The following is a 288,358-nucleotide window of genomic DNA, read 5'->3' as shown; positions in this document are numbered from 1 at the left end:
TGGTACTTCTCATACTCTAGGGGTGGTTTTCATTTTTAAATAGTTTCAACACTAAGAAAAGGAAAAAACAAATATCCCAAATCATAAGATATTATACAAATTCTTACATATTTGTATAATATAAAAATTTCATGTATAGCTGGGGGTTTGTAATGAGGACAGTTACCATGTAAACCAGGGCATGGAGAAACATATTTATTTTTGTTTAAAACTTAAAATTGCTCAGATTAGATAACCTTACTAAGTTATGTATGTGGTTGAGAAAGATTTAATACGAACATGACCCCCCTACCATTTTTAATGTGTAAAGATTTCAAGTGGGTAGGGTTTTTTTTTATTATTATTTTTTTATTTTTTAAAGATTTTATCTACCTATTTGTGAGAGAGAAAGAGAGAGAGACAGACAGCAGGAGAGGGAGAGAGAGCAGGAGAGAGAGAGCAGGGGGAGGAGCAGAGGTGGAGAGTGAAGCAGACTCTGTGCTGAGTGCAGAGCCAGATGCAGGGCTCGATCCCAGGACCCAGACATCAGGACCTGAGCCAAAACTAAGAGTTGGTTGCTTAACCTACTGATCCACCGAGGTACCCCTCAAGTGGGTGGGTTTTTTAAATTTGGGGGTTTTTTTGGTGAATAATTCTCATCTTAGAGAAAGACCTTTGGTTTTTGGTGTTTTTCTTGTGTTTTATTCATTAGCATGAAAATAATTTGAGCCCCTCTCTATTCAAAGTCATACAAAAATATAGCAATAAATGCAGCCAGATGGATGAGATGCATATTGATTTGCCAATTGACGTCACAGAATTCTAAAAAACGAAGGAATCTCACAAATTATCTTCATCCATAAATGCATTTTGCAAACAGGGAAACTGAGGTCACCCACAGTAACCTAACTAGATAATGGCAGAGACCAGATCAGAACCAGAGTGGGTTCTCAGTATTCAGTGTCTCAATTTTCCCACACGCGTTAAACAGCTGGTGTGCTTTCTTATGCTGAGGTCTTCTCAGCCAGCCCCATCCCTCCCTGCTGTACGCCCATTCTCAGGGGATAGTGCTCACAGTTCCTTTATTCCTAAATATAATAACTGCAGTGTCAGATGCTAGGCAAGTGCTTTGGGCCCAGCTCGCCAATCCCCTTAGTAGCACCCTTCCCTTCACCTAAGAGAAGGGATTTGATCTCACCAGGGATGTCTCCAAACTTTAATTAAATGGTGTACAGATTTTGTTCAAGCATGCAAAATTCCTTTGTTCTCTGTCTTCATTACACTGGTATCAACTGTCTGACCATTCATTCTCAAGTCTCCTCCAGAGGAACACTTTTCTCTACCAAGGTCAGTTTGAGGTGAAGTCAGAGCAGGTGCTAAATGATCTGAAGTCCTTTTACCCTTTCTTTTAAAACCACTCTTATATAACTCCAGAGATTTTATTCATCTTCTTGGTCAATTTAGTGATATTATTTTGGATCTGAGTACTAGACATCATTTAAGTGATAATCAAAGCATTAAAATAAATAGCACCACATTCCGACCCCCAAAGTGATCCATCCAAAGTCAAAATTATCAATATTTTTTTCCTGGTAACATTTTGCATTGTTTTCTCAGGTTGTGTTTGTTTTTTTTTTTTTTAATTTTGTTTTTTGTTTTTAATAATTTGGATTTAGTGATTTGAGAAAGCAATGAATAGCAGTTGCTCAAAGATAAGAAAAAAATTTAAAACAGTATAAAAGGAACTTCATTTCTCTCACCTTCATTGTCCATATGCCCAGTCACTGGCCATCCCCACAAATAGGCAAAACTATTATTAGTTTATGTGAATATCCTTCTAGAGAATATTTATGCAAATATAACAGTGATGCAAATATACATATGTATAATATGTGTATATACATATATATTTTATGTATATGTGTGGCATATGTGTATTTTTTGTTTTTTGTTTTTTGTTTTTTTTTCACAAATCACAGCACATCTTACACACTAGTTGGCACTTCATTTTTAATTAACCTATCTTTGGTATATTTCCCCACTAGAACCTCTTTATTTTTTTATAAGATTTTATTTATTTGAGAGAGAGAATGAGAGAGAGAGAGAGAAAGAAAGCATGAGAAGGGGGAGGGTCAGAGGAAGAAAGAGACTCCCTGCTGAGCAGGGAGCCCACTGTGGGACTCCAACCAAAGGCAGTTGCTTAACCAACTTTTGAGCCACCCAGGCACCCAGAACCTCTTTATTCTTTTTCTTGTTTTGTGTTTTCTATAATTGCATGCTATTTCATTACAGGGATAATTGCGACCACATGAGATTAAAAATAATAATCAGAAAGGTGTAGCAGTCATGTAGGTGAGAGATGATGTGGGCCTAAACCAGAGAACCAAAGCCCATTCAGGAAGGAGAATCATTACAATTCAGTGGCTGATTAAGCTGGGGATGGGGGGTGGGGGGAGTAGGGGTGAGAGAAAGGATTTGGGATAAAGGAAGAGTGGCCTTGGGGAAAAGGTGTGTGTTTGGGACATGCTGAGTTTGAAGTACATTGGGATAACCAGGGAAAACATCCAGAAAGAAGATCATATAAAGGTTTGCAACCTGCAGCAAATTCAGAGCATAATGCCTGCTTTATGGTATCTTCTGGGTTACTAAGAAACCATCAGGTGCCAAGCACTGTGCAAAGCACTTGCATGCAGCATTTCTCAGTCTACAACAAACCATAAAAATAAGACGTTATTATGCTCACTTTAAATATGAGCAAACTCACATGTGAATCTTTTTAAAGTGATTAGTCCTTCTGTTCATGGCCAACTGCAGGCAGTCAGGTGTATCAAGATGATGTTAGAGCCATATTCTTCTAATGGTAGTCATATACATGAGAGAAGCAATTTTTTTATAACAAGCATTAACACTAATAGGTAACTGTTAATGTATTATAAGGCAATTTCTAGGCATTGTTTGACTTCCAAGAATCACCTTTAACTGGTCATAATAGCACAACTATGGCAGCCCCTCAGATACCTACACACCACAATTACACATTAGCTTTGCCACCCTCCCCTTTTTTAAACAGTTTTGGATAAGACTAATTCAAATACCACATAAATTACTCATTTAAAATGTATGCTTCAATGGTTTTTAGTACATTCACAGAGTTGTAGAACTATCAACACAATCTAATTCCAAAACATTTTCATCACCCTCAAAACAAACTCTATACCCATTAATACTTCCCATTCCCCCATCTTTGTTTTCTCCACTCTAGCTACCCCTAAATCTACACTCTTTGCCCATTCTGGACCTTTCATATAAACCGTAGAATAATACATTTCATATAAATGGAATTGTATTGTTCTTGTGATGGACTTCACTTAGCATAATGTTTTCAAGGTTAATCTATACTGTAGTATGTATCAGCACTTCATTCTGTTTTATTGGCAAATATTATCCCTTTGTATGTATATACCACATTCTATTTTTCCATTTATCATTTCATGAACATTTAGGTTGCTTCTAATTTGGGGCTATTACGAGTAAAGCTGTTATAAACATCTGTGTACAAGTTTTTGTATGGACATATATTTCCACTTATCTTGGCAATATAAATATGAGTGGAATTTCTTGGTCACACAGTAATCCTATGGTTAATGTTATGAGGAACGGTCAAACTGTTTTCCAAAATGGATGCACTATTTTACAATCCCATTAACAATACACGGTATTTCCTGTATCTTTGCCTTCCTACCAACACTCGTTATTGCATATATTTAAAAACTATAGTCATCACAGTGAGTGTGAAGTCATATCTCACTGTGGTTTCCTAATGACTAATGTTGAACATTTTTTCATGTGTTTATTGGGCATTTGTATGTCTTCTTTGGGGAGATACCTATTCAGGTCTTTGGTTCATTTATTTATTAGATTTTAAGTCTTATTGATTTAAATTTTTTAAGTATGTTTGATACAAGTCCCTTATTAAATATGTTTTGCAAATATTTTCTCCAATGCTATCTGTGGTCTTTTCACTTTATGGATGGTTTTGTTTGTAGCACAAATGATTTTAGTCTTGGTATAGAACAATTTACTTACTTTTTTTCTGTTGTTACTTGTGCTTTTGGTATCATATGTAAGAAGACATTACCTAATTCATGAAGATTTCCCCCTATACTTTCTCCTAATAACTTTGTAGTTTTAGTTTGTATATTTAGGTTTATGATTCATCTTGTATGTATGGGGGAGGTCTCTAAGGAAGGGGTTTGATTTCTTTTGCACGTGGATGTCCAGTTGTTCTTGACCATTTACTCAAAAAACTATTCTTAACTCACTGAATCTTTTGGCACCCTTGCAAAAATCAATGAACCATTTTTCCCACTTCCCAGTGGGAAAAAAAATCTTGATTCAGAATTTGTTATTCTATTTCCTTTTATTTTGTGAACTCTAGGGTTCATATGTAGCATTTTAAATGTAAAATACCCAATTTATATGTCCTTACTCATAATTAAAGATCGTTACTATTTTAACACTTATGATAGGCACAATAATGACCCCCAAAGATGTCCATATCCTAATCACCAGAACCTGTGAACATCTTACTTTACATGGCAAGAGAGAGTTAAGATTGTAGGTTCAGTTAAGGTTTCTAATCAGTTGCCCTTGAAATGAGAAAATCAGCCTGTATTAAATAAGTGACTGAATCTAATCACCTGTCCTTAAAGTGGAAGAGGATCAACAAATATAGTGTGAAAGGGACGCAAGTCACCATTTCTGAGTTTGAAGATGAAGGAAACAGGCCACAAGCCAAGGAATGCAGATGGCTCTAGATGCTGGAAAGGGCAAGGAACTAGATTCTTGTCTAGAGCTTACAGAATGGATCACAGCTCTGCTGACCGTTTGACTTTAAACCAGTGATGTCTGTGTGGAAATTCTCAAAGAATCATACGATAATAAATTTGTATTGTTTTAAGACACAAAGTTAGTGGTAATCTATTATGGAAGAAATAAAAAACTAATACAGCAGTATTTTAGGCTGAGTAGCTGACTTATCTATAGAACCGTCTTTATGGCCTAGAGCCCTTTTGTTCATCTAAGGACTGACTAATTTCTGACCAATTAAAGAGCATTGTACTGCCCTCCCTATTTTCCATTTGGCTTTCTCTCACTAAAGCAAAGTGAAAATCTCTGGGTCTGAGGCCACATTCAGAGAGCTGAACTGCCTGCCTCGCTGAGTAGACAACAACTCCGGTATCCTCAGCTGCTAATATTCTGCCACTAAATCTACTTTAAAAAACATAAAAAGAAAAATAGTGGCACACTAAGGAAAATAAATGTTTAGATGAATTCATGTGCTTTCCACTAGAGAGGATAATAATAAATCTGCTGGGCAGTACAAATTGCCCTCCAAGTTTAAAGTCACCTCGTCATTCCCAGGGAGATCAGCTGAATTAATGGTCAAACATGTTAATAGAATAATGGAGTGTCCTTAACCATTTCTAGAGGAGGAAGGGGAGGGGTGTACTGGATGCTTATTTTATGGCAATTTATGTCAGTGTAAAAGTTATAAAGATTGCCAGAAAGTAAAGGAGCATGATGTAGAATCACTGGAGAAACTGTAAAATCAATATCTCTAGGGTTTTCAACACTGTACTTGGCAGGTCCTTTCAAATCCATTGCCTGCCTGATATTTTATGTATGTAACTGGCAACGGTGATGGTGGATGATGTTCAACTCATGGAGTTGGCACCAAATCAATCATCAAAAACGAAAATGCATATGTCTCTCTCCATTTTCTATCTGCTTTCTCAGATGCTGTCTGAGATTAGATCCTAAACCCAAGAGAAAGTTATCCACGGCAAAGGCAGAGATGAAGGATTCTAAAAGTGTCTAAATAGATAGAAAAACGCAACTAGCACCATAGGTTTTTCTTGGTTAAAAAATAGCAATTTATTCAAATGGCTGGCAAGTGTTTTAACACCGAGACACTACTTTGCTTCCATAATTTTGGAATATATTACAAAGAATTGACACATCACTGCAAGATTAATAATTAAATTAAATTAAATTAATAATTAAAATATTAATATATTTTTTGTAAATTGTGGGAAAATGAAAACATGATTACTGAGAGAATATACATTAAAAAATCACCTGTGAAGTCAAAATTGATCATATCTAGTGTGGTCCTTGAGCATAATCTAACCCACTACATGTGATTAAGCAGACGCTTCCTAGGGTTTTTAAATATACCTATGATTTCCTAGTAAACTCTTTGGAGCCATCACTTTGATGCTGCAAATTTATATTAGTGGTAACAACTTCCCTGATACTCAATCCCCCAACTCATCCACAGGTTGTATAAACCTCCAATTAGCTGCATCAAAAGCATAATAAATTGCAAGAATTGTTTGACTTACTGACACAGTAGACCATATAGGAAATTGTTTTCTGGAAAAGAGAATCTTGAAAATGAGAATCTGGAATAGGTGCTTTGATTAGATTAGATTTGAAATAAGAGATGCTTATTTAACCACGTGAAATATGACCCTGGTGACCAATTGGAGACAATAATGAATCAATTTTCATTATTGCATATGGATGCTAGAATCAAGTGTCTGTAGAGACATCAGGGACCAAGTTGCTATTGGAATAGAACAATTTAGTGAAAATTGGGCTACATATGAGCACAAGGACTGTGGAACTGACTGCACTGGAGAGTTTGCAGGCAGGAAGTGATAAATGTTGGTATTTAAACTATCAGGATAACACATGGTCAGAAGGGCAGAGAGCTCCTTTCTTTGATATAGAAGGCTCTCTTATTTCTTAAAGCTTCAAGGTTAATGTTTCTGATCATCACACTCAATGTTTGGTCTTTCTAATGGCTAAGTTACAGCATATGTTGAAGTCAAAGCTATATCGTATTTCCTAAATCAAAGCACAGTGATGATAAAGAAATTGTGAGATCCTGAGAACTGGAATTGGGGACATTTTGATAGATTCTACTGCCTGTGTTTGAATACTTAGAAACCCAAAATCCTATACAGCTGCATATTTTACCAGCAAACCAGCTCCTTCTTTCCTGTCTGAGGAGTTACCTCCCCCTTGCCTGAAGCCATTTATTATCCAGAGCCAAGAAAATTGCCTTGCAATGATGTGTCAATTCTTTGTTAAGACCTATCAGCTCTTATTGCTATCACACTGCTAACTTGACTCAATTCCTAGCAGAACCAGGTAGACATGCCCATGGCTTCCCAACAAACTCTGGTAACCACTATTCCAATGCCAGGAAACTGGTACCAATTGTAGCAGCTTTCCGTGTGTTCAATCCCCCAAGCCCTTCTAATGACTGCATAGATCTCTAACACTCCTTATTAAAATACATATAAAGTTTGACTTAGAAGGAATCACCATGCAAATGGAAAGAATCACAGGATTTATATTTATATTGGCAGAACCTTGCTGAATATATGTGGGGATTGATCCTGAAGGTGTAAGACCAACAATACTGAAATTGTTAGATTAGGTTAAATGTATCAATATATGTGCACTGCACAGAGATTCTGGATTTGGTAATTTAGCCTAAGGAATGAGAATTTTCACACATTCTGCTTAGTTGATTTGCTAAACTCTAGACTCTTAACCTCTACACTAAATACAGTTGAGAGACCAGAACTTCCTTTTCATACTATGGTAAGAGGAACCTAAACACTCAGAGTAGAGTGTTGGGATTGGATTACATGTGGTTGCTTATCCATCCCCTAAATACACACATTCGGAAGACCCAGAATACACACCTTTCATCACAACGTTGAAAAATACATTGGGAAGGAGAGCACAAACACTTCTAAGTAGCTTTACAGAAGCTGGCCTCTGAAAGCCATGGCTGTTAGTTAGAGACGGTAAAGCTGAAACATACTTTCGGATTTCTCGAACTCAGAAACTGAGAGTCCAATGGAGCAGTGAGGTCTGGTTACTATAATGGCAAGTAGGATTGAAAAACTCAAAATGGCTTAACCATGAAGATCTCTTAATGGGGTTACCGGATTGTGGGGTTTTCAAGATCAAAATAGATTGGAAGCCCTTTGAATTCATACTATGTCTACATAAGTAAACATCCCTGGGTCATGAGTGGAATCATATTCCCATAATAGACTTACAACCTTTCATCCCATTATCAAGTACTGAGTTTATCCACAGATCCAGAAACCTTTAAATGAGATAGGATAGACTTCTTGAGAAAAGTGACCCCACAATCCTGCCAAAACTATAAAACTATTTCTTAACTTTCTCCAAAGGGACCATAGACTATTGACCAGGATAACTCTGAAGAAAGGGAAACTCCCAGAGTTTTCAAGGATTAGTGGCTCTGAATCAAAGATCGTTTCTGGGGATGCAAAGTCTACTGTATTATACCAGCTAGGGAAAGATTAGGCGGCCAAAGAGGGAAAGAAATTTTCAGTTTGCCGCCTTCTGGAAAAATGGTCCAGAAATGTACTTCTCCATCCTCTTTGAGTTAGGCATGGCTACATGGCCTGCTTTGACTAAGAAAAATACAAGTGGTATTAATGTGTACCACTTCTGGGTAGAAGACTTCAAAAGACAATGTGTGATTAGCTGTGTTCTCTTCCCATGCCACAGTAACATGAAACATTTCAGATGATGTTTCCTCTATTAGCCTCAGTCCCAGAGCAAGGGCATCATGGAGCAGATCTCCCACTGAGTGGAGATGAAAATGTATCATGGTTAAGAAACACAGCTTTGCTATTTTAAGTCACTAAGATTGTTTGTTAATGTAGCATAACCAACCCTGTCCTGACTAATAGACTATGAAATATGATTCAGTTACTAAAGAGGGAGGAAGATACACATCTAACATGCAGATATCCAAGGTAAATTAAGTTTAAAAGTACATAAAAATGTATATGAAAAACTTGATCTATCAATGTTAAAACAGGTGAACATATGAAAAGTGTAACAAAAATAATTTTTGCAATGGTGCCTGTTTGTGTGAGGTATGTAACTGTATATGGATAATAAAAAGGTCCAAAAGCACACACAACTAATTCACAATACTGCTTAGCTATATGGAGAAGTGATGCTTCCAGGGGCAGGGATAGGTGGGAGGGTGGGAGGAGGATTTTCCTTTTTTAGTCTGCATGTTTCTCTATTGTTTGACAATAGACATATATCTTGCATTACTTTAAAAATTAAATTTTAAAAGTATGAACACAAAAAGAGGGAGGATTTCAACATTTATGGTCAACATGATAAAAACAAGAAAGGCAAAAAACCCCACCATATTTAATGTACATTTTTCTCTTCTTTGGGATCTCCATGGGGCAGGTTATTATAGCTGAAATAAACCATAGACCAACATGGCCCAAGCATGTGTATGAAAATGGAGAGCGCCGATACCAGATAAGTTCCAGTTACAGTATTTTCTTTGAGCAAAATTGGTGCCATATTTTCCTATTCCAGAGACATGTCCTTCACAAGGGTGCTTGGCTCCATTCTGGGCAATCCCTTTCTCTCTATTTCATATATCAAAGCTCATTTTTCTTTTCACTTGGAATACTCTAACTCCACTGTAATCAGGGAAATATTGTGTCTGGCTACAAGAAACAGAAAAACAACTACTGTGAGATAACCAAAGAGAGCTTTTATTTTACTTCTATAACTAGAAACTTGGAGGTGGGCAGATGAAGCTAGTTGAACAGATATGGAAAAAAGAACTATGCTGCAGCATGTAGCTTTTACTCAAGTTAGTCTCCATTTAATTGGAAATTGGTTGATTCACCTCTAGCTTCAGAAAGGTACTTCAGACAAGAAGAAAAGACCCACAAAAAGTAAACAGAATTTATACCAAGAAAGACAACACTTTCCCAGAAATACCTAATATATTTTCCATTTCCATCTCTTTGGATTTTTTATGTCACATGCCTTCTGTTTCCATCTAAGGTTAAAACCTTAGAGATAAAACCTTCCCAATTTATCGCTGACTCCATTGATGTAACCCTCTTGATAACTCTGAGACAATTATGGTTTGTCACTCACATTTTGTGAATTGTATATTGCAAGGCAATATTACTTAAACTTATTTTGTCTCTGTACTGGATTGTTAATTCCTAAAAAAAAAAAAAAAAAAAAAAAATAGGTGTACCTCAGTAACTGTAGAGTTCTAGGCACAGGAAAGTTAACATTAGGTTATATTATCAAATGGATGACTAGGGCAGAATAAGTAGTTGAGGGAATTTCCAAGTAATAAAACCAAGCTTATTGGATGGGTAAGTTAGATTTGGAGGCTTTAAGCAGTACTTTGTGTATAGGTTGTGTACGCTAAAATACAGTGATTTGTTTTATAAATCGCTCCACTTTGACATATTCTGATGACCTCCAGGAACTAGAATTATGAGCATGAATAGCAAAAATGAGGGGAAAAGTTATGTAACAATTTAATCTAATCTCATGTACCTAGTCACTGATATATGGAACCAGAGAGTATGCCGGGTCCAATGTACAAAGCTGAGAATCGTTCAGAAGAGTTCAGAACATGTGGTTATCAAAGGTACACTGAAGCAAGGAAATAGTGTGTCAAGGATGGAAAGACATGCTAATAGAAGTTCAGAGAATACATTCATTCTCCCCCCAAAAGCTTTGATGTTTAATAGAATACGTGAATAATATAGACTCATCCCTTGTCCTTCAGCACATTATGGTAAGGTCTTGATCTTCACCTAGGAGAATGGGAAGTAAGATTTACTAGTATATTTCCTCTTCTCTTCAAGTCCTTCAGAAAAATGCAGGCATTTTGCACAAAGACATTAAGACACCTGAGGAAGTCATTCTGGGCATAAAGCGTAGCCCTTTCTTTTTGGCATGTTTTTAAACTAATTATTTATGCAAACTAAAGACTGGAAACTGTGATGTTACTCTTATTCCACTTCCCAATCTCTGGCTCAATTCTTTTCTTATTTTGTTATTTTTGGTAATGGTGGTTTAAATGTGACTAAGGAGGCAGTGCCGAGGAGGTTGACTTTCCTCCCTGTCCTGACCTCTCACTTGCCATCCAGATAAGTCTAAATGTGTAGGTCTGAGGCAGTGTCAATATTGAAGTAAGAAAAGGACACATGGAGTTTAAGTCCTGAGGTGAGCGGACTGATACCAGGAAATCGCTAACCTTCTGACTGCTGTATCATACAAAGATAACTTGTATGAGAAACTCATGAATGGTAATTTGTTAATTTCATAACCATGGTGGGTACCCAAATGACTGTGCTTCATTCAAAGCAGTGGTTTTCAAGCCATTTTGCTGTTATTGTTATGGAAAACTTTTTTTTTTTTTTCAAATGAAATTATGCATTGCAGCTCCAATACAAACTGGAAAAGCAGATCTCTTCTATTTGAATCAAAGCGGGGAGACACACAATCCTACTGCTGCCAACTCTTTGCTCAGGGACAGTCTTTTTTTACTCTGGAAGGCAATGAGTAAGGTGATGGTATAAACTGATTTACCCAGTATAGCTCTGGTTTATATCCGTGCGTCTGGTGAATTTATAAATAGTGCCCCATCTCACTTCCAGAATTGACCTAGTTTGAGCAATAAATTCTATGGCATACTTATCCATGAGGTATCTTAGGGGAACCTTGGTGCATAAGGATTCATCTGAAAAACCACTGGTAAATTCAAATAACTACAACTTATTTGATATAAAGAAATAACTTTGGATTTACTTATTTTAGCATTTTACATACTTATTACAGGGAGACTTGGTGAGTCAAGTCATAACATGGTATGATTTTTACTGACTGCTTTAGACATGTAAATGTTAGTGTTTGGACTTTCTGATGAATGAAATATTAGACAGGGAGTCCGTATCCTTGGTAGCAATAGTGCCTCTTCCGCTAATTACCCCTGTGAAATTGAAGAGTACTTTGCATACCTGGACCTCATCTTGAATATTCTTTTATTCTGTGGAACTGGACACACCCTTACTCAGGAAATCTACTCTGTTCCATTTGTTGACATGATGGTAATAATCAGTTCTTGCCTGTTACAGCAGATTTCAGGAACAGTCTGTATCACTTTGCAACTCTATTTATGTAAGTTATTCCCACAGACAGGGAACAAGGGACCGATAAGAGAAAGCAGTCCTCCATGAAGTTTTCTCCAGTAATAATTAACTTGAGTGTTGAGTGCTGCCAATGAGATGCATTTGAGAACAGAGCTGGTTTTTTCAGATACTTATTTCATCTGGCTGGACCCTGAAAAACCATGTACTACTAAATATAGTTAACGTTTCTCTAAATGTTTCTACAATGCACCAGTGGTACGCTACAATGAAAGTAGATTACTTTAGAAAATACTGCTTCAAATAACCACTTTCTCAGGCAATGGCATAATGTAGGCACATTAGAAGAACAAATAGGAGAAGAACTTTACATAAATCTTATCTGGCCACCAATATGAATTGTCATTACCTTTACAAATATGGTTCCTCGTTCTAGGAAGAGGAGGATCCTCAGGCACAGTCCTTTAAGTGATGAAATAAACCCTAAATACATACGTAAAACGAAGACCCTATAAATCTGATCACCAAGTTCAGGAAAAAATTGAATCCCCCAGTCGTTGAAGCATATCAAGTGGCCAATGTCTGAATACCACTGTATAAGCATGGGTCTAAAATCTGAGAAGACAGACAATCTGAGGAAATAATTTTTAAAGATATCATTCAAAGGATGTGATGAGCTATATGGGAGTATTTCCAGCTAGTAGCGCTCTTTACAATCTAATGCATTTATAGAAACCATTTTGACTGCTGGATGAGAGTATCTACCTCTGGAGTCATTTGGAGAGGCCACCGTAAAAACTTCTGAAAATTGTGCATACCAATTATCATAAGAACATAGAAATAACTACTTTTATCTGCAGAAAAATTTCACAGTTTGCATAAACCTGTATAGTTTTTCAGGTTTTCAGTCTTGGGGCATAAAATTGAGAAAAAAAAATTTAGAGGCAAAAGTGCGTAAAAATAATTACTTCTAAATGTTTTTATATTATACTTTCATTTATGCATTTGTTTGTTCTTTTTATGATAATCACCTGCTTTAAGCAGAGCACTGGTTTGTATGTATTAGATATGCAAGAGAAAGTAATGACAGATTCTCTACTAGTCAGAATAGACTAGGTTAGGCTGAACTAAAATGGTCACAGTGTAAAGCCTGATGACAATACATGTTTATTTCTTGTTTGTCTATAGGTCTCTTATGGTTTGACTATGATCTGCTCTATACCTCCTTATCCTGTTACCTCAGCTACTAAGCAAGCACCGCTTCTAAACCTGCTCAAAGGGAAGAGAGTTCTGGTTCAGTAGCAACAAGCATCATAGCTACTCAGAACTCAGTGTCTAGTCACAAGGCATTACCAAAGGACAAAAAATTCAGGAAGTAAATCCGCATCTGATCAGATGGCAGAGAGCTGGAAATACTTAATAAATAGCATTAATGATAACAAAGGTCTATACCCTTCTGGTCACAAAATCAGACAAAATATATTTACTTCCTTCCCAAGTGGGAAAATCCAAAAGGTCTTATTTCAAGATCTTACAGCATGTGACATTAATAATACTTCGGGTGTTGTGTGTAGGTGTCTTGAATCAGGTCCATCTGATTAGGAAATCTATGTATTTGAAAGATGAGTTAATAGCTTCTACCATGTCACAAACCTTAATGAAAGAGAAATAAGGTAATCACAGACACAACCCATTTACAGAAAGGGAAGACACACAAAACTATCTCTGGGCTGTAACACTTCTAAAATCGTCTTGGCAGATATGGTGAGGACCCTACTCTGTGAGTGGGAAATGTTAATTAGGCCCTGAGCTTCATGAGAAGAATGCTCAGACCACTATTCTCCATGGCCCTTTGCTCCACTCAGGGATCCCCCCCCCCCCGTCTCCTTTATTCACACACAACTGATAAGAGCCTTTGAAATCATACTTCACTTGGAGGCTGAATAGCCTTTCCAGACTGCTTCTTGCCTATGGATAGCAGAGAGCAGTAATTTAAATCTGAAAACAGTTGGATTTTCAGTCCAGGCTGGTGGTTCTTTTGGAAGTTCAAGTCTCTAAGAAACTTGGTTGCTGTCTCATCTACTTAACCATAGTAAACTTTATGGGTCAAAAGGCACACCCATAGCATTTTTTTTCCCCTGGACTTTTGGGGTTTGTTTGTTTTTACATTTTTCCTCTATATCCTCAGCTATACGCCTGCCTTTCTTTTAACTTAATTAGGGGTTCCTCTGAATTTTTCAGGCTTCTGCAGGAGAGACACCTCATGTCTCCTTTCTCTTAGTCATGTTGTGCAACTCAAGCATTTAATGGGTAAGTAACCACTCCAGTACCAGAAAGATATCTGCTCACAATTCATTAGCATATCTTGACCCGTGACCCATCCAACCACAATGGGGACAGAAAGTAAAAATTCCCTGTGTGCTTGACAAATAGAGAGCCGCAAATACTTGATGAACAGATTTCCTTTCTTTAATATTTGGCAAGAGAAGACTAAGAAGACTACCCCAGGGACATAAACTGTGGATTAGCACTGGGGGCCGGGGAAGAGAACTCCAGCCTAGTGATCAGCACAGGGTGTTACAACCCTGCCTCAGCTGCTTCTCCGTAGTTGATGACACTGGTAAATTAAATTCACTGTTCCAACATTTTGTTTTCCTATCAAGAGGGGACTTACTTGTCCCGGAAGCCAACCAAGAAACACATTGATTTTAATAGTCTTTGCTTCTAGGAATACAGACTTAACTAAATGACTCAGGAAGACATCTAGGAGAAAAGTCCTATTGATCTGTTTTTAAAATCTGTTGGGGTAAAGTGGTATTTCCCTAGCATAGGTCCCTTTCCACCCCTCTCTGGGGCTTCCTTTATCATTCTTCCCATCCCTGTCCCCTTCCCTTTTTTTTCATAGTTTCTATAGGGATAGGAGACAGCCATGCTCTGTGTCCCTAGAAGTTCTATTCTTCTGAAGAGGAAATGCTTTCATTAATAGGGCAGGCCTGGACCCCAGTGGCTCCTGTGTACAGATATTAAGAGGAGCATCTCTGCCAATGTACTTAGGCAGAACAATAAAGCATCTTTACAGCCTAGACTCACCAGAGCCACTATTGATTCACTGGCATGTGCTCTCTCAATAGTAAAAGGCTGCCAGGATTTACTCGCTCAGCTTTTCCCCTTCCTAGGCCGTCATTATTCAGTGTAAAACTCCTTTAACCTGGTGGAGTTGTTGCTCTTGCTAATACTGTGTTAGCAAATTATTGATCCCAATGATGAGAACAGGAATCGTTTCTCCTGTAGCAGGATGTGCAATTGGATCTACATTCTGCCCTGGTAATTTTCTCTATAGATCTTCCAGGGGGACTAGACAAATGAACCATTAAAAAGGGGTAGGGGTGGGAGGGAGCTGCCTGAGGTTGATGGTACATTTGAGCTAAATCCAAACTTTATTGGTGTTTTTCAGCTTCTATTTGAAAACTTATAAACACTGCTCTCTGGCACTTTATGGTTTTGTTTGTTTTTGGTACTTTTATTTGGCTTGTTTTTAACTTTCTCTGATGGCCAAGGAGGAATTTTCCCTTCTGAGCTTCTTCTGAAATTGAAATCAATATAACCAACAATTTAGGGAGGTCTTGATAAAGGCAAAACAAGGTCAGTGACCTCCGCAGTAAAAAGGAAAAGAAGACAACAACTGGTAATGAAAGTTGTTAAATTTCAGCAGTGGTGGTTGAATTTAGTGACACTAAATCTTCATTAAGATTTATTGTTACTTCATCACCTGTCTGCCTTTCACCTTCCCATTTCATTTCTGATAACCACTGGGTGACTGTTAATCCAATTATAACTAACTAAGATAAGATTCACAGAGTGTCTTCTGTGGTCCTAGCCCTGTAGATCCCAAAGAAGATCTAAACAAAATAGAAAACTGAGTTTAGCGGCCTCACCTGAGGCTTTAAGGATGATACGTATGTTTTTTATTTGTTGAGAAATGAAGAGAAGGTTTAAAAGAGAAATTTGAAAATAAATTATTCAAGGGACGCCTGGGTGGCTCAGTTGGTTAAGCGGCTGCCTTCCGCTCAGGTCATGATCCCAGCGTCCTGGAATCAGGTCCCACATCGGGCTCCTTGCTCGGCGGGGAGCCTGCTTCTCCCTCTGCCTCTGCCTGCCACTCTGTCTGCCTGCGCTCGCTCCCTCTCTCTCTCTCTCTCTCTGACAAATAAATAAATAAAATATTTTTAAAAATTTCAAAAAAAAAAAAAGAAAATAAATTATTCAAATTAGAGCAATGGGTTCCCATGCCCCACCCCCACCCCAGCATAAACTCTGGAAGTGAGGCAGAATCTCTTATTCATTGTGTTAGAGTAAAAAACTGAGCTTGTTTGAGCTGAGAATTCAAAGAACACTGTAAATGAGCAGGGGGCGGGAGGAGGGATACCCATTCTGTAGAGAAGTATTAGAGGAATGTTGACATGTCAGATGGCACATTCTTTCTATTTTCTTTCTGAGGTGTACTGAAGGATATCAAAATCCTCAAGGCTAATTGTTTATTTGTCTAATATGGGTTACTGACTTAAATATGTTTTTTAGTGCAAGAAAGTAAATTTATATCTCCAAGGTCCCACTTGAATTTCACATCAGGAAGAAGTGCTTAGCGAACTGTTGACCTTATACTGCTCATTAGGTAAGGAAAATAATTAAGGCAGAAAACTTTCACTTTACATTATATGGCATATGACAGATATGTAGGATATTTTATGTAAGCAATCTTCTGTCCTGGGTTATAAATTCCAAAGAGACACTTACTCTTCTGAAATGAAATTTAAGTGTTCCTTTATTAGGCAACAGCATACAAAACTTGGTATCTCAATTTCCACACATATTAGAGGTTACAGGGATAAATGCCCATTTCCTGTTGAGATGATAAACCCTTGAAACCATGGACCTTGACTTCTCATTTCTGTATTCTATCACAACAGTAATTACTGTAGTTTATTCAGTATTTGTTTTTGGTAGAGATGGGATTTTTCACTAACAGTTATTAGAATTCTGGTTCCACGCGGTACTCAACTGACATCACTGGACCATCCAACCTTATTACTGGTTTATCTTTCTTGCTCTGGAGATTGAATGGAAAACACTGGGAAGGTTGGAGGAAAAGAAGAGGACGTTGAGAGAGAATTAAGCTATCATCTATTTTTTTATGATATCATAATAGCATTTAATTTTTGCATTATTCATTTATTAATAACTGGGATTTACAAAATGTCTCCTGTGGGCCCAGTACTATAGAAGATTCTGAAAATGTAAACAAAACAGAAAATTGAGTTCCACTGTCCACCGTGAGGAATTAACGATGGTTATTAATTTGAACTAGAACCATAGAAAGGAAGACATCTGGATCTTGTGTGGAAGAAAAATTGTAAAGCTACTATTTATAACAGAGAATATGTGAAATATCTAGGTATATGTAGGTGTACACATATATATAACTAAACTTATGAATTACTTTAATGAAATGCCCTAAATGCATCTTGATGTACATCACCAGTTTTTTTTAGTTGTAGTATATTTTTATCCTTTCTAATATTTCTTATTTAAATATCCTAATCAGTGAAATGACATTGATATTTTCCCCTATTTTTTAATAAAATGTCTGTATTCTCTTGGCTTGACACTATGGTTTTTTTGAAAATTTTAAAACCTAGAACATCCCAAAGTAGTCTCTCATGAATATCAGTAACTACAGAGAAAGTGGTTTGGATGTAATATCTTTGCTGCTGAGAAGACCATTAATGTATAAAATCAAAGTAACATATACTTTATGAATAATAAATAAGCAATCATGGGGCACCAAATTTGATCTTAAAAATAAAGCTGTGGATGCAAATACCGTAATTGAAATTCTTACAATCTATTTATGTGCATTCATGAAAAGGAATGAATACTCTTTCTGCCCTATCCCAACCCCTCCTTCTAAGTAGAGGCAATGAATATATCACTTGTGAGGCTTAGCAACTGGGGTTTAGTAAAACATGCTTGATTAATTTTTGCTGAGATTTCCAAAATAAAATGAGAAAGAAATCACCCCATTCATTATACCAGAGAGGGGAAAGGGATCTTGATGTTACCTGACTGCATCCAACTGATCAAATGACACTCTAGCCAACTCCAAAAATGGATTCCTCCTATGAAATGAATTTCCTTCCTGAAGATGAGAATTCAAGTATCTCAAAAATTGCAGAGGCCCAGCCTCTTTATCCTACCAGCAAAAAAATAAATAAATAAACAAATAAAGGAATAGATGAAGAATACCACGGCAATAGTCAAAACAACAACAACAATGAAAACACTCTATGTGGAGATGACAAGGCACAGAGAGACCCACAGTTTGAAAAACCAGAAGCTGCAGTGAGAAAAATATCCACAAGAATTATTGCTTTGGAGGCCATTATTAACCTCGAGAAGATGGCATAGTCATAGTTTTATGATGGGAATGAGATTATTTGGATTATTGTTATTTTATAAGCAATTTTAATTTCTACTATACTAATAAATTAGGTACCATGCTCTTCGATTGCTTTGATTCAATTTTGGCTTTGTTTTTTAATATTTCAACATAAGTCTGTATCCTGAAAGCATATGCAGCCAAATATAAGGCAAGCATAGAGGGGAGAGATAATGTTCAAGCTTTAACAGACTTACTGTTTTCAACTTCCCAAATAATTTTCCAAGCTTCTGAAAAGGAATGCATGGAATTTGTTTCTCTCCTTTAATAGCTATCAAGTATTGAGACATTTCTACATATTCTGCACTCTACCAAATGCTGGCAGTGTGGAGAGAGAGGAAAGTTGAAATATGGCTCCTGATCCTCAGAGGAGGCAAAACATCTAAATTGGAAAACAAGACAAGCACCTGTATGTACAATAAAAACACACAATATAAAATCTAAGGTTAATTTTTGGCAGAAATTATAGATGTTTTATGATTTTTCAGGAGAGTTGAAATTACCAGAGAACAGAAAATATTCAAATAAACAATAGAGGTCAAGGAGAGGACACTCTTTGCAAAGTCAGCTTGGAATTCCTGCTCATCTTTGAGGGTGGACATTTTAAAAGAGCTTCTTAAAGGGAAAAACTGAAGTACACTCCTGATTTGATTCTACTTGCTTTGGGTTTTGATTCAGTTTACTTTAGAGACCTAATTTTGGACCTTTTCTTACATCTTTTCATATTTCTTTTTTTTAAAGATTTTTATTTATTTATTTGACAGACAGAGATCATAAGTAGGCAGAGAGGCAGGCAGAGAGAGAGAGGGGGAAGCAGGCCCCCTGAGGAGCAGAGAGCCCGATGCGAGGCTCAATCCCAGGACCCCGGGACCATGACCTGAGCCGAAGGCAGAGGCTTTAACCCACTGAGCCACCCAGGCGCCCCACATGTTTTCATATTTCAAATGCCACTTGTTTTTAATTTGTTCTTTAGACTCCTGATCCAAGATCAGGTTACCTTAGGAAGTTCACCACTGGTAGTTGCCAAGGCCTTAACTTAAGTTGGTTTGCACTAGGAACAAAATTTGAGATAGAAATTTGCATCCACAAGAGTTATTGGAGAGTACTACACAGGGACTTCCCTTTTTTTTTTTTTTAAGATTTTATTATTTATTTAGTATTTATTTATTTATTTATTTATCAGAGAGAGAGAGAGAGAGAGAGTGAGCACTGGCAGAGGCAGAGGGAGGCAGAGGGAGAAGCAGGCTCCCTGCTGAGCAAGGAGCCCAATTCGGGACTCGATCCCAGGACACTGGGATCATGACCTGAGCCGAAGGCTGCTGCTTAACCAACTGAGCCACCCAGGCGTCCCAGGGACTTCCTTTTTATGCAGTAAAGGCAGAAGGATAGGCAGAGGGAGAAAATGAGCTGTGATGTCATTGCAAAAAAAGCTTCAAAAAACCCCATAGGAACTCTGAAGATGGTGGCCGGTAAAAAGTGTCCCGCCTTTTGGGGAAAGAATTCCAGGTCTTTGAATCCTACCATTCTAATGAATGTGGGCTGTCCCAAGGAAGGATGTGAGACTGAAGGAAGCTCACTTTGATGGAGGAAGATTTCAGGGGAGAATCCAAATCTGAACAGTCAGCAGCTAACAGTTCTGACAGCTGGAGGAAGAGGTGTGTCAGGGCTGAAGGCGAGATCCGCGTAAAAAGTAGATGAATTGCTGCACCTGCACTAAGAGCATTGAGCCATTTGGATCATGTACAAATGGAGTTTCCTAGATGGTAACTCCCCGAGAGAGGAATAATACATCTGTTTGGTTCTCTGTCATCCTGCCAGTTTAGAGCTGTAACTGACACATAGTGGGTGCTCACTAAATATTTACTGAAATAAGTAACTAAATTAATCCATAAATAAATGACTAACAAATACATAGTATTGGGGGGCTGCTGGCTTCTAAGGTGGAAACCACAGGATTTCCATAGGACCCAGTTTACAAACAAATCAAAATCAAGGACTAGATTTTTGTATAATAGCTAATATATTATATAGTCACTAAGCAAATACCTTTGTTGAGTACCTACTATACGCCCTCCACTGAGTAGATTAAAATGGTGTAAGACACGATCAGGAAACAAATGCTAAGAGCTAAAACTGAGATGCCTTTGGTTCCTTTTTAAAAAACAAAACAAAACCAAAAAACCAAAAAACAAAAAGATGCCTTTGTTTACTCCCCAAAAGTAAAATGTTTCTCTTGATATTGCCCTTTTTCTATTTATTGAGACTTTGCATCAGTGTAATTTCTGATACATTTAAATGTCAAATGGGAGTAATGGATGAAGCCATGAAAAAAATGGCAAAGGAAACTTTACATCCGTGTGTGTTAATTTGAATAGAAGATAGGCAATATTTTAAATAGAGCTTTAATGTGGGTTAGCACATACACTGACATATTAATGGCCATAATGCCCTTAACTCAAAGATGTAGCTGAGGAAATGTACATTAATTTAAGTGGGAGGGGTATCAGTTTCAAACCAAAATACAGAAGTTGCCAGGTAAAAGGTGTTTACCTTCACCAACAAAAGAACAAAACAAAGAGAAACAGTACACTGAATAGAGACAATAGATCTGTGAAAACAGCCAGCCAGTAACTCAAACTAGTAGCTCAAACAAGAAGATAAATGGAGGTTGTGGCTTTTACCATTAAGGAACCAGTTAGAGCTGCATTTGGTGCCAGAACTGTTCTGCCAAAAAGAACTTCCAGTTCCAACTAGCTCTGTCAGTCCTCCCCATAGAAACATTTTTGGCTTATACATGCAAACAAAGTGACGATGAAAGTTACGTTCCAATGACCTTGTCTTTGAGATGGTAGTGACACATCACAGAAGAATTAGAAAGTTACACCGAGGTCTGTAATGCTATTATAACCCGTTGGGAGCCAATCCAATCTGGGTGAGATATTTCCTACGCTGTGCTCTCAGAGTGATGCATACAGCTAATTGTAAATATCTCATATAGAACTGCCACCTGCTTCCCTGAGTTACATCATTCACAGTTAATTTATATTCAGGTGGCACACACATCATTTTCTCTTAATTTCTACATAACAGTTCATTTTCTTTAGTTAGAATCAGCATTTCTCCCAGAGCATTTTGTGAAAGTACAGCTTTACCATACATAACCTATACAAAAGCCCCAGAATCCATGACAGATCTATTAAAAGGAACATAAATAATAACAGAGGAGGAAAACTTCCCAATGAGGAAAGACATTTAAAAAAATAAAATCGAGATTCCTGATTTGAACCCCCGGCTGTCCCTTTAAAACAGAAATGCCACCGCTTCATTATGTATTCTCCCAGAGTCCTGGTTGTGAAGGGAGGGTTGAGGGGGGAACACAACCTTAAATTCTTCAGAGCTGTCCTGGTTGGTTTATCTACTGTGATTTACTGTTGTGATTGTTGAGTAGCTGACCACTGATTTTAACACTAGGGTATAGAAGAGACAGATTGACATGGGTTTCATTAAAATTCAAGAAACTCAACTCCACAGAGAGCATGACTAACTTCCTTATACATGACAGGAATCCCCACAGATGGTCCTCCACCCTTGCTAAAGGAATTAAGTCTACCAAAAGAATCCCTGTCTATAAGCAGCCAATTCCCCAAATCTACAGGCTCATCTGCACAGATATTCTTTATACTGTCATTCTTAAGTACCTTAGGGTAGCTCTGAAAGACAGGGGGCCGAGAGGGAGCCGCCGCTGCTGCCTTCACTACCCCTCAAGCATGCTGGTGGAGTGGGGATGATGGGATTATAAAGTAAACATAATAAAACACAGGACCAGGGCATCCGGTGGACACAGTCTATTTGCTGAGTCCTCTTTGCTGGAAAGAGCTGAAGATGAAATTCTTATTACAATTACACAGAATCCCTGCACCAAATTGGCAGTTATTAAACTATTAGGCAAATTCACAAATGAGTATTGTATTTGGTTCCTGGTCCAATTAACTTCCTTTCTTCTTTTTTCTTCTTCTTCTCCCTCTCTGCTCTCTGGCATTATGTTCTTAAATTCCACATTTCATCTTCAAATATTTAAGTTGTCAAGGAAAAAATAAACTGGCCATCACACATTCATTATATTGTGTCAAATAGGACACGAAGGAGACAGCTTTCTTTTTTTTTTCTGTCCTCTGTTCTTGTCAATCAAAAGCACAGTAATTAAATGGGGATGGGGATGCTTTCAAATTAAGAACAAAGGAGGAGGCACTTAATAGGAGGGAGCGAAAAGTAATTAAAATAAATAAATAAAGGCTCTCGCTGTGTCTATTGTCCTCAGATAAGCTGTCCTGAGCTGTGGTTCTACCACCTCACCCCTACTTCCCTCCCTCCCCATTCCACTCCAAGTTTCTGCTGAGGCAACAGGGCAGACAGCATGTGTTACACTCACGGCTCAGTGCATTCTGGGAGTTCAGTATAAAGCCAAACACTGGAATATAAAAATGACATGTACTAAATTGTTCTTATTTTCCAGATTAGACCTGGTTAGTATATGCTGAAAGACACATCCATTTTGCATCCATACAGTCATCAACATAAAGGCATTCCATAGTCATACAGTTTTTCTTAGATGAGGAATATTCTCCCACACCTATACAATGTAAAACATGAGTCCTCATCCCACTTGCTGTCACCCAGTCCTGCCTCCCTCATTGTGACTCAAGTTATCATGGCAAAGAGGTAAAGGAATTTATTGTTCTTCTGCTAAATTTTGAATCTTCATCACCATCTCCCTAGGCCAATAAATCTTTTCCTGGTAAGTCTATTTCATGAATGTTCTTGAGTAGAAAAGAGGAATATTCTCTCCAAGTCTGGGGACTCCTGGCAAATAGGGACTATAGGTTTCTGTCCTAGAGAAAGTAAATGTGACATTTATTCACGGAGGAAACCCTGGTTTATAGGATTGCATTAGAATCACTCTTTGTGTTCACTGGTGTGTGTGTATAGATGAACAATGTAATGATTTTTCCTTATCCTAACTTCAACATTACATGTCAGTTTTTTGTCATATGGATATAGCCTCATATGCATATTAATATGTTTATCAAAATACATACTTTTTAATAAAACATATATATTATAATTTGATGTAATTATAAACATGGACTTGCCTCCTTTTCAGACTCAGAGAACCCAGGAGTCCTACTATGATCTTTACCCTAGAAGAAAATATGAACAAAGTGCTCTGTCTTTTCTCTAGTTATTTGAGAATATAGTATCAAATGATAAGAAGCCCTGACACAGGGAAAAATTACACTTAAAAATATTCTAGGGACACCCGGGTGGCTCAGCAGTTAAAGCGTCTGACTCTCAATTTCGGCTCAGGTCCTGATCTCAGGATTGTGAAATCGAGCCCCACATCAGGCTCTGTGCTGGGCCAGGAGTCTGCTTAACAGTCTCTCTCCCTCTCCTGCTGCCCCTCCCCCACTACTTGCTCCCTCTGTTAAAAAAAAAAAAAAACTGAACTAAAAAAACTAAAAAGTGACATTACTTAATTAATAAAGTCTTTTTTACATAGAATAAGTACTAAAAATGCTTGTAGGAATTAAACAGAAATCCTTGCCATTTTTGCTTATGTACAACAAATGCATATAGGAATCGATGCAAAAAAAAATGGTTTTATACTATAGCAAACTACAGCACAATCTCTAAGCAATAACGCATACGGTGCAATATCTTACAGAACAGTGGACTAAACCTAAAACTATTGCTAACAGAACTTTTCATTCCTATGACACTATAATAAGGCCAATTAGGAGATTGGGGATGGGGCCCAATTTTGAATTGGCTTTCTATGCTGTAGTTATGGTACTTTCATGCCTATTTATCTGGGTAGTTATTTCCCCTGACAACCGTAAAATGAGTTTTTTACATAATTTTATGAGAACCATGTTATAACAATGAATTAGTAACTCCAAGATTCCAAGTGGATATTTTGCAGCTTTATTACAAGGCTTTGTGTCAGAATTCTGGCTAGCCGGGGCCTCTGGAAGGAATGGCAATTACATAGATGGATTTGCAAACCTGTCCTTATCGAGCTCAGTACTAACTCCAAATTTCTCTCACTCCTGCAAACAGCCCAAGTTTGAAGTCAGCAAAAATTATGGTGAAATTTTGGTTCTTTTCACATGAAGCCCTGTAATTTTCGGGAAAAAAAGGGAAATGATCACATAAGTGCATCTGTGACTATAGTGGTTATCCCCCTAGCTCAGAGTATATTTAGAAACAAGAACCTGATCTTGAGAGACTCTTCCTTAAGGGACAAAAGACAGAGAGAGAGAAAGAGGATTTTCTTGAATTTGACCATGGCGTCACCCCCGCAGTAGCAGTACATCTCTAGAGCTGTTGGGCCAGAGCACTGTCCACCACTGAAGCGAGTATGTCAGAAGCCTGCTGTACATTTTCATCTGTGTAAATTGCAAAGTCATTTTTCACAAAGAAGGCTGTGGCTGGATGCAAGTCACAACCAAGGGGCTTAGGTGTTCTTATGAGAGAAGCATGTAGAACATGACGAGGGTCCTAATGTTCTGCGTGTAGGAAAAGTCTCAGGCTTACTGCATCACGAGAGATGTTCATTCTCCAGCTGGACACCAAAAAGGTGAATAAAGAAGTTAAACAAATTGCAGCTGATTTTCATTATTTGTAGTACTTATGTTCCACAGAGTTGCTGCAAACCTTGAATTAACAAAATACTGAACCACAGAAGGTTTGTTTCCTGTGAATCTTTGGTCACAGTTTCATCAATCAATCCATACATAACCTTGTTTTGTGTTTCTGTAGAAGGACACCTTATTTAATACATATTATTAATTTGTTAACATTGAAATCATGGCCAATGGCACTTTAATTCCTAAATTATCGTTAGGTGTTATAACATGCCTAATAACTAAGTAAAGCTTATCTGGCTCATCTTTTCTCTTTAAAAAGAGAAATTACAGCCTTCTGGCATTTAGGAACTCTACACAGCACTTCAGTCTACACTAGGGGGCCATTTTAAACAGAGAAGTCAACCCATGAAAGGTAGAAAAAATGAAAAAAAAAATTGTAGCACTAAATAGACCATGAAAAGGACACTTGTTTACAGCATGAGAGCTGCACAAGAAAGCAGAACCTTGTCTTGTTCTGCTTACTTGGGAATGTGCTGATTGAGTGACCTGAATTTTTCACCATCTTGCACATGCCCGCAAATGACCACAAGTGCAACAATTATTAATCTGGGGGTTAAGAATAGATTTTTAAGTGACTAGGTAAATCCACGAATACAGAATTCATTAATACGGAATCCACAAACAATGAGGACTGACCATGTATTCTTTTTTTTTTTTTAAAGATTTTATGTATTTATTTAACAGATAGAGCTCACAAGTAGGCAGAGAGGCAGGCAGAGAAAGAGAGGAGGAAGCAGGCTCCCTGCTGAGCAGAGAGCCCGATGTGGGGCTCGATCCCAGGACCCTGAGATCATGACCCAAGCCGAAGGTAGAGGCTTAACCCACTGAGCCACCAGGCGCAGCCCTGACCATGTATTCTTATAATCTTACCTTCACCCCAGCCTCCATTTGGATGTCAGTTTAACCTTGTGTTCTGTGTAACCATGTCATCCATCAGTAGCAAAAATAACAAACAAAGCCACTCTCTTACAGCCTATGTCTCAGTCATGTACTCCTCTCCCCACCAGCCACACATTCATTTTCATTTCTTTGTACCTATAGCTCTCCCCAAAAAAGCAATACTCTCCTGGCCTCTCATTAGGTAACAAAACATTATAGCATTTACATAGCAGCTTTATTTTGTTCCCTTTGTCAATGACAGCAGATAAATGGGGCTGGAATCCTGGAGTCCTTCAGCAAATCATTATAACTAGAAACTGTAAAATTATGGGATAGTTGAGGAAGAGAGAATGTAGGAGTGCTGGCATTCATAGCTACATGGGTTCAGGTTGTAGTTCTGGCACAATGAATCCCCGGACCGACTATCAACGACAGAGCCTTTGGAAGAAGAAGGAACCCAGGGACTAGTTAGACCCTGGTAGCATGCTCTTCCTGTAACTCGATTTCATTCTGAGACGGAGAATGTACACAGACCCAGTTTGATGAGCTGAGGAAGACTGAGGCAGGAGAAATGAGGAAGACTCTAACTTTCAGGACCTCATCACTCTATTTTAGCTGAAACTAAAAATTAAGCGAATATGATTAATGATGGATTTCTTATAGTCTCTTATTTCCTATGGGTACTTCTCAGATCTTAACTCATTCATGAAATTAAATGTATATTGGGGAAATTTTATGATCTTGTACAGTTAGACCATAGTGGAAAATCTCCAGATTCACAAAAGGCCCCAAAGATGGAATTATATGATCCATTTTCTACTCCAGGTCTTTTACAGGATTGTTTCGTGGATGATCACTCATTACGTGTAGTGTGAGAACCCTAATTCTTCTAATATTTAATGTCCTCTTTGAAAGAAATTAGGTACTTTATGATCAGTCTCTTTTCCCCTTCCCCCACTAGAGTCCACTCATGGGCCTCTTACATATTTACAAGGAACTAACTTTCCATAGGACTTCTACCATCTATTGAAGTTTAGCAACTTGCAAATATTCCAAAGCAAGGAGGATCCATCTCAATGATTTGAATAAGCAGGTTCCATTTAATAATGTAGGAGCAAACACAGAATTATCAGGGTTCCTAATTTAGGTTAACCTTGAGGACACTGTTGCTGATTGGAGACCATATGTCATACCAGAAGTTCTCACTGGGGGTTATAGGATCAACATAAAGCAAACGTTCAGACAGAGACAACTTCAAATACTCTGAGGATTTCTAATTAATGGAAAGAATCTCAGGCCAATCCACATTATTTGAACACATCTTGTGAGATCATTTGCTCCTAGGATATAATACCCACAACTTTAGAATAAAGATCGTTATCTCTTGGAGCTTGAGTACATTATCCCTTCATGACTCAGTGACAAAACAAACCAGTGTCTACTGTGCTTCCTCCTCTCTTTCCTTCCTAATTTCTTTTTTGGAAAGCTGGAGGAAATGTTAAGAGGAAAATACTTAGACACTATTTTAAAAAACACATTGGCCTCTTTTGATCTTTTCCAAAATAATAATATCGATTTGCTTTATTAGCCTGTCCTTAAAGAAAATGTGTAATCAATCATTTCTCACAGAGTTTCTTCTGTTTGTTTTTAGATAACAATAATATCCCCAGGATCTAGGATGGGATCACAGAAACTTAGACCCTTTTCCTTTCAACATCTTGAAAAAAGAGGCCAATGTTTAAAGGAGAAGGAAGTGGGTAAAAGGAAAGAGAGTGCTTCTGTTATTGGCCCATTAGATAGGAAGTATGATTAAAACAAAGGGCATGAATGAATAAATCCAAGGATAGAGAGGCCTTAGGATAAAGCGTAAGTATATTTCAGGACATTCCATTAGGCTTATAGAAGTACCACAAACCAAAATATTTCAGTGAAAACTATTCTTCCCAGTATGAATCTTTATATAAGTTAGACCTAAGCACTATCTAGTTAAATTAGACATTAAACAGGGGATGCAAACTGGCAGACCAAAGACTGAATTTTCTCCTAGCAAAGCAGTTTTATTTAAATTTGCTTTATTTGGGAGTTTTGTTATCCACCCCTACTGTTATTGTATTCCTAACCAGCATTTCCTTTCACATGGACCGGCTACCTTGTTCATCTAGACACTGGAAGCATTTGTACTTACAAACTGCGGATTCACACTATCAGTCAGGAAGACAAGGAGTCAGAATTAATCTTTACAAAAGCATATAATAAAATAGAACAGATTTTCCTCTCTGGTGTCCAACTTCTGCCATTATGTTAAGAACTCTAGGAGAGATTTTTGATAAATTTTAAACTATTAACAAAGGTCAAAGTAGTGATACTGTACAAGTAACATTATCCACAGTCATGATTTCTGATGAGTTTGATGCACTGATGCAAAGGAAAAGCAGAGCAAAACCTCACAGTACTCAATTTTTAAGACCAAAGTTTAATTAAGAAAGAGAAAGCACATCATGTGGAGAAACTTAAGAACAAAAGAGTTCCTAAGCTCTGGAATGACTTTTTGGGTTCAATTTTGGGTTGCTTTAAAAATCTTGCTGTTTTATTTTCAGTAGTGGTTGGGGTTGGGGGCATATTATAGTATTTTGGATGGATGAGTTTTGCAAAGTGCCAGGCAATAAAACATCTGTTATAAAACATGTGCTATAGCTTTAGGGTATGGACTGAAACCAGTCAGTATTATTTTGAAGTGAGAGAATGAATGTCCAAATAAATGAGCACAACCTGTTTTTTATTATTATTTTAAAGGACCATTTAATCTAAATAATTTATTTTTCCTATAAATTGCACATTTTACAAATGTATCACCATTGCTGCTATTTAAAAATTTTATAATATTCTATGGGCTAGAAAACATGTATATATTATATTCTCATCCTCCTAGTATTTCACTGACTAGACATAGTCTTGGAAATGGTACAAAGAAGCTTCTAAATTTATTAATTTAAAATATATTTTATTTCAAAAATAATCACTGAAAATAGACTGTAGATGCCAAATTGAACTGACTGACTTGGTGAAATAAAAGGAGTTTAGTACATCATCCATTTCTCTAAGAATTGAAAAATTACATGGTGAGAAAGGACATGTTTTCCTTTTTTATTTGCACGAAGTTAAATAAAAGAAAGAAGTGTTCAAAAGACCCTAGGATCCAAGGATAATTTATCTAATTAGAAAGGAACAAGAAAAGCATATGAAGCAGTAGGAAAATGTGACAAATATTAAGGAGGTATAAACTAGTATTTCATGAACATGAAGCATATCAAATATATACTTGTGTCAGTCAGGCTAAGCTGTGTTATAAAAAATATAGATTTATGTATGCATGTGCATATGTATATGTTATGTATGTGTAGGTATATGGAATTTGTGTATATGCATGCATATGTATGTTTTAATAAACATATAGTAAATGTATTGACATATAATATCTATATGTTCTATGTATGTACAAACACACATATATAATGTACACATACATGTATATCTGTATGTGTCTGTTGTGTATACATCTTTATATGTCTGTTATAAAGGTATATAAATACTTAACCTTATGTATGAACATGCATACACACTCATGCATACTCGGCAGTTTACAATTATAAAAATTTGTTTTTTATTCTGCCAATAATCACTGAAGGACTAGGCAGTTCTCAAAAGCAGATGTCCTTGTGATGGGTCTAATGTAAAGATGGCATCTTTACATTAGCACATCTTTTCAGATTAAGGGAAGGAAACATAGATAATGACATACTGCCTCTAAAATGTTCACCAAGAAATAACACGTCACTTATGCCACCATTCACTGACCAGACAAGTCATACAGCCATTATTAAGGTCAAAGAGAGATACCTGGAAGAAGAGGATACCTAAACTTTGCTGATCACTATTTGTATCTACTATACCACTGGACTATGGATTTGTACATTTTATGCACTATTCAATGCAAAGTCAATGTCAGCAATAACGACTGTCAATCATATAATGTTGATCTAAGGAATTTATGCACATAATTTCAACTGACACTCCAAATATAGTATTGGTTTTGGTAGTTAACAATGTGGTGAAATAGATATGCAAAAATACTTCCTCAAAAAAACCCTCGAACAATTCTGGAAAAAATATTTTTAAAGGTATTTTTTTAAATAAATTTGACTTTTTGTATTTTTTTTAAAGATTTTATTTATTTATTTGACAGAGAGAGATCACAAGTAGGTAGAGAGGCAGACAGAGAGAGAGGAGGAAGCAGGCTCCCTGGCGAGCAGAGAGCCCGATGCAGGGCTTGATCCCAGGACCCTGAGATCATGACCTGAGCCGAAGGCAGAGACAACCCACTGAGCCACCCAGGTGCCCTGACTTTTTGTATTTTTGAAAAGATTTTATTTACTTATTAGAGAGAGAGACACACACACAGTGAAAGAGGGAATACAAGCAGGGGGAGTGAGAGAGGAAGAAGCAGGGAGCAGGGAGCCCAATGTGGAGTTCAGTACCAGCACCCTGGGATCATGACCTGAGCCAAAGGCAGATGCTTAATGACTGAGCCACCCAGGTGCCCTTAAAGGTTATGTTTTTAACTATTCCTAAACCCACTGAAAAATAAAGGAAATTCTTGGAGACCAAAACAGAGAAAAACTACCTCTGGAGGGGTAATAAGTGTTGGTGAATTGACTGAGGAGCATTTACAAATACTTTATAGAATAGAAATAAGTTTTAACAAGACATTGGGGATAAGCAACAAAAGCATGTATTTTCAAAAATCTGCAAAATCAGTACAGCAAACTAAGATATAGTCATTGGAATTATCAAATAAAAATGTCTTATACAGCTGTGTGATATGGGGGCATCAAAAATAGTTAAGGAGCAAGAAATTATCAAAAGTGGCGAGTTGGACATGACACAATCAATTTCAACTTCACGTTGAAATTTATAACTGAAATTAGGAAATAAATGGATGATTAAATAAATTAGACATAGCTGATGAGATAGCTGGGGAACTGGATATTACATCTGAGGAAATTGTTGAGAATGCAATCAGAGACGTGCTAGTAATACTGCTTTTCCAAAAAGTAACCTTTGATTTGTACAATTTGCCAATTCTAAATGTTCTCACCATTGCCATTTTCAAACCAATGATGGTTTAAAAATGACTCACAAAGTTTCTGAATATTTTACAATTGGCTCTTGAAAGCTGATATAAGCCAGTTTTAGTATACCACCAAATGAATATAGAGAACTGACAGAAGGGAAAATATAAAAGAATACGGACAGATGACAAAGTGAGAAAGAGTAAAATATGTCTAAAGAAATTACAGAAGAGACTAGAAAGAGGTGATAGGTAATTTTTAAAGATAAAACAGATAAGCGGTTTTCATAACAAATGATACATTGTGTCTTAATTCCAAAAGAAAATGAATCCCAAGTACAATATTTTTTTTTAAAAAAACCCTGCATAATATTAAAGAAAATAAAATATTCTAGAATCAGAGGTGCCTGGGTGGCTCAGTGGGTTAAAGCCTCTGCCTTTGGCTCAGGTCATGACCCCAGGGTCCTGGGATTGAGCCCCACATCGGGCTCTCTGCTCGGCATGGAGCCTGCTTCCCTTCCTCTCTCTCTGTCTACCTCTCTGCCTACCTGTGGTTTCTGTCAAATAAATAAATAAATAAAATCTTCATATATATATACATATATATGTGTATATATATACATATAATTGTGTGTATATATATACATATATATGTGTGTGTATATATATACATATATATATATCTCTCTCCTAGAATCAGCCAGAGAGATCACCTGCAAAAGAATGTTACTTATACTAACAGTCGACTTCTCAAAAACAACACAGGAACCCAGATTAATAGTAAATCAATATACTCAAAGTACTTGTAAAATAATGACCAGATATGGTACCATCTTCCTTCATTTCAAGCAATGCAGATATTGTGTTGTAGAGTCCTGTTACCTATTCCCACCTTGCATCAAGTGAACAATAGAGAGTAGAGCCCTTTTCCTCCCAAACAGTAAATTATGGAGAGAAGGAATATGGAGGAAGGGATCCTTAACATCTGTGCATTAAGTCTGAGGCAAACCTATGTGAAAAACTGACCAGAACTGGGATATCTGGGTGGCTCAGTCAGTTGAACATCCAAATTTTGATTTCAGCTCAGGTCATGATCTCAGGGTCACGAGCTCAAGCCCTGCCTCAGGCTCTGCACTCAGTGTGGACTCTGCTAGAGATTCTCTCTCTCCCTCTGACCTCCCCCTGCTCTGTCTCACACACCACACACACACACACACACACACACACACACACACACACACACACTTTCCATCTCTCTGAATAGATAATGAAGAAATAAAGAAATAACTTAAAAATACCCTGGCCAGAATCAACACAATGAACATTTTGAGAATTGAACTACAAAGTGGAATAGGACCAAGGATTCATACTTGTCTCTGCAGGACACAAGTCAGGCAAACCAGAATCACAGTGCAAAAACTTGGAAAACCACATTAACATCCAAACCACAGTCCACGAAAGAGCCAGAATGTGCATTCTAGACCAAAAAGGGTAGACAACATGCTAAAATAGATGTCAATAGGGAATAAACTCTCACAGAAGTCAAAATGTCCAGGAAAAAAAATTTAACTGCTCATTATACCCAAAATTATATTTATAGCCAGAATTATCATTATAGCCAGAATGAGAAAAGGTGGTCAACAGACAGAAATGCCAAGATAACAAAGAATGTTAAAATTTTCTGACAAGGACTTTAGAGCAAATATCACAGAAATATTCCACAAGGCAACCACAGACACTTGGAGAATAAAAAAAAAAAAAAAAAGTAAGTTCAGCAAAGAAATAGAAATAAAAATAAGAGCCAAATTATATTGAGACTGAAAAATGCAGTACCAAAAGAGAAAGAAACACACTTAATGGGTTCAACTCCATAACTCAGATGACAGAAGATGCAGTCAAATTAAATATAGATTGATAGAAATGATTCAATCTGAACAGAGAAAAATATATTTTTACAAAATGAACAGAGTTGAAGAACCTGTAAGGCAGTAACAAAAGGTTTAATATTGTATCATAGGAGTCCCAGAGAAGAAAGAGTCAGGGTTGAAAAAGTATTTAAATAATTATAGCTGAAATTACTTAAAGTTGATGAAAGGCACAAATTTACAGATTCGAACAAATCTCAGTTGGGACAGAGCTAAAGAAGCTTGGGGCACGTGGGTGCCCTGGCTCAGATGGTTAAGCATCTGCCTTCAGCTCAGGTCATGATCCTGGGGTCCTGGGATCAAGCCCCACATGGGCTCCTCACTCAGCAGGGAGTCTGCTTCTCCCTGTCCCTCTGCCCCTAGTCCCCTGCTCATGCTCTCTCTCTCAGTATCTGTCTTAAATGAAAAAATAAAATCTTAAAAAAAAAAAAAAAAAGAATGAAAGAAGCTCATGACTCTCAAAATTGAATCTGTGGGAACTAAAAAAATACCTTGAATGCAGGCAGAGAATCAATACATTGCATATAGGTTAAAAATAATGAAATACCAGTAAGAGTCCCGTTCAGAAATTATGGAACTAGAAGAACTGGCATAATGTTCTGCAAGCACTGAAAGGAAATAAAACCACTGTCAACTCTGAATTTTACCTCCAGCAACAATACCTTAGGAAAAATAAGTGGGAAAAATTACATTCTCAAGTGGAAGAAAAATGAGAGAATTTGTCAGCAACAAATTTGCTCTAGATTTGCTGAAAACTGATTTCCAGAGAGAAAGAAAATGATGAAGAAAAGGAAGCTAAGAACATTAAGCAAAAATCTATACAAGTCATAAGTATTTAGGTAAACATAATAGAAAGGCATTATGAGCAAAGAAATGGTAAAGACCAGGTAATGATAACAAACTGATTCTACACAATAGCAATAATGCTTAATTTGTGAATTTAAAACCTAGAACTCAAATACCAAACAATAATAACAAACAATTTGAGAAGGGTAATCAGAGATAAGGCTCTACCTAGCAGTTTTATTGTTCTGAAAAGGAAAAATATGACCTCCCTTAAACTTTATAAGTTGAATAAGAATATTAAAAGTGTTAGGCAAATCATTAAAATAATAGACTCAGGCTGTATAATGCCCATATTATTAGAGGGGGATAATGGGTAAGACAATATCAGAAGTCAAACGATCTAAATCTAAAACAGACCTTCTCAGCTGTAGGCAATGTTGCCTCCCAGAGAACATTTACTTGGCAGTGTCTGGAGTTGGCCTTTATTGTTGTAGCTCATAGGTGAGGGGGGAGTGTTGCTGCTATTGGCTACTGCTACTAAGTAGAGGCCAGGAATATGCTAAACATCGTATAATGTACAGGACTGCCCCCACAATAAATACTTATCTGGCCCAAAATATCAATAGCGCTGAGGTTGAGAAACCTTGATCTAAAAGGAGAGAGAGAAAGAGAGAAACTGAAGGAAGTAGAAAGCACAAAGTATAGTAGTAATAGATCTGAACACAGTTAGATGTAGTAAAACAATTAAAAAAAGTCAGCTGTATAACAGAACACTAAAAACAATAACTCAGGAGAAAAAAGATGGAAGACGCTATAAATTTTCTAATACTAATATGACAAAAATAAAATTTAAAGCAAGAAATATTACTAAAAAATAGAAGGTTAATTACATGGTGTTAGAAGATTTAATTTTCAAGGATGATACATAATCCTAAACTTATAAGAATCTAATAAAAACACCTCAGAGTATGTAAATATTATCCAAACACCAGGAGAAATAGAAGGAAAAACGTTGTGAGATACATTAATGCCCCTTTTTTTTATTAATATATCAAGCTGAAAAAAGCAATAAAGAGCATTTGAACAACACAATTCAAATGCTAGACTACATGCCCAGAACATCCTGAACAGTAACCCAAAAACTGGAAAATAAATAGCCTTTTAAAATTAACCATAAGTGGGCGCCTGGGTGGCTCAGTGCGTTAAAGCCTCTGCATTCGGCTCAGGTCATGATCCCAGGATCCTGGGATCGAGCCCCGCACCGGGCTCTCTGCTTGGCAGGGAGCCTGCTTCCCTTCCTCTCTCTCTGCCTGCTGCTCTGCCTACATGTGATCTCTGTCTGTCAAATAAAAAAAATAAAATCTTAAAAAAAAAAATTAACCATAAGCATAGAGAAAGTTTCAAGAAATACCCTCAACCAAAAAAAAAAAAAAGAAAAGAAAAAGAAATCTCTGATCAGAATGTATTTAAAAAAATGATAAAATGTTGAAATAAGGTATTGTATATTTGAAATTTGCTAAAAGAGTATCTTAAGTGTTCTTATCAACCCTCCCAGAAGAAAAGGCAATTATATGAGATGAAAGATGTGTTAATTAACTAGACTTCTCAATAACTCATTTCTAAACAACTCATTCCACAACATATATATCTCTATATAGATAGACAGATAGATATCTCAAATCATTACATTGTACACCTTTAAAAAAAATCACATTGTATGACCTAAAATGACCTTACTGTGTCATGATCATTACCATTTTCATGGTTGCTCTTCTTTATGTATTTATTTACTAGAGCTGAAGCCAAAGTTATAGTCTGGTCCACGAAACTTTTGGTGACGACTCTCCCACATACTTTTTCTTTCATGCCCTGTTTATTCGTTATATGAATTAAACCTTTTTTTTTTTTTTTTTTTTTTTTGCTTTCCCATTCTCTCTCCTGTACTATCAATCTTTTCTACATAGCCATGGCTCCATCTTAATCTCAGTAATTACTTTTTCTCAGAGCAGGGACAACTTCTACTATCTCTCGAATCTAGCATAATGCCTATCCCATCATAAAAATTGTTTTAATACAAAAGGAAAAGGGAGGCAGGGAGTAAAGAGAAGAGGGAAGATGAAGAAAGAGAATGAAAAGACGGGGGGTGGGGGGGGAGCAGAAATCTGAATCCAAGTGCTTTTAAGTGGATTGACGTTTTCTCTGTAGACTTAAGTCCAACTTCCTAACTTTGCTTTATGAATACCACACTTTGAAGAAAACGAGTGATCATGCTCTTCATTCTCTCTGTAGAAGGATCCCTCCTTATTTTGAGGAGAGGGAGAGTCTGCAAGCCTTTGTTACTTATTACACAGAGACATTTCAAAGGCGTACTATAGAGAAAATGAGTTTGGACTGGATCTCTCTCTTCTACACGGCTGCCAGCAGTGGAGAAGGAAAACAACAGTATTATAAATGTGATTTTATTGTCCTTTTACTATTAGGCGGGTAGCACATTTGGTCCCAACACTTACCCAGATTGTTAGTAAATGAAAGAGAGAGCCATTCAAGGTTGGGAGGAATCCAATCAGCCCTGTCATTAGAAAAACACATTACCTTGTGCTCTGATTCCATCAAGTCCCAAACATTGATTTAGCTAAAACATAGGGGAAACAAGTCTAGGGCTGGGTTCTCATAGTTAAAGAATATAGACATACTGAAAAAAAAAATATGTATACTCTCTAAATGTAAATTTTGTTTTTTTCCTTTATGACTCCACAGACCTGGCCCCGTTTCCACAGAACTGGAGAAAGCCCAGGATAAAAGGATATAGAGCCACTGAATAGAACAAAGAGATGGAAAACCAAGTTCCAATGAACCTAAATAAGAACAGCCTCTTCCAGTAAACCTTGGAAAGAACTCTCTCTATAGTTATGCTCATTGAAGTTCATTCCAGATGGTTTATAGAAGGGATTGTGTGGTTTTTATTTAGTTTATATAGTTGTTTAGGAGGGATGTCTGCTCTCTGTACCCACCTTTCCTAGCATACTGCTAAGCATAGAGCAGATGCTCAAATATCCTTAGGAGTTAGTCCTGGGAATGAAATTTATGATTTATGGGGAGAAGAATTATACCATGATCAGAGGTTTGAGTTCTAGAAAAGTTGGGCTCTGGGTTCTGATCTTGTAGTGCAAAGACACCTTCACAGAACTGACTCAATTTCGGGGTCTCAGTTGATTTATCTATTCATTAATTTTAATTGGAGATGTTTTGGGTATTTAGCAGGGCTTTAGTGAGTAAGGATCAAAAGCAATAATTATTGCAAAAATTTTGGTGAAGTACAAAGTGCTATAAAGAGGTAAAAGAGTAAGAACAGAGATACTAATGGTAGTAGTCACAAGAAAAAAAAAAAACATTATTAAAAGGAAATAAGAAAGAACCTGAAAAGACACATTTAAACCAATCAGTGAAAAAAGCTAGAAACTATCAAAAGTGACTATTTCATTTATAACCAAATAGCTTTAAAAATACTTGAAACTGAACACCATAAAATTTTAAAGAATTGAATATAAGATGCCATTTGTCATTTCTATACAGGAAGCCACGTTAAACTAAGTATCTTTCAAATCATCATACATAGCAGAATATGTGGTAGAAAGCGGGATCTGTTCTTCATTGACTATCCAAAATCCTTCAGTAGAAGCCCGTTCAAATGGGTTAGATCTGTGGCAATGTTTGAAAGGATCCTAAAGACCAAGGAGAAATTTATGAAGACAGGTGACTGTAGTTCTGTATCCTCAATGGAAATGAGCCTATAAATCCTATCAAACAAGTCAACCAATATTGTCATAGAAAAGAAGTTTCTAAAGTTCAAAATTATATTTTGTGACATTTTCTATATTCTGAAATGTAACAATTAGTAGGTGAGAACTTCAGTTAGTTTCATTAAAGACAGTCATTGCTTAATTTCTGTAACTGTATAGTCCAAAATGTGGAATATAAACTCAAGAACTTGTGTGTATATAGTTTGCATATAATGGCTAAGAAAAAGTTACATAGTAAACATCCCAAGTTGCTTTAGTAAGATATAAAGGTTTGATAGAGTGACACAGAAAGTAACAGTTAATCTCTTGCATCAAGGAAATGCATAGGTTGCATTTCCTTCTTCCTAACAGTAAGTATATTATTACTAGGAAACAATGTATAGAGTTTTCATTTTCCATCATTGGATGATCCATGGATCAGGGAGATCATCTCAATACCTAATTATAACTAACATCACACATTTACTGAGAATTAACTCCTTCAAATTATAGGAGTGGTAAGATCCCTGTTAGTATTATATTGGTACAGCTACAGCTAGTGCTTATGATAAAACTGATGAAAATCTCAAGTATGAATTTGCAATAATCATGAGAAAGAACTAAGAATCTGCATAAGCATCTCATAAAACCAATTAGGGTGGTAGAGTACGTTAACCCAGGAAGGAGAATGAAGACGATCAGAATCAGGGAAAAAAGGATGTTAAGATCAAGTACAAATGTCCCCGTTAGTCCCACTTATCTAAGGATTTCATCAAATCTCTAGTGGAAGATTTGACATTTATTAGTCAAAATCTCTTTATACATTCAAATGTACACTTTGAATGGTGAGCTTTATATTATGTGAATTATATTTCTTAATTAAAAAAGTCTTTATTTACATATAACTATAGAAAATACACATAAGTATATAAATACATATTTAATTCATATCTATTTTTAAATTGAGATATATAATTCCTATAACACAAAATTATATATAGATATATATTTATTTTTTATCTTTGTGAATATGGGTGAACCTATATCATTTTAACAAAATCAGCAGTATTTATATAACTATAATTTTTCATTATTGTAATAAATGTCATTTTATCAATATGAAATAATTTTTATTAACAAAATAAAGTTTTAATCTAAGAGAATCCTTAGGTAAAGAGATAAAGAGATATCATTAGGTTATGTGTATAAGCCAAGTACATCCCACTGCAATCAAACTTACATAGTCACAGTAAGCATTTTAGATGAACACAAATTCCTCAAAAAAAAAAATAGTGTCAATACAAGTACTGTGAGTGTTCGATTACACCACACACATCTCACTAACACTAACACATCATAAGAATCCAGTTTGTCTTCCTAAAAATTTCTGAGTAAAACAAAGCCTTGTTCCCTAAAACTCTAAGAATTATCTATTTTATACATTTCCAATAGGATCCAACCTATGGATTAGTGTGATCCTTACTCTCTCCATATATTTACAGAAAGAGCAATTGTAAGTAAAAGGTATATTAAAAAGCAGGCAGAGCCGAAGTCCCTGGATCCAGCTGCACTGCTCCTGCCCACCTGAACACTGTGCTTCAATTTACATCTCCTATTAGTATAAAGGAGAGATTTTCCTTACTGTCAGATAGTACTCTGACTCCATTCTTAACCTAAAAGAGATAAAGTATCTATAGTCAATAATGAAAGTTAGCAGTTTCTATGCCCCCTTTAATTTCAGGGTAGAGCAGGTGAAAAGACGTTGATTAAAACTGAGTACACTTAGGACAAAAAGATGTTTTAACTTCTTGGCAGCACATGACTGACACCCATTCCATGTTCGTAGAACAGTGTGTCTTGACTTCCTGGCAACCACATTATCCTATTTCTTCTTCTACTTCTCTGCCCATATATCCTTTGCTGTTCCTTGTCCTACCAAATTTTAAATGTTAGAGTTTTGACGGACTAGAACCCAGGTCATGTCTTCTTATTCCATACTCTCTCCTTAGGGATTTCAGCCATGGCCTCAAGAGCCACATGGGTGATCATCTCCAGTATTTTGCACCAGCCTAGTTTATTTCACAGTTTAAAATTTATGGAGTGCCAAATGTCTGCTTAATATCTCTACTAATTTTCAATCTGGCTACCTCGAATTGTACACTTCAAAGACACAGGAATCAGTCTAGGCATCTTCCTCTCCCTATTCGGTTCATTTCAGCACACATTACTTTGCATCTCAAACACTCTTAAACACCCTCTTACCCAAAGCTGATTCTCTATTGCCCCTCTGAGTTAAGTCAGCATTGGCCTAATATCCTATCCACCCCTGGCCTCAAAGATTGATTCTCTACATTTCAGGTTGAGTTATTTTGAAAGAACCAACCGTGATATACCCCTGCTTAAAATCCTAGATCTCCATTGTTCTTAAAATACAGATCAAAATATTTCAACTATAAATCCTTGCAAAATCGAACCCTGCTTACCTCACCATCCTCACCTTCAACATCTCTTCCATGACTCTGTGCTGTAACTATACTGGCTTTCTTTTTGGTCTCCAAATATTCTGTGTTCCTTTCTGCTTCAGAATCTTTTCTCACTTTGTCAAATCTGCCTGGAATGATCTTTCACACACTCTCCTCATTTACTGAGTTAATTCATCTTTTATGGTTTGTCAAATTTCCTTAAGAAAGCTTCTGGAGACAAGAACAGGTTTCCCTGTGTTTTAATCCACCTGGGTTGCTATAAGAGAACACCACAGCCTGGGTAGCTCATAAACAACAGAAATTTGTTTCTCACAGTTCTGGAGGCTGGAAGTCAGAGATGAGTGTACCAGCACGGTTGGATTTTGGTAAAGGCTTATAGACTTCTCTCTAGACATCTTCTCACTCTGTCCTCACTTAATGGAGGGGGCAATGTTGTTCTTGGGCCTCTTTTATAAGGACACTATTCCCATTTATAAGTGTTCCGCCTTTATAACCTATTTATTTACCAAAGGCTCTATCTCCTAATACCATCACATTAAGCATTAGGATTTTGACATATGAATTTTGAGAGGGACACAAATATTCAGACCATGTCACCTTGTTTTATGTCCTCTTAGCACTCTCTGCTTGACTCCTTTGTATACTTATTACAACTGTACTTAAGCAATTGTGCTATTAATACTTGTCCACACTAGAATATAAGCTACAAGAGAGCATTTCTATCTTATTCACAGTTTTAACCTCAGGGCTTTCTTTACTACTATATTCCAGGAGCATGGCAAATAAGATCAATAAATATCTGTTGAGTTAATGATTAAAGAAATAAGGAAAATCTTTTTCTTTCAGAACATTTGTAGAAATGGCAGTCCACTTGCTATCTAGTATGCATGAAATAAATTATCATCAACAGGTAGAATAAACTGGGTGACATTTTATAATCATTCCTTGATCTAATCTCCTAAGAATTCTCTCAAAAATAAATCCAAAGCTGGTTTCCCATTTTTATATTTGTTCCTGTTCATGTAACTCTCAGCAAAAGCCCTATTTCCCAGGTTAAATCAAGGAACTTATGTTTAGAAGATATTGCTCCAGTAATTAGAAAACTGAAATAAAAATTCAAGTATTTAATTTATGTTATTAAAAAAAGTCATAACCACTCCAACTTGTGAAATGTATCTCAGGAGTATCTAGGGCAGTGGTAAAGGGTCATAGATATGTTGTAGCATTCAGTGAAGTAGAAACAAAAGTCATCGAATATCACCCCAAAACTTTATTAACTTGGGTATATTTTTCAGAAAGCCTCCAGGAGCAGGCAGATGGCATTCTCTTATTTGCACTATTCCACTGCAGAGAACTAAAGTTTAAACTATCAGCTACCTGCCATTTCTGGAATTGCTGCAGATAAAAACTCTTTGATGATTTCAGTTTTCTGCCGCTTGCTTGCAGGCTTTCAGAAAATAATTGCTACCATAAGAAACACTACTGAAATTGACAATAAACTGAATTTGGCTGGAAGTACATTGTAATTCTGTTCTATATTGGTGAGCTGCACTGCTGGGACGAGTGTTTGTTTAAAACCAAAACACCAAACAAAGCTCTGGCTTTTATGAAAATGCAGAGAAAATCATCTCTGATATATTTATGGCTACTACAATTGAAATTGTTTATTAGAAAGATAACATTAACTGCTTCTTCAAGTGGATTATTTGGGGAGTGTAAACCATTCCCAATATACTTAGATATGTTTGGAATGGTATAGAAAAGACAAAGAAACAAGTGTGAGTGAAGCATTTTGTGGAAAAGAAATAAAGACAGGCATGGGTACAGGGGAAAAGTAAGACAGAAGGGGGGAAAAAATAAGACAGGGGAAAAAATAAGAAAAGGAGACATGAGAAATAACATAAAATAAGTTGAGAGAAGTTATTAAAAGAGTAGAGAAGGGAGATTAAAGAATAAAGAATAGATCAAGATATATATTCATGATCAAAATAGTCAAGCCCAATATGAAATAAATGTAACATCTCCACCAGGATAACATCTTCCCAACTAGAAGCCATTACTAACGAGAACTGAGTTTTTGATAAGCGATTTAAGGCAAGAAGATAGAGAACAGTCTATTTTAGAGAATTCCAGAATATTGTCTTGGTCCCATAAGAGTCAGTTAAAATTGTGTAATCTTGCAGATAAGGCTGAATCCTAGCTCAATTCATCTAAAAGTTCCAAAGGTTTGGTTCCTTGCTTAATTCCCTACAAGTTTACCAATGATCCAATATACATACCATAACAATGCATATACTACAGTAAGCAATCAAAATATTAAGGGAAAGAAGGCAAAAAGAAACCTCAAGACAGCAAATTTGATTTTACCTGGACTTACTAGGGTCTGTACCTCCTGCTGATTGATGTCATATATTTGTGATATGAAGGACATGTCCATAAGCAATAACATTTTTTTAAATTAAGTGGATTGTATCACGGTAAGTTGGTACCTAGGATATTGCCACTGTACTTTCCAAAGTCTTGATAAATCAGGTACATACCAAAATTATTCCTATATGTATTAACTAAGGAGCAACTCAAAGTAAAATGTTCTAAGAGAAGAAAGGCAGATTGTCACAAGGTAGCCCTGATTTAATAAGGAATACAAATATACTTATCCAAGAGAACAAAGAGGTGAGGTGCAGTGGCAAATATAGATTGAGTCTTTCTTTTCTTAGTTTAACTGGGGTGTCCATAGCACTCCCCAAGTTATATTAAAATCTCACACTTTTCAGTCACTTCTTAATGATCTTATTCTATTATCTTCACCTGATCTTCAAATGCAAATAATATTTACTCAGTACTCTACATACTAGGTGTTCCAATAAGCACTTTCAATTATATCCCATATCTACTCTTCCCACAAACCAATGGAGGATTAGTAATCCTATTTTACAAAAGAAGAAAATTTAAGGCTGAAATTAAATAATTGAATCAAGAGTAATAGTTATGTTGTGGTAGGGGGTGACTTCTGAAATGCCTAGATGATGAGCACAGTAAATTCTTTCCTTAAAAAGCAATGATAAAACCAGGAAAAAACTGTCAAAACAAAAACTTCTGGACTCTGGACATTGGCAAAGGACAAACAGTGAACTGAGAAGCATTTATTCTAGAAAAACTCTTGAACCTTAATAAGAAGAAAGATCTGTTATGTTTTAACCTGGCAATACTTCTATAATGTTGAAATAGAATAAAGATAAGAGCCACATGTGGGAAAAGCATGACAAAATTCAACACCCAGTAATAATAAAACCCCTCAACAAATCAGGAATAGAAGGAAATATCCTCAACTTGATAAAAGAAATTCATAAAACTCTGCGGCTAAGATTATACTTAATAGTGAAAGATAGGATATTTCCCCTAACATCAGTAACATGGCAAAGATTTCATTTCTCATTACTTCTATTTAACATTACATTAAAAATTCCAGGGATGCCTGGGTGGCTCAGTCGATTGGGCGGCTTTCTTCGGCTTGGGTCACTATCCCAGGGTCCTGGGATCAAGTCCCGCATTGGGCTCTTTGCTCAGCCAGGAGCCTGCTTCTCTCTCTGCCTCTGCCTGCTACTCTGCCTGCTTGTGTGCTCTCTCTCTCCCTCTCTCTCTCTCTCTCTCTGACAGATAAATAGATAAAATCTTTTAAAATAATAAAATATATTAAGTAAAATTAAAAAAAAAAATTCCTGTCAGTACAACCAGACAATAAAACTCAACAAAATCAGAAAACAAGAAGTAAAACTATCTTTCTTCATAGGTGATATAATCTTGTACTGAGAAAATCTTAAATAATCCCTCCCCCTCAAAAAAAAATTAAGTCAGAGTATAAGATAAATATAAAAAAAAATCAATTGCTCTTCTATACACAAGCAATGAACAATCCAAAAATGAAATTAGGAAAATAATTTCATTCCAAATAGCACTCCAAAATTAAGCAATTACAATTAAATTTAAGGAACAAAAGGGCGAAGCTTCTACACTAAGAACTATAAAATATTGCTGACAGAAATTAAAGGAGACCTAAATACATGGCGTGGTATTCTATGTTCATGGATTGGAAGATTCAACAGCATTAGGATGAATTCATCCCACACCGATCACCCAGATTCAGTGTAATCCCTATCAAATCTCAGCATGCTTTTTTGCAGAAATTGGGCACTCAATCTATATATGGAAATGTATGATCTGAAGAGAAACCACAGTGTGTGTATATAGAGAGAGAAATGTAAAAGATCCTAATGGCCAAGACAATTTTGAAGAACAAATTTGGAGGACTAATACTTTGCAATTTTAAAATATATTACAAAGCTACAAGAATCCAGACGTGTTATCAACATGACAGAGAAAGATCAATGGAAAAGAAGAGAATCTAAAAATAACTCATATTTATGGTCAATTCATTTTTGATGAAGGTATCAAAGTAACTACATGAGGAAAATGTAATCTTTTCAACAAATTGCTTACTGAGACATTGGATATTCACACATGAAAAAGTTAACATAGATCCTTACCTCACATCATATACAAATATTAATTCAAAATAGATTCTAGACCTAAATACATTAAAGACTTAGCTAAAATTGTAAAACTTTTAGAAGACAACATGGGAGAGAGTCTTCATACTTTCGGTAAAAATCTCTTAAATACATCAACAAAAGTAGAATTCATAAAAGAAAATAGCAATTTGAACATCCTCAAAATTAAGCACTTTGCACTTCAAACTACTGTGGGGGGGAAAAAAAGCCACACCACAAACTGAGAGAGAATACTTAACAAATCATACCCCCGAGAAAGGATTTGTAACTACAATTTGAAAGGTAAGGCATACTTACAGCTCAGCAATAAGAAACAAATACCTGAATTATTTTAAATGGCAACAGATCTGAAAAGAATAGACATTTTCCTGAAGGACATAAATGAATAATAAAAAACATTAAAAGACAGCATCATTACTCATTAGGTAAATGAAAATCAAAACCATAATGAGATGCTACTTTACTTCCACTAGAATGGCTATAATGCAGACAATAACAAGTATTGAGCAGGATATGCACAAACTGGGAACACTCACTTTTTGCTGTGTGGAAATGTAAAATGGTGTAGTCACAATGGAAAATAGTTTGGAAAAATTTTTAAACATTAAGCAACATTTTGCTATACAACTCTGCCATTTCTATTCTAGGAGTCTGCACAAGAAAAATGAAAAGAAACTATGCATACGGAAGCTTGTACACGAACAGTCACAGCAGTATTACTTACAATAGCCAAAAGCAGAAACAACCCAATATCCATCACCTGATGAATAATTAAACAACATATATATCCACACAATGGAATTTTATTCAGGGAAAAAAGGGAACTACTAATACATGTTACAACATGGATAAATCTTATTTGAGATTATGCTAAGTGAAAAAAGCTGGATGTAAAAGAACATAAATGTATGCATCCATTTACATGAAGTGTCCAGAATAGACAAATTTATAGAGACAAAAGCTAGATATTTGTTGCCTAAAGCTGGAAATGGGAACAAGTGACTTCAGAAAAGTATGAGATCTCTTGAGGCTCGTGAAAATTTTAGAAAACTGAATTGTGCTGATAGTTGCCTAACTTTGTAAATTTATTAAAAACCATTGAAATGTACATATACTATGAGTGAATTTTATATTAGGTAAATTAGACCTCAACAAACCTGTTTTTAAAAAACAATAGCCACAGTGTATTAGCCACATCTTTTTTCATGCAAATTCTAAATAAATGTTTTAAACATTTTTTTAATCTTCAAGTCTTCAGAAATATTTGTTACTTTCAGATAAAGAAATTGAAACGAACTTAAATAACATGTGCTAGCTTTCTCAAATAGTAAAAGGGAAGTTAGAATTTGAAATTACTTATGAATTAAAACCCCATGACTTTAACCACGTTATACTGCCTAGTCTCAGAATAATTTCTTAGTTGGCACCTGGGTGGCTCAGTTGGTTAAGCGTCTGCTCGGGTCATGATCCTAGGCTCCTGGCATAAAGTCTGGCATCCTTCTCTCGATCTCTGTGTCAAATAAATAAATAAAATCCTAAAAAAAAAATTCCTTAGTTATGTTAGTTATGTTAAGTAATAAGTCTAAGTGAAGTACAGTGTTCTTTTAATACACCATGGTACTCTTCTGTTATAGGCTGACTGGTGTTCCCCACCCCAAATTAATATGTTGAAGCCCTAATTCCCTGTACCTTAGAATATGACCTTATTTGGAGATAAGATCTTTAAAGAAGTGATTAAGTTAAAATGAAATCTTTAGAGTGGTTCCTAATCTGATCTGCCTGATGTCCTTACAAGAAGAGGAAATTAAGACACACAGGGAGACTCCAGGGATGCAGGAGAACAGAAAAAAGACCACAATAAAAGATAGCAAGAGGGTGGTCATCTGCAAGCCTTGAAAAGAAGTCTCAGAAGACACAAAGCCAAGGGTACCTTGATCTTAGACTTCTAGCCTCTAGAACAGTGGGAATATAAATTCGTATATTTAAGCCACCCAGTTTACAGTATTTGGTTATGGCAGCCCTAGAAAACTAGCATACCCTCTAAGGCCATCGTGGTAGCCACAAGGCAAAATAAATATTGAAAATTACTGAATTAAAGGTAATTTAAGGGATAATTTCTTTACTCTGTCTTTTCTTTAAATACCCAGTTTTTCTACTACATGGATAGAATCTGATTATCATTCATTACTGTCACACATACTAAATTTGGGTAAATGAGTATTTTCTGAAGACCTAAATAAATGGATTGGTGAGCAAATATTCTGAACGCTTCATTTCTTACACTCCAATGTAAATATTTATAAATTACTATGTGTTTGTTTTCCCCCATATTCCCTACTCATTTACTTACTTATTTTATACCACTGAGGTACTACTGTGTAAATTTTGGCTGTTGGACTCAGAAGCAATCCAGAGGGTTAACTAAGCCTCCAGGATACTTCCATTTTATCACAGAATGTATCACCTGCAAAAATATATAGAAAACCTGTATACATATGTACACACACCTCAGCCCTTTGCTGTGTCTGTATTGATTTCTCCTATAGACCTCATTTCATAATGTGCCCTGAAAATTAAATCATCTATTTAGTTCCAATATGACCTAAGAATTTAATTGGATTTGTAGGCAGTAATTTATGTAATATTAATGGATACTTTTCAAAAGTAGCTAATTAACAGCTGACCTTTAATTTCCCTTTTAAAGAAAAGGAACTGAGCATAATGAAAAAAAAAAACCAAACAAACAAAAAGAAAGAAAGAAAGAAAGAAAGAAAGAAAGAAAGAAAGAGAGAAGAAAAACTCCAACCCTTTTCTCCCCTCCTAACAGTAGTGTAGATTTAATTAGCAGAAAGACAGCATCCATCAGGGACGTTTGGAGAGCTGTGTGATACATTATGTATCTGATTACTTTACGCCTATGAAAATGGCTAAATAATTTAAATGCAATTCAATAAAAATGTATTTTCAATGGGAAACTTAGGAGTTGGATGATATAGTAAAAGCTTCCTATAACACAAAGATTTTATAAGACACTGCTATGAAAATTCAGAATAAAAGATTACATTTTGTTTCCCCCCTTTACGTAGCTAGCTTTCTTAGTTTTGTGTTGTTTTCGTAACAGCCTAGCATAAATACATATTACATTATCTGGATGCATTGTGAAAGAAAGTGTAAGAATTCAGCATTACCATTACAGTTAAGACACACAGATAGAATTGCCTTCTTTGTGTGATCACTTTTTAAAAGTTTGATTCTAATGTGCCCAAGACCCTACTGAAATGGGCCAACCTTTCATTCATCCACAAAAGATTAATGGCCTTGTTTTCCTCTAGCCCTCAGTCAGAATATTTAGCCCCTCCTAGAACTGATTTTCCATGTTATGCAAAGTATGTCAGTGGGCTTATATAATTCCCTAGTGGGAAGGGATTTATCTCTGATAAAAGTACCGAAACCATCTTCACTAATTGGCCCCTTTGTTGGCAGGCAAAGCAGAGAGGCCAAGGACTAGATGGGCCATGAAAATTTAGCTACAAGCTTCTTCTAAAAGTTGTCCCTGTACGTCAGCAATGATGCTAGCTGGTCCAGGAACGTGGGGGAATGACTCTCTACTCTAACAGAATCTATTCTGTGGATAAATAAAACAGTGCTATTTATCTTAGATGGTGCCTAATAATGTATCTTCCTCATTCACTATATTATCTCACTTACATAATTAACAGTAATTATTCACCTACATAATTACTAATTCAAGATCTCTATAGATCAGTTTTACACAAAATGAGGTCCCTGAATCACCTGCATCAGTTTACTTTAAGTGTCTGTTTAATATGCAGATTTCTGGGTCCTGCCCCAGAATCAGATTCTGCCTTTTGAAAAGGCCCAGGGGTAAGCCGGAAGCATGCTGAAGCTGTGGCACCATGGCTTTGATGATGAGATTTAAGCTGTACGGGGTCTTCAAAAGCTCTTCTCCTCAGAGAGTAGCTGCATCTTGTGCTCTTAAAGCACATAAATCTTATAACCAAATGTCACTAAGAAAAAGGTTGAGAATTGAAAATCAATATCACAGTTTTCCCTGGAACATCTTAATGGTCAACCCATTTGATTTCAGCCTCTTACCATCACAGAAGATTATTGAAGGAAATTCTATGATTGTTCTCACTTTGCTAATGGCCCATTAACACCAGTTTATTGATTTGAAGAAGTTTTAATTCCTTGAAAAAAAAAAAATTACCTAGAGCCAAAAGACATGGATTCTAGCCCTGGTTTGCTGTGTACCGACCGTCTCTGAGCCCTTGGGCAAGAAAGTTCCTCACCATGTGCCTCCCCTCCCTCACCTGTAAATTTAACTTGGTAATACTTGTCTAACTTAAATGTACACAACTAGTGGACTAAATTATTTAATATTTCTTAGTCTCATGCCAATGATTTTTTCCAAATTTTCCTAAAAAGATTTAATATAAAAAGACTGTGAAATAATTTTGTAATATTATATACAATTATAAAATAGAATTCTCAGTTTTCTCTTTTCTGCTGTATTCTATATAGACTGATAAACCTGGTCCAAAATGTCAGTATGAAGGAAACTGCTGGATCCTTTCTCCCTATTGGTATTGTTTAATTGTTGGTTTGAGATCTTTTTTGGATGCTGTCCTTAGAATGAGGGGGACTGCTATTCTGGAGTCTCTTGCCTCCCATGACAAAACAAAGTTGCATTACTGAGAAATTCAGCATTGAGGAAATGAAATTGAACTACCACAACAGAATTATATTTACCTTCAAACTAATTAAACCATATTTCTCCAGGAAAATGGGTACAAAAATCTTCTCTGTCCTAAAAGTTTGTCATTTACCTATATAGTACTACCATTTAGATGAGGACACAAAATAGTCACAGTGTGCAAATATTAGACTACTGAAAAATTTGGCAAGGAGAAAAAATGACAATAGGCTAAGACATTTGGCTAGTGAAAAACAGAACTTCTTCATGCATCTCAAAAGATTACTTTATGTAACTGGATGAAATTTCTGGTGACATTTAAAATGTAAAGTCTCCCAGGACAGACAATTTTTATATTTTGTATTCTGTGGACTTCCTTATAACATGACAGCTTGTTCAATGAATGTCTTTGACATTGGTTATAAATTTATGCTGAAAATAATTGTCTCACTTTATTTGATTTATCTCTTTTTAAAGGAACTACCCAGATATGTTTACAAAATGCAAAGGAAAAAAAAAAACCAACTCAATTGTGTTGTAAAATTTTTTCTCCTTTTTAACTTTAAATTTAAGTCCAGCAGAAAAAAATAATAAAATTAGTTATGTAGCCAAGCTGAATGAGTAATACTCTCAACCAAGTGAGTCTCTGCCTGCACCAAACTGGGAGATCCCAAAAGTACACAGGGATATTCAACTGGTCCCATGAGAACGCTCTACGACAGATTCACTTCCGGGGGTCTTTTGGACTGCAATTCATGATTCTTAACACAAATCTATCTTTGAAAATGGGAAGAGTCAGCTCAGTCATAGGCTCTGGATTGTCTTCTCCACAATTCAGACTTGGAACCACAGTGCCATTCATACTTTTCAAGGGTGTTTGGTCTTGGGTTTATGCAAGAAAATAGGACTGGCCCCTTCCTTCCCTAAAAGTACCAAGGAGACCTTTTTTTCATTTTTCGTGCAAATGAAGGAGAAAGTAGAATATTTCTGAATAAACAGAAACCCTGGAGGAGACAGTCACTCACTACTAGCCTTTCAATCAGGGACCGGATCACTCAAAATTATATTGACTAAAAGGGGGTATTGACTGCTGTGGGAAATCCTCTGTATTTGAACTCCGTTGTATGCTTACAAGTTTGTATCATATTTTTTATGAGTTAATCAAATAAACAGAGTTAAAAAATGATGAAGAGATTAATGGGGATATTCGATTGTAAAACATACACAATCTTTTTTAGAGTAAACGTGACTTTTCTCCTTTTTTATTTCCTTTTAAAGGACAAATATTCATCATTTTAATATTCTTTTTCCTCATTACTATACCGCCCTACATTAGTACTGCCTCAAAAATCAGAACAACAGAAGTCAACATATTCAATTAATGAACTGAGCCCGAATAAACGGACAACCATGTCAGAAGCTCAAAACCAGCAGCATGTGTGTCAGTAACATGGTTCAGGTAAGCTGCTTTCTTTATGAGGCAACGAGCTAGGCTTCAATTGCCCAAATTTTCAATAGGTTCCTTAGCACAGAGGTCTTTATCAGTAGTGGACAGCCATAAACAATTTGTTCCTAAGCCAAAAGAAGAACTTGGCAACCTAGTGCTGTCATTATTGCTATTGCTATTGACTGTACAACTGCTTGACAAAACTGCCAAAATGGCCACCTTCTCTGTATACTATGTTTTCGGTTTTTTTAACTGTAACTCACCAATCTGTATTATCTTGCTAACTCTCTTCCTATGCATTGAGCCATGTTTCTAGCTTATTAAAAAAAAAAAAAAAAAAAAAAACACACAAAAAACAGGGTTATTTTGGAAATGGATAACACACAGGGAGTGTATATAGCCCTAAATGTAGTAACATTTACAATTATAAAGCTCTGGAGGGAAAAACAAACTTAGATTAACTATGATCTACTCTGGAGAGTTTTTAAATTACCAACCCCAGTGAGAAACTAGTGGTGACATAGAACAAAATAAAACACAAAACCCACCATCTAAAATGGACATAAGTTTGGGTATTAAGAAGAAAACTTCCACCTAGGAACAGATGAGATGTATGATGGTGGTGCCATCTGCAGTCATTAGAATATGGATTAGCTCTTCAGCTCTCTTTCTCTCTGTCAGCCTGAGTGATCACAGAGATATTTGCTTCTCAGTTAAGTAAACTAGCTAATTATCATACTAAGAGTCTGATTTTCTAAAAGGACAATGGAAAAATCCATTTCAAAACTAGAGAGAGAGATTTGTAAGGCAATATCCTTTTCAATCCTTTTAGGATTGGAGGGGGAAACCATAATGATTCTTGACAAGTATACACCCTGAACTTCAATCCACACCTCCAAATATTCCAAGTACTTTCAACACAGAATCATGAAGAAATGAACTTGTGAAGATAGATTCTTTTCTTTTCAGCTTTTCCTTCCCAAAATGTCTCGCTTTATACAACTGTCTTTCAGCAAACCGTCTACTCCAATAGTCAATACATTGGAAATTTTTCAGTGGTTTCTCTGCACACATTTAAAGAACTAATTGCACTGATACATAGTTAAATTCCGTCTTTGAGTGAGGGTAAATTTCACTAACTGTGCGTGGAAACAGGAAACTGCTGTCCTGTTCCTACAAAAAAATTCCGCCAAATATTTTAAAGAAATACATACAAATAATTCCACTGACGTTTACTGGCAAAAACAAACAAAAAACAGGCACACTGCAGTCCATTAAGAAGAGCACAGATGCCACAAAACAGTAAGCACGCATTGCTCTCAATGTTCAATCACAATCTCAACAAAAGGAAAGTCCTTATGAGATCTGCATGAGATTACGCAACCATCCTTTACTAGCCAAAGAAAGGTAACATTTTAGCCTAATTCTCCTGGGTGCCTTACCTCTGGTTGAACAAAATTGAGTCCCATTTAGCTGCCTGTTATGCTGCTGCTCATAAATTGCTGTTCTTTCTCCACCTCCTCCTTAATTTCCTCCTGTGTGTTCAGCTAATTGCTTGGGAATGCCATTATTAAAACCCAAATTAGAACTTTCCCACTAACCCAACACCCTCTCAATTCTCAAAACACCTGGGCTAAATGTTGCCTTCTCTACATTTCACTTCAGAGATTCATCCTCAGGTTAGCTTTAAAACAACTCTGACCCTGAAAACAGGGGTGGGGGGGGGGGGTTGGGGTGGGACGGAAGGTGTCAAAGATAGAAACAAGCATCATTTGGCCCCAGATAACTTTGGATGTTGGATTGACCAACTGTGATACTTACATGCCATCTGAGGTTTGCACTCGTGTTTGTCTTAGGCTGTGAAAGATGCCAAAGAAGACAGTTTTGTCTGAAGGAATACAATCTTCAAGACAGGTGATATCATATATTCAAAATGTAAACATTAGAGAAGACACCAAGTACTTTTCATAGATTGGGCTGTATTAATATTTGACTGATGGAGGGGCGCCTGGGTGGCTCAGTGGGTTGAGCCTCTGCCTTTGGCTCTGGTCATGATCCTAGGGTCCTGGGATCGAGCCCCGCATTGGGCTCACTGCTCAGCAGGGAGCCTGCTTCCCCCTCTCTCTTTGCCTGACTCTCTGCCTACTTGCCATCTCTCTCCGTCAAATAAATAAATACAATCTTTAAAAAAAATCAGTATTTGACTAACAGAAAAAAATGGTAGACTATGAGAAGAACCTGGATGAGTTAAAATCTCTGATAAGCAATCAATTTCTCACCTATCCAACTGAGAATCACTATTTCTTTAAAAAAAGATTTAGTGAGGGTCTCTTGTATGAGTGCTTTGAAAAATATTGAAACTCGGAAAAAATAATGTTAATAAAGCATGTCACCAAGACGGTCTTTAACAGATATTAATGAACCGAATAAGTGAGTTTCAAATATGCACTTTCCTGTAACTTTCATGGCACATACATTTTTCACTATTTCCTCTGACTTTTCTTTAGATAATACTAGTTTTATGATAAAAATCCCCAATATTGTTTAGAGATAAAATTGTTTTTAACATCTAGCTTTTGTTTTTGTTTTTGTTTTTTTCTTCCACTGAACTTAGTTGGTAATCAGTTATCTGAATGAAATAGCTGCCTTTTCAGTGATCTGAAAGACACTTTCTGCCTCGCTGGGCCTTTGCAATTCCTACACAAATATTCTGGCCGAGGCCATTCTAAAGCATCATTTGTGATAATAGGTGTTTACTTCCAGGTGTGTCCCTCTCAGTGTAGAGGCCCAGCCTGTACCTCACATAGGAACTACACTCTAGTTCATAACATAGTTGAACTTCACAATTCCCTGCGCCCAAACAGGACTTCAAATTAAAGGGCTAATGGATAATTTTTACAAAAGCTGTACTTTGGTTAAAAGAAAGGGCAAGGGACTCCAAATAAAGGGGTAGTCAAATTTAACCTTTGAATCACAGAAATTTGTGTACAGCAGGCAATTTCATGATATTCTTAGCTAGCATAGTAACCTTATTTTTAAGATGATGAAACTGAGACTTAAGGAAATAAAGGTGACCTAGTTTATCTTTCACTTTATATCCTTTCCAAGGTATACAGCATAGAATTACTTGGAAATCTTATGTGAACCATAGTGCCTGGCAACCAACTCTTGATTTCAGCTCAGGTCATGATCTTAGGGTCCTGGGATCAAGCCTTGCATCTAGCTCTGTGTTCAGTGCAGTCTGCTTGAAGATTTTCCCATTCTCCATTTCCCATTCTCCCTCTGCTCCCATACCCCGACTCATGCTGTCTCACATATATATATATATATATATATATATATATATATAAATTTATTATTTATATATTTAAAGATATTAAGAAAAGAAAACTCATGAGAACCTTCCTTATCAGAATGAACTAAATCCCAAAGATAAATTGATCAAAGCTGATTTCAGAACTGGGGTCTTTCTTTCTTATGTACTCTCATTTTTTCTGGGTCCCTACTGAATTCTTCACATTTATAAAGCAGTATTATTTTAGAGGCATGTTAGACAATGAATCTATCAGGTGCTTCCGTCCTTGGTAACACATATTGCTTAAGGATCTTTTATTAGCCCAAAGCAGGAGTTGACCATGGCAAATGATTGAACTGTAGTTCTCAAATGCAATTGTACATCAGGATCATCAGGGGAACCTTCAAAATCCCAGGGCTTATCCCATACCTCAGGCCAATTAAGCCCAGGATGGGTGGTGGGACTCAGGCCTCAGAATTTTATATAGCTCCCCAGATGGTTGCAAAGTGCAAAGAAGCTGGAGAGTCACTACACTGGAAGCCAGTCTATTAGGAAGAGAGGGTAACAGTACAGTAACAGTATAGGGTTCTGAGTAACAGTATAGGGTTTTAGTATATCCTGTTCCCTACAGACACCATGAACCAATTTAAGCTAATAGACTGAGAACTGACTGAACATTCTTCTTCCAATAGAATACCTAAATACTTTATTGGAATTTATTTTCAAACTGACAAGACAGGTTTTACCCAAGTTATTATGACCCAAGTCTGGACACTAATGCTGATCAGATAGATATGAAGGATTTGATTTCACTGAAAAAAGATAGCTTTCAAGTCTGCCTCCACATCACACACTTTCATGCTAATTTACCTCCTATCAGTATAACTTTGGGCCATTTTGACTCCCAAAGACACCCCTCAGAATTTTAATTGGTCCATTTGTAACCTAAATATCATCTGGGAACATAGTTTGCTCTTGTTTATCAATATGTCCAAGCCAAATGGTACATTTTTGTTTGTATTTAGTTCAAACCCTGCTGTTTCAGCATATGTTTTATAATCGAATGGTGCCCCACAGTCTCACAGGTAAATAGAAATCCTTGGGTGTCAGCTGCACATGAAACCATTCACTTTAAGGTATTCATTTCCTGATCCATGAATCCCAAACAATGAACAGGTTTGAGTTTATCAGCAGACAGCCTTGCCAAAGGGTCTGCAAGAATAACCAAATTGAAACCAGCAGACGATTCAGGAACACCTGCCTGATGCTTCTGTTGTTGGTTGCTTGCCCAAGTCAACCATTTCAAAAGAGGGAGTATGAGCTACAATTAGATCTCAAGATTCGATATGGTTGTCGAATTGTAATGGAAAGCCATATGCCTACTCAATCTGAGGAGAAAATCATGTTGTACTGAATTAAATATAGTGCTGGTTTTGTCCAGATTTCCAGAGAACTAGCAAACCATGTTCACTTTAACATGTCCATCAGTTTGAGGACAACTGGATGGCTTTTATGATCTATTCCTTAGACCCTTGTCCCTCTGTTAAAGCAAAATCTATCATATAGCCTTAAAAATAGCTCTTTAAACTAAATTATATTTAGAATCTTATGTTTGAGGAATGACTCATGTGGAAGTTAGGCTAGACTATCACAGAGATCAGAAATTCCAAACAAGCACTGTCTCAAAGTGTTGTACATTTCTTCAGCACCTAAGTCTTTTATGGCCCTCCTATTCTTGTATTTCATAAAAGGATTGCATCCATGAAAGATTTTAAATCTAAGGTGTAATTGCTTTCTTTCTCTTGAAAAGACAGATTTCCCAACATATCTTCATCCACTACTCATCCAAACAAACTTAGTTGTGCACACTCCTTAGCAATCTCTCTGTGGAAGACATAGCACTTCAAACATCCCATTTGCTTTCCTGCATTTCCTAGGATTCCTTGTCTTTAAGTAGGGGCCATGTAACTACTTCTGGCCAATGAAGTGAGGGAAATTGATGCATATCACTTCTGACTGAGGTGGTCAAGTGATCTGGAGTTATTTGAAGGTTTAAAAAGAAGTAACAGTAAAATCCTTAGTCCTTAGTAGGAAGATTCTATAGAGTAAAATCCTCTCATATTAGCAGTAATAGGTAAAAGGTTAGTGATAATTGTGTTATTTTATTATTTTTTCCCATGTTCTTGGTCAGAACTACTTTTCAAAATTTTCCCCAAAACTGCCTACCTAGTACATTGAGAGAAAGGTCATCTACTCACTCCTCCATCTCCAAGCACACACCTGGAGCTGTGAGCAAGAATAATTGTCCCTGATAACTTTACTCCAGAGATAGCACAATTAGTAATAAGGGGATTCGTTCTTTTCAAGGGCCATGTCTTGAAATGCAATCATTCATCATTTCTTAGTTGGAATCCTATCTCCCTTTGGACAGTTGTAACTCAGTATCTCGTGGACTAGGTCATCTGCAAGTGTTTAGTGAGGTCACGTAATTATGCAAAATTAAAATAAATCTGAATACTTCCTCCACCAAGCAGGACTTGAGTATATAACAAAGGACCTCAGAAAGGGTCTGGCTTGCACTCAAAAGTCAGTCAGTCATATGAATCTTTAACATTATTTTTTAAGTGTCAATGGCTGCTGTCTCCAAAACCTTGGAAAGAGCCTTAATGCTAACAATGCTGACAGAGATTCCTGAGAGAACATGAATTTCTATGTAAAGGGTGTAGATTCATTTTCAAAATCACATATCTTCGGGGCAACAGAATGCTTGATTCCATGAAAGAATAAAGAGAAGAACCTCATGCCCAAATCTATAGGAAACTTTGTCTTCTGTCCAAGGACACCATTGTTCATGGCAGAGTCTCAGAGCTGACCATTAATTAATAGTTTTTAGATCTCTTCCTCTAACCGTAAGGGGTCAAAGTGGTTATACAGAGAACAGATGTGAAGAAGTCACACTCCCAGTACCAAAATCTGAATCCCTGCTTAACCAGATCAAGTGTCCTAATGAATATCTCAACTCAAGATTCACATTGATTCTTACACATAAAGGAAAGGGAAGCTGACAAAGTCACATGCCCATATGACACATTTTTTGCCCAGAGTTAGCAATAAATGTTGCTCTTCTCATACGTCATGAAATATTTGATTTTCTCATATATTCTCCAAGCAAGTCTCTCATTTTGTTGTCAGGAAGAACAAAGACCAAAGTGAAAAACACCAGTGCTGAGAGTACAAGATGGTTTATCTTCTCTTTCCCAATGGAAGTGGAAAGGAATGAACATATGAGTACCTTCAGTTCCTGAATGAGAATCCAAGGGGTAACTGGGGGCAGGAAATGTCTCAACAATAGGGAAGAGGCAGAAAATAAATTATTTCAGACAGGCAAAGAGAGATTGATTTGTCTGAAGGCCTGATCTGATACAGAGCTCTGAATGTATAGCTTTACTAAGCCCAGTATTTTCCATTTGCCTGACCAGATCTATTTTCTACTTTTCACCTATTCTTTGCTTCCGGAGGCTGAACCCTTATCAACGAGACTCCTTTGCACTCTGGCTTCTGTTTGGGTTTCCTCAAATGGGAGGAGACAGACTGGACAGAGGAGACAGAAGTCTGGGTATTTATTTACCTATTCCCTTCCTACAGGGCATGAGATGGCAGTGGCTGTGTTCCTTTACAAGGTCACAGCTCCTGTAGGGTTGACTTACATGATGGGTCAGCTGCGGCTACAGCAAGTGCTCTTGCTACAACTTTTTCTGGGTTCTGATAATTCTCTCCCCTTGTTCCTCGGGGCTTAGCCTCAGTGCTTTGCCATCTCCTATTGATTTTTCTTAGGCCTACCTGTGCCTTTGTGAATAATCCATTAATCTCCCCTCAATTATTCATTACCTACCTTAGTGATATATTCACCATGTCCTCCCTTTGGGGCTCACTGTGTCACTCTGGATCCCACACTTGGTTGTTGCAATCATGTTTTTCACAGGGTGTTCAGCTGAGGGCACAAGTGGGATTTGAAATCCCAGCTCCTGTGAGCACAGCTCCTCCATATGGAGGGGTGAATTTCAGTCACTTGCAAAAAGCCCCAGGCAGGCTAGCAATGTCACCAGTAATCTTGCTCAGCAAATAGAAATGCTCTATTTTAGGTGCCTTGCATCAGGCCTGGTAATGTTGACTGGATAATTTTCCTGAGAGAAAAGAAAGAAGTTGCAGTACAAATGAAGCATGATTGAGCCAGAATTTTCGCAAACTGTGAAAGGAGTCCAGATTCTGCAGGAAGTGGAGGGAAGAACCGTTAAGAGCCTTGCCTGTCCCCTCCTTTTAAAGGACAAGTCAGTATCTTCTACATACTCCATTCTCTTCAAACGAATGATACATTGTCCAGTTTTAAGTAATTAATAAAGCTTAGAGCATATTGTCTACTAGGTCTTCTAATCTTTTCCTCAAAAAACTCAATGATATATAACCTACTTCTAGGTAATTTTCAAAGCCTGTGGCAAAAATGTCTACTAAATCCCCCAGCCTTTTCCTCATAAAATTCATTTGTTGCACTTTTTAAATTTTTCCAAGACATATGCTACATAGCCAAATACTTTACTTCTTATTGGAAAAGTTTCTAAATAGTTAGACAAAAAAATATAGATATCTGTATTCTTTTTTTCCCTAAAAATTAAACAGACATCATACCATAGGATTTTTGAGAAAATCCCTTGGTTAAGGCTGGGACTTTATATATCTATATATTCCTCAGCACCCCAATATGATATTGCCATCCAAAAGCTTAGAATATAGGGGTGTCTGGGTATTCAATTGCTTAAGCACCTGACTCCTGGTTTTGGCTCAGGTCATGATCTCAGGGCCATGAGACTGTGCCCCGTTTTGGGCTCCACACTCAGCATGGAGTCTGCTTCGGATTCTTTCCCTCTTCCTCTCCCTACTGCCCTGCTCGTGCTCATGCTTGAGCTCTCTCTCTCTCTCTCTCTCTCTCTCTCTCTTTCTAATAAATAAATAAATAAAATCTTCAAAAGCCTAGAACAAAATGCATTTTCTCAACCAATGTTTTACCATGCACTCTGTAATTGTCATTCTGTTTGCCATAGTGGATCACTTGCTTTTACCCCTCAATAATTTTTAGACAATTCATTCCTTTTAAAATAGAAATGACTACATTTTCAGAATTTTGAAATCTGGTTTTGAAAGTTTCGATGTAAGCACCTGCTATTTTTTAAACCCTCAGCTGTGACCTTGTTTTATATAAAAATTTATAAAAACTCTACTTTCTTAAGAAAAAGTATGTTTTCTTTCCAGTGCCTTGTCAGAGATCTGAGTCCCTTAAATGTCAAAAATGATTTTTTTTACAAACACAATCAGGACTGATAGCAAAATTTACAATCGCTTCCATCTTTATGTGTTATTAAACAAACTGTTTCTGTCTTTGTTTTATGAAAAAAGCCTTATATTTTTAAAGACATGGGGAGAAATATAAGAACTATTTCTGATTCATTTTCCCTCTAGAAGTGTTTGCATACAATTTGCTACAAAATAAAATATTAAGCACATTGTAACTAAAACAACTCATTTACAAATCTGTTCCCCCTTAAATCCATTATCACCTTTTCCTGACATTCTTTCTTCCATCTCCTAGAATATGTTTAATTAATAATCATGTATTTGGGTCTTATTTGATGTTTAGACTCACTCTCCCGACTTCCTGTTTCTCTGAACACCTATTCATCTAGATATAACACCATGAACAATGTTCTTAAATATCAAACTTAGTTATACACTTCTTAGTTTACATTGTGCAACATTACTTTATCAGGAGTTAGAGGTGTAGGAAGAAAACAGAGTATAATATTTTTCTACTCTTTAGATTTGAAGAGGAGAGTCTAGTAGTAGTAAAGTTTTAAAATAAAGGATATCCTGAGGATATTTTCAGATTCAATTTATAGTTGCAACATATTCAGACAAGTTAAAGGTTATTATAACATGTGGATACTTCGCTGAATTGAACCTCAAAAACTTAAGAGCTCTGCCCATCAATAAGGTAGCCTCCCTAGGAAATTTTATTTTTAACTGTTATCTCTTTGAAGCTGTGTACTTGATTTTTCTAAAGTTGTAGAAACATCATAAAATTGAGCTGTTTGTGACATATTTCCCCAGTGAAAAGTCAATTACTAATGTTGTAGCTCTTGAAGAATGTTTTTGATGTCTGGAAAACATTCAAGGAAAAGAGAACACAGGCAAACAAATTTAAAGTTTCCAGTTGAGATGGATACTCTCATGATTAATAGAACACATCTTAGTTTCTTTCCTAATAATGGTCTGAATTAGATCTATGTTAAGTTTTCGTGAAAAGTATTCAAGTATGTTTGCTTTTAGAGGTGACTTTACCATAACAGAATACTTTGTAGTTGTATAAATACAGTATCTACTAATCTTTAATAACACACTATTACTTTATAATCTAACTGCAGATTATGTTAAATTCCCATGTTTTCATGAAAAGGAGGACCAGTAAATTAAGACATGTATCATTTGAGTCACCATGATAAGGAAAAATGGGGATACTGAAATGGAACTTTCACTGGTTTCCAAAACCTCTCAAGATTGTCTTCACATTTCAAAATCTTAAAACTCAGAAACAACAGGAGCCAAAAACAAAGCAACAAGAACAAAAAATAGCATTGAGGGAACAGAACTGGCAATATACCAAAGTTTTCAGCACACTATAAAAACTAGGCTATCTACTTAAGGGAATTACAAATCACCCTCGCTCTGGGGCGCCTGGGTGGTTCAGTCAGTTAAGCATCTGCCTCTGGCTCAGGTCATGACCTCAGGGTCCTTGGATGGTGCCCTGCATTGGGCTCCCTGCTCAGCAGGGAGTCTGCTTCTCCCTCTACCTCTGCCCCTCTATCCACTTATGTTCTCTCTCTCAAATAAATACAATCTTTAAAAAAAAAAAAAAAAAAAAAGCCCTTGCTCTGAATTAAATAATGCTAGAACCAGTATGTGCCAGGTTACATTTGCCATCTGAGTTGAATATATAGTAACACTCCACATTTCAGATGGTGAAGCCCTACTTGCCTCCATCAAAAAGTATAGTTTCTAATAGTATCAAGTTCAGGACTAATCAAAGAAACAGACATCTCTCAGTAACTAGAGAGAATTTAATGCAGGAAATTTATTACACAATACCAAATCTGAGAAGCCAGGTGGAAATGGTAAAGCAACCCAGAGATTACATCAAAAAGAAGCTATCGCTCATAGGCTGAAGCAAGAAAGTATAATTATGAAATACAGTAGCCTTCTCAGTGGGAGATGGCTCCAAGATGTTATGTGGCCAATTCCACAGATGTTTTTTAATGCAAAGAACAAGGTGGGGAGGGGGGGCACCTGGGTGGCTCAGTGGGTTAAAGCCTCTGCCTTCGGTTCAGGTCATGATCCCAGCGTCCTGGGATCCAGCCCCTCATCAGGCTCTCTGCTCAGCAGGGAGCCTGCTTCTTCCTCCTCTCTCTCTGCCTGCCTCTCTGCCTACTTGTGATCTCTGTCTGTCAAATAAATGAATAAAATCTAAAAAAAAAAAAAAAAAAAAAAGAACAAGGGGGAAAACAACTCAACTGTGCTCCTTTTCCTGTCCTCCCACCTTTTACTTTTGCTTCCCATTACCCAAATCCAGATGGAATTTCAGTTGTCATTAGAGGCTGGGAAGCCAAGTCTGCTGGAGTCAACCCTTGTGATAACAGGAGGTACTGATACCGAGAGGTACATCTTAGAATTAGTAGGTTCACAATCAGTACTAATGTGAAATTTGATGGTACTCGAGGGCCCAGAGTGTGGGATTGTAGGCAGGCTTATTCCTGTCATTCTTTTTCTGCTGATACCAAGGTCAGGGTTTTAAATGGCGAGAGAGGAGTTTGTAGCCATAATCTCAATCTTTGTGCTGCCAAGCACACCTGATAAACATTTGAGTGAAAGCAGTATCTTCGATATGTTAATTCAGTAGCTCAAACATAACAGCCTAGCCTCTTCTTCCAGATTGTCACCTCTCACTCTTTCCTGTAAAGACTTCTAGAACTGCCCCTCCAGTGGTCCCTGGACATGCAGTCTCAACCAGCTTCTCCCTCCCTCTCACTTTTACACAGAAACTTAATTGTCTTTTATTATAACCCAGATTTCCTTAGTGTTCTTTGATTCATCATACAAGTCTTGGTATATATTTGAACTCCAATTATGGATATAGTGGATATAGAGAAGGGAATTATCCCCTACCATAAGTTGTGCCACTTACCACTCAAGAAATGCAGAACATGCCTATGACAATTGCAAAGTTCTTCGGACATTATTACTCCTTACGGGGGCTGGCGTTCGTAAAACATAGAGGTGTGGTATTACCTCCTTCACTCTCTAGTCAGATTCTCACCAGGGATCCTTTCAAAACAACTGTCTTAGTTTAAGCTGCTATAACAAAAAATATTGTAGACTGTGTGGTATAAACAAGAAATTTATTTCTCACAGTTCTGGAAACTGGAAATCCAAGATCAAGGTGGTGACAGTTTGGTGTCTGGCTGGAGTTCACTTCCTAGTTCATGGTGGCCATCTTTTCACTACCTCCTCACATGGTAAAAGGAACAAGAGAACTCTCTGGGGTATCTTTTATATGGGCACTAATCCCATTCATGAAGGCTCCACCAGCATGGCTGAATTATCCCCACCTTCTAAGATCATCACATTGGGGAGTAGAATTTCAATATGAATTTTGGGAGGACACAAACATTCAATCCATGAAAATAACAATTGTGGAGGTTTGAGAGTTACAGTCTCTTATGCAGGAATCAGGCATTTTAGGTCACTGTCTGCCCAAAGCTTTCAGTGGAGCCTAGCTCTGTGCTGCCACATGTATCCACATGCTTTCACACTATACAAGATACTATTCTGAGGAGCTGACAGTGCCCTGGGGCTGTACATCAGGGTGACCTTGCCTATGCACACAGAAGGTGTTAAATAAATGCTTGTTAAATGCTAAGTACATCAGAAGGTTAGCAAAGCCTTATGATACAGAGCACAGCAAATATCATTACATGGAAATAGGTTTTATGGAGAAATGGATATTGGTAAATTATCCTAAGAATTTTGCTGGTTAAAAAATTGCATTTTGCTTGAATAATAATAGGATATGAAATTGCCAGAGGAATGCTATTAATGAATTAGGATCCACATACTCTACTCAATTAAATTATATAAAAAGGCATGTTGAACATAATGAAGCATCATCTAATTAGAAGGTTCAAAAAGGTCTTTGAAAATCAGGGATATCATGGAACCTTTTGCCTTAGGACACTGTCATCACAAGTGTCCTTTCTGCCCAAATGATCATTAGTTTTTGCCCTTAATTGCAGAGATGTGGGTGGGTATGTTAGACATTTCCTTCCCTCCCTCTCAAGCAAAAGCAGAATTTCTTTCCATTTTCTCTATCCTCTGCGGTGCAATATGGATGGCCATTAATTCTATATGGCCTCTCCATCTATTCTTGAATCGTTGATCTTCCTACACTTCGGACAATTTCTTACACATAATTTTTATCCTTTGAGATCCCTATCGCAGCTGAATCCACTTTTGTCTTTCTTCTCCTCCCTTTGCATTCTTTTATCACACAAGCCCTGAACTCCGGCTAAACACAGTGACACTGAAACTAAGATTAAAACATATCTGGCAGACCCACCAGATGGAGGAATGTTGCAGGAAGGTTGTGGTGTTGCCGCGAAGATGTCAACTCCTGAGTGGTCAAGAGATGTCAGAGACTACATATTATGTATTTTTAGACAAGATATACGTAACTAGTAAAATCAACATTATCTAAGATATGGCTCTTAGTGTTGAAGAGAAAGAAACTATCTACACAGCACCCCAAGGTTGAACAGATAGAAGTGTGCATATTTGTACTCTCTAATCTTCTGTCAATATAACAATTGACAGTAAAATAATTGTCAAACAGCCTGGATGAACATGTGCTCTGACCACTCAGTCACTGATGGTAGAAGTGCTACATGGGATGTCAAATTATAATCAGAAATGGAATTAGTGAACAGGAGAGCAGAAAATGTTGATATTCTTTTTTTTTTTTTAAAGATTTATTTATTTATTTATTTGACAGAGAGAGAGAGAGACAGAGATCACAAGCAGGCAGAGAGGCAGGCAGAGAGAGAGGAGGAAGTAGGCTCCCCACTGAGCAAGGAGCCCGATGCGGGGCTCGACCCCAGGACCCTGAGATCATGACCCGAGCTGAAGGCAGCGGCTTAACCCACTGAGCCACCCAGGCGCCCCAATGTTGATATTCTTAACATGAGAAAGAGTAGATCACACCCCTGAATCAGGGCACCCTACACTCTAGGGGTGGATTTAGATAAACATTTATAGTTTACCCCTCTCCTTTACCTGAGGTCCTATTGCTGACTTCTGCTTACTCCTTTTTTTTCCCTCTGGACAAATTAGTCTTCAGTCAGACTACAATTCTGTCATACTAGCTCTGGACTCATTGTAATGCTTCAATATGTTTATGCATTTTTTTGCTATGAATTATGTATTTATTTTATAGTTTAGGACCCGAAAGTCAATTTTGTTTCCCTTATTTTAAAGTTCTTGGGGGTATGAACTGTGCTCCAAGTAATATACTGATTTTTGCTGGGGAACTACAAGGATCATAATAAGATGCATTAATAAAGTCAGCATTATTAAGAGAACATAAAATATTACATTTGAATTAACATAACTAAATTATCAAGGAGATACTGATATAGATATATAGACAGACAGAGAGATATCTCTCCAACTGCACACTAGAAGAAACTCCTAAGTGACAATTAATTGTGTTATTGTATTGTAATTCTACTGATATCGTAATAGATACAGTTGTTTTTTGTTTGTTTTTTTTTTTAAGATTTTATTTATTTGACAGAGAGAGGTCACAAGTAGGCAGAAAGGCAGGAAGAGAGAGAGGAGGAAGCAGGCTCCCTGCCAAGCAGAGAGCCCAATGCAGGACTCGATCCCAGGACCCTGAGATTATGACCTGAGCCAGAGGCAGAGGCTTAACCCACTGAGCCACCCAGGCGCCCACGGTTGTTTTGTTTTCTTCTCAGACATGGCTGTTTCTCCATCTGAGAACTTAAACATTCTTAAACTTGAAGAACAGCTCTTTGGTACACAGAAAAGTTTTGTTCCTTTCAGCAAATGGTTTCCTGGCCAGCCATGTTCAGAAGCTCCAGGTTCAGAAGTTTCCTCTCTTAACTGTTGTTTGATAGTATCTCTTCTGTGGAATACTGGAGTATTTTACCTCTCTTTTCTCCATGTATCCTTTACTCTGCCTGACACCAATCCCATCTCTTCTACAAAAAAAGAAGAAATCTCTTTCTCCATTCTTAGATATTTAAAATTCTATTAAATGCATCAAACGGGATTTTAAAATATGTGTATGGATGTGCCACTGTCAATATTTCTAAGCAAATACATACACAGAGAAAAAAAGAGCAAAGCTTTATGAGTTAATTTCTTTAGGTTTGGGATTATGGGCTATATTTGATGTCTTCTATTTTTTCCTTCATTTTTTAGACTGTATACCATGAACATATACTTTAAAAAAAGCACAACAAAGAGGTGTTTAGTAATTCTTTTACAGTACATGAATATATGAATGTGCATGTATATGTATGCTTCTTTAAGGAGGGGGAGAAAGAGGAAGAGAGGGGGGAAAAAAAGGAGAGGAAGGGGAGGGAGGGAGGGAGGGAGAGAGAGAGAGAGACTCGCCCCATTAGTTCAGATCAATTTATTTCATCTCTTAAAGGTAGTAACTTCCATGGAGTGCTAAAGAAAGGATTTGAGGAAGAAAGACAGGGACATGTCTTCCTCTTGAGGAATACTGGGAACCAAAGATATTTAAAAGCTAAAGAACTTCACAATCCAGCGTGTTCTCTCCTCTTAGACTGTCAGTCTTTTTTTCCCTGTGGATGCTCAATACATTTTCCCAGATATAAAAAAGAATACTAACTAATTTACATTTATAATATGAGTCATATCTCTAGTATCATTAGCATTTTATAAGACTGAATTTCTTTTCAATATATGCTTTTAGGAGATTTTCTCCATTCTTAAGGATGATTATATCACGTCCCAGGGTTAAGTTGCATTTTGTTTACTTCTCAAAAACACATGCTTAGTTCTACAATGGAAATCAGAAAACTAAGATTTACTGCTCATAATTCAAAGCATAATATGTCTATCTTCAACATACATATGTATAGGTGTACACTATTTAATTTCTGTATATGGAGACATAGCTATATCTAACTTTTTTTAACTTTTAAAAAAGTAATGCCAGAGATGCCTGGGTGGCTCAGTTGGTTAAGCGGCTGCCTTCGGCTCAGGTCATGATCCCAGCGTCCTGGGATAGAGTCCCGCATCGGGCTCCTTGCTCGGCGGGGAGCCTGCTTCTCCCTCTGCCTCTGCCTATCACTCTATCTGCCTGTGCTCTCTCTCTCACTCTCTAACAAATAAATAAATTTTAAAAAAATTTAAAAAAAAAGGTAATGCCAATATTCTCAAAAATACACTGGTTGTATTTGCCAATTAAAACGTAGGAATGCACAGTCTGACAGAAGGCCACACTACACAGAACTAGATCTGCCTTGGGAAGATCAAGAATTACCTACAGCAACACATATCCTATGAGTGGAATGTCTGGGGGATGACTTTTCCTCACATAGCTGTAGTCCTTCAGTGAGATCATTCGAAATGGGAGAACAGCATGTAAGTAAAAATGTGATAATACAGTTTTTGTTTTTTACCACAGTGGTTTTCACAACTAAAGCTCTCCATGTTATTTGACTGTTTTCTTTTGAACCTGTCTGACCAACAATTTTGCTAGATTGCATCTTGTTTGAAGAAAGGAAAGATGCAGGATATAATACCACACGGCCACCTGATGAATATCCGATTGCAATGTACAAACTCAGCCCAAAAATCTGACCAGGACTGATCATCCATGTTAAATATGAGGGTGACAAAACGAATGTCTCCAAAGTGTATACTCTGGCTTTAGAATCTTCAGGTGCAAATTCTTGCTCTATCCATTACTAGCCATGTAACCACGGTGATCTTATTCAGGCAGTCTTTGCCTCAGTTTACTTTCTAGAAGATGGAAACGATAACACCAACTTCATATGGTCAGCGTAAGGGTGAGATAGCATAATCTGTTCAAAATACAGGACGTGGGGCCTGGAAAAAGAAAACACTCTGAACATGTTTATTGTTATTTTGTGGTGGTGATGGTGTAAGGTTCTGTATTTGGCAGCCGATCTGACACTGAATAGAGGGGAGATACTGTTAAGAAGTGAATATTTAGGAGTTTAAAAAAAAAATCTCTAAATGATCTCATCAGCCAATCCTATGGTAAATTAAAACCTGATTTACATGTTACCATTTTCCTCAAAACTTGACTTTGCAAAATTTGAATGTGAACCAACCAAATCACTAAATATTAGAAAAATATCTTAAGGAATAGAGTAGGAAGGACTTTAGGTGCCTTGATTTACATGTAAAGCCAAAAGGCTTGTCCCAACGACAGTGCCTTCACAGCCTGACCTCATGTACCCTGAATATTAAACACTATGTTGCGATATGCATTTAGCTTAAATATGAACATTCCCCCTTGTTTCCAAGCATATTCATCTCAGTGGTATTATGTGCCGGTGTGTTGCACTAATTTGTGGCCAGAATTCATAAGGCACTGAAGCATATTTCCTGTTGTCATTAAGATTTATTGGCAGTCTTATCTTGTGCAGAGCTCAGAATTCAGCACTTAAGTTTTTCCATTTGCCCTTTACGAAGATTCACTACTACCCTTAAAGTCAGGTTGCCTGGTGAGGTGTGTGTAGCACGACTGTGTCGGTGCGTTTCCTCTCCTCCAGACCCCTCCCAATCAACTGAGCCCCACAGTGAAATTCCTACCGAGGCGTAGAGATGTTCATCTGAATTGAAGTTTGATGTTCACCCATCACTTGCCTGTAGGCAGTGACAGCCTCAGACTTTCATCTGCCAGTTCATCCTCCCTCCTAGCAGACACAAGCAGATTAACATATCCCCAAGAGGCTGATGCCTTTAGTTGCCAAAGCCACTCGATACTTATTACCTGACAGTGTTCTATAGTGAGGCTTATTTATTTATTTTCCAATGCTACCTGCTAGGATATCTTCATGAGATACATGTGTCATTTTCTAGGGGGACCCCAGGGGGACAACAGCTCAGGGTTTCTCAGGTTGCCTGAAGCTGTCAAGACTTACCAAGTGTAATTTGGTGGTAACCCTTATCCCTCTTTAGACTCCAAGTTCAGACCCGGTGTACTCTCTAAAAAAGTAATGTGACCTATAGGGAGTCATATGGCAGTAGTTGGGGACAGTCATTGGGGAGCTCTAACAATGTGAAAATTTTGGTCCTGAATGATATAAGGTGGCTGTCTACACAGACTTAAATCTCAGGATAATTGTCCTTCTTCATTTCTTTGTGACAGAGTCTTGGCCTCAGCAGCCAAGCATGTCACTCTAGCAACTTCTGCCACTTTGTTGTGGTGATTGTGAATTGAAGCTTGACACTGATAAGGTCTAATTTCCCAGTGGACTTTGGGAAGGGTCTGACAGTGGTGTGGATCACTGTTCTTGCATACAGCAGCTATTTATATCATTTTTCTTTCTGTTCAAGGACACTACAGGCAACAGTTATCTGTGTGCATGTGTATGTGTGTGCGTGTGTGTGAGAGAGAGAGAGAGAGAAAGAGAAAATGTGAGTATGTGTTTTTGTTAATCTCTTATTTCATACCAGAAACGCCTATGTTAATATTGGGCAACACTGAGGCAGGATGGGCCAACAAATCTAGACTGAAGAAGAGAAATGGACCAGCAGGTGAAAATCGAGCCCGTAGCTGCAGAACACCCTGGGTTTACAAAGCATTCTCCTTTGCGTATCACACCCCTTCGAGGTATATAAGAAATGGGGTATGGCGATCTGTCCTGTATTTCAGATGAGGAAAGTGAAGATGAGAGAGACCTGGTTACATAGTGGAGTCGTCGATGCAAGGTGGAGACAAAACCAACTTTTTCTGATTCCGACATTCCTGGACCAAACCATATATCCCTCGGAGATCTTACAGTGCACTGGGAGAATTAAAGAGGTATAGAAATAAAAATATAGGCATTATCAATACAAGAATAGAACTATGTGGCAGGTTTAGTGTCAGAAAGAGAAAAAAGAGAAAGAGAATAATTCACTTGGAGGTGGGGCAGTTGTCAAGGAAGATTCAAATAACCAAACACTCACTTCGGAATTTCCTGGATCTAAAAGGAATGTAGGCATTTGACAAGCTTCATAAAACTATACTCCAACATAAAAAAACTGCTTTGGTTAAAGACCAATGGGGAAGATGTATTTAATATTATTGCAATAAACTTTGTGAGAGTTTTCCTAACATGATTGAATGTAATTGTTGCAATGGATTGTGAGGCATTATGATGGATTCTAACAAAAATGAGAATTTGCACATCCATTACGACTTTCAAGTATGATGAATTTTTAAACTACATAGAAATGGGGCAGTCAATTGAAAGAAGATTGTCATTACAGATATTCATGGCTTAGGAGTTTGATACAGGCAATGAAGACGCAGTTTGCAGCAGGCCGGTGTGTAAGCCGAGCCGGTGGACGTACCCCTTACTTCTCTGCCGAAGCATCTACCCTTCCAGAGAAAAACGCAGAAGGTCCATAGGTTTTAATATCAAGGTGGTAGAAAAGCAATATTTTAATGTCCTAATGGGTCTAAGGAATCTGTAGCAGAGAGGAGAGGAGTCTGCTTTGGGTAGTATAGTTAACACATTGATCTTCAAAAACACCTGAAGATCTCTACGGGTGGTGAAGTCTAGTCCTGGTGCCTATTACTGGGTTGCATCTGGTTACACCATCAGGATTCTACTAATTTCCAAAATGTCTGTTTATATCAGCAGAAGCTCATTTCAGCAGGTGGAGCAACCACCAACCAGAGGTTGTGAAAATGCAGCACAGTGGTTGGACTGTAGAATTACTGATGGAGTATCTGAGAATCAAAGTGAGACCCTGGGATCACAGATATCACTACAATCAATGAAATTTACATCAGTAGCTCCAAAATGGACACTTTATTGAAGGAGTTTGCAAAATACCTGAAAGCTAAGCACAAACCAGGCACTTATTACTCATGGGGCTAAATATCTCAGATATATATGATCCCTTCAGTTTCAATGGTGTTCCCTGAAACCAAATTCATTATCCTCTCTTTCATATACAAACTAAATGCAAGTCTGTCATCCAGTCTCAAATGCTCAAAACCATTCGAGCTTGTTTCTCCCACCTTTTGAGAGCCTCACAACCAATTCTATCTATGCAATAGTCTTACAAATCTTACATCTGTTCCACGTTGGTAGTAGTCAACCCACTTCTTCACCTCCCCAGCACTCGCACTCTTCATTTGTGAGTCCGCAGTGATCTCCTCACTGAACTCCATGCCTCATTGCTTCAGCTGTCATCACCCTTTACACGAGCCAATATACACTCAACCTGCCTAACATGAAAACTCTAAAAGCTTATTTCTGTGCTTAAATAGCAAAAACAAAATACTGGAACACCAACCAAACTACAACAACAACTAAAAAACAAATATTTTCTACTGATGACTGAATAGAATTTTATTTCTTATGCTAGAGTCCAGAAACCTCCAAACACCAGCCCAAAATATCCTTCTAGTTTCATTTTTCACTAGTTTTTCCATATTCCTTAGACAAAAAACAGAGCAAAGTGCTTCTCTGACTTTGACTTGCCCTCATTCTTACATTGTTTTCTCACGCTAGAATATCTTACCTCTACCCTTCACATGGACATACAACACAGTAATTAATGCTCAAATCAAAGGCCACTTATTAAAAGTGGCACAGGGAAGTAAAAGAGTTTTTTAGATGGAATATGTTTTAATGATGAAGACGTCGAGTCCTGACTCTGCTACTTCCTAGCTGTGTGACCATGAGATTTATCCTACCCATCCACAAAATGGAGATAGGAAAAGTATCTCGGAGGATTGTGGTGAGGACTAAGCTAGCTAATAGACATGAATTGCTTAGAACAATGCACAGAGTAAGCACAATAAGCACTATGTTAGCATAACTATTATTGGGCAACTGGAGCTCTTCCAAAATTTCCTTTGGGATATCTTACAGACAACTATTTTTTCCTTTTCCCACACTATGCTCTCCCTCACAGATGCAAGGCATGGCACTAGGACTAAAAATGATGTATAAAAGCATTGCTATTCTCATGATTTTTAATTCTATCTTTCGAAAGTGGTCCGTGAACTCTAGTTCTCCCAGCTCATTTTCAGATTTTGGAATGTGAGTAAATGAAAGGATCTGACTTATTCTAGTTGGTTCATTCATTCCTTCAATTATTTACTAAATGTGTACCGCATACTGTATTAGTTTCCTATTGCTACTGTAGCTTATTGCCACAAACCTGGTTGCTTAAAACAATAGAGATTTATAATCTTATACTTCTGGAGGTCAGAAATATGAAATGGGTCTCACAGGGCTAAAATAAAGGGGAAATCGGAGGGGGAGACAAACGATGAGAGACTGTGAACACTGAGAAACAAACTGAATATTTTGGAGGGGAGGGGTGGGGGGTTGGGTGAGCCTGGTGGTGGGTATTATGGAGGGCACGTATTGCATGAAGCACTCATTGTGGTGTGTAAACACACTTGGAACACTGAAAAATCTTGGAACACTGAAAAAAAAATTCAGGTGTCAGCAAGGGCTGCATTACTTTTTGGAGGCTCTAGGGAGAAATCCATTTTTGTGGCTTTTCTAGCTACTAGAACCTGCCCACATTCCTTGGTTCAGGGGAAGCTAGAGATAGCAATGGCCATCACATTAGGCTGGCACTGACTCTTCTGCCTTCTCTTCTATATTAAAAGAGCCCTTTTGATTATATTGGACCCCTCCAAATATCCAGTGTACTCTCCTATTTTAAGGTCAGCTGATGAGCAACCTTCATTTCATGTGCAACCTTAAAGCTCCTTTTCCATGTAGCTTAACATTTTCAGAGGTTACAGAGGTTAGGATGTGGACATCTCTGGGTAGCCATTATTCTGCCTGCCATACATAATTACCAGAAACCCTCCTTTTTTAATGAGTGAAAAGCTGGAAGAGAAAGACAAGACCATTGTGCAGCTGTGTTCTAAATTAGAAAAAAGGGGAAGAATCAGGGAAATTGTCACCATTTACAGGATATTTCCTTTCTCTTAATGAGTATATTCTTCAGTTCCTTTCTCGTGCTGAATGACTTTATAGACCTTTATTCTACACCTGAGATTATGCACACTCACCGAGTAAATAAAATGTTACAGAGCATCTCATACATGCTTATCTCATCCTCGATGTTGGCTTAAATAAAACAGAAGATAACAAATATCATGATATGAGGGAAGAAAGAACAACATCTGAATCAGAGACGTATATAAAGTCTAAATGTTAAAGGACTAAAATTGGTATTAATCAAAAGTCACAATACACAGAGAAAATATTTTATCCCCTGATTTTCTTCTTTTCAAAATATGGGTTATAAGAAGATAATAAGAACTTGTAGGGGATTTTGTGTCCAAATATTATATTTCTGCCCTTTTTCCTTCCCAGATATGACTGAATGCTTCAGTTTCCACAGCACACCTTATTAAAATTTCTTTGGAAAAAGCACAGCGTATTCAGAATCCTTCAGACGCATTTGCTGCCTATGAAATGAGGATGCAAGTATTTGTATCTTTGCTTTTTGATATATGAGGATGGATGGCAAAAATCACTTGTAAAATACTTTAGATGTCTTGGAAAAAGAGCCTATCGAAATGGAAATTATCATCATCGGAAGAGTCATAACAGTCTTCCAACTGTCATTGTTATAGTGGAAAATGGTGATTCATTCTACTTTCCTTCTCCTTTGTCCCAGTGGATGGAAATCAGCTTATTAGTTTCTCAGTGTAACTGACAGTCTCTCCTTTATAAAACCCATTCCTAATTCACATTTTCACTGAAATTTTAATCCAACGAATTATATTTTCTTCCCTATGTTGCCAACCCAAAATCATGCTTTGGTGACTGTGCTCTCTGCCTTCTACTTCTCCTTGGGGAAGCAGAGTAACTCTGAGAAAAGACAGAGCAGAATGTCCCCCTGTGGACATTCAGACATTCCGGTCTTGTGCCTTTAGATACAGAAATCTAGATCTAGAAATGGACAGCCCTTAGGTTCCCAAAGAACAGCCTGATCTAGAAATGTATAGACCTTATGTTCCCAAGGAATAGCCATTCACATCAGGGTTAGGCAGAGAGGAAGATGGTCTTTCTGTCTGGGTTATGTCCATCTCCAAGTTACTAATCCCTCATTTGCATCAATTCCAAATGTTAGCGTCATCACTGTGGAAATAAGGAAGTATTAACATCCTCGTTAAAATCAGAAATTAACACTAAGGAAAGTCATACATCCTGATGCTGGCATAGTGCCTTCAGGGAGAGAAACAATTACACAGCATGATGGCTAGCTGCGGCCTCATAGAGTCTCATACAGGTCAGTGTGATGTGGGATAACATCCAAAATTTCCTATGCTTTCAGATGATACAGAAGTAGCTGAGAGCGGGCTAACAGACCTGAAAAAGACAGAGGAAAGACATATGTGGGCCTGGTGCCTAGAAAGCAGGGAGAGACATAGACATTGCAATGTGGAAGCAGTCAAAGTAGAGGCAGATGATCAATGGGGATTCTTCATCAGTAAAATGGGGAATTACAGTATCCACCTCACTGCGTTAGAGTGAAAACAAAAATACATATAATGTATAATAGCAACTGAAACATAATAGATAAACAGTTAGTATTATGATTTTTATTCTGCTCATCATTATTGCTATTGTTATTCTTATATAACAGAAGAAGCCAGTTTGGAGAAGCTTATACTTCATTAATAACTCATATCTAACCTAGTGCCTTGCAACTTATCTCATTCCAGAAGAGAAGGGAGTAAGAAAGGGGGAAGAAGGAAACTCTACATAATTCATAGATTCTATCTCAAAAAGATGGCTATTAGACAGAAATGACTACTGACTTTACCCTGAATTGACAAGATTAGGTTTTCTGTCATCGGCATAAATATAAGCTTGAAAAGTTATCTCTACAGGTTGTTAAATCTGTGAAATTCATACTTTTCTACACCTGTGTAGTATGCTTTTTGCCAAGGTAGACCTTAGTGAAAATTTATTGCTGCTTATTATTGGCAGTATTATTTAATGCCCCAAATTTTAGACTTAAATTCCTTGGGGAACTGATCCTCACTGGATTTCCATCCCCTGGCACACCTGCAGGTTGAAAGAAAGAAAAAATGAAGGAGAAATGGAGAAAGAATGGTGAAAGACATAGGGGGGGAAACAAACAACTGTAAGCTAACAATATGTGCAGACACTGTATTACCTTAGTCCTGAGCTATACACTATTACAGATGCTGAAAATATTAAATATTTAAATATAGTATATGGTAGTTCATTCCACTTTCCACTGGGAAACTGAGGTACATTTCACAAGTTCTCATAGCTAATAAGGAATAGGACCAGGACTTTATTCCTAGCCTGTCTGAAGTCTAAGTTCACATTACGAAACATGATTTTTTACTAAATGTGGCATTCTCAACCAATTCCATTGATAGCTGATGTAACCTCCCTCTTTTCTCATTTCAGAGTCAATGAGAAAGAACTCTAGAATCATATTTCTGTAGGTGTTCTTATGACCTGATCAGGATTTTGTATAAGTTATCCTAAGTTCCTGTTTCCTCATTATCTGTGGTATCCTTATTAACTGTATAGAAAATTTCATCTCAGTTAGTCAAATCCATCATTATTTCCTAATCATGGTTTGTTGTTTTACGTTTTTGTTTTGTTTTTAAGATTTATTCATTTGAGGGAGAAAGAGAGACAGAGAATGCGCATGCACAAGGGAGGGGAGAGGCAGAAGGAAAGGGAAAAGCAGATTCCCCTTGGAGTAGGGAGCCTGACACAGTGCTCCCTGATCCTAGGACCCTGAGATCTACCTGAGCGAAAGGCAGATGCTTAACCAACTGAGCCACCCAGGCACCCCTGCTGTTTAATGTTTTATATAAAAAAATCCGTGTGTCTGAGGGTTGGTTTTTTGTTGTTGTTGTTTTGGGCTTTTTGTTCATTTGTTTGTTTTTCTAGAATTCTAGAACCCACTCCATGTCTGGCCATAACCGCCCAAGAATGAACATCCTCACCGACAATTTTCAACCAATGACTTGGTAGTTGGTCTGTAAAGAACCTAGCTAGCTTGCTTTTAGATGGGATAATTCTGAAGCATGTTTCCCTGAGGTTCCTTGTAGAAGTATATTCTTGTACCCTCCTGGGCTTACTAGCTTCTCTTCCCTGCCTTATTTCCCACTCTGGCACCCCCCAGATGAACCCTGCGCACTTGAATCCTTGTCTCAGCGTTCACTTCTGGGGAAATCTAACCTAAGACAAAGATTAACTATCCTACTTCTGCTCATTCAAGTCCAGCATAACCTTTAGAGCTGAAATCAAAACTTTTTTTTTCCCCATTAAGGAAAATTAATCTAAGTCTACCTTCATCTTAATCACTTTGGTGTTTCCCTTCTGATTCTCTAAAGTACAGCTTGCTATTATTGTATAATTTATTATGTCATGATAATAATAGTGATCTTAATTGTACAATGCTATATGCTTTGTCAGAGTGCTTTGAGTTACAGAATCTATTAACCCATATCTTTTGTTTTATTTTTTTTCCCATGTATACAGGCTATAGGCTCTATTTACCCAGTGATATTTTAAGATCCCTGATGAAAAGCACTTGTAGAAAGAATTGTGATATACACATTTGATGAATGAACATTGAACACATGATAGATTATACGGAGTTGAACTGAACTGTGTTACATGCACACAAGTAATTAAAGAATATAACTTTAGAATAAAATTCCGATAAGAAAATCACATACCATAACTCTTTACACCGTAAGGCATATTCTGTCCCCAAATACTATGTTTCCATTTGCCAGAATTTATTATATTCCTAATTTTTGCACATATTTTCCCAGACAGAAAAAAATAGCAATATCAAGAATAAAGGATGGTTTTCAATATGTAGCTTTGCTTTGGGAGACAAAATAGTTACTTACCTCTTTGGCTCATTTGATGTTTAGTACTCTGTTTCCTTTTTGCACAAAAGTTCTACTTCCCTCACCCCAAAATGCAAATTTCGCCCTTTCAACCATCCAAATAGCTAACTGTACCATGTGGTGGCAAGTACGGAATTTGACAATCCAGGCCGGAATGGCCAATAACATGGGAGTGAGAGGTTAAGATATGGAAGGAATGAGATGGCAAAAAACTGAGTTGTTAGATGATCAAAATGAGAAAGAACACCTGATATATTTTACATATGTCACTACTTTTTGTCAACAGATACGAAACCAAAAATGAATATCTGTGTCTCACTAGGAGACACGCATTTGGAGTTAGTCGTGGGAGAATTTGTGAAGGGAAGTAGGAACCTAAAAGATACACCATATGAGATTGTCTTAGCAAGTACAGATGAAACATTTTAACTAAAAATATCTCTTTTATAGGGAAAGAAGAAAAATGGGATAAAATTAATGAAATAAATTATTTTTTCAGGTAGAAATGTTAAAATCAGTAAGTCTGGATAAGAACTACATCTCTGCATCTCTGCAAATTGATCTTTTCCCATCAAGTAGACCTGATGCTTAATGTCACGGGATTGTGCATCGTGTGTGAGGACAGTATTGATACTACTAAAATACCATTCAGCATGGGGTAATAGAGCAATGTGTTGGATATTAAAAACCTAGAAGCAAGAGACTCTGAATCCAATTTCCAATAACCAGTCCCCTGAGACATCCAATTCTGCCGTTGAGCCAGTTAAAAAAAAAAAAAAAAGTGAAGAATGTCAACAGAAGTAATATTGAGATGCATTAACTGTAAAATTGTGCTGGTGCACATAATGACAGTCATAGGACTAATAACACTTTGCAATTAAATAGCACTTATCTTCCTAGGAGTTCAAAGTGCTTCCCAATACAATATTGAACAACCTTGTGATGCAAAGAGGGAAAAAGCTTCCACAAAACTCATGGAGAAAAAAAGCATTTTATACTCACACTAGGATATGGCTTCTCATCAAAAATGACAGGAAGTGCCACAATGACTGGACTCACGGCCCACCTAGCAGAGAATTTCCTCTGACAGAGACAGTAGGGGGCACCGTGAATGCAGTATGGCTGTCCACTGTTATCTTAGCTCCCACCTGTTGCTGGTTCTGCACTAACGGCCCGAGTAATGACGTCTGCTTTTCTAACTGCTTTTGTTTCCTCATCTTTATAAACTGAAGAACAGCATACCCTGAGTATGTGTGAAGGTAACATGATTCACTTGAAGAGTCCAGGTGTTCTGAGCTGGATTATCATTACCTTTTTAGGACATTTATGTAGAAGGGTATATGTTGTTTACAAGGCTTTCAATTTTACAAAATCATCATTATCACTTAACTAGTTCTATTGCCCAACACTACAAACCTCTGCCTTGTCAACCTCACTAGGGTGTTTTACCAAATATCATTGATAACTGAAAGCACTTTGAAAAGTACAGAATATTAGATAAATGAGCTGTTGTTCACCTAATTTCCCCCTCATCATCCACTATGGGTCTATCATCCATGGATTTATTACACAGATGTTATAAACTCAGTATTGGTTGCACTAGGAAAGGAAACACATGTTCAGAATGAGTGCTCTACATGCACTGCCCCCTCCTTGAAATACTCTGTTTGAGTATAAATCATTTGTGGAAAACTCTTCTATCCTACGGTGTCTGCATTCTTCTAAATTCACAATTTTCCACATTTACTCACAGAAATAAGAGAGTGGAAGATAATTTGCCTCACTGTTCTCAAAATGGGTGCTTCCAATTTAAATCTTGAATCAACAATTCTAGTTTCTACTCTGGCTTTATTGCTATCTACCTGTGGGGTACTGGCAAGTCACTAAACCCTTCTGCTAACTTGGTGACCTCTTCCAGAAAATAGAAGTTATAATCCTCTAAAAGGTTGTCGTGATCATCAAATAAATAAAGGATGAACATAGTTTACTGAATATAAATTATTATAGACAAGCAGATGATTGTTCTTTTGATTTTCAGATGGCTGGCTAACCAACACTTGTGAATAGTCACTGTGTTGAAACCAAACAGCTGATTTAATTAAATCTAAGTCTAATACAAACATAGCTAGAGGGAAGCGGAAAAATTCAAAAGCAATCCTAGGAAACATTTTCAAATGGCACATAGTATCTTAAACTATCCTGGCTATGTGTATGGATCTAGATAAGGTAAATATTTTCCAAATGTACAGAGTATGTATAAGAAGATTTGTAAAGGGGTTTTGTGACTCCTAAGAGATGGTCTCCATCAGTCATTATTTTTATGTTTATAAACCAGCATAGACCATTGACTAATAGCCCATATGGATGTTCACACCTGAAAAATGATGATCCATAGGAAAATTTATCCATAAAGCTAATTTCACTGACACTGTTCAACTACTGAGTTCGATGAGTTTGAGTACTTGAGGCTCATTTTTTATTTGTGTGCCTACAAACAGAGCCCTCCAAGCTCATTGGCGAGTTATTTGATATTCTCTTCCCTTCAATGCATCCTTCAGAAACACTGTTCCTGGAGAGAATTCTCTGTAAGAGAGAATATCTCTGTCATTTCTTTTCCTCTGGGTGTTTTGGATGTGGGAGGGTTAAAAAAATGATTATAAAGCTAACTTGAAACAACTCAACAAGGTAACTTTGGGCTGCTTTGGTTTAGTGGAGACTTTAAAAGCTTTGAAAATGCTCTTAAAGTTATATGGATTTTTTTTCCCTTTTTATAGTCAGTCAAAAATTATATTTTAAAACTCTACAGTTCAAGGGGAAAAGCAATTATCAAAATGCAATAAACTTCTAAGTAAAGTACAAATTGCTTCCGTGGCCTTAACTATTAAAATAGAGAGCTTCTGGTAATGTGTTTCATGAGTCAATCAGCAGGATTCTTCCCCCACATTCTGACACCCAGGGGAGGGGGAGAGGTCAACACAGAACTTTAAGAAGATGCTCATGAAGAGACAGACTTGAGCAAATGGTGAGAAGTTAACATTTGGCTTTTTTTTTTTTCCCCCCTGGTCCTTTTTGTTTGACAGCTTTTTCTCTTGGTTACTTCCTTCCTGACACCAAGCCTCCTTCACACTCTCAGAGATCAGGGAGTAAGTAGGAGAAGCAGCTATCTTCATGGTGTGAGATGAGAATGCTGGTGCCTTACACACTGTAGAAATGTAATAAGTATCTGTTGGTTGATCGCTTCTCTTAACTTATTTATATTCTGTTCCACACTACAAAGCATTTAGGGCCCTAGAGGCATAGAATTGGGGATTTAGAAAGGATTTTGGCTGACATCTAATCCAACTTCAGACAACAGAAGGAGTCCTTTCTGCAATATCCCAGGCTGATTGTCATCCGTCTTCCCTTTGAACCCTTTCAGCAAGGCAGAGATCACTTCTGAGGCAACCTATTCCATTATTAGATAGTCTTGTGCTTAAAAAAAAATTAGTAAAATCTTATAGATTTTATGTTTATAGATGTTTATAGATCTGCCTTCTGGTGCAAAACTGACCAAAGGTTTCCATTTCCAAATATTTGTATGAGTTGAGGTAGAATGAAAAAGGAGGGATCTTCAGAATCTTATGGTAGTGAGTTGGGTCTGGACTCCACCACCTACTACTAAGGGCATGTAGTAGAGACAAATTTCTTATTCCTCACTTTAATTTGTTGTTGGTTTCCTGATTTTGATATGTAAGACTGGTGACAAAATACCTAGCTCACAGATTCACAGTTTGTTGAGAAGTTTACATGGGATAAACTCTGCAAAATGCCTCAAAAATAGCATTCTTTTCCTCTTCCAAGTACTCTAGTCCGGCCCTTAAAATAGTAGTTCAATTATCACAGGAATTTTATTAGATATTTTTGTATTATATTTTCCCAGACCAAAGTATCAATCTATCTTACTGGCCTATAATGTCACCTCTAAAGGTCCATATAAATATCTGCCATAAATATTGGCTCATTTATTAATTTTCTAGTATGAAAATGCCCTTGGAGAAGTAACACAAACCACCATCAACAGTGAAAAATAGATGAGTTGAAAGCAACAGGAAATCAAGTAGTAAAACAAAAAAGCAAATCCAGAATATGTTATAGATGTTTGTCCTGAGAATGGTGAGAAAGAAAAGAGGTCTATAGGTGATGATGAATAGGAGGTTATGGGGGGGGTATGCATGGGCATCAAAGATAATTTTCATTTCCTTCAATTTTGCAAAGACATTATACTAAGTTATCGACCCTTATTAATATTCTAAGTTCTTAGAGCTCATTTCCTTAGGCTCAAGTCTTGAATACGTACGTATTAAATACAAGCATCCACACATATAAGTAGTTAATGTACCTACTTAGTAATATGTAAATTACTAAAACTGGATAATAACCATCCTCTTCTTAAATATCCTTTATCTGCCATTTGGATCAACATTCTCCTCTCAGTTTTTCAGAAAAATCCCCCTTTCCTAGATGTTTCTTTCTTGCTGTCCACCTCCATTCCTCCACCCCTAGCTTCTCCTCTCATCCCATGCCCCTCTTCTCAGTTTAGTGGAGTCTCTCTTCTCTGGCTCATGCTGCTACTTTTGCCAATCAGCCCCTCTTCCTTGATCATGCAAAACAGTTTAGCTCTGTGCTTTCGAATAAATTGTCATACCCTTTTTTAAAATCCAAAGGTTTATTAACACGAGAGGTGAAATAAAGGAGTCAATCTACTCTAAACCTCACTCCTCAGGTGCACTCACTCACACGCTGGAAAAAGACTTTGACATTTCACTTTCACCTTTCTCTGTCCCCTGTGAAAGGAACTTGTCACTTGGCCCAACCCAACAACATGAGGCCAGGATATGCAATTCTATTCTGTGCCTGCAAGGAGAACAGTACCAATGAGTACTACGTTTAGCAGAGGTTATAAAACTGAGTGATGATTCATATTCACACTTCACTCTGTGGGCTCTAACATCCTACTCTAACTTGCTGTCATAAGTGTGGGTAAGTGCTAGAGCGGAGATGCCTACCCTGATGATGCATAAGAATCATCTGGGTAGCTTTTCAAAAGTGCAATGCCCAGGCCATCTCCCACTTGAGTATTATTCAGTAGGGAAAAGTAAAGGTTTTTGAAAAGCCATCTGGATCTATAGTTAGCTTTGGGAAACACTCATTTAGTCAGACTGTACCATTTTTTTTCTCACTTGTGAAAATGAGATCAGTGTTACGGAACCTAGCATGATCAAACCGGGGATCTGCATAAAAAATAGTTTACTGGATCCTTTTGCCATAAAATCAGCTTCAGTATGTCCTGAGGCCTTGGTACTCGAAGTCTGCAGATGAACCAGCAGCTTCACCTGAACATTAAAGATGAGAAATAATATCAAGCTCAGAAGGGCTCAGGAAAATATTTTGAAAAAGCACACAAGGGAATTCTTATAATCAGAAGTTTGGGACCTCAACTAAATAAATGATTATATAATTTAGGAATAATAAATAAATTAATAAATAATCAGCTGTTTTTTTTTCTTTTATTAAATTCAAACTACTTAAAGATGGGAACTGTATCTAGTATTTCTTCTCATCCCTAATTGCAAAAAAAAAAAAAAAAATCATAGTACTATGAATAAATCTTATTGATGTGAATGGAGAGAGAGATGATGGGAGGAGGATACGATTTTGTCAGCATAGAATTTTTAATATAAATAATATTTATGAGGCAAATATGAGAAGAGAAGGGTAACTAATCTATCCCAGGAGATCGCAAAACTCACTTGGAAACAGATTGTTTCCTGTTCCCTTTTTTTTCTCCCCACAGTGCCATACAATGGGTTTATTTACAGTGAGTAGTAAATATTTGTTAAACTGATAATGATAAAAAGAAAGCCAGAGATAAGGAAAAGAATCTAGAATAAATGGAATTATGCTATAGGCATTTTGCTTATTGGGGGGTATTTTCATTACTCTGGATAGTTGTTTTTCACAGATAAATCAAAATTCAGCCTCAAATTTTTGTCAGATAGTGAAGGAGATGTAAAAAACTAAACTTTTGTTTACATCAGAAGATTAAATAGGCACAGTGTTAGAATATTCAATAGAGGAACCATGATAGATAAACTGTCAAAGAGAACTTCAGAAACCACTCAATGATTTTTTAAAAAACCAAATATACAGCCTTATCTTCTGATGTGAAGACTCTTGCAACTTCACTTTTGAATATGTATGACTAAAACCTGACTGCTTTATCCTAGTCTTCACAGAAAAGGAAGCTCTTTTACAGACGGCTTGTAAACAAGCAGACTGAGAAAGAAAATGAAGTCAGGACTCCTTGGTGTATGTGTGTGGGGAAGAGAAGGTTGATGAATGATATTGAGTTAAAAGCAGCCTTTCTTTTACAGGAATATTTCCACAGTCCTGTGTAGTCCTAATGTGTAGAATTCAGTGTCAAAAGTGTTACTTACCTTCAAGTAGCCAAATAAAAACAAAAAACTGAAATCTGAGCATTCAGAATATCCAGATACTTCAAACTGTTTGTGGGCAGGGTGGAAAGCTAGAAGCTTTATTTCATTCCGGTTTGCATGTTTGACCTGCGACAGACAACCGAAGGACAGCAGAGCTAACTAAAGATGAAAGGGTTAAAAATATCCCAACATATGTTGATCCAGTGGCATTATATTCGGGGCCAATTTTAACTTTCTGAAGTGAGCGATTTAAGGAGAAGTTTAAGTGCAAAAATGATATTTTTCTCCTTCACAAAGTCTCTAAGCTGCAAAATTGAACATTTCTATGAAAATCGCATTTTTCAGCATAGTGATGCAGTTGTGAAGGACAGGGCAATTGAGTGCACTGAGAAAAGTTAATGTGTTCCACTGACATGGCACTCAAGAGGCCACACAGATCAAATGCTTTTACCCCCAAAGGTAGTGCCTTCCTTCTATAGACATAGGGAAGTTTTCTACCAGGAAGTTTTAAGATGCACAAGTGACCACACATACCTTAATATGAGCTAGTGTGTATTTGGTAAGGAATGCCTTCACCCTCCCTCCACCTCTTAATCTAGACTAAAGACCACTACACAGAGAAATTAGCAGCTCAGAAATCTTGGGCCAAGTAGTAGTAGATTCTGACTATAGAATAAATGTCCAAAAAACCTTTTTTGGAATCAGTTAGTTTGACCTAATGGAATCTTTCTGATCTCTAATTTAATGTTAACCTTTTTTTTTATACTTTCCTTACTGAATTTGATCCTTCTTTCATGTCCATTGAACCTTGGGACAACCATTTTAAGGCCCTGACTCAGGATAAAAGTGCTGACGCTTTCAGCAAACATTTATTGTGTAACTACTGTGTACAAAGCAAAACATGAAGAAACAGGACACAGAGTTTGCTTTTTAGGAGCTCCTTTTCTAATACCTAAAAACATTTATTGTCTGTAACATAATATTTACCCCTTAATTATGTGCTATATTTTCACATTAATAGTTTAATAAAAGTGGATTCTGTTTTCCTAACTAAAGAATACATTTCATAAGGCCAAGTGAATTGTGTGGTGTTTTGTGTTTTAATTACCCATAAGGTCTAGCACATAAGGTGGGATTAAAAGAAGTTTTTGTATTCTGCTCAATTACAAAACCACGTTTTTAGATACCTTTTTAAAAATTAAAAACATTTGGGGACGCCTGGGTGGCTCAGTTGGTTAAGCGGCTGCCTTCCGCTCAGGTCATGATCCCAGCGTCCTGGGATCGAGTCCCATATCGGGCTCCTTGCCCAGCAGGGAGCCTGCTTCTCCCTCTGCCTCTGCCTGCCACTCTGTCTGCCTTTGCTCGCTCGCTCTCTCTCCCTCTCTCTCTCTCTGACAAATAAATAAATAAAATATTAAAAAAAAAATTAAAAACATTTGGCTTAAGAAAACTAAAGTAGAGCCCCGTGTTTTAATAATGATGGAAGTTGTAATACGTAACAAATGCCAATTAAAGGTAGCTTATTTAGTCTTTGTTAAACCAGAAATCCTTGGGTAAAATGAGGCTTTAGAAAAATATGTGCAGATTATCATGGGTTAACTCTTCAGCATGGGGAGAAGAATATATGTAAAATACCACCTCAGGGATTTTAAAGTAAAAGGAGATGTTAAATTTTAATGGAAATCTAAATATTAGGATAAATGGGCAGACTTTTTAATGAAAATGATGCACAACTATATATTTTTAAAAGAAAAATTCTGCTAAGTATTGTTCAAGTGTAGCATGTCAAACAAAACAAAACAAAACAAAAACCTCATTTAGAGCTTGACCTTGATGGCACATTGTTTTATCTGGAGAGTGCAAAAGATTATAGAAAATTGGTCTGAGAGCCACACCTTAAAGCAACTTGCATTCCTGGCAGAAACTTCTGACCTCAGCTCAGAGAGATGGTGAATCAGGAAGCATTTACCCTTTGATAAACTGAACTTTTTGTATGTACGACTGAAGAATGCTAGCTCTTAGATATCGCCAGCACACACACACACAAAAAATGTGGAAGATGACTAATTGTAACCTAATATCCATTCTTTGCTTAATTTATACTAACAGCATGTAGACAGATACATGACCATCTAGCTAAAAATTACATTCCCCAGTCTTCTTTGTTGCCAACTGTGGCCATGTGACCAAGTTCTGACCAGTGAAATTAGGAAAACTGATGTGTATGAGTGCCAGCTCTTGCTCTGAAAACAAAACAAAACAAAACAAAAAAATTGTGTACTCTCCTGATTTCTTTCTCTTAGAGCTACACAAAAATGGTGAGAGCTGGAGAATTTCCACATGTTAAGAACGACAGTACCATTGTCCACCTTGGACTTGTGGAATATAACTTGGTTGTTCCCCAACGGAAAATAAACTTCTGTTTCAGATACTGTATTCCTGACTTCATTTCCTTTCTTCCTCACAAGCCTTAACTACTATCTCAACTAATATCAACAGTTTGCTTTGTTAGTTGATGTAATACAACAAAGACTGTCAAGTGTGTTAATAGAGTACAATGTTGTTACTGAAGACTGAATCATAAAGACATCTGTGAATGACACACATGCATTGTACTAGATCACATACCAAATAATGTCATATAATTTTATTTGGAAGAAAGTAGCTGGGACAAAATGAAGATTAGAGAAGAAAAATCAAAGGGTCTTGAAGAAGAGGCTAGGATCAAGCTAGTAAGATCCACGTCATTATCAAAAGCTGGGAGCTGCTTTGAGGGGTAATTGAGGCCTTAAAATGTTTGAGGAAAAGCATAGGAATTGTAGCTAGACGATACTGTTCACCATTTTTAGTCAAGTAGCTAACAACAGTGTCTCCTTCCCTTCTGTTGAGTCAGGAGTATACCAGGTGGTATACTCCTACCTACTGTGGTCATTTTAAAAATGGTGAAAATTTGAAAACATTATGCCTTTGAAATACCAGTTGAGGTGGAGGATTGGGTTAGAGGGGTAGCAGATGGGCAAGAAAAATTGACAGAAACCCAGCTGTGCCAGGTAACACCTCAGACCTCTGAAAGATTAGGCCTGTTTAGATTTTAAGAAGTAGGAGTCAATCTGTTTGTCATATCTATTGCCTAAATTTCTGTGAGAAGTCAAAAGGATGGCTCTAATACTCTGTAGGAGAATGAACACTTAGCTGAGTGAAGCAAGAGGGGAAGAAAGGTTTCTTTCTTTGCAACTAACAATATGATAGTCCCACTTAGTTTCTCTTCAACAGATTAACCAATCATATATTTGCACATGAGACTGAATATCCACTACTATATGCAGTGCATTATACATGACCCTGAACAAATGCATGACAAAGCAGACATTTTCCGTGTCACCTTGGAGGCAATATGAGGCAATGGCATCATCTCTGACTTGTCCATAATGAACAGGAGGTTTTTCTTACAGCCTTCTGACCTCTTCGGATTTTTTTCACTAATATCTGTGGGCTCAGGGCCCATGAGCAGCTTTTGACACAACTCACATGCCAACTTATTTACAGCCATTGAACCAATGATTCCGTTTAGAGCCTCTATTTTCCCATTATATTCATAAAGATATTTTAGATTCCCAAAAGGGGTGCTTTTCAATGAATTCAACCCCATGGGAAAAAAAAATGTGTTTCCCACAAAATTTAAAATGTAGGACACTGGGCAGCTATAATGAATTAACAACCACTTGCTTAAACATGATGACGTATATGTGCCTTCAGATTTTAAAGTAGATAAGAAATTTATGTTGAGGACAGAAAAACTGAGCAACAGAGAAGTTGAGGGAAAATGTACATTTCTGACAATTACTTTCACCTGCTGAAGCCTCAGTCATTCTTCCAGACACTGCTCACGTCTCATCGATATCCTGAAGGCTTCCAGGCACACGATCTGCAACTTTTCTCCCTTCTGTGAATTTCTATAACATTTATGACTCTCAGTTACCGCTTACATGATTTTGGCACAGTATTGTAGTTACTTCTATACTAGTTTGTCCTCTGCTACATTTAACTATTTTAATTACAGAATCCAGTATTCATTTTTTCTTAACATTTCACGTGATTTTCTCAAATTCAGTATAATAGAGACTGGTAATTGTCTCTCTATATCCACTATCCCCTTCTTCAACAGTAACACAGGTGAAGATGGAACTTGGTAATTCTACCTGCACCTGTGTGTCCGAGCCTCTCTTCCAGCTAGGTTTGTACATATGACCAAACTATAATCCATGGAATATGAGCAGATATGACAGATGTGAATTTCCACTTCCTTTGATTTTTCTGATCCTGAACTTCCTATCTTCTCCCCCTGTCCTAGTGGGCCAATGAGTCCAGTTACTTTAGAGACTGAATATTAAAGACAACAGAATTCCCATCAGCTTAGTCCCCTGGAGTTGAGCCACTAACATCCTGAAATCCTCGCCTTGGACTGTTATGTGAAAGATAAATCAACTTCTCTATTGTTTTCTTAATCACTAATTTTGGGGCATTTCTGTTAAAGCAGCTTCATCTACCACTCCACAACTAATGTGTAATAAATACTCGTTTGAAAGGATGGATAGATGTTTTCATAGATGAATCCACGAATTAAAGTAGGTTGAGTCTAAAGAATTGTGGCTAAAGGATTGTGCCTAAAGAAACAGAAAAGAAATGTTATTGGACACTGATTCTCCAGAGGAGCTTGAGGGAGAGAACAAATGGACTCAGAACTAAATTAGAAAGACAAAATAGAGCTTCTTAAACAGAGAAAGGGACTACAGTTTGTGATTGAAATGGCAACTCTGATAAAATAGAAGAAATTAATCCATAACTATTGAATTCTTCCAAATATTATTATCTCATATGTAAACCAAGCACCATGTCAAAGGATATATCCTGTAATTCTTAATCCATTAAGTTAAAGTCATTTTTTTGGTACTAAAACTGGAAGACTAAAGTCTGATGTTAATAATTGCTTCATAATAATCATATATTGTTAAATAAATAATGGACTGGGACATTATTTATGTTAGGGAAACGTAACACTTAGGGTGTTAGGATAATATACAAAAGGGCAAACTAATCTCATCTTAAGGCTGAGAAATTTTCCCTGAAGCTTTGTTTAAACTATGGATTAGAGGATAATTTAGGCACATAAAGAAATGGAAGAAGAGCTTTTCAGGGATAATGTACAAAGTCCTTGAGATAGAAGACGTGCAATGGCTATCTTGTAAGGAAAGACCAGTGGGGCAAGCAGTAGGCAAAGAACAGCAGGAAATGAAAATGACAAAACCAGCAGAGGCCAAAGTTTCCATGATCACTAAACTATGATCTACAGTAAAAATTACATTTTATATTGGAAGCCCATATCCACGCACATATGTGCACTTAATAATTACCATAAATATGGATGATGTTCTTTGGTATCTTCTATTCATTTTTTTTCTGTTTCTTTTAAAATATTATATCATGGTTCACTAATGGGTTGCTCTCCAATATTTAAAATACTCTTTTAAATTGTGGTAAGAATTATTAATTTCATTCTAAGAACAGTGGACATTAATTGCAGGTTTTCATGTGGGGGCGGGGTGGGAGTTTGTCAGTATCATATTTGTTTTTAAAACAATCTCTATTCATATTGTCAGAATGGATTGGATACAATCAAGAATAGATTCAGAGAATGATTTTAGGTATTCTGACAAGAGATGATGGTGGCCTGTAATAGGATGTAAGCATAGATAAATCATCTGCCTAGATAAATGAGGTTAAAAGTCTGAAGAGAATTGAGCTGCTGGGCTATGTTTCAAATACATCCTTGAAATACCCCTCTAGACCACATGGGTAGAGACAATCATTTGTTTATGCAATTAATTAATTAATTAATCCATTAATTAATCCATTGATAAAATGGCCCATGCCTTCGAGAATTTCAGAGTTCACAGATACAGATATATACTTGCTTGCAAGTAAAGCGATATGTAGTAGACAAGAGTCATGTACTTGATAAAAAGAGAGCACGAAGGATAAATAATTCTATTTTATGAGTGAGGTGGTTTCTTTCTTTGCAACCCCTCCGTTTTAGCCTTACAGAATACCAGAATTTCAGAAGCAGGAGAGGTAAAGGGGCTAGGAAGGGGACCACAGTGATTAGGAGGTGAAGAAAGAAAAAGAATATGCTTTCACAGTTCTGAAGAGTTCAAGAAAATAAGAACACTATGTAAATACCTCTTGGAAATTACGTGTATGTACCATACATCTGATGATCAGAAGATGCCTGTAAAGATTCCATTCTCCCCTTGAATACATGGCTAGTTCCTAATGATGACAAATATCTAAGTTTTTAACCCAGTCCATGACATACATCTTAGATGCCTTCTTTTTGTTTTTCCATTCATTTAATCTATCTGCTCTGTCTCTTCACCAGTCTCACTCCCAGCTTTTTGACTTTGATTCCATATCCTGTTTTATATATACTCTGTGGACATGATAATTTTTTTTTACTCAGATTTGAACCACAGATGGTTCCCAAGTACACATTCCATTCATTTTCCAACTCTTCTTCATAAGCTCCCAGGTAACCACCTTTCTCTGCCATGCAGCAGCACCTACAACCATACCTTGACATAGTCTGCCTGAGAGGAGGAGGAGAAAGAAACAAGGTCTTCAGTGTGTAATTCAAGAAGAGGAAGGTACTGGTTGAAGTGTCTGAGTGGGTGGCATTGTCAATGAGTGAAGAATATTATTGAATTCAAGAATCAGGTCATTACACTTCAACATTGCAAAATGGGAATGAGAGGTTTCTGAACATTCTTGGTAACTCTTTATGGTCTCCAATTCTGCCTACCTCAAATGGTCATATTTCCCATTACTGTACTCTTTCATACTCAACACAATTCCTCTGTGAACCCAGGCTTAACTGGTCATTTTTCTATACCACTGATTCATGTTTCATGGTTTTAAACTTTAGGAAAATTCACTCAAGCTAACAAGCTCATCTGAGCACAGGTCAAACTTCACCTTTCAGGAAACCTCCTACAAATCCTTTTTAACCATCATCAAGCTCTCCTTTCTTAGAGTAATTACACTGCCTACATTGGAACACAGTATTTAATCCACAAGTGGTGCACAAGTTCATTATTTTTGTTGATAATCTAATATTTATATATATATTAACCTTCAGTTAGGTTTGTTAGCTATCTGGAGTACAGTGTCTGTGTACGTGTCCATGCGTGTGTGTGTATGTGTGTGTGTGTGTGTGTGTGTGTGTATTTCCTGTATCAAAAAATAAATGCAGACGTTTAATATCTCTGTTTTTACAAACAAAATGGGTTAAATTCAAATGCCTTGCATAATCTCACAAAACTATTTAATTTTTTAACTGGGTCTAAGGCCCTAAACTCCTGCTTTCCTTCAGAGTGCCAAGGACACTGCTGACCATCTGATAAAATCTCAGTGTGTAACTGTTGGTTTGAATTTAATAGTTCTAAAGTAAAAATTAGTTTTCCTCATGGCTTAGACATCTTGGCATAAAGATATGGCATTAATCTGACTGATATGGGATGCAGGCGATAAACTCGGAGGGGGGAGTTGTCCCTAAACTTCTGCCTGCCTCTCTCCCTTACCATAGAGTTGCTATGCATTAGGCTTCACCCCTGTTGTGTTTTCTCTCTCCTCCGTCTCTGCTCTCTCTCTCAGTGGGCAATCTCACTTTCTTCATTCCCATTGTTTTACAGGTTGTTGACTCATTTCCTTTAAAAGCACTAACACTGCTCCTTCCATTATTTATTAATACTATTGTTACAAATAATGTTATTATTTGACTTGCTCTAAGGGAGATTTCAAGTTCTGGAGTCACTGCACATGAGTTTCTGTCTGCATATCCACTTGCCAGAATAATCCATATGCCTCCTTTTCTGAAAATTCCCACTAGGAATGTTGGAAACCTTACAAACTTTGATTGAGCTGCCCCAGGTCAAATTGAACATCTGGGAAAGAACTTCTGCATCAGCTGCAGTTGTGCATCCTTAAATACCCTAGTGACCGAGCTCTAGGAGGAGGACTGGCGTGGGGTTTCATTTCGTGCAAAATGTATGGATATATTTAAACATTTCATTATATGGTCCAATTAGGCTGTGTCTACATGGGCATATAATAAAGTAAAAATTTGGCAATTATCTGGTTCATTTCATCAAGTCAACAGCCAAAGTCATAGATCTAGTCTGGCAAAAAAGGCTTTAGAAGGGAGAATGGGGGAGAGTCAAAATAATTTGAATTTGGAAATTATATTCCTTGTATGTGTAAAAATGTGTACTTCATTTTACTTCTCCCAAATGGGTTATAGCTTAAGCATAGTGAGTCTTAATGATCTTTACTACAATGCTATATGTTGCAAATAAATAAAATACATATAAATTCTGCTCTTATTTCAGGTCCTTTTCCATTATCCTGGGCATATATAACCAGTCTGAAGAAAAAATAGCCATCTGAAGACGAAACTCACACTCGTCTAACTCATAAAATGTATGTTTTAGATTCTCCTCGAAATTGTCTTGGTCTAATTAATGAATCATGCCAGTCATGGGCATAAAAGGAAGAAAGGAAGGTAGAGGGGTAGGGTGGGAATGAATTATGATAAAAACCCTGTTACGATATCTTTATGGGCACTGTTTAGACATGTATAAAAGCCACCTACTCAGCATCCTTTGTTTCCCCATACCTTTATCGACACCTCTCTCTTCTATACTTGCTTGTTAAGTCCTGTTAAACTTTCCTTCCTTTCTAGGAAAACTGTGTATCTTTAGGCTCAGAATTCCATACAGGCAGCCGAATAAGCTATTGAAAACCATGAAATAAGGAATACGGTGGATACCGAGCACTAATGTAAATTAATGATAAATCCCATTTTTTTTTTTGGAAGATTTATTTATTTATTTATTTATTTGACAGACAGAGATCACAAGTAGGCAGAGAGGCAGGCAGAGAAAGAGAGGAAGGGAAGCAGGCTCCTTGCTGAGCAGAGAGCCCGATGTGGGGCTCGATCCCAGGACCCTGGGATCATGACCTGAGCTGAAGGTAGAGGCTTTAACCCACTGAGCGACCCAGGCACCCCTATAAATCCCAATTTGAGAGTTTCCTATTATGTCTCTGAAGTTAAAAGGTAGAGATGAAGGAGCGATACAGATAACCAGAATCTGTGACTTTGTACTTAAAATCTTCCTGCCTATCTATTTAGATTTTTTTCTTAAATTATTGTGTATACACTGATCTTGTCCTAAATTAACAATACAATTGTAAATCTGGTGCAAAGGCATTGCGTATGTGTCAGAAAGGATTGATTTACGAAGAACCAAGTAAAAATGCAATCTTCACAGCTCAAGGGAAGAGGGATATGATTATCATTTTCAAACATTTGAGAGGATTAAAGACTGGTGATGGGTGAATCTCAGAAGGCCAGAGTTGGAAGCTTACCCAGAAAACTTTGGAATCACATCTCAGAGTCTGCAGAAACTGGTGGAAACCTACTGAGGATGTGCTGATGACATTTTCGCTACTGTTTGCTTCCAGCCAGCCTGGAAGCCCCTGCCTTAAGGTCTTGGCACTGAAGCATTAATACAGGCCCTCCTAGGGAGTAGAAGGGGGATATGATAATTACAAGTGGAGGTGGCCTGCAGCAAAATTGTAGAATGGGTGAAATTTCCTTTGGCAATTTTCCACCTACACGCTCAACTATTCTAAAATCCACCAAGTTCTCAGCTTGTAAAGGGGTTTTGATTAATACACTTTCCAACTACATTTGCATTTTAATGGAGATTCTGAGAGAAAACAGGTAACAAAAGACTCAAGGCTCAAAGGTAGCAATGAGTATTAGAATGGTCCCCCAACACCCACCAATGGGGGATTTTTCTAATGTTCTCCTTCACTCCTGACTCCTCTGTTTTGCATATTGATCTGGACCACAGCTCCTCTTCAGTCACATCTCAGCCATACTGAATCCTGTTTTCTGAAACTGACAATGTTTTGTCATTAACCTTTTCCTACGTGCATCTATGCTTCTCTTCACATAATGTTCTTCCTTGTACTTCTCAGTGGAGGTGCTCAGGTGAGATAGCACTGCCACCTGGATGGCATCATGGACCCTCCAAAGCCTCAGGAAGGTCTCTTGCAGTGGGATTCATAGACATTCTCTCCTACCTGTCTCACTCACAAAATAACTGTAAACCTGTGCTTTAACTACCCATTAAGCTCTATTTGTCCCATGTGCTCACTTAGAACAGGACTAATGCTGCCCTCCACCGATCCCATATTTTCACTCTTTTTTCAGGGTCTTAAAAAGTATTAGTTATAAAGTAGGTTACTTAGTATCAGCTGAACATATGAAAAAATATCTATTCAATGTTTCTCAAGCTTACTGGCCCTTTCATGCTCTGAAGGAGCATACAGGATTTGAGGCAATAGTTTTAACTGAAATATCCTCTTTGTCCCTCCCAAACAGAAATTTTATAGGCAATTATGATAGAATAAATTTGCAAGAGGCAGGATGAAAGTATATAGACACTGAAGTGACAATTTTGGATAATCCTCAGAAAAGCAGTGTTACTCATGAAAATTTCTCAGATTGTGAAATAACATTTTTATTGAAGTGGTGCATACATCGTTTCCTTTGGACAATTATAAAGTTGATTGGCCAAGACACCGAAGAGCATCAGGCAGAGAGTAATGCTGCAGTGGGAGACCCAGGGACCAACATTCAACACTGGGAATTGGTAATTAGGTGACCTGAATTCCCTCCCCATCTTTTGAAAATGGTTGCTTTGCTTCATATTTGTTTTGTTTGACCGAAGTTAGAAAGAACGTGGTATCTCCAATCCCGCGCCAGTTAACCTAAGATTCTTACCGTAGCACTTGAAACTACCAGCATTTCTTGGAAGTTTTAATCAGACAGGAAAAAGGCTTTCCAGGGCACCTAGGTAGCTCAGTTAGCTGAGTGTCTGACTCTTGGTTTCAGCCCAGATCATGACCTTGGGGTGAATGAGCCCCGGGTCAGGCTCCACACTCAGTGTGGAATCTTCTTGGGATTCTTTCCCCCTCCCTCTCTCTCCTCTTCTGCTCCTTCCCTGACTAGTACATGTGCATGCTCTCTCTCTCGAATAAATAAAATCTTTAAAAAAAGGGGGGGGTGGCATTCCAAAGTGATATATAAATTCAATTATTTTTAAAAAGATTTTATTCAGTTATTTGAGAAAGAGTGAATGAGAGAACATGAGCAAAGGGAGGTCCAGGGTGAGAAGCAGAGCCCCCACTGAGCAGGGAGCCTGCAGCAGGACTCAATCCCAGGACCCTGGATCATGACCCGAGCCAAAGGCAGATGCTTAACCAACTGAGCCACCCAGGCACATTCAATTATTTTTTTTTTTTTAAAGACTGTGATTTGTGATCAAAAAGACCCTCTTCCAGGAGGCCATATCCTAATATAAACTCTAAATAATTCATCTTTTGGCAATTTAATAGGTCTGAGACTCATTTGCTCATCTACAAAATCAGGATGTTAATTTATCTACTTCTCAGAGTTATTGTGAAGGTTAGTGACAATGATTGTAAAGGGTTGGCATTTATAAATTATTTTAGTGTTCTTTTGCTTGTGATATTTTATAATACTTTCTTGTGATTGCATATATTATGCTAATAAACTCTTCTCATAATACTCTGAGGGCAGCATTTATTCTACTTACATATCTTTGGAGGAATTTAAGGGACACAAAAATCATTCATTCTGCAAAAAAGTATAAAATACATACTCTGTTCCAGCTATTATATTGCATGGTACCAGGAAGCAATATCTATCTTTAAAGGAACAGGAGTATTCACAAGAAAGAGAAATACTTTCCTGGTGTTACAAAGGTGGTGATAAATATTTCAAGGCACCTGCCAAAGGGGTAGGTCATTGGGCATGGAATTTTCATTACTTTCATTAGCCTGGGAGGAGGGATAAGGGCATTCAGCTCACAGACTATTGTTGAACAGGCAAAAGAATAATTATTTGAAGTTTGGTGTGGTGTGTGAGAAAAGAGTAGGAAAGCAGCAGAGAAGAAACTTCCTATGTTTCATAACATCAGAGGAAAAAAAGTACTCCTGAAAACCATGTTTGCCCTCTAGGAGAAAGAAGATTGCTCTCCTGAGCAGAGGGCTCTTTGTTTAGATAAATCCCCTGACAGATAGATTTGAATACAAAAGGGGAAAATCCCAGGGAAGACTCTGGTGTTTTAGAATATGGATTTCTATCATATGATATAAATTATTTTCTGTGGTGCATTGTGATATAATCACTTCATTGCAACCTCCCAAAATTTTAATAAAATCTGTGACACACAGTCATGTATCAGTGGTATTTTGGGAAATAGTTGTATCTAGTATAGTGTGGGAGTGTAAGAATAGGGAGGACATAGATGGAGATAAGAGAGAGCTAAGACTGAGATGTCAGTAAAAAACATCAAAAATACAAAATGAATAGTGAAGCAACAGGATCAGATTAGAATATGAAGGAAGAAAAAATATGTAAGTGTTTTTTTTAGATGGGAGGCAGGAAGACCAAGTTGTGATTGTCCCAGTGAATCAGTGGTGATTAAAACTGAATATGGAGATAAATAAATGAACAGAGAGTTGCAAAGAAAGAAACATCAATAGGACACAGTATCAATAACATACAGGGAAAGTGAATCACTATGTTGTACACCTGAACCTCATGTAGCACTGTGTGTCAACTAAACTTAAAGAACTTACAAAATAAAATAAAAATCTACGTACATCAACGTTAAAAAAACAAACAAACAAAAACAGGACATGGTATAAAACGTTTTCAGGCTGAGACCAAGTATATGGATTTCAGTACCAAAAAGAGGAGTTTGAGGAACACCTAAGAGAATAATTTATTTATAAGATAAAAATTAAGGAATTCACAATGAGTGCTACTCATAATTTTATGTTTGTTTCTTTTAATGGTGATCTTCTTCCAAAGGAGTTTCATTCCAGTTCTACTTAGAGACAAACTTTTGTCAATACTTTCTCTGGTACCTACACACAATGAACTATTCCCAGTTAAAGGATGGATTTATTAAAAATACAGGATGCCCCTGCCCTTCTGCTAAAAATTCCATAAGATAGGTACCCAAGGATGCCTTCTGCTTCTCCATTCTATAAATTCTTTAGAATACAAACTACCCTAGTATGTTTTCATTTGGTTTACAAGGCTACGCTGGATTAGTCATCTATGTTAATCTGCCTTTACTCAGAAGTTACTAGAAGGATCATCACAGCACACTGCCACTAGAACTACTGATGGTACTTCTTTTATTATTATTATTATTACTACTACTACTACTACTCCTCCTCCATCTCTACCAGAAGAAATGGAAGTTATATTTAAAGAAACTGAGAAGTTTCTAGAATCAAAGAAAATTATATTTCCTTAGGTTGAACTGTCACACAGTTAACTAAGTAATATAAGGGATCCTTCCTATCTTGAACCATTACATCTCGGATAAGACAATTTTAAAACTGGGACAACTTTATTACTGGGATTGTAAGGGTTAGTACCTTTCTGTAAGTTCCCTGATGCCCAGAAGAAAGGAAGAGAAGGAAACAAAGAAAAAGGGGAAAGGGAGAGGGGAGGCAGGAAAAAAGAAAATAATGTGAGCTATATCCAGAGACAAAACTGAAAGTGTTACATGGTAAGAGGTAGACAAAGGGTATGGTTGTCCCGAAAGTAGATGCCAACAGCATCACTGAGATCTTGATACTGAGCCATGTCCAACCAGGGAGTTATGGAAATTGTGCTCAGAACACCTATATTATGCTAGGATTCTCAGCTGGAGACTGAATTGATGTAATCAGAATTCTCTCTTGTGCCCAGAGGAAGCATATGCAAATCCAATCTGGAGGAAAAGCTCCCTAAAGTACGCATGCTGGTTTCCATGGCTTACTATCATCTGATCAGTCCATAAGCAAAGATCAACAAATACAGAATTAGAGAAGCCAACACGTATGAGTGTCAGAAGAAGCAAAGACAATAGTGCTCATAAGAAAATGAATAAGGATTAAAAAATGGAACTATCAAAGAGAAATTAAGAGGTCTAGAGAATGAAGATACTTAAAATGCTTCTAATTGAATCCTCAGGAGAAGACAATAGAGAAAATGGACAAAGGGCAAAATTTAAAGAGACCATCATTCAGAATATTCCTGAGTTGATTAAAAGCATAAATACCTAGATGCAGAAAGTAGAATCTATCCCAGGCAGAATAACTGTAAAGAAATCAGGGCACCTGCGTGGCTCAGTTGCTTAAGCATCTACTTTCAGTTCAGGTCATCATCTCCAGGTCCTGAGATCAAGCTCAACATTGGGCTCCTTGCTCAGCAGGGTGTCATCTTCTCCCTTTCATTCTGCCCCTCCCCCACTCATTCCCTCTCTCTCTCTCTCTCTTTCAAATAAATAAATAAAATCTTTAAACAAAAAAAAAAAAAAATAGATACCAAGAAACATTATAATATAATGGAGGAATACAAAAAAACAAGAAAGAATCTTAAAAATACAGCTCAATCAAAAAGGATTTTTCAACATTAAAAACAGTCGCCTAATGACAACAGAAAAATACATTTATGATTTTGAAAGAAAATAACTGTTAACTTAGATATATATTCCCACCAAAATTATCTTCCAAGAAAGAAAATAAAATACATAAACTAGTGTGCCAGCAAATGTCCTCCAAATGTATTTCTGTGGATGGGCATGATTTGAGAAGCACAATTTGAGATTCAAACAGAAGTATGTACAGACTATACAAACATATATACATACATGTTGTGCGTACATATATAAATAATTTGTCATTTGTAGAATTAAAATGTAGGTGTAAACCATGAAAATGTTGGTATAAAAATAGTATAGTCAGGAGAAAGTGATCAGAAATGAATTACTGCAAAATTCTTATATTTTTTAGAAGTGTGATAACATATTTTCTGTACTTCAGACTTTAAATATTCATGAAAAAGATAAAGGATAAACTAATAAATATGATGCGTAAAATCCAAAAATGAGTAACAGCAAATAAATCTTAGTTAATTTAAGTAAAAGAAAGAAAGGAGAAAAAAGCAAAGAAAAGGATAAGCGAAGATTCAAGAGTAGAATAGGGAGAAATATATTCAAATACATAAAAAATTGTAGAAAAAATTTAAAAATGCATATATTTTAAAAATTAAAATTAAAAATAAAATATCTACCATGTAAAAGATATTCTAAAATTAGATTAAAATATAGATAAGTAAATATACCTATATGCCATTCATAAAAGATACAATTAAGGGGGACCTGGATGGGTCAGTGGGTTAAAGCCTCTGCCTTTGGCTCAGGTCATGATCCCGGGGTCCTGGGATCGAGCCCCACATTGGGCTCTCTGCTCAGCAGGAAGCCTGCTTCCTCCTCTCTCTCTGCCTGCCTCTCTGCCTACTTGTGATCTCTGTCTAATATATAAATTAAAAAAAAAAACCTTTAAAAAGAAGATACAATTAAAACGTGAGGCTTTATAAACATTGAAAGGAAAAAGACAAAGATTCAGTTAGCAAATACTAATCAAAAGAGAGCAAATATTTTTATCTTGAGCAAAATTGACTTTAAAATTATTTTGTTACTAGAGATAGAGGCCAGTATATAATAAAGTATTCAATTAACAATACATAAATCTAATAAAATATCTTTAACAATACATACATCTAATAAAATATCTTCAAATTACAGAGGTTTTGACAAAGATTGGAAGAAATGGACAAATCCACTAACAAAATGGAATATTTCAAGATCATTTTAAAAACTCGAAAGTCAATCAGCTCCCTACACCTCCAAATTAAAAGTACTGATACTCTGAACACAATTAACAATCTTCACCTGCTTGACACATACAAAAGTCTTTACCCACAAGTAGTAAAAATATTTTTCTTGGGCACACACTGGGCAGTTATAAAAATCAAAATGAAATAAGAGATGAACTTGTCTCATCAAATGTCAAATATGTATTAGTATACTTTTTTTTTCTTACCACAATACAAAAAGGAAATACCGAAAGTATAATTTAAGATCCCAACATAAAAAAAAAAAGGGTGAAATTATTCTTGGTTTAAAAAAAAAAGCCATAGCAAAAATTTTCAATTCTTAAAACTAAAAGGTTAAATATACACATAACTTGTAGCATGCAGTTAAAAAAACTTTATTTGATTTATATTTATTTATATTTATATTTATATTTATATTTATATTTCCTGGAAGCAGGCAAAGTATCATTGGTTCTTCTTGATCAGGTACGTGTTTTGTACCATGATGAAGGATATCAGATTTTCCATAAGATTACCCACATCACTGAGGCTTGGAAGTAATAAGAAGTAAACATGGATTCCAATCCATCCTGTGGGTTCTATTTCATCCTCATGATTTCTATTTTGTCTTTGCCTTACACTACTTCATTACCTATCATCCCTTCCTGACTGCCAGAAAGGATTTTTAAGCTGCAATGCAAAGAAAACAATCTTGTATCAGTTCTCAAAATTAAATATGGTCAAGTTCCTATAGAGGTGTGTCTGTCTGTCTCCCCACCCCATCTCCATATATGAGGTGTGTCTGTCTGTCTCCCCACCCCGTCTCCATATGAATATATCATTCTCAGGGGTTCTGTTTTTCTAATCAAATACTGATGCAGTTGGGGAATAGTTTGCATGCTGCTATAAATCCATAAATACTTTGCATGCTATCTAAAACTTCATCCCGTAATTTCAGCAAATACCCTATCTCAAGGTTCCTCTGATGTCCCCAAGTACAAACATCTTGACTTAGCTTTTGATCATTTCTCTCGGCCAAAGAAATAACCTACTCTTCTGTTAGTATTTAACATGCCTTCTACTATGGATGGCTTACACATACTCCAATAAGCTAAAGTTTGCTCAGACATAAAATGAGGATGGTAATGCTTGTCTTACTTCACAAGGCTGTTGTGGACAGCTTATTTGTAAAAATGACAATGGTGTAAAATATATAAATACAAGTATCAGTACATTTTCTTTTCTGTAAGGTAAATGTTTCCAGGCTCTTTAATCACTAGGCTAAGTCTCAGACTTAGAATTCCTTCCAAATCTGAAATTTAATTTGGAAAGAAAGAGTTTCAATTGCTTATTCAGTATCATTTAATCACACTTAGAAGTCGGATCTAGTTCATTTGAAATTGGCTTCAAAATGCTAGCTTAGGACATGGGTCTTAGAAGAAGCTAAAGGGAATCTTAAAATATGTCCTACCACCCCGATAAACAGAACCAAATTACATGTATTTTCCCTGGAACCAATGATGCTTTGCCTGCTTCCAGGTGGTCTGAATGCTACCTCACTCAGTTGATTGTAATTGCAACTAAAAGCTCCTTGATACAAGGAGAAGAAAAACTGAAAGGCTGTTGAGTGTTGATCAAATCACACCCTTTGATCTACTTTGTTTCATAGCTCTCCTCTGCCAGTTGTTTGCACCTTGGCTCAGGCTTATAAAGCTAGCCTGTTAATAATTTAATATGTGCATCTAGTTCATTTTATACTGAGGGACCTTAAAATAACAGCTCTAAAGTGCAGCTACATCTGGACCATAATAGTTCATCTTCTTTATTAGGTTTCAGGAACATTTCAGAGTGATTAGATAAGAGATGTATGCTCTCACCTACTCTGATTTGAAAATTATGTGTCATTGACAAAGATTTCCTTGGCAATTACAAGTCTCTGCTGTTTACTTTTGTTAGACCTTTAAAAGTGATTTCCTAAGGGTCCTTTCCAGGAATGAGAATCTGTATGAATTTCCTTAATAAACACAGTATTATTCTGATTTAGATGTTATAAGAAATTGGGAGACCATGTAGACCATCTTAATATTATTCTATCCCATCTCATTTATTCTATCATTTGGAAACTATTTACCGTACTCTTACAGTGTATGGTGCTCAGGTTAAAGAGGACAGAACCCTTTTCCTAAAGCTCACATACTCAGTGTGAAAATATTGTAATAGTATGTAACACATTGTGCTGCAGTAGAGATAAGTCTAGAGTGCTACCAAAGCCTAGAGGAAGGTAGGTCAGGTCTTGTGTGTGTCTGAGAGATTCGCAAAAGGATCTAATTTTAGTGGAACAGTGAAGGATAAAGAGAACTTTGCTAGTGAGTCCCTACATGAATTTTTACAAAGTCTCTTTCCTAACTCTGGACCAGAAGGATTACGTAGAGAGACACAGCAGCTACATAATAATATCAGGCAATTTCTCCAGGATGTACATCTCATCTTCTACTTTGCTCTGCCAAGAAAGGTGCAACAATACAAGCCTTCCACCCAGAGAGGGGACAGGTGGGATTGGAGAAATACAATAGAAGATCAACGGCTAGAAGGAAGGGAGGCTGCAGGATAGGAAGTAGGGCTGTTGACTACTTTATAATTATATCTAAAAATTGGTCTTGTATAGGTCATGAACCATAAGGTCTTAGAATTCCTTCTTTAGTAAATATGTTTTCCAGTCTTGTTATTTTAGATACGATGTAATAGTATGATGTAATGGAGACATCATGGATGCTGATTCTTAGCTCCAACCTTACTACCTTAGAGTTTCAGTTTTCTTGATTCTAAAACACAGCCATTCTGGACTAGAATTTCTATAAGAATCACGTGAATGCATGGAAATATACAAATTTTATAAACTTCAAGAATATAGAAGATGTTGCTGTTACTTCAGTTTTATTACAGTATTACTAAAATTCTTAAAAGGAGACTTCTGACTTTACTTGGAACAATTACTCAATCTATCCCTTCACTTTCCAGATCAGGCACTTTCATTCAAAATCAACTCTCTTTGCTTGAGGGCAAGAGTAAAGCTTCTTTAATTAACAGCAATTAACGGCTCCTATAAGAGGTATGTGGCAATGTCGTATAGTACTAGGACAAAAACAAAAGTTATCAGTCAAGAGGGAAATAAATGAAATTGTAAAAGTGTGCCATCAGAACCCCATTTCGAAAAACTTCGGTAATTCTTGTGATTTGGTGCTTAGTAAATGTTGCTTTATATTTTTGTGTACTATTATGTTTTTCCTATCCTTGGTTTTAAGCGGAGAGTAAAACTGTCTACATCTTTTTATGTTACTGAATTCTCCTCATAGAATCTTGCATATAGTATGTGCCTAATTAAATTTTGTAGCTGCTACTGATGATAGTCAGGAGTCCATGAAAATTAGCAATCACTGGCAAAGGCAATAATGCCCAAGGATTACAAAATATTGAATGTACGTTATTCAGAAAAAGTGCTGTTTTGCTTGAGTTTAAACCTGTGAAAAAAATTTAAAAAGTTTCCTGCCATTCTGCTGATGCATTTATGAAAACAAGCTGAAAGCAGATGATCAGTGGCATCTGTTAACTGGCATTGACACTGTCGTGTAGGGCAGCTGTCAATCATTCCACTTTCTTCTACTTTTCTTTTCAGAATTAATTAGCACTGTGAGACACTCAAGCACTCACCTAAGTTGCCAAGAAGAACTTGGAACTTAACTTCTGGAGAATAACATGGGAGGATTCTGCCCCCTGCCTTTCATAACCCACCTTCTTCTAGCCCACTTCTGGCCCCATTGGCACACACTCTCCTTAGGTTTGGAATGAAGATAGTATTTTGAGATCAATTTTAAAAAGGAAATGGATAAGGCTAAACAAATACTAATAGAGGCCTTAGAACCATAAAACATGGACTCAAACCTCTGTGGCTCCAGCTGTAATGTAGGCATAGATGTAGATATATGTAGATATATCTATATATATTTATATATATATATATAGATGTAGATATATATATATCTGCAAAATTATATATACATTTTACTGCAAACCTGAACCAAACAGGCATTGTTTGGTTATATATATAACCAAACTCTCTCTCTCTCTCTCTCTCTCTATATATATATATATATATAGAAAAATATATATATATTGAAAATATATTGAATATATATGTAATATATTATATATATTATAATATATTGAAATATATTGAATTGAATAAATTGAATAAATTGAATAAAATATATTGAAAATATATTGAAAAATAAAACTGCTTCATAATGTGAAGTGTTACATACACAGGAGAAAGATTAATGAAATATAATTAATTGCTATTGTTGTAAGTGTCTATATAAATATACAATGTATACCAAGCATAAACGGTGGTGGGGGGCAGGGGTTGAAACTCAGAAATCTCTTGACAAAGACTCCCTTAATGTTCCCCTCATTAAATTAAACTCTAGATAGGTTTCTTCCTGACTAAAATGTCCTTCCTTTTCTTAGAGCACTTACTTTAGAAAACTTGCAATTGTAAATTCCTTTTCTATCCCTTTGAGATGCAAATCTTCTACAAGCTAGAAATGTCTTTCTTAAGGAGCTGGGTGTCATTCCTTTGAAATGCAATCACTGAAGGAGACAGCACTCCCTAACTCCATGTCACAGTGGGAGGGTGGGATCCTAATTTCAGTAAGGAAGGATTACCAAAAATATAGATGACCTAATCATACCAACCAAACCCTGCAGACGCTAGGTCCTCCAGTACTTTTCCATTAGCTCACTCCCCAGCATTTAAAAATACTCTCCCATAAGGTATCACTTTATACCTGTTAGAATGGATATTATCAAAAAGACAAAAAACAAAAAAACAAAAAACAAAACAAGTATTGGCAAGGATATGGAGAGAAGGGAATCTTTGTGCACTGTTGGTGGGAATGTAAAGTAGTGCAGCCACTACAGAAAACAGTAGGCAGTTTCTTAAAAAAAAATTAAAATTTGAATTACCTAATGAGCCGCAATTCCACTTCTCGGTATTTATCTAAAGAAAAAGAAAATACTAACTCAAAGACATATTGCACTCCATGTTCACTGCAGTATTATTTAGATAGATTTAGAATAGTCAAGATACGGAAACAACCTATGTGTCCACTGATGGATGAATGGATAAACACACACACACACACACACACACACACGCACACACACACACGCACATGCATGCACACACAAAATGGAATATTATTCTGCCATCAGAATATGAAACCTTGCCACTTGCAACAACAGGGATAGATCCTGAAGGCATTACACTAAATGATTAAGACAGAAAAATACCATATAATCTCACTTACATATGGAATTTAAAAAAAAAAGAGCCCTACTTCTCCCACAAAAAAACACAAGCTTACAGAAGAGAGAACAGATTAGTGGGTTCCAGAGGCAGGGGATGCATATAAGAAAAAAAAAGGGTGAAGGCGGTCAAAAGGTACAAACTCTTAGTTATAAAACAGCATGGGGATATAGTGTACAGTGTAGTATATTAATTACAGTTAATACTGTACGGCTTATTTGAAGTTGCTAGGAGTAAATCTTAGTTCTCCTCACACATACACATGCACACACCCTGTCCCTTTTCTTTCAATGGCAATGGAGTTCAATCTCTCTCCCTTTCTATAATGGTCTTGAATAAAGTCTGTTTAATTCCATCTGGTTCAATGGCTCGATTTATTATTTTTTTAATACTCTGAAGGACAATGAAGAAAATGATAATGACAATGTGAAGATAATATCTGAGGGAAAGGTCTGCCAAGTATTTCCACTAAATAAAGGAAACTCAGGTACACACTCAGCTTTCCAAGGGCAAATTTAAGGTTTGAGATTCCTGGTCACTGGGCTGTTTCCGATCAACAATCAACCATTCCTAACATGGCCTAAATGCTCAAAATGATCAATTCTGGTTTATCTCACAGTATCAGAGTCAGATCTGGGGGAATTTGGTAGGTTTTGGAAAGGTGTTCTTCGATGTTGCTTCACTTCCCCTTTATACCTACTGGTCCTTGAATTGCCCTACCAAACTACTGTCATCTCTGAGGTACAACTCTCTCCTATCCCCAACTTTTCATAGCCTTCTTTGAGGTAGTACTTCTCAGTCTTCTGAATCAATAATTCTTTTATATATCCTGTTTTCCTGGATTTACTCTAGCTCTGTGTCAATGTTATAAGCCTTTCTAAAATTTAAATGACTATAAATGGCTTAATGTTCCATTACTTCTAGGTAAAGTATTTGCATTTTTACAGAGACATTTTAGAAATAATACCCAAAGGAATGATTCTCTAACATCAGCATCGTGGTTTAGGGGATATGCATACATTTGGGCAGTGAGATTACCTGTCACCCCTCAATCATACCAGCAGACGGGCACTTACTCAGCCCTTGCCTGTAGCTAATCCTACTGGGCATTTAAGTCTCATTCAAAAACCCCACTCAATCACAGCACTGAATCTCTCTTTGCCATATGCTTCTCTACTGGGGTGAGTAAATGCTTTGGCTTTTTCCATAGGCAGTTATCTATGGGAAAGAAATTAGGTTTGAGTTTTGCTATACTGAACATCAAAATATTCATACTTTAATTTTATTTTCTCTTTAGTTTCCAGATGTAAAGTGGAAAAGCTTTGAATTTTGTTGGGCCAAAGTGACATTACTTCAACCTGCATAGCCAGGAAAGTGAATTTATATATCAGATCAGACAGTGACATGCCTTAAAGGGTAACCTAACTGCATTTGCTGTACTGCAACAAAGGATGGGCCTCCCCCTAGACCTAGATGCTAGGAGGCTGATATCCTGTGCACCATGGACAAGTGTCAGATACAAAAAAGCTATAAGGGGAAGTGTATGCTATGCTTCAAGAGCATCTTTGACGAAGTAGAAGGCTACTGCCAAAAGGGTTCATAATATCGTAGACCAAAAGGTTTGTAAATTTTGTCAGATATGTGCTGGGGATTTCAGGGAAAGGGTCTAATATGGTACTGAATATCAGAAGTGCCGGAATTTTCATGGGAGGCTGGCAGTCTCATTAAAAGTATATTTTTTGGAGAATTCACAAGGGCTAAGATGCATAGTCTGTGAAAAACATGAGAAACCACTACATGCCCTTGGCAACATACTGGATGGGGGACGGGTTCACCTTCAAGAGAGAGATTTGCGTTTAAACTTGATGGGAGAGGTAGAGGTAGAGGATTATTGATTACATGGTAGTAAAATGTCACTCATGTTTTTTTGTGTCCCAGCCTTCTTCAGGTCAGGGTGAGTCTGAGGAAGAGGTGGTAACAAAGAGAAAATCAGGTGAAAGTCTATATTACTGGAGTTTATGTGTGAAAAATGAGGACATGTGTCAGTTCTGCTCTGAAGTGTAAGACACTCTTGGTAGGAGAAGGGCATTATTCTTCAATAAATCAGAAAAATCTTCTGGAACAGAAAGGAAAACACTGGGACAATTTTTAGTGGAAAATAAGATGGACTGGTTAAGAACTTGGTTCTCTGGCAGAGAAACCTTTAGTTCTAATAGGAAAATTTTGTCAGGATGACAGCCTCTAGGGCACATGATCTCATCCTTGGAGAAACAGTTGTGCATTAAAATGTTTTATCAACTCATGATAGCCATCCAATGGGTCTAGCCCCTTTGAACTGGAGGGATAACAAGGAAGGACCCTCCTGTACAACCCACGAAGCTATTTGCCTGGAAAAGGGGTGGACATAAGAGCAGATGAAGCCACTGAATGACTACTGCATTTGTACTACTGTGAAACTTTTTTTCTTTGTATGCGGACTCAGCCTCAAAGGACTCTTCCACACAGTCCAGTTGACGGAACTGAGTGTTCATAAGCTGGAAAACAGAAAAATGTTGAGGCATAACAATTATCTTAGAAGATTTTTAAGGGATATTTGGTAGAATAGATTTATCCTGTTCTTCCAGAGGGCAAAGTTAATACAAGACAGATTTACAGATCTATAAAACTGATAGATCTATATCGTTCCTACATCTAAAAGTGGTAGAAAGCCAAATGACAAAATAACTACAAAGTAGAAGTTGCTCGAGAACAAAACCAAAAAGTAGATATCATTTATATCTAATTCATTCTTCATTCAAACTATGTCCAACAGATAAGTGCATGATCCATTCTAAAAAAAGAAAAAAAAATTAAAGTTTGTTAAGTTTCAATAGTTAATCAGAAACTCAATTTTCAAAATTACCAAGACAGACTAAAATATATATATTCATCTTCCTCCTCCTTTTTCTTTGTTAATATTAAGATTAGGAGAGAAATAACACTTGTTTATAGGGTAAGATGAGAGTTACAGTGGGTTTTACTGTTCATTATGAACATAATCTTAATGGACATGAAATAGGCCATATTAGATAGCTAGATGAATGCATAATTGAATAAATCATTTATTTTTATGAGATATTAAAATATATCTTAGATATATGTACAAACTCTGTATCCAGCAATCTGTTAGTGTGTAATGTGTAACTCCACATTCTAAAGACATTTTTCCAAATGTATAGTTAAATGTAGACCTATTAAGCCACAAAAGCAACGTTAACAATGTCATGCATTTCTTTACCTGTATATTTAACCAATTTTGATGACCACTTTTGCCTTTATTTCCTGTCCAGAATATTACTGTAGCAAAGCAACAACTCCACGAAAGGAAGAACTTCAAACTGTGTCTTAAATACGAAAAACTTTTTTTTTCTTCTCTTGGTAATCTTGCAATTTATCAGCTGCCCATCTGTAAACACACTTTGAACAATCTAGTGTGTGTATATATGTATGATCCATAATAAGCATTACTATAAGTTTCAACTGACTCATAGAGAAACGTTTTATCAGCTCAAATGAGAAAAAATACTCAAGAAATCTATTTTTAATAATGTTTTTAAAAGATTAAAATCTTAAAGATTGCATTCAAGAAGGATTTGAAAGCCTAGGAAACATACTGATTATGTATTCAAAATCAGGAACTCATGACCACATGGGCAAAATAGTTTTATTAATATTCAGGGAAGAAAAAAATATAGCCAATTTTTTGACTTAATTAACCAGGAAATTTAACAGACAGAGTTGATCAGTTAGTCTCACGTGGAGTCACGTGAAACTTTATTTGTACTCATTGTTATGAGTAAAATAAATTCTTCCATAAGTTGTTCTAAACATGCATCCAAAAGAAGATAATCTTTTCCAAGGAACTAGTTCTAATTCTTCTCTATAGTATTTCCATCATTGTGTACCATTGCTAAAATAAGGAAGTGGTTCTCTCTTCTAATTATCTGAAGCCTGGAATAGAGCACTTACACTCCAGTTGGGTGCAGAAGCCAACTTCCAGAAACTTCCAGAAAACACAGGTAGATGTAGGGACAATAACAGGAAGAAGATTCCTGTGTCCTTGCAATCTCTTGTTCCTGTTCTTACAGGTAGTAGGCATATTGCTTTACAGTAGGAGCAGATAATCTCTGTTACTTCCGGAAGCCCTTTTAGAAGATATGATCATGCATATAGGTTTCAGCATATAGCAACCTTTAAGTATCTATTAATAAAGAAACTACACGACTCCTAATAAACTATCTTGAAGGGCTGGTGTTAGCTAATGATGTACCGCCTATATTCAACTTCAGCCCCACTGCTTTAAAATGTAGTCCTCAACACAATCATGTCAGAAAAAGGCAAACCACAATCAACTACCCATGACCCTCAGGATTTGAAAATGTCACCATTGCTGAGTTGCTGGTTTTAACTGTCCTTCACTTGTTCACTGTCTCTCCTACACCACCCCCTATCTCTCTAAATATGTGGGTACTTGGTGTTACTTAGCTTCTAATTTTTTTCTCTCCTCAATTTCTAAGCCTAATGAGGCTGAGCTGAGTTAATAATGGATGTAATAAGCAATGACTCATTGTTTTGGGGCCCACGCGTCTGTGTGTGCTGCGGAACAGGAGCCAGGACTCTGATGCTATTTGTTCTGCTATGTCACTTGCCACCAAGCAATGCCACTCATCAATAAAAGGCAAGATGACGGATGAGTTCATTTAATGGAATTCCTCCGAGTGAGCTACAGCCCAACTCTTCAATAGGTCTGCTACCATACTCTCTCCCTCCCTCCCTCCCCCTTGTGGCTCTTTTTCCCTTCCTCCTAAATCCAGGACAGTTGGAAAGCATGCCTGGCCGGGAGGGCCACCATTTGTGCCAGCAGCTCCTTCTGCTCTTGACAACTGCTATCCTAAATCAAATCAGCAGCTCTGTGCCTGAAGATTAAATCTGTGCCACCCAATAGCAGTGGCACCTATAGCATTTGGCCATGTGTACTCCTTGCCTGGGCTCGTTTATTTCCTCAGAGGCTAGGTGGTGTTGGGGCATCAAGGTTCAAGTCTTCCATGCTGTCCTTTGAAGTGGAGATACCCAAACCCAGCTGCACTCTGGAAAGTTCACGGAGTAGTCCCTCTCCTCATCATGTTGACCCTCTGCTTGCAGAACCCCCACTAACTAAAGTATGTTGCTTCATTCTATGATCTGGTGTTCACCCACAATGAGATTGACACTGATGACAACATACCAACAGGCAGACTTTTTAGTGTGAAAGAATGGAGAGGATATTTGGGAACCCAGATACCCTAAAACCACAAGGCTTGAAAATATATCAGGTATCTAAACAAACATGACAGCTGCTAATGTCAACACAGTGTTTTAAGATGTCAGTTTTTTGGTTTTTGTTTTTTGTTTTTTATTTTTATGAAGAGTAAAGGGCATAAATACAGGAAATCAAATATAACCATCTTGTAGGAAATTGAGTCTAAATCAAAAAGAAGTAGTTAACATCTCTAAACTGAGTTGGGACGATAGAATGTAGCCTCAAGATTCCCCATTATGCAGAAGTGACATAAGGAGGAAGTCAAGTGACAAGGTGGGAAAGAAAATTACAGAATGTTACAGACAGCAAGGTTTACAGATAAAAGAAAATGAAGAGATCTTGGGAAAAATACTTTTTAATTTCTCTTATTTTGGGAGAAAAATGGAGAAATTCTATTTATAAGCTAATTGGAATATCACTAACAAATAGCTAACAAAGTCATTCAGGTCTAATCTCTTTTTTGCCAAACCTACCATAAATAGATTGGATAAATCATTTATACACACACACACATATATTCATATTTAAATCCATGGCATGTATATTTAAGGGCATGAGACATTTCTCTACCCCAGAAACATGGGAACTCTGCACGGCTTTGACAGTGAACCTTTTCTGAGCCTCAGCTAGGAATGGTTCTAATACGCACTATCCATATCTAACATTCTTGATTTCATATGGAGCAAAAAGCGTTGGTTCTCTTGATGCTGACATTATATTTCATATTCAGGCCCTTACAGAGCTGAATCTATTCACAATTAAAGTCAGTGTCAAAATAGGAAAAGTGATGAGAAAGGAAGAAATATAGTGTAAGGAACTAAATGAGGAACAAAAGTGTATTTTAAAAACCTACAGAATAAGGACAGCCAAGAAATAGATTAACAGAGCATTACATTTTATTGTTGAGCACAAATGTTCCATTCCTTTCTCTGAGCTCCTAATCAGCATTTTTCATTATTTTCCTTCCACTGTATCTGGCTCCTATGCATCAGTGCCCATAGCAACACCTCTGGTATCACTAAAAACTTCCTTTGATACTAGGGTTACCCGCACAAGGAGCCTCACTAGGGCTGACCTTCCCTCCACTTAGACTGCCACACTACTTGGGGCCCTAAGTTAGGATTAGAATTCTCCCTTTGAATGCAAACCATTTTAGGAAATGTGCCTATTCATATGTAGGCAGGAATGATCTCCTTTCCTTCCTTCCTAAAGAATAACAATTTTTAGGAAGGAAGGGGCTGTTCTCAGGACTCCTTATCACGTGGCTTCTCTGAAAGCCCTCCTGGACCCTTCCATTTGTTCCACAGACTTTACAACTCCCAGCTGGTAAAAGTGTTAATGGCAACGCTGTACCGCTTAAAGACAGCTTCTATGACTATTTTTGCCTTAAATATGTTAAGTATGAACCCAGTGATTTCAATGTCCTTATGCAGAGCTTGCCCTATGAACACTGTATATATCATTTCTAAGCTCACAAGGACAAAGGAGAAACAATAGGCAATTTAATTATTCAGGCCAGAACTGTGCTTAAACTTCACATAACCATACCACCTAGCACAGAACTTCTGCTGACTAGATGCTCATTAATACATGCTGAATTTAAATAGACGGAATAAAATCTGGTCTTTATCCTCTGTGCTTACTTTCTCATCTCTTGTTCCAATTATTCCATAAATATGTTTTTCCCTTGGTTTTAGAAATTTGGCAGGTGGCACTTTAATTTAATCTGTTCTTAAATATTCTGACTCCAACAGAAATTAAAACCATATGTGTACCGTGGTAGGCTTAGACCTGCAGACATAAATCAAATTTGATTTTGCAAGTGTTTGTTGGTCACCTACTACGTGTTTAGTGTTCCACATAGCACAGTTGTGGTCAAATACTGTCTATAAACATAATAAATTATTTCAGATCCCTAGAATTCAGGAAATTAAAACTTCCATATTTAGAAAGTGATGGAAATTCTAAAATTTGAGCTATAAGAACAGATACTTTTGAAGAATCAGAGAAGGAATCTAAGAAATGTATTAGTTTGTTTTTTTTTTTTTTTAGATTTTATTTATTTATTTGATAGACAGAGATCACAAGTAGGCAGAGAGGCAGGCAGAGAGAGAGGAAGGGAAGCAGGCTCCCTGTTGAGCACAGAGCTGGATGTGGGGCTCAATCCCAGGACCCTGGGATCATGACCTGAACCGAAGGCAGAGGCTTTAACCCACTGAGCCACCCAGGTGCCTCAGAAATGTATTAGTTTTAATTCAAGCCCCATCCCATACAATAAACTTGAATGGTAACCTTCACAAAGGGTATTCTGCCTGCTTAAACATACCCCTGTCAGGAATTTAACTGGCCTGCGGACATGTCACCTAATCAACAATTTCCCTCCCTACTCTATGCTGGCTGTCCCATCCATGGGTCCTAAGGCCTCTGTGTCACAGGAGACGCAGAATTGGCCTTTTTTTTTCCCTTCACTAGAAGCCAGTCCACAAATAAGAAGAGCATGACGCAAATTACGAATTTAGAAATGTAGTACAAGGGTAAGGCAACTGCTATTCCTACTTGGCCAAGTATTTCACAGGTACCACTGCAGAGCTGAAAACACAGTGAGGACCTTCCTTCTGCCACCCATTCAAAATAACTGTATTCCATTTATCAGGAAAACTCTGGTTTATAGACTCTAAATCAACACAAGAAAAGATGGGAACCCAAAGGTGAGATACCATAAGGGGTGAAAGAGAGGTCTAGAATGGGAGATCATAGGCTGGTCTACATCACCAATGTGTCCTATTTGGTCTCCGTGATGCATTGTTTTTGATTTGGGGGATTTATTTGCAAATCTATAAAAAAAATGAGATATTTTAACTATTCTTGAAATGCAGATCTAGCAGAACTGGATTAACATTTCCAGGGGCACAAACCAATTGCAGTTGAGGACATTGGCTTCTGGAGATAGAGCATGGAATCTCTTATTCACCACAGCCTTTCAAGATTCTCCTCGCCCTTCTACTGCCTGGCCCCCATAGGCACCCAGGTTCTGCCTCTCTGGTGTAGTAGGACTCAGAAGACCTGGAAAGTAAAAGAGGACATAGAGGGTTCAAGATGAAAGTACCTTTTCCGCCAATGGATGACTGGGGTTGGGGTGGCTACACAGGATCCCTGAAGGTGCCAACCAACACAAGTATCTTCCCCACAATAAAGTCAGAGTCACATGAAACCAGGAGAAGGCAAAATAAATAAAACAAAATCCTGCCCCAGTGACTCCGAAGTAAACTGGTGTATGAACGCCTTTTGATTCTGATTGTCAGTGACTGGCTAGCGGTAAGCCCCTGCCATAGCAGACTTGAATGCTGGGCTACACCAGAATGTTATCTACATCGTCAATTTCTATTCACTTGTATGTTGAATATTGCGTATATCAAAAAAAAAACCTGAAAGCGTGGCCTTGTTCCAGGTACCACGCCCACCTCTGGATATATACTGTTGAATAAAACAGAGTTGGGTACTACTCATCAGCCATGCTAGCTCAGCCTTACCTCGTAGATTTGGTGGAAGTGGTGGTGCCTGTCTCATGTAAGTGATCTTGTCTATCACTGGCTGACAGAAGGGGTAACTGTACTGAGGAATGGCAGTGGAGAGTCAGAGATCCTTTGTTAGGACGACAGGAGACCCGATAAAAGACATGGATAATTACCATACCTAGGTGACATATCAAAGGAAACCATGTGACAGAAGAGTAGTTTCCCTTCAACTTTATCATTAGTAATTCCATCTGACCCTGTTCCTTCCATTCAAACAGATGTTTTAAAAGCCCTTTTAGTGGTTCTTTGCACATATTCACAATCCTCAGCTAATTTAGGCTTTGGAATTTTTAGAACTAATTACACATATTTTTGCCACATATTTGTATTCACATTTGCATTCACATCTTTTAATAGATTGCTTTTAATTATCTGATCATCAGAGAGCTCCATGTACAGTGTGAGTATAACTGGATACAATAACTTCTGAAATAAAATTTGGTGTTTATGCCACTGGATTAAAAATGTAAATTAAAAATATCAGTTGTTCCTTTAATTTTATTCTACCTTGCAGAAACTAGTTTACTTATCCTTTATCATATTTTCATTTATGTAGACATGACATACATGGATATACATACACATATATAGAAATAGCTAGATTCTAATAAATCATTTAAACTAATTGTCCTATATTTCGCAGAACTTTATACATTCACACGTCTACAAAAACTGACCTAACGATACTTTAATAACTTCATCTGCAGCAGGTGGATCCACAATATTGCATTAAAATGCATGATCTGAAGTAAAAAAGCCAGTTTCATTTGCTCCTTTTTCTTTGAGCCAAATATTACACACATGAAGCAGGTCATTCTTTTCCTTGACACTTTAGATTAAGAAACGCAAAACTAGTGCATACTGCCTAGTCTGAGTGTATAGGATATGCTCCACATTTTCCCCCCAAATATGACAAATTTCAACAGGAAAATATTAAAGATAATGCCTCCTATTTGCATATACCATGTACAATTCATTTTCATGATGACTCTCTGTAACTTCATACAAATTTTAGGGAAAAAAATCTTAAGTTTTAGGGAAAAAGTGAGAAGCTGTTAGTCATGATCTTCAGGAAGATTTTAGTCATAAGATACTTTTTGTGAAAAAGCAATTCTGAGAAAATAACATATATAAATAATGTAATTAAAATAGAAAGTTAGGATGTCAGATCTCATAGTCGAGAAGGATCTTGGTCATTTAGAAAAATCTTGTCACATTCCTCTTCACCCACACTAGTCATCATACTTCATTTATTCAACCTCTATTTGGATCCAATATCTAGAGTCTCACCTCTTTGACCTCTTCTACAATGAACCTTTCCTCCATTCCATTTTATTTACCTACTCCCATAGCCACAGCCCAAACTATCAGCACCAAAAACTACACTGTAAAATTAGGAGCCCAGCCTCCTACTCTTCTATGACTTCTTATCCCTCCAACTTACTTGGTCAAAGATCTGCTCTGGAATCTTCCTTAACTTATTAAAAGTTCCTTTTCACTCTTTTCTATGCATCTATTTCCTTTCTGTGACCCTGCCTTTAATCTCTTTGATGATTATTTCCATATTCCATGGTTAATACATATAATTAATTAACTTCAGTGACCTGATCTCCATTTACTGTACTTACCACACAAAATCACAACTGTAAAATCAACCACCTGCCTTTTTTGGTCTCTGCACACAGGCTCAACGAAGCACTATTTTGGACTGTAGCTCAGTCAGACACAAGGGTATCATTCTAATAATTCATTACAGCCAACTTCAAATGGGCACACAACTGTACGCAGGAATCCTATACTACAATATTTTCTGAATTTATTCTATCATCAAGAATGTTTTTGTTATCTTCCTTTCTCCAACCTGAACAAGCTGGATAACATGTGAAGGTCCTTACCAACAAAACAGAAGCCATGATCATCTTGCCACCACCATTTATAACCAATTTTTCCTTCTTCTCCCTTTTTATAACAGAGAAAGTGAAAGTGGCCCTGTTCTCATCAGAGATCAGTTTCTCTAAACACAGATCTTCCTTTCTCAAATCATGTGTTCCTTTGGTTATTCCCACTGTAGCATCTTTACCTCTGTCAACTGGATAATTCCTGCAGAAAAATAAGCTATAATGCTTCACATCTTGAAAAGAAAACATTTCCCTGAAACTGCTGTCTATGCCAGTATCTCCAATCATCTATACCCACTATCATTCTCAACCCTTTTTAGTCTGACTCCTACCACTCTACTCACATATCAATTGCCAAGGTTCCAAGAGGTATTTTTGGCTCTTATCTTTCTAAACCTTTTATTCAGCAGTGTTGAACATTCTCTCCATCTGAGAACACTCTGATAAGCCACAGTTTTTGTATTCCTCTTTCTTACTACTCTTTATGAAAATCCTCTGTCAATCACTATTCTTTCAACCAGGATTCTAAAAAGTATAGTCCTCTTGTCTTGGATAATCTCAACAACCCAACCACTCTGTACCTCTCTCCCATATCATCTTAGAGAACCTAACGAATTTCCATATATTTAAGTATTCTAAGTATATGGTGAACTCTGAAAATCATTTCTCGCCTCAGACTTAAATATCCAAATGTCAATCGGTCATCATTATGTGAAAATCTCAAGTTAATCATAAATTTAACAGGCCCCAAAGTAGTAAAATTCTTCTATTTTTGCCAACACCCATCCCAGAACTTTTTCCACTCCTTCCCCATCTCAAAAAATGTCATTACTTTTCAAAAGGCAAAGAACTCAGTCATTACTGGCAATTTTGTCTCCTATCACTACTGATGCCCATCCATACCAAATTCTGTAAGATCTATTCCTAAATACATCTCAAAGCAGTCATCTTTTCTATTGCTACTCTTCTTTTTTTTTCTTCAAATCCCAATCATCTGTCATCTAGACCATTACAACAGGGTAAGTGGTTTTTGGGGTGTTCTGTCTTGGTAGCTCCAATATATTCTCCATTATTGCATGTATTTACTTATACATTTAAAGTCATATTGCTCCCATCCAAGTATAACCAGGCACGACCCTGCTTAGCTTCCAAGATCAGATGAGACTGGGCATGTTCAGGGTGGTCTCTTGTTTATATAATAGAAAATTGAGACCTTTCATAGAATAAAACCAATGTTCATCTAGTCTACAAAAACATGTATGATCTCACTTTGCACTGGCCCTCCACCTTATTGTTTGCCTTTACCTAAAATTCCTAGAGTCACACTTGCCCTCTTAAAATTTCTTCTAACATACAAGACTATTTTCTTCTTTCTACCCCTGGACCTACTACAGATGAGTATTAATTAATTATTCTACCTTGAATTCATCAAATGCTTAATCCCCTTCTACAGCATTTCTAATTCAAATTCCAGAACTCTCCTATGAGAGAACTCAGACTGTATAGCATCAACTTACAAACATTGTCCTTCCTGAACCCTAAAAGAAACTCAGGAAATTATGAGAGCAGGGGGTGCCTGGGTGGCTTAGTGGGTTAAAGCCTCTGCCTTCGGCTCAGGTCATGATCCCAGGGACCTGGGATCAAGTCCTGCATCAGGCTCTCTGCTCAGCGGGGAGCCTGCTTCCTCCTCTCTCTCTCTGCCTACTTGCGGTCTCTGTTTGTCAAATAAATATATAAAATCTTAAAAAAAAAAAAAAAGAATTATGAGAGTAGTAGCTTTTAAAAAGAACAGAAATTATACTATAGAAAAGTTTGAATTTGTAGTCAACTATGGTTTATTAAATCCATGCATTTTATTTATAGAAAGAGATAAAGTATCTGAGACCTGGGCATGAGGTAAGAGACTATCAAGTGGCACCTCTGTTGGAACCCAAACTCAGCTTGGAGCAAGCCTGTAAACCCAAGAGGCCCTGAAGTGGCACTAACATTTTACAACTTCTTCACTACAATATAGTATAGTAGTAGTGTCTGGTTTTTGGAATAGTATAAATGCTAAATAGCATATAAAGTGGCATGCCAATGAAACATATTCTTAACATATTTAATATTTCCCACATTGAACGCTTATCAATAAAGGCACTTCTAAAACTTGTCTAAGAGTCTAGATAAACTAAAATTGGCCAGGTTTTGACAAATAAGTGAATAATGTATCATGATCTCTACTTTTGAATAGATGTTTAGCATTTTCCCCCAAAAAAACTGTTAATATTTATAAAACTTTAAAAAATAAAATAAATTACTCCAATTTCTGAAGTCACCTAAGTATACTCTTGGACATATCTGTGGCCAGAACATAGCTAACCCTTTAACTTCTGTCACTTTCAAGAATTCTAGATTGTTTATTTCTCCTTTCCTGAACCTGCCTGTTTTCTTCACTCAGTGTTGAGATGAAATGCAATTCCTCCCCACTAGATTGCTAGCAAATTGCATACAAGGCCTACCTTCATTTTGTCTTACCCAAAAGCTAGTTCAGTATTCACCATGTGAAAGATCAATAAATTTTCATTGAAAGATTAGGACTCACAGAACTTATAGTATTAACCAGTTGTATTTGTTTATCTTAAAAGCAGGGAACAGATAGAGCCAACACGAACACGCTTAACTTTGTTAAATTTGTCAATTTACTAGATTAAATTAAACTGAAGATTCTAATCCAGCTTTCCTAGATGTATAATCAAGCATGTAACTACTAAACTCACTACACCCTATTGATCATAAAGCAGAAAAATGGATTGACCATTGTTAGTGACACTTTTCTCAATAATTTGGAAACTTTTCATTGTGACTGATAAAGCTGTTAAAATGAAGTCCTGTATTTTGTCATAAAAAGGATGGTTTTTCAGTCAAATACTTTTCTTCCAATATTTTCCAGTTTTCATAAATCATCATTTCCCCCCTTTATTTTCTTTATTGAAGTTGAAGATATTTCCTATAAGCTAAATTCAGTATTAGAATGTTTGATTCTAAAGGACCCAAGTATCTTAAGTTCATAAACCAGTCTGTGTTCCTGAGACATTTTCTGACATTCCAAATGCTCTTATAATGATGGGATCTGCTTCTTCGTGCATATAGAAATATAAACTGAAACCTAAAAAATGGATTTCGTCCTTTTCTTCTTAAAAGCTATTCCGCCAGGTGGTACAGTGTGTGAACTGTTTTACTCTTTTATGATTTCCACATTCCTTATTTCCAAAATAATTACTCATGACCCCTTGCCTTTTTAATTCTAGACCAAAATATAGTTACTCAGGAAGAAAAATCGTACAAATATAGTTTTCATCTTAAAAATCTAACTTGCAAAGACAGTGCTTAAGAGTAATTTTATAAATTATCACAGAAAAACTGAGTCTGTAACTTAATATTTAATTTCTCTAAAATAGATGATTCAGCAGGCCAATGAAAATGGTATATATTTTTATTCACTAGTGTATCTTCTCCCATGACTGACATATAGTAAATCAATAAATACTTCAGTGAACATACAGATGGATAAGTTATTAATATGCCCTTACCATAATCTTGAGACTAAAAACAGGTAATTCAGACTGAAACTTCACTTAGGGCTCTATTGGCCCACGTAAAACATAGCAACTGAATAGTAATTAAATAATTTCCATATATTCATTTTATTCAAGCATTTAAAGCCACAATTAATAATCTCAGTCATTCACCATTAATTTTCCATGTTTGTAGTCCTTGAACAATTTCTTAGATTCGTTAATCAAATAGACTCCAGGATGGCCACAAATCTCAAATGGCCATTCGATACAGTCAAGACAATCCTAATAAATCTCCCAAGAACATGCATTTGCTCACATTACAAAGTGATTATTTCATCCTAGTTCCTTTCTCTTCAGACCCTTGATCTTCCTTCCTCCTCTAGCTCGTTTGCTGACCTCATCTCATATTTCATTCAGAATATAGATGGTATTTGAGAACTAATTTTCTCACTAAAAAATATGTTCCACGTTTGAATCTAGATCCTTATAATCTGCACTTCTGTAATGGAAGATTTACCTCTCTTTGATCTTAGGACAACTCCTTATGTGTACACTCCATCCCATACTCTCTCTCACCTGCTCCAGAATACTTCTCTAAATTCAGCATTTGTTTCATTCCATTAGATGATTATTGTCAGTGTACAAACATTCCTTAACCCTCATTTTATATATACAAAATCTTGCCTTCTCTACCCTTTGATTACAACCCCATTTATTACCCAACCACTTTAGGGCTAAAACTGTTCATAAGGTTGGTTTATTCTCAGTGCCTAACTTCTCACCTTTACCTTCCTCAGTTCTATCTAATCAGGGTTTAATCTCTACAGCTCCCTGAAAAGGTTTTTAATATGGCAAATCTGAAAGTTAATTTTCCTTTCCATCTGACAGAGCTGAACTCCATTTCTTTCTTGAAATGCATTCTTCTCCTGATTTTATGTCATTGTCCATTCCATTTATTCACCTCTTCACCTGTATTTCTTTTGCTGGATCCCCTCTTTTGCTTGAATCCAGATGTATTCTCTATCCTAAATATATTCTTCTTCCTCTTTATTGTCCTACCCTCTCAATTTCTCCCAATACATTTAATTAAAGAATAAAACGGATAATGGAAAAATGCAGAAGAACAAGTATATATACGTGAAAGATTATGAAATCACCCCCCATGCCAAGACATGGAAAACTACTAGACCCCAGAAGCCACTGCAAAAACCTCTCCTAGGGGCACCTGGGTGGCTCAGTGGGTTAAGCCTCTGCTTTCGGCTTGGGTCATGATTCCAGGGTCCTGGGATCGAGGCCCGCATCAGGCTCTCTGCTCAGCAGGGAGCCTGCTTCCTTCTCCCTCTCTCTGCTTGACTCTCAGCCTACTTGTGATCTCTATCTCTCAAATAAATAAATAAAATCTTTAAAAAAAATAAAAAAATAAAAACCTCTCCTAATTCAACTCTTTTGTATGACCTTTAACTGCAGTATTATCCCTATTTAAAAAATACATGTTTTAAAAGATTTTATTTATTTGAGAGAGAGCCAAAGAGCACAAGCAGGAGAGGGGCAGGAGGGAGGGACAAAGGGAGGAGGAGAGGGACAAGAAGACTCTGGGTTCAATCCCAGGACCCTAAGATCATAATCTAAGCCGAAGTCAGACACTTAATCGACTGAGCCACCCAGCCACCCCTAAAAAGTACATTTTTAAATTATATAATCATTAATAAATATGTAATTTTTTATCTGGCTTCTTTCAGTCAATATGATGTTCATGAGAGTCATCTAGTTTGTTGTGTGTGCATATGTATACACAGTTGTAGTTTGTTTATTCTCACTGCTCTGTAGTATTTATTTTTATTACTAACAACATTTATTTACCCATTCTATTGCTGATAAACTATAAGCAATCTGAGTGTCTAGGGATATTATAAATATGGGCTATAAGCATTCTTGTACATACCTATTTGCATACAGATGTGTGGAAGTACTGGGTCATTAGATAATGCCAAACAGAATTCTAATTCTAAAATGTACTAGTTTACCTCTCCACCAGCAACCTAGGAGAGTTCTAATCACATCCTAACACATTCTTACTATCACTGTTAGTGGTAATTTTAGCCTTTCTGATGGATGCAGAGTGGTGTTTCATTGTAGCTTTAATTTGCAGTAAGAAAGCTGTATAATTTTCACCTGCTTGCAGTTTGGATATTTCTTTTGTGAAGTGCTTGTTCAAAAGTTTTGCTCCTTTATTCCTGTCCTTAGGTCATAAAGATATCTGCCCATATTAAACTCCAGAAACAATACTGCCTTGCCTTTAACATTTAGGATTTTGATCTGAAATTGATTTTTGTTTGTATTACCACACAAACTTGATCGGGATCAAGTTTCAGTTGTTTTTCATTACAGATGTCTACCAAACACTATATACCGAAGGGCAGTATTTTCCCACTATTTTGCAATGCCAATTTTGATGTAAATCAAGTACCCCTATATGCACAAGTCAGTTTATAGACTTGCGGTTTTGTTCTATTGGTTTCCTTGTGTATCTTTTTTCCAAAAAGATACCATAATTTAGTTGCTGTTAACTTTTGTAGTAAGACTTGATAACTGATAGTTATCCCAGCTATTTCATCTTCAATGTGGCTTTGCTATGCTTGGTTTTATATTCCTCCGTAAATTTTATAGTCATTATCAATATACTAAAACATGTGCTTCGATTTTAGTTTGGACTGCATTAAATATACAGATCAGTATTGGCTTTAATATGTTGGTCTTCTAGTCCATGAACAGGAAACATTCTATTTATTTAGAACCTTTAAATTTTTCTTCGCTTTTAGAAGTCTTCACATATTTAACTTTTTTCCCTGCGTATTTTTATGCCATTGTAAGTATTTTTTTAAAGATTTTATTTGAGAGAGTGAGAGGGAGAGACAGCAAGAGACAGCATGAGTGGGAGGTGGGGAGAGTACTCCCCCACTGAGCAGCGAGCTCAATGCAGGGCTTGATCCCAGGACCCCAGGACCCCAGGACTCTAGGACCATGACTTGAGCCAAAGGCAGACACTTAAACAACTAAGCACCCAGGCACCCCACTGTAAATATTTTTAAATTTCTCTATTTGTTGTTGATATATAGAAAAGCAGTTTATTTTTAGATATTTAACCTATGCATTCATTTTCTATTACTAATACAACAAATTATACAAACTGAGTGGCTCAAAAGACCACCTATTCATGATTTCACAGTTTAGTCACAAGTCTGGGCACAGCAGGGCTTAGTGGGATCTCTTTCTAGAGACTTGGAAGATAAATTTATCTCCCAAACTCATTCAAGTGGTTGACAGAATTCAATTCTATACAGCTACAGATTGATATCCCCCACTTCCTTATTGGCTTTCATCCAGGGATTATTCTCCACTTCTATAGGACACCCACAATCCTTGCTCATGGGCCCATTCCTTAATTTTGAAAGCCAACAATGGCAGGTCAAGCCCTTCTTCATGCTTCAAATGTTTATGACTGCCACTGCATTCTGCCTCATCTCTGTCTCCCTTTCTGTTGTATCTCTGACTTACTTTCCCACCTTCCTATTCTTTTAAAGGCTCATGTGATTACACGGAGCCCAACCCGACAACACAGGATAACCACTCTATTTAAGGTTAGCTGATTAACATCCTTAACGCCACAAAATTCATTCAGAATAGAACCCTAAATAGTCAGGAGACTAGAAGCTTAGAAGTGCGTCATTAAAACTTCACCTACCACAACTTTTATCTGGCTACCCTGTTGAACTTGCATCAGTTAGAAGTACTTAATATATTGTAATTTTATAGATTATAATAATTAGAATTATTAATTCTTTGTATGTTTTTTAGATGGGTTATAATTATATCATCTAAAAATCTGGAAGTTTTATTCATTTCAAGTTATATTTATTTTTTCTTCAATGTATTGTGTCAGTAGTTAGGATCACAAGCAAAACATTGAATTAAAGTACTTTCTACTTCCAGATGTTTTCAACATTTCATCATGAGATGTGTATACTGTATGATTATTAGATTTTTTTTTAAAAGTTAGAGCAAGGAAGATCCCTTCTATTCCTAATTTGCTAAGAATCTTACCACTAAATGATGTTGAATTTTATCAAATGTAATTTCTGAATATTTTGAGGTCTATGAATCTTCCCCTTTATCTGTTAATGTGGACTACAACTAGTAATTTGGCCATTGAATTTCAAAGTAATCTCATATTCTAAAAACAAACTCAGATATATTGGTTTAAACTTTATATACAGTGTCAACCCGTGATGTTAAAATTTAAGAATTTTTAAAATATTTGAGTCAAATTGCCCAATAATTGATTTTTCAGAAGAAAAATACCATTGTCAGATTTTGGAATCTAGGTTGTTAGAAACAACTAAGTTAGTGATCATTTCCTTTTTCTCAGTTGTCTAGAATAGTTTGTGTAGGAATGGTTATTTCTTCTGTATGTGTTCAGCTAAATTTACTGGAAGTCATCTAAATGTGGATTTTTTTTTGTAAGACAGTTTCAATTATACATGTTATTTCTTCAATAGTTATACAAATCTCTACATCTTTTTTTTTTCATTTTTTCCAGGATATTTCATTTAAATTTTCAAATACACTATTGTTCATTTCTAATATCTGAAGGATATGCAATCAGGTCTCCTTTTTTCATCTGTGTGCTACTGGTAATCTATTCTGTATCATCTTCCCTTTCTTGATCAGATATACTAAGAGATTCTTCATTTTATTGTTTTGAAAGATCAACATTTTACTGATTTTGTCTATTATATCTGTAATTATTAGTATTGCTATATACTAAGCTTTAATTTGACTCATAACACATTAAAGTGATCTAGGATGTGAACTGTGAACCTAAACAAGTTGAGTAAGATACAAGAGTTAATATGAACTAGAGTCATATAATATTCAAAATGTCGAGCATACTGTGTAAAGTTACTTATCATACCAAGAACCAGGACAATCTCAACTCCGAAAGTCAGATAATAACATTCAGATGACACTAAGAGACAATATTTACACAGCTTTCATAAAAATACTCCAACAAGTAATGATAAAGACTCTTGGGAAAAAAATAGGAAGTCTCAAAAATAACAGGACATAAAAAGCACAAATGAAAATTCTAGAACTAAAAAATATAAATACCAAAAATCTCATTGGATAGGTTAAATAGTAGAATAGAGACAACATTAGAGGTTAGACAATATTAGACAATATTAGAGGTATCTACAAAATCAAACATAGATCAATAGAGATTATCCAATTTATACAACATAAAGAATTTTTTAGTAAGTCTCAGATTTTTTGCTATAACTGAATTTTTCAATTATAACATTCATTATAGCATTCATATATGATTATATATTAATCATATATATTAATATATGTTGATTAATATATTATATATAATATTGATATATTAACATTCATATATAATATAATTCAATTATAACATTCATTGTAACATTCATAACATTCATATCATCAGAGTCCCAGAAAGGAAGGAAAAATGTAGTACTAAAAACGTACTTGAACTAATGACTAAAGCTTTCCAAATTTGGCGAAATATATAACCTTACAAATTTAAGAAGCTGAGTGAATACTGGACAAGATAAACTTAAAGAAATCCATGTTTAGCCAAAGTAAAATCAAACTTCTGAAAACCAAAGACAAGAAAAAAATTATCCTGAAATCAGCCAGAAAGAAATGACATTTTCTATAGGACAAAGTTTCTCAAACTCAGTACCACCGACATATTGGGCCATATTATTATTTTTTGGGGGGACTCCTAATGCATATTTTAAGATGTTTATCAGCATACTTGGCCTCCATTCATTGGAGTACTAGATGCCAGTGGCACATACCCCTCAGTTGTGACAATGAAAAATGGTTGCAAACATTGTCAGATGTACTCTTGATGGCAAAACTGTTCCCAGTGGAGAAGCACTGCATTTGATTTTAAATTCACCATCTTACTATTTGATTTCTTTGTATCCTTACTGGATGATGCTTTTCCCTAGTACCTTATTACTGGAAGCAGAAATTGTTCCTCTCTTTGACTCTATTCTTAGATTAGTTTCTCAGAATAGAGTTACGCTTTTGAAGAATATATCATTGATTCTATTCTAATGTTCACCTTTAGTATTTTTTTTCTTCAACTTCAAATTGTTATTTTCCAATGTCCACTTGGATGTCAAACAATTCTCACAGTTTAATATGTACAAAATAAAACCCATAAACTGACACTACCACCGTAAGATCCAAACATGGTTTCTAAACATAGTTCTTCTTCAGTTCTCTCCTTCTTAGTGAATTAGACTATCTTCCAAGCAGTAGCCCACATCCAGGATCTGAGAGTAAAAAGAATTCATTCTTTTCACTCAGGAATCAGGAAGTAAATGTACGTTGCAAACCCTGTATCTCTAATCCATCTCTTCTCACTCCTGAGTCTTCCAAAGCCTAGTTTCAGATCTTGTCTTTTATGGCTGGACTCCGGTCTTCTGTTTGTTTGTTTTTTTCCTGATAACCAGCAATTATACCATACAACAGTCAAATGTGCCCCTTGAAATGTAAATCAGATCTCAACATTTCCAGACACAAATTGTGAAAATACAATAAAAACAAAATATATTTGCCTTACAATGTCTTCTGTCATCTCATTCCTAATTTGGGATTTCTTCCTCAATATTTCCCATACTTAAAGTGCTATTTTGGTAGAATTTTTGCATAGCTAACTCTTAATCATTTAGTTACCAGGTATCTTTTCAACACCACAGAGAGTTCTCAACTACTTTAATAAAGCCATTCCCCATTCCCCCTTGTTTTACTGCTTATTTTCCTAATTTCTTTTCTTTATGTCCATTTGCCACTATCTGATGTTGTATATATTTTCTTTTTAACAATGAAACACCCAATAAATATGTGAACACTATCAGGTCAGAGGCTTTTCTGTACCTTTCCTTTGATGTCTCAGCGCTAATCGGTAGAATCAGTGTTTATATTTCTAGTTCTTTTTCCCTCTACCCCATGTACTGTTGTACTCCCCCCACGCCCCCAAACACATATACCACCTCCACTACCATCAAGCAGCAAGTTAGGCATGGCCATCTGACTAAAATTGAATTGCCACTTTAAGGGAAAAAAGCCACTTAAGAAACCCTGTGCCCTCTGCCATGTCTCCTTTCCCTGACACAGAAACCAAAGTCCTTCCAGACTGGAGAGTCTCAATCAGTATTATTTCCTGAATTAGGGTCACTTGAACAGAACTCTTGTGACCTAGAATGGCCATGTAGCTTTGGAAAATATGCGGTGTTTCAAGGCAGTGTGGTTTTCTTGCTAGTTGTTCTGTAGCACAACCTAGCCTGCCCTGCCTTAAATGACATTAACATTTAACAAATACTGTAGAATGAATAAATTCAACTTCACTATCATACCTATAAGACTACAGCATAGCTCAGTCAAGAATCAGTTGTAATGCACCAGATAATTGACATTTATTACGGAACATGGAAGCAGTGATCTCTAAAATATTTGATATGCTGAACATCCTTTGTCATAGCTTGTCTCTTTACTACCATTGTGCTTAGCATCCCTAGACAGAAAATAATCAAGGGCGATGACCAGCAAAGCTCTGTGCATCTATTTTAGGAAATAATTTAAAGTTTTTTGTCTTTCTTTTTACCATTATTGCAGGGTTTTGGTGCTCAAAATAAATATGGATTCCCATTCCCTCCTCCTTCCCCTCTTTTTTTCATCTTTCTCATTCTTCTAGGTAATGGAGGGCTATCAGACGTTTAAAGAAGACAGGTCATGCAATTAAAAAAATACTTGAGCATATTAATCGGTTGTCCAACCTTCCATAAGCAACTTATGTTTACAATATCCCTCAGAGGAGATTTCAATTCCTTTTTCAACTATTTTAAATTTTCTTGAAATATCTAAAATACTCATGCTTCAAATCTCAAACATTATATTTCTTTCCAACTAGTCTTCTCTTCCTTAAACAAGATAATAGAGTAATTCAGAACTACAACTTTCCAAAACTAAAAGCATGTTCTTATTCACTATTCAATGTAGTCTTTTTTATTTTGCTGCTGTGAATTTCCTTGTTCTATTCTCTCCTCTGGAATGGCCTTCCCCTGTGTCTCCACATTCCGATGGCCATCCATTTTACAAGGAACACTTCATGTTTCCTACTTTATGGCGGATCCCATGGTAATTCTAGTTCCCACTGATCTTTCCCCATGAGATGCGGCAGCACTCAAAATTCACAGACCACACTCTGCACTTTGGCAGATTTATGTTCTGTCTGGTAATGGTCTGTAATTGCTTCATATATGCTAACCTTGCCTCCAAAACTAGTTTTTGAAGATTAATGAGACAGGGGCTTGACTTTTCCTTTCTGTGTAATTCCCATAGCAGCCAGACAAATACTAGACACACAGTAGGCATTCAAGGAAAATGTGTTCATTTGAATTAAACCAACTTGAGCTTAACAAGATTTAAATGAAATTGTCTATCTTGTGAAAAGTAGCAACTTACACCTACGCAAAACATTAAAGGAGCTCAGGCTTTCTTGCTTAAGTTTTATGTCCAATTTGTTCCAGTCCCAAACCCCTCGACAAAAACAAAATCTTTTAATCTGTTTGCAAAATATTCCTTCCTTCCTCCCATCTTGCCACTGCAACTCTGTGATATACTGCCCTTGCCTATTACCCCTTTATAGCTGTTTTGTTAAAGTTCATACCGCGAAGACCTGTAAAAGAAATTTATGGCTCTAGGGATTTCAGCAAATTCTAAATAACCATAACAGGAACATGAAGCATTAATTAAAGACACTAGAGTCTAAGTTATAACAGGAATCCTGACATTTAAGGCCCTGGTACCATGTAAATTTAAAACAGTATGACAAACAGAGAGTAATTTGATGGTCAGGAGGTTATAATGGATACCTTAATACCTTTATCAAGAAAAAGTGCCTGTCCTTGCTCTAACCCCTATCAGGGGCTTCAGGGGCTCCCTTCATAAAACACAGTGATGCCTACTAAATATTTTTGCCATAACTCATATATAAGCCAGTCTTCTCTTTAAGTATACCAGAGATTAAACAGTAACCCCCAACATTCACACACCAATTTTCAAAGAAAACAATCTAATATTTAATGTATATTTGCTGCAAATTATCCATTTTTTTAGTTTACTGCAGGACTGTATTTAAAGTCAGGACACCAAGGAACATGCCATGATACGTAAGAGCAATTTTTCTCCATGGAATAGAAGGATTCTTGTCTAAAGGCAGAAGTCAATATTCCTGACTCATTCATTTAAATCAAGCAATGGAATATGCTTTGCTTAACCTGAAATAAAAATGAAACAGTAGCAACTCAACTTGCTTTAGGTGCTTAATACCTAATCCCCTTCTTAAAATGTTATGCACATTTGTTGACATGTATATGTTGACATATCACGCCTATTTGCTGAATGTATGTCCACACAAGGAACACAAACTGATCCTCGAAATGCAAATGTGCAGCAAATATCTGTGTCCCATCCTTACCTGCACTTAGAGCAATTCCTCCCTAGAAGGGTAGACAGTTTCCTTTCTGTGAAATTCTTTGGCATGTATTTTACCATTTGCGATATGCCATTTTGTCTTCTTTTGTTAGATTTTGTGTATATGGTCTTATTCAAGTAAATTACAAGTACCATAATTTATACTTGTATCCTCTACAACACTTGGTTGGCACTGACTAAATATATCAGACTTTTAATAACTATCTCTTGGTTGATTAATCAATTTACCACACCTGCTAATTGCAAAGTGACATCATTTGTCACTAACAGACACATAAATGAATTACCAGAAATCAAGTAAATTTGAATATAATCAGATTAAGCCCAAAATTAGCACTGGAGGAGGCGACCACCCTCTCCTTCAGGCTCTCTTCCACTTTATAACTACTTATTCCTCACTTACAATTCAGCTACTCGCTTGCCTTCTTTCTCTTTTCAGCTTTGTGCTGTTATTTAATATCTCACCAGTTGTGTAATTTCAGCTCCCAAATTGAATAAGACGTTCCCTCCAGTGGAACCCTCACCTTGACAAATAGCCAAATAGTAATTATTATTCCTTTCAGGGGTTGAGCTATGGAATCATGCCTGCAATATCCCAAGCTTGAGTGCCTAGAAATTTATGCTATACTTCCCTGTGTCGGAGTTTCCATCTGAGATCGTATTTCAAGCCCTCTCATTTTTTTCCCAATGTGATTAAGATAATTCCTTTATGAAGTTGGAGGCTCAGCGAGACGTTCAGAAAGAAACTTGATGTTTCATATTTTTGCAAACTTGCTCTCCCCATTTCCTTTCCTATCATTTTTGCCACACTGAGAGGGAGGATTAATTTTGCAATGGTCTCTAATTTTTTTCTAAATGTGTGACCCCCATATTAATAGGAGCCAGAGGACTCATTCATCATATCTGGTCACTGTGAAACTGACATTTACAGGGTGGAATGTTTCTCGCTCAGGATAAATGGGTATCATTTGTAAAACATGCCGCACCCAATCGTAGGCTCCCATGGCTCTCAAACTACATTTTTAAGCAACAATATAAACCATTCCCCAAACTGAAAGGTCTTTTCAAATATTTACTGCCTACCTATGGAATTTTTATTCTGCTGGCTGCTGCCATCAATAATCCTGGGAGCTCCAAGCTAAGTGTTGTGTGTGACCTCCAAGGAAAGTCTTAGTGCTGCAGAATGGGGGAGGTGGGTTCTGCATCCTGCATTCTTCCTTCTGTCACTTTCTAGGGCCTATCACAGAGAAAATAAGGATTGCAGAAGGCTCATTTTTAAGTTTAGAATGAAAGATCTCAAGCTTTGAACTTGCAAGCAAGCTCAGTGTTTTTAAGCGTTTTCTACATAAAGTGGGATATTCTTGCCCACTTTCTCCATGAAGACTTTGGATTACCCCAGCACACCGTAATCTTGTAACTAGCCTTTTGCTTCTGTTTTTTTAAACCCATCTTGAGTTTGGGCTCTCCCATCACTTGGACAACTGGACGATCTTAGTTCAGACTCCTAATTCCACCACAAGCACCAGACCAACCCCTCCCCTAAAAGAGCTGCGATTTGGGGAACTTTGGCTTTCTCAGGGTGGGCTCCGTCTCATGATTCTACATCCACACGTTTTTGCCTCCTGGCAGTGAGCGCACAGCACAGCTCTTCAAACAGTTCCCTCGAAAATGCACAGTCCCCACGCTAAGAATCTGGTGAGCTCTAGGAAGTATTGCAAAGTTGCAGACTCTCTTTTCCTCTTCCCCCTCTCTCCTCTTCTCTCCCTCCCCTCTCTTCCCTTTCTTCTCTCGGCCTTCTAAAAAGCAAAATATTTTTTTTGCCTCCTATAGAATATTTTCAATCCCTTGCTCAAGATGTGGCCACAAGGGGCGCCTGGGTGGCTCAGTCATTAAGCATCTGTCTGCCTTCAGCTCAGGTCATGATCCCTGGGTCTTGGGATCCAGCCACACATCAGGCTCCCTGCTTGGCAGGAGGCCTGCTTCTCCCTCTTCCACTCCCTCTGCTTGTGCTCCCTCTCTCACTGTCTCTCTCTCTCTCTCTGTCAAATACATGGAGAGGAGAAGTGAGTTGGGGGAAATTGGAGGGGGAGACAAACCATGACAGACTGTGGACTCTGAGAAACAAACTGAGGGTTTTGGAGGGGAGGGGGGTGGGAGGTTGGGTGAGCCTGGTGGTGGGTATTATGGAGGGCACGTACTGCACGGAGCACTGGGTGTGGTGCATAAACAATGAATGCTGGAATACTGAAAAGAAATATAAAATAAAATAAAATAAAAAGATATGGACACAAGTTCAACTTTCAAGCTTTACAAAAACTCACTGTAATTAGGATTTCATTCCAACAACAACAAAAGTCTGTATTCCTCCTTAGGGGAATTGATGAGATGGTAAGACTAAAACTACATTCATCTTATGCCATTCCTAAAGAATCCTTCTTCTTTCAATTAAAGTATAACTGCTCTGTCTTGGGCAAACAAATGGTAAGCCTGGGCAGTTAGTTCTATGGTGACCCATCTCTGTCACTGGTTATACGCTTACGGTACTGTGAGGTCAGAATTTAAACATGTCCATCCAGGTACTGCACTTAATAGGAAACAAGATAAATGAATCTCAGCCCTCACAGAATTGACGCTATGAATGAACAGGTCATAATTAAAGTGAAATTCTATAATAACCTATCTGAAAGACTAAATGTGACGACTAAAAAAGACATGTGATTTGGACAGTCTGGCAATCACAAACACTCAATAATTGTTAGCTATACCATCCCTCTGTAGCTATGCATCTTAGCTCCTCCTAACAATGCAAATAGATGTCGTTACCATCATTTCACAGAATAAGATACTTAAGTATTAGGGGTGATTAATTAATTGTCTAAGGACATACAGGCAAAACGGAGAGGAGCTGAAATTACAATATGGTTGTTTCTGAACTTAAAGCCTCCTGCATTTTGGTTTTGTGTGTGAACTTCATAATTCATACAATGAACATATACATATGAAAAGTTTCATGAAACATTAATATAGAAATTGAGGTTTTAAAAAGTTACCACACTTAACCATCATCCTGAACAAAAGGACTATTCTCTGTGTGAAGAAGCCTCCTTAATGCCCCTCCCCAGTCATAAACACTTTCATCCTTGGAAAGTAGCCAATATAAAACATCAAATTTCTTGCTTTTATTTATACTTTTACCAAATAATTATACATTTCCCAATAATACAGATTAGTTTTGTTTAGGGATATTATATAACTAGAATCACAGTCAAAACTCTCTACTATTACTCTTGTCATAATCAGTGTCAAATGTCTACAATGGATATATCACTCCAGGCTTTTTTTTTTTTTTTCTTCCTTTCAGTTGATTTAATTACATTTGAGCAATTATCATATGGTCTCAACTACTGCAGGTTTATAATGATTTACTTTTTGGTAGTGTAAGTCCAACCACCTTATTTCTTCTTCAAGAATGCCTTGGCAGAACACACGAATATACATTTTTCCAAAGAAGATAAACAGAAGACTATAGACACATGAAAAGATTCTAAATATCACTTATCAGGGAAATATCAAAACTACAATCAAATATCACCTTACACCTGTCAGAATGGCTAAAACCAACAACACAAGAAGGAGGTGTTGGTGAGGATATAGAGAAGGGGAACCCTCTTGTACTGTTGGTAGTAATGCAAAGTGCTGCAGCCATTCCAGAAAACAGTATGGAGGTTCCTCAAAAAGTTAAAAATAGAACTACCCTACAATCCGGCAATCACACAACTAGGTATTTACCCAAAGAATACAAAAATACTAATTCAAAGGGATACATGCTCCCCAATGTTTATAGGACCCTTATCTACAAATAGCTAAATTATGAAAACAGCCCAAAGGTCCATAGATTGATGAATAAAGAAGATGTGACTATATATTAAATATAAATGTGGAATATTACTCAGCCATAAAAAGAAAGAAATCTTGCCATTTGCAATGATATAGATGGAAGTAGAGAGTAATATGCTAAGTGAAATCAGAGAAAGACAAGTACCATATGATTTCATACATATGTGGAATTTAAGATGTAAAACAAATGAGCAGAGAGAAAGAGACCAAGAAACAGACTTTCAACTATAGAGTACAAACTGATAGTTAGCAGAAGAGAAGCGGGTAAGGGGATGGGTTAAAGAGGGGATGGGAATGAGGAGTACACTTGTCCTGGGGCACCTAGGTGGCTCAGTCGGTTAAGCATCTGACTCTTGATCTCAGCTCAGGTCTTGACCTCAGGGTCATGAGTTCAAGCCCTGCACTGGAAAAGAAGGAGTACACTTGTGATAACCACAAGGTGATGTACGGAGGTGTTGAATCACTATATTGTACACCTGAAACTAGTATTGCACTGTATGTTAACTGGAATTTAAATAAAAACTTTAAAAAATGCTTTGGCTATTCTTCACACTTTGCCTTGTCATATATATTTTAAGTTCATCCTATTAAATGTCAATCTGTAGCACAGTAAAAGATCTGGGTTTTGTTTCCTGTTTCAGAGTGCCTATAAATGAAGGATAATTGACATCTGTAAAATATTGAATTTCCTAATCCACACAAATGGAATACTTCTGTTACTCTTGGATCATCTTGATTATTTCTCAATATTTTTGTTTGTTTCCTCTAGAAGTCTAGCACAGGATTTGCTAGATTTCTAGAAATTAAATGTTTATTTTATATAGCATTATTTCAACTTTTATTTATGTGTTTGTCAGTATGTAAGACACAATTTTTGGATAATAAACTTGTTGAATTCTTAATTATAATAATTTTCTGTAGATTCCCTTGTACTTTCTACATATAAAAATGTATAATTTACAAATGAGTTTTTCCTTTTTACTTCCCTATATATATGTATTTTCTATGTAGTTATATACTTGTACATATTGATGTGTCTTGTTTATAATTTTTATTTTCTATATGTTATATTTTGACATCTTAATTTTTCTGGCTAAAGTGAGATTGCCCCTTCAGGGGCTATTCAGTTCTTTGAGAGAGCAAAATTCTCAACTAGGAACATGCCTGTGATATTCAAACTAGCCAATCCAGAGCAATACCTTCTCTCTCCAGGGCTTATAGTGCCCTGGAAGCTGCATGGTTCTGCCTTAAACAATCCAGGACCAGTTGCTAAACTATCAGGGACCACCCTATGGCTTTAGAGCCTGTCAAAAGTATTCAAACTAGCCAGTCCAAAAGTGTTTACCTACCGTACACAGCCTTTCCCATAGAAACTTTAAACAAGGTCATGGCCTAGAAACTCTCCTTGCTCCCGCCCCACTGTCCCCTGAATGAAGCTGTTGCTTTCCCAGGTGACCCTACTTGTAATGTCTTGACTCTTGTTTCTAGGATCGGTGAGTATAATAAACTTTGTCTTCTTGAGTCTCTCCTGTGTCCCCTCTTGTGACCACAAATGACTGACCATCACATAAAAGAACACAAAACAGTATGCATATTTTTTGGTTTAAGAAATCAGAGTTTCCACACAGTGTTGAACAAAAACAATGAGAGCAACTACTATCTTTATCTAAAGATAACTTTATCTTTATCAACTAGGTAAAGAATGCTTTTCTTTTTCCATTAATTATGGTTTCTATTGGTGGTTAGTTTTTATTTTTTATTTTATTTTTTTTAAAGATTTTATTTATTTATTTGACAGACAGAGATCACAAGTAGGCAGAGAGGCAGGCAGAGAGAGAGGAAGGGAAGCAGGCTCCCTGCTGAGCAGAGAGCCTGATGTGGGGCTCAATCCCAGGACCCTGGGACCATGACCCAAGCCGAAGGCAGAGGCTTTAACCCACTGAGCCACCCAGGAGCCCCTATTGGTGGTTAGTTTTTAAAGAATCCTTTATCAGACAGGACCATTTAATTCCGATTTGCTTCCTCTAAACTTAGTTTGCTATAATGAGTTGCTTTATTTGCTAAAATGATGTTTATCAATTTTCCTATATCTTTGCATGACCATCTGGTATTTCTCTTCAATTCTGTAAGTCCCAAGTTTTATTGACTTTTAAAATGTAAGCTTACCTTACATTCTTGAGATTCACCCAATCTGGAAGTATATAAAATGAGCAAAGGATCATTGTTAGATACAGTTTAACATTTGATTTTTTTTATTTGTATTCATAATATTGTTCTAATTTTTCTTTATCAATTCCCATAAATTTTTGGTGTCAAGTTAGAATAGTTTTCTAAAATATGTTGTGGAATACACTCCCCCTCCATTCTCAGGAAGAACTGGCATAATAGAATTATTTGTGCCTTAAATGTTTAGTAGAACTTAAAGATACAACTATCTGAACCCAGAGGCTCTTTTACTTTTTCTTTATGGAACTTTTAATTATAAATTCTATTTCTTTAATAATTATAAGACTATTAAGGCATTCTATTTCTACCTAAGTAGCTTTGGTAAGTACCTTCTCTATACAACATTTTCAAATTAACATCAATTGGTTAATAATTTCTTCTTATATTTGTTCAATACCCTAAGGGCCTATAGTGATATTTCCTTTATCATTCCTGAAATAAGTTAATTAAGCTTTTGACCCTATTAATCACTTTTGCCTGAAGTTTATGGATTGTATTAGTCTATACAAAAAACATTTTTGAGCTTTTGTTATGACTAATGTAGTATTTTCCACATGCTCTATTTTTATTATTTCTTTTATTTTCTTTGCATTTTGTTGTTTTTGCATAAATATGAGATGATGTTTACTTCATTAATTCAGTTTCTCTTCTTTTCTAATATATACAATGAAAACCATAAATTAGCCTTTAAGTTGCTAATGAAGACCTACCAAAAGACCTGACAATATCTGGCTTGGAAAAAGAAAGACAAATTGGAAGCTTTCAGTCTTACGCAGTTTGTTATTTCAAAGATACTTAATATAAAGCTAAGCCACAAACTCAGAAGATACTTGCAAATATATATATACATATCTAAGAACTTGTATTCCAAGTATATAAATTAACTTTTATGATTCAATAAGACAGATTTAAATATGAACAAAATATTTGAATAGGGACTACTATAGATATGGAAAAAGCAAATATACACCGAATATATTTATCATTAGCCATTCAAGAAATATAAATTAAAACTGCAGTGAGGTACATCCTACACCTATCAGAATGGTCAATTTATATATATATATATATATATATATACACACACACACACACACACACACACATATATATATATATATATATCTCAACTGTTTCTAAGGTTCTAGAACAACTGGAACCCCAATGTTGTTAGATGGTGGGAGCTCAAAATTATGTCACTTTAGGAAAATACCTGGCAAATTCTCACAAAATTAAGCATATTTTGTAGGATCCAAGAATCCTACTCTCAGGTATTTTTCAAAAGAAACAAATATATGCCCAAATAAAACTATATTAAATGTGTCACAATAGATGTAACAGTCAAAACTGGGAATAATTCAGTGTCCATCAACTGTTGAATAAGTTATCAAAATGTGGCGTATTTGTTAAATGAAATACTATTTAGCAATTAAAAGGCATGAACTGTTAATGCATGGCTAAATCTCTTGTGCACTATACTAATTGAAAGAAACCAAAGGCAAAAGATGGACTACTTCCTTCCAGTTATGTGAAATTCACAAAAGATGAAACTAATGACTGAGAACTGGCCAGTGGTTACCAGAAGCTAAATGGGACACTATGATGGGCCTGACTACAAAGGGGTACCAGAAGATTGAGAGAGTTCTAGGAAAATTGGGTATCTAATCATAGTGTTCATTATATAACAGTAAAAAATAAAAACAGTTGTAAAACTAATTTAAATCTTTGCATTCAGGTATTAGGTAAATGTTAAAAAAAAGTGAAATGTCAGAGAACATTTTTAATTTATAAAACAAGACTGTTAGTGTTTATATATGTTTAATAAAAAGTAAACTAGAAAAAGCTGATATCTGTTAAGGCAAATTCATCTTCATCATTCCTTCCTAAGGTACTTTGATAACCCAGGCAAACAAGTTTATTATTCAGATCTACTCCATGTCTTTAATATCTGGTCTTCTTGGCTCATGTACAGCGCTAGGATAAAATGGAGGTCTGTGACTCCCATGTTCAAGTCCTTTTAACAATTCTTCAAGTAGGAGTTTAAATGAACAAAATTCAGGAACAGGATTTCAATGAACTGGACATATATTCAACCCAGTATGTATCAGCTGTAGTAGCTGAAACACAACCAATTGGTTTAGCAGGAATTACATCTCCCAGAACCGACCCCCCCCCGCCGCCCCCACCTCCCAGGGCCAGATTAGCGTTGGGCAAAGAGGAAGTTGCATGAGATTTGAACGGTAGACGTGAGGCAGTACTCCTCACATCAAGTCAAGTAGACCTTGACTCCCTCAAGGTCATTGTGGCTGGATTTGGGGAGAGCCAGTTGCAGAGATCGTGGCAGATTCTAGCTATTTTAACCTTCACTTTGTATCTAGCTCTTAATTCTGTTGACCAACAGCAGTCCATCTCCAGATGCTTGGGGGCAGACCCACAGAGGTATTAGCATAGCATCCCCTGTAAACCTACCCGTTAACCTCACATTTATAGTCCCTCCAGTGGCTTTGCTTCTCAGAATAGTTTTTTGGTGACACCTTTGATGCTCTGTCTTCCCTCCTGGATCTTCACTTGTCCAGCTTTTCCCATACTATTTAATTCTTACAATAAATCACACTCTGTTAACTCAAAGGAAAATATGATGACTTTAAATACTTGAGAATATTACTACGCGTGCATGCGCACACAAGCACATACAGACACACGGTTGTTTAGGCCACCCAGGTTTTTTGTCACAAGCAGCATCATCTGAAAGGAAAGGTTATCAAATTGCATGAACGAACTCCACAATAATGCATAAATTTGCACTCAGGCTGAGAGCACTTCAACTCTATTATTAACTACTGTCTTTAAACCCTTCCAGGTTTAACCAGTTTTTGAGTTGAAGGAGACTAGTTGTCCTAGAGAGGAATCAGCTATAAGCTCTTAAATTTGCTCCACCTGGGCTCTCCCCTTCCATTAAATTGGCCTAGAATTGTCACCGTGGTAGCAGGGCTCCAAAAGAAATAAATATAAATTTTCTTGAAGCTCAGGATCAAAATCACACATTTATTCTGTTGCATTCCACTGCCTAAAGTAATTTCAGAGAGCCTGCCTAGATTCAAGAGAGGAAGAATGGACTTTTGCTTAATGGAAGAAGCTTAAAGGATATGTCCTTCTTCTTCTTCTTCTTTTTTTTTTTTTTTTAAATTACCGCTGTAATTTTCGTAGTGAACGCTCTTTGGGGTGAGATAGGGAGAACACAGTGAAGAAATAGTTTTTTAGCAGATGAATGGTTCCCTGACATCAATCACTTCCTCTCCCTGGGAGAAAGAAAAGAGTCCACCTCCCTCTCTCAAGTGTAACACACCACCCCACCTTCAGCCTCTCATCACCACACACTGTTCTGAAATATCAACTATTGAGAATCTATGGGGAGAAATAAAACCAGGGGTCTTCTACATACCTCCTTACCTATTATTCAACTTGAAATTTAGATCTACTCAGAGATAAAAAGAAAGTCTGAGTCCATATGATGCCCTTAATATCGTCCTCCCAGTGTCTACAGCTGCAACCCTAAAACAAAGGTTTCTAATCTTTCTGATTATCAAATGTATCCAGGGAATTTGATAATATATAAATTCTTGAGCCATAATCCCACATGCACTGAATTAAAAGCTTTGTGGATATGGTAAAGACACCCATATTTTACTGCCACTGACAAAGAAACAAGGTTGCAGAGAGTTTGTTACCTCTCAAAAAACAAAAGTGAACAACCATCATTAAAAGAGTTGGCAATAAAATCCAAAGATCTGGATTCGTTCAATGCCCATTTCTAATACACTCCATTCATTCAATACACACCAAGGAATCGAATTCATTTTATTTGCATTAGGAACTTTTAAGGCAATTTCAAATAATTCTGACACCCTATCTTTGATTATACATCATTAATTTGACATACTCCAGGAGAATTCCAAAATAGGTAATCTGGAAGTAATCTGCTTTCCAGGTACATTGATTTTGCAATTTTTAATCTTTAGCATGATTCTATATCTAAATCTGTTTTCAGGAAATTTACCATTATCTGCAAAGTTTAATAGACCTATGACACTTACATGACATCTTTTACATAGAAAAGGCAAAATATAATAATTTGCTTCGGCCTATTGTCAATATTGTCCGTGTCTAACAGAGCATTTCTCTCTTTTTTACTCTTTTTCCCTGTCCTTCAAGTAAAATTGCCCTTTTACTCATTTTTGTTCTACCTAAGACTGGCAGCTGATTTTGAAGTGTCAGACCATTATTTGTTTTTTGGGGTATTACCATTTATTGCAAGGAGGATAAAATCAATGTGACATTTCCAGAACAATGATAGATGACAATTGTGAGTGGTCTTTAAATGCAGAAGACTAATTTTTTAAAATGTCACAAGTGTACTATTTCAGACTTTGTCAAAGATAAAGCAGTAAAACTTATAGACATAAAAACTAATATTTCACCATGTTACTTGCAGATAAAGATGCTATCCTTATATTGTTATAGGTTTTACCTAAATACTGCCTTACTACTAGCTAAAATAACTACAGTATAGTATTATAGAAGTCCACTGATTTGGGCCCTTCAGAAACAAAATTAGAAGCTTTGAGTGAGTATGTGTGTCTATGTGTGTGTATATCCACACGTAGACTCGGACTGTGGATAGAAGGACTTTGAACTTGTACTCTCCATGTATCATATTTATCTATTCCTGTCTGTATGACCCTGAGAAAGCTACATACCCTCTCGATGATTCACTATCCCCATCTTTCAAATAAAGATATCACTGGATGTTAACCCAAAACTTAAATGGAAAAGATAAACAAAAATCTTAGAACAGTGGCCTGACACACGGAAAGCACTCAAATGTTAGAAACTGTATACAAATGCTATTGTTTTAAAATGACACATTGTCAACCCCCGCTTGTTCATATGAACAGAAATTTTTTACATTATCATTTTGTTATTGTGCATGCTTTCTAATTGATCTTTACATTCATTTCACTCAGGGCCTGGTTTGCATTTTACCTTGTTTCAGTGAATCCAAAGTAAAATTGTGTGAATTTTTTAAAAGATGTATTTATTTCACACAGAGAGAGGGAGAGAGAGAGCATGAGCACGGGGCAGGGAGCAGTGCTGCGCTTGAGAGAGAGGGAAAATCTCAAGCAGACTCCATGCTGAGCATGGAGTGAGACATAGGGCTCAATCCCACAACACTGAGATCACCACCTGAGCCGAAATCAAGAGTTGGACGCTTAACTGAATGCACCACCCAGGAACCCCAAACTGTGTGCAGTCTGTTCACTCTGGGACTAATGGTCAAGAAGCAGCTGAGCAGGGAGCCAGGAAGGAATTGCACCGTTCCCATTGGAGATCCTTTTTACAAATGTGATTTATGGGTTAGAAGAACTAAGTGTAAGTCATAATCTGGGATTTGCTCTCTAAGGAAAGATTCTCTGACCTTTGGAAGGGTCATAGGATTTAGCAGGAATTTAGAACAAACTTATGTCAGAGAGTCACTTTCTTACTCTGCCCAACGGAATTCAAGAAGGCAAAAGAACAGAAAAGCAGAAGAGCAAGGGGAAATTCCCTGTTGCTTTCATATTGACGGTTACTGGATACTTTACTGATACCCAGTTACCCCTTCATCGAGGTTATTTAGTCTGCGCAAGTCTTGGGGCTTCCCTGAAGATGACGGCCTTCCCTTAATTACATGTGTATAAAAGCCGTCTTGTCTTCTGGAATATTACTTTGTATTAAGGGATTCTTAAGTAGTAAATCTTAAATCCTAAATAACATCAATATACCTGCTCACTTTCATGAAGTGTTCAACTCATGAAATCTTATGTTTGTGAAAGGCTTGCATTCAATTTCAACTCTAAAACTTACAATTTTATGATACTGAACAAATTATCTAATATATCTGCATGTCCATATTCTTCACCTAGTCAGTGGGGTTAACAGTGCTTAACAGGTAGTGTCCTGAGGCACCTTGAGGACATGGACTTCCAGAGCCCAAAGATTCTCAAATTAAGTTTTTTGGGTTTTTTTGTTTGTTTGTTTGTTTTTAAGATTTTATTTATTTATTTGACAGACAGAGATCACAAGTAGGCAGAGAGACAGGCAGAGAGAGAGGAGGAAGCAGGCTCTCCATGGAGAAGAGAACCCGATGTGGGGCTTGATCCCAGGACCCTGGGATCATGACTTGAGCCGAAGGCAGAGGCTTTAACCCACTGAGCCACCCAGGCGCCCCTCAAATTAAGTTTTTATTGCCCATCCTTTTACTCTCCTGCCCAACCCTGACTACTTTTTGCATAATACTTACAAAGTTACAAAGTGCTTAGTTTACAGGTTGGCCTTAGGGGTCATCAATGTTAATGATATTCAAGATGAAGAGATTCCGAGCCAGCAGGCAAATGGTATCCTAGATTCCAACAGCCTTTTTTTTGCCACAGACACTCATCCTTGCCCTGAGCCATTACAATTACGAAGCTTAAGAAGAAAGCACTTCAGAATAAGGCCAAGGGGGTAGGGGGGATATCAAAATATTCCTAGCCAGTTTCGGCTTCAAACCCAAATGAAAGCTCTCACCTGGACCTTACAAAGTAATAACTCTTGTCACAACAAACCATGACCACCAAGAACAGAAAGAACAGAAACACCAGTGCAGACTTCTTTCCGGTTCCCCCTTGTCCTGTCTATGAATCTCTGCCCACTGTTTCTTACTAGTGTAGTTACCAGACAAAACCTATCAGTCTAAAGAGAAGTGTGCTAAGGGTGTGCAAGACAAAAGAGTTTGCTGGAATGCCTACAGCAACAACTTGGAAGCTTCCAGGTGGGAGAAAACCTGGACATTATTTTACTCACTTAAGTCCCATAAAGAAAAGCCATTGGGACCCCAGGCCTTTAATATTTTAATTCAAGTTTCATCTCTAAAATTATTATAAAACAAAACACAATAACCTTAATCCTGACTCATTGTGAGTGGAGGAAAAATAAGCAGAGGAGAGGGTTGGGTAGGTATAAATGCAGAAAGCAGAGAAGATTTGGGAGCACTTACTGGAGAAAATTGTGTAAATTTTAACCACATTCCAGAAACGATACCCCCAAATCAAGACTTACCATTGCAGACTTTGATGTCCGCTGTTCCAGGTTCCAGTAGGAGTTGAGCCCAAAGAACAATGTCAGACAGATGAATGTCCTCTATTTCCCTGCCAGTGACAGTGTGGTCTTCAAACCAATAGCCCTAGTATCATGTGGAAGTTTATCAGAAAAGAAGAACCACAGGCTGTTGGTCGCAACTTCCAGGATTCCTCAGGTGAAATCTGCAACCAGTCTGGGTACGCTGCAGGCAAGGAGAGTCGGAAGGCCCCTCCAGGTTAGTAGCCAGTTTTAATGAGCACAGGAACTTAACAAAGGAGGTGTGTTCCCAGCGACCAGCCAGAGACAAAGAGATCTCCAAACTGCCCGCCAGATCCTGAGAATTTGTATAGAGGCCGTAATTGGGCTCCGTGACAGGTACCATCGAGATAATCTCCGTAACACATTGCTCTCTCAAGGACGCATCCTAAAATTGCTTCAGCTATAGGAACAGAGGGTGGAAAATACATTCCAAGGACAAAGGAGGGGTGAGGTCCTTCTCATTGCCTGGGCGGGCTCCCGGGTCAACCGGAGGTCAAGTCCTCTTGATGACCTCTGCCAATAACAGGCCCACCTCAGACTCAGTAAATCAGGCACTCAGGGCACCCGGGCAGGAACCTGGGTTGTAACAAGATTTTCAGGCGATTGATTTACTCATTACGTTTTTAAAGCACTGCTCTTGTCTTAGGAGATGTATATTGGAAAGTTTAAACCAGTCGCCACTAAGGACAGCTGTTTGGACCCAACCAGGATTCCTTACAGAAGCCAAAAATAGGCCTAAAGCCTAGACCAGTATTTCTCAAAGTCTGGGCGCTGGACCAGTATCACCTAGAAATTTGTTAAAAATGCAGGTTCCTTGTCCCACTCTAGAAGAGCTGAGTCAGAAACTAGGAGTGGAGGCTAGTAATACAGGGTTTAACAAGCCCTGCAATGCTAACGTCTGAGAATCACCTACCTCAAATTAAAATGCAGTCGCTAGAACCCCCCTTGGCCTGTAAGAAAACATTTTCCTTTCCTTTTGATTTACCACACTAGTAGTAAAACAAACAAAACACCCCAAACAGGTCATGAGGGTCACTAACAATGCCAACCCACAATGCCAATAGAAAAGCCAACCCAGACAGCCCATGTGAGGTTTTCTCAGGGTTCTCAAGCAGTGGTGGTTCCTCTCTGTCCTTATTTTTAGAAAAAACTATCCCCTCGAAGTTCCATTTCCAGCAGCATCCTAAGCTCAGCTCATTTAATTCTCCTATCACTGCCTAAACTCTGGCCTTCTATTACTGTTTTTGCCATTAAATTGTTCTCCTCAGCTTTCCACAGTATTGAGGTGGAGTAAATGATGGGAAGGCGGGGGGATAAGAGAGTTACTGAAAGGCCTTTCCTAAGCTACTCATTGCTACCGTTTTAGAAGCTGCTCCACTCCACTTCTGTGATTCTGTTGTCCAGCCTCACCTCTAGATGTGGCCACCTATTCATAGGTGCATAAAGCAGTTACCTACCTTTGCTAACTGCAGTCAGTTTAATGGTGGCCTCCCCAAAGATATATTCATGTCCTAATTCCTGGAACCTGAGAATGTTACCTTATTTGGGGGAAGGGGGAAAAGTTTTTGCAAATTTATTTAAGACTTTGAGATGAGGAGATCATCCTGGATTATGTGGTTATGCCCTAAATCCAGTGATAAATAGTATCTTTATAGGAGAAAGACAGAAGGAAATTTGTGACATAAGATGAAAAGACAGAGAGAAGAGAAGGCAATGTGACCATGGATACAAAGACTGGAGCGGCATGACCATAAGCCAGGGATATTTGGAATCACCAAATGCTGAAAGAGGTAATACTGGAACAGAATTTCCCCCTAGAACCTTCAGAGGCAGGGTAGCTATGCAACATCTATCTGGATTGTGGACTTTTGGCCTCCAGAGAGGTGAAAAAATAAATTTCTATTGTTTTAAGCCATCCAACTTGTGGTAATTTGTTAGAGCAGCCCTAGAAAACTAACACGGTCCTACTCTTCTAATTGAGATCAATATGGTTACAGAAGGTCAAGTGGGAGGCTTTTAAGTATGAAAATATCCTATACTTATTTTATTATAATACTATAAGGGCCAGATCAAAGAACAACTAATAAAAAGGGACTCTTGACAGTATTCTCCACCTTTGAATCAGAAAACCTCCTCTATGTCAAATTTGTGCTCACCATCTTCAACTCTGTGTGTGACTAGATCCCCCTGCTACATTCTCCCAAGCAGAGGTCTGTCCTCAACATCCAAATGTTGACCAAAAATAACTCATAATTTATCACCTCTCCTGTCAATACTTAGTATATCATGAATAGCTATCATTTTATGATATTTTGTTTTCTCCTTCCCTATATTTTATCATGACAAAAATGACAGAAACTTACAGGACTAGAACCACTAGTAGCTCAGTGATTGCCGAGTCTAAACAGCTCTGATTTTAAGGATTTGGTTTAGAAGCACTGATTCTTGAATCTATTAAGCCTCATGCCCCATATTTATAACCAAGTGGTCTTTAAGTATTTGGCTTGAATACCCATTAAAATAATTTTGAATATAAACATACATCCTCATGCCATTTTTGCACTAATATCTAAAATATTTTGTTATAAGTTGCAGTGGACATAGTTTTCAACCTGTTGTCAATTTTGACACTTTAAAATAGCATTATATTTATCTTTTAAATGTATCCAATAGTTGGGTCGCCTGGGTGGCTCAATGGGTTAAAGCCTCTGCCTTTGGCTCAGGTCAGGATCCCAGGGTCCTGGGATGGAGCCCCACATCAGGTTCTATGCTCAGCGGGGAGCCTGCTTCCCCCTCTCTCTCTCTACCTGCCTTTCTGCCTATTTGTGATCTCTGTCAAATAAATAAATAAATAAAATCTTAAAAATAAATAAATAAATGAATGTATCCAATAGAATCAAAATATCATTACCATACCCATTTCCATCTATTTAAAAATACATTTTGCACGGTGAAAGGAACTATCAATAAAATGATAAGGCAACCTATTGAGTGAGGAGGTATTTACAAATGACATACCTGTTTAATATCTAAAATACATAAAGAACTTACACAAGTCAACACCTGAAAGCAAGCAATCCTATTAAAAATGGGCAGAGGACCTGAATAGACAATTTTCCAAAGAAGACATAGAAATGGCCAATTGACACAGTAAAAGATGTTCAAGGGGCGCCTGGGTGGCTCAGTGGGTTAAAGCCTCTGCCTTCGGCTCAGGTCATGATCCCAGAGTCCTGGGATTGAGCCCTGCATCGGGCTCTCTGCTCAGCGGGGAGCCTGCTTCCTCCTCTCTCTGCCTGCCTCTCTGCCTACTTGTGATCTCCCTGTCAAATAAATAAAATCTTAAAAAAAAAAAAATGTTCAACATCACTAATCATTAGGGAAATGTAAATCAAAACCACAATAAGATATCACCTTACATCAATCGGAATGGATAGAATCCAAAAGACAAGATATAACAAGTGTCAGTAAGGATGTGGGGGAAAAAAAAGGAACTCTCTTGCACTATTGGTGGGAATGCAAATTGGTGCAGCCACTGTTGGAAATGGTATGGAGGTTCTTCAAAGAAATAAAAATGGTACTACCATATGATCCAGTAATTCCACTACTGGGTATTTACCCAAAGAAAATAAAAACACTAATTTGAAAAGATACATTCATCTTTATCTATTGCAATATTATTTATAATAGCCAAGATATGGAAAGAACCCAAATGACCATCAACAGATTGGTACATACATGTTCATACACACACACGCACACGCAAGCACACATGCGCGTGCACAGAGGAATATTATTCAGCCATTAAAAAGAATGAGATTTTGCCATTTACAACAACATGGATGGACCTAAAGGGTATAATGCTAAGTGAAATAAGTCAGAGAAAGAAAAATACCATACAATTTCACCCATGTGGAATTTAAGAAACAAAACAAAGTAAAAAAAAATAAACAAAACCCCAGACTCTTAAATAGAGAGAACAAAATGCTGGTTGCCAGAGGGGAGGTGGGTGGAGGGATGGATGAAATAGATAAAGAAGATTAAGAATATACTTATTATGGTTAGTACTGGGTAATGTACCAAACTGTTGAATCATTATACTGTACACTTGGTACACCTGAAACTAACATAATAAGACTATGTTAATGATACTTTAATAAAAAAATTATATATATATATATATATATATATATATATATAATCTCAAAAACTTCAAGAGGGGCGCCTGGGTGGCTCAGTAGTTTAAGTGTCTGACTCTTGGTTTCAGCTCAGGTCATGATTTCAGGATCCTGGCATCGAGCCTAACATGGGGCTCCCCACTTAGCGGGGAGTCTGCTTGAGATTCTCTCTCCCTCCCCTTCTGTCTCTCCCTGACCCCACTCATCTACTCTCTCTCTCTCTGACTAAAATAAATGAATAAATAAATCTTTAAAAGAGAAACAAAACTTCAAGAGTTAGAAATTTTACATTTTCTTTTTTTTTATTTCCATGATGCTACATTCATGATATATTTATATGTATACATATACATATAAATATACATATATGTATTTATATGTATACATATAAATATACTTTTAATTTTGTGTCAGTCATACGTAACTTATGCTGAAAGGCTTATTATTGATCACCTTGTCATATTATCAGATTCCTGTACAAATTATAAACAGTATGTAAACTGAAATTTAGTTTTAAACTTTCTCTGACTATAAGTTTCTAAATACTGTAAAATTTATTTTAAATGAGTTATCACAATTATTAAAATAAATTTTTATACTATAAATTTCAATAAATTATTATACTTTAAAAGGTTCTTTAAACATCCTGATGAAATGGATGAAGCTGCTTCCTATGAATATTACTTACTCATCCTCAATTCTATTCTTTCTTTTATGTCTGTTGAGTTTTATACACGTAACATACAGAAACACGGTATCAGTCAGAAAGGACCAGGCTATGAAAGGGTAATTAACAACCTCAAAACTTCAGTGGCTAAAGCAAGCAAGCAACCAAACATAAAAAACTGCCTATTTTTCTCACCATCTATGCATTTAATGCAAGTCAGTTTTAGGGTCTGGTCCATGTCTGCTGACTACAATATTCAGGCTACCAGAGCAGCTGCCATTTTGAAAGTTCTAATAGCGATGGCAGAGAGAAAAATATTACCAGGAATTAAATCCTTCAGCCCAGAAATAATATATGCCACTTTGATTCCCAAATCACTAGTAAGACATGAAATCCTACTATGTACTAGAAGGGTGGGACTCCAAAAATTCTAGGTAACTTGCTGTACTGATTACCACAGTTCATTCTTTTGCCCAATAAATATTTGGCTTACCTCTCCTTCATTTTCATAGGCAAAATATTCTCATATTCTTCTAAACCAGACAATCCAGAATTTCAATTATTAAGTGTGTGGTGGATAAGAGCTATTCCCCTTTTTACATATAAATTGGAAAAGATGGGATTATGAAAGACAAAGTAGAAAAGGCAAAATGGAATGAGTCTTCAATTGTAGGAGCTCAGTTATAAGAAAGGGGAAGTTTGAAGTTCGAGAATCAGGCAATTGATTCCCTTAAAATTCTCCATGCTCAAGAACCCTTCAGATGATCTTCATCAAGCCCTAGGGTAGACATACACTTGATCTTAGCCAAAAGGCCGAGAAGCGATAGGGTAGACATAATAAGTTTGATCACCACTAGTGCTAGCCCAGGAGGGAGGAAACATTGGTATGTAGTTTAGGCAGAACAAATGATATCATTTGCTATTAATACTGAAGAAACCAAATTTTAGAAGAATTAGTATTTCCCAAAGATTCACAATTAGTGACCTACAAAGATGGTATAACAGAAAAAAAATTAACATAATTTGTATTGTGTGTGTCTGAGAGAGACAAAGAAAACGAACAGCAGAGACTAAGGGGAAAAAAATGTAAAATTGTGGTTGTTGAGCCTGTAATTCCAGATCCTTCCCTGGATGCGGGAAACAACCGCAGCATACAAAGCTGGACATTAAAAAAAAAATAAAAACAAAACATTAGGAATCATAAGTTGAATAATTTTATGATAAGATCCTACAAATATATTCTCATGATACAAGCCAAACTTCCTCCTATATTTTGATATAGTTAGGAGAGTGAACAAAGGTGGCATTTAAAAATTCTCTTGAGTTATTTGTGTTCTTATTAGTATGGATTATGGGTAAGCATGTACACAGCTTGTCAGTTCCTCCATTTTCTCCTTGCATTATTGGGAAAACAACACGTGCCTACAGACCAAGCTTTAGGGCAATGACTTACTGCCATGATATAAGGCATTCATAATTGTTTCCTTGAAAGTTTCAAGACCCTAGCTCCCAAGGTCATCTATTATCTGCACTTTGCCATCTGACCATTTATCTAGTGCATTGGGATTGTCACTTCAAAGAACTGACCTTGCATTTTGATGATACAACTGCATATGAAAAAGTAGAGTAATTTTTTTGAGGATTACTAAGAAATCTCAGTAGGAATGTAGGAAAACCATAATAATTGTTCCTAAAAAAAAACAACTGCTTATCTGTAAATTTCTATAGCTCAAGTTTAGAATAAACTGAAAAGGTCTGACAGATGCAAACCACTGGAAATTTTTATTACTAGGTAAAATTAATCATTTTTCTTTTTGTTCCGGGAAAATACTCTCCCCATAGAGGGAAAAATGAGCTCATTTCAACCTAAAAAATAAAAATCAATGGGAAACAAGAAGAAGGAGGAGGAGGAGGAGGAGGCGGAGGAGGAGGAGGAGAAAGAAAAATTCTAAATTAAAAGGGCCATATTTCATATAGAAAAATGATACCACTGATATACTGTCAATAAGACATGCTCTTTGAACTTCCTTCTATGGAAGAGAAAGTTTTCACTAAATTACCCAGTAACTCATTTGGTTTTTCTTCCTTCCTTCTCCTTCCTTCCTTCCTTCCTTCCTCCTTTCTCTCTCTCTCTCTTTCTTTCTCTTTCTCTTTCTCTTTTTCTTTCTTCCTGAATAAAGACACTTCTGAGCTGACAACTGTCTTTATGCAAGCTAATTTATTTAACTTCATTAACTCTCTAACCCATTAATCTTCCAAGACTTGTGAAATGCCCCACCTTCTTTATATTACCTTTCATGTACATAAAGTTCATTAAACTCCTATAGTTTATACTCTGTCATCAAATATACTGCTTGTTATTAATAATCTTTCGTTTACTAATTGATAGTAAGTTCCCTGAAAAGGGTTGTGGAAAGGATCTCAATTTTCCTAATTTTCCATGAATCCTCAGAGCCACCAAAGGAACTCAAGATAAATTGAGCCCAACTATATGAAAGAAAGCATCTTGCTCTAATTTCTAGCTGGAGTCCCAAACCCTTAAAGTGTCTCCCACCAAGTCAGTTTGGAGTGGTGTGCGTAGGGAGATGGTTCTTTTCTCCTTAGGGACTAAGGGCTTCAAAGGGAGCAGATTGAATGATTGACTTGTTTTATTTTCCCTGAGCCAGACCCTGGATCCTACTGGACCTAAGGATGTATAATCAAAGTAGGTAGAGTCAGAACTTTGTTGCCATATTGGTTTCAAGGGAGCAGGGAAAATTCACAAAGAAAACCTTCTCTAAGAAGAAGGATTTCAGAGTCTGGCTCCTTCTGTCTGCACCCCTTGTATCATTTTGAAATCAGGAACAGACTGCCTATGCTTTTTAATCATCTTTTTCTATAGTCTATTTACTTCATTTCAAAGTATTCATCAAAACCTAAAATAATAGGGGTGCCTGGGTGGCTCAGTGGGTTAAGCCTCTGCCTTCGGCTCAGGTCATGATCCCAGGGTCCTGGGATCGAGCTCCACATCGGGCTCTCTGCTCAACAGAGAGCCTGCTTCCTCCCTCTCTCTGTGCCTGCCTCTCTGCCTACTTATGATCTCTGTCTGTCAAATAAGTAAATAAAATCTTTTTTAAAAAATCTAAAATAATACATTAGTTGCTTACCCTTTCATTGACAAAGATCCTTAGGAGTGAGGACCAGTATTGTTTTATTTCCAATTATATATTCACATCTCATCTAGCATCTGTTGCTTCATAGGATCACAATGAAAATGTAGTGAAAAAATGAATGCCATAACAGAATTCTCATCAGCTATATTGGAGCTGTTCTGTCTTAGTGAGGGCTTTCTAGAATTTTTGGTGAATCTGTAACAGGCTATCAAAATACATCCTTTCCCTTACCTCCAGTGAACTGACTAGTTAGGCCTGTGGTTTATTAGGATTATTTTTGTTCCTCTCAAAGCAAGAGATCAAAACAGGTATCAGATAAAACCTCATGAAGATCTAAGCAAGAGCTGACTATATTATTACTTCCATTTGCCTAACTGGAAGGGGTGAAAATAACAACTCAGATTTATAACTCCATGTTATTTTGTTTTCAGTGTTGTTCACAAGAACCCCTGAAATGTTTTAGGATTTTTGTATCATTTTTGAGCTTTAGGATTTTTTATCATTGCTGGCATTCCTGCTCCTTATGATATAGAGTGGTGTGCATCCCAGTATCTTGGGAAGATATACATTATATACACATCTGCCTTCAAACTCTGCTCCAAGATTCAGTTTTCCAAGAAAGAAATTTGGTCCTCTGTGTTTTGAAAAAGGATTCAAAGTGATTTTGATAAGTACTATTAGATAGGCAACACAATAATGAAATGATGAACTGCCATAGATTGCACTTTGCATTTCAAATTACACCCAGCTATGCTGCTCAATATAATCTTTTATTAATCTTTAAAAATAACCAAGGCCTTTTTACTTTTAATTGGGTGTTTGTTGTTGGGGGGGAGCTTTGTTTTCACTTATCAACCACTATTTGGGGATTTGTTCCTTTTATTTCTACCATTTATGCTTTTAATTTTATGAATTTCCCTTTTCCATTCTTTGGGTTTATTTTGTTCTTTCTTGAATTGATTTAATAAGTGCATATATTTTCAATTTTTCTTCTCTCTTGCACATGTATTTTTTTAATATATGCACTTAAAACTGTAACTGTCTTTTCAAATCACTTTTTGAAGAAAATAGGTATTTATTTTTATTGTGGTTATGTTCCAAATAATGGTATTTTCATTTTTAATTTTATTCTCAGATATTTGATTATTTTCTTAATTTTTAACTGTTGTGCTGAATAAAACATGCTGATATCAAAACTTTGGTATTTGTTGAGATTCATTTTATGGCCTTGAACTCAGTCCATTTTGATGTAAGTTCTATGCTTGTTCTAAGTTCTATTTGCTTGTTTAAATTTCTACAGTATCTTTACTTACTTCAGATCACTTTTCCCACAAATTTCTTATTTTCTATTTTAGATTTTAAAAAAATATTCATTCATTTGAGAGAAAGAGTGAGTGTACACGCACAGTGGTGGGGAGGGGCAAAGGGAGAGAGAGAGAGAATCTCCAGCGAGCGAGCTTCCTGCTGAGCACACAGCCTGTCCTGGAGCTCAGTCTCACAACCCTGAGATCAGGACATGAGCCAAAATCAAGAGTCAGCCATTCAGCTGACTGAGCCACTTAGGTGCCTCATTTTTTTAATTTTAGATTTTTCCCATTTCTTTTAGAAGTTCAAGTTTTTGCTTTTTATACCTCAGATTTTGAAACTGTTTTGTTAGATACTCTAAAGTCTTCTGATTTTAATGTTACTTGTGGATTGGAGTTTAATAAACATCAGCTATTCATTTCTACTCTTTTTAATGCTTCATACACAAATTATATTTTGTATGTAATTACTGTCCTGGTTTTTTTTTTTTCCACTAATAGACTTTATATAATTTTATTTTTCTCTGCTCTTATCTTTCAATCTGCCTGCCATTCATTCTAATTTCATCTAGAAATAAATTCTATGTAGCTACTGATTTACCTTTGAGCTTTCTTGCTGTTACAACAAATTACCACAAACATTGCAATGTTTAAAACAACGCAAATCTATTATCTCACAGTTGTATAGGTCAGAAGTCTGGGATACTCAGCTGGGTACTCTGCTTAGAGTCTCATGAGGCTCAACTCAAGTTGTTGAATGGCCTCTGCTACTTAGTGAGGGCTCTGAGGAAGAAATCACGTCCAGGTTCCTTCACGTCAGAATGTATTTCTATGTGGGGGTAGGACTGAGATTCCTCTTTCATCGACAGCTGAGAGCCCAGAATCATTCTCATCTACAGGCTGCCATCCCCTTCCCCTTCTGCTTTACCTGGCTCATGATCTTTTGTCTTTAAAGCCAACCATAGTGGGTAAAACACTCTTCACACTTTGAATCTTTCTGACCTTCACTTCTGCCTTATCTCTCCTGCTTATAGCTGGAGAAAGCTCTTTGCTTTCAAGGGTTCATGTGATTAGTTTAGAGCACTCTTAATGCATCAGTAAAGCACCTTTTACTATGTAACTAAACATATTTACAGGTTCCAGTGATTAGGATGTAAACATCTAAGAGAGGTCATACTGTCTACCAAAGCCGTTTAACACGCAAACCATACACCACACCAAAACACTTATTACTCTATTACTCTAACAGCAATTCTCTCATGGGTCCTATAATTCCAGTGTTTCAGTGATTAACCAATTACAAACACCTACAAAATCTAGAAGCCAAGGACCAACTGTGACTATTCTAATAAGGTATGTGCAAATTTCCTTAGACAATATTATTTTTAAGACAAAATCACTATTCCTTATAACCCAAGACATCAAAAAATAGATCAATACTGCCGTTATTCACAGTACAATAGAAAATCTTAGTGTTACCTGGTAGAAAGAATTGGAAAAATAAGAGAGAAAAATGGAAAGATAACGGCTTCATACTTTCAGCTTTCCAGTTCTTATGAAAAGTTTATATAAATTTAAAAATCAAATAGGGCAAAAGTCCCACCAAGAAGTTGCGTTTTCTATTTCAGTTGTGATTTTGGACTTTTTTCATGGAATTGTCTAACAAATAGTCATGTAAAGATGGTCTATTTATCTCATGGAGAAGCAACTTATATCTTGATCTGGTAAGTCTTTTATTTCTTGAGATATTCAAGTATAATACCTTATAATATTAAATAAAATTTTGTATCAACTCCTCACTATTTATATATGTTCTTTTATGATGTTATTGTATTGAGACTACTTTTAAAATGTTATGTAAAATTGTGTTAGGCAAGTATTGTCTTATTTTTAATGGTATATATTGTACTAGTTCTTCACTGAATATAAAGGCATTATTCTTGGTGTATTTTGGGGAATAAATATGAATTTTATCAAATGCCTTTTGGAACCCCTTGAGAAGATAATGTTTTTTTTCTTCTTAGGCATACTAAAATGATAAATTATATTAATAGACCTCCTTTTTTGCTAATTGGGATTAAAGTTTCCTTGGTCATGGTATATTATCTATAGTGATTAATTTATTTGACAATATTTTATTTAGGATTCCTGAGTGTATCCCACAAGCTTCTTTTTCTAACTTTTATCTTAGCAAAATTTATCACTTTGTCCAAGACACTTACCATCTCAGTGTTGCTTAAATTTTTTAAAGAGTGGGAATATTTCCTACTTTTCCTAAGCTCTGAAAAAGTTTGAATCATATGAAAATTATACATTATTTTTAAGGTATTCATAATTCAATAACCCCCATGGTTATTAAACTCTTAAGATGTTATACTCCTTGAATTTTATTGAATCTGAATTACAATCAATTGTGAGACATCATTATTTTATGTATCTTCTATGGAAAAAAATCACTGTCAATTAATCTACAACTCATTTTTAACAATTTCTTATAATTTCATTGTCCACTAATGAAAGAGTTTTTTTATACTAATTTACTAGATGTTTGTCGCATTTCTCCTGTGCGTATACAAACATACAAATTATAATCTCTCCTTCCATTCCATGATGCTGTATTATTACATGATGACTCAGGAGAGAACTCTAAAACTTCTATGACTTTGGGTGAGTTATTTAATCTCCTAAAATCTCACATTTCTCAAGTAAACTTGATAATAATTCTTAAAGAATAAAATAACATATGTGAAGCGTGCAACATACTGTGTGATGCATAGGAATTGCTCAATAAATGATAGCAATTGTTATATCTTGGCCTTAGTACACATGGATGGCATTCATCTTTGTTTCTGGCTCTAATCCAATATTCTCATTTATTTTGAGAATTTTTATTTTTTTGATTATTTGAATGGGTATTTAAGAGGGAGAAAGTTAAAATTTATGGTTTAGTCAGACATTTAAGAAATAGAAACCTTGACTATACATTTTGAGCACATAAATCTATAGCTTATTAATTATTATTTTAGTCCTATGCCTTATGTTCTTCCCAAATTGCATCTAAGCAGTTAAAATCAGGTAATATACATTCTTTACTTGTTATTCTCCACTGTACTTGCATAGAGTTAGGGATTTGGCAGGGTCTTAATGAATGTGTGTTGAGTTAAACCACAACCAAAGCAGTTAAAACATGCTAATTTTCCTCCCAACATTCATACTCGGGTTCAGTCTCAAACTAGATGAATAGTGTAGTGGAATCATTATCTTCCCAGCCCTGTTTCTCAGAGGCATGTGAAACATATCAGAGTTTCAACTCTGTTCCCAGTAGACAAGTGTACAGATCACAAAACACATTCACTTGCCCTTCTAGTTGTCAGCCTATGCAGAGGATCTAAGGAAGGAATAGGCCCCAAAGGCAAAACTATCTTCTCATTTTCAGTGGCAACTAGGGCCAAGGTTGAAGCAGATTAACGGAGGTGGTACAGGGCTAGTGCAATTGTCCTCTGGAGAAAAGAAATTCATTTCTAAGACTTGTCAATCACACTCACGAAAGCTACATCTGCTCTTCTTAAAAAAAGAAAATCAACCTATATAATTGTCTGATATTTGGTTTCAGAATGACCAATTTTCTGTGAGTTTTAATGTGTACATTTCAACCCAATAAAGTAGCAATAGCCTTAGGATAAGGCTTTATTGTGTGCGTAACATTTTATTTTTATTCTGTTTCATACTTAAAGAAAACTTTCAAGAATAACACAGGGAATTTTATTATACTGGGTTGTTTTTTTTTTCCAGAATAACCAGTTATTTTCCTTTTGCCTCATCTGTTTTTGTCATTCTCCTGTCTGCGTGTGAATGTGTGTATACATCCATGTATATATGTAAATGAATTTCAAATCAGTTTATTGTAGTATCAATCGTGATATCATGATCCTTTACAACTAAGTATTTCCGTTAGTTTTTTTAATTTTTTAATATTTATTTATTTAAAGATTTTATTTATTTACTTGACAGACAGAGATCACAAGTAGGCAGACAGGCAGGCAGAGAGAGAGGAGAAAGCAGGCTCTCCATGGAGTAGAGAGCCCGATGTGGGGCTCAATCCCAGGACTCTGGGATCATGACCCGAGTGGAAGGCAGAGGCCTTAACTGACTGAGCCACCCAGGCATCCCTATTTTCATTTGTTTTTGTAAGAAGAATAAACCTAGAACAGTTTCTGAATTGCTGAACCATATCGTCATTCCACTGAAAAAACAAATCTACAAAATAGAGTTCAGTAAGTAAAATAAAAACATCAAAAAATGCTGATATCTTTTGTAAAATTCACAGAAAGTGAAATGCATCATTCTTGAGTGGACAATTCAGAGTTTTGAAAAATTCATATACCCATGCATATGCTTTATACACACCTAGATAAAGCACATACCTCATTAAACTGTCCTTGAATTCCTTGAATAAACCTTGCTTGTACATAATGTTCTATCCTTTTCACATATTGCTGTATATAAACTGTTAACATATTTTTTAAATTTGCATCTGCATTTATAAGATATATTAATGTGTAATTTCCTTTTCACTTATTTTGATATCAGGCTTATGCTAGTCTTATAAAATGAGTTAGGAAGTGTTCCTACCTTCTACATTCTCTGAAAAAAAAAAAAAGTCTTTAAATTGTTACTGTTTCTTAAATATTTGAACATTAAATCCTGGAGGATTCTTTAGAATGCTTTTAATAACTAATTTACTTCGTTTATTAGATATAGAGCTATTGAGATTTTCTATTTAATCTCATGCTAAGTTAAAGGTGGTGATTTCCTAAGAATTTGTTCATTCCATCTAATATCTCAAATGTATTGGCAGAGTATTATTAATACTTGTACTATATTATCTTTCTAACATGTAATATCTATAAAGATAACCAATTTTTCACTCTTATTATTCTAGTTGATCAGTCCTGTTAGCTGTTAATCTTCAAATAGCCATCTTTTAGTTCAACTTCTTTAAATTGTCTTCCATTTTATTATTTTCTGTTTATTCTATTTATTGTATCTCTCTAGTTACTTTGGTTTTAGTTTACTCTTAAGGTGTGAACATCGATAATTGATTTTTAATAATTCTTCTTTTAATTAGAATATTTAAAATATAAATTTTCCTCTAAGCACTATTTAGCTGTACATGGATGTACTATATGTTTATATGTTTATAAACAATTATATGTTGCTTATATGTTTTATTTTATCCTTTGTTTACAACAGTTTGTAATTTGTTTGTGAGTTCTTATTTGCATATAAGTCCTTTGAAAGTATGCCATTAAGCTCGAATATATTTGGGAATTTTGTTTCCTAGGTTTATATATGAATAGTTTCTAATTCTTTTCATTATAGTTTTATATATGAATAGGTTTATATAATGAATAGTTTCTAATTCTTTTCATTATAATCAGATAATATGCTATATTATAATCAGATAATATGCTATATTATGTTTTCAAAAATATCAAGTCTTCTCTTACATGACATATCTTGGGTGAAAATAACATTTGTGCTTGAAAACAATGTATATATTGCAGTTACTTTCTGAAGTTTTCAATAGCTATCAAATAGGCTGTAGTGTCTAATTGTGTTATTCACATCTTCAGTCCTTACTTATTTTTGTATGTCTAAATGTTCTATATCCATTGAGAGACATGTGGTAAATTTTTAATTCCTGATGAAGTAAATTTCTATTATTGTTAAATATTTTTCATCTGTCGCAATAATTTTGTCCAGCAGTTTATTTTGTTTGATATTAACATAGCATACCCAGCTATGGTAGGCACAGTAATACCCATCAAAGATGTCCATTTATCAACCCCCACAGATTATGAATATGCAAAAGAAATCAAGGTTGTAGATAGAATTAAGGTTGTTAATTAGCTGGCCTTGTGATAATCAGATTAAACTGAGTTATCTGAGTGGGCCCAATGTAATTATAAGAACTCATTAGTGAGGGGCACCTGGGTGGCTCAGTGGGTTAAAGCCTCTGCCTTCGGCTCAGGTCATGATCCCAGGGTCCTGGGATCGAGCCCCACATTGGGCTCTCTGCTCGGCGGGGAGCCTGCTTCCCCCTCTCTCTCTGTCTGCCTCTCTGCCTACTTGTGATCTCTGTCCGTCAAATAAATAAATTAAAAAAAAAAAAAGAACTCATTAGTGAAACAGGGAACCAAGAGGGTCAGAGTCAGAGAAGGAAAAGTAGCAGGACACATGCAAAAGTCTGAAGGATTTAATTGCCTGATTTTAAGACAGCAGGGGGCCACAAGAAAAGGAATGGGGACATCTTCTAGAACCTGAAAAAAAGCAAGGGAATGAAGTCTCCCCTAAGAACTCTAGAAGCAATGCAGTCCTGCTTATACCTTGAATTTAGCCCAGTGGGACTTACTCTGGATTTCTGACCTCCAGAACTATAAGATAATACATTTTTATTATCATAAGGAACTAAATTTGTGAAAATTTGTTATGGCAGTGGTAAGAAACTAATAACTTTCTTATGCTTACCATTTTTATAGTATGTCCTTTTTTATCCTTTTATTTCTATCCTATCTGTATCGTATTTTAGAATGCACATAGATAAACTGGCTTACATCTAATTTGACAATATCTACCTTATAACTAGAGCTTGTAATTTTTTAGCTCAATTACATACAATGCAATTAGTGATATTGTTGGATTTAGTTCTTCAATTTTCTTATTTTTTTCTAACTCTTTCTTCTATTTATTCTTTATGTTTTCTTTTGAGTTAAATACATATTGTTTTCATATTATATTTAATCTGTCCATTGGATTTTAACTATAGATCATTGCATTCTCTAGTAGTTGTTCTGGAAATTTTAAAATGTATCCTTTAAAAAAACACCAAATTTAGAGTAAATATTGTAGAATTTTATGTATTGTAAGAAACTTGTCACAGTACTGTTGCAATAATCACTCCTTTCACTATTTGTGCTGTCATTTCCGATATATCTCCATATATCGGAAAAGTCATCACTCACAAGAAAGTGACATATCTTTTTCTTTAAAAAGTCTATGTCTTTAAAGAATGCTTTAGGCTGAAAAGAAATGTTATTGGATGAAAACCTGAAGCTATAGACATGCATAAAGAACACCAGCAATGACGAATAAGCACATAAAAATGAAAAAATATATTTGTTAATCTTTTAATTCCTATTCTTCTATTGGATCTTTTTAATTGACTTCTCTACACAGCTTTGCTGGGTATTTTCTTCTGCTTTCATGAACATGCAAAGTCTACCTGGGATTTTTTTTTCCCCCAGACATTATAGTTTCCAATTCTGGAATTTCCATTTGTTTTTTCTGTTTATAGTTTCCATTTATGTTTGAAACTCTCCATCTAATCATTCATTATAAGCATATTTTCATTTAGGTCCTTAAGCATGTTTATAATAGCAGTTAACATTCTGGCCCAGTAATTTGAATATCTGGGTCATCTCAATGCAAGGTTCTAACAATTGCCTTTCCTCTAGACAATTGGTACATTTTATTGTTTCTTTATATGCCTAAAAATTTTGATCCAATATTTGGAAATTGGGGAAAATATGTTGTAGGGATTCTGGATTCTGCTATCTTCTTCTGAAAAATTCTATTTTTTATTCTAACAGTTGGTTAACTTGACTGAAGCTAAACTCCAAACTCTAATCCTTTTGGCATGCAGTAACTTAAGTCCCTACTCACTTATTTTAGCTCGTTATTTTCTGCTAGGCCCTTCATTCTTCTCTGTGGGCCTGTCAATGCAAAGTTACTTATTGAGTTAGGCAGAGTTTTCTACAAATTTTGGGACACCTCTCTCTGTAACTGCTCCCATTCAGGGATCTCCCCTGTCAATTTTCAAACATTCTGGCAGTCCAGAATTTTATCTTCTAATTCCTTATTCCAGGAAAATTGTAGCTTTCTGCTTGAGTCCCAATTATTCAATACAGCATAGAAATTTATTCTCAACTACTTTGATAGAGTCTAAAGAAATGACTACATAATCCTGATCAAAAAAACCAAGAGTCCAGACAATCAGATAAAATCACCCTTTTAGAGCCTCTGGATAGTAACATGGTCATTTCAGCAGCATTCAGCATCTTATAAGACTGGCTCCAGTCTTCCTATATGACTTCACTGTAATATGTGCAATAATTCATAATAAAATGAATTTAATACCTATCAGGAAACAAAAATGAAAAGATACATTTTCATAAATTGAGTTTGTTAATTTGGGGAAGAGAATAGAAGGCTAGAAAAGATGCCAATTAAGAAACTGAAGGGTTAGGGAACAATGTCAGATAAGAAATCATGTTACTTGCTCTTAAAACCTGCAATGTAGTGTCGTCATTGAGAGCAAATTGCTAGATTACTTTATTCCACAGGATGCCAATAACTAGGTAATTTACTCTGTGGATATACTGTAATTGCCATGTAATTAGAATAATTACATTTTGGGGGCAGGATATGCACTTACGCTAGGTTATGATTTCACTCAATAGTCAGCCTGTGCAATTTAGTTTTCAGATGTTGAAAACTTAAGATTAGGTCAAAATTTCTTTTTATCTTTAGCTTCAGACATTTTTCTCATTGCCGAACTGATACAGTTTTTGCAAATCTTATTGTCCTGTCTAGTTCCAGAGTGTCCTCCCCTCTCTGGAGCAACATCAGCCTTTGATGGTGAATGCCCTAAATCTATACCTATTTTCAGTGTTTCTTCTAAGTTCCATTTATATATTTCTTATTCCCAAGCATATCTTTTTACTTCAATCTCTTTCCTGAGTTCTAAACTTAAATATTCTAATATCTTCTCATTGTCCTCCCCCCAAATATCTAATACACATATCCAAATTAATGTGTCTAAATTCTGGATTCCTCTTTAGAAACCTAAACCTGTCCTTTCCAGGCTTTTCCATCACAGTAAATAGATCATTAACCCAGATGCTTAGACAAAAAAATCTACAGGTGAATGTTGATTCCTCCACCTACTATTCCTTCATATCTCACATAAATATGTTCTGAACCTGGGCAATTTTTGCCACCTTCCTTATTGCTTCTTTAGCTCAAACCACTATCGTCTTCATTCTTGACTGCTGTGATAAGTCTTTTAATTTTCTTCTTATCTTGTCTTTAACACTTCCCCTCTATATAATAAATCAATGATCTAAGTAATATATAAATTATGTCACAGTACTACCTATTAAAACCTTACCATTTATTTCCCATAATGTTTAGAATTAAGTTGTAATTTTTTAGCAAGGCCGAGACGTTCCCTATAATCTTGTTTCTACCTATTTTTCTAACATCACGTCCTTATTACTTACCTTTAGGCTCTGCAAAGCCATAATGTCCTCCAAGCTATTTTTTTTTTTTTTTCCAAATGCTAAACTGACTTCTACCTTAGGGCCTTTCACTTCTATTTCTGCTTTTTGAGATGCTCTTATCCTAATCCTTCTTAATTCTTTACTCCTCGCTTCACTCAGTTTTACCTCAAATGTTAACACATCAGAGATGTCTTCATTGTCCAGCCCATCTGGACACCATTCTCACCCGACCACGCTCCGTCTCTTGAGTCTCTTTTATTTTTGTTCACATCATTTATCACTTGAAATGATAGATAAGTGAATAAATAAATAGGAGTAGATTTGTATAAATATATAGATACCTAAATAAATACAGATATAGTTTGGGAATTTTTTTTACTTGTTTCTCTTCAGACTCCTCACCTAGAATATGAATTCTACTACAAACCTCGAATTCTGCCTCCAGTACAACTGCATCCTCAGTTCCAATAAGAGTATCTAACACATAGGAGATGATACATATACGTTTTTTTAAAGATTTTACTTATTTATTTGACAGAGAGAGACGCAAGTGAGAGAGGAAACACAAGTGAGAGAGGGAACACAAGCAGGGGAAATGGGAGAGGGAGAAGCAGGTTTCCCCACTGAGCAGGGAGCCCGATGTGGAGCTTGATCCCAGGACCCAGATCCTGACCTGAGCTGAAGGCAGATGCTTAACCCACTGCATCACCCAGTGGTGTGTGTGTGTGTGTGTGTGTATTATATATTATGTATTATATATATATATATATATACATATATATATATATATATTTTAATTAGAATTAGTTAGAGTATGTTTGGAGCCAAAAGATCTAATAGAAATTATAGGCAAAATCATAATGCCATTCCTCACATTAAAAAAAAAAAATAGCATCACTACATGAATGGAAATGAAAGATGACCTCAGACCTGTTTTTCCAAAGTGAAGGTATGAGTTGCATGAACCACTCACAGAAGACACTTTCTCATAAGACTTTTACAGTAGTTAATTGTATATTACTTATACTTTAAATAGTTTTTATAATAACAAATATAATATATACTGTATTTGTGTAAAGGATTTTGGAAAATGTAGAACTTAGGAGACTCAAAAAGGAAGAAAATTAGTTATAATTTCATGATCTAGAATCTCATAATTCTAGAGAATTACTTGTAAACAATTCTACAAATATCCTGTGTTTTCATTTCATGCAATTTTTATGTATTAAAAATTGTACCACTCCACATACAGACTGTTGTGTTTTTTGCATGGAATTTTATGTCATGAACAATGCCTTGTATTGCATATTTTTTAAAGTTTGAGTTTTGATTAAATATATTATCTTATAGATACCAGAGAGCTCTGTGTTCCTACTCCCTTATTAGGGATATTTACGGTTTTTTACTAATTTTTATTTTAAATAATAATAAAAAGAATAGTCTTTGAGAAATCTAAGAATACGTATTTGCTAAAACATCGACGTTGTGAGTATATTCTGAGTATCTGATATTGAAGTACGAGCATACACCTATACACACACATGCACACACACCACAATTTTGCAATAAATTTCACATTTCTAACATGGGAGAAAGAGGGACAGAGTTCATGACTTGGGTTTGTTTGATTTTTAAGTGACATGATTACTGAGGAACATGGATAAGGCACATCTTTTTTGTGTTCCTGTTAGTGGGCTGATGCATTTAATTTCACCTTAGCTCAGCTCAGCTGCTATTTAGCATTTACATGGAAATTTGCTAGTCTGAATTTGGAACAATGGACAACATTTCCATATAGTCCCTATTCATCTTCATCATAAATGCCTATACCTTATTTGTTAAAAACAGAAATGGAAATTCTGTCAGAAGCCAGTTTCAACACTATTTCCACCTTCTTTCTTTCTATGAAGCTCTATTTCATTTACACATAGGAAAATGGAAATGGAAAATAATTGATTTGTTTTCCATTTATATTCTCAAAAACCAATCACTTTCTTATATTTCTTACACGCACTGAATATGAACCCAAAGATTTTAGACATCACTTCCTAAATTTATAAAGGTAACTAACCTAAAAGTTTTGCAACTGAAAAGATTCAGACAATATATTATATGTTTATTGCATGATGACCCAGAATTATTTTCCAAAAGTTCTATCAAGTTATATATGAGATGATATATCTGCTTTATGGTTTTCACAATGTTTCATCAGTAATAGCCTTTATTTATCAATATATCGATATTAGACTAATTATACAAGACTCAACATAACTTGGAAGTAAATGAATAACTTAAATTTCAAGAAAATAATATAAAGAAACCCTATACATGTAAAAAATATGTTTTACTGTGGACTGCTCTGGAGGAATAGACCTTCAAAGGGAACCTATACTCATCTCTGAAGAAGCCAAGAAATTATCTTGACACGGAAACAAACCAAAAAAAAAAATTATCTTTTTTATGCATTTGAGAATATATTAGGTCTTTAAGTTTTGCTTCTTCAGGGAAGGTTTTGACAGATTGCATTTATAACACATTGCTGGTGCTAGCAGTTGTCCCTGTATGATGTCCATTTACCTCTTCTCCAAGGCAAGCTATGGGTTTGCTTCATCAGGGATAAGCTAGGCAAGTTTGGGGGCTCCCTTATGCTATGTTCTAGGTGAGCTTCTTTCTCATAAATACTGTAAGTAGATCATCTCTCCAGAGTGGCTCAATTACACACAAAGGCTCCCCAATTAGCCTGTGTATTATCCAGGATTATGGGAAATTATGCTTTCCTTTTCTCATTCTAGGGCAAAACCTAACCAGGGCACCTAAACCAGTGCTTTCCAATGGGTCTTGTCTTTTCTGATTGATTGTTTTTGGGTACATAGGTAAGGCCCTAAATTGGCCAAATATTGTTCTAGTGATTAGATTTTTATATCACATACACAGAAATAGAAAACTGGATATTTCTATCATATTTTAGTTAAATATCACATGAATCCAGTGAGTGGCTGTGGTCAAGATGATTGATTGAGTTGATTTTTGCTTGACAGGCTGACTTGATTATTTTTTGAAATTGAAATTAATCCAATTAAAAGCAGATTCCATTGCCTCCAGCACATTAAATTAAATGGCTATATGGGACCTGTGAGCTTGAGCTCTACAGGGGAATGGAATAATATTAGCAATTTATGAGAAAACATGGCTGTGTATTCAATACATGCTAACCTCTTACTAGTAACATAGTTTACAGTCCTAGAGAGTCTTTTAATTTAGCAATCTACCAAAGGTATTTACATATGTTACTTAATTTCCAGTCATTATCACCACCACCACCACCACTACCACCACCACCGCCACCAAAATCCATGTTCATGTGTAGATAATTAAATAAAATACTAATTTAAATAAAAAACTACCTACTGAAGAGTTGGTAAGATAAGATGAAACAAAATAGTTTATAGTACTACAAGTATCTGTGTATAATTGGCTTTTAATTTTAAATGGGTTCATTATTTTGTTAAGTTTCTAATTCATTAAGATAAATTAAAACTATAGTAATTAATAATCTTGAAAATTTAAAATAACTGCAGGATTACAGATACATGGGTAAAGCATGTAGCTAGGGAAAATCATCAGCTTGAAAGGCAACAACTGCAGTCATAGATGTGTCCCCCTGCTTGTTCTAGCCATGGTTTCTGCCATGTAACAGCAACTTGCTAAGTCAAATTCATCAAATATGAAAAGTGGATAATGTCAGTAGTTTATATTCATTTTTTTTCTTTAAAAATATACTTTTGGGAACCTGGGTGACTCAGTGGGTTAAAGCCTCTGCTTTCGGCTCAGGTCATGATCCCAGGGTCCTGGGATCGAGTCCCGCATCGGGCTCTCTGCTCAATAGGGAGCCTGCTTCCTCCTCTCTCTCTGCCTGCCTCTCTGCCTACTTGTGATCTCTGTCAAATAAATAAATAAAATCTTTAAATATATATATATATATATATATATATACTTTTAAAATTTTTATGGTAGTGATAGAAAATTAATTCTGAAGAGAAAACATAGGTGTTAAGCTTGAAAGGCAGAGTTAGAAGAAAATATCTTCAGCCTTACTACTTTCCTTCTGCTATTCCCTAGTGTCTCTTTCACCATGACTAGCTCCTAGCTCTACAAAGGTCACCATTACAGTAGCAGATAGCTCTGAGCTAGAACCATATGGTTAGCCTAACTCCTGGTGCAGACACAAAACTGACAAACAACCCCTGGCAAATTGGCCTAACTATGCACTGTTTCTCCTGGTATAGCCACAAGGCCTCAGACGACATCTAAGGACTTCCTGCTGATGACATCCCTAGAGCTCTCTGGAATAAGATAAGCATATCACATATGCCAACCAAATTAATGTGTGAATACATAGAAATATTACTCATAGAGTTTTAATTGACTCTTGATGATGCTTAGCTATGAACTCTCAAATGTGCAGAGTGATTGAAAAGTGCTAAAATTAAATACTTTCATCAGGCTACATGTCTCCACTTCTTCCTTAGCAGCACGTGAACTGCACTTCAGATGCATCACCATCCTGTGTGATGAAAATGAGTAGGAAAGAAGCCACGATAATCCAATGTGGACAAGGGGATCATGGTCATTAAATGACCGAGAAGAATAGATACTACACTTGAGAGAGGTCCTATCCACAGGAATAAAGAAAACCAAGAGACTGATGCTGAGGAATCTACCTGAGATACAAATGTCTCTTTGTAGTTTGGCAAACTCCACCTCCATGCGGCTATCCTGTCTGATACTATGCTATTTTTACCTTGTATGTTCCCTTATTACTTTAAATCAAGGATGGTATAATCCCTCTGACCAACCTCAATGTATGGCAGCCTGAAGCCAAAATGTTTTATTCATGAGTGCTGTCTTTTTTTAATAAACGATAAAAATGTGAAACAATAAAAATTGTATATACCTAATAATGAGTGAACCAATAAACCCACCAGGCAACTTTGCTCTGTAAGTGGAAAAATTAACTTTGTGTAACAAATTGTGGAATTATTAAACCTGTTTGAAACCCTTTATATATCACACCATTTACTTTAATTCTTACTAGTTTGACCATTATCATACATTATGCATTTTTCTTTGTACTTTTTGGGCGGGGGAGTGGTGACTAAAGTGTACTCTTGAACTTTCAAGGCCTCCAAGCAAGTTGAGGGGAAGGCCCTGACCAGCTGGCGAAGGGAGAGGAGAGGGAGGCACCTGGCTGCAGAAGGCTCTTCTGACATTTTGATTGACAGAAACCTCCAGTTTTCCTCTGGAAGGATGTTCTTCTACAGGCAGGGTGGAAGAGAAGCGAACATTAGAAATAAGCAGGTGCTTGCCTCCAGTGGCTTCCAGAAGGTTTATCACCACACCTGCCAAAGGATGTTCTTCTATAATTCAATAAGTAAGTAGAGATCATATGAAATTCCTGAGATTTTAAAGTAATTCCAAAAAACTATGTAGGTGTTAAAACCTGTATTAAAAAGTTAGCTACCTTGCAAAGTTTTGCAAATGGGAAAAAGGAAACACTGAAAACCTACAGTGTCAACACACTTTGAGGGAGGGCTATTAGCAATGCAAATATGAAACTACCTAAACTTGCACTGATGAATTAGAATGAGAGAAATCTCACAGACGTGTTGGCTTTCCATTACAAATTTTACATGTTTTGAGAGATGTAGATGCCATCCACCTATTTTCAGCAGCATTCTCAGCTTGAGCCTTAGTTATGTAAACCCTAGGTTTTAGGTTTTCATCAGATGCATGCCATAGTGAGCAACTCTGGACTCACCCTCCCATGTGGAGGAAAATCAAGGGCAAAACATTGGTAGGGCAAAGAAGGGAGCACACAAGGTATGTCTGTTTCTCAGATTCCCAGAATTGTGGAATAAATGGGTTTTCATAGGAGAATAATTACAAATGTATATTTCACTCAGTTCCCTCTGGGTGTAGTCAGCATACAGTGCAGCAACTTCCGGGCCTATAGCCCTGAAGGGTTCAGTCCTCTCGTTGGGGGCCTGGAGGAGTGATAGCTGCTTTGGTGGGTGTTCCCATTTTCCAGTCACTTTTTGTGCAACAGTAGAGATTCATTGTACACCCGGAGTGGAAAAAGTAAAAATGGCAAGATGACAATAGGCTGGTTTTGTAAGGGCTTTCTGTCGCAAAGTCTTGAGACTATTATTGGAATCTATACTTATTTCCACAATCTTGTAGCCCAAGACTCCTGTGCTACATACTCATGGGGAAATGAATCCTGGAGGGGTGAAGTAACATCTAAAACTCCTCATCTAGCTACATAGAGACAGGTCTGAACTAGAATTCTGGTCTTCTGATTTGATAAAAGTCTTTCAATATATTCAGCATACCTAGTTTGTGTACAGGTACATTCAAAATTATTGACAGCCAGTAAGTATATATCGAGCATCTACTATGTACTAGACACTTCTGAACCCTGGGAAATCAGTGTTGGCATCATATGATTTATGTTCTAGTCTGACTGACAGCAAAACAACAGCACATAATGATATAATATTTTAGGCAGTGAAGTTTTTATGTAACAGAATATAAAGCAAGATGTCAGAAGGATTATTTTTGATAAACTAACCACAAAACCTTGATCGGGATGAGAAAATTCAGCAGAGACATGAAAGCAGTGAGAGAAAAAAATCCTGCAATAATTTGGGGGAAAAGACTGCTAACAAGAGGGAAGAGCAAAGATAGTGGAACAGAATGGAGCTTAATTTACCCGAGCATCAATCAGCAGGAAAGCTGGTGGGGCCTGTGCAGAGAGAGTGTGGCAGAGAGAATAAGAATATGAAAGTGGGTGGACAGGGCCAGATCCTGCTGGGCCCTGCAGGCAATTGTTCAGGGTTTGGATTTTATAGTAAGTGTTACAGGAAACCATGGCAACTCGAGGGCAGGGCATTGAAATGATCTGCTGTGCATTTTTTGTTTTTAAGATTTTATTTACTTGTTTAATAGAGAGATCACAGGTAGGCAGAGAGGCAGGCAGAGAGGGAGAGGGGAAGCAGGCTCCCTGTTGAGCAGAGAGCCCAATGCGGGGCTTGATCCCAGGACCCTGGGATCATGACCTGAGCTGAAGGCAGAGTCTTCACCCACTGAGCCACCCAGGCGCCCCTCTGCTGTGCATTTTTAAAGGATTACTTCAGCTCCTGTATAGAGAACAGAGACTCAGGGATGAGGAAGGTAGTGAAAGGATGAGTTAGGAAACTAATACAGTTACTTAGCAGAGAGAGGACCTTAGTGACTTGCGTTAGACAAGTAGCGATATAATTGTTGAGAAAAGAACAGATTTGGGATGTGTATGGGAAAAATGAGCCTACATTGTTTATGTGTGAGGTGGTGGGGGTAGAAAGATTCACCTACACAACTAGGGGAACTGTAGTGCCATTTACTGAGAGAAAGATAAGCATTTGGGGGTTTAGAATATTTAAGGCTTGTGAGATTTATCTTAGATATGTTGTGTTTCTGATGCTCACTGGACATTTAACTTACCTATGTACAAAGGGGTTGGTTTTCACACCTACATGGTAGTAGCTATCCCCACAATATTTTAGATTATTGGCAGATTCATACATTCAAATGAAGCCAATCTTACAAAGTAATATTTCCTACCAAATACTCTAGTTATTTCAGGAAATGGAATCCTCCATTTCTTTAGTAACATAAAGAATGCATTTCTTCCTTCCTTCCTTCCTTCTTTCCTTCCTTCCTTTCATTACGTACATTTAATAAACATATGTTGCAAATAAAAGTGGGTGCAGAAATCATTTAGATAAGATAATGGATTCAACCGATACTATATGTAGGGGCACTGGGGCAGCCCATTTGGTTAAGTGGTGGCCTTCAGCTCAGTTCATGATCTGGGGATCTTGGGATCCAGTGAGCCCTGCATGTCGGCTCCCGGCTCAGCGGGAGCCTGCTTCTCCCTCTCCCTCTGCCTGCTCAATCTCAACCACTCTCTCTTTGTCTCTCTTTCTCATGCTCTCTCTCAAATAAATAAATAAAATCTTTAAAAATATATGGTACATAAAAGTTCAAAAACATGTACCATGCGTTTGACGTTTGTCCTTAATATATGAGAATAATTTCAAAGAAAATATAATACCAGGACTTCCCAGATATATAATCCTTCTCTGAACAGACATTGGGTCTGAACCATTTCTCCTGTTCCTATGTGGCACAGAGTAGATTTTTTTTTTTAACCAATAATCAGTATCTTTCCCATGCCTCTTGCTTTCTGAAATAGCCATCTCTTAGACCCCAGTTATCTCTTCCTCAACCAGCAGTATCATGGAGTGAAAGAAAAGGAGATATTTTCCAACTTCAATTCTTTTTATATGCTTTGCAATCTAATATTAATTATGGTGCAGGATAGGTTCGGGTTTTCAGAATAAGGTTTGTAGGAAAGATACTAGCAAATATAACCACATTGTACACCAGCCTAGGAGGTACAGATTTGCCCATTTCACTTTAAAACACTGATTTTCAAACAGCTAAGGGAGAGAAACACAAACACCTTCATTTTAGTAACTTCCTTGCAAAAGTATTTATGTAACTATTCTAGAGAGACAGAGTTGAGAATGACATTCATTTTCATGAACTGCTGAGGATTCAGGGGTCTGAATCTATCCTTCGGTAAGTTTCATTCTTGCTTCCGGTAGTCTTATGTATTCCACCATGGCCATGATAGGGATATCCTGAGGCAGAGACAGAGCTGAACAATTTAAGGCAGTGACCTTGCCCCTAGACAGACATGGTTCAGCACCTTGGACCACCAGCTGAAGTGATTTGCATGTATTTTCCTCTGGATGCAGCGAGCAGCTGGCCAAATCTTATGCATATTAATCTATTAATCTTGCATGGCATACTCATCTTCTCATGTGCAACAAATAGACTTTTAAAAATTTTAGTGCATCAAGCAAAAAAATCATCCTACTATATTCTTTTAAGGGCTAGTGAAAAGTACTAAGTGATACATTTGATTTCTATGGTTGTTAGGAGTGGGAAGGTGTTGGGGAGCTTGCACTGCTGGAAGGAGGAGGATATAATGCTATTCTGTTGGAGCAAAACAAAATGCTTTACGGTTCTCAAAGTTCCCAGGGGGATCACCATTAAGCCCTGGAAATTATGTTTTATCTACATCATGAGAGGGGAGTAAGGGCAGAATGGCCTTTAATGCTTTCCCTTTCAGGAAAGTTTGTAGCATTTCAAAGCCTTTGGTGTCTCCAGCTTAAACTAAATCAGTGCAGCCATAAAAGTGTACCTCCTCCCCCACAAACCCTCTCACTGCCTGTCTTACACCTACTTCACTGTGTAACACGGAGAATTTAAGACATTTTATGTGTTTGAACAATGAGTTTGAATGTAGAACTTTATAAGACTAGAAAGGTACATGAATTAATAACCTTATAATTTTATTGACTAAGTAAAAAAAGGTGGAAGTATGGACCATAGCAAGAAAATTCATGTCGGAACTTTAAATCACTGATTAAGGACTGTCCCTCTCACGTGAAAGCAAAGCACAGACATAACCTATGGAGAAAAGACTATGTTGTTATTTGTGGATTGATTTCAACACAAACTTCCTTAAAACACTTTCATCTGTTTAAACCACATTTCCCCCTGAGTTACTTTACACCAGTGACGTAAGAGATAAGTTTGAAGGAATAGTGAAATGTAGTCTTTCCTTTTAATTAGGAAATATTTCTAACATCTCTGAAAAGGGAGTTCTGTTTGAGAGAAGCTAGGTATTTTTCAGTTCTCGTTCTCAACAATCTGTCTTCCTTTCCCATTTAGATATGCTTAGCCTTCTCTTTCCCTGCCCTGCCATGCAACACACTCAATGAGCACATGTCCCATGTGAGTTTTCACCTTATCTTCTCATACCTTTCCTTATATTGGTTCCATTCCATGGAATTTTCTTCTACCTTAAATTCAATTCAACCTTCACTTCTCTCTGAGGTTTTCGTAATCATAATCAAAGGTGCACACATCCTGTATCTATTGACTATCTTCTATATGCAGGCCACAAGTTTTTATTTGTAATATACCTACTATAAAATAACACTTCAAATTATATTAGGTATACATTTATTATATATAATATATACATTTTATATATGTATACATATAACATATATATGTTATATGTATGTATATAGAAATACATATATATACTTATATACATGTATATAAGTATATATACATATATACGTATATGCTTTTCTTCAAAATTTTCCATTTTTTGCAGAGTGAGAGAGAATATAGATACAAAACTAAAACTATACATATATGTATATATTATATGTGCATATATAATATTTTATATATAATATATGATGTATATATTATAGATACATATATAATGTATAGATATTATCCATAAACACATTATACATAATGTAGTATAGATATCCATACAAAGAGAGGAAGACAGCCAGAAAGAAAATTCCTCCTTGTATTCTTCACAGCACCAAGTTCAACAAATACCATGCTATCATACAAAGAAGGCCTCTGTTACCAAGCCATGGGTTTCTCTTAACTAAGGATCAGAGGCATTGATATATTTAGATGAACCAGGATCAGAGGCATTGATATATTTAGATGAACCAAGAAATTAAGCAAAATTCTAGCAAACTCATATACACATACACACAAAAATAACATGTTTCTCTGTGATATGTTATTATTTGAAAATTGAAATGGGAAAAGTATTTAAGGTTAAATTATATTGAAATTGTGTTATTAATGTAACATTTCAAATAGTAGAAGGTTAGAATGTTAAATGTATGAGTAGTCACCACCAAATCACAATGGCAAGAAGTTACTGGGAAGAGGGAAACATTAGGATTATGGGTGTGAGCCTTTCTTTACATATATCAGCTGAAGCTATAAAATGTTAGAAAAGGGATACATGTTGACATTTGTAAATCATTTAGTTTTTCTCTCACATTGTATCAAATGAGATTACAGTGCTTCTTGTGTTGCAACATCTATACCAAAAGAAGTGTGTAGCTAATAAATGTGCTTATCTCCATCTTTACAATGCACTGGACAGTGTGCATGTGTATGTGTGTGCGCATGTGTGTATGTGTGCGTGTTTGTGACAGGGAGGGAATTTTGATTTCTAAATCTTTATTTATACAAACTTGAATTTACTCAAAAACAAACATAGCAAAACCTCATTGTGCAGCATCTTAGACTGCTAATCTTACTGGCAAGAAAAGGAACCATGCAGAATTGGAACAATCTTGGGGAAAATATGGAGCTTGAAAATTATCAAGCTGCTCTGTGATGCGAAGCAAAGGGGGACAATGTAAGCAGGGCTTCTGTCAGATGATATCTTCCACTCCATAGAACATGTTATTTAGTTCAATTTTTTGAAGCAAATTATGGAGAAATTGTCAAATATGCCATTTACCTTCATTTTGTAACAGTAGAAAAGCATTGTGAGATCAGATGGCTTCTGTTCTCATGCTTTAGTCACCACCACAAAAGACCTAAGAGAAAAACGTCCATTTACTTTTGAAAAAGATGCTTCACTAGAAGGACATATTGGATGTAGAATTCTACTGGAACAGTCTTAAGAAAGCATTTATTTTTATTGATTTCTCTGCAGGTAGGAAATCTAGATACCTGTAAAATTGAAGAACTATTTGGGAATTTCTGTTCAGAACACCTTAATGGTGTTCTTTGACATAGACCTAGCATCATTTTGCAAAGCAAGACATGAGGACTCTTTCTCCATTCGTTAAGAATAACCTTACTTTTGGGACGCCTGGGTGGCTCCGTGGGTTAAGCAGCTGCCTTCTTCGGTTTGGGTCATGATCCCAGTGTCCTGGGATCGAGTCCCACATTGGGCTTCCTGTGCAGCAGGAAGCCTGCTTCTCCCTCTGCCTCTGCTTGCCACTCTGCCTGCCTGTGTGCTCCCTTTCTGACAAATAAATAAAAATAAAATCTTAAAAAAAAAAAAACAAAAAAGAATAACCTTACCTTTGCAAATCTTGGATTTACCAAAATCAGTTCATCAAAACTTGCTGTCATCAAAGGTAAGGTTGTCATGGATTGTCTAAGGTGATGTGTCAACTTGTATGTCAAAGATCATACATAAATTTTAACTTTTTTATTTTGGCAAATTTAAAAGTAATTGAAATTCATTTAGAGTGTAATTGCATCTGATGTTTTATTTTACTTGCATAGTTTTGTTATACGCTTTTCTTCAAAATTTTCCATTTTTTTTTACAAAGAGTGAGAGAGAATATAGATACAAAACTAAAACTAAAAAAAGAAAATATTTATGACATAAAATAAATAATTTGAGTTCATATTTATATATGTCATAAATGCTGACAAGTATTCATAATTTTTTAAAACAAATATTTTTTTTAAGATTTTATTTATTCATTTGAGACAGAGAGATACGGAGAGAGAGAGCATGAGCAAGGAGAGAAGCAGACTCTCCACTGAGCAGGGAGCTGGATGAGGGCTGGATCCGAGGACCTGGAGATCATGACCTGAGCCAAAGACAGATGCTTAACCATCTGAGCCACCCAGGTACCACCGTATTCATAATCTTTTTTAAATAAATGAATAAATGAGAAAGAAAAGGCAGTTCTTCCTTAAAGTAGAATTCCATAAATAAATGTCAAAGGAAATAGAGAAATAGAAAATCACCATGAGACAAACACCACAATAAAAGGGTCTAAAATCAGTGGATAATGTTTAAGATAAAAGGATGTGCACATTCTCAAAATATTTCCCCCAATGTATTCATTAAGTACAGTGAAAAAAATATAACATTACAATAGAGAAACCCACTTAACCGTTTACCAATAGATAATATACACTGATTTCCATCTTACTGGGGAGAAATTCTCATCTTTCATCAGATTTTGAAAGTTGATCCCAAATTTTAAAAGTCACTTCTCTGAAGACTTAAGATAACTGTGTTCAATGTTTGACTTTATAGAACAACTTCCCATATTCCACAACACCTCCTCATCTTTCCCACAGCTCTAACCTTTCTTTAAGTAATTTCCTGTGTCTGACCTTGTGAATTACTGAAAGTAACCCAAGGAATAAACTATGGGTTAATTTGTGTTTTATATTTTTAATTTCCCAGGATAGGGGTCTAAAAATATATGTTTCCTGAGAGAAGACCATGTGGATCCAGAAGAAATATTCTTAGTGTTTCAAGGCAAGTAAGCTTAACTACAGATCAGAACTCCTCACTTACAGTACTGGCTCTACCTCCAATATGCTATTTAACCAGCAAATCTCTTAGGCCTTTTTGTTTTACTATGTAACTGCCAACATCTTGTAACTCTCCAAAGGGGAGAGTTTTCATAGACAGTTTTCTGTCTATGAAGCAGGACTAACACCTAAATTGCGCATTATTGTGAATATCAAATGCGAGATATGGAAAAAAGCACAGTCCCTGGAAGTGGCGAGTGATAAGTAAAGCTGTTTATATTTCCATTTGGTATTCTTTTTTTTTTTTTTTAAAGATTTTATTTATTTATTTGACAGAGATCACAAGGAGGCAGAGAGAGAGAAAGAGGAAGGGAAGCAGGCTCCCTGCTGAGCAGAGAGCCAGATGTGAGGCTCGATCCCAGGACCCTGAGATCACGACCTGAGCCGAAGGCAGAGGCTTTAGCCCACTGAGCCACCCAGGCGCCCCATCCATTTGGTATTCTTAAAGACAGAGGAAGTCAGAGACAAAATTAATTAAGGGTGGGAAGACTTTCTGATCACTTCAGGTGTACTTCAAGTACATTTGGCAGTGCTTGGTTGACTACAAGAGGACATGTAAGCAGTCTGTGAATATGTCAAAAGAGGAAGGATGTTTAACTTCAGGGTTAAGAATTTTCTGTGGTCAACCTGTTCCTGGAACAAGTGGGTGTGAACTGGGTGCTCTGTTGTGGTCAAACTGTCATAATGACCCTTATGGAAGTGGCTGCCATGGCAGGCAGTATCTTAGTTCTCCCTTTCAATGTTGTTTTGTTTTGTTTTTGTTTTGTTTTTCCTATGAGAATCAAGAAATTGGCCTAGACTCAGACTACTAGTTCATTGTCACTAGATCATCGTCACTGAATCTATTGGGTGCCATCAATCTCCTCGAAGATTTTATCCTCATAAGTTATTTTGTTGTCTGGTCAAGTAATACCTGATCATCTGCTGTACAGTCCATTAAGACTACCCTGTAGCATTTGACACCCTGAAAAATAAAAACCTGATGACTGATATGTACTCTTCCACTGAGGTTTGATGCCTTTCCAGTAAACAAAATCTCCTGTTTCAAGATCATGAGCAGGCTGCCTAGGAAGATGCTGTCAAAGGGTAGCTTTGACCTGTCAGTGACAATACTGGCATAATACATGATTCTTTTGCATTACTCTGCCACATCTGTCAAAGAGTAAAAGCTAGGGTAGGCCATGAAATACCTACGTGTATCTGTCTTCCAGTCGCAAATTCCTAGGGAGATAACTTAGGTGCCTGCAAAGGTGTGGACTGAATGGCCACAACAGATAGGGATCATGCTTTTGGCTGGGGCAGTTCAGGAGTAGTTCTGAGTTTTGCTAGTCTCAGCTCAAGAATGCCATTGGTTCTTCTAACCTTTCTAGAAATTATGGGTGGTAAATGTAGTGTAGTTTTTGAGTAACAGGAGAAACTATAAATTTATTCTGTTGCAGTTCCTAAATAATATGTGCCTCCATTAGTTAAATAATTGTTTGTCTGTCCCAAGTTGGAATTATAAAAGAAAGCAATATTTTAGCAATGGTGAGGGCTATAGTTTTTCAGCAAGGAAATGTTTCAACTTTGCCACAGCTTGACATCTGAAGTACTCACTAATATGTGGATTAATTGATGAAAGTCAGGTAAGCCAAAGTCGTAGCCCCTGCGCAGGATTCTAAGTTATTTATGGACTAGTTGTCTGTCTTTCCGAGGCTTAGGAAAATCCCCAATAATAGCTTTTAATTATTCCTATGACCGAGGTTTAAATTCAATTGTGAGGACATTCTAGGCTCATGACTTGAGTGGACCCGTAAAAGGAATTGGCAGATGGAAGTAGCAGAGATCTTGTAAGGAAGATTCTCAGGAAACACAGAAGGAAAGGCAGTTCTGAAGAGCTATAGTGAGGAAAATACAGGCTATGAAGTGTGAGGTATACAAGGGGGTGTGGTTTTAATAGAGGAAAGCTGTCCCTTGTTTAATATCATCAAAACCTTTTCTAGGGGTGCGTGGGTGGCTCAGTGGGTTAAAGCCTCTGCCTTTGGCTCAGGTCATGATCTCAGGGTCCTGGGATGGAGCCCTGCATCAGGTTCTCCACTCAGTGGGGAGCCTGCTTCCTCTTCTCTCTCTCTCTGCCTGCCTCTCCCCCTACTTGTGATCTCTGCCGGTCAAATAAATAAATAAACAATCTTAAAAAAAAAAAAAAAAAAAAAAAAAAAACCTTTTCTAACCTCAGCCAAAGAATCTTAGAGAGAAGCTAAATTGGAGTTGGAATTTTACTTAGAAGCTTCAATATACCAATTAAACATTTTGCTCATTGGGCTATCTACGCAATTTTATTCCCTTTTTCTCTAAGATATCTCTCAAATGAATAATATTTGCTAAATGAAATGCTCCCCAAAGTGACATTGGAGACCCATTTCACTGGCATTCTCTAAATGGCATTGGTGAAATTCTGCCATTTAGAGAAATAGGCACAAACCTTAGCATCGTAATATGATTACATATAGAAAGCAGTTTTCTCTGTGGTGAAAGACGTTTACATTAAGAAGAACCCATGAGAGTTGCCCACAGTCAGTGGAAAGTATTGCTTGGTGTGTTTTGTGTCTCAAGCCCCTTAAATAAAAGTTAGTTACCTCTAAACATAGATTTGACAATTTATATCCCACCCCTCCCCACCAAAGGAAAATCAAAGGTCATACTCCCTGTGGATTGAGACGAAGCTGTTGGGATAAATAGTCAGAATAGGAAGAGAATCTCATCCAGTTTTATTGGTGTTCAACAGCAAAGTTTTCTTTTGTTTTTGTTTTTGTTTTTGTTTACCCCCAGAGGACACAGGTCTGGAGAAAATCACAAAATCCACAAAAACCACACAAAAAAAAACTCAGCCTGGGAGTTGGTTGGAACAACAGACTCAGACCTTGAGACTCTCTTCTCCTCATGAGTGTACAACATTTAAAGGTACAGCAGGCAGAGGCAAATTACCAAGGATCTAAACCGAAACAGGAAACTTCCAACAAATGCAAATTTCCAGGAATGAACAAATGAATAAAACAGCAGAGTTACCCCTCAAAGAGAAGACTTACTGTTTGGGGGAACTGAAGGAGCAGTTGAAGCTTAAGGGGCCCAGGTGGGTACCATTCCTGCTCAAGAGCCCAAGTCTGCATCACAGGTAGATCTGGCAGGATCCAAGTGCAGCACTGAGACAACTGTCAAAGACAAAAGTAAGAGAGCAACAAATGAACAAAGGCTATATATTTATAAGCATACTGCCAGGGTACCTGTCTTCCATCACTTTCATTTCAACAGGGGTTCAAAAGTGTTAGAAGGGAGAGTACCTTTACAAGGCTAAAAACAAGAAATACTAAGACCATCTCTGATTGGCAAGTGTTTTTGGCAATGGGATTTTTAGAAGTGGGAAGATTTTCTAATTGGTGTTCTGGAACATCTGGTTGCCCATGGGACATTTCAAAAGGGGAAAGAGTTTTCAGTGTTAGGGCAGAGGGTTTTCTGCAGCCAACCATTTCTTGGAAAAAGTAGGGGTTGACGGGATGCTTTTTCGCACTGTTGTAATTGTCTTTATGGAATGGGGAGTGGTTGTGATGCCTGGTGATTTCTCAATATCCTATTACTGTAATGTTATATATAGATAGAGAGAAGAAGTAAACATTCAAAATCTCAACTCCTTCACTGAGGATAATTAGAAAATGCATATTTCTTCTTCTTTTGACCATATTCTTCTTTTTATCTGATGAACTTTTATATCCTCTCTAAATTAAAGTTGTCCTTTGGATTAGATTTTATATGAAAAGAAAATGCTGATCTGATTTTCAAGACGTCTGATTAGATCTTGCCCATATCTAGGAGTTTGTACAGACTTTTCAAACAGCAATATTACTGAGTTCTAGGAAATCCAATGGCCACAGCTACTTGCCTGGATGCCTTCCAGCCTACTTCCAATTAAAACCAACCTGATCATAAATAAGAGACTAAGCCTTGCTAATGTGCTCACTAAATACTCCATCTTAAAATGATGTACTCTGGAGGCTATATTTCTTGGACAGCATATGCCTTTCCTGAATGATGAAGCCCCCAAGTATAATGTCACAAAATGATTTATTCATAATACTGTTTTACATTTATTATCATTTTATAAATCTACTTTTTTTTGCTGTTTTCCTAAATAAACCGAGACTTGCCTAAACCATTTCCTTTCATAATGTTCAATATAATACCACCTATCTCTGGCAAAGAATAATATATGGAGAGAAAAATAGTGTTATTTGAATTTTTTTGCTGTTTTTTTTCTCCCGTATTAATTTGATGTGATAATTGGCTTATTCAACCTGACAAAACAGATGACTACCTTTAGGATTATTTATTTTCTTCTTTCTTTCTTCCTTGATTATTTGTTTTCTTTAAAATATTCCACTACATCATGCTTTTTACATCTTCATAGTTGAATTCTGTTTCTCTGTTCTGTGTCTGAGAACTAAGTTTCTACAATCAAGATTGGAACAGAAACTTTCTCTGTGACAGAGTTTTATTGAAAATGGGCAATTGTTTATAGCCATTATATTTTTCCTCACAGGAACCACAAATTTCTATCTGCTAGCATTTCATTTTTCTTAGTTTAAGGTTTTGTTTCCTTTTAAAAATACAAATACAAATTGGAGAAGTAATGGTTTAAAAGAAGTTGTAGCTGGGGATACACTCTGCAGCCATACTGTCTGGGAACATGCCCCATCTTCTTTTTGCACTAGTAGAATACTATTCAGTATCTCTCTGAGTTTCCTCATCTGCTGAGGGTGCGCAGTTAGTCCCTATGTAATAGAATGGCCGGGCTAATGAATGCATGCAAATATACACAATTCACATAAATTTCTCTAGAACAGTGGTTGACTTGTAATAAGTGGTTATGGTGGACATGAATATTATTCACTAGTATTTCTATTTCTCCTTCTTCCAGTATAAACAGAAGACTGTGTTTATCCTTCCCTGAATTCAGGTGTGGCTGTGTAACTTTCCTTGGCTAATGAAATATAAACTCAAGTGAAGTGTGTCTTTAACAAGCAGATGTATCTTAGAACCCACATAAGAATGTCTCTCTGGAACAATCATTGTAATATATATATAGGCATGCTCTATGCTATAGAACCAAAGTGACCTGGAAAACTGAGGCAAGATTGGAATGTGGCCACCCTGGAGAGTTACGCAGTCCCACAGCAAACTGTGAGTGAAGAAATTTTTTTAGTGAGGTAACTAATACTTAGGATTGTTTGTTCTCACAGCATAACCCAGGCTACAATAACTAGCATTCTAACAAATATAAGTTACTATTTTTATTTACACAATCGGTTTTGGGAGGAGAGAGCAAATAGAAAGGGAAGGACTTGTGGATAAGAAAAAATAACCAAAGGAGAACTTAAAGTCTGAGGCCTTCAAACATGAATCTCCTTCATATCAGAATAGTTTCGAATGCTTATGTCACTTTATTTCTTTTTTCTTTCTTTTAAAAATTTTTTTGAAGATGTTATTTGTTTATTTGACACAGAAAGAGAGAGAAGGAGAGAGCAAGCACAAGCAGGGGGAATGGCAGACAGGGAGAAGCGAACTCCCCACTGAACAGGAAGCCTGATGTGGGCTCGATCCCAGGACCCTGGGATCATGACCTGAGCTGAAGAAGGCAGCTGCTTAATGAACTGAGCCCTTCACTTCATTTCTTTTTAAATTACATCACTTAATTCTGAATCAACCAATCAACAGAAATTACTGGTTATGTCATGTGCAGCAAACATTTTCCTCTGTCCTTACTAGATATTTTTTCTCTACTTATGTTCACTAAAATTTCCTTCTTCTCTCAGGTTCCTTCACTGCTTCCTCTCTGTCCTTTCTTCATCAAATTCATAATTGTATGGGAAATCTACATTTAGTTTTATTTTTTAGAGGAAGGAAATAATGTCCTACTCACCAAACAGCAATGACTTACTAGTAACAATAACACAAATGTCAAACACCTTAACCTGTTACATATGGTCTTTCAAAATTAGACTCCTCACTTGCTTCTCAAACCTATTTTTCAATTACACTCATCCCAAAACTTTTCACTTGAACTCACAATACCTGGCACATGTTATTCAATGATAGCGAACTTCTTTTGCACTTTGTGCTGTCGCTTGTTTTAACATCTTACGTGGTCATACATTTAGTTTTACTATCTAAGTAGACTATATTAGTATAATATCACTTTGCATGTCTTATCACACCCAACACACCATCTTGTATTTAATAATTTTTTTTAATTTAAAATATATTCCGTACACTTACTAATTGAATGGGAAAATGAATGTTGGGGCACCTGGGTGGCTCAGTCATTAAGCATCTGCCTTAGGCTCAGGTCATGATCCCAGGGTCCTGGCATCGAGCCCCACGTCAGGCTCTCTGCTCAGTGGGAAGCCTGGTTCACCCTCTCCCACTCCCCCTGCTTGTGTTCCCTCTCTCACTGTCTCTCTGTCAAGTAAAGAAATAAATTCTTAAGATTTTATTTATTCATTTGACAGACAGAGATCACAAGTAGGCAGAGAGGCAGGCAGAGGGAGAGGAGGAAGCAGGCTCCCTGCTGAGCAGAGAGCCCGATGTGGGGCTTGATCCCAGGTCCCTGGGATCATGACCTGAGCCAAAGGCAGAGGCTTTAACCCACTGAGTCACCCAGGTGCCCCAAGTAAAGAAATAAATTCTTAAAAAAAAAGAAAAAATGAATGTTAATTTATAAATAAGATAATGAATGGATTTAAAGTTTTTCAGAAAGTCCTCTAACCACAATAAAAAACACCATATCATGTTACCAAGTTATCTCCCCGGTTTGAAATTTAAAACATCATATGCCTTTCTTTTCAAATTAGAAGTGATTGTGGGACAACATTTAAATTAAAGACACTGCTGAAATGACCAAAGGTAGGACGATTAATAAGTAAAAAATCACTGAGATCACAGAGCTCACTGAGAAATAAGGTAAGATAGAGTTCCTTAAATTTTAAATCCTAAAGTCACAATGATTCAAACTGATGTACGTTCATCAATCCATTAGTAAAATAATTGTGTGTTTAGCAGCATGGCACATAGAACCTAAGGGTTTTTACTTCAGACTTGTGTTCTCTCAGTGATATAATATCTTCTTCTTTAATTGTCTCCCCTTATGTTTATAGTATGGGTTATATTTGACAAAGCCAATAATTCATTTGATTTAAAACAGCCCTGAGCAGCTAACAGGGAGAATTTTATTCCCATTTTACAGATCAAGAAATAGACACAAAGAAGTCAAAGCTATTTATCTGAATATCTACAGGCAATTTCCATCAAATATCTTGATAGTTGCAACCGTTCTTCTGCAACAGGCCCATTATGTTCTAAACTGTCATTCTGCTTGACTTTCCATGAGGAATTATAACCATCTCAGGGCCAAAATGAGATTCAGCTAATGGAAGAGCAAAACTAAGCATGTAAGCTGCCCATCATGATCATTATTTTACTATTTCAGAAATTAACTAGAGGAAAGGTAAACTTTGAAGTATTGTATGTTTATAGTACCTTGGGTTTATTTGTGAGAAATGTTTAATTTCCCTCTGTAGGCCACCAAGCAGAATCACCATGACTGCCTCCCTATCTCATGAGGAACCAATGCAAACTTATTGAAGAGCTAGAGCAAGACAGAATGAGTAAGGCAATTTTGCTGCAGCAAAAGTGATCAAATACAATCTGAAGACAATTGTGAATAATCTCTTTTTCTTCGAATCAATCATGCAACTGTTCCTCTCTATTAGCTCATGTAATTGAGAGTCAAATGTATATGCAAAGAATGAATATTTCAACACTGAAATTCAGATTTTCTCAAGTTACACTGTTCTGGATAGAATAAAATAACCACACAGGGTCACCAACACATGCGTAATAAAGAACAGTCAAATATCAATTAGACTCAATGACTTAACTTGTCCTTCCTCCAGTCCTTTCAATCCAAAGTATTTAGTCCCTGCTTCCAAACTCACACGAAGGACCTGGAAGTATCCAGTCCTTACTGGTATTATAGAATAAAGAATAAAATGTTTTACTCTGAACATGTTCTAAAATTATGAACTTCAGACCATAGGCATTTAAAAATATTTATGAGGTTTTTTTTTTTTCAACTTTTCTACTGTTTTATCTGTCTCTTACCTTCAGGTTAGGGGATTTCAACTTCTTCTTTTTTATTTACTAAGACCAGGTTAACACTCTTTCAGTCAAGCACATTGTGGATAAAAAACAATAAAACCCTCATAATACATGAAAATGATTAATTATAATTTAGTCTAGAGAACTATACTTCCACCAAAGATTCTTCTATCCATTTCAAATTCAGAGAGATTTATTTATGTTTTCTTGATTTAATTGGCAAGTTCCACAGTGCTTCAAAAGTTTAAAAATGAAAGGAGGAAAAAAAAGAAAAAGCAACAGCTCAAGGATGATTTTGCATAACTTCACACAACAAGCAGGTGTTTGTAAGATCAATTTACAACAGGGACCACAGTACCCACCTAGCTTGGATGACTTCCAACCCATTTCCAATTAAAACTTACCTGATCATAAATAAGAGATAAAAGCCTGCTAACCAGTACAGTAAATAAAAGATCTTAAAATAATGTATTTGGGGCTATGTTTAGAGACGGTAAATTAATTCCCTTTAGGTCAGAAAGTGTTAGAAGGGAATTTGAGGTCAGGATTCCCAGGAAGCCAACAGAATATGGTCTTTTTCAGCATTGACTCTGATATTTTACGGTGTGAACTGCTGAATCACTAAGAAGTTTACAGTGTGGGCTGTACCTGCCAGACACTGCAATGAGGTGGCTATTTTTTTAGCCCCTATGAAAGGTTCAATAAATGTAGTTGCCTGGCAGTAAACAAGTTTGGAGTGGGCAGTGGGCAAACAGGTTTGGAGTGATAGAGTATGGTCAAGCTGGGCAGAAGGCCTGCACATATTGACTGTTATAGTCCAGGGGGTCCTCGTATTTTTGATTTCCCATTCAAAAGAGCGGTTCTTACAATTTTCATGGGAGTGCTATTAATGACAAAGATGGAGAAGAAATATATAGGGAAAACCTGGCTTCCTCAATATGCTGGACAATAGTTTCGGAAGCTGGAGGAAAAGTGAGTATCACAAGGCAGGAACAGAAAAAAAGGGAGATTTTACAACATCCACATCCTTCCTATTATGGGTGGAATTGTATCCTCCCAAAAGATGTTGACATCTGAACCCCAGGGGCACCTGGGTGGCTCAGTGGGTTAAAACCTCTGCCTTTGGCTCAGGTCATGATCCCAGGGTCCTGGGATTGAGCCCCACATCGGGCTCCCAACTTGGCAGGAAGCCTGCTTCTTCTCCCACTCCCCCTGTTTGTGTTCCCTTTCTTGCTGTGTCTCTTTCTGTCAAATAAATAAATAAAGTCTTAAAAAAAAGGAAGAAAGAAAGAAAGAAAGAAAGAAAGAAAGAAAGAAATCTTAACTCCAGTACTTGGAAATAAGGTCTTTGCAGAAGTAATAAAGTTAAGATAAGGATATTAAGGTAGGCCTTAATCCAATATGATCGGTGTGCTTCTAAGAAGAAAATCTGGATACAGACACAGACACAAAGGGAAAATGGCTGCATGAAGATGGGAACCAACAGGAGTCGGGCTGCCACCAGCAAGGGAGTGCCTGGGGCCACCAGAAACGGGAAATAGCAAGCAAGGATCTTCATGCAGAGCCTTTAAACGGAGTAGGGCCCTGTTAGCACCTTCAGTTCTGACTTCTAGCCTCCAGTTCTGTGAGATACAAATTTTTGTTACTTTAAGCCCCCTGCTTTGTGCTATGTTGCTAAGGCAGGTCTAGGAAACTAAGGCAACTCCCTTTAATATTCTACAGAATTTAGAAAGACTGGCATCAAGACCCACCCTCTTTGGCTGGAGGATTTCAAACCCTATTTCAAACCAGAAGACTTGGCTCGCATGGTGACACCGCTTTAGAAACAGCGTGACAACAGGTCAGCAGCAAACACCATCCCAGCACTGACATCTTTCTTGAAGGACTTGTTGCTCTTTCATCTTTTTCCAACAGGACTTGACAATTGAAGGCCAAGAACCCGATATTTCTGTACCAGCCAGAGTGTTCTGTTGGAAACCTAAGCTTGTATGTGTTTCAAATCAAGGGAATTTAAGATGGGAAACCCCTTACGCAGAGAAACATGTTGCAAGAGCTAAAATGCAAATCTGAGGACAAAGAGGCAATCCAGCCACTGGCAACAGTAGAAAACTGCTCCTTGCTCTCGGTCTGAGAGGACAACCAAGGTGCTGGTGTTACTGAAGCTGAGAATCCCCAGTTGGAGCCAGAGCCACAGAGATCCTGCCTACTGGGAGACGGAGCCATGGGAGAAGTGCAAAAGGAGACAGACACACTGACTGCTTATTCCCTCCTAGCCGTTCACCTCTGGTTAGTGCTTCCCATTGGCCAAACCTACTCAGTATACAGCCAGGTTTGGTGAATGCAATCTGTAGGCAGACTCCGTGACAAGAATGAAAGAGAGAAAAGGCAGGGATTGAATATGAAAGCAAATGAGTGATGAAGGCACATTCCCTCTTCCATAATGGTCTTGCTAACTATTTAATTTTCATATAATTTATTCAACAAATATTTATTGAATTCATACTATACACCAGCTATTGACAATTTGCCGTCATCTGGGGAAAAAAGAGAGGCGATAGTATATGTTCTCATAGATTTTAATGTCTAGTATAGAAGGTAGACGTTAAACAATTAAATGCCTAATTATAAGGTAAACAAAGTTTATGACAATAAAAGAAAGGATACTCTGGGAGTGGATAATGTGTGTGTGTGTGTGTGTGTGTGTGTGTGTGTGTGTGTTTATAAAATTGGTTCTCTTTCTCTGGAAAACTGTGACTAATGTAGAAAGTACTTCAGATGTTTAAGAACGGGAAGGAAGGCCAGCAGTATGTCTTAAGTGTTGTGACAATAGCACTCAGAAGCACAGGATGATATTGATGAAGTATATAAGGCCAAATCATGCAGGATCTGTGCGTGGTGGTTGGCAATCCGGATTTTATCCTACCCATAACAAGAAAATAATTTCATAGTTTAAGCAAGGGAGTGAGGTGACCTGAAATCAATTTTTAAGAAATAATTCTGGATACATTAAAGGAAAAGAATTGTAAAGGAAGGAGGTAGGGGTTGAAACAAACAAGTCAAATAATAGGTATTGCACATTGCCCAGGTGGAGAATGACAGTGGATAAAACTACAGTAAACTAGGATATATAATATGGGCGAGTAAACAGAGCTGCAATGTATTTTCAAGTAAAAATTAATAGGATTTGATGAATCCAAATGAACCTCATATAATCAAATGCATGTAGTCATAGAGTCAATATATAGTAAAAATTTTTACATTTCTGCAAAAATCCTAGGAATTACCAGTTCCTCACATACTCTGACATGATTGCCTATGAGAAAGATGGATGCTATTTTTTGTTCCACAGGATGCTAGTTCCCCAGCTGATCCAGTCTATTAAATCAAATCATTAGTCTTATCAGTTGCTTTTCTTGGTTCAACCAAACGTTTGACTGCATTTTGTTTGCAAATTCATAGACTTTTAAATAAATATTTGCTGGATATCAGCTTTTGATATGTCATGTCATTAAGTAATATATTTTCCATGTAGTGAAATTCCCCATTCCAATGTTATACAAGGAAACACATTCCCATGTAATTTGACCTGAGAGGTAATAGAAAATGCTCACTTCCACAACTCAGTGGGAAAAAAAATGGATATTGGTACACTCTACACAAGAATAAACAAAATTTTAGATTCCAATGAGATGACACCAGTTAGAATGGCCAAAATTAACAAGACAGGAGAGGATGTGGAGAAAGGGGAACCCTCTTACACTGTTGGTGGGAATGCAAGTTGGTGCAGCCACTTTGGAAAACAGTCTGGAGATTCCTTAAGAAATTAAAAATAGAGCTTCCCTGTGACCCTGCAATTGCACTACTGGGTATTTACCCCAAAGATATAGATGTAGTGAAAAGAAGGGCCATCTGTACCCCAATGTTCATAGCAGCAATGGCCACAGTCGCCAAACTGTGGAAAGAACCAAGATGCCCTTCAACGGACAAATGGGTAAAGAAGATACGGTCCATATATACAATGGAGTATTACGCCTTCATCAGAAAGGATGTATATCCAACTTTTGTATCTGCCAGTGTCTTAAGACTTTTGTTTTTTAGGAGAGATAAGAATGATGGTCCAGGCAGTGTTTCTTTAGCAGGTGCTGTTCCCCTTCCCCAACCAATCCCAGAAACCCCAAGGGGAACAGTCCTAGTATTCTTCCTGATCTTCCCTAGGACTTCCTGGTAGGATATATAGAATAAAAAGTTTTCAAGAGGAAACAAGCCCCTCCCCCCCCATGTATGTAATCCGCAGAGACTTCATACAGTCTCTCTCATGGCAATTCATTAGAAGTTGTGAGCTGAATTGGCCTATTTGGTTCCAAGTAACCAAATACTTGAGCTCTGTTTCTCCTGAGGCACCTGTCTTTCTTAGATTTAGGGTTAGTGAATTGCCCTGACACCTGAGTTCTCCAATGGATTCAGAAAAGCTGTTACCTTGCAGTTTGCTCAGTTCTGTGTGAGTGTGTGAGGGTGGAAACGAGGCTCTTTCTAACTCTATACTTTCTAAGCTAAAACCAGAACTCCAGATACCTTCTAAATATCAATTGAGAGGACAACTGAAAGGGCCTGGAGGGTCTATTTTCAAATAAAGAATTGTTGGTAACCAAAAGATTCACATTTCTAGCCTTTTCTCCACACCCCTTCTTGTGTTCACATCTGAGAAAGCCAGAAATCACACACCCAGGTACTAAAATCTTCCCGAAACACTTGCTTTTCCCCGTTCCCTGGTTGCTTATCTCTCGCCTCTCTGAGAGATGATGCAATGCTTATCAGTCACGGTAATGGGGAAGAGAAGAACGGAGACTGTTTATCTAATGAGAGCAGAACGGCTTTTGCTTCGGCATCTTTCTTCTCTCAGATACTGTTTTGTTTTCTGTCATCGCCTGATGACCTCGCAGTTCCTCTGGTTTTCATTCACGTGCCACACACACACAATGTTGACGTGAAGACAAGAAAGGGTCTAAAGGCCAAAAGCAGGTTTCGTAACAAAAAATTTATTTCTACTAAAGTTTTCTCAGTCATAGACAGGAACTCAAGGGATACTGTGGATTTGGTCAGATAAGTATAAAATATTGAGAGTTTTATTTTATATTCTTTCCTATGAATCAGAAGTGGAAATGACTGAGCCAGTATGGGTAAGAGTTTTGAGAGCTTTGTCCAGTATCGAGGACAGACTGACTCTACATCTTCTATGTTTTCTCAACTTGCCTGCTACGGGATCTCCGCCATTTGAAAACTCGCTGGTTTAGGTGAAGTATGGTTTGTATTTGTGAAAGGGAACTGGATTGTGGCTATTACTTCATTAAGCTCATTATAAGTTTCTTTAAAAATGGTTATTGAAAAGAAAATTCTTCTTTAATGTGAAATGGGAATCTGGCCAGAGTTGAGGGCAATTTATCCAGACCCTGATTTTACCTTTGGTTTAACCAGCTGTATGACCTCAGAAATGGAATTAATCATTCATTAACTCTGTTTCAAAAATGATCAAATGAAAAGAAAATATCTATCCTCTCTTTTCTGTCTCACACATCTTATTTCCATGATGCCAGAAATCTAGTTGAAGCATAAAATTTGAAAAACACACATACTTCACACACACTCACTGATTTATCAATCCAAATTCCTATTCAGTGAATCTTTAAATTAGGGATTTTTTTTTTCTGTGTGTGTGATTTAGAGATAAAATCTGTACTGGTTATCATAATAGATTCCCAGTTTATTTCTTAAAAAATTTAGAGACTCATAATAAGAAAATTTAACTACTTTTTGAAAAATCTCAATCCCAGCCAAAGGAAAAGAGAAAAAAAGTAATATAAATCAATAAAAGGCATTACCCTTATTATAAAAAAAAAATTGCAGTGTGGGAAAACTCAATGAGAACCAATAGTTGGAAATACAAATTGCTACATTATGGTATTTTATAACTATACTGAATTTTCATAAGCAATTCAGAAACAAAGGCCAATTAACCCCAAAATAATTCTGCCATATTGAACACAATCATTCCAAAAGGATTATCAGGATTCTTACCTTATGGTCTAAAACCTGGTTATGTCACTTAATATTTTATCTTCAATAGAATAAACTAACATTTGAGAGGAAGAAAAGTGAATAATGGGTGGAAATCATTTGTGTTCACAGTATTAAGAAATGGCATTTACAGACAAACTTACCTGAGATAGCCATGCTTTCTCTCTGGAATATCCACTAAAAAAAAAAAAAAAAAAAAAAAAAAAACCCTCTTCTTCACTTTGTACCCAAGTTATGATTGATGGGCAGTGCCAATCACTTCATGGCTCTTGTTGATGTTTGCTGTCATGGTTGAAGTTCTGTGAAGTTTGTAATAAAGTGACAAGAAGGATTTCAGCTTGTTGGTGGTTTTCCTTAAATAAGGGGGAGTCTAGTGATAAATGGGACTTAAACTGGAGAAAGTACCATAAACTCCAACTGGAATTCCTTCAAACCAAGTTCACATCCATACTGAAACTGTATTGAGTTCAAGTTCTCAGGATGAGGAGTCTTTTGGCATGTTTTAGCTGAAGTGAAACATTTTCTTGGCATTTTAAGAACTTTGATTCAGAAGCAAGTACCCCATGACCTTTTTATATTCCAAAAGACTTATTTACTTGCGTGTCCATGCCCATTACTTATTATACCAACATTAAATTAAAAAGTACTTTATACTTATTAACCAACTATTAGCTGAATATTTATAATATATCAGGGAACTTGGTAAATGCAAATATAACATCATCATTAACATAAAGTTTTTACTATCCAATAGTTACAGCCTATATATAAGTATGTGATATGATACAAACAAACTTCTATGAGAGTATGGAGTAAGATTCATTAAGTCTTCCATGGAAAGCAGAAATATTTCCACGATTGGTCGGTATTTGGGATAAACTATAAAAGTTTGGAAGAGTTATCTACACAGTACATGGACTGTGTATGTTTGATCTGAAAAAACAATCATAATTTAAAATGTGGAGGCCAAAATTTGGATGAGTGAGGAACAATAAGCTAAACTGATGTGACAGGTAGATATGGAGCATAAAGGTTTATTGACCATATATAACTATGGTTTTCTAGATTTAAAAGTGTTAAATTTCATTGTCAAGTTAAATGTCACCTTCTTTGTTCAGAGTTGGGGTATGAAAAAACAATGGGATGAGCGATGAGGATGAAAAGTTAATCTAGAATTAGACTGAGAAACATTTTGACTTTAATTCTAGTAAGTTTTTAACGTAATTCTGCATTTACAGGCAGAATCACTGAAGAAGAAATTTTGTCCTAATTGTTATTCTTTTCTAATAGGAACTCCCTGCTTTTGTAAGTTCCATCAATGAAAAAAAATAGCACCTACAACTCCAGCCTCTAATATAATTTTTTTCCACATGGCTTCGATCATATTTTTTGTCCTATTTACAATGGATTTTTTCTCTTCTCAGGAAATCTCAAATCCTACTCATATTTGGGACCCAGTTGAATACCCAATTCAGCTTGAAATCCGCTATCTTCTTCATACTCCTCTTCTAGAAGATAGATCCCTTCACCAGCATGAGCACTGACCAAAGAGTAGCTATGAAGAATGTGGATGGGACCTTGACATGTGGACTGAAATAACTATGTGTCTGCAGAAGAGGTGTCACTTGCAGCACAGTCCAGAGCCAGGGGTGCACAAAAAATGATGCAGGCTGCTACTGAAGATGGACTGGTGTGGGCTCTCCCTGAGCCTAATATTCCAGCAGAGCAACAGGGACTCTGAGAATAACAAACTCAAATATGGCCTTTCAGTTTCCTATGAATGCTTAAAACTTCTAACTGCTTAGATGCATGATACATGGGTCTTCATTTACATGATTGTCCTAGGCCCTGAAAATATTATGTTGTTTCTGTGCACAACTAATAATGTATAACATTTATTCTTACCCTGTTTTATATGATAATTTAGCTGATTCTATTATAATATCTATTTTCCTCAGATAGAGTTGATATTCTTGGAAGATGGAATTATACTGTTCAGAACCCAGAAAAATAGTATCCCTACAATTCTTAATCAATAACTATTTTTATTGAACTGAGAAAAGTATTTCACTAGTCAAAAGCCTAAATTGTACAATTGTACAGTATGTGGAGGCTCTATAGTACTGGGAACTTCCCTTCTGTTTTATAAATACATTGGAACATTTCCTATAAAGATTGCACCCAGAAAAACTACCTATTTGTTTAAAAAATAAAAATAGCTGCTCTATCATCTTAGGGCACTGAAAGAATGGAGAGGAATCTTAATAGAATGAATCAAGGCTTCTAAGTGTCAGGAGAATAGCACTTAGATTAACATTCTTTTCATTTTGATGGAATGAACATTTAGATTAGTAAAGACGTGGTTTTTATTAAAATTCAGCCTCATTATTCATAATACATCTTCAGTTTCTATTAGTTCCATTTTATATAAAATAAAAGGAGCTAGGTACCTCTGTAGGGTCATTTCAGGGGGCATTTTGAAGGACTCTTTTCAGCAATACATTGTACAGTCTAAAAATTTACTATTACATCGTTCAGTTAATCTTTACCTTTTCTCTGCTGTCTCCCTTAAAAACACAAACAGAGAGAGAAAAACACACCATAATGTTATTCTTCCCTTGGCTTGGGGAGTGCTTATCATATATTCTCAATAAGGAAACTGGAGAGCACTGTGCTTGAGTTGCGGTATACAAAGGCAATGGCATCACAGGATATAAGCAAATGTGGTGGTAAGTCCAAATCATCATGGTGTATCAGATTTCAATCTCTGAGACATAAGTGAACAAGTAATATATATATCTAACAGAAGATAATTTTCTACAGCTATGACGCAAGCCCTATCACACATGGTTGATGATATTGTAGGGACTAAGAGCAAACATAATGCCTTACAATTAATATAACCAAAATATGATTTCATAGGTATGAACAAAACAGGACAGTTGTCTTTCTTGTTCTACAGGTTACAATTCTGCTACTGCAGCCTAAAATCAGAACTCTCTATTTTCATCTCGTTTCCTTGCTATCACAATTACCTGGGCCTCCAATTTTTTCACCCCAAGTGAAGACTGGCTCTGCTCCAGTTCCTAAGATAATTATGTTTAAGTCAGTTTTCCAGGGATTTTTATGCTTCTCCTCATTTGCCCAAAAAGACTTAATGTGGTCTCTCTTTTACATCTACGATCATAAGTGATTATACTAAAAGATTTTCGAGTTTAAGACAGAAATCACATACACACGTATTTTGATTCTTTAATGTTTCACTTAAAATTCATTGACATTTTCACTGGCATTATGATGGCCAATTTTATATATGAACTTGTATAGGCAGTGAGGCCCATGTTCCCTGAGATAGTCAAGTTGTTTTTCACCAGGTTGATAGTTTATAGAAAAGTCTGTAAGCCTTGATACGGATTTACTCAGCCAATTTTCTAGATGGCTTCAAACACTGGAAACCTACTACAACTATCACTGAGTGATAAGTAGACCTGCCATCCTGCCTTATTTTACCCATGATGCTAGACTGAAACTTTTTCATATGTTCTTCTTAGTGGCTTAGAGACAAGGGATATGTTGTTTCTCTAAGAAGATATCTGCATAATCCCCAGTCTCTTGAGCACAAGCTACTGCCTGGAGTTTCATTCTTCATTACCAGAAACCTAAATTTTGGCTCTGTCTTAAACCATGTTTCACGTTTGTCTTTCTCTGATAGTACTGGCCCTCTCCTACCCAGATGTGTCACTATAGTTAGCTTCTGTATTTCTATATCACTACCTTGCCCTGGAGGCAGGTACCATGTCAGGTCTTAAACTACTTCCCTATCCTTCCCTGACCTATTCTCTTAGAAAAAAGTTTAGAAGCAAGCATAATTCGGAGTCGGTAAATTCAGAGAGCAGTATACATGGATTTTTAGACTTAATTTTTTTTAGAGCAGTTTTAAGCTCACAACAAAATTAAGAGGAAGGTAATGAGATTTCCCATATACTCTTTGCCCTCACACATGCATAGCTTCACCCATTATCAACATCCTTCACTAGACGGTACATCTTTTACCAAAGATGAGCCTACACTGACACATCATAATCACCCAAAGTCCATAGTTTGCATTACAGTTCACTCTTGGTGTTGTACATTCTACGGGTTTGAACAAATATGTAATTATACATATCTACCATTATAGTATCATACAGAGTATTTTCACTGCCCTAAAAATCCTCTTTGCTTTGTCTTTTCATCCCTCCACACACAACTCCTGACAATCACTGATCTTTTTACCATCCCCATAGTTTTGCCTCTTTCAGAATGTCATAGAGTTGAAATTGTACAGTATGAAGCCCTCCAAATTAGCTTCTTTCACTTTGTAATATGCATTAAGCTTGCTTCTTTGTGTTTAATAATATCCCATTGTCTGGATGTATCATAGTTTATCCATTCACCTACTGAAGGACCTCTTGTTTCCTTCTAACTTTTAGCAATTATAGATAAAGCTACTATAAACAAACATATACAAATTTTTGTGTGGACATAAGTTTTCAAGCCCTTTGAGCACAATTACTGGATAATATGGTAAGAGTATATTTAGTTTGTAAGAAATTGCCATACTGTCTTCCAAAGTATCCATACCATTTTGCATTCCCACCAGCAATGAATTAGAGTTCCTATGGCTCTACATTGTTTCCAGCATTTGATGTTGTCACCAACCCTGATTTTGGCTATTCTAATGGATAACAGTATACTTTTTGAAAAGCATGTTACACATTTGGTACACATTGAGAATGTAGTAAACAAATGGCTTTTTTTTTTTTTTGACACATTGGCTTTTTTTTTTAATATTTATGACATGTTTTTGTAATTTATATTTCTATTTTAACTAAGTGAATTTTATGTGGCTATATTTTGTTTTACCCAAGACTTTCAGCTCCCCAAGAAGTTTTCTCTTCCTATACTTCTACTTATCCTTCCTACCAGGCTCCACATCTGGAGAAAGAATACAATACTTGGACTTAGACTCAAGTCACATGTCTACCACTGACTGGCTGTGAATCTTCAAGGAGTTACTTCTCCTCTGTGAATTGGGTTTTCTTTTCTTTAAAAGAGGATTAATACCACAAACTTCACAGGACCTGTTATCAAGGGTTATATGAGATAACACCTTCACAAGACTGAACAGAATCCCTACTTAATGATAATAGGAAGAACAAGGAGCCAACAAAGTTACAATAATCAAAATAACTTGTTTCCAAAACTACACAATCCTACAAAATATGCATCATTCTTTTGAATTTATAATTTATATGCGACACTTTATACTTCAGCATGAAGAGGATCAGAATGTACCACCTCAAAACATACCACTTTTGCATAGGACTAATTTGATGTGAAGGTGATTGAGAAACAGCAGACATGGGAAAGTTTTCTAGCCTCCTCCTAATTTCCTAGAAATGGGGCATAAATTTCCCTTTTGTAAAGCATATTTCCATTTATAAAACTGTCTTCTCCTGTACCAACAAAAGGAGAATGAACAGAAGACAACTTTCATCATTGGAGATGATATGGATTTGCATGATGAACTTTACTGAGCAACCCTATTTACCATACATTTCCTACTCATTTCCCCAAAGCTGTCTCCTTTTCCACACTTTGTTTAAATGGTACATAATTCTCTAGGCTTCTGGCTTCTTTGCGTTTTAATTTTTTTCTTTTCTTCTCTTTTCTTTTCTTTTTGTGAAGCTTACATATGCAGATGTAATAAACCTCTTTCTCCTATTAATCTGCCTTTTATCAGTTTGATTCATGGGCACCACCCACTGAACCTAAGAGGGTAGAGATAGAGCATTTTCCCCTCCCCATGAGGATTTGCTTTTCTCTTTATGGGTTGTGTGGTTTCTTTTTCCTTTCCAAAATTCAGGTTCTCTCCCTTGACTTCAGTGCTTGCCCTTTAACTTCTCAACCACTGTTATCCAGCAAATTCCTGTGCTTTTCAAGATAAATAGCAGGCTTTGTCCATCTTGGATTCTTTCTCCCATCAATCTGGACTTGGTTAGTTATCCTTTATCTAGTATGAGAACACAAGGTTACGAAGTTCTGCAAGGAGGGGAAAGAGTGTGGAAATGGAGCCAAAGTAATCTCAGAATGGAGATTTTAGGGCTGTAAAACCACAGATTGGGTATCATATTTTAATTAAAGTCTAGTCCTATTTAAAGTCTTCTTAAGATTGACCCAATGAATACTAAGTTTACAGTATCAACATTTCCCATATTTTTAAAAAGATTTTATTTATTTATTTGACAGAGAAAGAGACAGCAAGAGAGGGAACACAAGCAAAGGGAGTGGGAGAGGGAGAAGCAGGCCTCCTGCTGAGCAGGAAGCCCGATGTGGGGTTTGATCCCAGGAAACCAGGATCATGACCTGAGCCACAGGCAGACACTTAATGACTGAGCCACCCAGGTGTCCCAACATTTCCCATATTTTTGATTCCTTATTAATATACTTTATATCACTCATTATGAGAACCCTGCATGAAAACTTTCTGTAATGAACAGGTGTGTCTGTATGAAATATGAACCTGACTCTTCCCCCATCCTGCCAGTACCTTATAATCATTCAGAGGTTTTGATCAAATCTACATAAATGACTTAGTCTTTTCTTACTCATGTATATCTTTTTTTAAAAGAGTATACAGTGTGCCTACTCAGCCTTTGAAGATTAGGAATTATTTTCTTAAGTGAGCATTAATGAAAGGAGAATGCATCATTCTTCATCAGCCGATGGGCTGAAAATTGCTGATGGCAAATGTTGTTAATAAAAACACATTAAATGGAAAAAATGAATTTGGCAGTTAAGTGAATGATTCTTAGTGGAAGTGAGGCCTTATTTGTTGGATGATTGGAGAAATTAACATTTATCATATACAGACTGGCATTAGAAATGAACCCAAAGAGGGCTGTTTTTTTCCCCTCTTCATTATACTTATAGATGGAGAACAAAAATATCACCTGGGAAACAGCTAACCCAAATCTAATTTTTTGTCATTGTTGTAGCTATTTGTTTCAAAATGTTTTCCCCAGGAGAGCCAGCAATCCCTCCCTACCCTGAACTATCAAGTTGCAGACTACAAGTTTTCAATGGCAGCCAATCTGGAGAGTTGCATATATCTACCCCTAGACAGCTGCATTATGGAACTAAAAGAACTGCATCTAAATTCATGAGCCGATAAAAAGTAATCTGGCTAAAGTCTTTTTTTATACCAGAATATACAATGATAATCACACCCCCTTGAATTACAAATGTTCCATAACCATTCAAACTGGTACTGAGTTACTGACATTATTTGAAGTAATGACATAATAAAACACATTTTAAAAGACAAACCCATAATTTACTTACTTCCTGCTTAAAAAATGTTTCAGAAATCTTTTGAGATCATAATTGATAGAATACCATGATTTCATAGACCACCGAAGACTTGAATAGGTTTTAATAAACCAGGGAAATCAAAGTAGCTCTAGCTTGCTTGCTAGCTATATTTATTCTCTACCTTCTTCTAGCCTTTTTAACATCTAAAATTACAGCTAAAAATTAATTAAAATGTATAGTGACCCGAAGCTTTTTTAATTAACTAAGTTTTTTTTTTCTAGAGGGAATGCAATAAATCACAAATATCTCTATTCACTATTTAATGTAATTTTTTAGAGTAATATTGTAGAGGGTACCTAGTCCAGACAAATTAAGCTTCATAGTACACAGAAACATGCATTCAGTAAATTGGAATATAAGATAGTTGACAGTAATTCCTCTTATGTTCATATTTTCACAGCTAGAAATTCAAACTTTAGTATTAAATTATCTTTGGAAATGGCAAGTCATGATTTTGTATCACTAGTCAAAGATTGTTTGAGGAATCTTTCAGTGGCTATGTTGATTTCACTGTCTGTCTGAGCTGATTAAATGTAAATGTTAAATATACTTAATAATTGTGATTTGCAGGGATTTATTTTATAGTTTTGAGCTGGGAGTTTAATTTCAAACGTTTCTTTATTGTCACTCCAAATAAACCCAACTGTGGAAAATCACCTTCACAAGGTCTTTAATCCTTGAAGCATAGGTATGGTTATAGTGAATATGTGTCATGTTCATATGCCTCAATTCAAAGCAATAGAAGGTAAGCACTTGACACAGTCAGACCTCGAAATTAAAATCTATGGTGTTAAATAAAACTCCAGAATCCAAGATCTATCATCATAAAAATAATACATATATAAACAAAATAAATATATGGGGGAAAGCAGCACATCCTTTGAGTAAGGACAATTAAAATATGAAAGATCAGATTTCTGCTCAAGCTCTTCTTTGAGCAGTATCAAAGCAATAACTAAGGCTTAAGAATGTTTAGAGGCACCTGGTTAAATATGCCTTTAGAGAGAAAAGAAACAGAAATCAAGGTAAAGAAACCAAGGAGTAAGACATTTAGACAAAATGAGATGACTAAAATATGAACTTAATGGGGGGCAAGAAAACAGGCAAGACACTGCAGAGAACTCAGATGGAACAACCATCAATGCTGTCATTTAGTTTAAGGAAGATAAGCTTTCTACTCCCATTACTTTATCCCAAGGATTATATGTTCTATGGGCTGGACAAAGACCATTTGAAAGAGTCAAGCAGAAATCTGACCATGTTCCCCTAAGTAAGTAATTAGAAAAGCTTAATTTCAGCCATAAAGTTGTAGACCATTTACTCTAGATTTATTTGGTGAATACCAAACACTTCACAAAGAATATTTAAACATTACTTACATAGCTTATGGTAAGTAATGCTAAGCTTACTTACCACAAGCTATATAAGTGCTATAACCGAAGGTAAGAAATAAAATGGAGGCCTCTAAGATCTAACCCAAATTGGAAAGCATAGCTATGTACGCCAGGAAGAGGTCTTAGAGACAAACGAGCCCAACTCTCCCATTTTACAGAGTAATAAATCCTCAGCCAATGAAGTATATCTTAATATCAGGGATAGGATTAGAAATCATTTGGTCACTAACAATCATGGAGTTTACAAATAACATCCCACTCACTTTTTCATACCATAATACAGTTGCCCTCTTGTGTAGGCATTCTCCCTACAAATAAATCATAAAATTTGTGAATTTTGTAAGCTCTTATCTCCTATTTACTTTGCATTCATCTTGGCTAGCAATGAGTCCAGTGATTGGTGTACAACGGAATTCTCAATTTCACTTCCATGAATGATTTGAAGGAAGACAGAGGACACTGAGAGATAGGTGAAAAGAGTTTTAGAATGGACTGAGCAGGAAACAAAACATCAAATGAGAAAGAATAAGGAGAAGAAATATGATCATTAAATATAAACATCAGGCACTGGTCTAGTGTCCTGATGTTCCAAGTAGAATTTTTAAAAAATCAATCACATTGATTTTAAACCGAACACTTTGCATCACAACCTTCTACCTTCCTACCCACCTTCTACCTCTATATTTATCAGTCAGAACACATTCTTAGATTGCAGTTGTTCTTTCTCCTGTGGGAGTGGAAGTTTGTAGGTCTCTCTGATCTCCGTTTTCTGGCATGAACACATGGGCTCTCTGGAGACTGTCCCTGAGAGACAGAAGCAATGGTTGAGAGCACAGCCTCAGGAACCTGAATCTGCCTGCAAAGCGCAGCTTGTAAACTTGCTGTGCACTCTGGAACATGTTACTTTAAACCCAGTGCTTCACATTTGTCACCTATAAAATGAGCATAATAACAGCACTTACCTCATAGAATTGTTGTGCAGAATAAACAATTTAATACTGATGAGGTTCCTAACACATTGTAAGCCTTCTACAAATGTTAGTTGGCATGTTCCAAGAACTCCTAAAACCTTTTGGCAGTCTAAATGGTAACTTTAATTTCTGAAAACTTAGATTTATGATAGAGCTTCTCTACAATTTTCAAAAATTTCAGTAATTGGGAAGACAGACTCATATCTTCAAATATCTTGGTCCACTTGTCAAGAGATAAGTGGCAGAAATCATTTAATCAAATACTTTTGGTTTTTCCAGATGATGGAACAATTCCAAGGAGATGCATGACTTGGTTATAACCACCCAGTGGATCAGTGGCAGTGCTTCCTCCCATAAGATACAGTTTCTTCTCATGATCACAGCAAATTGCTAAATCTAGTACTCAGTGTTATTAAACAACAGGGATCAAGTAAAGTAAAATTTATGAATCAAGTTAAAATGAGATCTCTAGACTTTTAGGAGTTACAGAGATTGAGTTTTAATTTTATGGTGTTAATATAGAAAGCCCTTAAAAAGCTTAGGTGTGAGGTTCTGGAAAGATGGTGGAGGAGTAGTGGACTGAAATGACAGGTTTCCTGAGTTCAGCTAGATAATTATGAAACCATTCTGAACACCTACAAACTCAACAGGAGATCGAAGAGAATAAGAGCAGCAATACTAGGAACAGAAAATCGACCACCTTCTGAAAGGTAGGATGTGTGGAGAAGTGAAACTGAAGTGATGGGAAGATAGACCACAGGGGTAGGATCCGGCTTCTGGCAAGTGGTGGAGCAGTGGAGCACAAAATCAGAACTTTTAGAAGTCTGCTTCAGTCGGGGACATAGTTCCAGATGCTAAGTGGGGGTGGAGCCCTCATGGGGACAGTGTAGTTTCAGGTCCCACGGGGTCACAGAAAGATTAGGGGTGTCTGAGTGTGGCAGAACTCCCAGGTATCAGAGCAGGGAAGCCAGCTATAGAGACAGAGCCAAGGATTGAGCTCTCAGCACGGGGTTACTTTAAACCATGATCCATGACACAGTCATGACACTGCTCTTTGAGAAGGGACCCCACAAGTGGCAGATCCAGGGATACCCACCTCCATCCTCTTGAGGAGTAGCACGGCAGGAATCTTTTGGGTCTGGAGACTCCAAATGGGGCCATGCGCCAGAGAGAGAAATGCTTGGTCACAGGCCAGGTGAGCTCGGAGTGAGGCCGGAGACCAGGGAGATGGGAGGGATTGACTGCTTTTCTCTGAGGATGCACTGAGGAGTGGGGACCCAAGCTCTAAGCTCCTCTGGGCTGCAGATTGGGACTCCGCCATTTTCATTCCTGTCCTCCAGAGCTCTACGGAAAGAGTTCAGGGAACAAAAACTCCTGAGAGCGAACCCGAACAGATTTCTTAGCCTGGCCCCTGGCAAGGGCAGTGTAATTCTGCCTCAAGCAAAGACATTTGAGAATCACTGCCACAGACCCCTCCCCCAGAAGATAAGCAAGAACATTCAGCCAAGACCAAGCTTACAGATCAAGGAGAACACTGGAACTCCAGAGCTAAGGGAAAGCAATGCATGGAATTCATGGATTTCTCCCCATGATCTTTTGTCTTGCAAAGCTAAATTAAATTTTTTTTATTTTATTTTTTTCTTATTCTAATTTTTTAAGCTTTTCCTCTTTCTACTTTTAACATTTTTTAACTAGTTTATCTTAACAATACCTTTCTTTAAAAAAAAAATCTTTTTAAACCTTCATTATTAAACATTTATTGTTAAACCTTTATTGTTCCCTTTTTATTCCCTTTTTTCTCCCCCAGTTTGGGGTCTCTTCTGATTTGGTTAGCATACATTTTTCTGTGGTCTTTGCCATCCTTTTAGTATTTTATTCTCTCATTCATATATTCTTATCTGGATAAAATGACAAAGCAGGAAAACTCACCACCACCAACAACAAAAAGAATAAGAGGAAGTGCTGACAGCTAGGGACCGAATCAATATGGACATTGGTAATGTGTCAGATTTAGAGTTCAGAATGATGATTCTCAAGATGCTAGCTGGGCTAAAAAAGGCATGGAAGATATTAGAGAAACCCTGTCTAGAGAAATAAAAGCACTTTCTGGAGAAAGAAAAGGACTAAAATCTAACCAAGCTGAAATCAAAAAAGCTATTAATGAGTTTCAATCAAGAATGGAGGTTCTTACTATTAGGATAAATAAGGCAGAAGAGAGAATTAGTGATATAGAAGACAAAATGATGGGGAATAAAGAAACTGAGCAAAAGAGAGACAAACTATTGGACCATGAGGGGAGAATTCGAGAAATAAGTGATACCGTAAGACAAAACAATATTAGAATAATTGGAATTTCAGAAGAAGAAAGAGAGAGGGGGCAGAAGGTATATTGGAGCAAATTATAGTAGAGAATTTCCCTAGTATGGCAAAGGGAACAAGCATCAAAATCCAGGAGGCACAGAGAACAGCCTTCAAAAGCAATAAAAATAGGTCCACACCCAGTCATCTAATAGTAAAACTAACAAATCTTAGTGACAAAGAGAAAATTCTGAAAGCAGCTCAGGACAAGAAGTCTGTAACATACAATGGTAGAAATATTAGATTGCCAGCAGACTTATTTACAGAGACCAGGCAGGCCAGAAAGAACTGGCATGATATATTCAGAGCACTAAATGAGAAAAACATGCAGCCAAGACTACTATATCCAGCTAGACTATCATTGAAAATAGGAAAGACAAAAAAGGCTTCCAGGATAAACAAAAATTAAAAGAATTTGCAAACTCCAAACTAGCCCTACAGGAAATATTGAAAGGGGTCCTCTAAGCAAAGAGAGAGTCTAAAAGGAGTAGACCAGAAAGGAACAGAGACAATATAGAGTGACAGTCACCTTACAGGTAATACAATGGCACTAAATTCATATCTTTCAATAGTTACTCTGAATGTAAATGGGCTAAATGCCCCAATCAAAAGACACCGGGTATCAGAATGGATTAAAAAAAAAAAAAAAAAAGACCCATCAATATGCTGTCTGCAAGAAACTGATTTTAGACCCAAAGACACCTCCAGATTTAAAGTGAGGGGGTGGAAAACAATTTACCATGTTAATGGACATTGAAAGAAAGCTGGGGTGGCAATCCTTATATCAGATCAATTAGATTTTAAGCTAAAGACTATAATAAGAGATGAAGAAGGACACTATATCATACTCAAAGAGTCTATCCAACAAGAAGATCTAACAATTTTAAATATCTATGCCCCTAACGTGGGAGCAGCCAATTATATAAATCAATTAATAACAAAATCAAAGAAACATATCGAGAATAATACAATAATAGTAGGGAACTTTAACACTCCCCTCACTGAAATGGACAGATCATCCAAGCAAAAGATCAACAAGGAAATAAAGATCTTAAATGACACACTGGGCCAGATGGACATCACAGATATATTCAGAACATTCCATCCCAAAGCAACAGAATACACATTCTTCTCTAGTGTACATGGAACATTCCCCAGAATAGATCACATCCTAGGTCACAAATCAGGTCTCAAATGGTACCAAAAGATTGGGATCATTCCCTGCATATTTTTAGACCACAATGCTCTGAAGCTAGAACTCAATCACAAGAGGAAAGTTGGAAAGAACACAAATACATGGAGGCTAACGAGCATCCTACTAAAGAATGAATGGGTCAACCAGGAAATTAAAGAAGAATTGAAAAAATTCATGGAAACAAATGATAATGAAAACACAACTGTTCAAAATATGTGGGATGTAGCAAAGGTGGTCCTGAGAAGAAAGTATACAGTGATACAAGCCTTTCTCAAGAAACAAGAAAGGTCTCGAGTACACGACCTAACCCTACACCTAAAGAAGCTGGAGAAAGAATAGCAAAGAAAGCTTAAACCCAGCAGGAGAAGAGAAATAATAAAGATCAGAGCAAAAATCAATGAAACAGAAAACAAAAGAACAGTAGAACAAATCAATGAAACTAGGAGCTGGTTCTTTGAAAGAATTAGTAAGATTGATAAACCCCTGGCCAGACTTATCAAAAAGAAAAGAGAAAAGACCCAAATAAATAAAATCATGAATGAAAGAGAAGAGATCACCACCAACACCAAAGAAATACGAACAATTATAAGAACATATTATGAGCAATTATATGACAGCAAATCTGACAATCTGGAAGAAATTGATGCATTCCTAGAGAAATATAAACTACCAAAATGGAACTAGGAAAAAATAGAAAACCTGAACAGAGCCATAACCAGTAAGGAGATTGAAGAAGTCATCAGAAATCTACCAGAAAGCAAGAGCCCGGGGCCAGATGGCTTCCCAGGGGGGAATTCCACCAAACATCTAAAGGAGAATTAATACCTATTCTCCTGAAACTGTTCCAAAAAATAGAAATGGAAGGAAAACTGCCAAACTCATTTTATGAGGCCAGCATGACCTTGATCCCAGAACCAGACAAAAACCCATTGAAAAGGGGAACTATAGACCAATATCCTTGATGAACACAGATGTGAAAATTCTCACCAAAATCCTTGAGGAGAACATAGACAGCAACCTCTTCGACCTCAGCCACAGCAACTTCTTCCTAGAAACATCGCCAAAGGCAAGGGAAGCAAGGGCAAAAATGAACTCTTGGGACTTCATCAAGATCAAAAGCTTTTGCACAGCAAAAGAGACAGTCAACAAAACCAAAAGACAACTGACAGAATAGAAGAAGATATTTCCAGGGGCGCCTGGGTGGCTCAGCGGGTTAAAGCCTCTGCCTTCGGCTCAGGTCATGATCCCAGGGTCTTGGGATCGAGCCCCATGTCGGGCTCTCTGCTCAGCAGGGAGCCTGCTTCCTCCTCTCTCTCTCTCTGCCTGCTTCTCTGCCTACTTGTGATTTCTGACTGTCAAATAAATAAAAAAAATAAAATCTTAAAAAAAAAAAAAAAAAAAAAAAAAAAGAAGAAGATATTTCCAAATGACGTATCAGATAAAGGGCTAGTATCCAAAATCTATAAAGAACTTATCAAACTCAACACCCAAAGAACAAATAATCCAATCAAGAAATGGGCAGAGGACATGAACAGACATTTCTACAAAGAAGACATCCAGATGGCCAACAGACACATGAAAAAGTGTTCCACATGACTCGGCATCAGGGAAATACAAATCAACCACAGTGAGATACCACCTTATAACAGTCAGAAAGGCTAAAACGAACAAGTCAGGAAACAACAGATATTGGAGAGGATGCAGAGAAAGGGGAACCCTCCCACACTGTTGGTGGGAATGCAAGCTGGTGCAGCCACTCTGGAAAACAGCATGGAGGTTCCTCAAAAAGTTGAAAATAGAGCTACCCTAAACCCAGCAATTGCACTACTGGGTATTTACCCTAAAGACACAAATGTAGTGATCCGAAGGGGCACATGCACCCAAATGTTTACAGTAGCAATGTCCACAATAGCCAAACTATGGAAAGAACCTAGATGTCCATCAACAGATGAACAGATAAAGAAGAAGTGGTATATATATATATACAGTGAAATACTATGCAGCCATCAAAAGAAATAAAATCTTTCCATTTGCAACAACGTGGATGGAACTAGAGGGTATTATGCTGAGCGAAATAAGTCAATCAGAGAAAGACAATTATCATATGATCTCCCTGATATGAGGAATTTGAGAGGCAGAGTGGAGGGTTTGGGGGGTAGGGAGGGAAAAAAATTAAACAAGATGGGATCGGGAGGGAGACAAACCATAAGAGACTCTTAATCTCACAAAACAAACTGAGGCTTGCTGGGGGGAGGGGGGCTGTCGAGAGGGTGGTTGGGTTATGGACATTGGGGAGGGTATGTGCTATGGTGAGTGCTGTGAACTATAAGCCTGATGATTCACAGACCTGCACACCTGGGGCAAATAATACATTATATGTTAATAAAAATAATTAAAAAGATTTAAAAAACACCAAGTATAGGTGTTTCTGGCTACCAAGTGCATTGACATGCTACAGCCAATTGAAAGCTTCCCATGGACTTCATTGTACAAAGGATTATAATATTTCTTGTGTAGAATTTTTGCGTATGAGATACAGAAGTAAGAATTCTTTACACTTAAGGAGAAAACGGGGAAAGGAGAAATTGAAACCCCGCTCAATCCTACACAGATTGAGAGTCCTGCAGAATATAGATCTGCCATGCACAGATAAGGTGGGGATTTGACTCCAGAAAACCTAACAAGGCAGAAGACTTTTTTTTTTTTTTTTTTTACCCTACAAATAGAGTTATTCCCAAATCTATCCATTTTTATCCACAATTTGGGTCTCCTAAGATAAAATAGAGTGTTATACAGAGAAAGCCTAATGAAAAAGTCTAGAGTTAAACTCTGAAACTTATGATTTTCTCAATTTCCACTGAAATGCCAAATTCTAGGATTCTGTATTGGAGATATTTAAACTTTCATGTATAAAGTTTAACAGATGCTTAATAGTTATTTACTCGGTACATAGAACTTTGTAGAATACAGAAAGATGAAAGGAGTTTAGGTCAGTGGGCAAAGCATTGTACAAATAGGAAATCTGAATTGTCGCCACAGAACTGCTAGAATTAACTCAATAAATGACATTGGCAACAATTTCACAGCTTCTCTGGGCTTCAGTTTCTCACTCTAGAAATTGAGGAAGTTGGATTACTAATACCCGTTTCAACTCTAATATGTTATGAAAGTTACAGTGGATGGAGCACACTGTAAAGGGCAGTGTATTTCAAGCCAAGAACTCTATTTCAGGCCTTCTAACTAAATTATTGTTTGACCTTAAATCAGTTATTTAACTTCTACCAGACTCTTCTCTTCTCAATTACAGAATGAGGTGTATGACTATTTGATCTCTAAAGTTTCTTGTAAGTGTAAAAATCTATGATTCAATTCATGACCCTGTCCTCAAGGAGCATTCCATCCAGTTAAGGAGACAAGATACGTACATAAAAAGGTCAATTGCAATATCAGCCAAAAATAGAACAGATGTCACAAGGCAATGGATGCCTTAATGCCAAATAAATGGGGCAGATAGTAAGTAATACAAATGTGAGGCAGGAGAGATCATTCTAGGTTGAAACAGTAAGACAATTATTCATAGAAGAATCAGTCTAGCAGATCCTTGAAGGGTATTTTAGACCCACTATAAGCAGAAGCTGATGTGGGGCTGGTCATTATATGAGTAGAATCCTGAAGGTTAAAAAAAAAATACATCCTGAAAGTAGAAAAAAAGACAATGTGGTGTCAAAAAGGGAATGGTAATGTGACCAAGGCATTTTTGAAAATGTTGCTTTAGAAGGAATCATCTCAGAGTGATATGCAGGATGAGTATTTCTTTTCACTTCTTGATTAAACAATTACTTATTGAGTAACTATAAGAAACTGGACACAAAAGGTGGAATTTAAAACTTTATTTGTCAGTATTACCGATAACACCTCTTATGTGCTTTATTCATTATTTCTTTCAAATATTTAAAATTTATTTTTACCCATAAAGGGTATTTAATCCAAACGTAATTTCCGGATAATTTCAGACCAATGCAAATGACAGATTTTTTTTTTTTTTAAGCTGGGAAAGTCTACCATTTGAAGCAAACTGCACTAGGGATTTACATGCAAGTATTTGTCTGACAAACAAAAGGTGGTATAGCCCTGGGGCTTATGGTTGTGACTTCAGAGCCAGTGGACCTAAAGCTTTACATCACAGTGCATGGAATAAAGTGGTGTTTTATATGTCGGTAGAAAATAACAGGGTCTGCACTTGATTTCTTGAAAAAAGTTTCTCAGACCCATCTGGGAGGAATGCAACATAGTCTTTGAATGCCATATGCTGAAACAAGGTTGTAGCTTGGACAGATGCTTCATAAGATAAAAACATTTTATTCAGTCCTCTCAGATAATTTGTCTAATACAACTCTGGCTCCAAACCAAGCCCTTGACTCAATAAGGAACCTCAATCAGAGATATCAAAAGTTTCCCCCTGCCCTAGAGTATAAATTGAACTTTCAACCTCTGAAGCTGTCCACTCTGTTAACAGTGTATTCAAATTGCAAGCAAGCATTTAATGAATGCTGAGTTTCAGAGCAACAGCATGAAGACTGGGAGAGCCTTAGGAGTTGCTGAAATAAAAGGGGTCTTCTCTTAATTCCAAATATCAGAAGACTTGAACAGAACATGGCATCTTAGCCGTCTAAGCTTTTTAAATGTGACATTGGCAGACATACAATGCTCAGCTCTGTGGTACCTGAATAATCGAGGCTTTGAAACATCAAAGTGTTGACACCTTCAAACACTCAAGTAGCTTTATTTGAAAGATTTTTCTCACAAAAGAAGACTAACTCTGCCATTTGAGATGAATGCATTTCTCTGAAACACAGTGTCCCTACTTTATATTGAAATAAACTTGTTTACCACATATTGACTAGATATGTCCCATGTGCAGAAGATATTTGATTAAATACATTTCTTTGTGATAACATAATTACCCAGCAGAATTAAGAATGACTTAGAGGGGGCAGGGGGCATGATAACAACATAACTCATTTTCTAAGCAGTGAACTTTCTCAGATCTCGTGTTATTCGAGAAGTTAGAATGAGGATTGGAGGATAATCAAGTTCATATTAAATATTATATATTCAACAAAAATAATGATAATTACAACATTCTTTTACTTATTCACTTTTACAGCGATAGTGAGCACTCGTTATATTTTCGGCATTGTACTAGTGTCTGTAAATAGAGAGGAAAACAAGATAAAGTGGGTAATATTCAAATTGAGTTTGGGCTCTATTAGGGAATGTTAAAAAGTATATAGATACATTACCTGGCACAGTAGTTTCCATAAAAGCCACAAAAAAACAGCATGGATCAGGGCAACTGATAGGCTCCTCAAGAATTAAAATCAAAGCTGCAGTATAAGGGTGAGGAGAAAACTATCTAGTCAAAGAGAAACGGGATAATTAGGTGAAGGCCCAGTAAGAGTTACAATTTTGTGAAAATGTGCAGAGTTGGTAGAGAGATGAAACATTGTGCCATTAAATACCAGAAGGCTTAAGCATCTATGTCAAAGACCTAGAGCAAGAGATGAGGCTGGAGAAGAAAGGAAGAGCTACCTCAGAAATGCTTTTGTATACCATGATTAAAATTTTGAGTCATTACAGTCTTTTAATCATGGACATCAATAAGGGATTATTTTTCTGTATGTTTAAGATGGGAGACCTGAGCGCATGTAAATGTTTACGTAAGGAATTTGGCCAGGAGGGAGAAAAGCTATAGAAAATAACTGATGAGTATCTGATGAACCCAGATACAGAGGAGGAGAGAAGGCAGAAGTAGAGGTAAGAGAGGAGGAAATCCATCTGAAAGTGTTTTCACCAGAGCAAAGGCCTCAAATACACAGCTGTTCATTAATTCCTTCTACAATAATCTGCATATGTACCATATGCTGAGCACTATCCTAAGTGTTGTGAATACAGTGGTGAACAAAAGCACACAAACTTACCTTCCTCATGGAATTATTTTTTCTAGTTACATTCAAATGTAGATGGTCAGACCCTTTGTGGAAATGACCCAGTGGTACAGGCTCGTATCTGCCCACACAAGTAATAGATATTTTTTATAAGGAGCTCTAGGAGAACACTTCTACTACAGTTATGTAATTTATAGGATACTTAACATAATAAGCAAGGTTAGTGGGAGAGGGATTTGGAAGAAACAATGTTATAGTAAGAAGGCAGTCACCAACTCTATGTGAAGGACTGGACCTATGCTTACAGTGGGAAATGTTAAAAGAGAGCCTTTAAGAGTTAGCTGTTTCCCTTACAGGAGCCATAGAATTTATTGCCAGTGACATTCAACTAATTGCAAAGACAAAGTCTCACGGCACACTCCATACAAAAGTTAAAACCCATTTTCATTTTGTGTGCTAGTATACGGACAAATATGTGTCAGTGCAAAATACTTGAGTGTTTTGATAAACTTCAGAAAGTTATACCAAGATAACTGAACGTTCACACAATAATTTGCATGTTTCATAGGCACCTTAAACTAATGACGGGACTCCAAGGGGACTATTGATTCTAAGTTTAGATTCTAGGCATATTGCATGGTTGCTGCTTTGGGAAGTAGCAAAGAAAAGGATAAACTGATTATAACAAGATTAGATGTAAGCATGAATGGATAAAAGAAGAGAGAATATGAAGAAATAAAAAATGCAATAATAGAATTAAAATCTATAGCCAACACAATAGAGCATACTTTCATCTAAATAATGAACACACTACATATTTATATTTCCCTGGTCCTTCTTCAGAAACATAGCCAGTTTCCCTTTTTGATCTCTGGATTGCTTTAATTAGCATAATTATAAAATGCCCAGATCTTACTGTTACAGGAAAATTTCCTGATGTTGAAGACATGCTTTCTGAGACTGCAGTAACACAGTGAAATCCTGAATTGAGGGAATGTTTCAACACAGAAAACACAGACAAACAAAAATTTCAAAAATGTTTTTCTTCTCAGTGCAGAATCATTTTCATCAGTGTTTCTAAAAATAAAAATATTAAAGACAGAAGAATTTAGGGACACTGGGGTGGTTCTGTAGATTAAGCATGTGCCTTCATGTCTGGCTCATGTCATGATCCTAGGTCCTGGGATCCTGTCCCCATTGGGTTCCTTGCTCAGTGTGGGAGCCTGCTTCTCCCTCTGCCTGTGGCTCCCCCTGCTTATGCTCGTGCTCTCTTTCTCTCTCTCTCTGACAAATAAATTAATAAAACCTTAAAAAAGAGAGAATTTATAATTCACCTTGAATTTAAATTCACCAACATAGAGATGTTTATATTGTTTTCTGAATTCTAATCTAAATCACAATTCAGCTATTCATAAAAATAAAGCCTATTCACACAGGCTGTCCAACTTCTTTATAGTTTTTACATTCATGAATCTAATCTCTTCTTATGCCTTTCACAGTTTGCTAATAATTGTTACTCTGAGATTTCTCTTGCTTCTCTTTCTTCTTTCGATTTCTTTCACCAATGCTTTGGTTCAATTAAAATATGGTCTCGTTCTTAGAAAACTGAAATAGGGCCCTAATTTCCCTTTGTAGTCAGTTTACCTACTAAAGTCAATCTTCTGATAGCACTGAGATTAATTTTATTTGTGTATGTGTATGCATGTTTTTATTCTCTTGGTTAAATATGTGGGAGTGGAATTGCTAGATTACATGATAAATGTATGTTTGGCTCTAGAAGAACCTGCTAGTTTTTATGCCCCCAGCAGCATTACAGAAGAGTTCCAGTTTGCTCTATATCCCAATGAACATGTGTTATTTTTAGTCTTACTAGTGTTTGGTGGTATATTATTGTGACATTAATTTGCATTTCCTTGAAGTGATGTTGCACATTATTTCACATGCTTATTAATCCTTTTCCAAGTTATTTTGTGATATTTCTATTCAAATCTCCTCTTTTGCTTTTCTTTTTTTAAGTAGGCTCCACATCCAGTGTGGAGCCCAACATGGGGCTGAGATTAAGACCTGAGCTGAGGGGCGCCTGGGTGGCTCAGTGGGTTAAAGCCTCTGCCTTCGGCTCGGGTCATGATCTGAGGGTCCTGGGATTGAGCCCCGCATCAGGCTTTCTGCTCAGTGGGAAGCCTGCTTCCTCCTCTCTCTGCCTGCCTCTCTGCCTGCTTGTGATCTCTGTCTGTCAAATAGATAAATAAAATCTTGAAAAAAAAAAAGACCTGAGCTGAGATCAAGAATTGGATGCTTAACTGACTGAGCTACCCAGGTACCCCAAATCTCTTCTTTTTATTAAAGAGTAATTTACCTACAGCATTGTAGTGGTCTGAGATATACAGTGCAGTGATTCACTATTTATATATATTACAAAATGATCATCTTGATAGGTCTAGTTATCATCTGAAACCAAAGTTGTTGCAATATTATTGACTGTTTTTCCTATGCTGTGTATTACATCCCTATGTCCTATTTATTTTGTAACCAGAAGGTTGTACCTTTACCTATTTCATCAACCATGCTCATACCCCACCCCCTGGCAATCATCAGTTTGTTATCTGTATCTACAAGTCTGTTTCTCTTCTGTTTGTATGTTTTTTAGTGAATATTTTTAAGTTTATTTTTTAAATTTAAATTCAATTAATTAACATATAATGTATTATTTGTTTCAGGGGTACAGGTCTATGATTCATCAGTCTTATATAATATGCAGTGTTCCTTACAACAATACCCTCCCCAATGTCCATCACCCAGTTACCCCATCCCTTCAACCCCCTTTAGACTTTACATGTAAGTAAAGTCATACGGTATTTGTCTTTCTCACTTCATTGAGTATGATATCCTCTAGGTTCATCTAGGTTGTTGGAAATTGCAAGATATCATTCTTCTTTGTGGCTGAATAATATCCCATTGTATATATATGCCACATCTTAGATTAATTCTTTTTACCAAAAAAATGTGAATGTTCCCAAATAATTGGCCTTTCACTATCATTCCAAAGCAACCTTTTAAATCTTTTTTACTTCTCATCAAAATGGACCCTCCAGATAAAACTACATGGACTATTTATTTACATTTCCACAAGACACAGAACTCTCTTACCCTCATTCTTGCTTTGCACAATTGCTCAGAAGGCATTTCCTCCATGTCCCATACAAACATATGCAGGTCTCACAGATACATACTTGTCATTTATGCTTCTTAAAACATATATCAAATATTACCTTTTCCAGGAGACCTCCTTGAGTCATCCTAGTTGAAATAACTCCTCTATTTCTAAGACATTTATTAAATACTACCTTGCCTTGAGAAACAGAACACAAGTGACTGCCTTTAAATATTATTGCAATTTTTAATCTATAATTGTATACTAATAATTTTATACTAATTTTATACATTACATGTTTCACTGAGAGGATGTTTTATGCTTAAGCTTCCTGCTTCCATGTGATGAATATGCCAGTGATAATTCAGACTACTAAAAAGCAATCATTGAACTAGGTACTAGGTCTCTGGCAACCTGTCTCAAGAAATAAGATTTGGTCCTTTACGGGGGCATCTGGGTGGCTCAGGTGGTTAAGCAACTGCCTTCAGCTCAGGTCATGATCCTGGAGTCCTGGGATTGAGTCCTGTATCGGGCTCCCTGCTCAGCAGGGAGTCTGCTTCTCCCTCTGACCTTTCCTCTCACGCTCTCTGTCTCACTCTCTCTCAAATAAATAAAAATTAAAAAAAAAAAAAAAAGATTTGGTCCTTTACAATACAATTCTTTCCCACTGGGTTTTAAGAGCTGAGTTCAAAGAACTTTTCTTGCTGACCTGTAGTATTGATTGATGGAAGCATAGAAGCTCTCTGTTCTTTGCTATAGTATCCTACCCTAAGGATGCTATTGGCAAACAGATGGCATACCAGTAGATTTGCCAAGAGTAGCAAGGGTTGTAATTGTAGCACCAGGGTGCTATTACATATTGTCTACATGAACTAAGTGTTCTTTTAATTGTGGTGGGAAATCAGATGGTTGGACTTTTTTTTTCTTCTTCTTTTGGTAATAACTATTCCCAAGTATACATTATATTACAGCTTATGTGCTTAAATGCTGACATTAATCAACAGTTTTCTTTTCCTGGAACGAAAACTATTCAGGAAGAATTGACTTTGCAGTACTGGGGTTATGGACCACATTAAGTCACGTTTGGTGACTTACTGTATCTTTAGTGTTGGGTGATTTTGTCATTATGGTATTTTACTTCCACTCATGGCTAGCTGAAAATGATGTTTTTATCAGTATTATTTTAAAATTAGGAAGATTTCTGAATAAATTATATATTTTACTAATCACTCCAAAAAAGTTAAAACTCATTAAAAATAAATGGCATGTCTTGTCAACAAATTAAAAGAATAAATTGTATTTCAACAATTAGAAATGTGTGTATTTTCTTTTTTCAAATAACTCTTTACTCTGAAATAGGATCAGACTTGAAAGTAGAAAAGAAGTATGAAATCCAGCCACTTTTGATAGGTATGTGAAATCCAGAATATTTTTCTCTGTAACATTTTAAGACTTGGCACTGCCCAGCTTGAATATGAGTTAACTGTGTAGTCATGTATAGCTTTTCTTTTATGGCTGTCAGGAGTGTAGTGCTGTCACCTGAATGATGTCAAGGTCAGACTGAAGACGTGCATATCTTGGTAAGGCTAGCTACACAGTAAAACCCTAATATTGGAAAACTCACTGTAAGTGGAATTTACAAAAGACCTGTCCAAGCAAATGTCAACGAAAGGAGGAAGGTTAAGGCAATAGCACATTTTCTTAAAAGATAAGTATTTGTGCCTGTTTGGAATTCAGGACCCTACTTTTTTAAAAAAAATTCTAAACAGGTCACAGTACCACCACCAAAAATAACATCCTCAAAAATCATTAAATTTATTAATTGAATGGAACTTTTAATTCCTTCTTTCCTTCCTTCCTTCCTTCCTTCCTTCCTTCCTTCTTTTCTTCCTTCCTTCCTTTCCATATAGGATATTTCATAGGGTGGAAAGGGTTAGCCAATGGTGGAGATGGGGGAATTGATAAGGCATCAAATTCTCCCCTCTGTTTTTTTGTTTTTTTGTTTTTTTGTTTTTCCCCCAACCCTTCCATTTACTCATTTAGATTCTCTTGATAACCTTTGGAGAACATATCAGGAAGAAAGCCTTAGGAAACCTAAAGTACACAAAAGTGCCCTCTCTCAAATACCTCCAAACATTGTGTTCAACAGAAAAGACCGGAAGATCAAGAGTTAGATTGAATATATCTGCATAGTGGAATTTTTATCTTTCTGTATTTGAGAAGTAAAATTTTCTCTGGAAGTATTAGTTTCTGTGTGAAGGAGAAAGTTTCAGAAAACAAATTGTGTAAGTCATCTAACATCCCACTAACTACTATCTTTCATGGTCTCCTTTTGTGCATGAGGTAGGACTGATGGACAATGACCACCGTGTATGCTTTTCTTCAGGGATGTTCACCAAGGACCTGTATTGAAGGGTTGTGTCTGTGGGAAGGGAGAGGAATATGTATTTACTAATCAGCAACTAATCAGTCTCCTTGCTCAGAACTGTGGATTTTTTTGCTGTTGTCATCATTTTGGTCTGTAATTTTTTATTTTATTTATTTTTTTAAAGATTTTATTTATTTATTTGACAGATAGAGATCACAAGTAGGCAGAGAGGCAGGTGGGGTGGGGGGAAGCAGGCTCCCTGTTGAGCAGAGAACCCTATGTGGGGCTCAATCCCAGGACCCCAGGATCATGACCTGATCTGAAGGCAGAGGCTTAACCCACTGAGCCACCCAGGCACCTTTATTTTATTTTTTTTAAGATTTTATTTATGGGGCACCTGCGTGGCTCAGTTGTTAAGTGTCTGCCTTTAGCTCAGGTCATGATCCTAGGATTCTGGGACCAAGCCCCACATCTCTGCTCAGCAGGAAGCCTGCTTCTCCCTCTCCCACTCCTCCTGCCTCTGCTCCCTCTCTCACTTTGTCTCTCTCTGTCAAATAAATAAACAAAATCTTTATTTTTTTAAAGATTTTGTTTATTTATTTGACAGAGAGAGAGAAAGAACAAGCTGGGAGCAACAGGCAGAGCAGGCAGAGGGAGAAGGGAGCCTGACCGAGGACTCGATCCCAGGACCCTGGGATCATGACCTGAAACGAGGCAGCTGCTTAACCAACCGAGCCACCCAGGCATCCTGGTCTGTAATTTTTAAAAATTTTTGGAAAAAAAAAAAAAAAAAAACCCTCATTTTCAATACCAAAGAATAGTTACAACAGGCAAACAAAAATAATATTTCATTAGATGTTTCCACTGGAAATAGTAAAAGATCCAGAACCTCCTTCCCATCTCTATCCTGTCCCTCCAATGCTGCTTTCCTTTGGTTCTTGCAGAGGCTCTGTTACATCAAGACAACTGCTGGGGCACCTGAGTGGTTCAGTTGTTTAAGCGTCTGACTCTTGATTTCGGCTCAGGTCATGATCTCAGGGTCGTGAGATCAAGTCCTCTGCCCAGCACGGAGACTGCTTAAGATTTCCTTTCTCCCTCACCCTCCACTCCTGTCCACACCCCCTCCCCCCACTCCCCCAACTCTCTTACACCCATGCACTCTCTCTAAAAAAATTAATAATAATAATAATAAACTGCTAACTCATATTCCTGATTAAGTGAGCAGTGTTAACCTTGGGAGCCCTCGGCCTGAGTCTGTTAAGACACTTAAAACATATTACCATAATGGCAAGGGGCAAAACAATGTAGGTATTAGGCAGATGTCATTTGGTAGCACATTTGAGATGGAATAAAAGATGACTGCAACATTCTAATCAATCCATATTGTTTGAGCATCCTGAAATTTACATTTAACACATTTAAAAAAGTATTTGATACTATCTTGCCTACAGAGACAATACAGATACTACCTTGCCTAAGTGTTGCTGATCTAGGCTGGGCCTTCCATATTATCTGTCCACTGAAAGTGTACTGTGCAATATCTTGAAGTTGTGCTCCCACACATTAAGTACCTATGATTTTTATCAAACAACACTGATATGGAAGAACCTAAAAAGAATATCAGACAACAAACAAAAATCCCGAGAACATCACCAGGCAACAATTAGAATGTTTCATGGGAGTTATTATCCTTTAAATGTCACTTTTATTTGAAGTTGGAGGGAATGGTACTTCAGCTCAATCTTATGGTAATCGTCAATCCAATCACTGCAAATAGCAATCTGATTTGTCCCACCTGAAGTCATTACACTTCCCTCCAACAGAAGTAATAGACCCACCTCTGCATAGTACTACTTATTTACTAATTTTCTCATGGCATATATAAAGATATTACTTTGTTGTACTTATTTTCATTAGATGGCATAGGCCATTTTTATTATTTTTCACTGTGAATAACTTTAAAATAAGTACATGTTAGCATTTGTTGGATGTAGTTGAATTGCACTAGACTGGCTTTTCTCATGCCAAAGTTGAGATATAAAGGTCAATAAAATCCACTTTGATTTTTAGGATGTCTAAGATACATGCTAATATTTTATCTTACACAATAGATATTTCCAAAGAGGATGTGTACATAGGTTTGCTAAGAAGTATTTTCACCTATTTTGATAAGAACACATGGTGATGGTGGCCATTGGAAAAATCTGAAACTGAAACAAGAGGACTGTCTACCCAGGTGTCTGCAGATGGCTAGCCAGTGTGCTTTACTACAATTAAAAGAAGACAGAAAGATGCGAGATTCCAAGTGGAAAAAAAAAAATAGCTTCTGTGGGAAACTGAATTGGGGCTGTTTAGCTGAGGGGTAGGAAAATTATGCCACAATCTAATAAGGGAAGTAGTTGCAGTCATCTGTGGGAATTTGTTAACCAGAACAGGCTGGGCAGAAGGAGAGGCTGAGGTATACTATCTAGTTTTGAGACCAAGTGAGGATAAAGTGGGATGTAAGAAGAACTGAAGCCAGTGGTTTCCAGAGGAGCTGCTACTGCTAATCAGTTGAATGTTATTAGAAAAATTATCTACTTTTCATAGGCTCAGTTCAACTTTTTGTAAAATATCAGGTTTATGTATCTGGTTTCTAAAATCACTTTTAGCTTTCAAATCATTTGAGTCTCTAACAAAGGAAAGATGTTTTCTACATCCTTTAAAATTTATTCTGAGAAATAGTGCAATCTCAGATAAGTCAATTAGTTGCGTTTCTGGGAGAAAAAAAATTTTTCTGGGGATTAATTTGCAAATTGTACTTTATAAGAAAATGAAAGTTATGCATCATAATGTGTTTCCCTTTTTACTTTAATTTCTAAGAAACTTAGAAATTAGATTAGATGTTAGAAATTTTATAGCAGCACGAAGCTTCCAATAACAGTAAGAATTACTCCCCAAGAACTTTCTTTAGCTCCTAGAGATAGGATTTTATATTTTAAATGTATATATTTTTCATTTTCTATTTTGTTTAGCTGTAAAACACCTTGATGTCTATTAAAATACATGAGTATAAATAAATAAATGAATAATTAGTATTTAATAACTGATTCTAGAAAAAGAATAGAAAAAATTGTCACATCTTTTAACATTGATTTCTACAACTTTTCTATATTTTGCCATTATTCATTGAGGTGCATTGTCTAATGTACTAATAAAGTTATGTTTTTGTAAAGGATCTTAAATCCACTATCTGACTCAAGACCATTTGTCTCCAAGATACCATGAGTAAAGTCAAAGCTCTAAATCTACAATGCCATGAATTACCTGATGGTAACTTCTTAGAAGTGTAGGGTTCAAAAGGTAAGATAAACAATCTTCAGATGGGCATTTTGCAAATCAAAGTCATCTTGAAAATGGGAAAATTTGGTATTTGCTATGGCCCAAGATCCCTGCAAGCAACCTTTCTTAGCACACTATATTATTCCCTACCTTATAGACCTATTTGGTTGTTTGGTTGAGAATTGAAGTTGACATGTACAAAAGGGACTGACAGTCCTTGTTGCTAGTTCTTATGCTGGACTTAAATCTCTTTTTTTTTTTTCCCCCTTAATTTGGCAATTTAGCTTACAATCTACAGAGATTCTACTCATTTAGTAACTATTCTTTTACTTGGAAATGGTTACCTTCATTGGCATATGTGTGACTTGGAGAAATTGTGTGCTAAGGAGATTATTTTGCTGCATTAGAATTTTTAATTGATTACCCACAGATTTCTTGTCAGAATTTTAGGTTAAGTTATTTTGAGTACCCTGATATTTATAAAACTATATTTCTGTGTCCATTTATCATTTTGACCGTTTTGTTAAATAATGCATAAAGTATTTTTGAAGCTAACTTTCTGAGAAAATATTTTTTAATAAAAATCATTTATTCCAGGTATTTTCATCTGAATGACATGTGTGTGTGTATATGTGTGTGTGTGTGTGTGTGTGTGTGTGTGTGTGTGTAGGCAACTGGATTTATTAAACACCTAATGATTGGCCTTACTGGGTATGGCACAGGAACTGATGTTATAATGCTAAAGATGTAAGACGAAATGAACATGGCCACATTAAGGACAAGGTCATATTAAATTCATCATTTCATATACTCAGAATGGCTTTTTTAATGGTAAAATTATAGAAATTACATAATTTTCACAAGTAAAACAGAAATACCAGGATCAGAAGCATTCTTCTCCAATCTCCAGTGATAAGGGAAGCCTATAGATCTAGGATTTTTTAACCTTAATAAGACTTTTAAAACTCAACTCACAAAAGGGCATTTGCCCTTAAAAATATCAGGTGACTTATTAACAAAAAGGTTTTAAAAAATCAGTAAAACTCATTGATTTAATAAATCAATCAAAAGGGTTGATCAGTAAATCCCCAAATGGGGTTCTTATCTTCTTATTTCTTATCTTTTAAATTTCAGTCTCACCTCCAAAAATGTAAAACCATCTAGAATGTGCTAATTGAAATTACTGGACAATCTGAAATGCCCCAATATATAAATTATACAAATATATACGTGTGTGTGTGTGTGTGTAATTCCTCTCCCCAAATAGAAGAGTGCCAGTGAAAATAAAACATTTTCTTTTCCATCCTGTTAATTTCAAGAACGTTCACTGGATTTTCATGTTTCTCAGATTTAAGGGAGATTTATGAAAAAGAAACGGAAGGTGCTCATTTTCAACACAGTTGATATTATTGATTAGCTGATAGTCAGTCCTGAGGCATTATTTTCATTGTGCAAAATAAGCATAAAAATACTACAAGCAATTAATTGCCTGCTTTTCGTATCATGCTTTGCAATGGCCTATCAGCCTTTTATTAATATTAATGAGGAGAATTAGCACGGAAGATCAGGGAGCCACGATAGCGCCGAGAACCTGTGAGGACCCTACGGCTCTCATGCTTTATTATTTTTTAATCAAAGTAGCTGACTTGAAGGCACAAAATTAAAGAACTGAGTCTTTTATGATTCCACAATGATTCAAATTAAAATGATCTATACTTGCATAATTCCCATGAACCATTTTGTGCTTGTTAAAAACAGTTAAAAATTGCATAAATTCATGATTTAAGGGCTATGGTTTTCTTTTCTTAATGAACAGTCCACTTTATGTGTTTCTCCCAACTCACACATGTGGACATAATAAAGCAAAAGAGGGTGGGCAGAGTGAGGAAGAGAGAATTTAAGCCTATGATTTACATTAAAAGAGAAATGTTAATTTGTTACTACTTCCAGCTCACTAGAAACTCTTGGCACTAATACACAGCATCACTGAATGCTCTTGAAAAACCTGTGTAAAAGAGAAGGGCTGGAAAAGCGCATTTTTTTTTAGAAAGAGGCATAGGAGCTATGCCATTGAAGACAATGGTTCCAAATTCATTCTACTTAGAAACTTAGGGCCCAATCGAGAAGTTTGAGTGCAACTATAAAAATTATTCTTTTCCTTTCAACAACCAAAAATTAAAGTCTCTAAAGAATTTATAGATTGTTTAAAATATTAAGGTTCCCAGTACAATTCTGTGTTAAAATTACCATGCTGTACATAAGTTTCAAGACAATTGATTTACATTAGACAAATAATAAAACTGGAAACAAGAAAGCCATTGATTCTTTAAAAGTCATCATAGCCATGTAGATATGTGAATATGAACACTATGAAATACTACATATTCATTTTATAAGCCTATAGGCCCAATCTCTATTAATGGAATTCAGAATTCAAAAACAATCATGAGCAATCTCTTTTACAAGAGACTGAAACAATATGAAATATAATAATAATGAAACAAATAACAAATTTCAAGGAGATAGATTTCTCATATTGGTAAAAAGTCAGGAGTCAGGGTTAAGTTAAGAGTCACCAAAAAGAAGTTTCTATGCATCCAGAGTAGACAAGGAGATTTGCAGTAGATGAAGGAGAGCTCTAGGACATAAGGTGTTTTGGAAATGGCAGGAGAAAAGTATCAAAGTAATCTGAAAGAAAACCTTCCTGAGAAGTATTTCTCAAAATGTGGTCTGGGACCACATTTACCACTGTCAACATAAGAGCTTAAACAAAAGAACAAAAAGATATAGATTCTTGGACACCCACTTCAGACCTATGAACTGTTTTTTTGGTTTTTTTTTAACCTTTGCATTCTAAATGATTTTTAGATGGGAAATCAGGATGATGTTTTTCACTTTTTTTTACAGTAATTGTGGTTTTTTTTTGTTTTGTTTTACTACTTCAATGTAGTCATAAGAGGAATCCTTATCTATCTCAAAAAGAAAAATAAAATTAGAGTTGTTCTATTAAAAGTAGAGGGTAAGGGGATTGATCTCCTCAATCTTGTCCTCCTCAAACAGCTGTACCCCCAAAGCCCTGAGAAACTTCCCAGGAGCCCCTTACCTCTCAGATTTTCCTCCTCCTCCTTGAGACTCTTCCAATCTTCTTTACCTTTCAGTAGTAGTCCAAAGAGAGCATAGCTGCAAGGCCTGATTGATCTTGACTTGGTTTTATATCATTATTTGCACCAGCATCATAGATGCCATTCAGAATATTCTTGGGTGGAAGATCGGTATGTGGATGCTATATTGGCAAGGAGATTTGTGTTATGCAAGACACATGGATGTTAGATAGATGTCTCCAAGGATAAACTATATTCTCATCTGGAGTTCCTTCTCTTCCTTCTGTCAAAATTACATCTGCTTTACCACAGGCTCATTTCCTCTTGGTGAATTCTATACAAAATAAAACTTGATTTTGACATTTTACATTTATTTAAGAAACATTAAAGATATGTACATTATCTTATCTTGTGAGAACAAAGCTTATGGTGAATTATATCCAACAAGAAATTCCTGTCCTAACTGGAATCCCTTTTCAATCCTTCTTCAACCAACATGCTCCAGAAATTCATTCTATCTTTTCTTGTTTCAAATGTCTGCACCCATTTCCTGGTTTAGATCACTCTTCAGTGGTGCTGATTAGTAAGATATAATATGTCTAATTCTGCAGTCCTTGTCCATTAATATTATAACTGAAACTTAAAGCAAACAACAAAAGAGAAGGATTTTACTACTCATAGGAAAAAAAATGTTTATAACTGTGTGTAAATGAATTTGTGTGAGTGGTAGTGAATGATATATAGACCAAGGACAGCTACTGGGAATGGACAGTAGATACCAAACTGTCCAGAGTTGACACCATGATATAGAAGGAATTTGTATTTGTAAAAGCTTAACACAGTTTCTAGTTCATGGCATATGCTCAACAATCATCACCTGTTATTATTGCCCTTTATTATTACAGCTGGCGCTTTCATTGTGAATTCTACCTTCTAAATTAGCCCATACTTGTCATTGCCTTCAAATCTATAGACTGATGTCCACCACCCACAGAATTATTGTGGCCAGTGGACTTCTCTCTAATACTGTCTACCTGTTCCCCCCAGGTGAGTTTTACACGTATCAAGACTAATTTGTGTTGGTTGCCAAAAGTGTTTATGTCATCAGTAATTTATTAGTTTATTTAAAGGTTTTATAAAATGTGTTTGAAAAATAACTGATTAGAATCTTTAGAAGGACTGGACCAAGAATAGAGAACAAAAAATTTTAGAAGCAACAGAACATGTTTTAAATATATATATTCAAAATAGATTTCCAGCTCAATCTATCTTTTGTGATTAACTAATGAACACTATGATGAGACAACTCCCATTATATTATTATCATCATGAGGGCACTGAAAACCTGGATGAAGTAACATCACAATAGAACAGGGAACTAGATAGAAGATTAGAAGCAAATGCAAATTTGTGTGCATGGCCACCCTGAGTTTGCAAAACTCAGTTTAAGAAAAATAAAGTTTTATTTTAATTATCCTCAAAGGTATCATTGTTATTTTCCTTAGATACTTTTCTCATAGTTCATTGGTCTTAATAGTCACATTGCAAAAAAAAAAAAAAAAAAAAAAATTAAGCTTTTTTGTTAATAACATAGCAGGCAAAGATTTAAAAATAGTTTCCTTGTTACACTTTTTCTTTTTTAAACCTAGGAAAATGTATTGTATTATGTTGTGTTGCATTGTATCGCATTGTATGATATTGTATTGTCACCTATCCTATTGGATTCTCTTACTCACGATTCCCACCTAAAGTTACAAATAAACATGCTTCAGGGGGCACCTGGGTGGCTCAGTGGGTTAAAGCCTCTGCCTTCGGCTCAGGTCATGATCCCAGGGTGCTGGGATCGAGCCCCTTATTGGGCTCTCTGCTCCGTGGGGAGCCTGCTTCCTCCTCTCTCTCTGCCTGCCTCTCTTCCTACTTGTGATCTCTGTCAAATAAATAAATCTTTAAAAAAAAAAAAAAACATGCTTCAGGACTGATTCTGAGATGGGAATAATCATTTTGAGGATATGGTAGGTGAATTGGAAAGGTGAAAGAACCCCCAGCCAATCTCATGTATAAAACTGCAATGTGTTGTCATCACACTTAAGATTTAAAACCATCTACAATTTAATTGGAGGTGAAAAATTGCAATGGGTATTCATGGACCTTCCCTTGCAGGGAGAGTTTGGTATATTCCCATCCACTCACAAGGTGCTGGGTAATCTATAAAGACTGAGGAGTCTGCTCAGACTCGGCCAACTACCTAAAGCATCTGAGGGATGACAATAAAAATAAACTTCATGATAAACACACAGGGCCTAGCTTAATTTTTCAAACTGTATTTTGCATTTTGATGAGGAAAAAAAAATCTGAAACTGAGGGCAAAGCAGAGAGAGCAATGGTGGTGTGCATGCTACATTTTTCATCTTAAACAGCATGATTTACTTTAACCATTTCTGAAGTAACAAATCTTGTAACTGAAATTCATGCTTGGAATGCCTTACAGGGTTGCAAAGGCAAGCTGATTTTTTATCTTAAAAAGGATATTTTGGTTAATTTGGTCTTGATAGGGCATGGAGGAAAGGTAGGATATCAGGTATGGATAAAATACACTCACTTCTCTATTTCAAGTTCCAGACTTGAATTTCATTGTATGTTCAAGAATCTCACATGTATTTTTCACATGCTTTGAAGTATTCTCTTGGGTGGCATAGGTTTTTTCTTTTGCTCATTGTTTATAGCAACGACTTTTTAGTGTTTAAGTAACAAGTTATATTCTGGGAAATACTACGCCAAAATCAGAATCTCATTTCCACCATCTCTACCAATTACTCGTGGTGATGATGATTATCATTATTAAAATAATAGTTAATAAGATGTGAATAAAAACCACCTAAACTCCTGCCACTCTAGAATTTATCATGAACATTTTCACAATCCTTTTACAAATCCTCATAAACCTCATAAATGGGATATCATATATACTATTATTATATGTATTAGTTGGCTTTATTTTTTTTGCTTACCTTCACAGAAATTATCTTCATCTGTTGGATGGTCATTATTAACTGTTATATGTTCTCCACATAACTGGTATATGTGCACTTATGTATGCAGATATATTAACATGTACACATATACAGAATTTTTTCTTTATTATTGTTTATTCTATCAAAATGGAATCTCCTACTTGCATCTTTCTTTTCTTAATAATAAAATGTAAAATCTTCTCTCAAGTCAAGAAGTTGAAATCTAATTCATTTAAGTGACTGAATAATATTCCTTGGAAAGGATTTTCCACAATTTATTAAATCTTCTTGTCTTTTATAACCTTCACTTTGTTGGCAAAGCATTGTCCCTAATGGAACTTTTTATTTTTAGGAAATAGATTTCCAGGAATTAATATCTGCATTGAAGAATACCTGTATATTAATTTTAAGAAATGCTACAAGGTTGCATTTCTTGTCCTAGTTTTCTCCATAGCACTTATTACCATCCTATGTCTTCTGTCCTTATTGATTTTTTTTTCCTCCCACTGAAAGAAACAATTCTATGAGAAGTAAGGTTGTGTCCCTTGTTCATTGCTGTATTACCAGTGCCTGGTACATCTGAAGTATACAATTAGCATCTGTTGAATGAATAAATAGTTATTTTAGAACTGCAAAAACCATGATGATTAAATACCATTTTTAATGGAGGGCCTCTCCTTTTTATTTCTGATTTAATGATTTTCCATTTAAAATAACATTTAAATCATATGATTAAAAACTCTATAAAAACCAGCATACTACACCAGTGAGAATGGCTCAAATTAACAAGTCAGGAAATGACAGGTGTTGGCAAGGATGTGGAGAAAGGGGAACCCTCCTACAGTGTTCATGGGAATGCAGGCTGGTGCGACCACTTTGGAAAACAGTATAGAGGGTCCTCAAAAAGTTGAAAATAAAGCCACCCTATGACCCAGCAATCGTACTACTGGGTTTTTACCCTAAAGATACAAATGTAGTGATCTGAAGGGGCACATGCACCCCAATGTTTTAGCAGCAAGGTCCACAATAGCCAAACTATGGAAAGAATCTTGCTGTCTATCAACAGACGAATGGACAAAGAAGATGTGGTAGAGCTATACAAGGGAATACTATACAGCCATCAAAAATGAAATCTTGGCATTTGCAACGATGTGGATGGAACTAGAGGGTATTATGCTAAGTGAAAGAAGTCAATCAGAGAAAGACAGTTATCATATGATTTCACTGATATGAGGAATTTGAGACAGAGGATCATAGGGGAAGGGAGGGAAACATGAAACAAGATGAAACCGATGGATGGAGATGGAGACAAACCATAAGAGACTCTTAATCTTGGGAAACAAACTGTGGGTTGCTTGAGTGGAGGGGTGTGGGAGGGATGGGGCAGCAGGGTGATGGACCCTGGGGAGGGTATGTGGCATGGTGAGTGCTGTGAATTGTGTAAGACTGATGAATCACAGACCTGTACCCCTGAAGCAAATAATAGATTATATGTTAATTTTTTTAAAAAGCATACTTTTCTTACGTTCTTCTTTGCTTAGAGATTTTTGTTGTTGTCGATATAATGAGCAATGATGGATATCATGGAAGAACTTTTAAGCATTAACTAATTAATTATATTTTTTCTCTTTGAGTTTTTAAAATATTGCATATTTCCTAGTACTGAATAATCTTTGTGCTCCTGGAAGAAATATCATTGAAACATAGTATTTTTCTATACTATAGGATTATATTTCTGAATAACTTATGAAGAATAATAAGTTATTCTTATTATAACTTATTTATGTTATAAATCCTATTATATAAGAATTAATAATTTTTATATATAAGTTATAAATTATTATTTTTATTGTAACTATTCTTATATAACTTAATTTAAAGTTAATTAAGATTATAATTAAGATTATTCTATAGGCTTTTGTTTGTTTGATTTGGGGTTTCATTTTTGTTATATTTTTAGATTAGAAATATACTGCCTTAATAAAATGACTTGACAAGCTATCCATCTTTTTATAACACCTAGGATATTTTAGGTATTGTTGGAATCATATTTTCATTAACACCTCATAGAATTCACAGTAAAACCACCTGGCCTTTGGCTGTATTAATGGTAGATCTTAAATCAGCATTCCAGTCTCAGCTAAGGTAACTGTTCTATTTAAGTTACCTATTTCTCTGAAGTTAATTTTGCTTTTTTTTTTTTGTTTCTATAAAATTGTTGACATTTCAAAAGTTTTCAAAGTTATTGCCATAGAATTGTATGTATCTCATTTCATAACTTTGGTTTTATATCCTTTCACATTCCAAATTACATTATGTTTGACAATTTCGTTTTTCTCTTTTTTCACAAAGAAGGCTAAGGAGTGGTTATCTATTGAATTGCTCTTTTCAAATACGTACATTTAAATTTATACACCTTACAGACCTATGTGTATATGTGCATAAATTTATGATTCTAAGTAAAACTTTTAATATCTAAAAATCAGTTCCCGAAGCCTAACCTGTGTTTTGAACACTGGATTTCTATATGTCCCTATGTATAGAGCCTATAGAAAAAACAAGAAGTATGGGCCATTAGAAGTTCAAAGGTAATATTAAATGAGAGTCTATTTAGTGTGGACAGAGCTGATGTTCATTCTTTTTTTTTTTTTTAAGATTTTATTTATTTATTTGACAGAGAGAGAAAAAGGGAGAGCACAAGCAGGGGGAGCAGCAGTCAGAGGGAGAAGCAGACTCCCCACAGAGCAGGGAGCCAGACATAGGGCTCCATCTCAGGACCCTGGGATCATAACCTGAGCCAAAGGCAGATTCTTTTTTTTTTTTTTTTTTTTTTTAATTTTTTTATTTTAATAAACCTATAATGTATTTTTATCCCCAGGGGTACAGGTCTGTGAATCGTCTGGTTTACACATTTCACAGCACTCATCATAGCACATACCCTCCCCAATGTCCATTTCCCCACCACCCTCTCCCATCCCCCTTCCCCCCCGCAACCCTCAGTCTGTTTCTTGAGATTGAGTCTTTTATGGTTTGTCTCCCTCCCAATCCCATCTTTTCATTTTTTCTTTTCCTACCTCCCCCCAAACCCCCCCACCTTGCATCTCCACTTCCTCATATCAAAGAGATCATATGATAGTTATATTTCTCCGATTGACTTATTTCGCTAAGCATGATACCCTCTAGTTCCATCCACGTCGTCGCAAATGGCAAGATTTCATGTCTTTTGATGGCTGCATAGTATTCCATTGTGTATATATACCACTTCTTCTTTATCCATTCATCTGTTGATGGACATCTAGGCGCTTTCCACAGTTTGGCTATTGTGGACATTGCTGCTATAAACATTCGGGTGCACGTGCCCCTTCGGAGCACCACGTTTGTATCTTTAGGATATATACCCAGGAGTGCAATTGCTGGGTCGTAGGGTAGCTCTATTTTCAGTTTTTTGAGGAACCTCCACACTGTTTTCCAGAGTGGTTGCACCAGCTTGCATTCCCACCAACAGTGTAGGAGGGTTCCCCTCTCTCCGCATCCTCGCCAGCATCTGTCATTTCTTGACTTGTTAATTTTAGCCATTCTGACTGGTGTGAGGTGGTATCTCATTGTGGTTTTGATTTGTATTTCCCTGATGCCGAGTGATGTGGAGCATTTTTTCATGTGTCTGTTGGCCATCTGGATGTCTTCCTTGCAGAAATGTCTGTTCATGTCCTCTGCCCATTTCTTGACTGGATTATTTGTTCTTTGGGTATTGAGTTTGATAAGCTCTTTATAGATTTTGGATACGAGCCCTTTATCTGATAGGTCGTTTGCAAATATCTTCTCCCATTCTGTCAGTTGTCTTTTGGTTTTGTTAACTGTTTCCTTTGCTGTGCAAAAGCTTTTGATCTTGATGAAATCCCAATAGTTCATTTTTGCCCTTGCTTCTGTTGCCTTTGGCGATGTTCCTAGGAAGAAGTTGCTGCGGTTGAGGTCAAAGAGGTTGCTGCCTGCATTGTCCTCAAGGATTTTGATAGATTCCTTTCGCACATTGAGGTCCTTCATCCACTTTGAGTCTATTTTCGTGTGTGGTGTAAGGAAATAGTCCAATTTCATTTTTCTGCATGTGGCTGTCCAATTTTCCCAGCACCATTTGTTGAAGAGGCTGTCTTTTTTTCATTGGATATTCTTTCCTGCTTTGTCGAAGATTAGTTGACCATAGAGTTGAGGGTCTATTTCTGGGCTCTCTATTCTGTTCCATTGGTCTATATGTCTGTTTTTGTGCCAGTACCATACTGTCTTGATGATGACAGCTTTGTAATAGAGCTTGAAGTCTGGAATTGTGATACCACCAACTTTGGCTTTCTTTTTCAATATTCCTTTGGCTATTCGAGGTCTTTTCTGGTTCCAAAGGCAGATTCTTAAACAACTGAGCCACCCAGGTGCCCTACCAATGTTCATTCTTGTTTAAAGTACTTTAAAATCGCTTGGCCAGCATTTACATTAAGGCAAGGGAAACATGTCCTATACAGTATTATCCTTTGTATATCCCAGACAAATTAATTTATTTTAAAACTCAACTTTATGATTCTTCACTGCCAAGAATGCTAAAAAAGGTGGTGCATGAGTGACATACATTCACCTAAAGCTTGGTAAAAACACTATAGGTGTTTTCACTGTACATAATCTCAAGGAAAATATCATGCTTCTATATACCCAGATAAGTGCAGAAGTAACACCACACATCTCCAAAAAATTATCATCTCATTGGAAGTGTGAACCTGGATGTGATGGCTCCCAAGGTCATTGTGTCAACAACTTTAAGTGACAGGATTTACTAAACTTAATACAGTAAATTACTTCCTATCTAGTTTTAATTTTGTCAAGAGATGAGTATATATGTCAAACGATGTATAGGGTTTATTCTAGAGTGGAAAAAGCAGCATTTAATTGACAGATAAAAGGTTATAGAAAAGGTAATTTCATTTTCCATCAGTAGAAGTAAGGTTTTATTGTTGAGAATTAAATTAACAGCACATGAAATTGGCTTTTCCTGAGTTCATATTTTTTGAGAAAAAAAAAAAAAAGAGGGGAGCACCCCCTAACCAAAGTAGCGCTATAAAGCTCCCACCAATGAACACAGTGATTGGATTTGCTTTATTTATTAAAAGGGGAAAACAATAAAAGTCCCATAATTCTATGTGTTTGTAGGTTTTTTTTTTTTTTTCTTAGGGTCTGGTTATTTTCTACTTCTGTAATACTAGGAGGTTCTGCCTGTGAATGCAGCCTGACTTCTTTCCACTACTCATCACTTCAACAGTTTTCTGTAAGCTTTGCCCCTTCTTTCAGTTGAAATATGTTGCTTAGTCTATGCTATGGTTTTCTAAACAGGTGATTTATTTACATCTTACTTAGAAAGGAAACTCTTTGGTCCTGCAAAGATACATGAGAATATCAATGTGTGAGTATTTCCATATAATGATAGCCACCGTAATCCATGAGGAGCACCATACTTCAAAAATGTGAAAATATATTTTGAAAAGCACTGTTTTTTTTGTGTATTCTACAAAATTTGTATGTGTACACACACACACACACACAAATATATATATATATACACATTATATATGTACTATATACTATATATATCTGAATATGTATATTCTGAATACATATTTATAAATATTAAAATTTATGTATGTATATATGTATGTAATTGGTTCATGTGATTATGGTGCCTAAGAATTCTCAGTATCTATAGTCAGCAAACTGAAAACCCTGGAAAGTCAATGGTGTAGCCCAGTCCAAATGCAGGTGAAGAATGATGTCCCAGCAACATCATTCAGGCAGAAGTTCCCTCCCTACTCAATCTTTTTGTTATTTTAGGGACCTGAATTAATTGGATGAGGGCCACCCATATGAGGGAGGGCAATCTGCTTTACTCCATCTACCAGTTGAAAAGTTAATCTGATCCAAAAACACCTTCACAGACACAACCAAAATAATGTTTGACCAAATATCTGGTCACCCTATTGCCCAATCAAGGTAACACATAAAATTAACTATCACAAGCTCCATACCTAGTAACATCATAATCAAAGTGTTAAAAGACAAAGTGTCAAAAACCAAATATAAAGAATTTTGAAAACAGCAAGAGAAAAGTGAAAGAAATTCTCAAGAAAATTACCAACTATTTTTTCATCAAAAATCATGGAGATCAAAATGCAGTGGGAGGACAAAAAGTGCTTAAAGACTTATTCAAAGTGCTGAAAAAAGAATTGTGTGTCATATAAAATAAAAACAATGTATGGCTGCAAACATACATTGTCTACTAAAAAAGTCCATCCTTCACCTTTCTGATGGCATTAGGCAAAAGCTAAGCAAACTCCAAGCTATTTATAAGGGAAATGGAGGATTTCCATCTAGAAATACATATTACTCATCTTTACACATCATAAAGCCAACAACATATTCATTTTATTGCAATATATCCATTTGCTTTTACCATACTAGATCTTTATAGAGCAAATAATTTAGACCTAGAATTGCACTGTCTTTATTTGCTTAAGCTAGATCATGAAGGCAAGTAAACTCTTCTTCAGCTTTATTCTATAATCTTATTTTGGTTAAATAGTACTAAAGCTGAGTCTTAGACTTTTTAAAAAATTCATGAAGAGTTACTTTATACTGTGTTAATTGAATTTTTTTCAATTATGATTTCTTTTCCTCTTTGATTTAGCATAGTGATTCTTACATGCACATCAGTTACAAAGTTACCCATACCCCCCAACCCCAGCCCTTAGCCCAGTTCTCATCTTTAAAGTTAGATCAGAAGGAGAATGGATATTCTTCAGGATGCAACCTCAAATTTACACAGATCATCAAAGCATCTTATTGTCTTGTATTTTACCCATTAACTCATCAAACTCACTTTTAATCTATTCACATTTTCTGAATAGGAATTTAGCATTGTGCTTCATTATGCTAAGAGAAATATTATTTAATGTGTAAAAACTCTCATCTTTCAGAGTCAGTGTCTGTTCTTAGATTTGTTATTCCACAGTGAATTGATCCTTCTAGTCTGCACATTTTCCCTATAGGCATTATATCCACATTCATTCCCTTCCAATAACTAGGTTCAGGTACTAACATAAAATAAGAGCTGTGAGTCTATCTTTATGGAAGCTATAGTCTAATTAGGGAGAAAACAAACAGTAAACTCAGACAAGTGAGTGTTGATAAGCACTAAGAAGGAAAACAACAAAATTCTGTTGAGGCATAGTAATAAGGAACCCACTTACTACTGAGTAAAAGGAAAGGTCATCTAGAGATAAAAATGAGCTGAGATTTTAAGGATAAGATAGATCCAATTAGGCAAGCAGTGAAGGATGCTAGGATTGGCTAGCATGACATAAGACTCAATGTTTACTAGTATAAGCTTCAACCATCTCTATGTTATTTTAAAGTCCAGACTACATGCTGATTTGCTTTAGAACTTAAAGATCAGGATCTCACTATTGGACCTATCATTGGCAGGAAACTGGGTTCTCTGGTGCCAGTGAGGAAGTGAGAAGGGACATCTTTAACATTCTCTTTAAGAAAATGAGTCTTCAGAAATACAAATTAAAACCACAATGAGATAACCACTTCACACCAGTGAGAATGGCTCAAATTAACAAGTCAGGAAATGACTGGTGTTGGCAAGGATGTGGAGAAAGGGGAACCCTCCTACAGTGTTCATGGGAATGCAGGCGGGTGCGACCACTTTGGAAAACAGTATAGAGGGTCCTCAAAAAGTTGAAAATAAAGCCACCCTATGACCCAGCAATCGCACTACTGGGTTTTTACCCTAAAGATACAAATGTAGTGATCTGAAGGGGCACATGCACCCCAATGTTTTAGCAGCAAGGTCCACAATAGCCAAACTATGGAAAGAATCTTGCTGTCTATCAACAGACGAATGGACAAAGAAGATGTGGTAGAGCTATACAAGGGAATACTATACAGCCATCAAAAATGAAATCTTGGCATTTGCAACGATGTGGATGGAACTAGAGGGTATTACGTTAAGTGAAAGAAGTCAATCAGAGAAAGACAGTTATCATATGATTTCACTGAATTTGAGACAGAGGATCATAGGGGAAGGGAGGGAAACATGAAACAAGATGAAACCGATGGATGGAGATGGAGACTAACCATAAGAGACTCTTAATCTTGGGAAACAAACTGTGGGTTGCTTGAGTGGAGGAGTGTGGGAGGGATGGGGCAGCTGGGTGATGGACCCTGGGGAGGGTATGTGGCATGGTGAGTGCTGTGAATTGTGTAAGACTGATGAATCACAGACCTGTACCCTTGTAACAAATAATACATTTTATGTTAATAAAATACCCTTACCTTTTGTTTAAAAAGAAAGAAAGAAAAGAAAAGAAAAGAAAAGAAAAGAAAAGAAAAGAAAAGAAAATGAGTCTTCAAGTGAAATATAGATATCCCAAGACTCTACAAAGATTTCAAAGGTATTCTGTCAATGTTTCCAAAGAAAAGATCTGAAATTTGTTAGGAAGTCACTATTAACCAATTATTTACCTGTGGTTTTTTTTTGTTTTGTTTTTTGTTTTTGTTTTTTCCCAGTTAGTGGGCATTTTTAGAAAATAACATTTTTTCTCCCTAACTATAAGTTGATGGGGTATTTTCTTTGTGCCAATAAATTGTATATTTTTTTTGAAAGGTTAACAGAAGTGATTTAAGGCCCAAAGTTTTCAGTTCTCCCATGAGAATAAATTGAGGTAATTTTTATTTCACTTTTGTATCCGAAGATATGAGATTTAGATACTTGTATGCTGAAGAAACCAGGTGCAAGGTCCAAATTTACAGTTCCTCCTAAAGCCACACAAATTTGAAAAATATTACTATAAAATTACTTTTTTAATACATATTTGCTTATCTTTGGAACAGTAAAAATGGGTTAAAAAGGGAGTTACAAGTTCCAAAGCTAAAATATCTGAAAAGCTACATTAAAATGAGATACAATTTATCCCCTAACAGTCAAATTTTTTTTAGTAATGATAGAACAATAAGTCCAAAGAAAAAGACAACTTTCATACATTGGTAGTAAGAAGCTAAATTGGCACATCTTTTCAGGGGAGAAACTTGGCAATAATTAAATTTAAAATGGCTATGCTCTTTGATGCATAATCATATTTTTAAGAACTTATTCTTAGGACATTGTAGGTATTGATGAAAAACTGTGGGCAAGGATATTCATAAATATGTGTTTTATCATCTCATAAACTTGGTAATGAAAGAATCTTGCTGTCTATCAACAGATGAATGGACAAATGGTAATGAATCATACCCAAATTAGAAACTGCTTAAATGCTTAAATGCTTATGGTATATTCATAAAATATGCTTAATATGCATTTTTTATGCTTAATAAGCATAAAAAATGCTTAAATGCTTATGGTATATTCATAAAATATTATGCAACTGTTACAATAATATCATAAAAGATGTTTTTTTTGTTGAAAATATTTATAACATCTGTTGAGAGAAAATTGGTTCATAAATTATGAATAAGATGGATTTAGGGGGTTCTAATTAAAGGTAAGACATAGGAGGATCCTAAACTTACCTCCTCCAATAACAAACTGAATATATAGCTATCTTTGAAAGAATTACCTCTGAAAGCAACCCTGAGGATAGTAACTCCTACACAGTGGGCAAATAAGAAGAACACAAACAAACACAAACCAACAAAAAAACAAAACAAAAACACATCAAAATGAGTAAGAAAGTCTGAGACACAATCCTACCATAGACCCTAACCCCAGCAGGGTGATCCACAAGGAGGAGGAAAAACAAATCCCAGCCTCTCCCTGAGGGGCAATGGTTTTAAGCCTTACATCTGACACTCCATCGTTTAAAACCCACATCTAAGAGATGGGACCCCAAAACATCCAGCTTTGAAAGCCAAAGAAACGTTGGAGACCAGGAGACCAGGAAACCAGGAGACCCACCAGGCATTACTGAATTTAAAAACAATTATTAAAGTGCTCATGTGGACTCACTGTGGCTGCCCCCCAGGGCACAGCACAGAGGAAGATGAAACTTACCCAGTCTTTCTGTGAAAAAGCTTTAGCCTGAGGGGCAAGGATCTCATTTAACACACATCTGGGGCCAAATGAAATATTCTCCAGAGATTGCAGAGATCAGTCTAAGCCATCTTTGCACTCTCCCTCTACCTTACTCTGAGTTCCCAGTATCTCCCAGAATGAAACTTGTGCACACATCTGGGGCCCTGGTTTTTGCAACTGCCTCTCAGGGGACACCCCTTAATCTCCTGGTTCTGATAGCCAACTAGCCTGTTTATGAGTCCAGAGGACTGTAAAAATTGGGGTTAAAAATGGTTCTTAATTAGCTACTCCCCATTACACTGGGGCACTGTGCAAAGGTAGCAGACAGAAACACTTAGTCTCTTCATAAAAGAAGGTTATCAGCTTATTTTCATAGTTGTGATCTGAGGGGAAGGTTTCTAACTGAAAACACATTTAGGAGCTGATTCCAATATTCTCCAGAGACTGGGGAGGCTGGTGAGAGCCATCTTTATGCCCTCTGTCTGCCCCACCCTAGTGTCTCTGAGAAGGGAACTTGCACATACATTTGACTAATTTTTATGGCTATCACCTAAAGGACATTCCTTAGCCTGACTCTGATGGCCAGTGGATTTGTATTCACAAGTTCAGCAGGATGATCCAAGCAAAGAAACAGTTCTTAATTGTCAATCACCCCAGGGCGAGTGCAGTGGGAGTAGACAAAAATGCCGGTCTCCCAGTCTTCTCCTAGAAGAGGTGTATTTGCAAACTTAATTACTTTTTTATATCTGTATACCATAAAAGTTGATGCCTGACATTCTGCCTTCCACTCAGCCTGAATCTGGGTGCTGAAGAAGATAATGCTCATTAGAGTGTTGACAAGTCTTGGCACATCCTTTACTGCTGGGGGCTAGTACGAACAAAGTAGGTTTCTTGGAAAATCACACAGGTTTGAGAGACAACCAAGAACTAAGGTAGGGTTAAAGTAAGTTTCATTTCTTACATGAGGCCTCTTCTTCAAAACTGGGAAATGTGGCTGTTTTATCCAATGAATAGAAACCACCAAGAGTGTCAAGGGAAATAAAGTAGCATAGGAATAATATTCCAAATGAAAGAACAAGATAAAGTCTGAGAAGAAAAAGGTCTTAATGAAATGGAGATAAGTGATTTACCTGATAAGTGTTCAAAATAATGACCAAAAAGATGCTTACCAAGCTCAGAAGAACAATACATGAACAAAGTTAGAATTTCAAGAGACAGAAAATGCCAAAAAGTACCAAATAGAAATCACAGAAGTGAAGAATACAATAACAGAACTGAAAACCTAACAGAAGGGTTTAACAATAGACTAGATAAGGCAGAATATAAAATCAACAAGTAGAACACAGAAAAGTGAGATTTCTCCAGTCAGAGAAGAAAAAAAAAAAAAAAAGAATAAAAACAAGATAGCTTAAGGTACTTGTAGGACATCAAGTGGGCCAATATTCTCATGATTGGGATTCCATAAGGTACACAGAAAGAGAAAGGGGCACCAAATTTATTTGAAGAATTAACAGCTGAAAAATTCCCAGATCTGTGGAAAGAAACAACTGTTCAGTTTCAGAAAACACAGAGTTACACAAAAGATGAACCCAAAGAGATTCCCACCAAGACACATTACAATTAAATTGTAAAAATTTTAAGATGAAAAAAATCTTGAGAGTAGCAAGAGCAAAACTACTTGCTACATATAAGGGAAAACCCATAAGGCTATCAGCATATTTTTCAGCAGAAATTTTGTAGGCCAGAAGAAAGTGACACAATATATTCAAAGTGCTGAAAGAAAAAAAAAAAAAAAAGTCAACAAAGAATACTCCACCTGGCAAAGTTGTCATTCAGAGTTGGAGAGATAAAAAATTCTCCAGACAAGCAAGATCTTAGGAGTTCATCACCATTCAACCAGCCAAAACAAAACAAAACAAAACAAAACAAAATTAAAAAAGTTAAAGAGATTTCTTTAGGCTGAAACAAAAGGGCACAAATTAGTAATAAAACATATGAAATTATTTGTAACTCTGGTAAAGATGAATATATAATAAAATTCAGAATTATCTAATGTTGTAAAGGTGGTGATTAATTACAAAGCTAGTATGGCAATTAAAAGACAAAAGTATAACTATAAATAAAATAGTTTGTTAATGGATATATAAGACAAAAAAATGAATTGTGAACTAAAAACATAAAACCTGTAAGGGAGCATAATGCAGATATTTAGAATGCATTCAAAATTAAGTTATCAATTTAATATAGACTCATAAATACTTTTATGTGAGCTCATGGTACCCATGAAGCAAAAACCTATAGTAGATACACAAAAGATAAAAAGAAAAGAATCTAAGCATACCACTATAGAAAATCATCTACTTAGAAAAAGAAAACAATAAGAGAAGAAAGGAACAAAGGATGGCAAAATATCCAGAAAACAATTAACAGAATATCAATAAGTCCATACCTAGCAATAATTAATCTAAACAGACTAAATTCTCCATTCAAAAAATATAGAGTGGCTAAATGAGGAAAGAAAGAAAGGAAGAAAGAAAGAAAGACGACTGATTGATATGGTACCTCAAAGAGACTCACTTCAGGTATACATACACACACACTGAAAGTGAAGGGATGAAAATAGATATTCCATACAAATGGAAACCAAAAGAAAGCCACTAAAACCAGACTTATATCAGAAAAAAATGGGCTTTAAAACAAAGACTGTAATAATAGACAAGGAAGAGCATCACATAATGATAAAGAGGTCAAACCAACAAGAGGATATAATATTTACAAATATTTATGCACCAACTGAGAAGCACCTAAATATATAAAGCCAATGTTACAGACCTAAAGGGAGAAATAGAAAGCAATACAATAATACTAGGGAATTTTAGTACCCAATTTCATCAACAGATAAATCATTCAGGCAGAAAATCCGTAAAGAAATATTAGCCTTAAATAACATGTTAGACCAGAAAAACTTCACAGACCATTATAGAACATTCCATCCAAAAGCAACATTCTTCTAAAAAGCACATGAACAATATCCAAGATATGTCATATGTTAGGCCATAAAACAAGTTTTAATAAATATAAGAAGACTGTGATTATATCAAGCTTTTTTCCTCAACAAGAGTGGTATGGAATTAGAAATCAATCACAAAAAGAAAAGTGGAAAACCCACAAATATGTGGAGATTAAATATCATACTATGAACAACTAATTGACTAAAAAAGACATTAAAAGTTACATTAAAAAAAAAACCTTGAAACAAATGAAAATAGAAATATAACATACCCAAATATACAGGATTCAGCAAAACCAGTTTTAAGAGGGAAGTTCATAGTTATAAACGTCTGCATCAAGAAACAAAAAGATCTCAAGTAGCTTAACTTTATACTCAAGAAACTACAAGAGAAGAGCAAATGAAGTCTGAAGTTAGTAAAAGAGATAAAATAAATACCAGGATGGGAAAAAAAAATGAAATAGAGCCTAAATAGACAATAGAATAGGTGAAACTAAGAGCTGGTTTTTGAAAAGGTAAACAAAATAAATAAGTGTTTGGCTAGACTCACCAAGAAAAAAAGAGAGAGAGAGAAGACTCAAAATCAGAAATAAAAGAAGAGGATAATTGATAAAATAGGATAAAAGAAGAAGATAATTGATGCCACAGAAATATAAAGGATAATGGACTATTATGTACAATTATATGCCAGCATTAAATTACCTAGAAGAAATCGATATGAACATAGATGCAAAAATCCTTAACAAAATATTACCAAAGCACATTTGACAATACATTAAAAGAATCATGTACCATGATTGAGTGGGATTTATTCCAGAGATGCAAGGATGGTTCAATATGTGTAAATCAACCAATGATACACTGCAATTAGAGAACAAAAGATAAAAATAAATTATCTCAATAGATACAGAAAAAACATTTGTCAAAATCCAACATCCATTTAAAATAAAAACTCTTTATATAAAGTGAGTATAGAAGGAAAGTACCTCAACATAATGAAGGCCACATATGATAAGCTCAGAGTTAACATACTCAGTGGCGAAAAGTTGGAAGCTTACTATCCAAAGAAATAATCAGATTCAATGTAACCCCTGTCAAAATTCCAATGACATTTTCCCAGAAATAGAACAAATAATTCTAAAGTTTGTTTGGAACCATAAAAGACCGAGAATAACCAAAGAAATCTTGAGAAAGATGCTGGAGGCATCATGTTTCTTGATTTCAAATCATATTATAAAGCTGTAGTATTCAAAATGGTATAGTACTGACATAAAAGCAGACACATAGATCAATGGAACACAATATAGAGCCCAGAAATAAATCCATGCATATAAAGTCAAATAATTTATGACAGAAAAAGTCAAGAATATGCAATGGGGGAAGGATGAGCTCTTTAATAAATGACATTGGGGAAACTGGACAGCCACATGCAAGAACCGAAACCAGACTACTGTCTTGCACCATATTCAAAAATGAAAATGGATTAAACACTTAAGTGTAAGACCTCATAGGCAGTAAGCCTCTTGACATCAGTCTTGGCAATGTTTTGTTGTTGTTGTTGTTGTTGTTGTTTGAGATTTGAGACCAAAAGCAAAAGCAACAAAAGAAAAAATAAACAAGTGGGAGTACATCAAACTAAAAAGCTTCTAAATAGCAAATGGAATGATTAACAAAATGAAAAGGCAATCTACTGAATGGGAGAAAGTATTTGCGAATTGTGTATCTGATGAAGGGTTAATATCCGAAATGTATAAAGAACTCATACAACTCAGTAGCCCTCCCAAAAAATACAATTAAAAAATGGGCAGAGGATCTGAGTACACACTTTTCCAAAGAAGATATACATATGGCCAGCAGTAGGTGAAAATGTACTCAACAGCACTAATATCAGGGCAATGTAAATGAAAACCACAATAAGATATTATCTCATACCTGTTACAATTACTATTGTCAAAAAGATAAGAAATAAGTTGGTGAGGATGTGGAGAAAAGAGAATCCTTACACACTCTTGGTGGGAATATAAATTGGTGCAGTCATAATGGGAAAGAGTGTGGACGTTCCTCAAAAAATTAAAAATAGAACCACCATATGATCCAGCATTTCTACTTCTGAGCATTTACCCAAAGGAACCAAAATCACTCTCACAAATTTTTCTGCACCCCATGTTTATTACAGCATTATTTACAATAGCCAAGACATAGGAACAACTAAAGTGTGTACTTATGGATGAATGGATAAAGAAATATATATTCTGTCATCTATCTATATACATAATAGATGTATATCTATATACATATACATATCTATATATGTATATCTATACATATCTATATACATATCTATATACATAGATAGATGACAGAATATATAAATATATATTTATAGATCTATATCTATATTTATAAATATGTATATTTATAGATCTATAAATATATGTATATTTGATGGAATATTATATAACTTATATATGATTATATAACTATAAAAGAAGGAATGTAATGTAAGCATGGAGACTATTGTTATTAATACTGTATTGTACATTGAAAATTGTTAAGAGAATAGATTTTTAAAGTTCTGATTAAAAAAAGAATTTTTAACTATGTGTAGTGATGTTAATTATACTTATTGTAGGGATCATTCCACAATATACTATGCATATATTGAATCATTATATTGTACACCTGAAACTAATATAATGTTGCATGTCAATTATTTCTCAGTACAGTTAATTTTTTAAAAAATGAGTTTAATAGATAAAAATCATAGAAAAACTCCTTGAATGTAACATTCACAAGAGTGTGTGTGTTTATAACTACATGTAAGGTAAGAAGTGATTGATTTTTTTCTGTTTTGATCATCTACATTTTCTATGATAAAATATATTCCTTTTTATCAGAAAAAATATATTATTTTTTAGTTAAGTTTCTAATGTAATTTCCATTAACAAGTAAAATGGCACCACCAAATATAAGGTCATGATGCTTTCAAATTTTGCTTTCAAAGTTTTGACTGAAGGTTTTAAGTGCTAAAGATGCCAACTTCTAGAGTGATGTTAAGAATATTTTTCCAAAAAAAAAAAAAGATTTTTCCTGTATTTCCAACTCCTGAGTCATATTTATAGCTTAAATATTTATTTGTAGGGGGGAGCTAGGAAAAGAAAAAATGAAAAGATGGGATTGGGAGGGAGACAAACCATAAAAGACTCAATCTCAAAAAACAGACTGAGGGTTGCTGGGGGGAGGGGGGACGGGAGAGGGTGGTGGGGAAATGGACGTTGGGGAGGGTATGTGCTATGATGAGTGCTGTGAAATGTGTAAACCTAGCGATTCACAGACCTGTACCCCTGGGGATAAAAATACATTATATGTTTATTAAAATAAAAAAATTAAAAATTAAAAAATATATATTTATTTGTAATGTTTAATGACTAGATATATGAAGGAAGCCTTATTCAGGATAAATAGTGTTTATTAAAGCCTTACAAAATACCTACAGGATGCAGATTTCATATGGAAACAGATTTGGAAATAAAAATTATTGTGCATTGTTTTCTTTTATCTCTGTGATGTTTCCTCAGGTAGTATCTATGTTGGTTTTATTATTATTAGACTGTAATGTCTGTACAAATGTTTATACCTTTAACGCTAGTTTCAGTGGTGATTTGTCTCAGTATTATCCCATTCAAAGTGAGTTCAGAGATTATTCAGGTGAATTGCATTTCCCAGATGGAAGTGTACATTTGAAGGTTGATTGCTATTACTTTTTTTCTAAAAAAGGTAAAATAAAAATATAAAAGTTCCATGATTTGAAGACATTTTCAGAAACATTTGCATATGATCCAGTGATTGTCTCCCAGCGGCTCTGTGGAATGCTGCAGATGGTCCCTACTCTTTACCTGAATGTTTGGACTAGAGGGTGGACAAACTTTCTTTTAAATATCTTTTCACAGAAGGAGAAAATCTTCCAGATGAGGAACTGCAGGTAATATGATGTTTATTTTCTCTTAATCCAAAATTTCTCTGGTACATTAATACAGCATTTTCTTATTACTTTTACCATTGTTTGAGGGCTAGTAAATAAATAAGATTTATACAATAATTTCTAAAGCTAACAATGGAAACCAACAAATTCAGGTGCTTCCAATCCTCCATGTGTATAATATCCTTTAAGATTTATAGCAACCTCTGAAGGGGGTTGAGGAAATAGTGTTTCATTTACTGCTGAGGAAACTTTAACTTACCCAAAATGAGTCATGGTGACAAAGTGGGAAGACGAAACTGCAAATGCATAGATGATTTTTCCTCCATTATTTTACATCTGTCGGCCTATCTATATGAAAAATCAAATTCCCCTCTAAAAATAGAAATTATCTTCTTCATTAGTGTTCAGAAATCCCTGAGGGATTATTTTTTGCTTTAGTTGCAGAAAGTTGGAGGGAACATCCTTGATAGGAGAGAGAGTGATAGCGAGGGACTAGCACATTGAAATTCTTTGCTGGCACTTTTCAATCTATTTACAGTTTCTTTTCCCCTTGAACTGTCTGGCAAATTGTTGATTTTATTGTCATTGATATTTGTTTCATTTTCCCCTCTGATTCTTGTTGTAAACTGCATATGAAATAAGAAGCAAGCAAACAAATAGCTTTGGTGGATGGTCTATTCTTTAGTCAAAATGATTCATACCAGAAAATTTTGGATGAGTCCATGGGTTTTAATCAGTGCTGAACTGACATTCATGTTTAATTCTAACTTCCTCATTTTCTCATTTGTGTTTTGTTCACATTTGGGCTCAATAAGGTAAGAACACTTTTCAGTAGTGTGGATTTTTCTTCCTGATAGGATTTCAGACATAGAAGAGGATTACTAGGTTGAAGCAGATGGAGGCTGAAGCTGAATTGTAAGGGAACAAATGACACTTTTGAGGGTCATCTACTTTGTAACTAGAGAAAAGAGAACATACCTCATGCTGGTATCAATTATTTTAATTGTACATATTTTTTAGTGAAGGTACATATTTTTTAATGTTGTAATCGATAAAATACAGTGTCATATCGTTAGACTATTAAATTTTTCATGATTGGATGGGCTATTAAAAATCATGGGTCAAATCACCAAATTCCATCTTGATAACTTTTCATGAAGTTTAGAGCCTATGAATCTTGGATAAGCAATTAAAACACAGTTAACATAAGCAAGAAATAGCTGGGAAAGTATTAAAATATGGCATTCAATTTTAGATCTGAAATGAACTTTGAATAATGACATGGCTCAACATGATGTCTTTTCATAAGAGGAGAAGCCCAGAAAGCTCAACTGACTTACTGAGGTCAGAGAAATCATTTATGGAATGGGTGGGAATAAAGCCCTCCTCATTGTATTTCATACATAGAGCTTCCTGCCACTTCCTTGAAATGACTAACATTCTCATCTAATTTCATGTATGTGTAAACTTCTGGGATAAAAATGTTATCTCATTACTTTGACCCAAAAAGGTGCTTAAATAATTTTGCTGTTTCACTCTTATATTCACTAGTTGTATGACTTTAAACATCTAACTTAACAATCCTACACTTCTGTTTCCTCATTATTGGTATCCATGATTATTAGTATCCACCTCATGGGATTTTGGTAAAAATTAATGAGAGAATTCCCCAAAACAGCTTGGCATATCAACTGGCATTGAATTTGGTGTTGTTTATTGTTTTTATTATTAATAATGATTATTTTCAGACTGCTAGAAGAGCATCATGATGAGGAACTGTCCATAAGAAAAAATATATATAAAGGACAGTAAGTCTGTCCAAATTTTGAAAAAGTCCATAACTTTGAATTTACATGATTAGAACAATCTACACAGACAAATGCCCAAAACATAAAGAATAGACAAAAAGTAGAAACAACCCAAATGTCTATCAGTTGATATATGGACAAGTGTTATATACATACAGTGACATGTTACTGAACCTTAGATACATTAAACAACATGAATAAGACTTGAAGATCTTATGCTAAGTGAAATAAGTCAATCACAAAAGGACAAATTCTTTTTGTTCTCTGCTACCTGGAGTAGTCAAATTTATAGAGACAGAAAGTAGAATGGTTGTTGCCAGATGATGGAAGGAGGGAAAAATGGGGAATTGTTTAATTACTATGGAATTTCAGTTTAGAAAGATGAAAAAGTTCTGGAGATGGATAATGATGATGATTATACTACAGTGTGAATGAACTTAATACTACTGTATACTATATTTTAAAATGCTTAAAATGGTAAACTTTATGTTTATTTTATCACCATTAAAACAAACAAAAGAACAAGGAAAGGGGGTTTCATTGAAGTAAATAAATTTGAAGGTCTATATCATAAGGATCTTCATAAATATCTAATTAAAGTGCTACAGTATGCAGTAGCAGCACAAAGAGACAAAGAGGGAAATGTGTATTCTTCACAACAATGTATTGGTTATTATTATGATTATTAGGGCAAAGAACAGAAATAGTGATCATGATCCAGAAATGCAAGGGCTTCCCATATTTTCCAAGACAAGAACAAGGAAAGAGTTGGCCAGATTAGTGGTTGATTAATTAATTAATTAGATGAACAAATAAAATAAAACAAAATCACAGAATTGACAAAGGCAGAATAATTACGGCCATTCATTTTTATCCAGATATTGAACAAGAAGAAGAGTTTTAAAAAATTATTTTAAAAGTTTTCTATGTATCAGGACTTTGGTGGTTACTTTATATAATCCCATGTCTAAGATATATTCAAGAATGTTGAATGTTTTCAGGAATGGAATAGATCATCTTTCATTAGCGAGTATTCACCCAAAATTTCTACCCTTATAGCCTAAAACATAAACTAAAAAAATCTACCATTAGGACTTGAAATGTGTTACTGTGTGCGCATGCATGTGTAGCATTATCTTCTAAAAGGACAACACTATAATTTCTTATAAATTTATTTATAAGTAGGGGCCACTTATAGGCATGAGTTTCTGAAAGAGTTAAAAAAGAGCTACCTAAGTCGTTCCAAGAGGGCTAAGAAACGACACCTTAACACTACTCCTCCTATGCCTTTAGATTGAGAGCCATCAAAACTAGATAGGCCAAATGCTAAAGGACACAGTTTTGGAAACTAGCTAGGTTTACTGATACGGTCCACAGTCTTAGGTGGGGACCAAGTGGCAAGTATGGGTTATTATTTTGAGGGGAGGCAGAACTCAAAAGGAAACAAGAGAGACAGAGGAGAATTTATGAATAGGTCTGAGATTAACCATTTACTCTTACTTTGCACACTGTACTTAATTTCTTTATGCTTCAATTTTCTCATATCTAAAATAAGGACTTGAACAGTAATCTAACTCAGAGGGCTTAAGGGAAGATTAATTAAAATGATACCACTAAAATACATGGCAAATTCATATAGTTATAAGTAAAGACATTAATAAAGGCTATTGATAGTAATAGCTAATGACAAAATATTCAAATATTTGTTAGTATCAATTATATAATCAATATTCTAATAACAATAATTATGTGATTACATAGTATTAATATTTATAATTATTAATGAAGATAGTGCATATTGCTTTTATTCAGGCATAGTGCTAAATGTTTTATAAGTATCACAGTATTAAATATTCCCAATAATTTGTAACGTCTGTATTACTATTTTTGTCCCCTCCCCCCCATACTGTAAACAGTACATAACACAAAAAAGATAAATAACTGAAGGCCATTAAGTGGCACAGTGAGGATTCCAACCCAAGTAGTCTGGCTTCAGAGCTCATGTTCCTACCAGAGACATACATGTTCAATGAATGGTAGTCAATGGGACTAGTTGTAAATTATCACAGCAAAAAGTCATTACCTTAAAGAGGAAGGGGCAGAGGGCATATTAGCATATGCAAAATGTCATCAATTGATTAATTTCTTCTATTTCTATTCTTAGTTCAAAAAATGCTGTGTTTCAGTTCTACTAGTCCTTTTATAAGAAGAACAATATCTCTTTTACACTACTACTAAAAACAGACCTGTTCTTACATATAAAAACAGGATATGTTGATCCACTTGGTACAACAGGATTTCTCTTAAATACCTACCACATTTAACTTATAATTCAGATATCAAAACTGGGAGAATTGGGGAACTGGTAAAAGAAACAATGTAGAGGACAAGTTATTAGCACAAAAGAATGAGAAAACAGGGGAAATGAAATGATTTTACCTGCTCCAAAGTCATCTAAATTATTGAAATAGACATTCCCTAGACTGAAAAACTACAGATGGACAAAATAATTCTAGCATAGAGAAAGGTTATGGCACAGTTTTTCATATGGAGAACAATCATCGTTCCACGTAGTTGCAACTATGGTTCGCCAAGCCAAAACTCCTACTCCTAGAGTGGAGTTGAGGCTTAGCTCCAGGAAGGACTTCAGTTTTCATTTGACCACCCAGGAAAGAATGGGATTCTCCCCCATAAAATCTTACGTTTGAAGAGATCCACATGGTTAGATGATATTATAAAACAACACAAGAGTGGGACCCAGGGTGTTAAATGACCAGTCCCAAGTCACAGAGCCTTTGAATGACATCTTAATCATCCAAGTCTGCTTTTTCTTCTACATATCTGCTTTCATTGTGTCTCATTTCTACTTTATCATTTTACTATGGAGCAGACATCAATCACTGAAAGGTGCCTCCCGCTTAATTTTCCATTTCAGAAGAGTTACTAAACCATAATCAACTGAGCTGGCTATATTTTTTTCCCCATAAACCATTACATTTTTAAGTATGGGAATTGAATCAACATTATAGTTTTCCCTCTGATCCTTTTTCTTGAACCAGAGTGCTGGCAACTAGAACGCTAGATGCCCCATCTATGGGCAGTCCTCTTTATTTTCTTTTACTTTTATTATTTGTGGTTGTCTGTTCTCTTTATTTCATCTCAATTTAAAGATGTCCCAGAAACGGTCACCTCATGGACTACAGCAATGTCTTCTGGTATTCTGTTAAGTGCATCCCAACTAAAAATATTGTGGGGTCTTCTCTTTATTTTATTTTGGTTTTCTCAGTGTAAAGAGGTTTCATGGCAAAATCTAGCGGATGCCCCTATCAACTTGCAAATCACTATGTTAAAGAGGTAGAATCTATTAATGTAAGAATGCACAAGACAGTCTTAAGACAATCTCAGCACTGAAGAGGGTAAAAAAGCTGGGCGGAGACCAGGAAAACTTAAGGCAAAGCATACTTACATATAAAACTGAAATTACTATGAAGAGTTATTAAGAAACAGAAAAAACACCTTCAGGAAAACATGGCTTATATTGTTGAATTGCTTTACATTTTAAAGTGTAAATTTATTTTTGGCTTTTCATTCAAAAGAAACCATTTGGCATTCTGTGTAAGACATAAATGTATTAAAAATGTGAGGAAACATTTATTAAAATATATAAGGGAACAAAGGCTGGGATTAATTTCCCCCTTCTCTTTTTGTTTGAGGGCTATCACTAGGGCATTTCAGACGGGTTAAACCAGATTCTAAAAGCTTTCACCAGACAGTTAACATAAATGACTAAGAGCTTAATCAGCACATATCGTTTAAATACATTCAATAGAGGAATCGGACTGTTCATTGCATTATAATTTACAGAGTTTTTGTTTTTGATTACATAAGGGAAATGCATTTTTTATGTCTTAAAAGCATTCTTTTGTGATGTCAAAAATGTATTACATTATTGTTCAGACAGTGGTGTTTCAATTTGGTGGGGAGTCTAAAATCACCGGAGTGGAAAAGATAACAAGTAGATTCTTCAAAGTCTTGCCATTTGTGATTTTTTTTTTCTTCCAAAGTTCTTTTCTTTTGGTTAGATAATGAGTGCATCTCTGTTCAATGGCATCTTCCAGTTCTTTCTAAGTGTTTAAATCTTATATTTAGCATATTTTTGGAAAAGCAGTTTAACAGGATTAAAATAAGTAGTTTCCATTCCAAACAGGCATAAGGAAATAAAATGATGTTGAAAGTAAAGTTTTTGTATTTTTTCTTTTATTCTTTTACATTTGGTGGTAGTATAAAAGTAATTCAGTCTCTACTTAGATAATACCTGAGGTAACTATGTGGATCAGCTGTTTCATCAAAGATGATTATAGGAAATAAACTGCTAAAGAAGCAAAGCAGTTTTTCTCATAGAAAGTTTATCAACACACTAAAGAAGGATCATTTTCTGAAGAGAAGGCCCTTTGTAACTATTTCCCCTTCCTCAAATGGCAGCCCATTTCTCTCCAAAGCAAGCCCCTGTGGCCCTGTCTTCTCTCTTTATTCCTCTCCTTATTGCCCTACACACATTTATCATACTCTTAACGGAGACAATAAAGAATCACCGCTTATTCTGAAAATATTGTGAACTCCTTATCAGTCAAAAGGAAAAGGACACTTTCCTTTCACTGGGAGTTTGCCGTAGTGACTCCTTTTGTAGGTCAGCCTGAGAGAGAAAAGCTTTCTTTTAGATTCTATCCTTCATTGTTCTGAGGAGAGCTCAAAATCGAGATAGAGTTATCATCCTGAGAAAGGAGATACCCAAGCCACACGTATCCCCTCCCTCACTCTCTTCCCCAAAGAAAAAGATTTGCATACACATGTTTCCTTCTGAGCTTTGTCCAAGACTGCTTTTGACAGATGCTATCTGGAAAAGTGACTGGAGGGGGAAAAAGAGTACATTAATCAGGCATTGCCATTGTAGGTTGGGTAGGGCAGAACTCCTCACTGCTGAAGGAAGAATGACCCTGGGGAAAGAGTTACTCCATTCCAGCTCCTGAAGATTTCTCTAGATGCCTTTAGAAAGAAACTTGCTCTGTAAATGCTGGTAAGCAATGTATATTTTCTACAATTTTACTTACTCATCCAAAATTAATTTGATTGTAAATATTCTACATACTGTGGGGGTTTGAGGCACAGAAAAAGATAGTATGTTTGAAATTGTTTTGAGATATAATTATCAATTCACAAATATAAAGATTTGTTGTCCTTAGCAAAGCAACTAGAACTCAAAAGTCTCCAAAGTCTCCAAAGTCCTACCTAGGTAGCCCCATACTTCCGATTGATCTTTAATATTAAAATTTTCATATACCATGTATGTTCATATGTGTAATATTTGTTTAGATAATAATCTCTCTAAAGTCACATTTTATTATCCTGACCTGTGTGAAAGGAGAGCTAGATTTTATCTTTGTGCTTACACATAGAGATCTACCTACGCCTTGCCTTATTCTAATGTTACGTCCTGCAAGTACATACTTCTAACATAACAGTATTGTTATCACGTTACAAATATGGTAGTCTTTACACGCGTGCTTTTCAAACATTTTAAACTTGCAATTTTCAAATGATATCTCATTCAAAACTATGAAACATGAATAAAATTTGTTTCATTAGCAACAAGTAGATTTAAAACATGACATTTATTTTCTAAAGATTCAACCACCGAAGCAATGTCACTGTTTGGTGAGAACAAAAAATGCAACATTGCGAAATCAGTTACTATGGATCACCTCTTTTTTGTTCTTTCTCTTGAATTAATAGTTTCTAGATATATCTACTGAAAAGCAACAACTCATTTGCCTGTTTGTCCTCCAGAATCCTGCCTCTTTCCTCATTTATACTCCAACATGAATCTTGTAGGTCCTTACAGAGTCATTTCATGGGTCCCTCTATGGACCACACTCAGCTCTCAGTCCCTCTGCTCATCATTTTTCCTAATACAGAGAAAGCAAAACATTTAGATTTGACCTTTCTGACATCGCTATTGTGGTGTCTCATAGTATTGGTAAAACAAAAATAAACATTTGCTGAACTCTTGCTGTGCTCCAGGAACAATGTTAATTTACAAATAATGAATCTTTCAATTAAAAAAAGTAACATCAGAATATAATATGCTTATTTCATTACAAGCCTTATAATATTTTTATTCTATTAATAAATGCACATTAGCCATCAATGACCCATTTATAGATAATATGAGATGTGAACCTGAGAAACCATACTCACAAGGTAAATAAAAAAATACTCTTGACTCTAGGGAGGGATCATTTGTTGGGTGGAGAAATAATTGGCCTTCATTGGGTGTAATCCATTAATTCTCTCAAAGAATTGGTTAATTAAGGGAACCTCAGTTTGTCAATCTTATAAACTCAGCCATACTTAAGGGCATGAAAATCACATTAGAGTCCTGCTCTTTGCCCCTTTGTATCCATTTGTCCATGCTAAAAAGGGGTACAGATATATTGTCATGGAAATCCAAGTAAAATTTTCAGATGAATCCTATAACTAGAACATTTAGAGCCACGTTACTTAATAAAATAGTATTTGTGTACATTGTTACAGGGTACACATGTGTTTTTATATGTCTGTGTGTATATATATAATATAGATGTATTAATGCATTTTAATATGTGTGTATATGTGTATACATGTATATGTGTGTATATGTAAATACAGTATCTACAAACACACATACGTGTGTGTGTGTGTGTGTGTACATCTCCTAAGGACACATTTTGCTAAATTAATTTATATCATACTTGCATTAATATTTAAAACATATTAGTATCTGGAATTTTCCACAAAATAAACATAGAATTTGAAAAAGCAATTAATAAATTAAATGAACAAATACCTAGGATCTATTCATTGGCAGAAGTAAAATTTTATTTATTAATGCTCTTCCTGGTGAGCAAAAGTGGGGGAAATGTTTATGGAGGGTAACAGTAACTTTCAAAGTGTCTAGCTGTAAACATGCAATGGAAAATGAAGAAGACTTTATTCCAAGTAGGGAATGCTCCTCAAAGCTCTCAGCCAGGTGACTCAATTATGCTGTTTTGTTTTGGTTTTTTTTTTAAGATTTTATTTATTTATTTGACAGACAGATCACAAGTTGGCAGAGAGGCAGACACAGAGAGAGAGAGGGAAGCAGGCTCCCTGCCAAGCAGAGAGCCCAGCCCAATGCAGGGCTTGATCCCAGGACCCTGAGATCCTGACCTGAGCCGAAGGCAGAGGCTTAACCCACTGAGCCACCCAGGTGCCCCAACTCAGTTATGCTGTTAAAAGCTGATAGGAAGAACCCACAAAGGCAAGGTAATTATTTTGTAGTCTGATGTCCCCTATATATGCAGAAGTTGAGGGAAAAGCAGCAATATATTCCTTATGAGAAGATCAGCTCGAAGATAGTTTTCTTCCTAAGAAGCAACTTTTCCAAGCTACCTTGATCCAAACAACTGGCATTTGGTGCATTTTGAAGATGGATTGTCAGCTGTGCCCCCACAGCTGTGAGAGTCTGGCACACTAGCTCTCTAGCCAGCTAACAGGAAGACAGATACTGTCATTTGGGGGGGGGGGACGGATCACCCACAGATGTTTGGAGGAGGAGAAGTGTCTACGTCCTTTGGCAAGCTCATCAAAATCAACCTCTTATACACAGGCACAGAAAGAACTGGAATCACTGCCCAGCCTGTCATCACATTACCCAGAAAACTTTTAAACCACCCCCTCATTCATCCTTAAGTGGAAAATAAATAGCTTGAGATGAAGTTCTTTGGTCCTGAAACAGATGGTACCATATACCTCCATGTGAAGGAAACTCAACACACCTGGATTTTTGAACCCCACAGTTCCTTAAGAGCAATTTCCTTCTATAGAAAGCCAAGACCTATTTTTTCTTTACTTTAGAAGTATTCCAAATGTACAATTCATGTTTTCTTATGAGTAAATTTTTGTTTTCTCTTTGTCCTATTTTAGTGGTATAAAACCTATTTGACACACCTATACATACTTGAAATCTTTTTGTTTGATAAGGATGGCCTTGTCACCTAAAAGTAATGACACTGTGAACCAAGAAATTGAATCCTAAAGAGATATTGTAGAAAATTCTTCATTAAAGGGAAAACCCCAGAGAAACATTATTTCCATTTGCACAGCCTGCTTAAGTTCATTAATAACAACATTTAATGATCACAGTTAAAACAACACTATACTAAGTGTCCAGCTCCAGATTTTTCTTTCCCTACTGACTGCAGACTTAACTACCACTTCTTTTATATGTTTGAACTAACAAATGACTTAAAGTCCAGGGGTCATTTTTGGCTAGCAGAAATATAGCTTTGTAGAAACATGTTTTCCCAGTCACTTTTGTTTATATTCTTTGTTCCGGCAGACTATTTGCTCTTACACTTCAAGATAACCCAAGCACAACTATTCCATGCTCTACTATTGTTTTAAGTTTCCTACCATAGTCAACTGAGCTATTTCTCAGACTCAGTAGAAATTCCTAGAAGAGAGAATCTGACTGGCTCGACCTATCTAATGGGCTAGCTTTTCCTATGCCAGGTATTTTCCTCCAGTCTGATCAGGTGTGGCCAAGAAAGTACAGTCAAACATGGCAACAGAAGTCTATTTTACAAAGAAACAATGTGAGTATTGTGTTGGCATCCTAAAATTTTCATTATCAGCTACTTCTCAAGCTAGGTCAGTAAGTAGTAGGATAAGCAGAGAATAAAATTTCTATTGCTTGTTTCTACAGATTAAGGACGGAGTTGTCATTGTTATATGTATGTCCAATTTATTCCTCCATCATGTCACTATTTAAACATCTAGATATAGGGTTTAATTATTCAGAATTTACATTCTGATCGCTGAATACCATTAATTCACAGGATCAGTAAAAGAGTGACTGGTCCATGTATGAGTGAATTTTTTGTTGTGATTGTTACCAGAATCAAATGCCCAATTTTAGCGGCAAACTGGATTCTAATTAGAAAATGGATACTGGATCAATTAGCCTTTTAAAATGGACATGACTCATGAAAGGCAAATTTCCCCTCTGCACATTCCCCACCAGCACTGCAAGCTATTTATTACTTAGTGTTTACATTAGATAAAGGTTTTAAATAATACACAATGTAAAACACTAGCAAGTTTTAAAATAAGTGGTCAGGGATGCCTGGGTGGCTCAGTTGGTTAAGCAGCTGCCTTCGGCTCAGGTCATGATCCCGGCGTCCTGGGATCGAGTCCCACATCGGGCTCCTTGCTCGGCAGGGAGCCTGCTTCTCCCTCTGCCTGCCACTCTGTCTGCTTGTGCTCACTCTCACTCCTCTCTCTCTCTGACAAATAAATAAATAAATAAATCTTTAAAAAAATAAAAAAATAAAAAATAAATAAATAAAATAAGTGGTCATTTCTCTTAAGCTCCTAACTACTGTTTATAATGTTTTTGGCAAATGTAAAGTGCTCAGTTATTAATACAGAGAGGAATCTTCTTTAAGGTTTTTTAAAAATATTTTCCTTTTAAAAATAAACTTCCTTGCCTGAAGGGTTCCCTGTGAGGACCTTAGCTCAACTGTGTTGTTACTATGCCTTGCTGAGTTAACTATTACTCATTTACTTGGGATTACCTCCTGTCTTCTATTCATCTAGAACAAATTCTCCCATCTTTCAAAGTCATATTTACTTCTCACATTTTACGTGAATGTTTTCCTAAATATTGAAACCACTTCTTGGTTTTTACACAGTAACTTTGAGCTATACAAAGTCTTATTTATTTTAGAATTTTGGAACTAGAAGGGATATTAGAGATCATCTAGTCCTACTTGTAATTTTACAATAAAAAATACTGACACCCCCCAATTCCTTTTTATTCTAAACCTGCTCTGCAAAGTTCAATTTTTCATAATATACCTTAGCTTTAATTTTTAAAAATAACTATCTACTGTTTTTTTTTCTAAAATGCTTTTCTATGAATATTGTTATCATTCTCTCTGTGACATATATCTTGTATATATATAAATTTTGCATATCTATGTGTGGGCATAAAATACACCCAAGATTTCAAAGACTTAGTATTAGAGTAAGAATATAGGATGTCTCATTTTTATATTTTTATACCGATCATTTACTGAAATGCTAATAGTTTAGATATATTAAATTAAATTAAATGTCATTAAAACTAATTTTACCAGGCAAAATTATAGAAATGGAAGACAGACTAGTGGTTACTGGGGGTTAGGAATGTGTGACACAAAAGGGAGGGGGAAATGGCTGTGGCTAGGAAAAGGAAGCAGAAGGAATCCTAGAGGTGATACCTGTTGTATCTTGACTGTGGTAGTGATATATGAAATGACATGTGAGGGGCGCCTGGGGGGCTCAGTGGGTTAAAGCCTCTGCCTTCCACTTGGTTCATGATCCCAGGGTCCTGGGATCAGGCTCCACATCGGGCTCTCTGCTCAGCAGGGAGCCTGCTTCCCCCTCTCTCTCTGCCTGCCTCTCTGCCTACTTGTGATCTCTCTGTCAAATAGGTAAATAAAATCTTAAAAAAAAAAAAAAAGAAAGAAAGAAAAGACATGATAAAATTACAAAAATCTAATTTTTCCCACAGAGAGAGAGAAGATGAGTACCAGTAAAATTGGGAAATTAAGACTAAGATTGATGAATTGCATCAATGTTAACATCCCATTTACAATACTGTACTCTAGGTTTATAAAGTCTTATCTGTGGAAAAACTGGGGAAAAGGTAGAGAGATCTTATTGCAGTATTATTTCTTAAAACATCATGTAAACTCCTATCATCTCAAAATAAATTATTTAATTGAAAAGTCATTTTGTTTCTTTGTGTATTTTTTATATGACTACTAGAAAATTTAGAATTTCACATGTGCCATGCATTATAGATGCATTATATACTGTTGAATAAATGCTGCCTTAGAAAAATTACCACCAGTAATTAATCAAATATTTTGTTGGAATAAGTCACCCTTTATTTGCCACTCAATCCACTCTATGGAAAGATGCATAATAATTACCCTTCTTATTAACATATACTATACATTGTGAGGGGGGATACCATAAATATTATGTTCAGAGTGTATTTGACATTGTCAGCCCTTAATTTTTATGCCAATAAATAAATAATTTTTTAAATTTGATTTTTATCTAAGAGTTCTTGAAATGGGAGACCCTGAAATCATCCCTGTAGACTTACACCTAAACTCCAAATAGCCCATCTTATATCCTTACAATTCAAGAGCCTCATTCCTGCTGAAGAGCCTTATGTTTATCCTATAGAGAAGAGTTCTCAGGGTTACGTGACCCAATGCTAAACTCCAGACAGACTTCATTCCTCTTTCAATATGAAAAAGAACAGCATACTATTCTGGGAAGGCTCATGTCCTGCTTTGTGAGCTGACTTATTTATCTAACCTGATGACATTCCTGCCCCAAAGCTTCCTGCTTATTTTATTTTGACGGCCTATCACTATGAAAAGATAATTTCTTTGGTGTATAGCATCCAATAGCCTTCCTTATTACATGGCATATGTCTCACAATTATCTCACAATGTGATCCTTTCCAAATTTCCCATCTATTAAGGGCTTAGATGCTTTGCCTTTTTCTCACCAATATTCCTATCAGAAATAAATAGGCCAGGACACCTGGGTGACTCAGTTGGTTAAGCGGCTGCCTTCAGCTCAGGTCATGATCCCAGCGTCCTGGGATCGAGTCCCACATTGGGCTCCTTGCTTGGCAGGGAGCCTGCTTCTCCCTCTGCCTTTGCCTACCACTCTGTCTGCCTGTGCTCGCTCGCTCTCTCTCTCTCTAACAAATAAATAAATTTAAAAAGAAAAAGAAAAGAAATAAACAGGCCTATCTCTGCAAGTAAACTATCTTTCAAAAGAGGTTTGGGGACCTCATTTATATATTTTGGTTGAAGTGAACTAGCCCAACTCTGTGATTACCATTTAACCATAATCCATGTTTTTACAGTCTTAAAATGTTTAAAAATTGCTTCTTCTCAGACCTGATATAAAGACAGCTCACAGTCTATAAAATTATTATTTTGAACAGCATAAAAGCATCCTAAATGCAAAGATTCTGACCCATTATATTATTTGACTGTAAGAGACATCAAATATTATTCATTAATAAACTCATCCTCAAGATATTTTAACCCCTTTTCCTTTTAACAATTTTAAGACAAAACCAAACAACAAAATTAAAATAAAACATGTCAAGAACAAAAAAACAGAACAGCAAAAACAAAACACCTTTGACAAGAGAAAGGATAGGCAGATTATATTTACATCGGTTAATGAGATCCTAGGTTTATAGAGTTCTAGTTTGCATTAACTCTACAATAAGATAGAAATGAATGAATGAAGTTTATATTACTCCTACAAAGGTATATAAAAAATTTCAAGGTATATACAAATTATCAAAGCTGTCTTAACTTGTCAGCTTTTTGACAAGTTTTTTGACAAGTTTTTTTTTTAAACCCTACAACTATACCCTGTACAGTAATCCTGTACTCAGCAACTGATTAATTCATTTTAGATATTCAACGATCTGGGTTGGTAATGACACCCTGGTTGAACAGGAAATTTTTTCCCCCACGAGCCACAGCAAGCACCCACTTGGCCAGGCTAGAGTAAAATTAACCCAGTGACATGTGTTTGTGTTTGAAGGTAAGATGCTTTGGGAGCCACAAAAATGAGTACATAAACAGGTAGAAGGTGAATGCCATGAATCCCTAAATAGGAGAAAGGAAAAGATGATATGTGATGGGGTGGAGAAAATTCACAATTGCTGAGTACCATCAGGTGTACTAGGCATTTAATTTTGTATTTGTTTGTTTCTCATTTAATCATCTCAGTAACACTATGAGGTGGACAATGCTATATTGGTTTACAGATGAGGAACCAAACCTCAGGTTACACACAAGACCCAAATAGCATGTAAATATTTGAACTCATTTTTGTCTAACTCCAAAAGTTGTCCTTTATCTACTCTACCACAAGGCTTTGTGGGAATATTGCTTTCAAGTTCAATATTCAAGAAAGAGAGAAGATCCTTCTCCATTCTAGCTGTTAAGGAAGTGGAAACAAGATCATATCCAGATCACTGCAAGAAGTATTTTACCACACCTGCAACTATCTAGTCTACTAGTCAGGCAGCTCCATCAGCAGAAAGAAGCAGGAGCAATGACCTCAAAAGGGTGGTAGTATGTTCTGTCCACCCCCTACCTTACTCATCCTGCTAGTTATAATGATAGAGGTTTCGTCAGTCCCAGGTCGTGGGAACTGGACAGAACAGCTATCAGCAAGCTCTACACAGTAGACTCTAGAACTCACCATGCCAGCCGTAAAACCTTCACATCTGCAAGTATATAACAATCTTCAACTTTCCTCTTATTATGGCCCAGTTATTTTGATTCAGGTTTTTTCCTTGTTTTCTTGTGTATTCTTTTATTAAGAGTGAAGATTTTGTTATTTTGCTTAATTTTCGTAAATCTCTTGTCAAATTTGATCATGCTCAGCCCCTGAAAAAGTCATTATTTATACTAATAATAGAATCTACAGCATTCACCATTGGTTCAAGTATTATTTACCATTTGGACTTCATTGTCTGTATTCAACCCTCACAGACATTAACACTTAATCTAATCAAGAAGAATTCACAGAATTTACACAGTAGTCGGCTACCATTAAGGGGCCACATCTATAATTAGATTAATTTCCCTATTCATCATGCTGCCCAATTCAGCCTCCATTTTTTCCCCTTCCTGCTCATATGGTTACTATCTTAATGCTCCACAGAGCTAAGCATAAGAAGACAAGGCAGGGTCAAATGAGTTGACTCAAAGTATTGTGTTCAAAGGGGACAAGAAAGAAGACAGACAGCAGTTAGCTGTAACCCCTTTCTGTGTCCCCTGATACAAAACAGCAGATAAATTGTCATTGACAAAGCCACAGGCAATCTTGTTAAATTTTTGTTTTTAAGTTTTTACGTGAATTGATCTTAAGGACTTCCAAGTGAAAACTCCTCAATGATCTAATAGCTTTTTCTTCTCTCTCTCTCTCTCTCTCTCTCTCTCTCTCTTATAAATTTAGGTACAGATTTAAGCCAGGAAACATGCAATAACTTTGTGAATGCAAAGAGTCCTTAGAGTACAGGTTTCAATGATACCCACTTGTTGTGAGGAAATGCTATCTATAAGAAAACTACATGTGGCATTCCATTGGAATCTCATGGATGCTGCATGCTTTAATTTTAGTCCATTTCCTTTCCCATTTTTCTTGAGTAGTCAGAGTTCTCCAGAGAAACAAAACCAATAGAATGGATGGATGGATGGATACACAGATAAATAAATAAGACATTTATTATGGTAATTGCCTTATTCAATTCTGGAGCCTGAGAAGTGCCATAATATGCCCTCTGCAAGCTTGAGAACCAGGAAAGCCAGTGGTATAATTCAATCTAAATCCAAAGTCCTGAGAACCAGGGAGCTGATGTGTATCTCCCAGCCTAAGACAAAAAGCCTTAGAATGTAATTCCTAGAGTCCAAAGGCCTGAGAACAAGGAGCTCCAATGTTTGAGAGCCCAAAATGATGAATGTCCCATGTCAAGGAGAGTGAGTTTGCTTTCCACCATTTTGTTCTATTTGGGCCCACAATGGTTTGGATGATCCCCAGGCATATCGGAGATGGCAGATTTACTCTTTAATTCAGTCTATTGATTCAAATGCTAATCTCATCCAGAAACAACCTCACAGAGACATCAAGAAATAATGTTTTACCAGCTATCAGGGCATCCTTTAGCCTAGTCAAGTTGATATATAAAGTTAACTGTCCCAGTTCCCATGTTATTATATCTGTTTCTTATCATTGCTTCTCCTGATCTCCCATATGCAATTAACACTCTTTTGCCTGCTTTCTGACTTCCTGCTTTGTCTACTTCTCTTGATATGATAACACACACCCCAAAACCTATGGGGTTGCAGTTATCTTAGTTCACCTACTTTATCACCAAACTCTTTCTCTTTTTGCAATGGACAAGCTGAGGTAAATATAGCAAGGAATGTTTGAGTGCAAAAATGCATCCAGGACATAAGCTCTTTTCTTCCCACTAATTTGTACTTTCCATTGCTACTTTCTTCTTCTTCTTCCTCTCCCCTCCACCTGCCCCCTTCCCCTTCCTTTCTCCTTCTTCTTACTGTATCTTTTCCCTCTTTGAAATAAAGGTAGTTATAAATCTCTCAGGGCTGAATTTCTTTTCTTCATTCATTCAGGACAGTCTTCCTATCCTAAACAGCCTTTTTTTTTTTTTTTTTTTTTGGCTCTGTAAAATGAATTATTTGAATGAGAGTCCATAATGAATTTTTCTTGGTCTTAATTAGATCATTAAACCAGGGGTTGAGATCATAACATGTCATCCTAATGATATCTATTTAATCAAAATGTCCATTTGTTTTCATTACACCAAGTTTAGAAAGCAATTCCAAAGTGCTTTCCAGGGTGTTAATTGGTCTTTTAGGTTTCTTCCTTTATGTGGAAATGAAGAATGTGTTGCAATGGACAAGAAAAGAATGATTTTATTAGGTCACTCAATGACTCTCCTTTTCTGTCTCTCAAAAACCTTCTGTTCTTCAATGTTCATCTAAAGTGTTAATTTTTCTTAGACATCTAGACAAGGGTTGTCTATAATTTTTTAGCACCCAACAAAATTCCTAGATCCCCATTTATCTACCAATCTGTAAAGAAGCTAGTAAAGAAAAAAAATCTCCCAACAGAAGAAAGCTTCTTAATATCTTTTTCAAAAAATGGCCACAGATGGCAGCAGATATGGTAGCTATTCCAGTAGAGAAAAGGAGTACTGCCACATTGGCTGAAAAATGAACTTATGCTGAAGTGAGTTTTGGTTATCTTTGTGCAGTAAAACATGGTATATGCTTTAAAACACGATTTCTCAATGATCCCAAACTAGCACCAACAGCATCAGCTGAGGGCTGGTTATAAAGTTCTACATCACATCTGCTAAATCAGAAACTCTGGAGACTTTTCCAGAACACAGGCTAGAGTTTGAGAATGCTGTAGAGGAATGGTTCTATTAAGCACTCCCTGGCTCTTAAAGTGTTTACATATGCTACACTGATATATATAGTGGCAGGTAACTTCTGACATGGCTCCCAATGATCACCAATTCCTGGCATTTGTACCCTTGTATAATTCTGCCTCCCTTCCTCAACCTTTGCATATCGGCTAGACCTAGCCACTTAGAAGAAATGAGTATGGCTCTGATTAGGATACAGAAGTTTGTAACTTTCATCTTTCTAGTCCTCTTTCTCTGTTTTTTTCTCACTTGCTTATTCTCATAAAGCATGATGGTAAATCATATGTGGTAAGGAAATGAAGGCAGCCTCTAGACAATCCCCAGTCAGGAACAGAAGCCCTCAGTCCAGTAGTCTAAGAGGAATTGAGTCCTGCCAGCAACTATATGAATGAGCTTAGAATGATTCCTTCCCAAATTGGCCTTCACATGGGTCTGCAGCCCTGTACAAAACTTTAATTGCAACCTCGTGATTGACCTTAAGGTAGAGGACTTGGCTTATCTGTGTCAAGATTCCTAACCCCCAGAAACAGTCAGATAATAAATGTATGTATTGTTTAAAACTGCTAAATTTTGAGGCAATTTGTTATATATAGTAGAAAAAATATACAGACACAAACACAGAGATACACACATATTCCATATATGATCCGATTTAGAATGTAACTCAGCTTAAAATATATTTAATGAGCACATACAGAATTAAGCATTTGGCTCTCCAGTAACTATGGTAAAGATATGAAGAAATAATACCTACTTTAGAGAGAAAATATTTCATTTTAAGAAATAGAAATTTTTTACTAAATGGCACATTTAGGATAGTTAAGTATAAAACACTATACAAAACTAAATATCAAAAATATAATGGCACAAGCAGTAAAAACAGGAGGGCCTGGGTAGCTCAGTTAGGCATCTGACTCTTGATTTTGGCGCAAGTCATGAGCTCAGGGTCATGAAATCAAGCCCCATGTCAAACTTCAAGCTCAGGATGGAGTCCGCTTGTTCTTCTCCCTCCGTTTCTCCCCCTATTCTCTCATTCTCTCTCTCAAATAAATAAATGAATAAATAAAAATAAAATCTTATAAAAAACAGTAAAAACAGTTTTATCTACTTGTCAGTAAATAGTCTCGTATAGAACAATATCTATGAGCTAAGAATTTCATCTTTATACCAATCTTATTACATATGTATGAATAATCCCATTTCTCAAATAAAAAAGAAGTACTTTAGACTAGATAAACAAATTACCCAAGTTCTTTACATAGCAGAGCCAGTTTTCAGATGCAGGATATCAGACTGCACAACTCGTACCCTTAACATGGAATATTTTCACTCCACAGTGTAGAAGTGGCATTTATTTTGTTCCCTACATATATATGTTGGGACACAGCTGGGAACAAGATGTGTGTGTGTGTGTGTGTGTGTGTGTGTGTGTGTAAATGACAGATAGTTGCTATTTTTTTAAGAGTGAATGAATAAAACAATAGGACGAATTTGAGACCAGCATAGATGGCAAGAAAAAACAATTCTTAATCTCTTTGCTTATGTACCCAGAACACTTTTTGCCTACTTTTTAGGGGATTTCTATGTTAGCAAAGAGTTCTAGTACAACACCCCAGAGACGGGTACTCAGCTCAAAGGTATGATGTTTCATTAGAGGTTAATTCATGGTGTCCTCTAAATATAAGTTCATCAGTATCGTTCTCAGGTGTTCGTCTACATCTGAATCACCTAACAAACTCGTTAAAGTTACAAACAGCTAGCCTTCATCCTTGAGGTCTACCTCTGAATCACCTGGTGTACTTGTTAAAACTATACACATCTAGGCTCCAGCCTTGAAGATTCTCATTTCATAGTTTAGTAGTAGGACCTGAGATCTGGAATTCTTTTTAAAATGATGCCCCAGAAAATTCTGATGGACACCAAAGTTTGAGAACTTTTTTTAACATAAAGAAAATGCTTTAACAGATCTACACAGGCAATTGTTTTAGCCCTAAAGCAAATAAATACAGGCAAATTAAATGAATATGTAAATAAAGTAGGGGAAGATTATAGTCCTTCCTGTTATAGTCATTATACAAGTTTCAGGATCAAGTTACAGGTTCTTTATAATCTTTCATTGAGATAGAAAATATACTGAAGATTAATTAGAGAATATCAAATTGCAAGATTAAGAGAAAAATGCCCAGTGTTAATTAGGGTTGATTATATTTGGTATCACTTGCACTAATTGAAGTACACTGGTCTTTGTTAACTGGGTCAGTCAGAGGTCAGAGAACAGGTGGTTGAGCACAATTTCATAACCACCTGTTTAATATTTGGCTTTGCAATTTCCCTGAAGTTGATCAAAGTGGGGATATGATCATTACCCAAAGATTGTTTAGAGAGATTGAGCCTTGACTGAGGAAAAATAAACTAATTAGAAACTCACCTTTCCAATCTGGAAAGTGATAGTTTAAGTAAGAATGGCAAGCAACGGACTGACCTGATGAAACTTGTCTCTTGCCATTCTTCTTGTCCCTCCTACAAACTTTTGTCTATGTTTTCTTAATTTAATTATCTCCTTGCTCTATTAGAATACATACTTTTGTTTCTGATTCCCATTTTTTCTCCTCTTTTTTGAATAACTGGAATTAAGACTGCTATAAATTTTTTTAAAAATTCAAAATAGAGGGGTGCCTGGGTGGCTCAGTGGGTTAAGCTTCTGCCTTCAGCTCAGGTCATGGTCTCAGGGTCCTGGGATCGAGCCCCACATTGGGCTCTCTGCTCAGCAGGGAGTCTGCTTCCCCCTCTCTCTGCCTGCCTCTCTGTCTACTTGTGATTTCTCTCTGTCAAACAAATAAATAAAATCTTTAAAAACGTTTCAAAATAGATTGCATACATTGTTTGTCCTTACCCACATGTAGATTTGTCTTCTTTAATATCTTTAATAGGTTATTTGCACAATTTTTTTCTTTATAGAACTCATACAGTTTTGTAACAGGTAATGGGAAGATCTCTAGTCTGGAACTCAATATCTAATGAAAACTAATAAAGTGATCTCTTTTATAATTTTAATAACTACATAGGGAAACATTTGAGAATGAAATATTATGGGAGTTTAACATGTGCATATCTCAGCATGAGTTCGAAAATTAAGTAAAAGAATGAGTGACAGAAGAATATATTGAGGATTTATATCCTTTTACACTGGAATTAATACATTTTTTAAAAAAGATTTTATTTTTTTATTTGACAGAGAAAGAGGGATCACAAGTAGGCAGAGAGGCAGGCAGAGAGAGAAGGAGAAGCAGGCTCCCCGCCAAGCAGAGAGCCTGATGTGGGATTCAATCCCAGGACCCTGAGGTCATGACCTGAGCCGAAGGCAGAGGCTTAACCCACTGAGTCACCCAGGTGCCCCAAGGAATTAATACATTTTTTAAAAAAACATTATACAACATGTGATTTAAAGTAGTAAATTATAATAAATTTTTTCTAGGGAATTAGAACAAATTCCAAAGATGATAATACTATTTCACTTTCATCACATTCATTTCTTGAATAAGTTTTAAAAATAATCACCATATTTTATCAAAAATTGCTAATGTCTAAGCAAAGAAACCACCTGAAAAAAGGAATAAACTTAAAAAAAACTTTTAATAGAAAATCATATGGTAAATTCCCATATGGGAAATTGGAAATTATAATAGAGATAAGAGTAAAGAGGAAAATCACAATCATCAGGGTTATATGCTTGGATAACAACTTCAGCATCTGGCATTCCATCTCAGGGCTGACGGTTGGTGACTGCTACAAGGAAATCCAAATGTAAATTTTTCACCCCCCCCTTTATTGTTGATATAATTAATTCAACAAATATTTATTGAGGATCAGCCAATGAAGCTATATAAGAGAACCAATAATAAAAACCTTGCCTTCACAGCACTTATATTCTAATGAATTAAAGGTAGTAAATATTACATAGATGAAGATGAAACATTTTCTTAATAGTTTCTCTTATTCATCATATAGGCAAAGTCTCAGAAGCAGAGTAACCAACCTAGTCAAGGAAAAAGTATTACACCAAACTAGTACACAAAGAAGATTGTTTAAGAGACTCTGATATTGGTCAGGCTCATGAAATACATATAAGGAAAAGGTATATTTATGGTAAATGACAAGGAGATAATATCCTAAATCAAATTCACTAAAAGAAATCTTGAAAGGTATAGAAGAGTTTATATGGCTTTTCCATGGCCAAAGATGTAAATGAACCAGCATTTATACAAAGAAAATTATGACTTATTTGCTGCCAAGTAATACTAATGTATATTTAACTAGTAAATATTCTGTAGCAATGTAAAATGAGGTCCAGATTGAAATGAAGGGTTATGGGGAATATAAGTAGAATACAGAGTTGATCTCTGATATAGAAATAGTGTACACTTGCACTTTGGTTCAATGAATGAATCAACATTTTGTTTATTTAAGGAGCTATGAAAAGGGCAATTGTGCTGGTCATACAAGTCTCACATATTTTAGAAAAGGGGTTGTTGTAAGCTTGTAAATGTTGATGAAGTCACAAGTGGTGAAGAAAAACAATTCTTGTCTATGTTAATGAGACCAGAAAGAGGAAACCCTAGGAGGAAATGTGTGTTAGAACCCCTCCTGTTAAAGGAGAGAGAGAGAGAGAAATGGAGAGAGTGGGTGGGGAGGGAAGAGAGAGAGAGAAATGGAGAGAGAGAGAGAGAAGAGGAAGGAGAGAGAGGGAGTAGAACAACACTTCTTATCTTTCATAAATAGATCCTAATAGTTATGAATTCAGATATAAAACACTCCCTCTTAAGGATTCTTTTGGAGGCTGGCTGACTTACTGCAGGTTATGGGTCTGGAAATAGTTTCTCAATCTTCTTCATTTTATTTTTCGCTTCTGGCACTCATATGCAGACCCCCAACACCACTGGTTTTTTAAGGTCTTTATTTTATTACTTTTTTCTATTATGCTTGATCTAGTATGTCTACCTATTTTCTTTCTTTTTTTTTTTTTTAAGATTTTATTTTATTTGACAGAGAGAGAGAGAGAGAGAGAGAGAGAGATCACAAGTAGGCAGAGAGGCAGGCGGAGAGAGAGAGGAGGAAGCAGGCTCCCCGCGGAGCGGAGAGCCCGATGCGGGGCTTGATCCCAGGACCCTGGGATCATGACCTGAGCCGAAGGCAGAGGCTTTAACCCACTGAGCCACCCAGGCGCCCCTGTCTACCTATTTTCTGATGCACTTACTCTTCACTTTCCGAGTGAAGTCTGTATACATATGTCTATTTTTAAAAACATAGAGTATATTGATTTTTCAACATATATAAATGATAATTATGCATCAGATTTCACTCTAATTTGTTTTTAATACTCAATACCATATTTTTATTTTTTTATTTTATTTTATATTTTTTTTAGATTTTGTTTATTTATTTGACAGATGGAGACCACAAGTAGGCAGAGAGGCAGGCAGAGAGAGAGGAGGAAGCAGGCTCCCTGCTGAGCAGAGAGCCTGATGCGGGGCTCGATCCCAGGACGCTGGGATCATGACCTGACCCGAAGGCAGAGGCTTTAACCCACTGAGCCACCCAGGTGCCCCTCAATACCATGTTTTTAATATGTATCCTTGATCCTGTATATAACTCTATTTTAGGAGTTCATAAACATTTAGTTCTACAGACCCCTTTGGCAGGGGTCTTTATGTCTTTAACACTTGTGATAAACATAGTCATATACACTGGATTGCAAAATAAATCAATTAAACCGGAATACAGTTATCAAAATACTAAAACAGCAAATATATGGCATAGTAATATATGTGGTTATTTATTCACACATAAATAATACAATCCAGTTGCCAGTTTAATAACTACCATCATTCTGTTATGGTGATTGGTGTATGAAATATCTCCAGATGTATGAAACAAGTTTAATTTGTGAATAAGTGTTATTTCTGTTAGTGATAAAGTCAAGGTATTGCTAACAGAACTGTGGTTTCTTGACTTCATTCTTTACATAAAATGCGAAATGTTAGAGATTTATGAATATAAGGATGTACATTTTTCCTACCTAAATTAATTGGCCCCTCAAATTCTATTTACTTAAACCTGGGCTAATGATTCCTGTTCCAATTTCCTGCTTATATTTGTATACAACCCATTTTACTGATTTGCTCCCTTACTGATGAGCACCTATGTTGCTTCTGACTTCCCAGTTCCACAAGCAATAATGCATTTTATTCATTACAGTTAAAGATGTAGTTATATATTGCAGTTATGTGTGTATATATGTGTATATATGTGTGTGTATATGTGTGTGTATGTGTGTATACACACACATTGCCGTTAATTTTGTATAAGAGGTCCAGTTTCTCAACATACTCTCCAAACCAGCTTTTAAAAATTTTTTAAAATTTTAGCCATTCTAATGTGTATGTAGTAGTATCCCATTGTGGTTTTAAGCTGCATTCTCCTAATGACTAATGATGTTAAGCATCTTTTCCTGTGCTTATTTGTTGTTCATATGAATTCTCTGACGAAATATTGGTTTAAATCTGTTGCCCATGTTTTAAATTGTTTTGTTTGTTTTCTAACTGTATTTCAAGAGTTCGTTATATATTTACTCACTTTGTATTTTATAAAATAATTACATATATAAATCCAGTTCAATAAATGTTATTATATATCATCTTATTTAATTTTCCCTGTACCTCTAAGAGTGAATTTTCTTGACTATGAGGAAAAAGAACATTCACACCTCATGTATCAAAACCCACAAAATTCCAAAAGTCTAAAACTGCTAATGTGGGCATATCCTTGTGCATAATAATGTGCTACTGAATTTTATTGAAATACAATATATATGTGTAATATTTAAAAATTCTATTTCTTACCTCTGGAAGCAACATTTTTGTGTGTGTGGATAAAATTGACAGTTATTAACTTTGGAATAATACCAAAAATGGCAATGCAAGTTTACATATACATATACATATACATATACATATATATATTATATATATCATGTATATATGATAGTATACTACAATACTTGGCAATTTTTATTTGGTGAAATTGGGACTTGTTTTGCTTTTTCAAAAACCCAAGATAAATAAGTGGTGCTGAAATATTGAATATCCATATGCAAAATAATAATAGTTACACCCTCATACCATAAAAAATATTAACTTTGTGTTTTCAAAATCTGCTGTTAAGATAATAAAAAGTCATTCATTGCTTCAAAGAGAATAATAAATAATATATATAATAAAGTTTATTTAATTAGATTAATATGTGTAACTTTTTATAAAATACGAAGTGCTATATACAAGTAAGAAAATGCCATTTCATTTTCTCAGAAGTCAGAGTTTGGGGAGATAAAAATCTTATATTCTGAAAAAATGGGAAAAAACCTTTCAATACAGCCATCATGCAATCTCTGCATTGATACTCTATATTGTCCCTGGAAAGCTGATGACCTGACGTTCGCGTATGTTGTGTACCATTTAACTCTCAAGGATCTGAAATCCCAAACTAGGAAATGTAATTCAGGAATACCCTACTGGTAAGAATTTAAAATGGCACATCCTCTTTGAAAAGTACTTTAGCAGATTCTTAAGAAGTTAAAACTATATCTATTATATTGGTCCAGCCATTCTGTTCCTAAATATTTAACAAAGAGAAAAGAAAACATATGTTCATAAAAATACTTGTATATGAATGTACATAGAAGCTTTATGTATAATAACCCCAAACTGGAAATAACTTAAATATCTTTCAAGAGATGACTGAATAAGTAAAATTTGGTATGCATATGTAATACTAATCAGCAATAAAAATAAATTCTTATTATACACAACAGCTCAGATGCATCTCAAAATAACTATACTGAATGAAAGAAGCCAAGCAAAAAAATAACACATACTATATTATTCCATTTTTACAAAACTCTAGAAAATGCAAGCTAATCTACAGTGACAGAAAGCAAACGAGTGGTTGTCTGGGGTGGGCACTATTCTCAGACCACTAACCTTACCAGTCCAATTAAGAGCACAAAGAACAGATTCAGTCAAGTTTGATGTAATTAACACAATAAACCTCCTTCTCTTTTCTAGTCCTCAAATTCATGATTTTTCTATGATCCAAAGGTCAGGAAAACACATTATTTACATGAACAGTCTAAGTATTTGTCAATTTCTCTGTCAGTGTCTCAGATGAGAGATGGACAAAACCTTACTATTAAACCCCACATCCTAATAGGCATGTCCCCATGCCAGTGGACCTGAACAACTAATTTCTGGAAATAGAATTTGCTAAATCTGAGTCTGGGTCTATGTAAAAAAAATATAAAAGTGAGAAAAAAAGGCAGTCAAATTAGAATGAAGATGAAAACATACTTTTATCTACCTGAAAGGTAACTACATAGCTGATCCAAAGATAATGATGCTTCTTCTCACCTGAGGAAGCATTTTAAGCATCTTATAGCTATCAATTAACTTGAACCTTCTTTTGTCAAAACTTGATAGTCCTCCCTACCTACAGATGAGGAACTTAAGTGTTAGAGGGAAATTATCACACACGCCTCTACCCATTGAGAATATGAAAGTGAAATCCAGCTGTCCCAATTCAGTGGTCTTTGGACTATAGTATTCTATGTTTAGTACTCTAATATGTTTCCTAAAAGAAATGCACATTAATCGCATATGATTTATTCTTTTTTTAAGCACTGGGTACTTGTGATATTGTGATGTAATAGGAAATATGTACTTGTTTTTTGTCCCGGGTTTCTGGCACAAAGCTCCTAAAACCCTTGTAATTTTGAGTGATGGAGTGAAAAGAACATCCTTTCTTATTCATAACAAACCCCTTTCAATCATACCTGAGTTTATGCTAAAGTGGTGATTTTGGTGGGCCTGTGGATAGCTTTAGGTTGGGGGCTGGTTACCAGAGGAACCAACTATGTGATTAGAAAACTGAACATTTCAACCCCTCCCTGATCTCCCATGTGGGGAGAGAGGCTGATGATTAAATTAATCAGCAAAGGTCAGGTATTTATTCAGTTGTGCCTATGTAATGGAACCTCCATTAAAAACCTAAATAAAGAAGTTTGAGGAGCTTGCCATTGGTGAATCACAACCATGTGCCAGGAGTGTGGCACACCCCAAATTCCATAAGGACAGAAGCTCCCATGCTCAGGACTCTTGCCCTTAAGTACCTCTTCCATCTCACTGTTGATTTGTACCATTTTTTATATCCTTTATAACAAGCTGGTAATAGTAAAGTATTTCTGTGAGTTCTGTGACTTGTTACAGTAAAGTATTGAAACTGAGGGGTAGGGTTTCAGAAGCCCCAGTTTGTAGCCAAGTTGGACAGAAGCTGTAGGTGACCCACTGCTTGCAATTGGCATCTGAAGGGTAACAGTCTGTGCTACTGAGCTCTTAACCTGTAGGGCCTGTGCCAACTCTGGGTAAGTTAAGGTCAGAATTGAATTAAACTGTAGGACATTCAGTTGATTGTCCACAGAGGACTGGGCAACTGCTTGGTATGGAAAATCTACACATTTGGTGTCAGAAGGGTTGTGAATAAAGAAATAGTTTCCCTTCATTAACCTTTAATGAATTAGAACACCTGGTTCCTAGAAATCTATGGCTATTTTATCCTTTTTTACTTTTTAGCTTTTTGAGCTATTTAATTTTGAAATAATTTCAAATTTGTAGAAAAGTTGCAAAAGTAACACGAATATTTTATTTCCTTAAAACACTGGTCGCTACACTTTTAATGTGATCTCCCATCACTCTGAAATATTTCAGTTGCATTTCCTAAAAACGGAGGTACTCTCTAAAATAACTACTATAGGGGTGCCTGGGTGGCTCAGTAGGTTAAGTGTCTGCCTTTGCCTCAGGTCATGATCTCAGAATCCTGGGATCCAGCCCTCCATCAAGCTCTCTGCTCAGTAGGGAGCCTGCTTCCCGCCCCCCCCTCTCTGCTTGCCTCTCTGCCTCCTTGTGATCTCTCTCTGTCAAATAAATAAATAAAATCTTAATAAAATAAAATAACCACTATAGAACTGACCAAATCGGGAAACTAATACTGATACATTACTGTTATAGAATCTACAGATGCCTATTCAAGTTTTGCCAGTTGTCCCAATAATACCATTTTCAGCAAAATGTTCTGATCCAGCATCATGTGTCAGTTTAGTTGTAGCCTATCTTTAGTTTTCTTCATTCTGGAGAAACTTCTTTTGTTTTTCCTTAACTTATATTACCTTGATATTTTTGAAGACAACAGGCCAGCTTTTTGAATAAATTCCTTCAATTGGGTTTTTCTGACTTTTTCTTATGAGAATATATCAGCTTATGCATTTAAAACAATTTTCTTTGGCAGGGATAACACAGAAAATATATTGCCTTCTTCTCATCGCAATCTACAAATCGGCATATTATTTCCATTTGTCTCATTATTCATGATTTTCAATTTGATCACTGATTAAGATGGTGTCTTACCAGGTTTTTTCACAGTAAAGTTACTATACTAAAAGAAAGAGAGAGGAATAAAGACAACACTGCCATGATGGGACCCCAGTGCTAGCTGGAGGAAAGTAATCCCCATCAAGTTTCAGACCCTAACAGAGATCATAAAGCAGGCCACTCTGCGAAGAACACGGGGCTAGGCAGCTGCTGGTCAGCTTTCAAGCCTAGTTCAGACAACTGCCAACTTTAATCTTTTAATCAACTTCTAATCAACTTAAAGTTCTAGCATAATTTAGAGCTTTCCAGAGTGTGGAGTGGAAGAGAGTCTCTCAATCTAGAGGCCAGGATGTCTGATATGGAGGGTGTTCCTGGGCCAGAACATCTGTATCCCATTCCCATTTTTCAGGAGAGCCACTGAAGACCTAATTTTCAATGAAGGTAGACAAACCAATAATTGCTCAGAAAGAAGTAAATTTTCTCTTTTTTCTAGGCTGGTACTACCATTACCGACTTAAGCATTATGTATTTAAAACAAAAGATCAACAAAAAAAAAAAACCTTGAGCTCTAGATACCAGGCTTGTCTGCCCACTAGACATCCAGTTAGATGTTTGGAGAGTAAGGTGTCAACTTAATGTGGGAAAAGAGAGCAATCAGGATGATTATTTCTGGTTCAATAGAATCTTGACCTCACCTTCCCAACCTGAGTGACATCATGGCACCAGCTTTAGGGAAAAAGTAAAAATCAAGATAAGAAGGCAAAATGTGAGAAAATGAAAACTAGGCCTACAACTTACCTGTTTCATCTGGCCTCTGACTGGGCCCTTACTTACTGCAAAGTGGTGGCTTCAGGAAAGGCCCAGAGATTCCAGCACTGCTGGTGTTGGACACCTGCTCCAGGAGACCAGATCTACCCAACCCCTTCTGCTTATACCCTACAAGACAGTTGTTCTTAAAACTGGGCCCAGGGTGATCACAGGAGGTAAATAATCCACTCACTGTAGGAAATAATTCTCTAGCCACAACCCTACCTTTTGGGAGAAAATCCTTAATGCTGTTGATGATCCCAGACTACCTGCTGCTTTAACTCTCTCCTGTGTCTTTTCTGTCTTATCCTTGGATGACACCTACATTGGATTTAGAACCCCACATTCTCCTCCTCACCCCTATCTCCTCTTGCTGCCTTTCTTGATGAGGATCTGCTTCTTATTTAATGTTTCTAACTTTGAACAAAGTGCTAAGTACCTGATTTATTTGGCTTTTTAATCCCTCATAGGAAGAAAGCCCCACTGCATCCTTTGAGTCACCCAGACCCTCTGATCAACTTCTCTTGGATGTTGGATGTCTCTTAGATCCCCCCCCCCCCCCAGCAAAAGGGCATGAAAAGAATATGGAGAAGTGGGACAGGTAGATGTGAGCTTCTGATGTAGTATGTGATGGTTGAGGAAGAGAAGGGAGACAAATAAAATTAACTAAATATAAAACTGATAGTTCAACAACACAACAATGGGCAGACTTCACCTTGAGGTCCCTATCTTCAACATTAACTAACAACATCCAAAGCAGAAAAGCATAGTTGAAAGGGAATTTAGGGTTCTTGTATTTCAATCTTTTAATTTTTATTTTCAGGTTAAAAATAAGTGTAGGTCCAAAGATGTCTAATTTTAAACAAGGAAACATAGTTGGTTTGCAGTGAAGAGAGGGCTCTACTTCCTGAATCTGAGTTCTTCCACCGGACCATTCCTTGTCTAAGAGCAAGAGATGAGCATAGTAGGATTACCCAGCTCCAGAATTGGGAAACAGCACGGAGAAGGAAGTGATGGAAGAGCACCAAAGGAAAACTGCTTTGCTTATTTTATAGTTTCTTTACAAGCCATTCAGGGCCCCACATCTCCTGCCAACTTGAAAGACCATTTTTGTTACGGAAATCAGGAGGGAGACTAAAAGCTCACTAGTTGGAATCCATTTTATTTAGGTATCTTCGTCTTCCTTCTTGGTAGAACCCACATAAAAAAGTCCCTCTGTGCCTCCAGGATGGTCATTGAGGGGCTGTTATGGACCATGTGGTGACTCCTAGCACTGCTTCCAGACTTAGGGCTATAGTCAACTGCTCTCTAAGGAGCTTCTGCTCAGGACACTTTGGGCTTCTCATTCATTTGAGAAGTATCTCTCCTTAAGCTAACTACTTTATTTTCATGCAGAATTTCCTTCAACTTTTCTCTCTTCTTCCTGACCCTCTTCTCCCCATAGTCACCAGATGGAAAAGTATGGCTAGCAGCTTTCATTTTCACTTTGCCTAAAATGAACAATAAAATTACTTGTCATATGTCTTAGGGCTCAAAATTTCAAGTCCATCCCTTCAAGATTCCCATTCAGAAGTCATCTTATCAAAAAGAGACAAAACACACACACACACACACACAGAGAGAGAGAGAGAGAGAGAGAATATATACATTTTGAAGGTCCTAACTCCTGACCTGGTATGAGGATCCTTCACGGGCAGCACTTCCCTTTTTAACTATTTACCTTACTACCCAGACAGTTCATTTGCTTGGTCCTTAATCAGGATGAGGCAGGTTCTCACCTCTTTTCTGCAACCTGCATTTTAAATCATAGGTTTCCCCTGTTATACTATCTGTATTTTTACCTCTCCAAACCTACACACCTTTCAAGACTAGGTTAATTCCTTACTTCTGATAAGTCAACCAAATTCTAGTTTGTTTAGAAAGTGATTTTCTGAAATTGCCATGTGTTTATTTTTTATATTACTTATATTGTCATTAAAAAAGTAAATGAGAGGGGAGCCTGGGTGCCTCAGTGGGTTAAAGCCTCTGCCTTCGGCTCAGGTCATGATCCCAGGGTCCTGGGATCGAACCCCGCATCGGGCTCTCTGCTCAGCGGGGAGCCTGCTTCCTCCTCTCTCTCTCTGCCTGCCTCTCTGCTTACATGTGATCTCTGTCTGTCAAATAAATAAATAAAATCTTAAAAAAAAAAAAAGTAAATGAGAGACAGGAGACAAAGTATAAAGAGAAATATCTCTGGAATAAGAACCAAGTGTCAATTTGAGCTCTTGTCAAATGACTTCAATTTCCTCATCTGAAAATAGGGATAACACCTTAAAATAATAAGAACCTTAAAATATTATTGTGATTGTTAGATGAAAAAAATATGTAGGTGCTTAGCATGAAGTAGCCTCAGTTCTCCTCTCCTTGAAATGTATTCAAGTTTAATATCACAACGGTACTCTTACATCCAATTATCAGGAACTGCTCTGGATTCTTATTTCTCATGTATCTTGTCTTTGAAATAATATTTTAGTGTCTTAAGGGTAATAACCACGTCTACTGCTTAATATCTTTCTCTATATTATCTAGCTTATAATGAGTTCTAATTAAATATTATTTTTCATTATCAATATATTATATATGAATACCAAGCAGTTATTGGGAATAAAAGCATCATTTCTTCACACACATAAAATCATGTATTTGACATTTTCACTAAACTCTGTTAGGAGGTGTCAATCAAACTAGACACAAATCAATCTTGTTCCCTTTTTTTCTGAAGACTTTATGTCACTGTTCACATCTGTTTTTTTTTTTTTTTTTTTTTTTTATTTTAATAAACATATAATGTATTTTTATCCCCAGGGGTACAGGTCTGTGAATCATCTGGTTTACACATTTCACAGCACTCATCATAGCCCATACCCTCCCCAATGTCCATTTCCCCACCACCCTCTCCCGTCCCCCTTCCCCCCCGCAACCCTCAGTCTGTTTCTTGAGATTGAGTCTTTTATGGTTTGTCTCCCTCCCAATCCCATCTTTTCATTTTTTCTTTTCCTACCTCCCCCCAAACCCCCCCACCTTGCATCTCCCCTTCCTCATATCAAAGAGATCATATGATAGTTATATTTCTCCGATTGACTTATTTCGCTAAGCATGATACCCTCTAGTTCCATCCACGTCGTCGCAAATGGCAAGATTTCATGTCTTTTGATGGCTGCATAGTATTCCATTGTGTATATATACCACTTCTTCTTTATCCATTCATCTGTTGATGGACATCTAGGCGCTTTCCACAGTTTGGCTATTGTGGACATTGCTGCTATAAACATTCGGGTGCACGTGCCCCTTCGGAGCACCACGTTTGTATCTTTAGGATATATACCCAGGAGTGCAATTGCTGGGTCGTAGGGTAGCTCTATTTTCAGTTTTTTGAGGAACCTCCACACTGTTTTCCAGAGTGGTTGCACCAGCTTGCATTCCCACCAACAGTGTAGGAGGGTTCCCCTCTCTCCGCATCCTCGCCAGCATCTGTCATTTCTTGACTTGTTAATTTTAGCCATTCTGACTGGTGTGAGGTGGTATCTCATTGTGGTTTTGATTTGTATTTCCCTGATGCCGAGTGATGTGGAGCATTTTTTCATGTGTCTGTTGGCCATCTGGATGTCTTCCTTGCAGAAATGTCTGTTCATGTCCTCTGCCCATTTCTTGACTGGATTATTTGTTCTTTGGGTATTGAGTTTGATAAGCTCTTTATAGATTTTGGATACGAGCCCTTTATCTGATAGGTCGTTTGCAAATATCTTCTCCCATTCTGTCAGTTGTCTTTTGGTTTTGTTTACTGTTTCCTTTGCTGTGCAAAAGCTTTTGATCTTGATGAAATCCCAATAGTTCATTTTTGCCCTTGCTTCTGTTGCCTTTGGCGATGTTCCTAGGAAGAAGTTGCTGCGGTTGAGGTCAAAGAGGTTGCTGCCTGCATTGTCCTCAAGGATTTTGATAGATTCCTTTCGCACATTGAGGTCCTTCATCCACTTTGAGTCTATTTTCGTGTGTGGTGTAAGGAAATAGTCCAATTTCATTTTTCTGCATGTGGCTGTCCAATTTTCCCAGCACCATTTGTTGAAGAGGCTGTCTTTTTTCCATTGGATATTCTTTCCTGCTTTGTCGAAGATTAGTTGACCATAGAGTTGAGGGTCTATTTCTGGGCTCTCTATTCTGTTCCATTGATCTATATGTCTGTTTTTGTGCCAGTACCATACTGTCTTGATGATGACAGCTTTGTAATAGAGCTTGAAGTCTGGAATTGTGATGCCACCGACTTTGGCTTTCTTTTTCAATATTCCTTTGGCTATTCGAGGTCTTTTCTGGTTCCATATAAATTTTAGGATTATTTGTTCTATTTCTTTAAAAAAAATGGATGGGATTTTGATAGGGATTGCATTAAATGTGTAGATTGCTTTAGGTAGAATAGACATTTTCACAATATTTGTTCTTCCAATCCATGAGCATGGAATATTTTTCCATTTCTTTGTGTCTTCCTCAATTTCTTTCATGAGTACTTTATAGTTTTCTGAGTATAGATTCTTTGCCTCTTTGGTTAGATTTATTCCTAGGTATCTTATGGTTTTGGGTACGATTGTAAATGGGACTGACTCCTCAATTTCTCTTTCTTCTGTCTTGTTGTTAGTGTAAAGAAATGCGACTGATTTCTGTGCATTGACTTTATATCCTGACACTTTACTGAATTCCTGTATAAGTTCTAGCAGTTTTGGAGTGGAGCCTTTTGGGTTTTCCACATATAGTATCATATCATCTGCAAAGAGTGATAGTTTGACTTCTTCTTTGCCGATTTGGATGCCTTTAATTTCTTTTTGTTTTCTGATTGCTGAGGCTAGGACTTCTAGTACTATATTGAACAGCAGTGGTGATAACGGACATCCCTGCCGTGTTCCTGACCTTAGCGGAAAAGCTTTCAGTTTTTCTCCATTGAGAATGATATTTGCGGTGGGTTTTTCATAGATGGCTTTGATAATATTGAGGTATGTGCCTTCTATCCCTACACTTTGAAGAGTTTTAATCAGGAAGGGATGCTGCACTTTGTCAAACGCTTTTTCAGCATCTATTGAGAGTATCATATGGTTCTTACTCTTTCTTTTATTAATGTATTGTATCACATTGATGGATTTGCGGATGTTGAACCAACCTTGCAGCCCTGGAATAAATCCCACTTGGTCGTGGTGAATAATCCTTTTAATGTACTGTTGGATCCTATTGGCCAGTATTTTGGTGAGAATTTTCGCATCTGTGTTCATCAAGGATATTGGTCTGTAATTCTCTTTTTTGGTGGGATCCTTGTCTGGTTTTGGGATCAAGGTGATGCTGGCCTCATAGAATGAGTTTGGAAGTTTTCCTTCCATTTCTATTTTTTGGAACAGTTTCAGGAGAATAGGAATTAATTCTTCTTTAAATGTTTGGTAGAATTCCCCTGGGAAGCCGTCTGGTCCTGGACTTTTGTTTGTTTGAAGATTTTTGATGACTGTTTCAATCTCCTTACTGGTTATGGGTCTGTTCAGGTTATCTATTTCTTCCTGGTTCAGTTGTGGTAGTTTATACATCTCTAGAAATGTATCCATTTCTTCCAGGTTGTCAAATTTGTTGCCATAGAGTTGCTCGTAGTATGTTCTTATAATTGTTTGTATTTCTTTGGTGTTGGTTGTGATCTCTCCTCTTTCATTCATGATTTTATTTATTTGCGTCCTTTCTCTTTTCTTTTTGATAAGTCTGGCCAGGGGCTTATCAATCTTATTAATTCTTTCAAAGAACCAGCTCCTAGTTTTGTTGATTTGTTCTATTGTTTTTTTAGTTTCTATTTCATTGATTTCTGCTCTGATCTTTATGATTTCTCTTCTCCTGCTGGGTTTAGGCTTTCTTTGTTGTTCTCTCTCCAGCTCCTTTAGGTGTAGGGTTAGGTTGTGTATTTGAGACCTTTCTTGTTTCTTGAGAAAGGCTTGCACTGCTATATATTTTCCTCTCAGGACTGCCTTTGTTGTATCCCACAGATTTTGAACTGTTGTGTTTTCATTATCATTTGTTTCCATGAATTTTTTCAATTCTTCTTTAATTTCCTGGTTGACCCATTCATTTTTTAGAAGGATGCTGTTTAGTCTCCATGTATTTGCGTTCTTTCCAAATTTCCTCTTGTGATTGAGTTCGAGCTTCAGAGCATTGTGGTCTGAAAATATGCAGGGAATGATCTCGATCTTTTGGTACCGATTGAGACCTGATTTATGACCCAGGATGTGGTCTATTCTGGAGAATGTTCCATGTGCACTAGAGAAGAATGTATATTCTGTTGCTTTGGGATGGAATGTTCTGAATATATCTGTGATGTCCATCTGGTCCAGTGTGTCATTTAAGGCCTTTATTTCCTTGTTGATCTTTTGCTTAGATGATCTGTCCATTTCAGTGAGGGGAGTGTTAAAGTCCCCTGCTATTATTGTATTACTGTCGATGTATTTCTTTGATTTTGTTATTAATTGGTTTATATAGTTGGCTGCTCCCATGTTAGGGGCATAGATATTTAAGATTGTTAGATCTTCTTGTTGGACAGACCCTTTGAGTATGATATAGTGTCCTTCCTCATCTCTTATTATAGTCTTTGGCTTAAAATCTAATTGATCTGATATAAGGATTGCCACCCCAGCTTTCTTCTGATGTCCATTAGCATGGTACATTGTTTTCCACCCCCTCACTTTAAATCTGGAGGTGTCTTCGGGTCTAAAATGAGTTTCTTGTAGGCAGCATATTGATGGGTTTTGTTTTTTTATCCATTCTGATACCCTGTGTCTTTTGATTGGGGCATTTAGCCCATTAACATTCAGGGTAACTATTGAGAGATATGAATTTAGTGCCATTGTATTGCCTGTAAGGTGATTGTTACTGTATATTGTTTCTGCTTCTTTCTGATCTACTACTTTTAGGGTCTCTCTTTGCTTAGAGGACCCCTTTCAATATTTCCTGTAGAGCTGGTTTGGTGTTTGCAAATTCTTTCAGCTTTTGTTTGTCCTGGAAGCTCTTTATCTCTCCTTCTATTTTCAATGATAGCCTAGCCGGATATAGTATTCTTGGCTGCATGTTTTTCTCGTTTAGTGCTCTGAATATGTCATGCCAGTTCTTTCTGGCCTGCCAGGTCTCTGTGGATAGGTCCGCTGCCAATCTAATGTTTTTACCCTTGTATGTTACAGACTTCTTTTCCCGGGCTGCTTTCAGGATTTTCTCTTTGTCGCTAAGACTTGTAAATTTTACTATCAGGTGACGAGGTGTGGACCTATTTTTATTGATTTTGAGGGGCGTTCTTAGCATCTCCTGGATTTTGATGTTTGTTCCCTTTGCCATATTAGGAAAATTCTCTCCAATAATTGTCTCCAATATACCTTCTGCTCCCCTCTCTCTTTCTTCTTCTTCTGGAATCCCAATTATTCTAATGTTGTGTCGTCTTATGGTGTCACTTATCTCTCGAATCCTCTCCTCGTGTTCCAGTAGTTGTTTGTCTCTCTTTTGCTCAGCTTCTTTATTCTCTGTCATTTGGTCTTCTATGTCACTAATTCTTTCTTCTGCCTCATTTATCCTGGCAGTGAGAGCTTCCATTTTTGATTGCACCTCATGAATAGCTTTTTTGATTTCAACTTGGTTAGATTTTAGTTCTTTTATTTCTCCAGAAAGGGCTTTTATCTCTCCGGAGAGGGTTTCTCTAATATCTTCTATGCCTTTTTCGAGCCCGGCTAGAACCTTGAGAATTGTCATTCTGAACTCTAGATCTGTCATGCTACCTATGTCTGTATTGATTAGGTCTCCAGCCTTCGGTACGGCCTCTTGTTCTTTTTTTTGAGGTGAGTTTTTCCGCCTTGTCATTTTGTCCAGGTAGGATTTGCTTTCTCCTGCTGTGGAATTCCGCTGTTCTTGGTGACTGAAGTTGGTTTTGGATCGGTTTCTTGTTGATCTTCTGGGGGAGGGGCCTGTTGTAGTGATTTTCAAGTGTCCTTGCCGCAGGCGGAATTGCACCGCCCTTGCCAGGGGCCGGGCTAAGGAATCCGCTCGGGTTTGCTTTCGGGAGCTTTTGTTCCCTGAGCGCTTTCCGTAGAGTTCCGGAGGACGGGAATGAAGATGGCGGCCTCCCAATCTCTCGGCCCGGAGGAGCCGAGAGCTTGGGGTTCCGCTCCTCAGTGTGCTCTCAGAGCAAAGCGCCCAACAGTCCCGCCTCCCTGGCTTGCGGTCGCGCCTCGAGGAAAGCAGTCAATTGTTGGAGCTGGAGAAAAGCGCCGGGTCGCTTTTGTCTCTGTGGCCTCCGGCCGCGCTCCGAGCCCACCCAGCCTGCGACCGGCACAAGGTAACCCTGGGCTTAGAGCTCACTCCTCGGCTTTGTCGCTATAGCCGGCTTCCCCGCTCCAATACCTGCGAGCTCTGCGGCACTCAGACACCCCCAGTCCTTCTGTGACCCTGTGGGTCCTGGGGTTATGCTGACCCCGCCTGGGTTTCCCCCCAGTTTAGCCTCTGGAGCGATGTCTCCCACTGGAGCCGACTTTTAAAAGTCCCGATTTTGTGCTCCGTCGCTCCGCTGCTTGCCGGGTGCCGGCCCCTCCCCCCGGGGTCTATCTTCCCGTCGCTTTGGATTCACTTCTCCGCAGGTCCTACCTTTCAGAAAGTGATCGATTTTCTGTTTCTGGGATTGTTGCTCTTCTTCTCTTTGATTTCCCGTTGGATTTGTAGGTGTTCACAATGGTTAGATAAGCTATCTAGCTGATCTCCTGCTACCCGATGTCGTCTCAGCCTGCTACTTCTCCGCCATCTTGACTCCTCCCCCCCTCACATCTGTTTTTAAAGGTAAAATCATTTTGAGCCCAAATCTGATATCCAAATTGTTGAATCATGGTTGGGAAATATTAAAATAAGGTAGACAGATGGCCAAATCCAAATATGACAGAGAGATTTGGAGAAGTTCTGATCAAAATTCAGTTAAGGACCTTCAAATTAGTCTCCTAGCACTTGGGAAATCTTCTAAAATCACTTCATATATATTTTTCCCTTTAACTCTCTATCTTTCTAAAGACCATCTCAATATTGGGTCAGATTATGCATATTAAGGGATCTGTAAAAGCCATGCTAATTTAAGCGGCAAGCACTGTGCATTACAAACGACCCATACCAGTAAAGCCTCTAAATCTATGCATGTGTGACTCATCAACTTCCAGAAAACCGGGTCAGGAAATGCTCAGTTTAGAAATTAAGTCTCTGAAATGTAACAATAGCCCTTTAGGTAGAATACTTAGTGGTATCATAGGACTGCAACACATCTTAGAGCTCAAGTCTTTCCCTTAACTTGCATGTAAAACCTTTCTGAGACAGTCAAAACTGTTGTCCTTTTATGGATCATCAGAGAACGCTCTACCTCCCACCGTTGGTTTATTATGTATTATTCTGTTAACATGCTAGTTCTATATTCCTTCTTTGATTAATGCTATCAAAATAAACATTCATTAACTGGTGAAGACAAGAATACATTCTGAACTCTAATCTGACATTGAAGATCTTTGGCAATGGGACCCCAAAGCATCTTTACAGTTTCATTCATTAAATATTTAACTGGCAGCTATTGCATGCCAACCAGTTGCTACAAGTTGCTTAGAGTCCAGTGGAGAAGACAGATGAGTACTCAAGCGAATACAATACAATGTCAGCACAAACAGATAGAAGATGTAATTGAAAACAGTGTTAAAAGAACCCAGAGGAGGGAGCCTAATGAAAGCTAGGGCTTTAGGGAGAGAGTTTCGGATGAAATGTCAGCCAAACCGAATCTTGAAGGAAGAATAAAAGATAAAGGGGTAATTGGCATATATTCCACCCAAAGAGAAGAACATGGTCAGAGGAAAACATACCAAGAACATTATCTACTTTGGAAATCACAATTAATTCAGAAGGGTTATCATATAGATTACAATGCCTAGTGTGTCAAACAGTGGAAGCTTAGCCTAAAACAATAATAAGGAATTGTTATCTCAACCATCTGTAGATCAGAAATTTGGGAGCAGCCTAGAGGGTCGGTTTTGATTCTGGATCTTCTCCTGATGTTGCTGACAAGATATCGTCCAGGATTGTTGTCATCTAAAAGCTTGAATAAGGCTGGAGAATCTGCTTGCAAAATGGCTTACTTACGTGGCTATTAACAAGAAAGCCTCAGCTCCTCACTTCATGGACTCTCCAGAGAGGAGAGGCACAACATGGCACTTGAATTTCCCAAAAGTAAGTGACCCAAGAGAGCAGGGAAGAAGCTATATCATTGTGAGTTCCTCTCAGAAGTCACACATTATCATTTCGACACAATCCTTTCAGTTATAAAGCTCAGACCCACTCGATGTGATAGGGGAGAGCAAAAGCCACAAATACCAGAAGCTGGGCCATCTTGGAGGATAACTGCCACTCTAGGAAAGCTAACTATTTAAATAAGTGAGTGGCTCTCAGTGTAAAATAAAAATATTATTTAACATGACTACAAATTATTTTTCCATTCCAAACTATCAAGTTTCCTTTACTATTCCATGCACTCTTTTTTGAACTATTATTTTTTCTATTTCTCTCAACTGAAAGTCCTTCTACTTTTTCTTCTTCTTCCCTAGTTCCATTCTCCAAATCCTTCTTATACTCCCTTGTTCAGTTGGTAAACAAATTCCTCTTTGATATTTAATCTGAGAAGTTAACTGTGATTTCCTCTATCTCTGAGCCACCCCAGCACTTTGCATTTCACTTATCATGCATTTATTCACAAATAGATATTAAGCATTGGCTATATGTCAAGCACTAGCATAGGAAATAGAGACACAGCACTAAACAAAAAGAAAATTCCTCTAATTATGAATCTTATACTCTAGTAATGTAGAGGAAATTAAATCATAGATTTATGTAATAATTGTTAGAAATACATACTATGACAAAAAACAAAGCAAAATTATGGGAAATAGTTGGGTAGTAATGTGTTTAGATAGAGTTGACAGGGTAGATACCTTTGAGGAGTTAAGTTCTGAGAAAAGTCCAAATGAACTTAGGGACAGGAAAATGTTTAGAAAAAAAATAACAACAAAACAAACAAAACCTGGTGTGGAATATACCTATTGTTACCTAACAAACCAGCTCCATACTTAATGCACTTACATTTTAAACAATTATTTTTTGCTCACGGGTCTAATTTGGGCAGAGCTTGCTACAGTGGCTTACCTGTGCCTTGCCAGTCTCAGACAAGCACCTTGACGGGGGCTGGAAAAACCCATTTCCAAGACGGTTTACTCACACGGTTGGCAAGCTGGTGATGGTTGTCAGTTGAGTTTTTCAGTTGGGAGTCTTAGTTCCTTTCTACATGAGTCTATCAGTGGGATTAATTAGGCTTCCTCACAGAATGTTGGTTAGGTTTCAAATTCAAGTATTTAAAGAGACGAGAAATATAAGCGTCCAGTCTTTTAAAATCCATGCCCCAAAACTGGCAGCGTCATTTCCACTACATTCTTTCGGTCAGTCAGAGGCTACCCAGATTCCAGGCAACTTGACATTTAATCTGCTACAATTTTTTGTATCTTGCTATTTATCATTTCTTATCAAAAGTAGTTCCCAAACTAAACTGTAAATTTCTTGAACGTAAGCACTGTCATATATTCTCTTTAACAGAACACTGAAGTAGCTTAGAAATAATGTAATGAACACTTGTCTCTGTGAATATAAGAATATTATAAGGTTCAAAGAGATACAGGATCAAACACGACTATATTGAGATGAACATTCTTTGGAGTATTTGTTCGTATCGTCTTACTTCAGCTCCACCATATGAACAAATATGGGAGCATAGCATCCGACAAACAATTAATCAATTAAAAAGAGGACAGTTCAGGAGAAGAGACAATGGTTGAAGAAGCACAGGAGGGAGGTCAGAAAAGACAAATTTTAGAAGTGTTATTACTTGTCTAGAGAGTGCCTTCTTTAGGTTCTGTTGGGCCAACAAAAATAGGTACTTTGAAAAGGGAAATTTCAGTTGTATAGTTGCAAAATATCTCTGCTAAGTCTGCTTTTATTTTTACATTAAGCAAAAGATTTCTAAGCCATATGTTTCGTCAAAATAGCACTGTACCTGGAGTCTTAAAGTAAATGACTTATAAGGCTATTTTAGCTTCAAAAGTCTGATCGTGAGATTTGGGTTCAAGTTCTGGCTATACCACTTAATTTCTTTGAGGTGTTGGGAAAAGATGCTCACAATCTTTGGTCTACAATCTTTTATCTGTAAGGCCGAAATTATTAATAGAGTGCTACCTTAGGGAGTGATGTGATCGATTGGTAAAAGAATTAATACTCTCTCTGTTCTTTCAGATTCACCTTCACCAGCAAATCCACTGTAGGCTAATAGGTTGAGGATGAAATGAAATACACCGATTAAATACAAACCTCCTTTGATGGCAGTTGTTGGCAACTTTTTTGCCCAAGGTATTTCAGTCTGGAAATTCTACTCCAAGATTCAGTGTTCTCCAAAAATTGACCCAACACTTCCCATGCAACCCCATCTTCTACATTCTCAAATTAAATGCTCCATTGTGCCCATAAGGATGCATCCCGTACATATGGGACAATGCCCCTTTTTTAATCTAAAATGTTCTACCAAACAATTTAATTCTTAATTATAGGCAGTTGAAAAATTTAGGCTTAAAAAGGTCCACAGAGAGCATTATCATATCTCCCCTTGTTTTATACATTGACATAAACAAACAAAACCCAAAATAACAATAAAGAAACAAAAACAAAATAGAAGCTCAGAGATACTGAGTTGCTCAAGGCCGGAAATTTAGAATTTAAATCTAATTTTTAGGAACAGTGCTTTTTCTATTCTATCATGCTGTCAATCCGTATTTTCTGTTAGGGTTCTATGTAAATACTTCCAAACAGCATAAAAAAGTAAAGTAAACTAAAATTAAATTAAATTAAGAAGGTACATGACCTGTCTAATTCCTTCTTGACCTTTTAGCTTGGAATGAACCTGTGACAAAATTATGGTGACGATGCTTCAGCTTCAAACAGAGATACATTTATGACAGCACCTGCTTTACCATCTCTCTTCAAACTGACCTCAGCCAAATACTTGGCTATCCTTTATTTATAATCCAGTATGAATATGAGCTATTGGAACGTGACATTGAGAAGAAAATATTTGTCCCACAGTAAAGTAGTTCCTTTGAGAAGGTAAACAAAAGTATATTCTAAGTGGACATTTTCCTGAAAAATCTAAAGCCACACCACTGTGGTGGACATACGTTGGGTCTTCCCTCCACAATCAGCGTCACAAAATAAAAAACTAATTCAGTTTGAATAAATCTCTGTTCTAAGCTGTGTACTAAAATTTTACTTAGTCTAAGAGAATATGCCTGATGCACATAAGCCTCCTGAGTGGGCAGATAAGATAGAGAGGAAAAGAGAGACTTATGGGAATTTTATTTCTGACAAGTGATCTTACAGATACTAAACAAACAACACATAAAGCTGTAAGACCTACTAAACTCACCCAAAGCTATCACGCTCTCTCAAACCTGCTCCTGCTTGAGGCTCTCATTTCGTCAAGGCATATTTACAGGCAAAATCATATACTGCTTGAGTTTAAAAATAAATTCTCAATCATGTTAATGTTAATGAAGAGTCAGGGATATGTTTTATAATAGCTCACTTTCCCCTGTGGACAAGTGACCTCACTGATGCTGAAATTTCCAATTTCAATCATTGCATTTATGTATTATTTTTAATCACATTTTAACACACTCCTTCTGCCTTCCCTCCCTGAACATTTGCCATTTTGAAAGTCTCTCTTAGAAAAAAATAGTAAATACAGTATCAGACCTAGAAGTTATGATTAATCATTAAACATGATTCAATCATTCTTCATTGTTATTTTGTTGTTGTTTAACAGATAAAGATATTAAGGTCTGGAGAAACTACCTGGACATGCAAAGATACAGCCAAGGTAGAACCAGAAGCTAGGCCTGTGCTCCAGTTTTCAAGACGAACTGGAACTACTCTCCGCTTATCACCCAATATAATTCAGCTGACTTGTGCCCTTCCAGTCCACTCCTACTCTAACTGGATTCTAGTCCATCTTTTTTTAATCAATATTCAATATTTATAATCCCATGCTTGACAGTGACATTACACCAGTGAGCTAACAGGCATGATCCCTACTCCCAAGACTATTAGGATTTTGCTACGCCCTCTACGAAAATTAAAGAGCAGATTCCATGGTTTCCTGAGACACATTCCTGCAGCCACCCCCACTCACCTTGTTCTTGCCGTTTCTCCATCACCAGAAGGCCCACCTATTGCCTCACCTGGCTCAGACACTTCCTCAACCTCTCTTTCTGTCATTTATACAACCCTCCCTCGATGGCAGTTGTTGGCAGCTTCTTTTGCTCAAGGTATTTCAGTCTGGAAAGAATTAAAAGCATGGAAGAGTGCCTTCAGCAACAGTGGCTGCTGTTAAGTGCTTTGGCAGTTTGTCAAGATTTAGCCACCTGCCTGGAAGAAGTTTTATTCACCAGCAAATGCCACCCCCTCTGTCACCTCTCTGCTTCCCTCCTCCAAAACTCAAACACTCATAAACACTGAATCATTTCTGTATTTATTCATTATGATCTTCATGAAAGTCAAAGACATTTGACTCAAAAACCACTGTGGCAAAAAACCAGACATTTTTTAATCTCCAATTTATTTTCTTCCGGATGACTGCTTTCCAACATTCCTTCAAACTCGGTATCATCATTTGCCAGAACACCTGATGGTTATGTAAGGACAAATCCAAGTGCAAACAGACTCATCCTCCTTTCTAATTCTTCTGTGTTCCCCAATGAAGGTAAAAATAAATAAATAAAAATAAAAATACATTAAGGGAAAATAATTAAGCTGAATCTTAAGATATTTTGGAAGGAAATCATTTCGACTGATGCTAAAAAATCCCCCCCTCTTGCTGAACTCCACACAATTATTTTGTTTATTTTTTTTGAAAAGCAATTTAAAGAGGAGAGCTCTCTTTTTAAAGATGCAGATTCTTGAGGGCAACTACATGAAATTTCAAAGAAAAGGACAGACACAGTTTGAAGCCTAGAACTCTTGGGTTTTATTAAGAGGGAGCTAAACATTGGACCCTGGCATCTAAAGAAAGTAAAAGTAAACATTTTAGAATTGGGCCATTCTGTATCCTTGGAAAATTAATTTTTGCTCTGTGGAAACACAACATTATATGCCAGTACATCTGTACTTATAGAACTGGTTCATTAGTACAGCCACATGAGCTATACCAGCTTTTCACCAGGTCATCTACACACTTGTACTCATGGCCATGGTCTCACTAGGACTAATTTCACAGAGATGGGGAAGAGGAACAAAGAGAGGTGCCGTCTAAAAAATAAGTTTTATGACTTATGCAAGGAATAAAAGAAGGGAAGGGTGACATTTGAAATCAGTCCAGGGGGCGCCTGGGTGGCTCAGTGGGTTAAAGCCTCTGCCTTCAGCTCAGGTCATGATCCCGGGGTCCTGGGATCGAGTCCCGCATCGGGCTCTCTGCTCGGCAGGGAACCTGCTTCCCTTCCTCTCTCTGCCTGCCTCTCTGCCTACTTGTGATCTCTGTCTGTCAAATAAATAAATAAAATCTTTAAAAAAAAAAAAAAGAAATCAGTCCAGAAAAGCAAAGAAAACAGTATTTTGCTTCCTTGAATGTTTACATTTAATGGTAATTTTTACCTTGAAATTATAAATTCCTTGAGGAAAGGGAGCATACTATATGCTCATTTTATAACTTTCAGTTAAACAGGCTGATAACTTCCATGCCCAATATCTGGATGGTGGGTCAAATTTTTCAATAGCACATTAAACAAACAAACAAACAAACAAAAAACTGCAGAAGTAGAAGGAAGTAAATGGATAGAAGAATACAACTTCCTTGGACTCGAGGAGAAACCTGACCACCATGCAAAAAGTTTCATGGCCAGTTTGTGGCATGGTAAGGACAGGTGTGTGAGTCTGAGCTTCATGCTTGCGGAATGCTGGTCTGACTCTGCTTTCCTTCATGGTGGGTTATACTTGGCCCTACCCAAACTACATGCTTATAGCTCTAAGTGTTTATATTTAACTAGGTAGTCTCTATCTAATGTGTCTTCGTTCATGGTCCTGCTTTCCTGAATCCTACTCATTTTGTGAAACTCAGAAAAATCTCCATATCCTTCCTCAATAATTCCATCACCCAGTTTTTCTATTCCAATGATCTTTTACCTAATGGCTACCAATAGCCTACACCTCCCTGATAGAAATTATGACTGCAGGAATCCCCATTACTCACGGGCTGCTGCCACACAAAGAGAGATTGGCTTCCCTTACATCTTTCTTTTCCCTACCTTTTTACCTCTACCTGGGAATCCCTCCTTATTCTTGCTTGATTGAAAGCATTTTGAAAATTTTTTTAAAGATTTTATTTATTTATTTGACAGACAGAAATCACAAGCAGGCACAGAGGCAGGCAGAGAGAGAGGAAGGGAAGCAGGCTCCCCGCTGAGCAGAGAGCCCGATGCGGGGCTCTATCCCAGGACCCTGAGACCATGACCCGAGCCGAAGGCAGAGGTTTAAAACACTGAGCCACCCAGGCGCCCTGAAAACATTTTGAAATATTAAAAAAAATTTTCTTTAATTTGTCTTCCACATTCCTTACTTTTTCCCTTCCCTTCATTCAACTAGTTCTCTGATTCTATTGTTATCATGCTCAGGGTAAAAGGCTAAGATAGTCTCCAGCTGTTTCTGGTTTTGTTTTTGTTTTTGTTTTCTTGAAAGGTTAAATCTTTCAGAGAAGGCAGAATGTTTTCAAAGATCAAGCGATGTAAGGGTATGGTCTGAAAGAAGCACTAGAAGGAATGTGAAAAGAGACTCCTTCCCCAGAATAGGAAGTTTTTCCAAGCTGATTTGGAAGTGGGGAAGGATTCTGGAGGTCCTAGAGCAATGAGATTCTGGTCCTTGAATCCACAGCATTGCTAGTTAATAGCAAGACCCCCAAATTTAAAAGGTAAGAGAGTGTGTGGGTTCTGGGGACAACATTCTCAGGCTTATCAAAAATTCCCAAGTCCCAAGCATGAATTGAGGCAACATAGAACGTGGAGACCTGAAGACATCATATACCCAGGAATAGTAGATGTCTCCAAGGTAATCTATATAAATAGATGATGGGATGTCAGCATCCCTTCAAACCTTCAGCCTACACATAAGATCTTAGAATCCTGTACCATGCTAGGGACATCTCAAGAACAAGTAAACTAAATTTTCCCAAACCTGGTGGAATGAGGAATCATATTTAGAAATGAAGTTGAGTTAAAGAAAAATAAGAAAAAAAGATATTTCCTTATAGATCTGAGGTGTTATTCTGAAATATATCTCTCTGTCTTACCTTGCTAGATTCTAGAGTCAGTTCAGACTTGTAGGGGCTGAACTAACTGCGGTGGCTGATTAGGACTAAAGGGAGGCTGGAGGGAAATAACATCCCCTAAACCAGGCCTTTCTTAGCCCAGTGGCTTCAGGGTATCCTGGTCTCAACACTGATCTTCTCAGCAGCATTCTAGGGCCTCATTCCTTTTGAAGAAACTGTCATCACCTCATCACCTGTGAAGCTCTGTGATCTTGGGCAGTGCCTCAGTTTTCTCATCTGTATACGAGGGTTAAGAATTGTACTTACCATTTAGAATTATTTTGAATATTGAGCTAATGCATGCACATTATCTAAGATACCATGTGGCACAGATTATGTAATCAATAAATATGAGCTATTATTATTATTGTTATTATTATTACTATTATTATTATATTTGTGTGTTATCCTCTCAATTCTCTCATTTCCTTGATAAGAATGGTATGACTGGTTCTGTTTCTTCTTTGAAATGTAAATTATTCTGCATAGATTTTGGCATTTTCTCTAGGGTTTAAGCTACAACATGAGAAAATACACTGAGGAAAGAAAAGATGGGTATGGAAGTAGAAAAGGAAAGAGCCTTTTCTTTTATATCTTCTTTGCTTTCAAATAAGCAGTTAAAAAAAATCTTAAAAATTCTTGTCTGCAATCCTTTCAAGGATATGCTAAAAAGAGAGAAAAGTCCTAAGTCCAGTCCTGGGGAGAGCAAGAAGAGAAACCCATCCTTTTCTTAGGGTAAATAAATGAAAAACAACTTTGTAACCAGGGACTACCAAGGCTAAACCATGTCCCTAGGGTTTAACACTCACCAGAAGTTCTCAATTTCTGAAAACTCATCACCATCATACTCTGATACTTCCCTACTGTGCCTCAGTACCTACCTCTGCACATCTCCAGGCCCTGCCCTGCTGAAGCTCTGAGTAGAAATGAAAGGGGCTCTAGGGACTTAAAACTAAGATAACTTCTTACCCACCACAGCAGGCAGAGACCCATTCTTGGAGATGCAAATTTAAATTCTGAATGCATTATCCCATAGAAACATTGCTACGCTTTGTATTTAGTTTCCATAGTGTTATTAGGACATTACTGTAGTTCAGCTACATTATGACTTAAATAGGCTTTTGTGAGTGGCTTGGGAACTAAAACACCATGTCTAAAACACAATTCTACAGGAAAAATGCCTCCCAACTTCAAAAATGGACTTGTAAATCAAAATTCCTCCCAATGTATGGGAAGGAAACTATTCGTAATAGCATGTGTTATGTTTTTATTTGAATGTGTCTTATAACTCGATATAAAATACTGAAGGGTAGATTTCTCCAGAATTTCTTTACAACACTCCACCTATAAGCATCCTCTGACATAAAGGCACATGACCAACATAGTATTTTTTTTACATAGATATTCAATTAGTATCAGTTGAAACTGACTGATGAGGCCTGCCAGAGTTGGCTTTTCTAAGAGACTTGCTCTAAGAATCACCTAAACAAATTTCCTTAATAACGAATTTGTTTTGATTGAAATTTATTTTTCTCAAATTGTTCTTATTTCTGATATATGAAAGGAGGCAAACACAAACAAAAAAACTGTACCACATTTGCTAGGAACTACTTGCTTGAATAAAAGCAAATGGCACGGGCAACAAGGAGCCCTGTGTAATCTGAGTACTGGCTGGTCTAAGAGACCACTAGGAATTATCTCCAATGATATTTCATTTCCTGCTCTTTTGTAAAAGGGCAAAACCATCATGGAGGTCATTTTTGACAAACTTGTTTGTTTTTCCCTCCTCAGTGTTTATCTCCACAATTGAGACCCAACCTCCCCTCATTTCCTCCGCTCAATGCCACCTCTCCTCCTTACCCTTTCCTCCTCCTCTTTCTTTCTTTTTTTCTTTTTCCCCCCTTTGAAAACTCTAATGACTAGAATAAACCAAAATGTCAACATTTGCAATTCTGGAGCTTCGTTTAAGCAATAAAAATAATAATTAAAAGGGTAAAACCTTAGAGAGATTTCTTCATTTTATATGGTTTGCCAGCAATGATACACATTCAAAAAAGCCAGTAAAAGAATTAATTAGAAACAGCCAAAGCTCAACAAGCTCTGCAAGTTAATGAAGCAGAGAGGAAAATGTCATCTTTGAGACCCAGAGCTACATTGGCTTGGATAATATCCACTCCTGCCTTACTCTCCTAACTAAACCTCTTTTAATCTCTCCTTGAGAAATCAATGCTAATGACACGGATTTACCAAGAAATGACAGCAGATAATACCACAAGAGCTGCTCCTGTTTAATGTAACTTAGTTCTGATGGGAACACTCGGAATTTCATTCTGACAGCAAGTTGTTGTTTTGCATGCTCCTTATGGGACTGAAAATAATGGAAGAGCTTTGTTTTATTTTATTTTGATTCCTTCCATTGTGAGTTTGTTTTTTATATTGCTCCCTCTATCCCTCTTTCCAAAGCAGCTTTTTCTTCTCTAGCCATATGATTCCCCCTCTGCTATCTCCCTCCAAATTCTACAATCCAGTCTTAGTTTGTCTATCTTCCTTTGGAATGCTT

The sequence above is a fragment of the Martes martes genome (genome assembly GCF_963455335.1).
Source record: "Martes martes genome assembly, chromosome: 13".
Classification (NCBI taxonomy): Eukaryota; Metazoa; Chordata; class Mammalia; order Carnivora; family Mustelidae; genus Martes; species Martes martes.
Note: the sequence above shows the minus strand (reverse complement) of the source record.